This window comes from Pleurodeles waltl, chromosome 12, assembly GCF_031143425.1.
Source record: "Pleurodeles waltl isolate 20211129_DDA chromosome 12, aPleWal1.hap1.20221129, whole genome shotgun sequence".
In the NCBI taxonomy this organism is placed as follows: Eukaryota; Metazoa; Chordata; class Amphibia; order Caudata; family Salamandridae; genus Pleurodeles; species Pleurodeles waltl.
Genome location: NC_090451.1, coordinates 201,179,106 through 201,467,463, shown reverse-complemented (window position 1 = coordinate 201,467,463; position 288,358 = coordinate 201,179,106). Strand labels below are relative to the sequence as shown.

At 45.2% G+C, this 288,358-nt stretch overlaps 1 protein-coding gene across 2 annotated transcripts; it reads left to right on the top strand.

The window, feature by feature from the left end:
• The first annotated feature begins 68,967 nt into the window (after positions 1–68,967).
• Positions 68,968–209,331, top strand: LOC138268280 (thyrotropin-releasing hormone receptor-like). Of its 2 annotated transcripts, none has more exons than XM_069217774.1 (4): positions 68,968–69,316; positions 138,695–139,289; positions 149,710–150,133; positions 206,127–209,331. In XM_069217774.1, the coding sequence occupies exons 2-4, from the start codon at positions 138,913–138,915 to the stop codon at positions 206,538–206,540; spliced, it is 1,215 nt and encodes a 404-aa protein (XP_069073875.1). In that variant the 5' UTR covers positions 68,968–69,316; positions 138,695–138,912; the 3' UTR covers positions 206,541–209,331. The 2 variants fall into 2 exon arrangements, with proteins under 2 accessions (XP_069073875.1, XP_069073876.1); XM_069217775.1 differs by having other exon boundaries at positions 69,144–70,739.
• The last annotated feature ends 79,027 nt before the right edge of the window (positions 209,332–288,358 follow it).

The window sequence follows — 288,358 nt, the reverse complement described above, 5'->3', positions numbered from 1 at the left end:
CTTCCCAGGAACCATGACGTGCATGGACATTCCAAAATGTAGGCACCATAGTCAGTTGTGCAAGTGTTGAATCGAGCAATGTGGCTGTTTGAGCATTAATAATTTTGAAAATATAGACACAATTGAACAGCAGCCCACAGGGGACAGAAAACGAATATGCATTGCAATGTATACAAAAATATATCATCTAGTTGGAAATGATGCATTGATAATGCTTGATACATGCATGCAATCAAATCATGAAATTATGCTTGTATTGCAGACTAATTCAATTTTTATTTGTCAAAATATTTCTGAGATTCAAAATGAAGTATTATATATCCAGCAGAGTGCCAAAGATATGGTATTGAAGAATGTAACTGATGTCATTGTTTGGTTAATTTGTTGACATAGTCCGTAGTGTATGTCTTTTAGTGGGTGATTGACTGCAAAGCGAAACACGTTGTTGTTGACTTGTGGAATGAATATATTCATTACTGTGGAAGACTGCTTTGGATCACTATTTACCTTGACAGCATACATAATTATGGGTTCCACAGCCCGTTGATGGCACCGACGTCGATGTGGAAGTGATCGGCGTGTGTGGTAACGAGAGCGATATATAAGTATACATATGTTAACGAACAATTTGGTCTCAAAAAGCAGAGCGCCTATCTGCTGGTGCCAGCGTGAGGGGTAAAGACCAAGCACCTATTTATTTTTAAAACAAAAGAAACGCTGCCCTCTCGGTAGTTCCTTTAGGAAAACTTCATTTATTTCATCCAGCTTCACACAATGAAGCACACCACAACGCGTTTCAACCCTCGTCTTCTTCAGGTGGTGATAATCAGCATACACACGTTGTTTGCTCTTAGCCTCCTTTTATCCACATGGAGGCATTCTGGGAATTGTGTTTCACCATATAACATCTGTGGGAGGCATTATATTAAATTTATAACCAGCATGTTATGTTTCGCACTCCAGTTGGTACATTTCTTTCTATCAGCGCTCTCAATGCCCCTTTCAGTAAAGTTGCAATTCAGTATCAAAAACAGCGCGTGTCCGTGCATTTAAGTTCATGCATTTATGGTCATGCAACTCCAACATAGCCAAAAGAGTTCTCTCACCCCATTCCCAGTTATTGTTTGCTTTCTGAAAACATATTAAAAGTTCCACCGAACCTCCGGACCCTTACTGGATTACATCCCAAGACCGCATCAGTAATCAGGATACTTGTATATATATATATATATATATATATATATATATATATATGTACTGAAAAAACAAGGGTTACAGGGACCTTATGGTTAGGAAATAGAATAAAAAAAAAACCCACAGAAATTCACTTAAAAAAAACAAAGGTAACTATAAATCGTGCCCTAAGGTAACTATAAAATGTGCCACTGCCATTCACAGTAATTTCATCAAAATTTTTACTTCAAATGTTACATTGATATTATCAGTGATGTTATCAAAGATGTCAAGAATGGCGTAATTTGTGGGTAATTAGCAGTGCATGGTAGGGCACGAGTTGTAGTTACTATAGATAACTCTAACTATAAGAGGTGAATTTCCATGTTTCTGTACATTTAAAATGTGAGCCTCACTATACAGTCCCTGTAAAATTTGTTTTTTAAGTGAATATACCTATCTATCTATCTATCTATCTACACACAAAAAAAGGAACATCGCTCCTGCTGGGCTCGGGCGGCCCGTGAGGGGCGGTGCGTAAACCGGCACACAAACCGGTAGGAAATCCAAATAGCAAAATAACAATAATAAACGCACTCTCAGGGCGTCAGGGACAATAACACTGTGGCAAGTTTAATCACGCAATGCGTTTCCTTTTTTTTTTAAAAGGGACAATAACACCATGGCAAGTTTAATCACACAACACGTTTCGGATGAACTCTGCAGCATTGATTACGTGCACTTGTCAGCCAATCAGAATGGTCTAAGTAAGACATGTTAATTCGCATAGAAACAGGACAGCGAGAAAACGATTTAAACGAGTAAATAAACAAATACATAGCAATGTGTCAAATTGTTATTTCGGTAAACAATGTCTAGAGATTTAAAGTTAGAAACAAATAATTCATGTCTACTTGAAAAATATTTTCTACAGGAAATGCAGGCAGTCAGTAAAAAATCATACTGCTGCCACAAGACGTAAATGTATACATATAAAACAATTTCCATTACCAATAATATTCCCAGGGCATTCTATTACATATCAGTTCAAAAATATAACAGTATATAAATGTCATGTAATAAATTATGCTGAACTTGATCTTTATATATCAAAATTATATAAAAAATATCAACATAATGCCCAAGTGGGCAATAACGTGTGCAGAACATGTAGATAATAGATAGTAAGCATGCAGTGGAAGGCAAGTGCAAAAGAAATCCTTATCTCTGAATCTCCACATCCGTGCAGAACATATCTTAGAGTGCAGGAATGAGGGAGAAGTGACACAAAAATTCATATTTTAGCATCTATCATGCCACTTTCGTCCTGTACACAAATTCATATTCAGTATTTAATCCTTTTGGTATTTTAGTTTCTAAATCCAATATATACTTGGATTCTTTTTTTCTCAAAAATAACAATCTATCACTACCCCTGTGGTTAGATGGCACACATTTTACACAAAAATAGGAGAGCAAATGATTGTCCGAATTATGTTTCCTCCTAAAATGTCTAGCCACCAGATAGTGAGAATCATTAGATGTAATAGCTCGCATGTGTTCAAGAATTTGTGTTGTGTGATCAAACTTGCCATGGTATTATTGTCCCTGAAGTCCTGGGTGTGCGTTTATTATTGTTATTTTGCTCTCCCTCCCTCTCTCTCTCTCTCTCTCTCTCTCTCTCTCTATATATTTATATATATATATATATATATATATATATATATATATATATATATATATATATAATCACCCTTGCCTACCTTTACACACATGTAAATCACCCTCTTTTTTAAACAACATTAAAATTGAGGTATATGTTTTTTCTAAGAAATATGTATACCTTTCTGTGTAGGAAAGTACTGTGGGGTAAAGGATGCATGGTAAAGGCAAATCTCTATTATATAAATTGCCGGTATGGTATCAACTGCATGGTGAAGGTAATGTGGGGCTAAATGTTACATACTCTCATAATGACATGTTGGCACTTTGAAAAATAGTTCTGTAGGTATCCAATGAACCCTTGCGCAGGCTCTAACTTAAGATGCCTGGAAGTAAACTTTACAGATCACGAGAGAGGAGGAACATGTTTTAAAAAAAATATTTTCCTTGACTATGATGTCCCTGTAACCTTTGTTTTTTTCAGTGAATTTCTATTTTTTTTTAAATGTAAAGTAATTTTTTTACTAAATGTTAATCCAACCACAGCTGTGCATGGCCTTTTTCCCTGCATGGCGGGGGTTGGCCACAGGGTCTGGCCTGCAGTCAGACCCTGCAGCCAACTCCCCTAACCACCCAACCCTGTGCCACACATGGCCTTTGGCCGTGCATTGCGGGAGTTGGCAGCGGACTGTCTCTCTGAGTGCGAGAATAGGTGTTGGAGGGTGTATCTGAGTGTGAGAGTGGCTATGAAAGTGTCTATCTGGGTGTGAGAGTGGGTGTGTCAGTGTCTTAGTGGGCCTGTGAGTGGGTGTGTCACTGTGTGTGCCTGTCTCTGAGTGGGTGCGTAAGGGTTTCAGTGGGTCTGTGAGTGGTTGTGTGAGAGTCTGAGTAGGTCTGTGAGTGGGATCGTGAGGGGCTAAGTGAGTCTGTGAGTGGGTATGTGAGGGGCTGCGCGGGTCTGTGAATGGGTACACAAGGGTCTGAGTGGGTCTGTGAGTGGGTGTGTTAGTGTCTGAGTGGGTCTGTAAGTAAGTGCATAAAGGTCTGAGTGGGTGTGTGAGTGGGAGAAAGAGATTGAAAGAGAGAAATTGAGAGAGAGAAAGAGAGAGAGAGAATAACAGTGGGAGGGAGAAAGACAGGGAGTTTTTTTAGGCTTTGATGAATGATGTACTTAGAATGAGATATTTCTGGACAAGTTGAGAAGAAACATATATTTGTCAATTAAAAAGAGTGGGATCACTTTTCAGTTTGAACCTTAACATTTTTAAGTTTAAAAGAAATGAAAGAAGGAAAATGACCACAGACATACCTGAAGTAAAACCCTCTACATTCAGTGTGAGGGTCTGTGACCTTATCCTTTAGGCCATAGGTGACTCCTTACTGTGATACTTTCAGACATACATATGACAGTCAACCCAAGCATGTGATTGGAAAGAAATGTGAATGTTCCATCACTAGGAAGGTTTAACAGTTAAAATACTAGTAAATAAACAAACAAGTACTGATTGACATATCAAGAGCTTGACCATTAGGCCAGAAGTGACCCTGTTGTGCGTTACATCCAAAAGTAACTATAACATTTGTACCAAACATCTTGCTAGTCTGACTCATTGAATGGAGAGTTCATTGCAATAACAATCTCTCTCTTTCTTCCTTCCCTTTAGAGGGTGGAAGAGAGAGAGAGAGAGAGAGAGAGAGAGAGAGAGAGAGAGTGACAGGACTACAGGGGGAGCCTCAAGGCCTCCGTGGTCCTAGCCGGCTCCCTATGGCCTGTATGAGTCGGCATTGCTCTCACAAGCAGGGAGCGGCTTCCCTGCTTGCGGGAGCGATCTATATGTATATATATATATATATATATATCTATATATATATATATATAGATATATATATATGGTCGCCACAAGGTAGTTTTAGTTAGGACCATGTTTCCATAGAAAAAGTGTTTTTGACTTGCATATATCTTTAGCACGAATCTTCACAAAAGTTTCACAAAAAAGTGTTGAGGTAATTCTTGTTGCACACAGACAGTTTTCGGGTGATCTGTCAAGCGGGGGCCAAGAAAAAGGGGGCTCAAAAGACATTCAGTTTCCCATGGCAAATTCCCTTAGGATTCTTTAGACACCGCTATATCCCGAACCACGGGACGGAATTATACCAAATTTGGCAGAAAACTACCTGTTGTTACGCAGATGAATCTTTCGCATATTTGAAGTAAATCCATTCAGTAGTTTTTTTTTATATGTCTGTTCTATTATTTCCAACACATATATTCAGTCACGAATTCAAGTAACAAAATACAAAAGTCAAAAATCAAGAACCAAAAACTGGGTCAATGCATACCATTATCCAAAGGCCAGCAGAGCATTTGTGTTCTGTTGCGTAATACAGATCTATCTATCAAGGAGTAACAAGCGATGTATTCAAAAGGTAGCTATACAATCTGTCACAATGCCATGTGTTGCCCCTGAATACTCAGGGTATGTCTGGTTTTGCTCCCCCTTTTGTCCAGTGGGTTAATGTTCACTTCACATCACAATCACGCAGTCCCACATATTTGATCCAATTCACTGCTGGCTGCAAGCGGAGACTCAAACAGTTAGATAAAATCCATTTTGTTAACATTCTCTTGTGCTCATCGCTAACACCTTCCCATAAGTGAGATTTTCTTTCAGTCTCCCATAGTCCTCCCAACTCGCAGGAAAACTCCAAAAGTTTATTTCCTAACGGATATGACTGCCGTACCTCCTTGTTCACGGCGGGCGTTCATCATTTTTAATTTCCAACTGAGCAACAAGCGTGTCTCAAACGTCATAACCTGTGTGTGCCTGTCCTCTATCTCACAAGGCTCGTAACACTTGCAGTTCCGCCCGCGCCCACTGCAATGTCATAACACGCCACTAATGCGTTTCTGGTGCCCTGGGTGCCTTCCAATTCATAGCAATCAATGGTTTGTAGATAGTGAATGCCAGGTCGGCAAACCTATGAATATATGTGTCCTGCTTAATTCTGGTTCTGATCCCCAATAAACAAGATCTCGGTTGCAGTGAGAACACATGCTTCGTGATGTCAGTGATATCTGTCACTACCTCATGCCAAACTTTCTGAAGGGGCCCACAGTGCCACACCATGTGATAGAAGTGAGCCATTTGAGACCCACATCTGGGGCCTGTCGGGTTAGCTGTAGGGTACATGCAGTGAATACGGGATGGGGACAGATATGTCTGGTGCACAAAATTAAACTGGGTATATCGAAACCTAAGGTTTCGGGATACTCGCTGCATCTGCTGAAGGGCCACCAGCCATGTCTCGGGGGTCAAAGGCATGGGGAGAACTGCATTCCATCTCTCGTCTCGCAACCTCAAGTCTGTTACCTTCCATATCCATTAGAGCTTTATACAAATTTGTAATCACTTTTGATAAACCGCCTTCAGAGAGCAGAAAGTGTAATGTGGGAGAAGTCGCAGGTTCCTGATCTCCCGCCGCCCAGGCTTTTTTAATAAAGCAACATATAATATTGTATGACATGAATTGTCCCGTTCCCACTGAGGTAAGGACCCTAATACCTGTGAATGACATCAAAATACCATCATCCAAGCAATCCCCCACTGTCTCTATCCCTGCCTCCGCCCATGATGTTAGGGAGTGAGCCCTGAGCAATTGCATGCCTCCTGGTATCTGGCCCAGGGGAATGAGGGGTGAATATGGGGGACTAGTTCCTCCTTTCTGTACTTCTCGTTTCCAACAGACATGTGCTGCTTTCAACAAGCAATTACAGGTGCTATGTTTCACTGTGCGGTCTGTTAGCCACGTATAAACAGGAATTCCCTGGAGCTGTGCGTGTATCCATACTGCCTCTGATGATTCAGTTCCATGTATCCAGTGTAATATCCATTGTAGCTGTGCTGCAGCATAGTAATGTTCAAAGTTTGAGGCGCCTAGCACCCCTTCGCGAAACGGCCGCTGCAGAGTGGTAAGCGCCACCCGGGATCTATCGTTCCCCCATATAAGTCCTAGCAATAGTCTGTTCAGCTCCCGGAAGAAGCTCCTATGCAGAACCATGGGCAATGCTGCAAAGTATTAAAGGAGTCGCGGGAGCACCAGCATGTTTGCTATTGCCACCCTGCCCAGGGGGAGAGGGGAATCGAACACCAGAACCGGAGCGAGTCCTTCATAGAGCAAAGCGCGCGGCCCAGATTGCCATCTCTCAGATTTTCAGATCTATGGTATATGTGCACTCCCAAATATTTAAATGTGTCAAAACACCACTTCAACCTTCCCGTAGGAAGCTCCTCCCTTATCCCTGTAGGCAGGTCAACCAGAGGGAACAAACAAGACTTAGACCAATTAACCCTCAGTCCCGAATTCGCTCTATACACATCTAGCAGAGACATCATTGCGGGCAATGTGGTCCAACCCCTCTTCAGGTAAATCAATGCATCATCCGCATATAATGATATAATATGGTGCATCCCCATCCGATATATCCCCCACTGCTCGGCCAGTGCGCCCAACCGAGCCGCAAGCGGCTCCATTGCAATGGCAAACAATAAAGGTGATAGAGGGCATCCCTGTCTGGTCCCCCTACCAATATTACTCCTCCCGCTTTAACCCTAGCCGTAGGATCAGCATATAAGGTCTGCACCCATCATACAAAACCCTGGCCAAACCCCATGCAGTGTAGAGTGGCAAACAAAAAATCCCAGCCTAGTGTGTCAAACGCCTTCTCTATATCCAAAGACATTACCACGTTGCCGTATGCATCTGTGGGAGTGTCTCCAATGATGCTTAATGGTCTGCGGATATTCAAAAACGTACTACGCCGTGATATAAAACCATTTTGATATTCGTGAATCAGAGTGTGTATTACAGGGGTGAGTCTATTTGCTAACACCTTACCCAAAAATTTTCAAACTAAGTTAAGAAGAGAGAACGGCCTGTAGGATCTCACATCCGTGGGATCACGACCGGGTTTGGGGAGCAGTACTACCAGGGCTTCTCTCAGTGACTGTGGGAGTTTCCCGCGGGTCCACGCTTCTTCAAACACTGACAACAATCGCTGCAACAGGTGCTGTGCATAAGTGGCATAGTACTCTATTGGTAAACCATCCACACCCGGTGTCTTATTGTGGGCTATTTGTGCTATGGCTACTCCTGTTTCCTCTAGTTGGAGGGGTTCATCCAATGTTGCCATATTTATTGCTGATAACTGCGGAAAAGGGGCCCCAACCAGGAAGGCCTCCATTCGCCGAGCATCGCAGCTCGTTTGCCCGTGGTACAGTTTCATATAGTATTCCTTGAAGGCATTATTAATTGATTCCTGCTAGGTGACCAGAGTTCCGTCATTCAGGTGTATAGCCCCAATTGGGGTGTGTTGATGGTCCTCTCGCAGTAGCCATGCCAACAGTCTCCCTGAACGGTCACCCTCCGCTTGCAATCGCATGAGATGATAATTATAATCATGACGACGAAGACGTTGATCCGCCTCCTCGTATTGCACACGTTTATCACAAAGGGATTCAAGTGATGCCCTATTTTGTGCGACTGCTATTTCCGACACCCGCATATCTTTTTCCAGAGTGACAACCTCAACGTGCAGCGACTGGCGCACCCCCCAGGAGGCCGAAAGACAATGTCCTTTCACCACAACTTTATGTGCATCCCACTCTGTAGCCCTCGAGTCAGTGGAGCCACTATTTAAGTCCCACTATTGCTTAACACAGGTATTTAATTCCTCTCTGAAAGGATGGTCCAGCAGCGCTTCCCTTTGTAAACGCCAGGTGGGTATTGTGGAACGCTTTCTGCCCCACTTCACAGTCAGCAACAATGGGGAGTGATTGGACAGAGTCCGTGCTAGATACTTCGACTCTTTAATTAAGGAGCACACGTTTGGAGTTCCCCATAACAGGTCTATTCTAGTGTGTGTTTTGTGTATCAAGGAATAGAAGGGATACTCTCTAAGTGTCGGGTGACCCATGCGCCACACATCATATACTCCCAAGTCACCGGCCCAAGCCGCCATCAAATTAGAGTTGCGCCTGCTCGTTGCGCCCTGCAAGGGTAATATCGAATGATCCATCAGTACATCTGGAACACAATTAAAATCCCCACCCCAAATGGTAGGGACACCAGGGTCCGTTAATAAGGCAGGGGTCAGTATTTGGAGGAATTCGCTTAGCGCACTATTGGGGGCGTAAACCCATACTATAGTTAATGGTCTACCATCGAGCCGCCCTTCCAGCACTATGTATCTGCCCCCTTCGTCTACCCTATGCGTATGCAGTACGTATGGTACTCCAGGCGCTATCCACATAAGAACTCCTCTCGCATATGCCGAAAAAGATGCACCATAAATCTGTCCACGCCAGCGTTTCTGTATAGCCTGCAAATCGCCACTCAGCAAGTGTGTTTCCTGCAGTATAGCAAAGTGTACCCCCTGATGCTTGAGATAAGTGTATATACAATGCCTCTTACCTAGTGTAGCCATTCCACGCACATTCCATGTTATGATTCTATATTCCTGCATAGTATATGGCGCGTGTGAACCTACAACCTGGTAAGCAATTTATGTGTGCCCGCTTCTCCTTGTGATCGACCCCCAGCGAGAGTATGCGACTGTAATCCTGGAAAAGGTGTCTGTCTAGAAGCTGTGGAAACATGCATTGTGACCCAGTTAAACATGTTGAACAAAACCCCCCACCCAGTGCTTAATTTGTAAATAAAAACGTGCCGGTGCTCAGAGCTCTCCTCTGAAACACGCGGCTGCTACAGTTAAATGTGCGAACACTGAACACTGAGGCAGCGTAATCCTGAAGCCATCTCGGGCCTCTTTAATCCAGTTACAGCCACTCCGTGCCCCTTCAGGTCACGCTTGCAGCTTCATGGGATCTTCCAAATATGTACTCCAGCTACGGCTTGGTCAATAAAGCACCAGCAATTATCCAGTGTACGGCCGTGACCATTCTACCATGTAATGCAATTGGGCTGCATAATAATAACTCAGCAGGTGTGGGATTCCCAGTCCCCCATCAGCCTGAGTCTTCCCCATCATGGTTTTCTTGCCAGCCACATATAGTCTCAGATATGTGGTTGTATTTTATCCAGTACACTGGAGGGCGGCCACAAAGGTAAAGTCTGCATGACATAGAGCACCTTTGGCAAGAGCGTCATCTTGACCAGGGCTAGGCATCCCAGCCAGGATAGGCCATACGCCTTCCAACCTGTCAATTCTGATCGGGCATTCGGCAGGAGTGCCTTATAGTTGTAGTCTACAATAGCCCCTAGGGTAGTAAGGATCTGTAAACCCAATATTTAATCCCACTCGTGGCCCAGGAGAAGGGCAGAGACGCCTCCAAGGTGGCCCTGTCCGTCTCTGGTAGCGTAAGATTCAGAATGGATGGCTTGTGTAAATTAGGTTTGAAGTCAGAGACTTCACTGAAGGCTGCCAACTCCTTCATAACTGCTGGTAGGGAAGTCTCTTGCAGGGCCAGGTGACGAAGCATATCGTTCACATAGAGGGCCAACTTGTGTGCCCTACCACCCATGGCTATGCCTACCACCATGGGTATGCCTGTGATGTGGAGATGTGCTCTTATGCGTTCAGCAAAGGGTTCCATGTATAAGGCAAACAATAAGGGCGACATTGGGCAACCCTGCCACATGCCCCTGGATACAGGAAACTGTTGAGAAAGCCGCTTTGGGCATATCGTAGTTATAGCTTACCTAGTTACAGAACCTCAGGCCCAAGCCGCAGTTCTACAGAACTGCATGTAAATGCAACCAGTGCACCAGGTTGAAGGCTTTCTCCGCATTTATAGAGAGGAATATGGCAGGTGTTGGAAAATGGGTTATTGGTAAGGGCAGGTAGGTACCTACACTTAGCAATAGGCCACTAACCTCCACTTAGGTCCAGTTAGGTCTCAGTAAATTAAACCCAGCTCAACCCTTGATAGCTTGGCAACGAGCGTCAAGGCTTAACTTAGGAGACAGAGTGTAAAGCATTCAAATATCACAAAACAGTAATTAAATAAAACACAGGAAACAGTTAAAAAATCAAAAAACAATTTATAGCAATAGATTATATTTTTATCTTTAAAATGACACAAAAACGAATAAAATCGGATAAGGGGAACCGGAGATATGAATTTTTAAAGAATTATTGTTTTATAGCGCCTAGAAACAAAAAGCACCAATCTGGTCATCTGGTCGCACCTCGACCGGGGCAAAGCCAAAGTTTAAGGCCGGCCGCGATGGAGCCCTGCTCGGCTACAGCTCGCGGGAGGCCTCGGTCAAAAGTTTACCTTCGGACTCAGTCTCTTGTCTGAAGATTTTCTTCAGCGGGACGAACCTGCCAGACCAATCCGACCTCCTGGAACTCTTCTCCGGATACGCGTCGCGGGAGCCCTCGGTGGGGATTTTTACCTTTGGACTTAGACTTTTTTCGAGGTGAAAATCCTTCGACCGGGGCAAACCTGGATCTTGATCCGACGTCCCTGGAGCCCTCCTCGGATACGCCTGCTGGGAGGTCCCGGTCAACTTTTTACATTCAGACTTAGGGGGTCATTCCGACCCCGGCGGTCATTGACCGCCGGGGCCGGGGTCGGCGGGAGCACCGCCAACAGGCTGGCGGTGCCCCGCAGGGCATTCTGACCGCGGCGGTTTGGCCGCGGTCAGAACAGGAAAACCGGCGGTGTCCCGCCGGTTTTCCGCTGCCCTGAGGAATCCCCCATGGCGGCGCAGCTTGCTGCGCCGCCATGGGGGACTCCGACCCCCTCACCGCCATCCTGTTCCTGGCGGTTCCGACCGCCAGGAACAGGATGGCGGTGAGGGGTGTCGTGGGGCCCCTGGGGGCCCCTGCAGTGCCCATGCCAATGGCATGGGCACTGCAGGGGCCCCCGTAAGCGGGCCCCACTTTGAATTTCAGTGTCTGCATAGCAGACACTGAAATTCGCGACGGGTGCTACTGCACCCGTCGCACCCTTCCCACTCCGCCGGCTCCATTCGGAGCCGGCTTCCTCGTGGGAAGGGGTTTCCCGCTGGGCTGGCGGGCGGCCTTCTGGCGGTCGCTGCCAGCCCAGCGGGAAACACAGAATGGCCGCCGCGGTCTTTTGACCGCAGTGCTGTCATTCGGCGGTTCCCGCCAGGCGGGCGGCTCCCGCCGCCTGCCGGGGTCTGAATGACCCCCTTAGTCTCTTTTTTGGAGATTTTCTTCACCGGGACGAACCTGCAAATCAGGCCAGGTCGCGGTTGAGGCAAGCCGGCTAGAGTTGCTGCGGCGGGTCTGTCCCTCTATGGAGCTTTTTTTCAACAGTACTCCAAACTTCTCCAAACTTCTGGGGCTTCTCCCAGATGTTCTTTTAAGGTTCTTTTGGGGTCCACAGCTCACCTCAAGGGTCCAGAAGCTCTGAGATGATCCTTGGGGGTGCGGACTACAACTCCTAGAATGCACCTGGCGCAAACTCCTTTTTGGCCACTGGGCAGTGGTTAGCTGGTTGATTTCTTCAGGAATTGGTGCAGGGGACTCTGGTTAGCAATTTTTCACCTGTATAGGTAGGTTGACTTAGCCAATTATAATTAGCCTAATTTGCATATTGATTTTACACAGAGCAAAGGCCCTAGGACTGGTTAGCAGTACCCAGGTCACCATCAGAGTCAGGAAAACACCAGCAAAAGTGGAAAATAGGGGCAAAAAGCTAGGGGGCCTCTGCAATCAGCCCTGTTTTCTCACAGCTGGCATTTGTGAATGTTGGATTTTGTCCAATAAATGGCAGAGGCGCTTAGTATTATCAGCACGTGATCTCTCGGTATAAACCCAGTCTGATTCAGGTCTACTAAATACTGCATGTAGGGACACAACCTGTGGGCTAGAATGCGGGTGCAAATCTTGGCGTCCACCTTCAGCAGTGTGATGGGGCGATAGGAGGAGCACCGTCTTGGGTCTTTCCGAGCTTTGGGGATGGGATGACTGTTATCATGCCCAGTTGCATCAAAGGGGTGAGGGAGCCAGCAGTGCCCAATTCATTACATAGCCTTGCCAGAATAGGGGCCAGTTGGGCTCCAAAGGCTTTATAAAATTACCCCAGAAGCCATAAGAACCCAGAGCCTTTCCTGCCAGGAGGCGCTGGATGGCCAAGAGGACCTCATTGGGGGTAATGTCCCTATCTAGTGTATGTCTAGCCTCCTGTTGGATCCTGGGCAGGGGGACCGAGTCCAAATAGGTCCCCACTCTGCCTGCAACAAGATTTTCGGCAGCACAGAGGGCTGCATAGAACTCTTTGAATTGTTTGAGTATCTGGTCCTCCTGGCGTGTCAAGGAGTTGTTGGGCAGAGTCAGCACCACCACCCTCCTCTTCATCACCTGCGATCGAAGGCGGTGTGCTAGCAAGCGACCAGCCTTATCCCCCCCACATAGTACTTTTATTTTGTATAATAAGGCATGCTCTGCTTTGTCCATATCTAGTGCTCTTAACTGTTTTCTGTTCATGGTTAGAAGTCTCCTGGTTGCCATCGACCCTGTGTGCCTATGTGAGGCCTCCAAGTCATGTATAGAGTCTTCTTGCTGCTGTTGTTTGTTACGTCTGATTGTGTTAAATCTCACCGCTATAGTTAAAAATTGACCTCTAAGAACCACTTTAAGTGCCTCCCATAGTATAACGATTGTGGTCTTTGAGGAGTCGTTTCTGAGTAAGTAATGGTCTATTGTATCCCGAATTTCAGCTAAGGTGTCATCATATGTGAGAGCTCTAGTGTTGAGGCACCAGTGTCTCATATTCAATGAGGTTGTGGGAAAAGCGAGCTGCAAAGTAACTGGAGAGTGGTCCGAGACAGAGGCCATCCCAAATTTCTGAATGGGACACAGTGTTAGTGTTGCATGGCGTGGTGAGGAAAAGGCCTATTCTAGCATACGTTTGGTGGGCCACTGAAAAGAAGGTGTAAGCTCTGTCTAGTGGATGGTGTAGTCGCCAGGAGTCTGTCAAGCCTGCTTCACTTCGCCAATCCTGAAAGTCATTTGAAAAGGCTTCCAACTGACTGTGTCGTTGGACAGGTCCGTCTAATTGGGAGTCCGGGACTATATTAAAGTCTCCCCTATAATGACATCTATGTTCGGTGTAAGGAGAACTCTCCCTTTCGCGTATTTAAGAAAACTTTCCTGATGGTCATTGGGACCGTAGACATTTGCTACTGTTATTGTATGACCGTGAATGATAATATGTCGGAGATGAGTCTCTTATAAACTTTATTTCGGTGAGTAAAAACAAACCATTAAAGTACAGTACACAACAAAGAAAGAGAGGACTTCTAAAAGCACGGAGGTGATAAAAAAAATAAGGTAAAAGTACAATTAAAAGGAACAAGACAGGTTTTAAAAAACAAACAGGAAATAAGCAGTCAAATAAACATCACTTAATATAATGAAAGGCAATACTCAAAAATGAAAATAATTCCCTAAATCAGCACTAGTTAAAAAATATAATACACCAATATCTGAATACTGTGGAGCAATCACACATCCAATTTGAAAAATATAAATAGATAAGTCTAAAAATGAGTTCCCCACTCTTGCTCCTTGAAGTTGCTGGACTCAGATATCATAATAATACAAGAATTTTCCCCTTTTTCCCCCCATTAAGAAAACTGTCTGGGTGGATTGTTTTCACTTTAAAATTCTCACGGCATAAAATAAGGGAACAGTTCCATAGGTCTATAAATAATCCATAAGGACCCAAGCCAAAATCCATGTCCTGTACAAAAAGAAGCTACAATCATACATCCAAGTCAGATAAATATACATAAATAGAACTAAACAATAACTACACCATTTTATCCCTTAAACTTGCTAATCTCAACCTCCAGATAGACTCGAGAAAACTTGCCACTGGTAGAGCTATCTTGACGGACGGGTCGCTTTTTAAAATTCTCTCAGCATGGGGACAGGATCTAACTCCTAATTGTTTAAAAAGCGGGATAAGCCAAAGTGCTCTTTGTTTGTGATATGCTTGACAGTGGAAGAAAACGTATGAAACAGTTTCTGCACTTTTACAACCCATCGGGCAACCTTTAGATCTATTAGTAGAACTGGACCATTTGTACATAAGGCAGCACAGGGGGAGGGACCCAATCCTAAACCTGATGAAAAGGGCACGAGCAAATGGAGATAACTTTGCATCCAAAAAGGGCTCAAATTCGTAATGGCATTTAACAAGTAAAAAATTGTCGGACATGGACAATGGAATAGAACCAGCAAATTGTCCAACCTGAACATTATGCCAATAAGCGTCCTTTAACAGCTGTGCAGCATTTTTAGGAATAGAAATAGGATCATGCCAATAGGAACCTAACCCCAGATGGGAAAAAGATTGTTCAACGAATACACACCATTTAGGTTTAATACTAAAATCACGGCCCACCACTTTTAGGAGGCCACACCGAAAAGGTGTTAGGGCATCAGTTGTCCACAGCCGAATCCAAAACAGCAGGGGCCTTAGGGCTGCAATCTGTGAGATTGAGAAAAGATTTAGGTCCAGGTGAATGGGCAAAGATGGGGTACTCGATGGAACCTTTAGCATCATTTTTAAAAACTGATTTTCCGCGCTAGCCAGATTCGCCAGATTACAATGGCCCCAAAGTTCGGCTCCATATAGGGCAGCCCCCCTAGCTTGAGCTTTGTATATTTCCAATGCAGGAGATATTGCAAATTTCGGGGAACTAGAGGCAAATCTGACAATTCCACCTGCCCTCTGCTTCAGGCATAATAAAGATTTATGGCGCTGGGCATGCCAAAGATGTGAATCTTCCACTTTGATACCTAGATAATCAAAGGTACCCACCCTTTCCAAAGGGACATCATCTAAATATACAGGCCTCTTCATTTTTTTCCTACTATCTCCAAAAACCATGTATTTTGTTTTTGCTGAATTAATTGATAACCCATGGTCAGTGCAAAACTCCAGGAATCTGGAGAGCAGCCTAGAGAGGCCCATAGCAGTACGTGATAGCAATAGGGTATCATCTGCAAACAGAAAACAGGGGATCTTCTGCCCGCTCAGACTAGGGGCGTCACTTTGACAGTCTAAGAGATATGGCAAACAGGCATTAATAAACAAGAGAAATAAGGTGGGCGCCAAGACACAGCCTTGCCTCACGCCCCGTGTAGTTGGGAAAGCAGGCGTCAGATCGCCAATGGAACCCCAGCGGACTTTAGCACAATTATCAGAATAAAGATCCTTGATAATATTAATCATGGAACCCGGAACACCGGTGGTACTAAGGACCTCCCAAAGCTTGGCACGCGGGACCAGGTCAAACGCAGACTTCAAGTCTACAAAGGCCACAAATAAATGGCCTTTGTCTGCATCTACGGTCTTCCACTTGATGGTGATGAATCGGAAGATCTGATCGATAGTGCTGATCTTGTCCCTAAATCCTGCCTGGAGATGGCTTAAGACCTGATTTTTCATTATCCATTGTTTTAATCTAGTTAGCAACTGGTACGAAAAGATTTTCTGCAAGTTGTCTAGTAGACTGATAGGCCTATAATTCCCAGGGGAGCTCTTGTCTCCTTTTTTATGAACGGGGACAATAATTGCCATCTTCCACGAGAGCGGATAGGAACGAGATGCCATGGCAGTGTTTGATACCCTGTTTATATAACGGGTCCACACAGATAGGTCTGATTTGTACAGATCAGAGGGAATACCATCTTGGCCAGGGGCTCTACCAGATCTTTGCGCGCAAATTGCCATCTCTGTTTCTTTTAGGGTGAAGGGCGGCATTTCAGGCTGGCACAGTGCATTATCTATGGGAGTATCATAAAGCTCCGTCCGAGAGCCGTACAGTTCACGAAAATAAGAGAGCCAGGTTCCTGGGTCGATATGACATTCAGTAGTGGATGTCAGGCCTGGGTCGCTACGCGCAACCAAAGTCCAAAAGAGCTTGGCGTCGCGAGAGCTAGCAGCCGCCGCCAGACACTCCCATAAATGCTCCTCGTATTTTAGTTTTGATCGAGTGAGAGTGGACACATAGTTCTTTCTCGCATGTGTAATGTCGTCCCGATTCTTTGCCTTTAAGGCCTCAGATAGAAGATACTTGGCCACCCGGCACTCTTTGTCAAACCATTTGCACCTAGGAGCAGAAGATTTTGTTTGGGATTTGGAAGGTTTAGTGAAGAGCTCCTTAAGTTCCGCAAAAAACCCCACATGGGCGGACAACATTTCTGAAGGAGATATTGCAATGGAGTCCTCAAAAAGTTGGTGACGGGTCATCATAATGCCAAGCTTATGGTTCAGTAAGTCAGATTTAAAAAATGAGGGCCACTTTACCGCGAGCTTATTAGTGGAAAGTTTTGACAGAACACTTCGGCCAGCCAAACCAGCGGGTAGATCAAACAGGGCTACGTTATATGCAATTTGCAGGGGGGCATGGTCACTAGTGCGGGGAAGACCCACCTCTACATTAGTTATGAAATGCCAAACTCGTAAGTCCAAAATGACATAATCCAAGCAGCTACTATAATTACCTCTGAAAAAAGTGGGCCTAGCAGGGTTATCATTTGGAAATCGGCCATTTCCAAAACGGAGGCCGTAGGTAAGTGCAAGGTCTATTATCTGAGACACCCTAGGGGAAGGAGTGAGTGGCGTAGGATGAAGCTGGAGAGGGGGAATGTTCCACACTACGTCCTCATCCTGAGTGGACTCAGCAAAGGCTGAGCCAAACTCAATTTGGGCGTTAAGATCACCAGCAATAATGACTCGATATTTAGAATGGAATTCTGAAAGAACATTATGCAAGCGATAAATGGTATCAGACTGTTGGTTAAGGGAGCCTGGTCGGTTATAGATATTAATACACAGCACAGGGATACTAGACCTAGGCTGTAATACTATGGCTAAAATATCACAAGAATCAACAGCAATTTCCTTGATCCTAACCATCTCAGACATCTTGACCCAGATACATAGACCCCCAACCGCCCTCCCCCTGGGGGATTGAGTTGCCTTTTTTACAAAAGAACGATAACCTTGCCTATGCATACCACCCATTGCCCAAGATTCCTGGAACATGCAGATAGAGTAAGATTCCACAAAAGCCCCCCACTCCGGATCAGGCAGTTTGCTCTTAATACCCGCCACATTCCAGGACAGCAAATACCCTTCAGAAGTTGGAGTGTTACAAGTGAGCGTACCAAAATCAGAATCCGTAATTAGTTTAGAATTAACTATAGGAGTACAGAAAGAAGCACTTGGGTTAGGACCACCTAGTCTGATTAAAGGTCTTTGAGACAATACAAGTGGACCACAAGGTATGCAATGATTAGGGAAGAGTAGTCAGTCAACATCAGATGTATCCCCTATAGTAACGGGGTCTTGAGAACCACTATGTTTGGGATTGTGAACCAAAGCAGCCCCATCAACCGGGAAAGGCAACAAGCCAGACTTAGGAGCAAGAACTGGAACACTGCGGGGCTTCCCATGGGCCTAAGAGGATGTGCAGTCAAGATCTTGTGGCCAATAGCAGGCAGGCGTTCGCGGAAATGTATATCAAAATCAGTTCTTAGCGTATTGCGGGCTTCCATTTGCAAAAGTCCCCTAACTAATTCGGGGTTAGTGAAGGTTAATTTTGATGGTATCACGGCCACCGTGACAACCACGTACTCGAGAAGCAAAAACAATGTCAGAATGAATAATAGAAGCACAGCCCCTGGTGTGACGAATTCAATATGCCACCTTGTTGACAAGGGAGGAGGTATCTCCTCTGATATGAGATGTAAGAGGAGGAACATTGCACAAATAAATACAATTTGAATTATCCACGTGAGTAGAAGGGGCCATAACTTGACCAAAGTCAAAAGAGGAGGGTGCTGAACGTACTGCCGAAGTGGCCGGTTGGATCCTATGGCCTGGCTTATTAGTGGGGCCCTTGTTGTGGTCCTCAATTGTTGAAGAAATAGCAGGCAGTGCAACCAGGCCCAAAGGACAAGAAGATTGTACCGGCACAGGAGTCAAAGTACGGTGAGGAGGTGAATCAATTTTTTTAAAGAGATTGAGAACCTCAAACAATATACCCTTTAGCTCCCCGACTTCACGTTTTAAGCTAGAGACTATAGTTAGTACGTCTTCTCCTGGAGGGTCACAGGGAGTGATAACATGTGAAGATATCGGAGGTTGGTTGGCACCCACCGAGTCAGCCTGGTCTAAAGTAGAAAAGCGATTAGCGCAAGGGATGCCACTGAGAATGAGATCGTAAGAAGTGGCATCTAAGTTGTCCAATAGGCTTGGGGGAGTCAAAGATTTAGGCAAACCCAACTGACTAGGCGATACAGAGACTTGCACAGGGGATTTGAAGGGCTGGGGATCGATAGAAAGGTTAGGGCCTGCTGTTAGGAACGGGAGTAAAGTCCCAGATTTCAGTCTCTTGCAGGCCTTGCTCTCCTTTTCCTTAAGAATAGATTCCACCTCCTCAATTAAGTTATCAATTTCTCTTGAAACGTAGTTTGAGTGGACTTGCGCTACTTGATTAAGTTTTAGGTTTTTAGATTTAGCACCTGCAGCATCAGGACTGGTGCGCGCCTTACGCTTCCCCATGCTTGGCAAAGGAAGTAAGATAGGTAACACAGGGAAAAAAAGGCACTCACTACCCTCTTGTGAGGTGCGTAAACAAAGAGTTTGGAAGAGAAAACCAAGGGGGGTGGCCCAGCCCAGCCTCTTCCGGGCAATGACGGGCAAAGGAGGGGACCGCCCTTGGCCCGGGCTTTGCCCGGGCGCGTCCCGCGAAGCGGGCGCGCTCAAATTTGATTTAAAGGGCTCACAGCCCCGCCCCCAGGCTTCAGGGACCAGCAGCAGCAGCAGTCCTCCTCGGGAAATTCAACGCGCGACCCGCGAAGCGGTCGCGCTCAAATTTGATTTAAAGGGCTCACAGCCACGCCCCCAGGCTTCAGGGACCAGCAGCAGCAGCAGTCCTCCTCGGGAAATTCAACGCGCGACCCGCGAAGCGGGCGCGCTCAAATTTGATTTAAAGGGCTCACAGCCCCGCCCCCAGGCTTCAGGCACCAGCAGCAGCAGCAGTCCTCCTCGGGAAATTCAACGCGCGGGTATTTTTGCTTGTGTACCCACTATCTTTCCACTATCTTTCCCAGGAAATGTGCGGCTATCAGAACTGCTACTCCTGCCTTCCTGCCCTCCCCCGATGAGTGGTACTGACGGTCATACTATCTTGACCGTAGTTGTTTCCAGTCTACTCTTAGCAGGTGGGTTTCCTGTAACAAGCAGATATCACATTTCATATCCCGGAGCATTGAGAGAACAGCCAACTTCTTCACTGGAGTTTTAAGCCCCCTTACATTAAGACCAAGTATGCGTATCATTGAGGTGTTATGTAGCTATTGTTAGGTCATGTCCCAACTGTCCGATCAAAGGCCCCACAATGCAGAGAATGACATCCACCTGTTTCCTTAACACAGACAATAAACCTGGTATGGTCAACACCGAAAGGGTAGAGAAACAATAATAAACATTTAACAAACAATAAAAAATGTTCCATGACTAGGAACGGGGCCAAATACTTCTGTGGGGTGCAGTTTGTTGTCATATTCCGTTGCACCTCATCCTTTGCTCTAGGGTTGTGGCCTCTGCCGGTCTATTGCCATCCAGTACGGCTGGCTTTCCACGTGCGACCATCCAACAACTACAGATTCCGTGGGGACCCTTCTGCAGTCCCGCCCATCAGGCAGGCGCCACTACAAACGTTGGGGGGGATAGCCCTAGTGTTCTGAGTTGGCTTCTGATGAACTGTTCAGAGTCCGCAGGTTTCTGAGTAGTGCAGCTCTCTCTTTCTTACTTTCCAGGATTGTTGGCTTGGGTGTTTTATAACTACGTGCTCTGGCTTTGCGGCATTCCCCTCTGCACCTGGTCACTGGTCCTGCGTGGGATCTACCGGTACAGAGTCTTCCATCCTGAGGGGCAAATCCGGTATCTCCTGGGCCTCCTCCAGCATGCGGACGCTTCGTGTTTCGTTCTACCAGACAAATTGTAGGTGAAAAGGATGACCCCATTTATATCTGATTCCTTTCTCCCTGAGGGCATCGGTCAAGGGCTGAAGAGCTCTGGGGTGCTGCAGGGTCACTAAAGAGATCCTGGAAGAGGCCTACTTTAAGGCCCTCAAACTCGATTGTAGACTTGTCACGGACCGCCGCTAAGATGGCCTTGCTCTGTCGATGGAAATGTAGACAAGTGAGTATGTCCCGAGCTTGCCCCTGGGTGCGGGCAGGCCATGGGTCTGATCTAGTACGATGTCCTAGTCTTTCAAATGGGGGCCACATGCCAGAGGAGCTGAGTTACAAATTCCTCAAGACTCCCCAACACTGCCCACAGCGGAACTCATTTGATGTGGATATTTGTTCTCCAGGTCCTCCAGTTCGTACTGCAGCTCTAGGTTCCGTTCTTGCAGGGCAAGGAGTTCCCTCCTGTGACTGTCTACTTCTTCCTTGCGGGCATCCTGCATCTGCTCCAGTGTGTCTACCCGTTGACCCAGGTCTCTGACTTCCCTCCTCAGCTTCTTCATCTCTGTCGCTATTTCCTGCTTTAAGGTAGCAAAGTCCCCTCTGAGGGCACCAAATAGGTGCTCTAGGAATGCCTTTGTTATGGAGGCATCATCACTCCCCACTGGGCCCAATCCTGTGGCAGTGCCCCCCCTCCATTACCGGTTTCCCGGAGGGGTCTAGCTTTTTAGCAGGTGTCTTTGCAAAGAGGTCTCTGAGAGGACCGTCCTTCTTAGAGTGTCTCTGAGAGGCCATTGCGGGTGGGCGAGGGTGTACCCAGCAACAGGACCCACTGGTCAGGATATCGAGGGCCAATTGGCGTAGTCTGTGCTGTCCCTGGCAGACAACTACGAGGCCCTTTGCACTTCTTGTCCCAACTGCCACACTGCCAGGCACTGGTGCAGGCCCACCAGCAGGGCTCAGTTACCAGGCCATCTCAAATCAAGGGCCAGCTGCACGCTCCCGCAAGGGCCCCAGGCCAGGCCCCCCATCCAGCTGCAATGTGCACTTCAAGTTATGGTCCCCGCCGGACCGCCAGTGGCATGCGTCTATGTCTGCGGAGAGTGCCGGGCTCCTCCACCCGAGACACGCTCGCAGGAGTTGGTCTGTCTTGCTGTTGGCCATAGCGCTGCTCCACTCAAAGGCAGCACTCTTCATTGCTCCCTGTGATTCGGGCCACTGGGCTCATCATGCTGCGGCCCATCCGCTGCTGCTTTAGGCCTCCAGGTACTTGCAGGGAGGGGGGACGTGAGGAGGTCAGGGTACCCGGGGAGCACCGCTGGCAGCGCAGATAAGGGGGGGCAGGAATCGGTATCGCTGCCCTCGTCTCCTCCTCACCGCCTCTCTCGTACCCGACATGACAGATCGGCGCAGCCGCCGCCTCTCAGCTCCGGACACTCAGGTTCACCGTTACACCGCAGAACACACACTGTCTCTGCCAGTCTTCACCTGTCAGGAGAGAGCCCACCTGTCTCAGGGGTACCCACGGGCAAAAAGAACGCATTGGATGGCCATCTTGTAGGCCTGTACCACTCCCTGTCAGCCACCGATGGCGGAGCTTTGAGGAAACGCTCCTACGCGGCCCCTAGGTCAAATATAAAAAAAAAGTAAGGGGGCCCCTTTGGGTCCCCCAAATCCTGGTGACCACCACCCCCTGGGGCTATTGTCGTTGGAGGGGGGCCACGCAGCCCCCCTCATGGAGCCACTGATGGCCCTGGGGACCGCCTCCCCTAGGGCTGGCTCCTGCTATGTCCTGGGGTGCCTACGCCCAGAACATAGCTATTTGCTGTGGCTTGTCTGCAGCCAAGCTACAGCAAACACTCTGCTGTTTGACAGTGGGAATTTTAAAGCAAGTCCTGGTGTCAAACAGCAGAACTTTCATCGCTGTCCCCTGCACGCATGCAGGGGGCAGAGATTAAATGCTTCAGCAAGCACGGAGCTGCTGTCAAAGCATCTGCTTGCTTGCTGAAGCAATGGCGCCGCAGGGGAGGCCTTAAGGCTTTCCCTGCAGTGCCAGGTAGCCCGTAAGAGCTTTTTGTTATAAACATTTTTCTTTAAATAAAAAAATAAAAAAATATGGAGGGTCCCAGAAAGCCCACAAAGGGCTAAAACTCACAAAATCTCCGTAGCTCAATGTGAATGTAGCAGACTCTCACACTAAGCTTTGGGGATTCGAGTCCAGCTGGACTCATTACCATTTCTTTTTTTAATAAAAAAAATATATATTTGTAAAAAATATATATATTCATTTTTTATTTTATATTGGATAGTAATATTTCATTCTAAGTATATCAGACATCAAAGCCTAAATAACTTTATCTATCTCTCTCACTTTCTTTTTGTTTCTCTCTCTCTCTTTCACTCAATTCTCCCACTCACATACCCACTCATACACTTACGCACCCACTCACAGACCCACTCAGACACTCTTGCACCCACCAACAGACCCACTCAGACACTCATGCAACTACTCACAGACACACTCTGACCTTCATTCACTCACTAACAGCCCCAATCAGACCCTCAAGCACCCACTCAGACCCACTCACACAGTTACGCACCCACTAACACACTCACTCAGACCATCACACACCCACTCACAGACCAGTGACACCCTGATGCACCACTCACAGACCTACGTACATACTGACGGACCCACTACAACACTGATGTATGCACTCTCACACCCAAACAGACACTCTGACAGCCACTCTTACCCCTTACACAGCCTCTCACACATATTCTCACACCCAGAGAGGCTGCGGACAACTTCCGCTGTGGATGCGCAAAGGGCTGAGCACAGCATCGGTTTGGGTGGTGAGGGTGTTCGGCTGCAGGGACTGGCTACAGGCCAGCCCTTGAAGGCAACCCCTACTGCACACAGGAGAAGGCCGTGTACGGTGCAAGTTTGAGTGTTTATAGGGGGTTGGGCTCCGGACCAACTGCCGCCGCGCACGGCTGAAGGACATGCGCAGTGGTCATTGGATTCATGTATAGCAAAGAAAATAACTATACGTAAAAAAAAAAAAACGAAATTCACAGAAAAAAAACAAAAGTTACAGGGACGTTATAGTTAGGCAACACAAAAGGATCAACACAAAAGGATGATGGATAGAGTGTTGAAACTTTTCAAACACTTACCCCCAGTCACAGATCTGGGTTTAATCCATCGTTCTTTTGCTCACCATGTCACCCCAGTTTGGACCCAGCCATATGCAAATCAGTCTTGACCCTGTTCCCCATGGGAACAGTCCAGCTCGAACTGCCAAGCCATGTCCCTGGACCGGATGCAAGCATCGTGGGGCTGGTTTCAGGGTATCACCCTTCATCAGCCAGGCTAGCTCGAATCCAGTGGCACAGTGAGCAAAGGACCCACGTATGGGCGAACCCTTCCGACTTAGGGCAGCTTAGGCAACACAAAAGGATGAGGGACGAAGTGTTGAAACTTTTCAAACACTCACCCCCAGTCACAGATCTGGGTTTAATCTATCGTTCATTTGCTCACCATGCCACATGGCTGGGTCCAAACTGAGGTGGCATGGTGAGCAAAAGAACAATGGATTAAACCCAGATCTGTGACTGGGGGTGAATGTTTGCATTGTCAGCACTCCGTCCATCATCCTTTTCTGTTGTTACAGTTGCCCTAAGTGGGAAGGGTATGCCCAGACATGGGTCCCGTGTTCACTGTGCCAATGGATTCAAGCTAGCTTGGCTGATGAAGGGTGATACCCTGAAACCGGTCCCAGGATGCTTGTTTCTGGTCCAGGAACGACCTGGCTTGGCAGTTTGGGCTGGACTGTTCCTATGATGAACAGGGTCACAACTGATTTGCATATGCCTGGGTCCAAACTAGAGTGGAATGGTGAGCAAAAGAGCGATGGATTAAACCCAGATCTGTGACCGGGGTGAGTGTTTGCGTTGTCAGCACTCCGTTCATCATCCTTTTGTGTTGCTAAAGTTGCCCTAAGTGGGAAGGGTATGCCCAGACGTGGGTCCCGTGCTCACTGTGCCACTGGATTCAAGCTCGCCTGGCTGATGAAGGATGATACCATGAAACTGGTCCCAGGATGCTTGTTTCCGGTCTAGGGAGGACCTGGCTTGGCAGTTCGGCTGGACTGTTCCCATGAGGAACAGGGTCAAGACTGATTTGCATATGGCTGGGTCAAAACTGGGGTGGCATGGTGAGCAAAATATGATGGATTCAACCAAGATCTGTGACTGGGGGTGAGTGTTTGCATTGTTCAGCACTCTGTCCATCATCCTTTTGTGTTGCTAAAGTTGCCCTAAGTGGGAAGGGTATGCCCAGACGTGGGTCCAGTGCTCACTGTGCCACTGGATTCAAGCTAGCCTGGCTGATGAAGGGTGATACCCTGAAACAGGTCCCAGGATGCTTGTTTCTGGTCCAGAGAGGACCTGGCTTGGCAGTTCGGGCTGGACTGTTCCCATGAGGAACAGGGCCAAGACTGATTTGCACATGGCTGGGTCCAAACTGGGGTGGCATGATGAGCAAAAGAACAATGGATTAAACCCAGATCTGTGACTGGGTGTGAGTGTTTGCACTGTCAGCACTCCGTCCATCATCCTTTTGTGTTGCTAACGTTATAGTTAGGTTCTGAGTTTAATCCTACAAAATCATAGAAATTCAGCAGTTAGAGTTCTTTCAAGTAACCAAAACTTGCGACCTAAGGTAACTATAACTCACACCTTCGCCATCCATGCAGGTTCAGCTATGTTCCTCTAAATGTTTGTGTTGTGACTTAATACCCACATGTACTTTGTGCTTTTGATGTAAACAAATGTCACATTATTACAGTTAACATTGGTTCAACAATACCAACTGCTGACCTTCTGTCTCTTTGCAACTACTATGCTAACCAGGAGGTGTTAGAAATGGGGTATTTGGTTGGCAGTCAGGTTACCCCCTGTCAGGCACGGACCCTCACTCTAGTCAGGGCAAAAGAGAAACACACCTGTTTAACCCACTGTCACCCTCTTGGTAGCTTGGCACAAGCAGGCAGGCTTAACTCAGAAGCAATATGTAAAGTATTTGTACCAAGTAATACAGTGAAAAAAACAAAATGGACACCACACCAGTTTAGAAAAATAGGTAAGATTTCTCTAAATCAAACAAGACGAAAAATGACAAAAATCGAAAGCATACAAGTTAAAATGTGATTTTCAAAAGAATAAGAGTCATGGGGCCAGATGTAGGTAGGTAAAAATTTGAGATTCGAAAATAGCGACTCCATGCGAATCGCTATTTCCGACTCGCAAAACCAAATGCAAGAAAGACTCGCAATACCAAATTGCAAGTCGCAGATGTGTCGCACCACATTTTGCGACCTCCGTTTTTTTGCGATGTCGCAATTTGCGACCTCGCTAAAAGCGAGCTCGCAATTTGCGCGATGGGTGTTGTCCGATGTTGCAAATTGCAACTGCCTCGCAAATTGCCTGCAGGTGCAACAAAACAGTTGGGAAACCCACTTCCTGGCTCTTGGTGATGACATCAGAACCAGGAAGTCACCAAATAGAACTGGGAGGAGGGAGGAGCACACCCAGCCCAAACTGCGGAGCCACACCCAGTGGAGAGGAGCTGCAGCAACCATGGAGGAGACAGGCAGTGCTGGCAGGAGGAGAAAACAAAAATTCCCAGACAAGGAGTTGGAGGTCTTTACAGAGGAGTGCTTCCTGCACCATGATCAACTCTTCGGCAAGGCAACAATGAGTGTCCCTGGCACTCAGAAGAAAATAATTTGGCAACAAATTCAAGAAAAAATCAATGCCATTGGGGTAAGCCACCGCACCCTAGAGGAAATACGGAAAAGGTGGTATGACCTGCGCTCCAGGACCAAGGAGAGAGTTGCGGAGCGCATGAGGGAGATGAGGGGCACTGGAGGAGGCCCATCCACCGTACCACCACCCACAGCCCTGGAAACCATGGTGGAGACGACACTGGAGCCAGAGGCCGTACTGGGTATGGGAGAAGTGGACAGTTCAGCGCCGGGAACATCCAAAAGTGAGTACCATGAGATATGCTTTGACACCCACAAATGCAATATACACACTATCCCAGTACACAGCAGCAGGCACCACCAGACTAGCTCCATTCCAGTCTAGCAAGCTCTAGAATAGTGCATTATGGACAATGTAGTTCAGTTGTTCAAATATAGGCAAAAGTTTATTATGAGGCATAAAACAGATGTGCAAGACTGACAGTGTATCCCCTATGTTCCACAGGTCTCCCACAAGGCACCCCCAGCAGCGAACACATGCAGGGAGAGGAACATGGGCCAGACCCACAGCAGGAGGCTGCCAGTGACACAGCAGGGCCCAGCAGAACACCACCCATGGATATGCCACCAGAGTCCATGGAAGATCCTGCGCAGGACATGGAGGCAGCAGGGGTAGCACCACGGCCCAGCCCCACAGAGAGGCACACAGAGCCAGCAGCTGGAGCAGTGCGCAGACGCTGGCGCAGAGTGCAGTCTGTGCACTGGGATGATGTTGCAGACGTAGAGTTTGCGGGACTGGAGGCATCACTGGTTCAGGGTCAGCGCCTGCAAAACAGACAGTTGCGGTCAATAAATAGGAATCTCAATAGACTGCAGACCACAATGACCAATGGGATGGCAAATGTGGACAGTCAGTTCCAACACATGAACCAACATCTGGGGAACCTGACACAGGCCATCGAACATTTGGTCAGGGAACTTGTGGCAGACAGGGCACAGGCACGGCGCAGGGAGCGCAACACTGCCGCCCGGTTTGACAGACTAGCAGCATCCATTTTGGCACCTTGCTACTAACACCACATGCCTGTCAAGGCGCACTGTCAGCCTGCAGGTTGAACTAGGTCATTTCGCAGGGGATGTGGCACGGGGACTTGGCCGCATCAGCCATGCGGTTGACATAATGGAGACCAGGCAGGCTGCAAGGGGCACAGGGGATACCCCACAGGACAGCAAGGAGGGCTCGTCCATCAGCAGTGTGTCTGCCAGCGATTCCCGTGTGCTGCGGAGTAGCAGTGTAAGGCAGGGCTCAGGGGACCCACCAGGATTGAGCCATGGTGGCCGTAGTAGGAGGAGGCTGTGAGCCACCAAAATGTACTCTTAATAAGGCACATGCAATTAATGTGTCTGATATGACTTTTGACAATTCAAGACTGTGGCATACAGCACAATTCTAATTTTTTCATGGTTTAGAAATAAAAAGGTTTTGTTTGTTTGACTACACAACTGGGCTATGTGTGTCTGACATTAGTGAGTGTGGTCACGGTTGCCACGTACCTGCCAAAGTATTGGGTTGCAATGTGGTTCCGTCTCTGTCTGCCCTCATTTGCGATGCTTCTATCCCCAGGCTGTTGGTGTGGTAGCTCTTGCTCCCCATCCTCTGTGTCTGTGTCTTCAGGGGTGAGATGTAGCCCATGTCTGGTGGCAATGTTGTGTAGGATGGCACAGGTGGCAACTATCTTGCATGCTGTTTCTGGGGCATACTGGAGTGCACCTCCACTTTTGTGGAGGCATCTGAATCTTGCCTTTAACAAGCCAAAGGTCCTCTCCACTACAGTTCTGGTCCACCGATGTGCACTGTTATATCGCCTCTCGTTCTGATTGCCAGGTGTTAGGTACAGGGTGAGTATCCATGGTCTCAGGGCATATGCACTGTCACCTGTTTGACAAAAAGGCATATTTAGCAGGGCATCAATGGGTTACACAGTGACCTGTATGTATGGCTTCAGGGTGTAGTCAGCAATACCCAATAAATATCCGTCTCCAAACTCCCCACGTTCTAGGCGTTGGTGTATCCCACTGTGCCTGACTATTTATGATTCATGTGTACTCCCTGGATATTTAGCTACAATGTCAGTAATGACATTATGGGCGTCACATACCACCTGGACGTTTAGTGAGTGGGTACATTTCCTATTGCGGAACACATATTCTGGATTTGCAGGTGGGCAAATTTGTATATGTGTCCCGTCCACACACCCTATTACATGGGGGAAGTTGGCAATTCTGTAGAATTCCAACTTGGTGCTGTTAATTTCTGCCTCATTCCTGGGTAGGTATATATATCTGGACATGTGTGTGAGTATGGCATCTAGGAAATGTCTGAAGAAACGTGAGAGTGCACTTTGTGATACCCCACCTGCCACAGCAATCACTCCCTGATAGCTACCGAGGCCAAGAGGTTCAGTGAGCATAGCACTTGCAGATGTGTAGGGATGGCGCTGCTGCGCATTGTCTGTCGTTCAAGCTGAGGATTCAGTAGTTCAATTAATTCTAAGATTACAGCACTGCTCAGTCTATATTTGTCATATATCTCCTACTCAGTTTGTTAAAATAGTGTCTGTCTCGTTCGGTATATCCTCTCCTGTCTCTGCCTCCTCCTCCTCTGCTGGGCGGCCTGGACTCTCTTCCTCCGTGCTATCACGTAAAGTTCAGCCATTTTGAGTCACCCAGATGCCTTCTGGGTCTCCTTTTATACTTTGGTTCTGGTTATCACCTGCTCTGAATCAGTGGTAATCACGATGTGAAAAAAGGGCTTTTTGCGACTGGCTTTTGCATATGGTTTGCGACTCGCAATTTGCAGACTTCCTGTTTGCGGTCGCATTGCTATTTGCATTTCGGAAATGGGATTTTTGCATCCCATTTCGGATTTTGCGAGCTTGCAAATAGCGATTAGGGCCATTTGCGACTTGCAAAACTTTGCTACATCTGGCCCTTACTCCTTAAAAAACAATGGGAATTATGATTTTGCACAAAGTACCTGATTAGCGTAAAAAATAAAGCTGCACAGGCGAGCGTGCATTGGAAAAGGCAGCGATGCGTTGATTCCTTCCTCCCACGGGAGGCCGTGTGTCATTTCTTCTCTGGTTGGGTCAGCGATGCGTCGTTTTTTTCCCTCACAAGATAGCGATGCATCGATTTCCGGACAGGGCACCTCAGATCCGCACAGAGTTGGGTTGACTTTGACGCCCAGGGATGATGCATGGAAAATTCTGTTGCACGGTGTTAGAAAACCGCGCTGTGTGGGGTTTGCATGGTTATCAGCAGCCACAAGCGGGTGTTGCACATCATTTCTCCAGCCACGATGCATCGATCTCCCAGCCACAATGCAGGTGGAGCATCGATTTTAGCTGTGATGCCAGCAGCGTGTCGTTTATCAGCCGCGTTGCATATGGTGTGTCGTAAATTTCCCCGCACGGCGTTCTGTGCATGGATTTTCAGCTCTTGTCTGCCAACTTCACCTTTCAAGGGCCCAGGGACTTGATAGGACACCACTTGGCAGGGCAGGAGTCTCAGCAGAGAGTCCAGATGTTGGCAGAGGAAGTCCTTCATGGCCCTGAGACTTCAAAACAGGAAGCAAGCTCAGTTAAATCCTTTGGAGATTCTTCACAAGCAGGAATATACCTCAAAGTCCAGCCTTTGTCCCCTTTCGACAGGCAGAAGCAGCAACTGCAGGATAGCGCAACAAAGCACAGTCACAGGCAGGGGCAGCACTTCTCCTCAGCTCTTCTCCTTGGCAGAGGTTCCTCCTGGTTCCAGAAGTGATCTTGAAGAAATCTAAAGTCTTGGGTTTTGGATCCACTACGTATACCCCTTCCTGCCTTTGAAGTAGGCAAACTTCAAAGAAGGGCCATTTCCAACAAGAGCATGCATCCAGAGACTACCATTGTAAAACGTATTATATTTACTTATTCTAGCAGTGATTATAGTAGGCCAATTTCATGCCTACATGGGGAATATATTCGCATCTCATTATAATCTAGTGCAACATTATCACATGGAAGCACAATCGATGCATAATGTTGCATGAATCAAATGAAAATATGTACACACAGATACACTTTAATGAATTGTGCGGAATGCACACGATGGGATGATGTCAGAGTCCATATGAGCACAAATATAGTACATTTAAGAAAAGGTAGCAGTGCTTCTCTGTTGATGCCATACATCAACTGTACCTAACCTGTAATAAATGAAGTGTCAGGAGACCACTACATCTGATACTGCCCATAGCTCCTGCCACTGCTGCCAAACTCAAGTGACAGCAGTACCTACCAGCTAGTTCTCTCAGGGTTTTTTTAATGTGTAATAAATAGCTAAGTGTTCAAATGATTAATTTGGCTAAAAAATAGGCACTCATCGCCTCAATGAGGCAGGTAAATATGTGCGTCTGTTTAGAGATAACTACCAGTGCTAAGCACGAGCAACCACCGGCACAAAGTAAGCTCACTAGCTGACAGTGAAAACTGGGCACCCGCAGCACCAAAACAACAGATGTCTGCAGAATGTGGCCCGATCTCACCGCCTTAGCTGAGTCAGGTCACGGCTGTTACCATTTCAGCTCTGGGTCCTTAAGGGGGCCTTCTCTGACCTAAAACCCCAGGTCTAGATCCTGCAACGAAACAATGTAATCATCTGTCACCACCTCAGACGTTGTGGTACCAAGTCCCATGAAATGATTCATATTGCTGATTCCCACCTACCTCAGTGACAGTGCTTAATTTGTAAAGTAATAAGTTCAGTGAAATAAAGCATTCATATGTGATCACATGATTTGGACAAGCAGAAAAGCTGGGTTTCACCCCATGTTCTTCAGTTTCACACTGTGCAATTCAGCCCAAATGAACAGATGAGTATCTTTTTCTGAAAACAAATCTTAATTCTTTTTTATTAGTTCATGTGGGATGAGATTAGAGCAGGGGTGACAGGCAGAATCCTCATTTGGCATGGGCAGTGCAGGGGTCTCCCTGCCCAGCAACTTTGCAATGTTCACTGTCTGCTGTGCAGATAGTGAATATTAGGAGGATGCTGGTGCAGCCTGCAGGTAAGAACATTGCCGTGGCTCAATTTTGAGCTGTAGACAATGCTGCTGCCAGTTTCCCACTAGGCTGACGGGCGGAAACCTCGGTTTCCACCCATTAGCCCAGTAGGAAACTCATAATGGTTCCGGCGGGAAGGTAGCCAGTGTGGTGGCTACCTACCCATCGGAACTTTGGCAGACAGGTCTTCCTGTCTGCCAAACTCCTAATCAGGACCTAACTGTTTCTATGACTATATCCTGTGCAATATCTTCTTCTGCATTAAATATGGATATTGGCTACATAAATTATTACAAAAGTGATCATTTAAATGCAGATAGCCCAAAGCTAAAAATGTCACATGGTATACAAACTTGAAACGATTTTGATAGACATTTGTGAAGGGTACAACAAACAAACAATGTAAACCCCTAAACATTTTGCCATCTTCTCTCGCACCTGTACGCAAGCCAAAAAACACAAAAAAAATATTAAAAAGATCTGTATTGAAGCCAAGAATGTCTGGCTATGGATCCAGCACAGAGAGCTCACATTCAGGTTGTGGTCACACATATTGAACTTATGTATGTGTGACAAGCAGAAGTCCTGTTTTGAGTGGACAACACGACCAGGGTGACCCACATTGCATGACCAGCATGCAATCTTCTTAATAAAATGCTAAATCAGTGCATGATGGTGTGAACGCAACCCCTGAGATGTAAGAGCTCAAGATTAGTGACACAGAATATGCGAGGAAATTAGGCACTTTTTAAATGTTTATTCATATTATTTGTATTATGGAAACATGCATGGTGCAACACCTTATTCAATTCACCAGATCTTTTTTTGAAGATAGTGATATACAAAACGTGAACCCCAACATTCATATTTTCGCAAGTATGCACTACATTCACTTACAATATGCAGTCTATATATACTATTTGTTCACATATAATCATGAAAATGTTTTGGACTCTGTTGGCAAGGATTGCATCCCCATCTAATTTGCTGATGGCACAATTTGTCCCAACGGCATTGTTCATCACAAACCCCAAAACCGTTCCCCTTCAATATTTGTACCATCCCTCATTGTTTACACATTTTATTTTATGTGTCCGTCGTGTGGATGTGGTATGTACTGGGACAGTGCATGAGAGCTGATAAGGGAACAACCTGCACCATGTTATCGATTCACGTGTTAAGTCTGGACACCCCCTGAAGAGTCGCAGTGCTCTCACTCACGGGGTGATGTACAACCAACCCACGCAATGGATTGTACCGTAGCAGTTGAGTGGGTACATCTAGCCACGCCCACAATACGCTTTGAGGCAGTTGCATTACGGTCAATACTTTCTGCTGCCTAAGGTAACACCTCCCACATGTGTCCTGACTCTGCTCACCTGAAGGCTCTCTAGCTCCACAGCATGACCAGTCTGCATCATAGGCGTAGTTGTAGAATATGTTGCCACTACTCTTTGTGGACCCTCGTGTACCCATTCTGCCCTGCTGGGGTCCCATGCAGGGCTGCTGTTTCACTTTCACCACACACTGCAGGTAAAAAGGTGCTCTGGGATTCCATCACTGGACTTGTCCAGGGCTTGATTCATGTGATCCGCACATGCAGGTGTTAGTGACTCAGCACTGTGGACTGTTGGATCAAGTCACCTGGCTGGCCCTCAGCATACCTGCCAACTTACAAATACATTTCACAGTGTGTGGAGTGGGCAGGTCCTTCGGGGAGTGGCCTTGTGCCAAGAGCTACCTCAGAGGCACTCTTCCCCTCACCAAGCCCCCAACCCCTTCTCAGAAAAAAGGTCACTGAGGCTGTCGCCACTGTGTCGGTGCTTTCATACCTATTAATGGACATCAGGTGCTTACAGCTGCAAAGACGAGCTGGAAAGCTACTTTGTGCAGTGGTTTTTAGCTTGACTTCCCTGCTACCATGTGATTTTGGCTACTCACTGAGTGACCGTGTGAAGGGAGCTGAAATCGTTGACACGATGTGTGTGTTGGCAGGACTGGTCACATAACTGTAATCTGCTGATGAAACATGGGTCGAGGGGGTCATCGTGTGTACACCTCAGCTAATGACATGCATTTCATGTTTTATGCCACATCCTGTGTGTAAGCACATCTGCTTTGAGAGCAATGAAGTGGGTTGTCAGAGGGTTTGCCATTCTCTCTTCATTTCAACTGGCAGGAGGAGGGTGCTGACAGGGACTGCTCAACATGGTGCCAGGGGGTAATCTTCATCAACCGAGTCCTTCTCTTAACTGAGAGCTGCCATCAGGGCAACTGATTTTCATCAACTAGTGTTGGTCTGTCCACTCTGGTCTGTTGCTGTTTGTCTTTCTTCTGAGCACGGGCACATCTGTATGACTGTTAGACCACACCCTTGTGGAAAGTATAAAAGCACAGAAAAGTACAAAGCACACGTTTCAGAAGCCGTGCTCATCATTGATACAGCTGCCTTGTTACGTTTGACATTAGTCAAGCCCTTTTGATTTTACTGAAATTATATGTATAATATACTTACTTAGGGGGTCATTCTGACTTTGGCGGGCGGCGGATGCACCAAAGTAACCCCGTCGAAAGACCGCTTTTGATTGCGGGGGTCATTTCGACTTTCCCACTGGGCCGGCGGGCGACCGCCAAAAGGGTGCCCGCCGGCCCAGCGGGAAAGACCCTGCAACAATGAAGCCGGCTCCGAATGGAGTTGCAGGGGTGCGACGGGTGCAAAGCAGACAGTGAAAATCTTTATGGGCCCTGTTAGGGGGCCCCTGCACTGCCCATGCCAGTGGCATGGGCAGTGCAGGGGCCCCCAGGGGCCCCACGACACCGTGGCTTCCCGCCAGAAACAGGCTGGCGGGAAGCGGGTCGGAATCCCCATGGCGGCGCTGCAAGCAGCGCCGCCATGGAGGATTCTCCGGGCCAGGGGAAATCCGGCGGGAAACCGCCGGATCCCCTTTTCTGACCGCGGCTTTACCGCCGCGGTCAGAATGGCCCTGGAAGCACCGCCAGCCTGTTGGCGGTGCTTCTGTGTCCCTCCACCCTGGCGGTCCATGACCGCCAGGGTTGGAATGAGGGCCTTAGTGTGCTTTTAGCCATCCTTCTTCATCTACTGGTCTGCTATTGTTCTTCTGTTCACTACAGAATACAATATGGGGCAATGGTCAGCCCACTTCAGCCATTGGCTGACCACTTTGACTGGCCGCATTCTTCTCTTTCACAAGGAACACATCTGTACACAAATTAGTTCCCCTCAGTGTAGTTGCTACAACAGCAATGTATGCTATGCTTTTTGAGACCAAAACATATTTGTGCTTTTAGCCATTCTTTTATAGTGTTGACAAAGTGGCAACTCACCCACCAAAAAGCTGTGCAAAAACTGTGACAAAACAACCTCTGGAAAAGCTAAAAGTCTGGCAGACAATGCAAGACTTATTGACTGCATCAATGCTTTCATTTTTTAGGCAAGTGGCATATAATGTTATATGTGTGGGGATACCGGGTCAATTATGGGATCAAAAGGCATAATTGCTAGGTGTGCACATGAAAAGACCATATGTGCATGTAACACTGGGAAGACTGATATCTGCATGCTGTCACTCACAAGTACTTGTGCGGTATGCTCCTGTAATAGAAGCTTTCATGATAGGGTTTATGGCGTACCCATAACAGCCTTCCATGTGCATACACAGATTGATAGTGCACGTGCATGCACAGCTCCTCGTCAGATTAAACATGAGATATACTCTAGTCACTGTGAATGCCCGTATTTTCAATTACTTGCTTTGTTCGCTAAAAAGCTGTACCTGTTTTTTTCCGTTACTGCTTTGGGGGCATTTTTCAAAATATGGCACAATCAGTGTCACTGATGCACTCACAAGACCCAAGTCCTTCCAGGTCAAGGACTGTTGGATCCCTAGTCCCTAGACCATAACCCATCGCTTCTTTTGTTGCCAGAGTACCGTTGGCTCTGCACCATTTTGTTTCTCAAATCCTTGGACATGGACTGGGTCAGTGCCATGCTGCTAGATGGCCAGTCTGGGTTACTGATGACATATGGCCAAGTGCTCTATGGAGGTAGAGTGTGCCATGCCATGGCTGATGCTACATTTCTTTTGTAGCATCATTAAAACCAGAGGGCAGTGGTCTTTTGGTGTGTGACTGTTAGAAATGGGGTCTTTGGTTGCCAGTCAGGTTACCCTGTTCAAGCAAGGACCCTCACTCTAGTCAGGGTAAAAGAGAATCACCCTCAGCTAACCCCTGCTTACCCTCTTGGTAGCCTGGCAGAGCAGTAGGCTTAACTTCAGAGTGCTAGGTGTAAAGTATTTGTGCCAACACACACAGGAACTTAATGAAAACACTACAAAATGACAACACAGGTTTAGAAAAATAGGAAATATTTATCTAAACAAAACACGACCAAAATGACAAAAAAACACAATACACAAGTCATCAATTAAAAAGCAAAAAGAGTCTTTATATAGTTTAAAACACACATTAACACTGTTAGCGTGAAAATGTACCTTGGGTGCATAAAAAAAAAACACACGGGCGAGTGTGCATCAAAAAGGGCTTGCGATGTGCTGATTTCACTCACGAGCGAGACCTTGGGTTGTTTCTTCTTTCCTCGGGGTGCGTCGTTTCTTCTCTCCGCAGGAGAGTGATGCGTCAATACGGCCAGCACTCTTGGGTCCGGGCAGGCCTTGTATTGTTTTTACACACACAGAGGTGTTTGCGTCGGAAATCCAGCTGCACAATGATCCGAAAACCACACAGCGCGGGTTGCGATCTCCCAGCCTCTGTCAGCGATGCTGCACGTTGTTTCTCCTACTCCGTGTGTTGATTCTTCGGTCCCGTTTCCGCCGAGCGACAATTTTCAGCCACAGAGCCGGTGGCGCGTCATTTCTTCCTTCAGCTGCAAATCGGAGTCGCAGCGATCTTTTCCTCGCACAGCATTCTGTGCGTGGATTTCGTCCTCTTAGGCTGCCAGCATCTCCTTTCAGGGTCCCACGACCTGGATGGGTACCACAGGGCAGAGTAGGAGTCTCTCCAGAGACTCCAGGTGCTGGCAGAGAGAAGTCTTTGCTGTCCCTGAGACTTCAAACAACAAGCCCTTGGAGATATTCACAAGATGGAAGGCACACAAAGTCCAGTGTTTGCCCTCTTACTTTGGCAGAAGCAGCAACTGCAGGATAGCTCCACAAAGCACAGTCACAGGCAGGGCAGCTCTTCTTCCTCAGCTCTTCGGCTCTTCTCCAGGCAGAGGCTCCTGTTGGTTTCCAGAAGTTTTCTGAAGTCTGTCTTTTTGGGTGCCCTTCTTTTACCCAATTTCTCCTTTGAGGTAGGCCTACTTCAAAGCAAAGTTTCTCTTGAATGTGAAATCCTGTCTTGCCCAGGCCAGGACCCAGACACTTACCAAGGGATTGAAGACTGCATTGTGTGAGGACAGGTATTGCCCTTTCAGGTGTAAGTGACCACTACTCCCCTCCCTCCTAGCACAGATGGCTCATCAGGAAATGCAGACCACACCCCAGCTCCTTTTGTGTCACTGTCTAGTGTGAGGTGCAGCCAGCCCAACTGTCAAACTGACCCAGACAGGGAATCCACAAACAGGCAGAGTCACAGAAATGGTATAAGCAAGAAAATGCTCACTTTCTAAAAGCGGTATTTTCAAACACACAATCTTAAAATCAACTTTACTAAAAGATGTCTTTTTAAATTGTGAGCTCAGAGACCCCAAACTCCACATGTCCATCCGCTCCCAAAGGGAATCTACACTTTAATAATATTTAAAGGTAGCTCCCATGTTAACCTATGAGAGGGACAGGCCTTGCAACAGTAAAAAACGAATTTAGCAGTATTTCACTGTCAGGACATCTAAAACACATTACTATATTTCCTACCTTAACCACCCACTGCACCCTGCCCTTGGGGCTACCTACGGCCTACCTTAGGGGTGTCTGACATGTAAGAAAAGGGATGGTTTAGGCCTGGCAAGTAGGTACACTTGCCAAGTCGATTTTACAGTTAAAACTACACACACAGACACTGCAATGCTGCAGCGCTGCAGGCCCACTAGTAGCATTTGATTTATAGGCCCTGGCACCTCTAGTGCACTTTACTAGGGACTTACTAGTGAATCAAATATGTCAATCATGGATAAGCCAATTACATACACATTTTGTAAAGGAGCACTTGCACTTTAGCACTGGTTAGCAGTGGTAAAGTGCCCAGAATAACACAAACAGCAAAATCAGAGTCCAGCACACATAAACAACCTGGGGAACAGAGGCAAAAAGTTAAGGGAGACCACGCCAAGGATATAAAGTCTAACAGGGACATTTTGTGAAACTGGTGGGCGTTCGTGTTGGAGATGTTCTATGTAGGCTTATGGAAACCCCTGCCTCTGTGCACTTCTGTTTAACGTATGAGTAACTTACAATAATTTAACTAAACTTCAAGCTTGTAACAGTGGTTTTCCACATTTTATGGCGTATAAATTACACTGTGATTTTTCCACCTTGGTGCCATGCTGACCTTTGTTTCCTTTTTTACGTCTAGCTTCACAGCATAGCTGTCGCGAAACCTTATGTGATCAACTGCCGAAGAGCTTTACAAAGCTCTACTGAGAGAAGGAATTCAGTAGAAGCTGAGTGCTTCCACTGATTGTGCTCAGTGTGGAAGGCTTGAGGTGGTTATGCTAACAAACCAAAGCTCAAGGCTGAAGACCTAATTAATCCATTGGGAAATGTTGCATCAGATGCTGTAGGTCTGATATATTCATTAGGAAAAGTTATGAAACATGTAGTATGCCTGAAATATGTATTGTTAAAGACTGTAGACCTTGATGGGTAGATTGTTATTATGCTGCAGTAAGGATTGTACACAGATATTTTCTAATGTAACCCCCAGGTCAATTACAATAAGAATGGGCTTTGTCTGGTGTTACCCTATGACCAGAACAGAAACAAGGGATTTCAAATTGGGAACACTCTGACAAATATGAAAGAAATGGGAATTATTTTGAGTTTCTTGCCAAACACCATTGTTACCTCTATGACAAAAACAATAAAACAGGTTTACATTATGAGCTCCTTGCCAAATACCATAATTAGGGGCTTTATATTGTGAACCCTCTAGCAAAAGCAGTAGGGAGGAGTTTTACATTGTGAACTCCAAGGAAAACTCCATAGGAAAAGACATTACATTTTTATTCATGTGGCAAATAGAATAATGATTGATTTTACATTGCGAACTCTCTGACAAAAGAATATTCAAGGGGTTTTACACTGTACACCTCGGTCAAATACAGTAGGAAGGGGTTTCACATTGTGAATGTTATGACAAACACCATAGGAAGTGACTTCGCGTTTTGAACTAGGAGAGGAATACATAGGGAAGAGGGTTACAATATGAACTTTCTAACAAATATAATAGGAAGTAGGTTAATACAACTATTCTCTGTCCAACCACGGTAGATGCTTGATGTTTTAATAAGAAGAACTTATGTTCATGTTATTGTATACTTTGAGCCTGTCTAAAGCGTTATAAAATGGTCTTTCTAGGCAGGAAACCTTATGTTCATGTCCAAGGTAAAAGCAGCTTGTTTGCTTTATTGATCATTAAATGGGGGGACAAAGGAGATAGGCCTCTCATTTTACGCAGTGAATGACTTAGCAAAGCCTGTAGACTCAGGGGCTCATAAATGGCCATTGCTGATTTTATGGTTAGAGCCTGCTGGTAGGTAAATTGTCACACTGTGCTTCACAGATAATGGGAGTAACTACATTTACAGGTTAGTTGCCCCCTATGATACCAATATAGGGTTAATATCCAAAGCTCCTGTTGGTGGGTCCCATTTGTACTTCCACCTGTTATATTGTAAATATTTATCACTTTGATGCTAGTATTTAGATATTCTATCATTAACCTCTTAAATGCAGTGTACAACCCATTGACATCCGCCACATTAGCTCTGTAGTGCTGAGGACGTTAATGCCAAAAACATTTTCTTTATAAAACTCCAAGTTGGAGTGTGAGGAAAAAGCTTCCCTAGTGTCCAGAGTTTAATTGTTTTGGTTAGTTATGAGCACAGTATGCACAGTGTGCTGACATCACAATAAACATGGTGAAAGACTATGGCATTATGTGTGGTTTGCATTCAATTTGATCAGAAGCCAGGGTGCATAACTCTGTCGCCTGTGCATAGATCCAAATGAGAGGTGCAGCCCTAGAAAGTAGACAATGTTTACTTTCCATCACTTCCTCTTCCTAGTGAATTCCTGCTTGGAGATTGCATCAGGATCTCAATCTTCAAGCAGGAATCCACCCACTGGACAGCAGGGAATTGATCAAACATGTGAGATTTGCAGGGAATTCTGGGCTAGGAGACTTAGTTAGACGTGCACAAGTCTCACCACCCAGACTCTCCTATGTGTCTAGTTTTCAGAAATTTCAGATTTTAGTAGGTTTCCTTGGGTAGTAGCTAAAGTTTGAGGTTTGCATCATTCTGGTTCTGAAGACATAATGGAATTCATGCGTCACATCACCCTCAACTTCTCTGAATGTCCAGTTTACAGAAATGTCTGGGTTTTGTAAGTGTCCATGGATGGTGGCCAAGTCCTGCACATGTACCATATCAGCAAAATGTGTTGATTTTGATGGCAAAATTATGAGGTCTTCATGTTGTATTTCAGGGCCTTCCCTGTGGCACATATTATCAATTGAATTTCTCTTCGTTTTTGACTTCCAAATGGAAGCCATTATGCAGAAACAAAAGAATTTTTCAAAATGCCTCCTGATATATGATTGCATGGGTAACCCTAAATTCAGAGTTGCACAATTCACCACTGTTTATAAGCTATTCATAATCTCAGTATCTTGCACACATTTAAAAATGTGTAGGTTTCCTTCATACCCATTTCCAGTTCATTAGATTTTACCATATGAATTTAAGCATAGTTGGTACAGAACGAGATGTCACTATAAGCTGCAGCTCTGTTTGTTTATTTTGGTTTTACTTTGGGTGACCCTAAAGTAATTTCAGAAATACCCATTGAGAGAAAGATCATTTCAAAAACATTGTGATGTCAAAAACATTGTGGGGCAAAATATTGCAGGTAAGAATATCTTTTTTAAAACACTTTATATATATATATATTTTTAAACATAGTTGTACATAATATAGGCGGTCATTCTGACCCTGGCGGTTCAAAACCGCCAGGGCAGAGTGCTGCGGAAGCACCGCCAACAGGCTGGCGGTGCTTCATGGGCAATTTTGACCGCGGCGGTAAAGCCGCGGTCAGAAAAGGGCAACCGGCGGTTTCCCGCCGGTTTAACCCTGCCCCAAAGAATCCTCCATGGCGGCGCTGCTCGCAGCACTGCCATGGGGATTCCGACCCCCTTCGTGGGCCCCTGGGGGCCCCTGCACTGCCCATGCCACTGGCATGGGCAGTGCAGGGGCCTCCTAACAGGGCCTCATAATGATTTTCAGTGTCTGCCTAGCAGACACTGAAAATCGCGACGGGTGCCACTGCACGCGTCGCACACCAGCAACTCCGCCGGCTCCATTCGGAGCCGGCTTCATCGTTGCTGGGGCTTTCCCGCTGGGCGGGCGGGCGGCCTTTTGGCGGTCGCCCGCCCGCCCAGCGGGAAAGTCAGAATGACGGCCGCGGTCATTTGACAGCGGTGCGGTCTTCTGGCGGTCTCCGCCCGGTGGGCGCCGCCCGCCGCCCGCCGCCCGCCGGGGTCGGAATGACCCCCATAGTGTTTTATTATTTTGTAGTGTAGTATTCAATGCTTAATTGGTGCTAGTGGCTTGCGGTGCGGAGCACCGGCACTTATTTTTGAGGGCCGGCGCTTATTTTTCCTCCTCAAGCCCTTACTACGAGCAAAAGACTCATATGGAAAGACAGAGGAAGAAAAAATGAAAAAGCATCACAAAGGGAGAAAGGCGAAAGCAGCAAGAGTGAGCTGATGGGGAGGGGGTGGCCGTGAATGGATTAAAGAGGCCCGAGATGGCTTTAGGATTACGCTGCCTCAGTATTCTGTGCTCGCACATTTAATTGCAGCAGCCACTTGTTTCATAGGACAGCTTTGGGCACCGGCACGTTTTTATTTACAAATTAAGCACTGGTTGTATTAGTTTTGTGTTATGAGTTATTATTAATTTAATGTGAAGTGTTTGTAATTACTTTTCCTTATAGTTTATTTTATTTTTGATTTAAGGATGCTTTTTTTTAAAGTTCTTTGCTGAGATCTTGGTTTTGTGGGGGAATAAGGTGGGAAGTTTTTAAATATTTATTTTGTAATGAGTTATAAATAGTTTACCAAGCAAATGCTAATTAGTTGGTCTAATTATTAATTGGTTAATTAATTTGTTGATTTTGTAAATAATGCAATTTGTTTTGTAGTTTGTACATTAATTAATTTTTGAATAAAAATGTATGTTTATTGTTATTATTTTTTAAATTAATGTGTACTGTTATTTTTTTCAGAAATTATTTTAAGTTGTTTTGGGGGTTGGGTTTTGGGGTAGTAGGTTAGGATGTATTTTAAATACACATTTATAATGTATCTAATTGGTAAATATTTAGTATTTTAATTTTATTTGGAATTGTAAATGTTAATGTAGTAATTGGTGATTATTCGTACAAATTAAATAATGTATAATAAACAAATAATGAATACATCGGCTGAATATATGTTATGTTAATTTTTATGTATTTTTAATATTATATAGAAGTGGGAATAGTAAAGGTGAGCTTTTCAGAGTCCAATACATTTCCTACTGCTGCTTATGCTGGAATGGGAGTACTGAACCTTGCCATTCCAATGTCTAACACTTTCCCCATTGTTGCTCAGGTTAGAATGGGAGTAATGAATCAGGCACCTCCAAAGTGAAAGACTTTCTTTCCTGTTGCGCAGGTTGATGTTGGAATAGTAAGCCTGACGCCTTCATAGTGCAACACTTTCCCCACTGTTACTTAGTTGGAGTGGTAATAGTAAATCATACCCCTTCGTAGTTCCATGCTTTCCCTACTGTTGCTTATGTTGGAGTAGGAATAGTAAATCTGAACCATCCAAAGCCTCAAAACTTTCCCTCCTGTTGCTTACATTGCAGTGGGAATACTTTATCTGACCCTTTCAAAGTCCAGGACTTTCCTACTGTTGCTCTGAGTGGAGTGGCAATACTACATTGGACCCATCCAAAGTCAAACTCTTTTCCTACATTTGCTCAGGTTAGAAGTGGAAATGTAACTCTGACCCCTTTAATGTCCAACTTTTTCCCTACAATTGCTTAAACTGGAGTGTGAATAGTAAAGCTGACCCCTCCAAAGTCCACCACTTTCCCTACTAATGCTCAGGTTGGTGAGGGAATCATACATCTGATCCTTCCAAAATGTAAACCTTTCCTTACTGTTTCTTCAGTTGGAGTGGGAATCACAAATCTGGCCCCTACAAGGTTCAACACTTCCCTACTGTTGCTTAGTTTGGAGTGGGAATAGGGATTTTGACCCCCACAATTCCATTATGTGATGCTTTTCATTGAAGAATGTGATCCCAATGTTGACATTTTTCTCCTGCACCTTTATAGCGAGTTTGATGAATAAAGTTTTATTGACTGACTAACCCCCACAAGTCTATTTTTTAAAACTTTTTAAGATTCCTTTTGTGTGATTTCATTTTGGTTTTAATTTTTTTAATTATGTGTTTTTGGAGTGATATGAATTTATGAAGTCATTTTTTTAGTTTAATATTGTGATCCTATATGTATTTTATACATTTTTTATATTTAGTTTTGAATTATTCGTAATTATTTGTACTTTTATATTCATGTTTATTGCACAATTGTATTTATTTATATATTGTAATTATTAATTTTCTGCATTTTTTAAAACAAATGTAAGTACATATTAGTATTTCATATTTGTAAATTTAGAACTTAATTTTACATATATGTTTATTAGATGTATTTTGTAATTTAATTTTGTAAGTTAATTTATGTAAAAGTGAATCCAATAATTAATATTTAAAAATCAATACACTTCCTTTTTGTGATAATATTTTGATTGTCTCTATTTTTAAAGTTGATATCTTGTAATTTCAATAAAAAGTGGGTAAAATCGTCATTTGTGTTCTCCATATTTTTGGTGATATTTTGTATCACAATTGTTTTCTCTGCAATATTTCATCATATAACTAGTATTGTGTGTTTTGGGACAACCACTATAACCCTAATTACGACTTCAGCAGACGGAAAAGGCCATTCGCCAAAGTCCTGTGGTTGGGTTACAGCCAGTGCATTCCCCTTCCCTCTGCCCCTATTAAGAGTTTCCCTCTGGGTCAGCGGGTGGAAACAGTGTTTCTACCCGTTGACCTAGCGGGAAACAGCCCAAAACATTGACGCCGGCTCATAATAGAGCTCAATTTTGTGGTGAGTAGGGTGCACCAGCACCCGTTGTGCTTTTCACTGTCTGCAAGGCAGACAGTGAAAGGTTCTATGGGGCTGGCCATGGAGGCCCCTACACTGCCCATTCCAAGTGCACGGGCAAGGCAGGAGCCCCCATGGTGCCCCCCACACCCTGTCTTCGCCAGCCTTTACATGGCAGTAGTACTGCCATGTAATCGCCGGTGGAGCAGGTACTCATAATCCCCAGGGCAGCACTGCTTGCAGCGCTGCCCTGGTGGTTTAGGACCACCAGCACTGCCAGCACCACCAGCCCCTCCAGTGGAGGAGAAGAGGCGGTGCTGGTGTTCCGACCGTGGCTTGTAATGAGGGGCCATATGTCCCTGTGACCACAAGGGTCTGATGGGCATCACAGTGAATTCATTTTTAAAACAGCCATCATAGCAAACAAATTACAGAAGAAAATGTTGTCAACTATTTCTATTTTCTCTCATTTTTTATATCATTTTTTTCTTGTAATGATTAATTTATTTTGGTAAGTTATGAGCCAATTCCACAAATTACCACTTGCTTAATTTGGAGATTTGGCTAGTTTTCAGAATGTGTATCTTTTGCGGTTCACCAATGAGTTTCATATCTGTTTCCACCACAAATTGCAAGTTGAAACTGGAAAAATAAAAAAATGGACTACCACTAAAAATCCATAAACATTGGTAAAAAATAAGTTTTCAACTATGGCTGGAAAGATGGTCATGTTAGCACATCAAACCTTTTGTTGATTCTATTTATGCATAAAATAGGCTTTCTTTCACAACACTTTTCCCCCATGTTTTAATATCACCTCAAAGTTTGACTTTTTTGGCTATTTTCTTAGTTCCCTCTGGATGAATCCACAAACCCTGTGTACCTTTAATATGCCCAACATGTGGAAAAAAAGGTTACACATTTGGCCGACATCCTTTTGTGGAAAAAACATCAAAAAAGGCTCAGCACTAAGTGGGAAAGACCCTCGGCAGCTAAGGTCTTAAAGAAGTTTTCCATCTGAAAGAAAAAGCACTGGCTGGCCATTGATCTATTGTGTTGATGTTATGCATTGCTGGTTCTAAGTATTTGGCTTACAGCACCTTCCTGCGTCAACCTTAGACTGTTCTGCCTAATCAAGTGCTCATAAAGGCACTTAACTTTGCCCCCAGTGTGAGGATCTGCGATTTTCAAGCTCAGGACACTAGAAGTGAAATACACTGTTGAAGCAGATAAAGTTTGACTCCTGTGGGCCTTCCTGATCCAGACTACACAAATATGGTAGGAAGAGGTTTTTGCCCATTGTCAAAAACCATAAAAAGGGGCTTTAGAAAGTGAACCCTCACAAATGCAACAAGAATGTGTTTTACATTGTGAGCTTTGACAAATGGAATAGCAAAGTGTTTTACATCGTGAACCCTCTGTCAAATACAATAGGAATGGAATTTACATTGTGAAAGCCAAGACAAACATCATAGGAGGGTGCTTTATATTTTGGACTATTTGACAAATACAATAACAAGGGGTTTTTTTAATTATGAAATTTCTGGCAAATGCAATAGGAAGGGATTTAGTACAGAGGTCCCTTATTAGGTCTGGACACAATAAGACACCATTTCTCTGGAGGGAGACTTTTTTTTATCTCAGTGTGTGCCTTTTGGGCATCATGATTGTTCCTGGTGTGTCTTTCTCTAGAATTCTGTGATAACATGAACTCTCCTATAGAGAGGCTAACAAGACTACAAAGACGTAAATCTTCACCACACCAAGGTCCTTCCTCTTATGTATAAGAGGTAAGTGCTTCTTTCTTTTGATGTCCTCATATTCCAAGGCATCAAGAACGTGCCACCAAAATCATCAGAAAATGTACTGGGGGCCCTTTGGTAAGTTGTCCATAATCCTGGCAAAATGCGGAAAGACCTTTGCATACTACTAAGGTGGACTGTGCAGGGCCAGGCGGTCACAGCTTCCAGGTTATTTGCACATTTGCAATTTCAAGAGAGATCCATGGACTCTGATGTCACCAGGAGAGGATAAGAAATAACCCACCAGTCACATACAGATTGCGCTCCAATAGAGCAACAATGCATTCACTTCCAGGAAGGATTTCAGTTACTAATAGGGGAGGGTGTGTGTGACCCCCCACCGAGCTGGTTTTGGTCCCAGGGACCCCATCGCCTGGGGCCCAGCCATGTCTTCTAGTGCCACCAAGGGCACCCAGTCAGCAGCATTGGGGCCCATGAGGGGAGCCTGAATGCCTCTACAGTCCCAGCGGCTCCCTGCCTCCTTTGGGAGCCGGCATTGCTCTCACACACAAGGAGCTGCAAACATACAGCTCCCTGTATGCAAGAGCAATCCTTCGTCCGTTTTCCTGCTCGCATCTCTGCAGGCAAAGAAACAGATAAAAACTCTGCTCCTAGCAAACAACAGCTGTTTAACAGCTCTTGCTTTCTGGGAGCAGCGTTCGTGTTTCCTCTGACTTGACAGGAGCTGTCAAAGCTCCCACTAAATCAGGCAAACAGCTATGTCCCGGGGGTGGACACCCCAGGACATAGCAGGAGCCAGCTCTGAGGGGTGGTGGTTATCAGGGCCATATATGGCTCCAGGGGGCTGAGTGGCACCCTTTTATTCAATTTCAAGGACCTGCCCTGGGGAGGTGGTGGTCCCTGTGGCCGAGAATGGTCCGGGAGGGGTGCTGCCCGGCCCCCTCCTTGTAAAGAATAAAGAAAGCCCTAGGGATTTGCTGGCTCCTGGGACTCTTTTTGACCATGGAAAGGGGTCTATGCCATCCCTCCTCCTCCTTTTACCATAAAGCCCGGGGAGATAGTGGTCCCCAGCGCTTGAATCAGCCCCAAGAGTAGGGGTCCACTAAATATATAAATTAATGCCCCGGAGAGGTGGGTTAAGCCCATGGAGGGGTGACCATGTGGGCTCCCTTTGATGTTTAAATAAAGCCCTGGGGGAAGTGTTGGACCCCGGGGCTCAGAGAGCGTTAGGAGGGGGGCCCTGTGCACCTCCCTCCTTTTTTACAGCAATGCCCACAGGACCTGGCCCACCCGGGGGCTGTATTTAAAAGGGAGCCAGCGTTTTTTTTTTCTTTTTGCAGGATTTGCAGATCGGCTATGATTTTCAGTGAAATTTTTAAAAAAATGCTTTTTTGCCCTAGTGGTGTCCCTCTGTAACCTCAACACCAGAGCTAATGGGTTAGAGTGTCCCAACCCTGCGCCCTTTTCTTTTTTTAATGTTTTTTTGGAACTCGGCTGAAACTGAGCCCCAAGATGGCTGCCAACACTTCCTGATTGAAGTGTTGGCAGCCATTCAGATCTCAGCACAAGATTGGGGGGTTTATGGAGCCTTAGTGTCCTCATATATACAAATTTGGCTTTTCTTTAATATCTCCCAAACTACTCAATGGAAATACACCAAATAACAAAAAAGGTTCTTTCTGGACCAAGAGCTACCTTTACACCAAATTTGGTGTAATTCCCTCCAGCAGTTCGGGCTGTAGTCATATTCAAAATCCATATGGAAAAATGCATGGGAAAAACACGTTTTGCTCCCCCTCCCCCCTTTTTCTCGGCCCCTGCTTGACAGATCAACCCAAAACTTTACTGGTGTAAATCTGTTCAGTTTTTTCCTAATTATTAAATGAAAACCAAATTTATATATATAGGGACACGGATCCTCCATGGATGCTCCTCAGCTCCTCCTCGGATCCTCCGTGGATTTGGAGGAAAAGCAAAGTCTGATTGGCTGGCCGCAACATGACTGAAATGTTGTGCCCGCCATTTTGTTTCTTGCATTGCCTGGGGGTGGGAAAACAGTGTAAAAACATATAAGGGGTCAGTATACAGGTATCCAGACCCCATAGGGCACATGGATGGGTCCATTAGAAACTCCTGATGGGCAAAAAATTGCCCATTGTTCTTTTTCGGCTGATCTGCGGATTTGAAGATCCTCCTCGAATCCTCCTCAGATCCTCCTCGGATCCTGCGGAAAAGCAAATACCTGATTAGCTTGCCACAACCTGACACAAATGTGAAGTGTGCATTAAAAAAAAATAGGAACTCACTGAAAAAAACAAAGGTTACAGGGACATTATAGTTAGGTTGATGTTTTACCCATATAAAATCATAGAAATTCAGCTGTAATAGTTGTACTTATCTGAAGGAACTATAACTCATACCAGAAAGTAACTTTGGGCAACAAGTTATAGTTTCTTAACATAAGTATAACTATAACTGCTGAATTTCTGTCGTTTTGTATGGGTAAAACATCAACCTAACTATAACATCCCTGTAATCTTTGTTTTTTTCAGTGAAAATATACGTATATATATATATATATATATATATATATATATATATATATATAGCAGCTCCTCACCGGCCTCTCCTTGCCTCTAATGCGGTGGCAAAGCAACAGCTCCTCATTGAATTCCAGTACAGCAGCAATTAATTATACAACAATTCATTCTTCCCATGGTGCAGCAACATTAAAACAAATACACGGCTGAAGCGTTTCGGTGATATATATATATATATATCCTCACCATGCGTCTGTCAGCTGACTCCAAACCACTGGCGGTGCACGCCTAAGTTCCTGGGCACGAAAATGTCAAACAGTCCTGCTCCTCACCAAACCGAAGAAAAAATGCAGCACTCCTGGTGGTGTGCAGAAATCATTTCTTGGCCAAATAAGACAAAAAAACGCCAACGGTTTCGGCCTCAACAGGCCTTGATCTGAACTTTAACTCTTCGTATGGGCATCATATTTAAAATCCCCAGCTTTGTAAAACATAAACAAAGGACTATGTGCAAGGAGTGATGGTTGCTGCCATCCTAAACCCTTTGCTGGGAGGCCTTTACTCCCCCACCGTGCTAAGCTTTTTTTTTTTACCTTTTTGGGGTATTTCATTCTTAGACCCCCATAACATTTTGTCCACATAAGCTATTGATGCCAAATTTGTGTCCTTTTTTTCCAAAATCCTGACTATTCTGAAGATACCTAGGGTTTCTGGATTTCTCTTTAGGGGACCAAGAATATGGGCTAAATATAGTTATATTTTGAGTTTTGGGGGAAAATGGTAAAAAAAAGTGCTGCAGAAGAAAGTGTCTGACTTTTTTCCCTGCAAATGGCATCAACACAGGAATTGTGGTGCTAAAATCACCATCTTCCCAGCTTTCATGAACAGGCAGGTGTCAATCAGAAAACATATTTTTCAAACAGTTTTAGTATTTTATTAGGATGTAGGCCATTTTTCCTAATTTTGGTGCTTTCAACCTCTTTCCAGTTAGTGGCAGAAATGGGTATAAAACCAGTGGTGGATCCTGGACAGCAATACATTTCTGAAGAGTAGACATAAATTCAGTAAGGGGTCATTTGTGTAGATCCTTCAAGGTTTTTCCATAGAAAGTAACAGGTGAAATTAAAAAAATATTGAAATTACGTTTTTTAAGAAAAAGCCATTTGTGTCTATGTTTTCATCTGTAACTCTTTGTAACTATAGCAGATTTTAAAAGCAATATACTGTTATGCCCGCTGGACTCTTCTAGTTGCAGACATAAATAGGCCTTGTAGGTTCACCAAGAACCCGAGGTAACCATAGCCAATATCTGAGCTGCACCTTGCAATGGTTTTTCATTGCTTTCCAAGTATAAAACAATTCATATGGTAAAATATAAATGGTGAAAAATAAGTATCAAGGAAACCAGTGTATTTGTGAAATTGGCACAAGATATGGAGTTTAGAAGCAGGGGTTATTTGTACATCTCAGAATTTGTGGGTACCCATATTAGCATGTAAAACAGAGGATCTTTCTCAAAATTACTTCTTTCAAACACATTGTCTTACATTTGGAAGGTGCAAATGCAGAGAAGTACAATTGGTAATAACACTTGTTCTACTATTGTGTGTTCCCCTAAGTTTCCCAATAAAAATGGTACCTCACTTGTGTGGGTAGGCCTGGTGCCCACGACAGGAAACTACCCAAAACGCGACATGGATACATCAAAGTTTTTTATGTAGAACTTACCCATTTTTGGCAAAGTGGGTTTCTGTGGTTTTTGGGCCTACCTCAGCTGACTCCAAGGTAAATCTAGCAAACCTATATATTTTTGAAAACTAAACATCTAGGGGAATCCAGGGTGGGGTGACTTATGTGGCTCTCACAAGGCTTTTTTACCCAGGATCCCTTGCAAACCTCAAACTTTGACTGCAAAACACATTTTCCTCACATTTCTGTGATGGAAAGTTCTGAAATCTGCAGGACTCCACAAAATTCCTACAACCCAACATTGACCTACTTGTGCCGATAAAAATGCTGCACCACTTGTGTGGTTGAACCTAGTGCCCGTGACAGGAACTTATCAAACTAAGGGCAATAGGAACCCTTGCGTAGGGACTCATATTGGCATTGGTTGGGTCCGCTCCTGTCCATTGCACTAGATCCAACCACACACATGGCACAGCATTTTTATCGGAAGAAGTGGGACAATCCTGGGTGGTAATAATTTTGTGGATTCCTGCGACTTCCGGAAATTCCCATCACAGAAATGTGAAGAAAAATTTATGTTTTTAGTCACAATTTGAGGTTTGCATGGCATTGTGAGTAGGAAAATGGAATGGGATGGATGTGAATCACACCACCCTGGACTCCCACAGATGTCTAGTTTTCAGACATGGATATGGTAGGTTTTTCCAGGGGCCAGCCTACCCAAGCCAAGCAGAACCTATCACTCCCATCAGCGATGGGTGATTACACTCACTGAATAACATGCACTCACCCTTGGGCAGCTTGGCACAGAGCAGTCAGGTTTATCACATGGGCAATGTGTAAAGCATTGGCAGAGCACTCTTACAGAATAAATACACTGAGCGTTACAAAAGAGACTTACACGTTGTGTTGGAAAAGAAGATTTGTATTCAACACACACATTAACTAACACAACATGTAAGTCATGTACTTCTGGGCATAAAGCATATTGGGAAATATCACTAGCAATACTAGGCCCAACCATGTTAAAACAACATCACCGATATGTACGCTTGGGAAAATTCTACTTTCTCTTCCGAGGCCCTCACGCGGGGCAAAACGTTGTCAGCATGAGTATTCTACTTCAATACCACACAGTTATGGGGTGCACCCTGGTTCACAACGGTAGCAGCAATGTGTACACACCAATAATTACAGTACTTTAAAATATTTAAATAGCCTCGTAGGCATAGGCTGCACGGGTAAAAACTAATGTCAACCATGATAATCTTTTGAGAATTGAACAACATGTACGGCAACACTGCTGTGCAGTGCAGTTAATCACAGGCAGTCACTTCCACACACTCCCTCCACACTGCTATTCAGTGCCACGGATATCAGGCAGGCTCGTATAGCACGCACTCGCACACAATCGCTCCCAACACACTAATGCGGTGCACTGACATCTGACAGGTCAGTTGTTGTTGTACTCGCAGACCCTGTGGGCCGAAGCCCTTCTCCACCCTTCAACCAACCACTACTACCCTGTCCCCAGGGTGATGAAAGAAACCTTTCCACCGGTCCTAGGCTAATTGTGGCCGTAGTCAGATTTATTCAGGGTTCTGGGGAAAGGTGGGAGAAATAAAACTAGATAACAGGCTGATAAGGCAGCAGTTGACAATTGGAGGTTTGGCCCCCACTTGGAAAGTTCACTCAAAGGTCCGACAAGAGCCCTGTTCTGCCAAGCACGGGGAGAGGGTCACTGAAGGAAACATTACTTTCACAATAGCGCCCAGTCAATCCGGGCACTCTAGTACATGAATCCACTCCTGCCTGCTCCCCTAGAAATGGGGCACAATGTCTGGTGCACAAAAACTTGAGTCGCACCCGACAATCCCGAACCACATGAACAGTTACCAATTCCGTACCTCCCTGGAATGAGGTACTACTGGTGTGTGATATCTTGAGGCGCACTAGACAATCCCGGTCATACACAAGAGTTACCAATTCCATACCTTTCTGGAAAGAGGCACAACGTCTGCTGTGCAATGACCTGAGTCGCACCAGACAATTCCGGTCCCACATGAAGAGTACCAATTCCATACCTTCCTGGAATGAGGCACAATGTCTGGTGCGCAGTGACTCGAGTCGCACAAGACAATTCCGATCACACACAAAGCGTACCATTCCGTACCTCCTTGAAATGGGGCACAATGTCTGGTGTGTGATTACTTGAGTCACACCAGGAAATCCTGTGCACACATGAAGAGTTACCAGTTCTACACCTCGTTGAAATGAGACACAATATCTGGTGCATGATGACTTAAACCACACCAGACAATTCTAATCACACATGAAGAGTTACCAATTCCGTACCTCCATGGAAGAAGGCACAACATCTGGTGCGTGATGACTTGAGTTGCACCTGACTATTCCAGTCACACACAGTGGTGCAAGTTCAGCGGTGCCAAACGAGGAACAATGCAGCACTGCTACAGGTACCCCACCACCTCCGAGGTCGCAACCTGTGAATTGGACACCGTACGCAATGAGCATGCAGTTGGTGTGTTGCACGAGAGAAATGGGGCACGATCGTTAAAGCGGGCCACGAGGGGTCCCACTACCCTGTATATCTGCTCACCACCAACAAGTTGCTTATGTGTTTCGAGGTCACAAGGTGAAGGGCAACGCTCCTTGAATGTGGCAGTAGTTTGAGGGCTCTGCACCAGGCAATCTGGTTTCCAGGCACAATCTTAGTTCCACGCTCAAACTGCTGCTACCAGGTGGAAACCAGCAGACAATGTGGGCACTTAGGTGGGCGCTGATATCCTGCAGGTCAATTGTTACTGTACTTGCAGACCCTATGGGTCCAAACACTCCTTCACCCTTCTACCAATCCCTACTACCCTTCTTCCACAGGATGGAGATGGAAGAAATCTTTCCCCAGGTACTAGGCCGATCGTGGCAGGAGTCACACTTATTCAGGGTCCTGGGTAAAAGTTGGGGTAAAAAAACATAGATAACAGGCTGATCAGGCAGCAGTCGACAAATGGAGGTTTGGATCCCTCTCACAAAGTTCCCCCAAAGGTCTCTGCCCTTTGTCTTCCAGCATGGACCCTATTATGCCAAGCACAGGGAAAGGGTCACCGTAGGACACAAGCCGTTCAAAATATCGCCCAGCCAAACTGGGCACTCCAGTACAGGAATCAGCTACTTCGCACCCCCCAGGAGATGGGGCACAACATGTGGTGCACGATGACTTGAGTTGCACCAGACAAATTCGAACACACACAGATATACCAATTCCGAACCTCCCTTGAATGAGGCACTATGCCTTGTGTGCGATGACTTGAGTCAACCAGATATTTTCAGACACACACAAAGAGTTACCAATTCTGTCCATCCCTGGAAGGAGGCACAAGGTCTGGTGTGCCATGACTTGAGTCGCATCAGACAATTTCGATCACACATGAAGAGTACCAATTCCATCCCTCCCAGGAATGAGGCACAGAGTCTAGTGCACGATGACTTGAGTCACATCAGGCAATCTCGGTCACACACAAAGAGTTACCAATTCCATACCTCCCTGGAATGAAGCACAATGTCTGGTACATGGTGACTTGAGTCTCACTAGACAATTCTAATCACAAACGAAGAGATACCAATTCCGCACCTCCCTGGAATGAAGCACAACATCTGGTTTGTGATGACTTGAATTGCACCAGACAATTCTGGTCACACACATAAGTGCAAGTTTAGCAGTGCCACACAAGGTAGAATGCGGCACTGCTATGGGTACATCCCCTCATCTGAGGGTTGCAACCTGTGAATCTGACACCGTACATAATGAGCATGCAGTCGACATGTTGCACAAGAGAAATGTGGCAAAGATCAATGAACTGGGCCATTTGGGGTCCTGAAAGCAGTGAATCCGCTCACCAACGATCTGCTCAACAAAATGCTTATGCTTGTTGAGGCCCCATGGTGAAGGGCCATACTCCTCGAATGGGGCTAGTCCTTTGAGGGCGCTGCACCGGGCAATCTAGTCTCCAGGCACAATCTTAGTTCATCGCTCAAACCGCTGCCACCAGGTGGAATCCAGCAGACTATGTGGGCCCTTAGGAGGGCACTCCTCTCCAGATGTCACAGGTAGAAGGTGTAGGTCTCTCATGAGGGGTCTATGATGTCCCTGAGACCTCCACCAGGATACAGGGTGCGAGCCAACAAGCCCTTGGAGAGCACACTTGAAGGTGCCACACAGCTGCAGGCACTCAGCCAAGGCCAACCACTTGTGTGGTCCCTTCCAAGGGCAGTAATTACTCCTTGTGCATAACAGATTCCTCTGGGAGTGTGCAGCATGCAATCCAGTATCTCTGCTACTGCGTCCCCACAAGCGTATCTCTCCTTTGCTGCTATGTGGCACCAATAGTTATACTGTAGTGTGTCTTTGAATTTGGGGGAGGTTCACAGGGTTCCCCTTTGAACCACAGCTGTCTCCCCTATATTTCAGTTCTGTCTGCTATGAGGCCATGGAATGCAGATCCTAATCTTTATAGGAGCCATGATCTGGACCTGAGAGACCAAGTATCAAAACCTCTTTCTCCAGTCTATCCAGCCAGGTGATCAAATGGCAGAGGTGTGTTGTTCCACTCGTGTCCCCAAGGTTTATAGTTGCTGCTGGGGAATGAACTGATGTACTTCCATAGCCTGCTGTGTAAAAAGGCACACAAAAGCGTTTTAGGGCATAGAAATGCTTTCTTGAAGTGGCATTTCTAAGTTATTCTGGACTAAACAACCAACAAGAGGTTTGTCAAGGTGAATTCAATGATAGGAAACATTAGGATGCTTCTCCACTGCAACCCACTATTGCAGCTAGAAGTAATTGTAAACTTCCCCCATTGTTAACCTGTGGGCAGAGCAGCTCTCATATGTAGTGAAAACACACATGGGCATTCTTCACTCCCTAGGCATACGTGCACACACAAACCTGCATTGGCAGGCGGTACACATGTATAAGAACACCATAGGTGCAAGTGCGCACACCCACAGGCCTGCTATGACAAGCTGGACACATGTTTAAGAACTCCATAGATGCAAGCGCACTCACTCAGGGCTGCTCTGACAGGCTGGACACATGTTTAGGAACACCATAGGTGCAAGTGCGCACACACAGGTAAGCGCCACTTCCTAACATATGTAGGAAAGGTACGCATACTTTCACACTGTACTTATAGTGCTAAAGTGCCCAGAGCCCTAAGGCCAATAAGAGAGAATCAGCAAAACCTGTGAGAAAAAGCAAAAATGTTTGGGGAAACACCGCCTCAGCGTGTCAGGTGTAACAAAAATGATAACTTGATTTACAATTCAGGTTTGAAAATGTGTCTAAATAGCGGCTAGATCAGTCTGAATCTTTGCAGATGCTGCAGTCTGGATCACCTGTGTCGTTAGCTTCAGAAAGTCTGCTTTGTTTGGTCTCCCTTTCCAACAGAAGCTCTCTCCACAGCAGCAGACAAGAAAGCACTAGGGCAGGATGTGTGTGAGAGAAATGCAAAGTTCATAGGCTGATGTGGTCTCTGAACTGCCACCAGGCACCAGAAAATTGATAACAGCAGGAGGGGGTGTTATTGTACCTTAGCCATCGCCAACTGAGATGAAGCCTGAATGTAAAATAGAATAACAGAAAAGCAAGTACATCTGGGACATTTTTTCTTTGAGATCTATAAGTACTAGAGAAATGAGGGCAGTAAGGGTGAAAGGCGCCGCACTTCTATGCAGTAAACAAATAGTTTAAACAAGATAGATACGAGTAAAGTCCGGTGCAAAACGGCCAGGTGCCTTACTGCCCGGTAGGCACCAAAGTAGGTACTGGGAGTACCCTAGAACAAAATGGAGCAAAATGGCCACAGCACACAGAGAGTAATGTCCAACAATGAAGCAAGAAAAGGTGTTGCTGGAGTGGTTCTGTGGGTTAGGAGAAGAATGATGTTGAAACGAGTCTCAAATCCTGTTGGTAGGTGGTGTCTTTATTTGTAGGTGCTTCTAAAGCATTGAATCATCGTGGAGATACAGCCAACACGTGTTTCGTCACACAGGTGACTTCATCAAGGCTGGGGCCGCTGGTATAAGTAAGTAAGTAGTGGCGTATAATAGCGAAGTTGCTCTGTGATCAGTAGAGTGGGCTGAGTTAGATGGTAAGAACTGTAATTAGTATGGCTGCGTCAGACAGCTACAGGTACGTGGGTACAAGGCATGTGTGATAGTGAAGATTGTGGAGGCCCTGATAAGCCTGAAAAGTGACCTGGAAGACGCGTAGCTATGAGTTATCCAGTAGTCCTCAACACACGCTCGTGCGACTACCGGATAACTCATAGCTACGCGTCTTCCAGGTCACTTTTCAGGCTTACCAGGGTCTTCTCCTAACCCACAGAACCACTCCAGCAACACCTTTTCTTGCTTCATTGTTGGACATTACTCTCTGTGTGCTGTGGCCATTTTGCTCCATCTATAAGTACTACTTTGGAGAAACGATGGATTCGTGACTGATTCATGGAAGACATTTCAAACCTACTAACTCCAATTACATCCAGCTATTTCCTCTGCCATAGTTAGGGCTCCTGTTTTTGGAGTATTTTTTTTACCATTTCCATCTGCCTTTATCCATATTTCGTTTTTGGTCATTGTATCTGTATTTGTCCACATTTATTTTGTCACAAGCAAAAGAATACGCTGTAGAAAGTATTTTTTCACATTTATTTAAATAGTTAATACACCCTCACTCTTGTTTGTTATAGGTTTAGATATATCTGTATAAATGGCAAATTAAGTAAACACAATACATACTTCTCTGTTTTGTCAGGTTTTAATTATGCTAGTTATGCTAAAAAGGATTTGTTTGGGCAGAACTAAATTGTTATTTGTAAAATTAACCCTAACCAGTGTGTTACATTCTGAATCCTGAGTTTATGTTTCCCAGACCAAGTATTCTTAAAAAAAGCCTCCCAGCATAGATGACATGTGAACCCTACATGTTGTAGTCAGACCCCTTTGTCTTATGTAATATTTCTATACACTGATTTACACATATGATTCGTTGTCTCTGTAAGTGTGTGTGAGGTGAAGTGCTCGAACACCATACGGTGGTAAGAGAGGTGCTATGAAATAAATGAAATACGTCAAAGAGATGGGCTATGGAGAGATTTTAAAGACTGCACGCACTTAAAAATGTATCAAACAAAATTGAAAACAAGGAACGACTGAACTTTCTATTTTAAACAAAAAGTGTGCATTTATTGTACTGATGCCTGGGACATGTTACACAAGTAACGTTAAGCAGCGCGTTTTACGAGGGGGTGATGAGGGGTGCAGCCTCCCTTTTGACAAGGATTGAAATATGTGTTATTGAGATGGCATCAAACTCGCAATGCATTACAAAATCTCTCCTCAAAATTACCTGCAACCTGATTTAACCCTTCGTGATCCTAAGAACAAGCACAACATTATTGAGGAAGAACAGAAGTGGACTGAAGAAGGCAGGAAAGGAAATAGGAAATTATTTTTGCAAATGCAACAGCAAAAAAAGGAAAGACTGCGATGCACACGTCAGTGGAGAGAGCTAATTGCACAGAAGCAGTTGACATTCCACACGCAAACAGTTAAATAAATGAAAGAATGTAATGTTTTCTTTAAATGGGGTCACCATCATGTTTGTACACTACCGGTATGTTTGATTTTTAATTCCCCAGTGCCTGTCATCTGCCACGAGCACACCACTACCTGCTAATAGACCTCTGCCTTCCCGCCACCCATTGATATTCACAGGCTGCTTTTTTAGCGCTGACCCCAGGAGGCCCCGACAGATGGTGTCTAAAGCTTTCTATCAGTGAGCCGTGACTGCTAATGCACCTATTACCACCTCGTGCCCGGCTATTATGCATTCCAGGATGGACAAGGTGCTGCTTTAAACATCAAGTACTTACGCTTCTTAGGGCGCCCCCACCCCCTTAAACGGGCCCTAGTCGTGTAGGATGAGGGTTGTGGCGAGGCAACTCTGGCTGGAGCGGGGCCGCGCCACACAATTTGTCAATATTTTCATGTTTCTACTTTATAAATACAGACAAAGGAAAATTGTTTTCCATCTGTATTTATATATAAAAATCTGTTTAAATGGAAAACCGGGAGCCTTAACCATAATACAGACCATGAAGCATATTGATATCATCGACTTGGGAAAGGTCATGAAAGTATTTTCTGGTCAGAACATGTATTAGCTGTGTTGTGTATGCTCGTTAAAGATTTTTATTTAATGCGATCTACTTTCGTATGAGAATATTTTTGTAAGACAGCAATACAGTTGAAAATTCTAGTTAGCTTCTGAATTGGTCGTTTCAAAATGCAGGGTATAGAGGTGGTTCCCAGAAACACAGGCAACCTGAAATGGTTAAAACTGTGTTGTTCTCAAACAGAGGAATCCAGAGATCTCTCTGCACTTTGGCCCTCGTGACTTGGGAGAAAAAGGGTGAGATATTCACCATTTGTGGTAAGTACCTCTGTTTCTGAGTACTCAACAGGAGAAATAGGCATAACATGCAGAATCGTTTCATGACACTCGAATTCCACATCTTCTGTTTTTTTCCGGGTTTTTCCCCTGATAAATGTCGGCATCTTTGTCCTGCTGGAATCTATTAGGGGGAAACTGCAAGGGTGTGACAATTATTACACAACTGTAATTGAGATCTCTAGTGAAACAAGAATGCGCCCAGGCATCGGAATGTAGCTCTTAACCTGTAATGAGGCCTAAGTGTGTGATTTGCCAGCTCACTGTCCTCCACAATGTGTGATATGCTGCACATCATAGCGCCGTTGGTTATGTGTCTTCACCTTTGTGCAGCCTACTTGAGGGTGCTGCAACCTGGTATGTTGTGATACGCTGCATCCCCTCTCTGTGCTGCACCCTGCAGGAGCTCCGGTGCTGCGGCTCCCTATTTAACCTCCAGAGAGAGGCGCTGGGAGCTGTCCATTCAGAACCAACGCGCAGAGGGAGGCATCCGCCCGCAGCTGCCCAGCCAACCCCGGGCTATCCCTTCAGCACCACCCGGAAGTGCACGAGAGAGACGTCATGGAAGTCAGTCTCCTGTATCGAGCTGTCCGTTCAGCACCACGGCGTGGGACGAGAGAGACCCCGTCCCTTCTGTGCACCTCCTCATCGAGCTATCCAGTCAGCAGTACCGGGTGAGAGAAGGGGTCTCATGGCAGCCAGGTCCTTTCTTCTGGAAGCTATCCCTTCAGCACTACCCGATATGACACTAGGAGCATCGGTATACTTACCCCTCCCTCTGGCTTTTAGCTGCCCCTCATTATCAGTAGTTCGGGAGTCAGGCTGTGGGCAGTGACCCAAATTTCCCTGGGCCTCCCACATCAGTACCACCATACATGAAGGTCCGGAGGGCACCAAGCCTCCTGCTCCTGGAACGGCGCCATCAAAGCACCCACCTCAGGGTGAGGGGTACCCTTGGTTAGTCAACCTACTCTTCAGGGAGTTCTCCTCTCAGCACCACGAGACCTCGGTAAGGTGGACATTGGGTCAGTTACATCCTGCCCGTGTGGAGCTGTCCTTTCAGAACCAGCCCCATTTCAGAAAGGACAGCTGAGCATCCTTTCTCCGCCCATCAAAACGACCCCTAAGACAGCGAGGGGCAGAGTCAGCCTACACCCTCACCCCCAAGATCTGTCCTTCCACACTACCAAGAAAGGGGGGTTTCCAGAACAGTATCTCTCTTCTCCTAGACTCCCTCTTAGTGATTCCCAGGACTGGGAAAACCCTACATCTTGTCTCACACCTCCATCTGTCTTCCTCTCGCCCTCCCCGAGAAGGCATGACACAGACCTGTCAATGACGACTTACGTTATGAATTGATGTAGAAAGATTCTCCTCCAAAATACTAAGGGGCAGATTTAAGCAAAGTGGCACTGCCCCCAGTGCAGCGCCCCTTTTCTTGCACCCCTTAGCGCTCCACTACCACCACCATGTGTGCGCCGTATTTATATAAGGTGAGCCATGGCGCAGAGTAGGGGCCAATAGCGTCAGAATTTTTGACGCCATTGATGTACTGTTCAGGATTAACACCAACATTTTGGCGCTAACACATAGGGGCCCACTGTAACCAATTGTATGCTGCCTTTTAATGCCTGCTCTGAGCAGGTGTTAAAAATGGCGAAAAAAATTACGCAACGAAATCTTTTCAATTTCTTTGTGCCATTTTTCAGGCCCCCCTAACAGAGAAACACCCTCCTTGCATTCATTATGCCTGGCGCAGGCACAATGTGGCGCAATGCTTGCATTTCACCACTTTGTAAATCTTGTGCAGTGTTTTGTCATAATATCCAGGGACAGTTCCTCCATTAGGGCGGATGGCAGAGTACTCCCCCTCAGAGTGCATGTGTGTTAGACCCGCCGTCTCAGGCTGGCCAAACACACATGCGCAGTGTGCTCTCTCCAGCCTGACACTGTGTTGCCGGGCTGGAGAGAGCAGGCACAGGCTCTCAGTCTGCCTGGTAGCGCCCTGGCTGTGCGCTCCCATCCAATCATGATGCTGCTCTCAGCAGTGTCAGGATTGGCCACTGGGCAGGCTGGATGTGTCTGCTGTGCATCTATCTGGAAGGTTGAACCCATGTGGAGCCCTGGGGTCGTTCAGTACCCTGTGTACCCCAGCAGTGGATGTCTCACTCAGAAAACCAAAACAAAAAGTAATGGATGGAGTTCTTGAATTGTGGCACTTTCCTGTTCATCCTTTCTTTCCGTGTGCCACTTTAGACAATGACCAACCCCATACAAGCCAGGCTTCTTCTGCTCAGACAGGGACTGTCTAAGCAGCACCTGCAGCTCAGGCCCTGATGGATAGGAAAACAAGCAAAGACTGACCCCCTTTGGCCCTCTTCACCACAAGGTGCAGTTTGAGTCAAATGGCACCATGAGTGTGGGCCAAGATTGGGCATACCCTTCACACTTAGGATGCCTCATTTAGAAGAGCAAAACAGTGATGGTTGGGATGCTTAATCTGATCTCAGCCACCAGTAATTACTCAGCTGAATTCCAGTCCATGTGTTTTTGCTTATTATACCAAGCGTGACATAAATCGCCCATGAGCAAATTGGACATGTATGGACAGTCCAGACCGAACTGCTAAGCCAGGTTCCTTCTGTATGGGAACATAAGAAACCCTAAACTTGTGGGAGTACAGTGCTATTGCTGGGCAAGGTGCACACGCTGTGTATATGGGTTGGTGTATATTGTGCAAATCACTGTGGTAGGTACACACCATGTATACAGCAGGAGTTACCGAAGTCCATGGATCTTGTTATGGGAGGTACACTCTATGTATTCCAGTGTGGTGGGTCTATGCACTGTGTATCCTTCTGGTGGGTGTGCACTCTGTATTTCAGTATGATAGCTGTGCACTCTGTGCATTCACATGGATGCATGTGTAGCCCATGTGCTTGCCTGTGGTGGGTGCACATCATGTCTAACTCTTGAGCAGGTGTATGTATGTTCAGTGTAATCGTGGGTTGGTATACCTATCATTGACATTTGGACCTATGTATCCCATGTGTGCGTACACTCTATGTGAAAATCTCTGCTTGATGTTGGCCCTGTTTGGGTCAGATGTACATGAACTTCCCTCATCACTGCAGTAAGGTACACCCTGTTTATTCCTGTAGGTGAGTTACACCCTGTACACCCATGAAGGAAATGCACACTACATGACCCCATCAGATGGCTCTGCACCTTGAGTATAGAGGGAGTGGGTTGCACCATATGTAACTGTGGGCTGCTGTATACATTGTGCATACAAAGTGTAAGTGTGCACTGTGTGCATGCCTCAGTTGTGTATTCTCCCAGTGGGTCCACAGATGAATTGTATTTGTGTCTCCCTACGGTGCGAGTATCCTCTACACAGCCGTGGGGTGGATGTATCCCTGTGTCTCCTTAGCAGGTTTGAATTGGGGCAAAAAATAGGCCCAGGCACCAAAATAAACATGGCCCCCAATAGTGAACCAGATAGCTACAAAAAGCTGCCCTGCTTGCAAACTGGGACAGCTTTGAACTTCTAAAGACACACTGTATAAGTGTTTTGCAAGGTTTGGAAGGATGGATTTGAGCTTGCTGTAGACATGCATGTTTTAATATCAGGGGCATCAACAGTAAAAACTATCCCAATAGACTATATAACAGGGCCTTAAACATGCTGAAAAAAACGGCACACGCTGACCTATCAGACCAGCCAATGGACAATGCCTGATTGCCCTATAAGCCATTCCTACCCTGTTCCTAGGGTGTAGGTTTGTACCCTTTGTCGCACACTCTGTGTAACCATGGGGTGGGTGTACAAGTTGTAGATTCCAGGGGTAAGCGTGCATCTTCTATATTTCTGGGGTGGGTGTACTCACTGTGGATATCCAGCGTAGTCGCATGCTTGTGTATCTCTTGGGTTGTTGCATACCCTTCGCATTCATTGAGACAGTGTAATGTGGATCTCATGAGTAAGTGCACATCTTGTGTATTCTTTGCCTTGATGAACCAAGTCTGTATTCCTGGGGTAGTTGTGTCTCTCTGTATCCTCAAGGGAGATCCTTATGGGAAGGCTGTAGCCCACCTGTTTTCCTGAGGTATTGTACCCCAGGGTATCCTTGGGGCAGATGGCCACACTGTGTGACTGTTGGAGGAGGCATGTTCTGTTTGGCTGAGGCGAGGCCCTATCCAGGCAGAACCTACCTACCACTCCTGTTAGGGCTGGATGATTACACTCACTGTACAACCTGCGCTCAACCTTGGGTAGCTTGACACGGAGCAGTCAGGCTTATCACAGTGGTAATGTGTAAAGTATTGGCATAGCACTACCACACAACAATTACACTGTGTCACAAAAGAGACTTCTCACAAGGTGTATGTAAATAAAGTTTGTATTCAACACACATTAATTAATAAAACACGAACATCATGTAAATCGGGGTATCAATCACATTTAGAAATATAACTAGTAGTATTTAGCCCAACTGTGTTAATATGACATTAGCAATATGTACACGTGAGAACAAAAATTATACTTTCCCACCCAGCGCCCTTATGTGGTGCAACCAAGTTGGCAGCACGAGACCCACCCTATCAACTACCCCAATTCAAGATCAAACAGTTATAGGATGCACCCCAGTTCCTAACGATAGCAGCAATGTATACATACAAAGAATCTTAGCACTTTTCAAATAGATTCATGGACTAGGCCTCACAGGTAAACTTCAATATCAACCGTAATAATAAACAACATGCATGGCACCCCTGCATGCAGTGTAGTCAATCCCAGGCAATCACTCACACACATCCACTCCGCACCGTGCGCGGTACCAAGGATATCAGGCAGGCTAGTATACACACACTCACTCTCTTCCAGTACCCTAATACGGTGCTCTGACATCCGGCAGGTGAGTAGTCAGTGAGTTCGCAGACCCCTCTTGGACCCAAACCTTCCTCCACCCTCCAACCAATTCCTGCCCCCGAAGAGCTTGAGATGTAGCAACCTTTCCCGGGGTACTATGCCACTCGAGATCGGTGGTTACACTATTCTGGGTTCTGGGGCAAAGGAGTGGTGCAGAAAGAGAGGATGGCTGATCAGGCAACAGTTGACAAATGGATGATTGGCCACAACTGAGGAAGTTCACTCATGGGTCTCCACACCGGCCTTCTGGCATGGGCCCAGGTCTGTAAAGCACAAAAAGAGGGTTGCCTTGGGACACACACTGTTCACAGTGGCCCCCAGCCAAGCCAGACACTCAAGCCCACAAATAGCTACCAATGCTGTGCCTCCCAGGAACGGAGGCACCACATCTGGGGCGCAATGACTTGGGTTGCCCCAGGCATCCCAGTTGCACACAAAGAGTTACCAAATCCATACCTCCTTGGATAGAAGCACAACGTCGGGTGGGCTATGACTTGAGTCGCACCAGATTTTTCTGATCACCCACGAAGAGTTACCAATTTCCATGCTCTCCTGGCATCGGCACCATGCCTGCTGCACGATGACCCAAGTTGCATCAGACTATTCCGATTGCAAACGCAAAGTGACCAATGCGGTGCCTCCCTGGAATGAGGTACAATGTCTGGTGTGCGATGACCTGAGTCACACCAGACAATTCCGCTTAGCCACAACAACGTTACCAATGCAGCCCCATCCTGGAATGAAGCACAACGTCTAGTGCGGGATGAGTTGAGTCACACCAGACACTTCTGAACACGATTACTTCCAATCATGTACTTCCCTGGAATGAGGCACAATGTATGGTGTGCAATGACTTTAGCTGCACCAGACAAATCAGGTCACACACAGAGATGCAAGTTTAGTTGTGCTGCATGAGGTAGAGTGCAGCACTTCTCTGGGTAGGCTCCCACCTCTGAGAGTCACAACCAGTGACATGGACACCATACACAATGAGCATGCCGTCGAGTGTCACACAAGAGAAATGCGGCACACTCGAGACAAGCGAACTATGCAGGGTCGCGCAACTGGTGAATCCACTTACTACCAACCAGGCGCTTATGTGTGTTGTGGCTCTACGATGAAGGGCTATGCTACTTGAATGCGGGCAGTACTTTGAAGGCTCCACACTAGGCAAATCCTGTCTCTGGACACAATGACTTAGTACTACGCTCACGCTGCTAGTACCGGTGGAAGCCAGCACACGACTTAGATGTGTTGGAGGGCACCGCTCACCAGATGGCAGAGGTAGAAGGAGTAGGCCACTCACAGGAGGTTTTTGATGGCCCTGATACCTCGACAAAGAACAGGAGGCAAGCAAACAAGCCCTTGGAGAGCACGCTTCAAAGTGCCACTCTGCAGCAAGCAGTTTGCCCAGGCCAGCCATGATGGAGGAAGGGTGCGTGGTCCCTTCACAGGGCAGTAAATACTCCTGTGCACAACAGAATCCTCTAGCAGTGTGCACCATGCAGTTCAGGGTCTCCGTCCTGCATTCCTGCAAGTGTATCTCTAAGTTGCTGAAGTGTGGTACCCCCTAGTTATACTGAAGTGTGCCTTTGATATTGTGGGTGGTTCAAAGGGTTCCCCATTGAACCACAGATATCTCCCCTAAGAAGCAGACAGAATACAGATCTTAATCTTTAGTGGGGCCATGATCTGGCTTCAAGAGGCCAAGTGTCAAAATCTCTCCCTCCAATTTATCCAGCCAGTCCCTCAAATGGCAGAGATCTTCTGTTCCAGTTGCCCAAATGTTATAGCTGTCACTGGGGAATGCATAGGTTTGCTTTCCCCCAGCCTCTAGAAGAATTAAGCTGAATTAAAAAGGCACACAAAAGGAGTTTTAGAACATAGAAATGCCTGCTTTCTAAAACTGGCATTTCCAAGGCATTACTGATAAAGCCACCTTTACCATTGGAAAGGGTTTGCTATTGTGAATCCAATGATAGTAAACATTATGAGGCTGCTCCACAGCAAACCATTCTTGCAGCTAGGATTAATTGTAAACTTCCCCCATATTAATATATAGGCAAAGCAGCTCTCGATGGGAGTGAAAACACACATGGTTATTCTTCACTCCCTGAACACATGTGCCCTGGGGCACCCACAGGCTGGCCACAAGTTTTGGGAGCACCACAAAGGTGCAAGTGCACCCATACAGTCCTGTTGTGACAGGCTCAGTATCTGTCTGAAAACACCACTGTGCAAGTGTGCACACACTGGCCAGCTGTGTCAGGCTCACTATGTATATGAAAACACTATTGTGTAAGTGTGCACATACTGGTAAGCTATGCCAGGCTCAGTACATACATGAAAAAAAACAATGTGCAAGTGTGTACATCCTGTACATCCTGGCAAGCTGGGCTAGGCCCTATATACATATGAGAGCACCAATGTGCAAGTGTGCAAATACTGGTAAGCTATTCCAGGTTTAGTGTGTATATATATATATATATATATATATATATATATATATATATATATATATATATGTATATAGATCTATGAAAAAACCATTGTGCAAATATGCACATCCTGACAGGCGCCACTTCCTAACATATGTAGGAAAGTGTGCACACTTTCACACTGTACTTACAGAGGGAAAGCATCCAGGGCCCTAAGGCCACTCAAAGATGATCAGAAAAACTTCAGGGACGAGCTGACCTCCTAGGTAGGGAAACCCACTTGGGTTACCCTACCAGGGCACAGGACACCCTTGTGCATCTGTCCTGCCTTCTGTCTACCACCTGCTCTGCCCTCTGGGGGGGTGCTCTTGGGTAGCGGAAGGCTTACTCAGGGTTGGCTAAGGTGAGAAAGATGCCACCCTGCGTGCCAGTGCACCTCCAGAGGCATGCACTATCAGGCGTAATACAGGTTGGTCAGTCTACTCTGGCGGTGGCACACTCAGTGCAGCATCCCACTAGTGGCCAGGGCAATACCTGTCCCAGGTATACGGTGTACCTTTTTTAAGGGCACTCCAGGGTACGGCTCCTCAACCAATCACGTAACTGCCCCTTCCTGGCATGGGTAGGAAGGTCGCGTGCACTTTCCCACTGCAGTGGAGTTGGAAAGTGCCCAGAGCCCCAAGGCCACGCCAAAGTGTGCACCCATTGTATTCAAGGGGTTGATTTACCCTCAGTATTCCTGGTGCCCTTGTGTTAGGTGTAGAACGTGTGCATTCCCGGGTGAGTGCACTGCATGGGAATTTCACACTTCAGTGTGATTCCTGTGTATTCCTGGGGTGGGTATACTCTGTGAGTGTACTCTCTGCTTCTTCCTCGGATGGCTGTACCCTTTCTGTATCTCTAACCTAGTTGAATTCTCAGTTATCCTTGGTGAAGGAGTAAGGCCAGTGGTACCCTTCGAAAATTGCATCGCTGGGTATCCTTGGGACAGGTGTACCCCTTGTGTATCCTTGGGCTCGGCGCACACAAACTGATACTGATGTTCCCATTGGCCTGGGTAAAGCTTACGAGGGCCTGTGGGGCATACCCCCTGTGTGTACCTCGGTTGAGTTCTCCCCCCTTTCTACAAGTGTGCCCCTGGGGTAGTTTACACCCTGTGTGTCCCTGTGAAAAATGCACCTACTTTATATAGGGGATAGGTGTACGGTGTACGGCATATGTATCCCTGTGGTAGCTTACACCGTGTTTAGCCCTGGATGAGTGTGTGTACCTACTGTGTATACCGGAGTTCTCCTGTGGCAGGTTACACTCAGTACAACCTTGAGGTAGGTGCGCCCATATCCTCTGAAGATGTACCTATTATGTATAGGTTAGACGTGCCTGGACACTCAAAGTTCCTCTGTGAAAGGTTCCATTTGAGGTGCGTGGACCCGCTATGCATTCCGGGCTTATTTGAAAACCCCTACGGACGGGTTACACCAATTGTATCACTGAGGTGAGGGTGCCCTCTGTGTACCCGTGGGAGGACGTATCTGCTATGTGTGTCTGCCATACGAGGACAGTTGGCGTTCCCCTGCTGCTGCTACACGTTGTGGAACCTTGAGAGGCGTGTGCCCACTACCTATGCTTGGTGTACTTGCGAACCCCCCCCCTGGAGCGGGTTACACCTCATGCTCGCGGAGGTGAATGTGCCCTCTATGAACCCCTGGGAGAGTGCATCTAGTATGCATACCTGTCATACGAGTATAGCCGGTGTGCCCCGTGGCAGTGTATACACTGTGTAACTTTGAGAGACGTGCGTCCACTGTATATGCCAGGTGTACTCGTGTACACTCTGGGATTTGGGGGTGGGGGTGGTTATACCCTGTGATCACTGAGGTGAGTGTCTTCTCAAAGTACTACTGAGAGGCGCATCTACTATGTATACCTGTCATACCAGTAGAGCATGTGTGCCCATGGCATTGTACACACTGTGTAAACCTGAGGGGCGTGTATCCACTATGTATGCCGTAAAACCCCCATGCCTGGTCACATCCTGTGTAACCCCGAGGGGTGTGTATCTGCTATGTATGCCGGATACCCCTATGGCAGCTCACCCCCTTTGTAACCCCGAGGGGTGTGTATCCGCTATGCATGCCGGATACCCTGTGGTAGGTCACGCGATGTGCCACCATCAGGGGTGTGTGTCCGCTATGCATGCCTATTACCCCAGTGACAGGTCACAACCCATGTAACCCTGAGGGCTGTGTATCCACTATGTGTGCAGGATACCCCTGAGTCATCTGAGGGGCGTGTATCTGCTGTGTATAGCGGATACCCCTGTGGGCTGACATGCTGTGTCACCCGAGGGGTGTGTCCGCTATGTGTGCCGGATATCCATGTGTCACTGGAGAGGTGTGACTCCGCTATGTATGCCGGATACCAGTATGGCAGCTCACACCCTTTGTAACCCCGAGGGGCATGTATCCGCTATGTATGCCGGATACCCCTGTGCTAGGTCACACTCCATGTAACGCAGAGGGTGTGTGTATCCGCTATTTATGACGGATACCCCTGAGTCATCCGAGAGGTGTGTGTCCGCTGTGTATAGCGCATACCCCTGTGGCGGCTTACATCCTGTGTCACCCGAGGGGTGTGTGTCCGCGTTGTATGCCGGATACCCCTGTGTCAGGTCACACTGTGTGTAACCCTGAGGGGTGTGTGTCCGCTGTAGATGCCAGATACCTCGATGGCAGGTCACACCATGCCTCACCGGAGGGGTGTGACTCACCTATGTACCTATGTATGCCAGATGACCCTGTGGTAGATCACACCACGTCTCACCTGAGGGGTGTGTGTCTGCTGTGTTTGCAGCCGGATACCCCTGTGTTACCCGAGGGGTGTGTGTCCGCTATGTATGCCGAATATCCCTGTTGCAGGTGACACCTTGCGTCACCCACAGGTGTGACTCAGCTATGTACGCCGAATACCACTATGGCGCTCACACTCTGTGTCACCCGAGGGGTGCCCACCCCCAACCCCCCAACGCGTGGTGATTCACCAGCCTCTCGCACACGCCGATGGGGGGGGGGCAGCAGTCCCTCCCACTGGCTGCGCCGGGTTGATCACCCACAGCGGAGGACAAGCTCCCTTATAACTGCCAGCGTCCGCGCAAAAGGCTCCAAGGACGCAAAAGGCTCCAGGGATCTCCGCGAGGGCGCATCTTGGAGGGGGAGCGCAGCGAATCCAGGGGAGACCTCAGCACCCCCTCCCCGCCCTCATGGGACTCTGTCCATTTAACGGATACACGATCGCACACCCCTAAGGTAGGTGCACCCGGATAAATGGACTGAAATACATATTTTCCGTCTCCTTGTCGAAGTGTAGACTCACCCCTTGGCGGCAGTTCTATGTAAATCAATAATGGGAAATATTCAGAATTAATTCCTGCAGGCATTGCTCCACGTCTTGTGAGCTGGAGGGCATTGTAAATTACAATGTTTGTAATTAAACTGTTATTGTTAACTGCTCCCAAATCTGGCAGGTATCGAAACTTGGGGCACAAAGAAGTTAAGTGTTTAGCTTAAGATCACACAGTGCAGTCATTCAGGGGAAGCCGGGGTTGGATCTCAATCATCCTCATTCCACAGACGATAACTTACGCGCAAGGTCCAGCGTTCCCTGAAAGCAGTGGATTTTACTGGATGCATCGCAGCAGCTCGTGACAATCCCATACTGGGGCATTTGTTTAGCAGATGTGTTATCTGGAGAAACGGATGTTATGTTTGGTTGTGTAGCGATATGGCCATTTATATAGCGCCGACAACTCGTGGGTCAACTGTGCGCTTTCTGAGCAGAGGCTTCCGGGCTTTCTTAAGATGTTGGGGTAGGGCAGGGAGTGGACGCCAATTCGTCTTCCGAACACTGGCAGACTTATTTCTTTGCAACTCTTTTCGGGGTGCCGTTCGACGTGTGGACATAATTTAATCGCGAAGTCTCTAGGGGTGCAGCAGTGAACTCCCCGAAGACTATTGGCGCCTGCCTGTGGTGGCTCGAGAACCATACTGCTCGCTTTTTGCATGGATACTTTCTTTAATACTCTGACGAACTCTGAACCGAGCTAATGTTCCTCACGGCGTTTAAAGTTGGAGTAATCCATCCATCCACCCACCAACCCATCCATCCATAACCCACCCACCGAATCCATCCATCCCATGTCTCCCCCATACAACCTCCCATCGTTTCCTTATCTGCCCTTCCATCCACCTGTTCAATCGTTTATTCAACAATTCCGGAGAAGCAGAAGTGATGAATTGAACTTAAACCGCTGAATACGCAGCAGCATTGTGTGTGCACGAAGGTTGCGCTGCTTCAGGAGCTCAGTGCCCAAAAGGCGGGGGCACAGGGGGCTCGCCAAGGTCCCTGTGGCTCAGAACTTCTCCCTGTGACTAGGGAGGCTGTATTTGTGTGGTCTGGTGTTCGGGACCAAGTGTCAGGGAAAGGGGTATTTGTTTCACACAGCCCTGCACCTCGGCAGCGGCAGGCAGAGGACTGCTGTGAACACAATGCAGCACAGGGACACAGGGGTTAACTTGAGCCGGTGGTTGCCGGTGGGGGGCAGCGGCTCTTATATTCGGGAACTAGTCGCTTATTTTCCCACATCAGACATTTTCCGAGCGAAGAGAGAAAACACGCAGTTCGGAAACACGGAGGGGTAGAAGGCCGGCAAAACCATCACAATAGGAGAAGGTAAGAACTTGCAGGGCTGAGGCAATGGGTCAGGGGCGTCTGATCGTGGACTCACGGGTCAGGACTGGGTTTGAGAATAGCCGCCTTGGTACTTAGCGCGTCGACCTTAAATTGCACCTGGCGCGAGCATCTGAGCAGACATCTGGGCACCTGTACTCACTCTTTTACAAATTAGGCACTGAGGTCAGAGAGATCCGTAGAGCACAGTGATGCGCAGCGAACTCCCCTCTCGAGGCGTCGCGTGCAGGGAGGGAGCGCCGCGAACACAGTGCAGTGCGTGGAGAGAGTGCGGTGAACAACGCAGTGCTCTGCAGAGAACTCTCAGGCCAGGCTCAGAGTATACAGACAGTGCAGTAGAGAGAAGCCAGGCAGGCGTGCAGGGAGAGTGCAGCGCGGGGAGGGAGTGCTGTGAACACAGGCAGTGCTATGCAAAGAGGATACCGCGAGGAGAGACAGTGCAGTGCAGATCGGCTTACAGCAACCCAGGGCCTTGCAGAGAACTGTCAATAAAGGCAATGAGTGAAGGAAGAGTGTGCAAACACAGTGCAGTGCTGGGAGAGAGTGTAGTGAACAACACTGCACTGTAGAGAACTGTCACCCCGGGCAGCGCGTGCAGAGAGTGCTGTTGATACTGCTGCTGCAGCGCCGGAAGGCAGTATTGTGAACAACACAGTGCAGAAAACTCTCAGTGAAGGCAATGAGCGATGTTTGAACACACTGCAGTGCTGGAAGAGAGTGTAATGAACAACAGTTCAATGTAGAGGACTGTCACCCCGGGCAGCGCGTGCAGAGAGTGCTGTTTATACTGCTGCTGCAGCGCCGGAAGGCACACAGTGCAGTGTAGAAAACTCTCAATGAAGGAAATGAGTCATGTTTGGTCACAGTGCAGTGCGGGGAGAGAGTGCTGGGAACAACAGAGTGCAATGCAGAGAGCGCTCAGTCCAGGCTGTGGGTGCAGGCAGAGCACATACACAGCTTTGTTGGAGTGAGTTCCGTGACTTACGCAGTTAGGATGTCGCCATTCACCTAATCAGTGTAATGAGCTCACTCTCTTATTGTCTCAGTCTGAGCTCCACGTCGCCTCCTCGTGGATGCTGTTGAAGCTTCTCCCGGCCACGGAAAGGAGAGGTTCGTTGATGAGGACGGTGAGGTGCAACATCTTCTAGCAATGGCAGTTTCTTGTCATCTTTGAGAATGTTGCGCATGGATGTAACTGGATAATAATGGAGTTACCTTTCTCGAACACGACTGAAACTTGAATACCACTGGACCACTGTCAGCATTGCTAAGCATTGACACTGCTAATCGCGAGAAAGGAGGAATTTTGAGTGTGTTCTTGTGCGTGCCTCTGTACTACGAGGCCTCCTGCCTAGCACTCCGCTTTCCTCTCGTGCTGCTAGCGCGCGCCGCAGTGCAATACAAGTAATCACACGCGATCTCCGGGGGCGGTTTTAGTTTCGTGTCCTATCTTTCCGTTTTCCTGATTTAATGATTAGGTGTAACGTGTAGGGCGCCCTAAGCGGGTAAGTCCCGGAGCTCACGCCATTAAAACTATTTATACATCAAAGTGCTGCAATATGGCTGTGGTAGACTAAACCTGGACCTGTCTAGACGCACCTCCCTCCAGGAAATCATTCTTTTAAGCTCACTTGTGGCTGATGGTCACTTGAGTGTGCAATGAAGGCCATCTCTACCACTCTCACTCATGGTGCTGGGCACTTAGATACAGAGGGGCATATTTAAGAGCTCCTAGCGCCACCTTAGCGCCACCATAGAGTAATTTTTTTTAATGTTAAGGGGGCACTAAAGTGGCTTTTCTGCCACACCATACTGACAAAGTGGCACAATGCATGCATGGCACCACTTTGTAACCTCTTGTGCCACATTATGCCTGCACCATGCATAATATATGCAAGGGGGTGCTCCGGCACTGGGAGGCCTGTAAAAATGGCTCAGAGCAGGCGTAAAAATGAAGCTCCCATCGTAACCCAAGGGCCTCCGTGCATTTTTTTGCGTCAACATTTTTGATGCTAGTGTAGCAAAGCGCCTCAATAGTGTCAAAACATTTGAAGATATTGTGCTAACAACCGCATGGTGCACCGTATTATAAATACGGACGGTATAACCATGGTGTCGTTAGGTGCGGTAAGCGGGGTGCACGAAAAGTGGCGTATCATAGCTGATTGCCACTTTTCTTAAATATGGTCTGAGAGTCTCAGAAGACTACTTTGAATCTTGATATGTGTTTTTTGTTGCCTTAAAAAAGCCCTAAGCTGTCAGGACACAAAAGGGGCAAAACTCTTGTCCCCTCCTACAAACTCTTCAGTTTTGAACTGAGAACATCCATTGCGAACAAACCGTGCACAACTTGTCCATTGCATTAAGTCAAAACTATTAAGGAATTGAGATTAATGAACTAAGGGTGGATCACTAATATTTATTTACAAGTCTGCGGTTTGAGGTGGGGCAATCCGCCCTAATAAGGTGAAACACGAGTATTACTAGTACAGGGAGTGAGTGTTGGACCTTGGAACCTAGCTCTGAAGTGTATATAGACAGTGCAGAGGAGGAGCCCAGGCAGCACGTGCAGGGAGCGTGCAGTGCGGGGAAGGAGTGCTGTGAACTCCGACTGTGCTATGCAGGGAGCATACCGAGACTGCATTGCTGAGGGAGAGGCGTAGAGCAATCCAGTGCCATGCAGGGAACTCTCAATGAAGGCAATGAGTGAAGGAGGAGTGATGTATGAACCCAGTGCAGTGCTGGGAGAGAGTGCTGTGATCACTCTCATGCACAGAACTCTCAACCCAGGCAGTGCGTGCAGGGAGAGTGCTGTTTCTACTGTTACTGCAGTGCCGGGAGGGAGCATTGTGAACAACACAGTGCAATGCAGACAGCTATCAACACGGGCAGCGCGTGCAGAGAGAGTGCTGTTTATACTGTTGCTGCAGTGCCGGGAGGGAGCACTGTGAACAACACAGTGCAATGCAGACAGCTATCAACACGGGCAGCGCGTGCAGAGAGAGTGCTGTTTATACTGTTGCTGCAGTGCCGGGGGCAGTACTGTGAACAGCACAGTGCCCTGAAGAAACTGTAAACCATCATAATGAGTGCAGCGAGAGTGTACTGCACACAGCGAGTGCAGTGGGGAGTGCAAGTGCTCTGAACACCACCGTACCATTCAAACAATACTCAACCCTGGCAGTGTGCCTGTGAATATGGGACAGTGCACTACAGGGAGAGGGTACTGTGAACACGGAAGCGCGTGCAGTCACGGCGCCCGTGAAGACAGGACAGTGCAGTACAGGGAGTGGGCACTGTGAACAGGGGCAGCGCGTGCAGGAGAGGGTACTGTCAATAGAGGGCAGTGCAGTGGGAGGGTACTGAGAACCGGAGCAGCGCGTGCAGGCAGTCCACCTGTGGGCACAAAAGAGTGCAGTACATGGAGAGGGCACTGGCACTGTGAGGCCAGCGCGTGCAGGCAGTGCGCCCTTGAATACAGACAGTGGTGTACATGGAGAGGGTACTGTGAACAGAGGCAGCGCGTGCAGGAGAGGGTACTGTCAATAGAGGGCAGTGCAGGGGGAGGGTACTGAGAACCGGAGCAGCGCGTGCAGGCAGTGCGCCTGTGAATACCGAAGAGTGCAGTACAGAGAGAGGGTACTGAGAACCGGGGCAGCGCGTCCAGGAGATGGTACTGTGAATACAGGACAGTGCAATGCGGGGAGAGGGTCCTGCGAACCGGGGCAGTGTGTGCAGTTGGAGTTCCCTGAACACAGGCACCACAGAACAGTGAGAGTGCACTGAGACACAGAGGGTGCAGTACAGGAAGAGTGCTGTGAACAGAAAAAGACAGCGCAGGACGTACTGTGAACAGCATAGTACCAGGCAGTGAACTCTCAGCCCGGGGGTTACATGCAGGGAGAGTACCGCGAACGCAGCCAGTGCTGTACCTAAGTAGTGCATGCAGGGGAAGCGCTATGAACAGAGGCAGTGCAGTGCAGAACTAGATTGCTGTGAACACCAAGCTGTAATCAGCGAACTCCAAACCTAGGCAGTGATTGCAGGGTGAATGTAGTGAACACAGACGATTCAGTACCGGGAGGGGTACTGTGAACGGAAGCAGTACGGTGTATCGGTAGTGCTCTGAACAGAGGCAGTGTAATGCAGGGAGAAAGTACTTTGAATAATGCAGTGCCACGTGGACGGCAGACCAGGCAGTGCATGCAGGGAGAGAGAACTGTGAAGACGAGTAGTGCTGACCCAGGAGGTGGTTTCGTGCACCCAGACAGTGCTGCACTTCCAGAGAATACTGCTAGTGCTGTGCAGGGAAAGAGTTCTTGCCCACGGTCAGTGCTATGCCAGGAGACGCCTTCGAGTGAGCACTTAACGCTGTGTAGGGAGAGCACTCTTTCATTCACATAGTACAGTGAACACCAACACTTTTGTGCACAAAGAGAGCATGGTGCACACATGCAGTGCTGTGCAGGGAGAGAGTGTAGGGATTACTATACAGAGAGAAAGTACTGTATTCCCAGGAATTACTGTGGAAAGAGAGAGCACTGTGCGGCTAGGCAGTGGTGTGCAGGCTGTCAATGCAGTGTAACCCAGTCAGTGCTCTGAAGAGAGGGTGTACTGTGTACACGGGCAGTGATACACAGAGCGACAATACAGTGAAACGCAGGCAGTGCGGGGAAGAGACGGTGTACTGTGCACACAGGCTGTGATATACAGGGAGACAATGCGGTGAAACGCAGGCAGTGCAGTGAAGACAGGGTGTACTGTGCACACGGGCAGTGATATAGAGGGAGACAATGCGGTGAAACCCAGGCAGCGCTGTGCGCGAAAGTGCACTGTGCACCAAGGCAGTGATGTGCTCTGTGCTCAGAGGCAGTGGCATACAGGGAGACAGCAGAGTGAAACCCAGACAGTGCCGTAAAGAGAGGGTGTACCGTGCACCCTGGCGGTGCTGTTAAGAGAGAGTGGCGAGGGTGTACCGTGCACCCTGGCGGTGCTGTTAAGAGAGTGTGGAGAGGGTGCACTGTGCACACAGGCAGTGATATACAGGGAGTCGATACAGCGAAACGCAGGTAGTGCCGTGAAGCGAGGGTGTACTGTGCGCCCTGGCGGTGATGTGAAGTGTACTGTGAGTCAATGGAAGTGCTGTGAAGAGAGTGTACTGCGCGCCCTGGCAGTGCTGTGAAGAGAGTGTACTGTGCGCCCTGGCAGTGCCGTGAAGAGAGTGTAACTGCGCACCCTGGTAGTGCTGTAAAGAGAGTGTACTGCGCGCCCAGGCAGTGCTGTGAAGAGAGTGTACTGCGCGCCCTTGCAGTGCTGTGAAGAGAGTGTACTGCGCGCCCAGGCAATGCTGTGAAGAGAGTGTACTGCGCGCCCTGGCAGTGCCGTGAAGAGAGTGTACTGCGCGCGTGTACTGCGCGCCCAGGCAGTGCCGTGAAGAGAGTGTACTGCGCGCCCAGGTAGTGCTGTGAAGAGAGTGTACTGCGCGCCCAGGCAGTGCCGTGAAGAGAGTGTACTGCGCGCCCAGGTAGTGCTGTGAAGAGAGTGTACTGTGCGCCCAGGCAGTGCTATGAAGAGAGTGTACTGCGCGCCCTGGGGTTGACGTCCACGGAGACATTACAGTGAAACCCTGATAATGCTGTGAAGAGAGTATACAGTGTACCCAGACAGCGGTGTGCAGTGAGACAGTACACTGAATTTCGGGCAGTGATGTGAGCGGAGCACTGTGCGTCCGGACTGTGACGGGCCACGATTAGGACCTTTCACCATGAGCGTGCTTTGCCTGGAGAGAGCGCTGCAATCACAAACACCTTTGTGCGTGAGTACAGACAATGGTGCACAGGAAGAGAGAACAGCTAACCCAGGCAATACTGTGCAAGAACAGGATCTTGTAGGTCGTGCAGGGGGAGTTCTTAACACACCCTTGACCAGGTGATACTGGGCACCCAGGAGCTGCAGTGACCTCAGGAGGGCCTGAGCAGGACGAGACGGATCTGTACACCTTCGCAGAGATGTGCAGCCTACTTGAAATACTAAAGGCGAGACTGGCTGTGCAGGACTGCCAAGGAGCCATTCAGCTGTGCAGTGCAGGACTGTTGAAGGGCGTTCAGCTATGCTTTGCAGGGTCGCCCTAGTTAGCACTATGCTGTGCAGTGCAAGGGTGTTAAGTAACAATACTCACAGATGTGCTGAGGGTGCATTAGGTTGTGCTGGACAACGCAGCTATGGGATTGTTGAATTGTGCAGGGAAGAAGTGCTGGCGAAGTAGTAGGCTGTGCTCTGAAGGAGTGCTCAGTAAGTATTAAGCCAAGTTGTGAATGAGCGTCGAGGGGCGCTTAGCTATCCCGTGGAGGAGTTCTGAGGGGCATTCAGCTATCCTGTGGAGGAGTGCCGAGGGGCATTCATCTATACTGTGGAGGAGTGCTGAAGGGCATTCATTTATACTGTGGAGGAGTGCTGAGGGGCATTCATTTATACTGTGGAGGAGTGCTTAGGGGCATTCTGCTATCCTGTGGAGGAGTGCCGAGGGGCATTCATCTATACTGTGGAGGAGTGCTGAGGGGCATTCATTTATACTGTGGAGGAGTGCTTAGGGGCATTCAGCTATCCTGTGGAGGAGTGCCGAGAGGCATTCATCTATACTGTGGAGGAGTGCCGAGGGGCATTCATATATACTGTGGAGGAATTCTGAGGGGACATTCATCTATACTGTGGAGGAGTACTTAAGGGCATTGAGCTATCCTGTGGAGGAGTGCAGATTGGCATTCCGCTATACTGTGGAGGAGTGTCGAGAGGCATTGAGCTATCCTGTGGAGGAGTGCCGATTGGTATTCCGCTATACTGTAGAGGAGTGTCGAGGTGCATTTTGCTATACTGTGGAAGAGTGCTGAGGTGCATTTCGCTATACTGTGGAGGAGTGCCAAGGGGCAGTCACCTAGACTGTGGAGAAGTGCAGAGGGGCATTCAGCTATCCTGTGGAGGAGTGCCGATTGGTATTCCGCTATATTGTGGAGGAGTGTTGAGGAGCATTTTGCTATACTGTAGAGGAGTGCTGAGGTGCATTTCGCTATACTGTGGAGGTTTGCCAAGGGGCAGTCACCTAGACTGTGGAGAAGTGCAGAGGGGCATTCAGATATCCTGTGGAGGAGTGCCGATTGGTATTCCGCTATACTGTGGAGGAGTGTTGAGGTGCATTTCGCTGCACTGTGGAGGAGTGCTGAGGGGCATTCCGCTATACTGTGGAGGAGTGCCAAGGGACAGTCACTTAGACTGTGGAGAGGTGCAGAGGGGCATTCAGCTATCCTGTGGAGGAGCGCTGAGGGGCAGTCAGCATTCCTGTGGAGGAGTGCCGAATAGCATTAAGCTACACTGGGGAGGAGTACGGAGGGGCATTCAGCTATACTGTGAAGGAGTGCTGAGGGGCATTCAGCTATGCTGTGGAGCAGTGCTGCGGGGCAATCAGCTCTACTGTGAAGGACTGCCGAGTGGCATTCATCTATACTGTGGAGGAGTGCGGCGGGGCATTTAGCTAGGCTCTGGAGGAGTGCCGAGTGGCATTTATCTATACTGTGGAGGAGTGCTGAGGGGCATTCAACTATGCTGTGGAGGAGTGCCGAGTGGCATTCATCTATACTGTGGAGGACTGCTAAGGGGCAGTCAGCTATACTGTGGAGGAGTGCTGGTGGGCATTCAGCTACCCTATTGGGGAGTGCCGAGGGGCATTCAGCTATCCTATGGAGGAGTGATGAGGGGCATTCAGCTATCCTGTGGGGGAGTGACGAGTGACAGTCAGTTATCCTGTGGACGAGTGCCTATTGGCATTCCGCTATACTGTGGAGTACTGCCAAGGGTCAGTCACCCTGTACTGTGGAGGAGTACTGAGCGACATTCAGTTGTACTGTGGAGGAGTGCTGAGTGACATTCAGTTGTACTGTGGAGGAGTGCCGAGTGGTGTTCAGCTATAGTGAGGAGGTGTGCCGAGTGGCAGTCAGCTATGTTGTGGAAGAGCGTCGAGTGACAATCAGCTATACTGTGGAGAAGTGCCGAGTGGCAGTCAGCTATGCTGTGGAAGAGCGTCGAGTGGCAGTAAACTATACTGTGGAGGACTGCCGAGAGGAGTTGAGCTTTACTGTGGAAGAGTGCTGAGTGGTGTTGAGCTTTACTGTGAGGAGTGCTGCGTGGCATTGAACTATACTGTGTAGGAGTGCCGAGTTGAATTCAGCTATACTGTGAAAGAGTGCCCAGTGGCAGTCAGCTATACAGTGGATGAGTGCAGTGTGGCATTGAGATTTACTGTGGAGGAGCACCAAGATGTAGTCAGCTATGCTGTGGAATAGCAATGAATGGTATTCAGTTGTACTGTGAAGGAGTTCTGAGTGGCAGTCAGGTATACTGTGGAAGAATGCTGAGTGGTATTCAGCTATACAGTGAATGAGTGCAGCGTGGCTTTGAGCTATCCTTTGGTGGAGTGCTGAGTGATATTCAGTTATACTGTGGAGGAGTGCCGAGTTGAATTCAGCTATACTGTGGAAGAATGCCTAGTGGCAGTCAGCTATACAGTGGATGAGTGCAGCGTGGCATTGAGCTGTGCTGTGGAGGAGTGCGGAGTGATATTCAGCTATACTGCTGAGGAGTGATGAGTGGCAGTTAGCTGCACCGTGGAAGAGTGCTGAGTGGTGTTCAGCTAAATAGTGAATGAATGCAGCGTGGCTCAGAGCTATCCTGTGGAGGAGTGCTCAGTGATATTCAGCTATACTGCTGAGGAGTGACGAGTGGCAGTCAGCTATACTGTGGAGGAGTGGCGAGTGGCAGTCAGTTATACTGTGAAGGAGTGCTGAGTGGCAGTCAGGTATACTGTGGAAGAATGCTGAGTGGTATTCAACTATACAGTGAATGAGTGCAGCGTGGCATTGAGCTATCCTGTGGAGGAGTGCGGAGTGATATTCAGCTATACTGCTGAGGAGTGACGAGTGGCATTCAGTTGCATCGTGGAAGAGTGCTGAGTGGTGTTCAGCTATACAGTGAATGAATGCAGCGTGGCTCAGAGCTATCCTGTGGAGGAGTGCTCAGTGATATTCAGCTATACTGCTGATGAGTGACGAGCGGCAGTCAGTTATACTGTGAAGGAGTGCTGAGTGGCAGTCAGGTATACTGTGGAAGAATGCTGAGTGGTATTCAACTATACAGTGAATGAGTGCAGCGTGGCATTGAGCTATCCTGTGGAGGAGTGCGGAGTGATATTCAGCTATACTGCTGAGGAGTGACGAGTGGCAGTCAGTTGCATCGTGGAAGAGTGCTGAGTGGTGTTCAGCTATACAGTGAATGAATGCAGCGTGGCTTAGAGCTATCCTGTGGAGGAGTGCTCAGTGATATTCAGCTATACTGCTGAGGAGTGACGAGTGGCAGTCAGCTATACTGTGGAGGAGTGGCGAGTGGCAGTCAGTTATACTATGAAGGAGTGCTGAGTGGCAGTCAGGTATACTGTGGAAGAATGTTGAGTGGTATTCAGCTATACAGTGCATGAGTGCAGCGTGGCATTGAGCTATCCTGTGGAGGAGTGCGGAGTGATATTCAGCTATACTGCTGAGGAGTGACGAGTGGCAGTCAGTTGCACTGTGGAAGAGTGCTGAGTGGTGTTCAGCTATACAGTGGATGAGTGCAGCGTGGCTTTGAACTATCCTTTGGAGGAGTGCGGAGTGATATTCAGCTGTACTGCTGAGGAGTGACGAGTGGCAATCAGTTGCACCGTGGAAGAGTGCTGAGTGATGTTCAGCTATACAGTGGATGAGTGCAGCTTGGCATTGAGCTGTCCTGTGGAGGAGTGCACGAGAGCATCAAGCCGTGCTGTGCAGGTGTAACCAGCAAGGATTAAGCTGTGCAGGGGAGCTTAGGGACCTTACGCTTTGCTCTGCAGAGTTATGATGGGGCATTGAGCTGTGCAGAACTGATGGGGTGCTGCGTGAGCACCTAACAAATTCTGAAGGAGCGCCCCCTAGTGCTGAGGAAGATACTTCCTTTGCCGAGGGATCACCGATTTAGGAAGATAGAACCTTCAGTTGTGGCGAGGGAGCCACTTGGGAGGGAGCCCCACGTATGAAGAGGGAGTGATGAGCTGTGAGGGATAGAACCCCCAGTTATGAAGAGGGAGTGCCGAGTTGTATGGAGGGAATGCTTAGCTGTGAAGAGAGAGCTCTGAATTTTTTTAAGGAACCCATAGTGACGAAGAGAGAGAGAGAGATGATTTGTGCGGACGGAGCCTCTAGTTGTGAGTTGTGAAGGGAGAGCGCCGAGTTGTATGCACGCAGTCCCTCGTTGTGTGAAGAGAGTGCTGAACTGTGCTGAGGAAGTCAGTGCGCAGCTCCCCGCTGCTCGACAGTGGGGGGCGTTCACCCAGGCGGACTGTGCATCGGTGCTCACGGCGCACGAGACGGTTCTTTTGGAAGCAACGACGTGCCGTTTCATTGGTACAGTGCCTTGGAATGTATGTTCATGTGTGAATATTGCATTTAGTCCTGCAGAGTACGTTTGACAACGAAAGTACAACAGCAGGATTCATACTCATTCATGTTCTTTGACTTAGTAAGGAAAGCGCGTAGGGCTGAAATTGATGCATGTTTTATTAATACAAAGCTTCAGCACTCAAACATGTAACTTGTCCGTAGTGCTTCAGGATTCAAGCGCATACGTGTGTGATGAGTGTAGAACCTCAGGATTAACAGATTTACTTGTTCTATGTGTCGGTGGGCGTAGGGCCCCAGGATTCAAGTCCATACGTGGCCGATGAGAGTAGAGTCGTCGTCAAAGTGTTGATGAGTGCAGAGCCTCAGTATTCGAGATGAAAATATTAAGATTTCCGATGAGTCACTGAGTGTAAAGTCTCATAATTCAAACACATATGTGTTCCATGAATGTAAAGCCTCATGTTTCAAACATATGCTTGTTTCATGAGTGTAAAGGCTCATGTTTCAAACACATACATGTTCCTTGAGTATAAAGCCTCATGATTCAAACACATTCATGTTCCATGAATGTAAAGCCTCATGATTCAAACACATACAGTTACACGAGTGTAAAGCCTCATGCTTCAAACACATACGTTGTTCATGAGTGTAAAGTCTCATGTTGTAAACACGTACATGTTCGATGAGTTTAGAGCCTCTTGCTTCAAACACGTGCTTGTTTCATGAGTGTAACGTCTCATGTTTCAAACACATATTTGTTCCACGAGTGTACAGCCCAGGTTTCAAAAACACAGGCGTTATAGGCACCAATAAGTGTCGAATCTCAGAATTTAAACGTACACATGTTCAATGGGTTCATAAGCGTAGAGCCCCAGATGCATCCACATACATGTTCCTTTTGTAGTACTGCATACGATATACTTCACTGCTTTAGACACCCCACGCATATGCACTGTTCACGTCTGTGACATTACAAAGCACACTGGGTTAACTTTAACTTCCCATGGTGTTAGTGTCAATCATTCGGAAGAGGCGGGCTTAGATGTGTGAAACAATGCACATCGATAGATTGGTGCACAAAAGGGCCCTTCTCTTTAGCATACCTCGGGTACCCTAGAACTGCTAGTTCTGGAATGGCTGCGTGCCTTAAACTAGACGCTCCACTGCTAGTAAGACTGCATAGTTCTGGCAAGGCTGCATGCCTTAAACTAGACGCTCCACTGCTAGTAAGACTCCATAGCTCTGACAAGCCTGCATGGCTTTAACAAGACGCTCTACTGCTAGTAAGACTCCATAGCTCTGACAAGCCTGCATGGCTTTAACAAGACGCTCTACTGCTAGTAAGTCTGCATAGTTCTGGCAAGGCTGTGTGCCTTTAAAAGGATGCTTTACTGCTGGTTAGACGGCATAGCTCTGGCAAGGCTGCGTGCATTTAACAAGTAAGTCCACTGCTAGTTAGACTTCATAGCCCCTGCAACACTGCGTGCCTTTAACAAGACACTTTACTGCTAGTAAGTCTGCATAGCCCCTGCAACGCTGCTTGCTTTTAAAAAGATGCTCTACTACTAGTAAGTCTACATAGCTTTGACACGACAGCGTGCCTTTAACAAGATGCTCTACTGCCAGTAAGACTGCATAGCTCTGGCAAGGCAGTGTACCTTTCACACGATGCTCTACTGCTAGTAAGACTGCATAGCCCCTGCAACGCTAAATGCCTTTAACAAGACGCTCCACTGCTAGTAAAACTGCATAGCCCCTGCAACGCTGCATGCCTTTACCATGACGCTCTACTGCTAGTAAAACTGCATAGCTCTGACAAGGCAGCGTGCCTTTAACAAGATGCTCTCCTGCTAGTAAGACTGCAAAGCCCCTGCAATGCTGCATGCCTTTAAAAAAGATGCTCCACTGCTAGTAAGACTGCATTGCTCTGGCCACTGTGCATGCCATTCAGAAGATGCTTCACTGCTAGTAAGACTGCATACCTCTGGCAACACTACATGCCTTTAACAAGACGACTTACTGCTAGTAAGACTGCATAGCTCTGACAAGACAGCATGCCTTTAACAAGACGCCCCACTGCTGTCAAGACTGCATAGCTTTGGCAACGCCACATGCCTTACAGAGGTGCTCTACTGCTAGTAATTCTGCATAGTTCTGACAAGACAGCATGCGTTTAACAAAACACTCCACTGCTAGTAAGATTGCATAGCTCTGAGAAGGCAGCATGCCTTTAACAAGATGCTCTACTGCTAGCAAGACTGCATAGCTCTGGCAAGGCTGCATGCCTTTAACAAGACGCTCCACTACTAGTAAGACTGAATAGCCCCAGCAACGCTGCGTGCCTTTAACAAGACGCTCCACTGCTTGTAAAACTGCATAACTCTGACAAGGCAGCATGCATTTAACAAGACACTCCATGCTAGTAAGACTGCATAGCTCTGAGAAGGCAGCATGCCTTTCACAAGATGCTCTACTGCTAGTAAGACTGCATAGCTCTGGCAAGGCTTCCTGCCTTTAACAAGACTCTCCACTGCTAGTAAGACTGCATAACCCCAGCAACGCTGTGTGCCTTTAACAAGATGCTCTAGTGGTAGTAAGTCTGCATAGCTCTGACAAGGCAGCATGCCTTTTACAAGACGCTCCACTACTAGTAAGCCTGCATATCTCTGGCAATGCTGCATGCCTTAACAAGACACTTTACTGCTAGTAATTTTGCATAACTGACAAGACTGTGGGGGTCATTCTGACCCCGGCGGTCAAGGACTGCCGGGGCCGGGGTCGGCGGTAGCACCGCCAACAGGCTGGCGGTCCTCCGCCGGGCATTCTGACCGCGGCGGTACAGCCGCGGCCAGAAACGGAAAGTCGGCGGTGTACCGCCGACTTTCCGCTGCCCATGGGAATCCGCCATGGCGGCGCAGCTTGCTGCGCCGCCATGGGGATTCCGACCCCCTCACCGCCATCCTGTTCCTGGCGGTTCCGCCCGCCAGGAACAGGATGGCGGTGAGGGGTGTCGTGGGGCCCCTGGGGGCCCCTGCAGTGCCCATGCCAATGGCATGGGCACTGCAGGGGCCCCCGTAAGAGGGCCCCACTTTGAATTTCAGTGTCTGCTCAGCAGACACTGAAATTCGCGACGGGTGCTACTGCACCCGTCGCACTTCCTCCACTCCGCCGGCTCCATTCGGAGCCGGCATCCTTATGGAGGGCTGTTTCCCACTGGGCTGGCGGGCGGCCTTTTGGCGGTCGCCCGCCAGCCCAGTGGGAAACCCAGAATAACCGCGGCGGTCTTTTGACCGCGCAGCGGTATTCTGGCGGTTCCCTCCAGGCGGGCGGCTCCCGCCGCCCGCCGAGGTCAGGATGACCCCCTGTGTGCCTTTAACAAGACGTTCCACTGCTAGTAAAACTGCATAGCTCTGACAATGCTACATGCCTTAACAAGACGCTTTACTGCTAGTAAGAATGCATGGGTCTGACAAGGCAGTGTACCTTTAACAGGACATTCCACTGCTAGGAAGGCTGCATAGCCCCTGCAACGCTGCATGCCTTTAACAAAACGTTGCATTGCTAGTAAGACTGCACAGCCCCTGCAACGCTGTGTGCCTTTAACAAGACACATTACTGCTAATAAGTCTGCATAGCTCTGGCAAGGCTGCATGCCTTTACCAAAAAGCTTTACTACTGGTAAGTCTGCCTAGCTCTTGCAAGGCTGCGTTCCTTTAACAAGACGTTCCACTGCTAGTAACACTGCATAGCCCCTGCAATGCTGCGTGCCTTTAACAAGACGGCTTACTGATAGTAAGTTTGCATAGCCCCTGCAATGCTGCGTGCCTTTAACAAAATGCTCTACTGCTAGCAAGACTGCATAGCTCTGGCAAGGCTGCGTGCCTTTTACAAGACGCTCCACTGCTGGTAAGACTGCATAGCCCCTGCAATGCTGCGTGCCTTTAACAAGACGCTCCACTGCCAGTAGAAGTGCATAGCTCTGACAAGGCAGCATGCCTTTAACAAGACACTCCATCCTAGTCAGACTGCATAGCTCTGAGAAGGCAGCATGCCTTTAACAAGATGCTCTACTGCTAGCAAGACTGCATAGCTCTGGCAAGTATTTGTGCCTTTAACAAGACTCTCCACTGCCAGTAAGAATGCATAGCCCCTGCAACGCTGCATGCCTTTAACAAGACGCTCTAGTGGTAGTAAGACTGCATAGCTCTGACAAGGCAGCATTCCTTTAACAAGACACTCCACTACTAGTAAGCCTGCATAGCTCTGGCAATGCTGCATTCCTTAACAAGACATTTTACTGCTAGTAATTTTGCATAACTGACAAGACTGCATTCCTTTAACAAGACGTTCCACTGCTAGTAAAGCTGCTTAGCTCTGGCAATGCTGCATGCCTTAACAAGACGCTTTACTGCTAGTAAGAATGCATAGCTCTAACAAGGCAGTGTACCTTTAACAGGACATTCCACTGCTAGGAAGGCTGCATAGCCCCTGCAACGCTGCATGCCTTTAACAAAATGTTCCATTGCTAGTAAGACTGCATAGCCCCTACAACGCTGTGTGCCTTTAACAAGACACTTTACTGCTATTAAGTCTGCATAGCTCTGGCAAGGCTGCATGCCTTTACCAAAAAGCTTTACAGCTGGTAAGTCTGCCTAGCTCCTCCAAGGCTGCATTCCTTTAACAAGACGTTCCACTGCTAGTAAGACTGCATAGCCCCTGCATCGCTGCGTGTCTTTGACAAGATGCTCTACTGCTAGTAAGTCTGTATAGCTCTGGCAAGGCTGCATGCCCTAAACAAGACGCTTTACTGCAGGTAAGTCTGCATAGCTCTGGCAAGGCTGCATGCCTTTAACAAGATGTTCCACTGCTAGTAAGGCTGCATAGCCCCTGCAACGCTACGTGCCTTTAACAAGACGTTTTACTGCTAGAACGTCTTCATAGCCGCTGCAATGCTGCATGCTTTTAACAAGATCCTCTTCTGCTAGTAAATCTGCATAGCTCTAGCAAAACATCGTGCCTTTAACAAGATGCTTCACTGCTAATAAGACTGTATAGCTCTGGCAAGACAGCAAGCCTCCAACAAGATGCTCAACTGCTGGTTAGACTGCATAGCCCCTGCAATTCTGCATGCCTTTAATAAGACACTCTACTACTAGTAAGACTGTATAGTTCTGGCAATGCTGCATGCCTTAAACAAGATGCTCTACTTCTAGTAAGACTGCATAGCTCTGACAAGAGAGCATGCCTTTAACAAGACACTCTACTGCTAGTAAGACTGCATAGCTCTGACAAGCCTGCATGGCTTTAACAAGATGCTCTAGTGCTGGTAAGACTGCATAGCCCTTGCAACGCTGTGTGCCTTTAACAAGATGCTTTACTGCTAGTACGTCTGCATCGCCCCTGCAATGCTGCATGCTTTTAACAAGATGCTCTACTGCTAGTAAGTCTGGATAGCTCTGGCAAAACAGCATGCCTTTAACCAGATGCTCCACCGCTAGTAAGAGTGCATAACTCTGAGAAGGCAGAATGTCTTAAACAAGATGCTCTACTGCTAGTAAGACTTTATAGCCCCTGCAACGCTGTGTGTCTTTAACAGGACTCTCTACTGCTAGCAAGACTGCATAGCTCTGACAAGGCAGCGTGCCTTTAACAAAATCCTCTACTCCTAGTAAGACTGCATACCCCTTCAATACTGCATGCCTTTAACAAGACGCTCCACTGCTAGTAAGACTGCATTGCTCTGGCAACGCTGTGTGCCTTTAACAAGACGCTTCACTGCTAGTAAGACTGCATAGCTCTGGCAATGCGGAATACCTTCAACAATACGCTTTACTGCTGGTGAGACTGCATAGATCTAACAAGATAGCAAGCCTTCAACAAGACTCTCCACTGCGAGTAAGACTGCATAGCCCCTGCAACGCTGTGTGCCTTTAACAAGATGCTGTACTACTAGTACGTCTGCTTAGCTCTAATAAGGCAGCATGCCTTTAATAAAACGCTCTACTGCTAGTAAAACCGCACAGCTCTGGCAACGCCGAGTGCCTTAACAAGATGCTCTACTGCTAGCAATTCTGCATAGCTCTGCAAGGCACGTGCGTTTAACAAGACACTCCTCTGCTAGTAAGACTGCATAGCACTGACAAAGCAGCATGCCTTTAACAAGATTCTCTACTGCCAGTAAGACTGCATAGCTACTGCAACGCTGCATGCCTTTAACAGGATGCTTCACTGCTAGTAAGACTGCGTAGCTCTGACAAGGCAGCAGGCCTTTAACAAGACACTCTACTGCTAGTAAGACTGCATAGCTCTGGCAATGCTGCATGCCTTATCAAGATGCTCTTCTACTAGTAATTCTGCATAGCTCAGACAAGACAGCGTGCCTTTAACAAGACACTCCACTGCTAGTAAGACTGGATAGCTCTGACAAGGCAGCATGCCTTTAACAAGATTCTCTACTGCTAGCAAGACTGCATAGATCTGGCAAGGCTGCATGCCTTTAACAAGATGCTCCACTGCCAGTAAGACTGCATAGACTCTGCAACGCTGTGTGCATTTAACAAGATGCTCTACTGCTAGTAAGACTGCAAAGCATTGGCAAAGCTGCATGCCTTACCAAGACCCTCTACTGCTAGTAAGACCGCATAGCTCTGAGAAGGCTGCGTGCCTTTAACAAGATGATCTACTGCTAGGAAGACTGCATAGTCCTGACAAGACACCATGGTCCTCTTTACAACCCTGGCGGTTGGTGATAAAGTGGCAGTAATACAGCCAACAGGCCGGCGGTAATAAATATGAAATAATTACCACGGTGGAAACTGCTCAGACAGACAGCCACTTTAACACATTGACCGCCAGGGCAAAATCAACAGGCACCACAGAGGTAACCGCCTACAGCCAGGCAGAAGACAATGTTCCACCCACTTTATTTTGACACACCAATCCGCCACCTTTTCCGGGGTGGTACCAACGACATCAAAAGCCTGGTGGAAACACTGCACAGGAGGAAAACAACTCACCTCTGGAGACTCAAGGAAGAACTGCGCTGCCATGGAGCCCGAGTTGCATGTGTTCCCCATGCTCTTCTACGTTCTGCTACACTAAGAACACCAACGCCGGCGAAGACGACCACGGTGAGTACTGCTGTTTAGCACTCAGGGGAGGGGAGGAGGAAAAAGAGAGTGACACACAACACCCCCACCCCCACCCCCAACACCATACACACAAGCAGATACAGTAACATAACATATTCACCCCGTACCCCTCAGGAATAATGCAAGGACAAAATGAATTGATTAAAGTGAGTGTTTATTAAGATAAAATACTATAAATACGTGCATCCAAATCAACAAGTAAATACATATTAACAAATGTAGGGACACTGCCCAGTCCTCAATGTCCGTGGGCCGCAGGGCCACATCAAATAGTCCAAGGCCCCACCTCACTCCTGCAACAAAACGGAGAGAACACTGCAAGGGCATCAGGTCAAAAATAGCCAGGCACCTCAGGGGGACAGGGAGTGGGGGGGGCGCCTCAGCCGGAAGATGGTACAACGCCACTGGTCCTGGTGGGGGCAACATGCTCATTACTATGTCCTGGGGAGTGCAAGGACACAGTCTCTCAAGTGGGTGACTTGCCCACTGGCTCTGGAGGGGGCAGCATGCCCTGTGCTTGGTCCTGGGGAGTGCAAGGCCACAGTCTCTCCAGTGGGTGACTTCCACACTGGCTCTGGAGGGGGCAACATGCCCTGTGCTTGGTCCTGGGGAGTGCAAGGCCACAGTCTCCCAAGTGGCTGACTTGTCCACTGGCTCTGGAGGGGGCAACATGCCCTGTGCTTGATCCTGGGGTGTGCAAGGCCACAGTCTCTCAAGTGGGTGTCTTGCCCACTGGTTCTGGAGGGGGCATTGTGCCCAGTGAGCTTAATCCTGTGGAGGATGGGGTGAGTGGATGGCTACTTCCACTGGTTCTGGAGGGGGCATTGTGCTCAGTGAGCTTCATCCTGTGGAGGATGGTGTGAGTGGATGGCTTCTCCACTGGTTCTGGAGGGGACATTGTGCCCAGTGAGCTTCATCCTGTGGAGGATGGGGTGAGTGGATGGCTTCTTCACTGGTTCTAGAAGGGGAATTGTGCCCAGTGAGCTTCATCCTGAGGAGGATGGGGTGAGTGGATGGCTTCTCCACTGGTTCTGTAGGGGGCATTGTGCCCAGTGAGCTTCATCCTGTGGAGGATGGGGTGAGTGGGTTGCTTCTCCACTGGTTCTGGAGGGGGCATTGGGCCCAGTGAGCTTCATCCTGGGCAGGTTGGGGTGAGTGGATGGTGGCTTCTCCACTGGTTCTGAAGGGGGCATTGTGCCCAGTGAGCTTCATCCTGTGGAGGATGGGGTGAGTGGATGGCTTCTCCACTGGTTCTGCAGGGGGCATCGTGCCCTGTGATCTTCATCCTCTGGAGGATGGGGTGAGTGGATGACTTCTCCACTGGTCCTGTAGGGGGCATTGTGCCCAGTGAGCTTCATCCTGTGGAGGATGGGGTGAGTGGATGGCTTCTCCACTGGTTCTGTAGGGGGCATTGTGCCCAGTGAGCTTCATCCTGGGCAGGTTGGGGTGAGGGGATGGTGGCTTCTCCACTGGTTCTGAAGGGGTCATTGTGCCCAGTGAGCTTCATCCTGTGGAGGATGGGGTGAGTGAATGGCTTCTCCACTGGTTCTGCAGGGGGCATCGTGCCCTGTGATCTTCATCCTGTGGAGGATGGGGTGAGTGGATGACTTCTCCACTGGTCCTGTAGGGGGCATTGACCCCTGTGATGCAGATCTTGGGGAGTGAAAGGTCACAGTCTCTCAGCTGGGTGTCAGACCCACAGGAGATGCTGGGGCCAGGCCGCACAACAGCCCATGGAGGCAGGACTACACACTGTCTGCCAACAGTGACAACTACTCAGTGGTGCTGCTGCTGGTGGAGCTGACAGTGGTGGGGGGAGGCTCCAGCCCATCCCCTGCAGCCTGAGACAGTTACCCACTGGGGCTGCTGCTGCTGGCAGTGGTGCTGGTGGTGGTGCAAGTGGTGGTGCTGGCAGTGGTAGGGGGAGGCTCCAGCCCTTCCCTTGCAGCCTTGGACGGCTGCCCACTGGGGTTGCTGCTGCTGGCAGTGGTGCTGGTGGTGGTGCTGGCAGTAGTGGGGGGAGGCTCCAGCCCTTCTCCTGCAGCCTTGGCCGGCTGCCCACTGGGGCTTCTGCTGCTGGCAGTGGTGCTGGTGGCAGTGCTGGTGGCGGTGCTAGCAGTGGTGGGGGGGGGCTCCAGGGCATCACCTGCAGCCTCAGACGGCTGCACCACCATGGTTGGTGGTGGGGGCTCCGACTGAGACCCTGCACCAGGCCCCTTGTCTCTACTGCCTGCTGTTGCAGGCCCCTTGCCCCTCCTTCCTGCAGCTGGTGCTGCCTCCTTGCCCTTCCGTCCTGCAGCTGGGGCTGCCCCCTTGCCCTTCTGTCCTGCAGCTGGGGATGACTCCTTGCCCTTCCGTCCTGCAGCTGGGGATGACTCCTTGCCCTTCCTCGACACACTTGGAGCTGGCACCGTGTCCGTCCCACCTGGCGTAGTTGGGGACACTACTGTGCCCATGGACTGGGTCTCTGAGGTGCTTGCCTGGGTTTTGACCGCCCTGGCCTGACATGAGGGATGGGGGTAGGGGCAGGGAAGAGGTCAATGGTGGAGAGGAAAAGCTTCTTAGGGACTTTGAAGTGGGAAGGGGGAGATGGTTTGGGAGTGTAGGAAGAGGGAATGGTGGTAGGAGGAGTCTGTCTGCTGTGTTTGGGTGAAGGTGCATGGGTTGGATGCTGTTGTGAGGTGGATGGCTCTTGGGTGACTGAGTGCTTGCGTTTGTGTACTTTGGGAGGAGGGGCACAGACACAGTGGGAGAGGACACAGGGGACATATGCACGTATGTGGGGGTGGTGACTGCCAATGAGGGGCATGTACTGTTAGGTGTGCTGGTGATGGTGGTAGTGGATGAGGATGTAGTGCATGCAGGTGTGAGTGGAGATGCAACTAGGAGGGAGGTGGACGACGAGGAGGAGGGTGCCACAGTGGAGGCAGTGGATGTTGGTATGTCTGCTTCTAGATAGTGTTTGTGTGAGTGCCTGTGGGATGAAGTGTGGTGCTTGTGTTTGCCATGTCCACTCTTGTGTGTTGTCCTGGGTGCATGCTGGTCTGACTGTGTGCTTGGGATAAGCTGGGGTTGAGAGGAATGGGATTGGAAAGAGGAAGTTGGAGGGGGGAGGCCGGAAAAAGGGACAATGGCTGCCATCAGAGAGGAGGCCAGAGCCTGGATTGATGTATGTTGGGCCGCCAAGCCAGTGTGAATGCCCTCCAGGAACGCATTTGTCTGTGGCATTTGGGCTGCCAGCCCCTGGATGGCATTCACAATGGTTGACTGCCCAATAGAGATGGATCACAGGAGGTCAATAACCTCCTCACTCAGGGCAGCAGGGATAACTGGGGCGGGGCCTGAGGTGCCTGGGGTGAAGGAGATGCCCACCCTCCTGGGTGAGCGGGCACGGGAAACTCGCTGAGGGGCTGCTGGGAGAGCGGTGCTGGTACGGGGGTGGGAGCTGTACCTGTAGCGGGGGTGGGCACAGAAGTGCCCACCACCACCAGGGAGCTCTCATCGGAGGAGGTATCCGTGTCCGAACTGTCCCCTCCTGTCTCCACCGTGCTGCTCCCCTCACCCTCTGTCCCACTGGTGCCCTCACCGTCAGTGGATTTGGCTTCCTGGGTCCTGTGGGATACAGCTCCCTCTGTTGCCGGTGCCTCTGCTCCTCCACCAGATGATGCTAATGCACATAAGGGCAGGGTGACAAAACAAAAAGTATGGGGGAAGACACAAAGGATACACTTGTTCAATGGCGCCAACCACACCACTGTTGGTGTACACGACATACTCACAAACAGAGAACAGCCCTGCGCACTAGGCAACGCACTACCAGTCACCTAACGCCAATTGCAGCATACCTGAAACCCACAGACCCCTGCCCAGTAGTGGATGCCTACTAGCTTGGAGTATTTTCACATCAGAACCCTGCCCAACATGGGACCTACCCTGCAATGCCAGGCCTGGCCTAGGGGCACCCACAGGGCCCCCACCCTCCACCCGGATACCATCCCACCATGTGCAAGTTGTATTTTGGGGCACTGTACTCACCCCCTTGTGGCTGTTGTGATGCTCCCAAGCGCCCATCTAGCTCCAGATAGGCCACCGCCAGTATGCAGGCAATCAGGGGGCCATGGTTCGACAGCCACCCCTTCCTCACTGGGAGGCCATCTCTAGCGGGGCCTCCGTGGTCTTCCGTGCCCAGCGTCTCTGGTCCTCCCACCGTTTCCGACAGTGGGTGCTCCACATGCCGTAGACCTCCAGGGTCCACTCGTCCTTGGCGATGGCATGCCTCATACCCTTCTTTTGATGGGCGCTGACCTGCAGGGAAATAGACACAGTGAAAGGTATTAGTCCAACCGTCCTGCCTGTTACACTCATGGCCCACCATGCCCTTTCCCATCCCCATTAGCACAGACATGGCCGACCATACATGCTACACGCTGCCCAGGGCCCATCCACCACCCACATCCCACATGAGGCCTTCACCCACAGCACTCCATGCATTCACGCACCATGCATCGTGCGCACGGTGTACTCACCTGTTGGTCTGGAGGCCCATACAGCATTCGGTACTGGGGAAGGACCCCATCCACCAGTCGCTCCAACTCCGCCGAGGTGAAGGCAGGGGCCCTTTCCCCAGTCACGTGAGCCATGGTCAGTTCCAGACACAGGTCACAGCAGCACATGCAGTGTAGGTCCTCTCCTGTTGAAGGTCAGGTAGTAAGTGAGGAACTGGATAGAAAATGGAGGTGACGTCCGTGGCAGTGCATACTGTCACTGCCGGCGTACATCACCATTGGCCACTGTACCCATAGGGCCCAATGTTAACCAATGAGGAGTTGCACGGCAGTTCTCGACTGCCTCCAGCAACGGCGCACAACATCCGTGGAATTACCTCATTTCCCCCTGTCCCTCCGTACAGGACAGGCGGATGCTATTTCAGGGGGGGCAGGCCATGGATCCTAACTGCGTCACAGTACACAAATCTCCAACAAAATACTGTTACAATCACAACATGCATTGAACTGTAGTGGTTGGAATTAAGAGATAATGACCAGCAGCTCACTATTTTACCCCATAGTTTGCAACCGCTGCGGATGAATAGGAAATGGAGACATCCCCCTGTGTACAGATCCCTGGTGGACTTGGCAACAATGAAGAACAGGCACAATATCCTCACCTATAGACTTGACAGGGCCACAATCACGGAGCTGTGTGCCCAATTGGAGCCTGACCTAATCTCTCCTATCAGTCACCCCACTGGGATCCCCCCTCTTGTGCAAGTGCTATCAGTGCTCCATTTCCTGGTAACTTGCTCCTTCCAAGTGACAGTGGGCTTGGCAGCAGGAATGTCTCAGCCAATGTTCTCAATAGTGCTGACCAGAGTGTTGTCTGCCCTGATTAAACATATGTGCAGCTACATCATTTTTCCTCAGGTGGAGGGTTTGGCCACAGTGAAAGCTGATTTCTATGCAATGGGACACATCCCCAACATTATTGGGGCTATTGATGGAACACATATTGCATTTATTCCCCCCGGTGAAATGAACAGGTGTTCAGAAATCGAAAGAGCTTTCACTCCATGAATGTGCAGACGGTGTGTTTGGCAGACCAGTACCTCTCCCACGTCAATGCAAAGTATCTGTGTCCGTGCATGATGCCTTTATCCTGAGGAATAGCAGCATCTCAAATGTGATGGCTCAACTCCAGAGGCACAGGGTGTGGCTAATAGGTGAGACCTGGTTCCCACCCAGTATATGTTGGTGTACGGGTATGGTGTGGTCCCTAAGGGTTAGTGTGTGCCTAACAGTTGTCCCTCGATATTTGCAGGTGACTCTGGTTACCCCAACCTCTCATGGCTACTGACCCCTGTGAGGAATCCCTGGACAAGGGCAGAGGAACGTTACAATGAGGCACATGGGTGAACAAGAAGAATTATAGAGAGGACCTTTGGCCTCCTGAAGGCCAGGTTTCGTTGCCTCCATCTAACAGGTGGATTCCTGTGCTACTCACCCAAGAAGGTCTGCTAGATCATCGTGGCATGCTGTATGTTGCACAACCTTGCCTTGTGTCGCCATGTGCCTTTTCTGCAGGAGGAGGAGGCTGGAGATGGCCATGTGGCAGCAGTGGACCCTGTGGACAGTGAAGATGAGGAGGCAGAGGATGAGGACAACAGAAGTGCAATTATTCATCAATACGTCTAATGACACACAGGTAAGACAGTGTAACTTCACACTCAATTGACAGTTTTGTGTTTGGCATTGTCACTGGCAGGCTGTTTTTCCCACTTCTATGGTCACTCACTGTACCCGTTGGCATCTCTATTTGCAGATATTGGTGCCCCACTATCGCTCTTGGTGTGTTCCCTGCAGCCAACTACAGGTCTTTCCTATATATACATTACTGTACAGTTGAATTGCAATGTTTAAACCTTGCTAAATGAATAAATACTTAAATCATTTGACATACTTCATACTTGTATTTTTTCAAAGGGTGTTTAAGTGCTAAGAAGTAGAGGAGGAAGTGCAATGGGCTGGGGTAATGATGGAGGAAAGTCCAGGATAGAGTCCAGTCTATTTGTATCAGAAGGGGCATTGTCCAAGGGGGCATAGGAAGGGGAGCAATGGCAGTTCAGGAGAGTCTTATTTCCTGGTGGGGGTCTTGGCGATAGTCTCTGGCTTCTGCCTGGATTGCAGGGAACGTTTGTGGGGTGGTTCTCCTTCTGCAGGGGGGGTGCTGGTGGCCTGTTGGTCCTGTGGTGGGGCCTCCTGTCCACTAGCAGCAGCGGCTGTTCATCAGTTTGGCTAGTGTCAGGGGCCTGGTGGTGTGCCACTGCCTCCCCCATAGTGTTGGCCATGTCTGCCAGCACCCCTACAAGGAAGACCAGGGTGGTGTTGATGTCCTTCAAGTCCTCCCTGATCCCCAGGTACTGTCCCTCCTGCAGCCACATGTTTTCCTGCAACTTGTCCAGTATCTGGCCCAGCATATCCTGGGAATGTTGGTATGCTCCCTGGATTGCGGTGAGTGCCTCCTGGAGTGTCGGTTCCCTTGGCCCGTCCCCACGTTGCACAGCAGTCCTCCCAGCTTCCCTGTTGTCCTGTGCCTCTGTCCCATGAACGGTGTGCCCACTGCCACTGACCCCAGGTCCCTGATCGCCCTGTGTTTGTGGGGTGGTCTGGGGTCCCTGTAGTGGTGGACACACTGCTATTTGACGTGTCCTGGGGACAGAAGTATTGGCCCGCTGGGTGTGTGCTGTGGTGGTGTTTCCTGAGGGGGGAGGCTCTGTGGTGCTGTGAGACTGTGCCTCGGTAACCAGTTGTTCGGAGATCCCTGATGGGCCAGGTTGGTCATCCAGATCCAGGTGACCAGAGCTGCTGTCATCACTGTGGGCCTCTTCTGTGGGGGAACAGGATGTTGCTGGCACCTCTTCTCCGGTGACATTGGCTGGGATACCTGTGGGGATGTAATCACAGTGTTATTGTTTCTGCGTGTTTCATATTGTGCATGTGTGTGTTGCCCTCTATGGTTGTTATTGCCATGCCAGATTTGCCTTGTGGGAGTTGTTATTTGGTGGGCTAGGTGATTCTCTCCAGTGTGCATGCAGTGGTGATAGGTGTCCATGCAGGTCTGTGAGGGGTGTTCATGCATTGGTGTTGCATGCAGGGCTTGGTATTGGGATGAGTGGGTTGTGATGGTGGGGTACATGGGATGTGGTTGAGTGATGGGAGTGAAGGTAAGGGTGGGGGTTTGTGATGGCATGAGGTGGGGGGTGATAGTGATAGAGATTTGACTTACCAGAGTTCAGTCCTCCTCCTACTCCTGCCAGGCCCTTAGGATGCATGATTGGCAAGACTTGCTCCTCCCATCTTGTAAGTTGTGGGGGAGGAGGTGGGGGTCCACCGCCAGTCCTCTGTACTGTGAGCTGGTGTCTTGCTGCCACGGAACGCACCTTCCCTCGTAGGTCGTACCACCTCTTCCTGATGTCATCCCTTGTTCTGGGGTGCTGTCCCACAGTGTTGATCCATAGCTCCATCTTCCTAGCAATGGATGTCTGCTGCACCTGTGATCCGAATAGCTGTGGCTCTACCCGGATGATTTCCTCCCCCATGACCTCTAGCTCCTCCTCAGAGAACCTGGGGTGTCTTTGTGGTGCCATGGGTGTAGTGTGTGTGGTGTGTGTGAGGGTGTGTGGGGTGATGTGTTGGGGTGTGTGCTGTAAGGTGCGTGGATGGTGTATGGGTGATGGTGTTCTGTGGCTCTGGTTCTGTGGGTGCTCTTGCTGTATCTCTCTCTGGTGGCAATGCTTTGTAGTCGTAAAGGGTTGTGGGTACTGTGGGTGTGGGTTTTATAGTGGTGATTTGTGGGTCATAATGTGATGGACGTTGTTCTGTTGGGTTTTGTTACAGCCAGTTTATTACTGACCTTTGGGCTGGCGGACTTGTGTGCGTGGCTGTATAGTGACGGATTGGTATGTGTGTGTCATAATATGGTTGGCGGTTATCCGCTCTGGCAAGTTTGTGTGCTTCTAAGCAGTCTCCCTGCATTTTACAAGACTGCATACTTCAAGGAAAAATGTAAGCTTCTGACAACGCTGCATGTCTTTAACAATACGCTCCACTGCCAGTAAGTCTGCATAGCTCTGACAAGGCTGCGTGCCTTTAACAGGATGCTCTACTGCTAGCAAGTCTGTATAGCTCTGACAGACTCAGATTTATTTTTACAAGAATGCATATTTATAGCAATGTTACGTTATGTTAGACAAATTTATAAAGCACCCATGTCTTGAGCTCTTACCTAAAAGATAACAAACTAGTGGTAGATCTGATGTGGAAGGGTAATTAATTTCAGATTTTGGCAGTGCTGATGAAAAAGCTTCTTCCACCGCTATCAGCTCTATTAAACCTAGATACAACCAAAGGCTTGGTGCCTGAGTTCGAAGATTTCTGTTGGGCGTGTACCAGTTAAAATTTTGCGTTAGGTAAAGGGGGCCTTGGTCATGTAAAGCTTGAAAGGCGGTACATAGTGCTTTGTATTTAATGCGCTGTCTGACAGGTAGCCAATGTAACTTCTTAACTGCCGTGGTTACCGAGTTAAATCTCAGGATCCCAGTTAATAATCTTGCCGCAGCATTCTGTAGCATTTGCAATTTATTCAGGTGTTGTTGTTGCATACTGAGATGTAACCCATTGAAGTAGCAAGAGTCTGTGAGTAGAGAATGCCACTAACCGGACAAAGTGCTTCTTACAAGAATGCACACTTCTAGGAAGATTGTGTGCATCTAACCGGACTCAGTGCTTCTTACAAGAATGCACACTTCTAGCAAGAGACTGTGTGCCTCTAACCAGACTCAGTGCTTCTTACATGAATGCACACTTCTAGCAAGAGACTGTGTGCCTCTAACCGGACTCAGTGCTTCTTACAAGAATGCACACTTCTAGCAAGAGACTGTGTGCCTCTAACCGGAAGCAGTGTTTCTTACAAGAATGCCCACTTCTATCAAGAGACTGTGTGCCTCTAATCATCTAAGAGGACTCAGAGCTTCTTACAAGAATGCAAACTTCTAGCAAGAGACTGTGTGCCTCCAACCGGACTCAGTGCTTCTTACAAGAATGCACGCTTCTAGCAAGAGACTGTGTGCCTCTAACCAGATCCAGTGCTTCTTACAAGAATGCACACTTCTAGCAAGAGACTGTGGGGGTCATTCTGACTCCCGCCGGCGGCGGTAACCGCACGCCCGGCGGGAGCCGCCGAATGACCGCACCGCGGTCAAATGACCGTGGCGGCCATTCTGGCTTTCCCGCTGGGCTGGCAGGCGACCGCCAGAAGGCTGCCCGCCAGCCCAGCGGGAAAGCGCCTTCAACGAGGAAGCCGGCTCCCAATGGAGCCGGCGGAGTTGAAGGCGTGCAACGGGTGCAGTGGCACCCGTCGCGATTTTCAGTGTCTGCTTGGCAGACACTGAAAATCAATGTGGGGCCCCACGACACCCGTTACCGCCATCCTGTTCCTGGCGGTAAAAACCGCCAGGAACAGGATGGCGGTAAGCGGGTCGGAATCCCCATGGCGGCGCTGCAAGCAGCGCCGCCGTGGAGGATTCCCGGTGCAGCGGGAAACCGGCGGGACACCGCCGGTTTCCCGTTTCTGACCGCGGCTGTACCGCAGCGGTCAGAATGCCCATGGAAGCACCGCCAGCCTGTTGGCGGTGCTTCCGCGGTCGTTGGCCCTGGCGGTCAGAATGGCCCCCTGTGTGCCTCTATCAGGACTCAGTGCTTATTACCAGAATGCACACTTCTATCAAGATTGTGTGCCTGTAACTGGATTCAGTGTTTTTTATAAGAATGCACACTTCACACAAGACTGCGTACCTGTAACCGGATTCAGTGCTTCTTACAATATTACCTCTACACGGAACTGTGTGTATGTAACAAGCCGCCCCTTCTTATAAGAGAGCGTACCTGTAGCAATACTGTGTGCATCAAACAAGACTCGCTGCTTCATATTGGATTGCACACTTCGAGCAGGACTCAATACTTATTATAGGACAGCATACTTCTAGCAAGACTGGGTGGCTTTAAGAGGACTTTCTGCTTCTTATATGACTTCATAGCTCGAGCCAGATGTGTGCCTCTGACAAATCTCTCTGTTTCAAAGAAGCCTGAACACATCTAGCAAGACTGTGTGGTCTGAAAAGACCTTCTGCTCCTTACAATAGGGCATAATCTGGCAACACTCTGGCCCTCATAACGAGTCTGGTGGTCTTAAGACCGCCAGACTAGTGGTGGCGGTTGGACGGCCTTGGTCAACAGACTGGCGGTCTTGGTGGTTGTTATCCACCAGGGTGCCACATTGGCATGGGTAGTGCAGATGCCCCCATGGACAGTCCTGTTGTGCTTTCCACTGCCCGAATTACAGCAGTGGAAGGTGCAGGGGGAGGTGCTACACCCGCCGCACTGCCACATTGCCACTGGCTCGATTACAAGCTGGCTTCAATGTTAAGGCCCTATTTCTAGCTTGACTGGCAGGCGAAAACTCTGTTTCCACCCACCGGCCCAGCAGTAAACTAGTAATAGGGACTGTGGTGTTCTGGCCTCACTGGCGGTCAGATGACGGTACGAGTTTGGCGGGCGGCCTCAGCCCCGCCAAACTCATAATGAGGGCTTCTGTGTCTCTAACAAGACTCCCTGCTTCTTATAAGACTACACTCCTCTAGCAAGTCTTTGTGCTTCGAAGAAGACCCTATGCTTCTTGTAAAACTACATATCCCTAGCTAGACTTTAAAAATACAAACCAGACTGTGTGTCTTTAGCAATACTCTGCTTCTTTCAAGAGAGCATACGTATAGCCAGACTGTGTGCCTTTAGCAATGCTCTGCTTCTTATAATAGTGCATATCCCTAGCCAGACCGTGTGCCTTTACCAATACTTTGCTTCTTATAAGAGAGCATACTCCTAGCCAGACTGTGTGCCTTTAACAATACTCTGTTTTTTATAAGAGAGCATTCCCCTATCTAGACGGTGTGCCCTTAGCAATACTCTGTTTTTATAAGAGAACATTCTCCTAGCCAGACTGTGTGCCTTTAACAATACTCTGCTTCTCATAAAGGAGCACACTTCTAGCCAGATTTTGTGCCTTTAACAATAATTTGCTTCTTATAAGAGAGCGGACATCTGGACAGTCTGTGTGCCTCTAACAATACACTACTTTTTATAAAAGAGCATACTACTAGCAGGGGTGTGTGTCTTTAGCAACACTTTGCTTCATATAAGAGAGCAGACCCCTAGCCAGACTGTGTGCTTTCAGCAACACTCTGCTTCTTATAAGAGAGCATACTTCTAGTCAGATTGTGTGCCTTTAACAATACTCTGCTTCTTATAATAGAGAATATGTCAGCCAGACTGTGCCTTTAACAATACTCTGCCTCTTATAAGAGAGAATACATCTAGCCAGACTGTGTGCCTTTAACAATACTCTGATTCTTGTAATAGAGCATACTTATAGCCAGACTGTGTGCCATTAATAATACTCTGCTTCTTATAGGAGAGCATACCCCTAGCCAGACTTTGTGCCTATAACAATACTCTGCTTCTTTAAGAGAGCATAGGTCTAGACAGACTATCTACCTCTAACAATACTCTGCTTCTTATAAGAAAGCGTAGGTCTAGCCAGATTGTGTGCCACTAACAATACTCTGCTTTTTATAAGAGAGCATACCCCTAGCCAGACTGTGTGCCCCTAACAATACTCTACTTCTTATAAGAGAGCACAGGTCTAGCCAGACTGTGTGCCTCTAACAATACTGTGCTTCTTATAAGAAAGTATAGGTCTGGCCAGATTGTGTGCAATTAACAATACTCTGCTTCTTATAAGAGAGCATTCCCCTAGCCAGACTGTGTGCTTTCAGCAACACTTTGCTTCTTATAAGAGAGCATACTTCTAGCCAGACTGTGTGCCTTTAACAATACTATGCTTTTCATATGAGAGAAAACATCTACCCAGACTGTGTGCCTTTAACAATACTCTGCTTCTTATAATAGAGCATACCCCTAGCCAGAGTGTGTGCCCCTAACAATACTCTGCTTCTTACAAGAGAGCATAGGCCTAACCAGACTGTCTGCCTCTAACAATACTCTGCTTCTTATAAGAAAACATAGGTCTAGCCAGATTGTGTGCCATTAACAATACTCTGCTTCTTATAAGAGAGCATACCCCTAGCCAGACTGTGTGCATCTAACAATGCTCTGAATCTTATAAGAGAGCATACCCCTAGCCAGACTGTGTGCCATTAACAATATTCTGCTTCTTATAAGAGAGCATACCCCTAGCCAGAGTGTGTGCCCCTAACAATACTCTGCTTCTTATAAGAGAGCATAGGCCTAGCCAGACTGTCTGCTTCTAACAATACTCTGCTTCTTATAAGAAAGCATAGGTCTAGCCAGATTGTGCGCCATTAACAATACTCTGCTTCTTATAAGAGAGAATACCCCTAGCCAGACTGTGTGCATCTAACAATGCTCTGAATCTTATAAGAGAGCATACGTCTAGCCAGACTGTGTGCCTTTAACAATACTCTGCTTTTTATAAGAGAGCTTACATCTAGCCAGACTGTGTGCCTTTAACAATACTCTGCCTCTTATAAGAGAGAATACCTCTAGCCAGACTGTGTGCCTTTAACAATACTCTGCTTCTTATAATAGAGCATACTTATAGCCAGACTGTGTGCCATTAACAATACTCTGCTTCTTATAAGAGAGCATACCCCTAGCCAGACTGTGTTCCTCTAACAATACTCTGCTTCTTATAAGAGAGCATAGGTCTAACCAGAATGTCTGCCTCTAACATTACTCTGCTTCATATAAGAAAGCATAGGTCTAGCCAGATTGTGTGCCATTAACAACACTCTGCTTCTTATAAGAGAGCATACCTCTAGCCAGACTGTGTGCCCCTAACAATGCTCTGATTCTTATAAGAGAGCATACGTCTAGCCTGACTGTGTTCCTCTAACAATACTCTGCTTCTTATAAGAGAACATACGTCTTGCCAGACTGTGTGCCTTTAACCATACCCTGCTTCTTATAAGAGAGCATATGTCTAGCCAGACTGTGCGATTTTAATAAGATGCTCTACTACTAATATTTGTGAGACTACATACCCCTGACAAGATGTGTGACTCTAACCAGTGTCTGGGCTTCTCTTATACTATTGCAAACCTCTTGCAAGACAGTGTGCTTTTAACAAGATTCTGTATCTTATAAGACTGTACTCTTCTAGCAGTACTGTTGATGCCTAACAAGACCCTCTACTTCTCATAAGATAACATACTTCGAGCAAGACTGTGTGCTTTGAACTGGACTCATCTTCCTATAAGACTGCATGATTCTTCCAAGACTGTGTGACTGACAATACTGAGTGCTTCTTGTAAGACTGCATACCTCTAACAACAATATGTGCTTCAAAAAAGTCTCACTGCTTCTTACAAACCTGCATACCTCCAGCAAGACTACTTGACTCTAACAATACCCAGTGTGTCTCATAAAACCAAATACCTCTAGCAAGACTGCTTGTCTCTAACAATACCCAGTGTGTCTTATAAGACAGCATACCACTAGCAAGACTGTGCCTCTAACAATACCTGGTGCATCTTATAAGAGTGCATAGCTCTAGCAAGACTGCTTGACTCTAAAATACCCTGTATGTCTTATAAGACTGCATACCTCTAGCAAGATTGTGTGCCCCATCAATACTTGGTGCGTCTTACAAGAGTGCATATCTCTAGCATGACTGCTTGGCTCCAACAATACCTGGTGCGTCTTATAAGACTGCATACCTCTAGCAAGACTGCTTGACTCTAAAATACCCAGTGTGTCTTATAACATCGCATACCTCTAGCAAGACTGCATGTCTTTAACAAATCCGGTGCGCCTTATATGATCGCATACATCTAGCAAGACTGTGTGTCTCTAACAATACCCGGTGCGTCTTATAAGACCGCATACCTCTAGAGAAACTACTTGACTCTAACAATACCCGGTGAGTCTCATAAGACTGAATACCTGTAGCAAGACTGCATGCCTATAACAATACCCAGTGCTTCTTATATGACCGCATACCTCTAGCAAGACTGCTTGATTCTAGCATTACCCACTGCGTCTTATAAGACCGCATAGGTCTAGCAAGACTGCATGTCTTTAACAATACCCGGTGCATCTTATATGACAACATACCCCTAGCAAGACTGAGGGGGTCATTCCGACCCTGGCGGCCGGAGGTTTGCTGGCGGTAACACTGCCAACAGGCTGGCGGTGTCCCGCCAGCTATTATGACCGTGGCGCAAAAGCCACGGCCATACCGCCGGCCCCTCCACTTAACCGCCAGGTTTCCGCCTGGCGGTCATAATCCCCAGGGCAGCGGTGGGATTATGAGTCCCCGACCGCCAGCCTGTCCGTGGCGGTAGACACCGCCATGGAAAGGCTGGCGGTAAGGGGACGCACGGGGCCCCTGGGGGCCCCTGCACTGCCCATGTACTTGGCATGGGCAGTGCAGGGGTCCCCAGACGTAGGCCCGTCGCGCATTTCACTGCCCGAATTTCGGGCAGTGAAATGCGCGACGGGTGCTACTGCACCCGCTGCACATCAACATTGCCGCCGGCTCTATTACGAGCCGGCGGCAATGTTGATGTGCCATTTCCGCTGGCCCAGCAGAAATGTCGGAATAGGGAGGCATGAATACCGCCGGCAATGGCGGTATTCTGTCTCCCCCGGCCTCAGCGGTCTGGAAAAAAGACCGCCGAGGTCGGAATGACCACCTGAGTGTCTCTATCAATACCCGGTGTGTCTTATATGACCGCATACCTCTAGCATGACTGCATGCCTCTAACAATACCAGGTGCATCTTATAAGACCGCATACCTCTATAGAAACTACTTGACTCTAACAATACCCGGTGTGTACCTGACAAGGTTGCTATTCTTTTATTTGAAGACTGCTTCTAGTAAGACGTCTGCCTTTCATAAGGCTATGCACTTCTCTCAACAGGGTCTCTTATAAGACTCCTTCTAACAAGACTACCTGTCTCTTATTAGACTGTTGCTAACAAACCTGTCTCTTACAAGACTGCAGCATCCACTAAGACTGTCTGTCTCTCGTAGGACGGAACTTCTCTTCCAAAACTGTCTCTTATGAAGGTTGATTGCCGCTAATAACACTGTCTGTTTCTCACCGAACTGCATGTCTCTACAAAGACTGTATCTTATGAGACTCAATGCCTCTATCAAGACTGTCTGTCTCTCATAGGACTCACTCCTCCACCGAGACTGTATCTGATGAGACTGAATGTCTTTACTAAGACTGCCTGTCTTTCAGAGGATGGCACTTCTCTACCATAACTTTCTCCTATGAGACTGTGGGGGTCATTCTGACCCTGGCGGTAGACTACTGCCAGGCCAACGACCGCGGATGCACCGCCAACAGGCTGGCGGTAAGGGGGTCGGAATCCCCACCATGGAGGATTCCCCAGGGCAGCGGGAAACCGCCGGTTTTCCGTACCGCCGCGGTCAGAATGGCCATGGATGCACCGCCAGCCTGTTGGCGGTGCATCCGCGGTCGTTGGCCTGGCGGTAGTCTACCGCCAGGGTCAGAATGACCCCCTGAATGTCTCTATCAAGACTGTCTTCATCTCAGATGACTGCACTTCTCTACCAAGAGAGTCTCTGATGAGACTGAATGCGTTTACCAAGACTGTTTGTCTCTCATTGGACTGCAGTTCTCTAGCAAGTTTGTCTCTTATGAAACGGAATACCTCTACTAAGGCTGTCTGTCTCTCATTGGACGGCACTTCTCTACCAAAACTGTACAGAACTGCAGGGCTCTACCAAGACTATGGCCCTCATCATGACTGTGGCGGTCTTTTCCCAAGACCGCCTCAGCCGGGGCCACGGCTTCTGGAAGACCTCCAGTATTAGGACTGCCACCGGGTATCCGCACCACTGGCAGTCGGATATCAGGCAGCATTCACTACGGCAGTCGGCAGCGCTTAGGTGGTTCTGCTGCTGGCAACGCCATGCAAGAAAAAGACCCCCCACAGAATTACGACCAATAATTCTGTGTGGTGGTCTTTTACTGGCATGGCTGTTCCAGCTGTGGGAGTGCCAGGTACCATCCCCTCACGGAGGAGCACCTCGTCAATGAGGTAAGTGTTGTCCACAAGGGGAGGGTGGTGGGGGATGTGAATGGGTGTGTTTGCGTGTGCGTATTTATGTCATGAATGTGGGAGGGAGGGGAGTGATTGTGCATACATACGTTTGTTTCTGTGTGTAAATGTGATGATGCATGTGTGTATGCATGTGGACGGGGTGGGGTGTGTGCATGGGTGAATGATTAAGGGGTAAGGGGGTGTGAGTGAGTTTGTGCTTGCAGGTGCATGTATGTGTGTAGTTGATGGGAGGGGGTAGGGGGATGGAGAATGTATGCGTGCGTGTGATGTGTATGGGTATATATCCCTGTCTATGGGGTGAATGTTGTGAGTGCGTGTGTGAGTGGGGATGTGTCTGTGTGTGATTGTGTGTGTATGGGTGCATGCATGCGTGCAGAGGTGTTTGGGGGGTATCCTGGCGACAGAAACACAAGTTCCTGTGGTCGGGATACCTTTCTGCCAGCATTTTCGTGGCAGTGAGACCACCAGGAAAATGCTGTGGTGTCCCTAGTAGGAATAACCTCTGCAGTTATTCGACTCCCACTGGGCTGAAAGTAGAAACCTTCAGCTCTGCGGGTCACGGTAAAGTGGCGGGACGGTCGGGTACGCAGCAGTTTGGCAGTGGCCAAACTGCTGGAGTCGTAATATGGCGGTCTGCACCACTGATCCCGCGGCGGTGAGACCGCCACAGTGGCCCTGGCAGTCCATGGACCGCCAGGGTCATTATGAGGGCTTATATCCTATGAGGCTAAATGTCTCTAGCAAGATTGTCTTTCTCTCATAGGACTGCACCTCTCTACCTAGAATGTATCTTCTGAGACTGAATACCTTTACCTAGACTGCCTGTCTCTCATAAGAGTGGGTGCCTTTGTAGGAGTCACAGTAAAGCAAGAAAGGGCGGGTCACTCTCACATGCTCATGCAGGTTGCAATGTTAGTCTTTACCCTGACTGGATTAAAGTATAACTTTCAAGTGATGCACTCTGAGCAGGGCTCTCCGGCTCTCCGACCCCGTGTGCTGCTCCTCTCTCCATGACTCCTCCGCCCCCCGAGCTCCCGAAGGCTACAACACCCCACCTGCAGTCTGTGGTGTTCTCTAATTAATAGAGCTGTCAGTAACATTCAGTGAACTTTGCAGAACTCGATGCTAACCGCATTCCGCTCGCTGTGATGTACCTATTGCTGTCAGCGGGAGGTAGGCATTGTTTGCTGACAGTCGCACAGCCACGTGCCCTCCCCAGGAAAGGTCAGCTGCTGAAGGGCACACGATGTCCTGCTCCCTAATGAGAACGAGGCCCTCCTCGCGCTCTGGCATTAGAGTCCGCGTTTATCTTTACTGCACAGGCAAATATTTGTTTCTGAAGTAAAAGAAATGTCAACAGAGATGGAAAGCAATATCTGTGCTGGTTTAACGGCTGCACTAGTTAAAAGGAAGAAGAGGAAGGGGTTAATTATGGGAAGCTGCTGGAAAGGATGTGTGAACGTGATCCATAGGAAGGAATTGGAGCGAAAGGGTGTAGGTTATATATAGGTAACAGTTGGAAAAAGGTTCGTATGTGGGTAAAAGCTGGAAAGAAGGTACGCTCATGTTATGTCGGTAGCAGCTGGAAAGGTGTGTAGATGAGAACGGGGCAACAGCTAGGAAAAAAGGCATGTGTATGAGTAAAAGCTAGAAAGAGGGGGCTCCCATGTTATCTGGTTAACAGCTGGAAAGAAGGTGTGTAGATTATACTTGGATAACAGCTGAAAAAGCATGCATACAGGTAATAGCTGGAAAGAAGGGGTATAGATAAAGTGGAGGGGTGAGCACGTGGGCTGCCCCGAGTCTGAAGAGGCCCAGGGACTCCACCCCCTGGCCAAAACTTTGCAAATGGAGCCATAGAACGGCCTGGAGAACCATACGTATACATACAACGTTAATAAATAAACACAAATTATAGTCTATGAAATAAGGAAAAAACCTAAAAAAAATTAAATACCAAACGAAACAACCAATGGAATTAAAGTTGGCTTAAAATCAATGAATTCATAAAAATGCTTTATTAATTAAATGTCGACTATAAAAAGCCTGAGAAATGTGCAGGAAATTGCAGCAAAAAACTCAAAACTGCTAGAAAATGAAAATCCGTTGAATGGCCGACCTAGAAGAAATTAAAAACCCACCTCCAAATAAAATATTTTTCCTAATGTAGATAAAATAAAGTAAATTAGTAATAACTAATTAAAACCAAAAGTCCAAACTTTTGATTAAATAAAATAATTATTAGACAACTTTTTATGCATGTTTCCTAAACATAGTTAGCAATGGGCCCAAACTGAAACTTCAAAAAAAAAAAAGGAAATTACAAGGACAAACCTATGGCTTAAAAATTACCTTAAAGTAAAATAAATCCTGAAAATAATATGCATAATTTTTAAAGATGTAGCAATATCAAATGTAAATTTTGCAACAAAACAATATCAAGCACATGGAGCATAATAACTCAACATGAACTAAAACCTCAATAAATATCTGTGAAAATATACAACTATATTTAATCTGTAAGTATGAATCCAAACATAATTTACACTTTTAAAACTCAAAGCTACAATGTTGGAAAGAGCCACATATATCATATCTCAGAACAGAAAATTGTTATTAAATCATATGGGATATACTTACAACAGACAAAGGACAAGCAGTGAGAAAGCACACTGGAAATGTACAAAGTACTGTTCTAATGCATGCTAAGGAAGGGCTATGGCAAAAATAAAATTGTTAAATGTGTTAGAGAGCACAGTCATTCCCCAAACATTACAGAAATTGAAGTCAGAAATATATTACAGGACCTCAGGGAAACTAGCACAAGTTCACAGAAACATACAGGAACAATGTAAAACAAATAATACCTAATGTTTCTGATTATACTACAGGCCAACTCCCAGGTATCCCAAATTTAAAAGGCTCATAGTAATAACTTGAAAAGCCACCACAGAACCTCCTGCTCTTCCACAAAAGTTCCACAATATAAATATCCCAGATAACATAACTGTAACACACACCAATCAATTTTTCCTTTAAATTGAAAACACCAGTAATGAAAAGAGAATAATTATACATGCATCAGAAACCAACATCCTACAATTAAGTCACAGCAACACTTAGATGATGATGGATGGCACATTTAAATTGTGCCCACACAAATCTATACAATACAATAAATACCACAACCTAAATATACTGTCAGTCATGACACATTTACCAAGCAAAGTGCAATATACCACAAACTACTAACGGAATACACAACTAACATTTAGAATCCACCAAAACAATAATAGAATTTGAGCAAACACTGATTTTCACCATTTTAAATATATACTTACACACAGGTATACTGGGTTGTTAGTACCATTTTAACCAAAGTATAGGAAAACACCTGCACAAATAGACAGTAAGTGTTCAAAACTCAACAAACGTTAAATTCACCCAAGAAATAACAAAGTTATTGCCCTGGCATATGTCTGATTAAGTAGCAAAACACTACAATGTACTAATAGAGCCACCTTACTATCATAAACAAATAGACAAACTTAGGCCCTCATTACAACCTCGGCGGTCTTTTCAAAAGACCGCCGAGGCTGCGGGAGCCAGAATACCGCCAGTGCTGGCGGTATTTCTGGCTCCCTATTACGACTTTTCCGCTGGCCCAGAGGATGGTAACAGTGTAACCGTCTGCTGGCCCAGCGGAGAAGTCACATCAACATTGCTGCTGGCTAGTAATAGAGCCGGCGGCAATGCTGATGTGCAGCGGGTGCAGTAGCATCCGTTGTGCATTTCACTGCCCGATATTCAAATGCCAAGTGCATGGGCAGTTCAGGGGCCCCCAGGGGCACCACAAGTTCCCCTTACCGCCAGCCTTTCCATGGCGGTGTTTACCGCCGTGGCCAGGCTGGCGGTTGGGGACTCATAATCCCCAGGGCAGCGGTATAGTGGAGGGGCCGGCGGTATGGCGGTGGCTATTGCGCCATGGTCATAATAGCTGGTGGAACACCGCCTGCCTGTTGGCGGTGTTACTGCCAGCTTACCGCCGGCCGCCAGGGTCATAATGAGGCCCTAAGTCCCTCAATGAAATACTTTGAAATTACTTGGGTTGACAGACTGAACCATTCTGATTACAGATGCAAGCTTAAGTATCATACACCATGATGGATGTATGTGACAGCACCATGGCACAACAAGCACAAACAAACAACACAGTGGAAGGTTGGCACCATTCATTCAAGGGGACATTACCGCAAAGCCAGGCTACACTCTACCAATTTCTACAAATACTAGAAGAGGAACAAAGCCACTTGCAAATATGAATGGAATAATCTGTAACCATCTAAAACTTAAAATATCAAAAGAAAGGCACGTAATATTACAATGCAAATTACAATGACTTGGTAACAATCAAGGCCTACCACGGCTAAACTCAACAGCGAGAACATTACTCTAAAAATCCAAATCAACAAACTAAATACAAATTATGACCATGTGCAACAAAAATGTATGTGAAAGTAGTTATTTATTAATAATAAAAAACATTTTACTAACTGGTCACAAATACATATTTAAGATTAAAATAAAATTAAAATACAAACAGTAAAATAAAATGTAGAATGAGAAAAAATTAATTCATGGTAACCATCCAAAACCCAGAAAATAATATATAAAAAAACTACAGGCAACCGAAAAATGAAGAAAATTAAATATATTAATGATTGATATATAATATATAATATATAAACAAACATATTGTAAGCAATATTTGCAAAACAAATAATTAAAAAACACCAAAATATAAAAAAGTACATTTTAAAAATTTGATATATAAAAATAATATTTTTAAACAATTGAATAAATAAATTAGGTTCAGGGAAAACCGTGCACTCATTAATTTGCTGGCTCAGGCCACTTCAACTTTGTTTTCACATTGCTCCTTCAAGTACACTGAGTTTCAAAAGCACTGTATACCTGACATCCTACTTATACCAATTTTGACCAACATCAACGTAATCTCTATGTCTGCAAGATAGCCAGTTTATCAGTTATGATGAGTAAACTAGGAACGAACTCATAACTAGTAGATGAGTGTTGAGAAATATATTATTCCTGGCAGTGATGTAACAACATGCACTCATTTTTAGGCCAGCAATTGACATCAGCAGGCTACATTTGCTAAAATGAAGTGGCTGTTAGAGCAAGTGTATATAGATCAGAAGGCGCAACTCACCTTTAATTTTCGAAGTGGGCTGCCCAAAATTATGAATGCAGGAGATGCACTCATAACCTGGCCTCCCTTGCGAACTGAATACAGAAAGATCACAAACTTTGTCTACACATTGTCTACAGTTATTTAGCTGCTTGTGGTTCTATGAATAGGCCTAGTTTCCATGACTCTACTATTTATTGTAAAAGTGGATTAAAATAAATACATATTTTTCCCATATCCACATTTATTGCATTGCACCAGAGTTATTTTAATTGTGTTTTTTAAACTATTAATAACCAATGGGAGGTGGTGTCAGAGCACTATCAGGGCACCTTAGGGAGGGTGCATATAGGAATGATGGGTTGCGATAGGGTGCATTTGCAAGAACCTTGTTATGGGTAACCAGGCAATGAACTAACAGGGAAGGAGAGTTTTGGAAGATTCCCACAATCTCATATATACCCGTTCGTATGACTTGGCTGGGCTAGGAGTTAAATGGGAGATAAGTATTTTAAACATGGTTACGTAAATGCCAAGGTGAAGAATAGGTCTTTAAAGATTTTATGAAATTCAGATATTCAGTTTCCAGTATCAGTTCTAGTGTCATGGAGTTCAATAATGAGGCGCCCTGAGCATGAAAAGAAAGTTTACTGTATAAATTGTAGAGTCGTCAGTAGGCCCTAATTGGCAGACCTTAGGCTTATGGTCAGATGATAAGGGACAAACTATTTTGTAAGATAGTTGGGAGACCTACCATGAAGTGTCCTATGTATGAGGTAAAGTGTTTCGAATGTCACTCTTTCTTTTACTAGGAGTCAGTGGAGAGATTACATGTGGTGTGATGTGATTATGTCATTTAAATCCGAACCACAGGGACCTACGTAGATCTGTATTCTCTGGAGAGTTGTGAGAGATATGCTTGTGAGTGTGTATAGGCTTTTGTAATAATCTAAGCCTGTCATGGCCACAGCAAAAATTAGGAAGTCGTTTTTTGAACTGCATCCTTAGCAAACCTTTTAGCAGGGATAAGTGGTGGGATGTTGTTTTACAGAAGGTAAATTACGTGATTTTTCATTGATGGATGGTGGCTATCCCCTCTGACTAGGGTAAGGGGAAGGTGCAGGGTGACGGGCCCTGGAGCAAGATTTTAGTTTTACCATTGTTTAGACAAGACCAGTTGCCCTGTATCCAATGATGGATCAGCAAAAGGCAGTTATGCAAGTTAGACAAATTTTCTTCCAGCTCGAGGCAGTACAAAGTGTCATCAGCAGTCAGCACACATGTGATATCCCATCTAGTAAATTTCTAACATGAACTCAAAGGGGACTGTGTAGACTTAAATAGCATTTGGTAGAGGGCCAATCTCTGAGCTACAGCACTATGACATGCGGAATACATGAGAGGAATGTGCCAAGCATTACTTGATGGGTTCGATTTTAAAGGAAAAAAGTTGTTCTTCACATGCCAACCGAAGTAGACAGCTTTTTGGTTAGCACCTGATTGCAAGTGGTGTCAAAGGAATATAAAAGGGGGAAACAATCAATGCACATGGGTGTCCTAGATGCCACAAGATCAGCAGTTCTTCCCTGATTCTTAGTGTGTGAACCACGGAGTCCATTATGACCTGAAATCTCACGGAAAATGACTTGGGAGGCTGTTTAACTCCAGGTGAGAGGACAGTGCCTGGGTAATTCCTGTGTAAAGCACCTTTGCCACACAAGTAAAACCAGAGATGGGTCACCTTGCAATGTGATTAAGAAGTTCAAAGTCAGTTACTGGAGGAGAAGCTGTGTTCTGTGAGTGGAGGTGGACTGTTACTTAGTTTTATTTTCAATAAAGAGATGTCCTTTCAACCTTTTACTAAATTGGAACAGGGTTGGGGCAGTCCTGATGAATATGGGGAAGTTGTTCCAGATCCTGGTTACATAAATGGAGAGGGCCAAGCTCACAAAGGGACTTACAACTCATAAAGTTACGAGTGCGGAGTCTCCGACTCAGACAGAGTCACAACACTCAGTGGGAAATTTCCTCACTGGAGACTCCCCACTCATAACTTTACCAGTCATTAGTCCCTTTGTGAATCGGGCTATTATTTCTTTTGGATGCTCTTTTGTTTCCATTCTGATGGGGTTATGGCTGCACGTGTGCTGAGATCCAGTGAAACTGGTGATCTTTTCCAGCCAGTTAGGTGGTGGTGCTGGTTGTGAAGGCTTCATAGCTGATGCAACTCGTTTTGCAGATATTTTGAGCTAACAAACAGAGCCAGTGAAATTCCATCAGGGTGGGTGTGATGTGGTTATATTTCTTTAGGCCCTTAATTAGATGTGGTGTGGCATGTCAAAGGGAGGGACTAGTGCAGCCTTGAGGCAGGTTGTTGCCACCACCCATACACTAGAGTATGAGGCCGTGAAAGGCAATGTGCTTTGTTTAACTACTTCTGTGTAAAGTCAAACTTTAGATGGGAATAACTGAAATATAAATCAATTAGATTTTTGGAGAAGATGGGGGGTGAACCTATGGAGAATGTACTGCTGTCTATCTGAAAGACCATGAGGCTGCAGGCAGAGAATCTCCAATTCAGGCTTTTTTATAAACATAAAATATACGGCAGTCATAGCAATTCCCTTATAAATGCATTATATTAAGTACATATTGGCTGTGATATTATTATGCGACTGGAATAAAGAAATTACATCACTGTTGGTGTATGATGTGTTATTGCTCGGTACTGCCTTCACATTGTTTACTCCTAGAGCCATAAACTATGCTAAGTACAGCTCTGAAGCAAGTGCTGATAATCATTCAATTAAACACTTGTTCTTTTAGAATCCTTTCGAGTGATTTTTCATACTCTGACAGTTTATAGCAATTAACTGATAAAGAGCTCTCCATTGTCTTCCGTTCATTTAGAGCACTTCTGGAGTGAAATACGGGCAGGAAAGAAAGAATGTATCTGCATGTTAACCCAAAATGTACCACAAGCAGACAGGCAGCTTTGAAGCTGACTTACTCTAAATTTCTTAAATATACGTTTGCCAAAAACCAGAAGCGGCTTTTGGTTAATTTAATTCTGAACTTTATTTCATATTTCGGCACATAGCAAATCCCTTGCGTAGTACGAAACTGTTCTGAAGGAGAACAGGCTTGGCCTAGATATTGAGGGGGACTGGTTAAGTACCCATTTACTAGAAGTGTCGAAGTGTTTCTGCTTTATAGAACAAGCCCTGGCACAGCTAATAGATCTGCCCCTTTGTATAAGTGAATTTGAGGTTCGGTGAATGAGAGGGTGAATGTGTAAGTGTGTCAGTGGTGAGACTGATGAGTTAATTGGTGGATGGTTGAATTAATGAGTATGGGCATAGATGACTGAGTGCATGGATGTGTGGTGTGGCTTGATAAATGGATGAGTGCATGACTAGCAGGGTGGATCCAGAGAGGCTACACCAATCCTCAAGCAGTAGTTGTGATCTCTTTAAGATGACAAGAATCACTACTATCATGCCAGAGCAAGTATTACAACAGGACTGGTGTGCTCTATCAGATTGCATAGCATAATATATTTGCGTAGCATCGCTTAGCACTGAGCTGCATAGTGTGCTGCGTATGCCATTCAATCTCAACCTCCTTCCCTTTAGTAACATTTAGCTATCCTTGTTTCAAGTTTGGAACATTTTTATTGTATAGAATTTTGCATGTTTTATTTCACTGAACAGTGTTGTATAGCATTGCATAGTGTATTATTGTTGCATTGCATATCGTAGCACCGCATAGTTTTATCACAGTGAATAGTTTTACAATGCACTGAATTGTTTTCAACTAAAGGTGGCAACATGGATTGGTCATGTAGCAGTAGATAGCCGACAGGTGTAGACAGAGGCATGCAGAGACTTGCACCTTGCACGCGTTATATAGTGTATTGTGTGCATTTGTAGATATAGCTGGGAAATCTCAGTTCTTTTACACATTTGAGCCACAAACATAGCTCACTTTTTAACTGTGTGTTTTGTGTGTTCTTTCAGTGAAAAACACATTATTTACATGTGTGTCTGTTTGTATGTATGTATGTATATATATGCTATGCGGTAAGAGAGCCAAATTTAAATGCAGAACACTCATCGTTTTCACATAATTAAAGTCACGATTTAACACTTCCAATTTAGAAACAGTATCTTTTACCTTTTATTGTTTATGGGAGTCCGAACGAATGGATACCATGTAGCCAAGGATATTGTAGAAGGATCGTGGAAACAACAGGAGATTGAATCGAAAACAAGAAGTGCATTAATACAGTATTCGGAAACAATGCTGATGGGAGATAATTTGTCCTTTTAGAAAAAAGATAAATAAAAAAGTGACACTTTGAAAGTCATATAAAAACAAGAAAAATAATATTATTCACGGTGAGGAAGACATTAACATTTATGACTAGCTACGAGTAAAGCAACAAGTTAGGGTATTTCGGAACAGAAAGCCTCTGGAGTAACAGAAGGGCAAAGACAACTGTAGAATGGAGCAAATGGGATGTGGAATAGGCTTTCGTACAAAGCAATAGAAGTTATAGGTCTTATTTGCAATGATCTGTGAGAGCCAGGTTCAACTGAGAAATACACATTAAGGCACCGTGAACTCTTTTGAAGAGGTAAGAGAACGCTGGGCTTCTTATTTGGAATACTGTTTCCCTGCTGTTTTCTGACTGGAATTTAAAACGAAGAAACATTGTTACAGTGAACTTTCCACCTCCTATTTTGACTTAAAAGATCAATTTTTATTGTTTCAGTGAACATAATCCGACAAATCATCCAACACAATAGATAAACTAAAATTGGGAATTTAGAAGCAAAAAAAGTTTAACGTATGTTGTGTGATTACTGGATTTGGCCAAATGAAATTATGATACAGCAAATATAAATAAGGATAGTGCTTGGTGCCTGAATAGTTTTTGATTGTCTTTTATATTTGTCACACAACAACTGCTGATCTTGACATTATGGCTGAGAGAATGTTAAGATGAGAGGAAATGTGCAGAACTGTTTTTGCTGAAAATGATAATACAAATGGACCAGAATGTCTTACTGCCAAAAATCGTGAAGTTACTCATAACATGTTGATAAGGGAACTTGAACAAGCTAAAAAATGTAAGTTAACAAATGGTGGGAGTAAACAACTTTAAGAAAATATTTAGATTGTGGAAGAATTTCGAGAGGATTGAGGATATTTGTATTACATTCAATGGTATGGATGCCAATCTACTTAAACAGTGGCAAATTGACACAATGAAATGTTCTTTCAAATTAATGCAAACATTAATTATTCAAGCAGAATGAAAATTGGACAAAACATTACAAAGAATAAAAGAAACTGAGGTCAACTGGAATCTGTATGCGCATCGAAGGATATTAAAAATGTGTTAAGTCTAATGGAAAAACGATTGGAAAAACACAAAAAAAGAGATACAAGAGAAAAAAAACTAAAGAAATTCAACAGAGATAAGGCAGATTACTCCATGGCAAGAATACATACATTTGCAAGATGTTTTGGCTCTTTTTATGCCAAATAACATATGGATAAGACAATTGAGAAAGATAAGACAGTGTCAAGTGCAGGAAAATTCAAGATTTGAGTTCAGGGGACGAATTCCCCCTAACAAAAGATCCAGCATTAGACTTTTCAGGAGAGATGCGCCTCTACAACATGGAAACGAGACAGAGGGAAAGAGGCCCACAAAACAAAATGAGCACAAGAGAGCAAGAAGAACAAAGAGGAAGAAGAAGAGGCAAGAAAAAAGGAGGCGAACGATGATAAATATCAAGAAGTTGAAACAGCAAGAGGATTTAGTCATCAATTTGTCCTCAAGAGCATTAGAATACAAACAAATTAGATTACTAAATAAAGTATTTTGCATTAAGAAGTCAACACAAGAAATCGGAATCAAAGAGTAAATCACAAGAGTTGTCTCTTATAAATATTGGAGAGATGGAACATCTCAGAAGCCTCATTGAATTGGAAGGAGAACCCAAAGACAATGATGATATGATAAATTAACAAATTCTATCTGATCAAGAACTATGCCAGGTTATTGGCATCGCAACAGACGATACAGTTTCTAGTGGATGTAAACCCAAATCATAATTCTGTCCTCAACTCCCCATGGGAAACAAGATAGATCTGTTTCAAGAAGTGATGGTAGAAGGCCTGATGAGAGTTGCTCTGGATACAGATAAACACAAACAGACTAACATGATGCAAGAAGATTGGGAAGCCTTGAAAGTCTTGAAAAATGATGATTCCAGCATTATTAAAGCATCAGATAAGGGAGGCAATATTGTGATCTTTGACCGCATGGAATACATTAAAAAGGCAATGAGCCAACTTAATGACAAAGCAAGTTATATCAGGCTAAGCAAGAACCCCATGGCTGATAATATGGTGGAGTATCATGATAAATTGAAAAACTGGCAAGATGTGCATCTCCTAGAGGAAGAAGAAATGAAGTATCTAAAGATAGATGATTCTATTATTACAACAATATATTTCTTGCCAAAAATACATAACAACAAAACAAATCCACCAGGAAGGCCAATAGTGAGTTCTATGGGATCTTTATTAGAAAACACCTCAAGATTTCTTGATATATTTTTGTTTCCCTATTATGTTCCCAGCCTTCTTTCCTATTTTAGAGATTCTATGGACTTTCTCAATCGGATCAATAACATCCCATGAAAGAAAAAAGACATCATGGCAACAATCGATGTGGTTTCCCTTTATACCTCCATAAGACATGAAGATGGCCGTGAGACTTGCAAATATGTTTTTAGAGCAGGGTCCATTGGTTTACTGAAGCATACAGAGATGATTTTGGAGATGTCACAATATTGTTTACCCCATAATATCCTTCTCTTTGATGGCCAATACTACTTACAAAAGAGAGGAACAGCGATGGGTACTGCCTTTGCACCAACGTATGCCAATCTAGCCATGGGATGGTGGGAAGCAGAAACCATTTGGTGTGACAGTAATCAAGAATCTTTAGAACATGTGGTATCATGGGTCCGTTATATCGATTACCTGTTTTTGATTTGGGAGGGAGTGCAAGAAGGATTATAGAAATTCAACATCTCTTTCAATGATAATCCACAACAGTTGGAATTCACATATGAAACTAGTACAACAAACATCACCTATCTGGGTGTAAATGTGTATGTAAAAGAAAGTACAATATGCACACAGATTTATAGAAAGCCCACAAGTGTGAACACTGTGTTGAACGCTAATGGAGTATACCATATGGTGAATTTTTGAGGGTTAGGCATAACTGTTCAGATGATTCTGCCTTTGAAAGACAATTGGAAGACATGTACATGCACTTTACACAAAGAGGACACCTGGATACCGTTTTGAAGGATGCAATGATGAGAGCGAGAAAACGTAAACAAAGCGAACTTTTGACACCAAAGAACAAGAATATCTCAGCAACTGCTGAGAAGGATGAGATTAGATACATTATGAGATTTGACATTGCTAGTCCCAAGATAAAAAAATTGCTGAACAAGAAATGGAATTTACTGCGATTAGATGAGACATTGAAAAGGATAATACCAGTTCACCCACAAGTTACATACAAAAGAGTTAAGTGGCCCCACAAAAGAGACACATTTCAAACTGGTTAGACTGGAATAAGTTAGGATTTTGGAAATGTGGAAAATGTAAAGCATGTCCCGTTGGAAAAAACGCATCCACTTTTCAAACGTATAATGGGGGAACTATGAAAATTAGAGAAAGAATCACTTGTGAGACAACATTTGTTATTTACATAGTTCAATGTGGATGTGGTAAGAAATACATGGGAAGCACTGTGAACAAATTAAAACTCCATATACTTCAACTAAAAGAAATCAATAATAAAGACATGATGTACTACATGGTAAAGCAAATATGGGAACAACACAATGGAGAATATACAGGACTATAGTCTTATAGGATACAATGCATCAACCCCAATCCCAGAGGCGAAAATCAAAACAACATATGAGGAGGACTGAATCAAAATGGATAATTTTAATGGGAACTGAGAGTCCCTGTCGATTAAATGTAGATGCAGAGTTAAATGTTCATCTGTGATATGGGATCTCAAGAATGTTATCTAGTTCCATTAGGAGTATACAATAAATTTCAGTTAGAAAAAATCTGATAGAAATTAGATAGAAAGATCAAGATGAATAGGTATCCTACTTAGGAATTCACTTTTTGGCAATTATTAATAAAGATAAGAATTTTTTAATGCAAGGCATGTGCATGTCATATGGAATTTCAATCAAATAATAAAAACATGTTTTTTTAGGGTAAGGAACAGGCAATTTATAGGGTACTTCACCTAAAAATCTCTTTAGTCACTATTAAATCAAAATTAAAACAATCTTTGAAATAATTTCAAAATATCGAAGGGAAAAGATGATCAAATATATATATATATTTTAGAAATCAATGGGTTTAAACATATTGCACTTACTGTGAGTTATTGAAGTGCTATTTTTTATATAATTAATTTTAAACATCTTTTATATCATACCACACTTGCACTTCCGAGAGGTACTTTACCTTACAAGCTTTATTGCAAAGATAACTCGCAGTGTACATTATTTGACACATAATATGCTTTAATTGTTGATACTTGAAAGTGTCTGATTATTTTTCAATGTAAAGACTATCATCTCAATAATGCCTTTTACCCTGAATATTCCCTGAATGGTAATAAAGCAAATTGAATCAATTGATTAGCGTTATAACAATAACCTACAGGGCATGTCAACCTGAGATAACTTGGAGATAACATAGAAGTGATATAAAGATGAGAGAATGAATCATTATAAAGAAAGTAGCAAGTGGTCATGATATTCATACAAGTGCGTCCACTTCTCCTTCACCAAACCCCCCCATACACTACCATCAACACACCACACCCTACTGCATGTGGGACAAGATCCCCACAGAACGTCAAAACTCCCAACTGGCCCACAACCCCCACAAACACCAACGACCCCAACGCAGGAACACCCAACCTCTCCAAATGGATCACTACCTGCGCAGACACCCTAGCACCCCTCAGAAAACACATCACAACCCGCAACAACAAGAACGCCCCATGGTTCACCCTTGGACTCCAAGCGCAAACGCCGCCAAGCTGAGAAAATATGGAGACTAGAACTCTCTTCAACCAACTTCTCCACCCTCAAAACCACCATTCGCAGCCATCATCAACTCATACGCACCGCCAAAAGAGATCACTACAAGACACGCCTTGACAACAACTCCCAAAACAGCAAAGAACTCTTCACCATCATCAATGAACTTGCCAAACCCAAAGCCAGCAACATAGACCCTCCCCCACACACAGCCCCTATGTGACGCCCTTTCCAAACACTACCTCCACAAAATCCTGGACATCCACAACAGCTTCATATCACACACACACACCACACATACCCCGCACTCATCCAGCTCAACCCCCACCCAAGACCCCTCCACCACACTATCCACATGGACCCCTACCACACACGAAGAAACTGAAAAAAACATGAACTCCATCCAGTCCGGTTCCCCCTCTGACCCCTGTCCACACCGCATCTACAACAAAGCTAGGCTTACCATCTCCCCCATACTCTACAACATTATCAACTCCTCTTTCGACTCCGCCACCTACCCAGACCCCTGGAAGCACACGGAAATCACCGCTCTCCTAAAAAAACAACAAGCCGACCCGGAGATCCTCTCCAACTACCGCCCCATCTCCCTCCTCCCTTTCCCCGCCAAGGTTGCAGAGAAATTTGTCAACACCCGCCTATCCCACTTCCTGGAAGCAACCAACACCCGTGACCCCTCACAATCTGGGTTCCGCAAGAACCACAGCACAGAAACCGCCCTCATCGCATGCACTGACGACATCAGGACTAAAGTCGACAAAGGCGAGACCGTCGCACTCATCCTCCTAGACCTCTCCGCAGCTTTTGACACCGTCTGCCACGACACACACTCCGCACACGCCTCCACAACATAGGAATCCGCCACAAAGCCTTAGACTGGCTCACCTCATTCCACACCGACCGAACCCAGAGAGTCCGCCTTCCACCCTTCCACTCCAACACTAACAAGATCACCTGCGGAGTCCTCAAGGGTCTTCCCTCAGCCCCACACTCTTCAACATCTACATGATCCCCCTAGCCAACATTCTCCGAGCACACGGAATCACTATCCTCTCCTATGCAGATGACACCCAACTCATCCTCTCCCTCACCCACAACCCCACCACCGCCAAAACCAACCTACACGCTGCTCTCCTAGACACCGCCAACTGGATGACCACTAACCACCTCAAGCTCAACTCAAACAAAATCGAAATCATCATCTTCGGCTCCAAAAAAACACATGGGACGACTCCTGGTGGCCCATCGCCCTAGGTCCCGCACCCACCCCCGCAACCCACGCATGCAACCTTGGCATCATCCTCGACCCCTCCCTCTCCATGAAACAGCAAATCAATGCTCTAACCTCCTCCTGCTTCCACACACTCCGCACTCTAAAAAAATCCTTCAAATGGATCCCCCCAGAAACCAGAAAGACAGTCACCCATGCTCTCATCAGCAGCAGACTGGACTACGGCAACGCCCTCTACGCCGGCACCACACTCAAACTCAAAAGCAAACTCCAAAGAATCCAGAACACAGCCGCACACCTCGTCCTTGGCCTCCCCCGCCACGAACGAATCTCACCACACCTCAAATCCCTTCACTGGCTCCCCATAGACAAGAGAATCACATTCAAGATCCTCACCCACGCACACAAATCCCTCCACAACACTAGCCCAACCTACCTCAATGAAAGGGTAAACTTCCACACTCCCACACTCAACCTCTGATCAGTCGACCTCGCCATAGCCACAGTCCCCCGCATCCAGCATACCACCACAGGAGGCAAGTCTTTCTCCTACTCACCCCCAAAACCTGGAACTCCCTCCCCACCGACCTTCGCAAAACCAAAGACCTACTGGTCTTCAGAAAGAACCTCAAGACTTGGCTGTTCGATCAGTGACCCACCCTGACCCCACCTCCAGTCTCCCCCCTCCCCCAGTGCCTTGAGACCCTCACAGGTGAGTAGCGCACTCTACAAATTTGTTTGATTGATTGATACAACATTTGATAAGGGGTCAAAAGAGATATAATTATCATTAAATAGGTACTTTACCAGGTTTAATGTTATTATTAAAAATATTATATGTATATTATAGGATATTGTATTATGTTTCATATATTACCTTACACAGATTCAATTATGACTCTCATTAAGGAACTACAAAATAAAAATAAGCAACAAGAAGAACATTGGAAAACCAGGACTGGATGGATAATGCCCTATTGGTTGTTTAGGGGTATGTGTGAAGAGGGAATGTTTTTTTCTTGGGATATGAAAGGGCACTCTATCACAATGAACTCTATGGCCTGTCGAAGTCTAAGGCCGAAACGCGTCACTATTTTTACAAGCACTGAGCACTTTATGAGTTAATAAATGAAGAAATAATATTCTGAACTCTATTTCTGGTGGTGCCGCCTTATTTCTCTCTTTTTGGTTTGGAAAGAAGAGAGGCTCCTGGAGGTGAGAAAAAGATGACCCCCCCCAAATAAACACACACACACATATATATATGAAAACAGCAGCTCCAAAAATGGAAGGGCCCAAGAACCACTAGTATCCTGTATAGATGCCTGTTTTGTGGAGTAGGGGACTTAACCAGAGGACAGGGACCCACGTCCTCTAAGTCAAAACAGTATGCAAAGAAGGTGAAGTCCCACTTGGAAAATTATTGTTTTTATTGTTATGCCGACAATGCAGGCCCAGTTATACAATCAGTCACTGGTTAACAAAACACGAAGTGCGGTCCAAGGTCCAAACATTATATAGTAACCAAGGAAAAAGGAGAATCAGCCAACACGTGTTTCGCCCCCTCTGGCTATGTATTTGCCGGGGCTTTCTCAAGGCTGAAAATAAACAGAAATAACAGATTGTAGTTCAAGGTTATTCATTTTGAAAGGGTGAGATGTCATTAAGACATCATCAAGAAGGTGAGCTAATAAAAGGAAGTCCCATGCATAAGTCATAAAGATAGATTATTTGTTGCCTTACAGGAAAGGACTATTTTAGTCTATAATCCATACATGTCTGCTCTTTCGCATGTGGTATGTTAATCTAACTCTATTTGCACTCGAGCACCTATATTTTTAATTTGATAACCTATACTCTTTTTTGGGATCTTAGAAGATAATTACGGACTTTTTGTTCCACTTCCCACCGCTTTCTCTTTTTCACCATAATTTCATGTAATGTCACTGATTGCTTTCTTACTCCTTTGAACCCTCAATACATCAGGGTCTGACCACAGTCACCATTCAGCACCTATGTATTACTTCCTTTTATTTAATACTTGGCTCTAACTATTCTATATTTGGACTGAGCACACTCTTTATGACTTATGCATGGGACTTCCTTTTATTAGCTCACCTTCTTGATGATGTCTTAATGACATCTCACCCTTTCAAAATGAATAACCTTGAACTACAATCTGTTATTTCTGTTTATTTTCAGCCTTGAGAAAGCCCCGGCAAATACATAGCCAGAGGGGGCGAAACACGTGTTGGCTGATTCTCCTTTTTCCTTGGTTACTAAATAATGTTTGGACCTTGGACCGCACTTCGTGTTTTGTTAACCAGTGACTGATTGTATAACTGGGCCTGCATTGTCGGCATAACAATAAAAACAATAATTTTCCAACTGGGACTTCACCTTCTTTGCATACACATATATATATATACACATATATGTATATATATATATATATATATATATATATATATATATATATGCATGTTTTACCTACTCAAGGTCACCAAGTGGTAGTTATAGTTAAGTTAGGACCTGTTTCCATAAGAAAAGTGTTTTTAGTTTTGCCAATAACTTTGGTGTGGTGTTGTTTGCCGAATCCTCACAAAATTATCAAAATTAGTTTGCCACTCACTTCAGCTGCTGTCTTCGAGGTGATTTGTCAAGTGTGGGCTGAGAAAAATGGGGGCGGTCCCAAAAAGCATTTTCCCCATGCATTTTCAGATAGGGTCTTTAGACGTGAATACAGCCCAAACTGCTGAACGGAATTACACCAAATTTGGCAGAAAGCTAGATCTTAATGCCCAGATCGAACTTTTTGTTATTTAGTATAAATCCTTTGAATAGTTTTGAAGAAATAAAAGGAAAAAATGAATATCTAGGGACGTGGAAGCTCTGCAGTTCCCAAAGGTCTCATGGTGAGATCTGATTGGCTACCAACATTTCAACTAGGAAGCAGAGTCTCTTTAAAAAACAGAAAAAGGGACAGGTTACGGACACCCTGACCCACTAGCCCAGGTGCTGGGGTTCCAAAGGGACGCCTGCCAGAGCAAAAAAAAATATTTGATGTCTTACTTTTTTGTTGAAATTCATAGAGGATCCACAAATCCAGCACTTGTTCAATATAGCCCCCAGGTGGGCCAGATCCAGCTGTATTCGCAATTATTTAAAAAAAAGAGTGGATGCACGGGGCCCCCTCCTATGGTTCTATTGGGCCCCAGTGACCATAAACTCCTCAGTGCATTATAAACTATTTCGAAGGGGACTGCGCAGACTCCCTTCCGTGGTCTCAAGCGAGACCCGGGGACCACCACCTCCCTGGAGCTTTACTTATAAAAATGGAGGGGGCCCAGTGGACCACCCTCCTGGAGCTGCTTGGAGCCCCAGGATCCACCACCCCCCAGAGGCTAAATTAAAAACATTAAAAGGGGACCCTGAGGACCTACCTGGGCCCTAGGGACCACTAGCTCCCTGGGGCTTATAAAAAAAGTAAAAGTGGGAGGGGAGATGTGTGGCCCTGTCCCAGTCCATATACGGCCCGGGGGACCACCACCTTTCCTGAGCCGGCCCATGCAATTTAAAGGTGGGGGGGGGGCAGCTTCCCCTCCTGGAGCCTTTAATGGCCCTTGGGACCCTTCCCCAAGGCCGGCTCCTGCTATCTCCTGAAGGGTCCACCCTCCGGAGATAGCAGTTTTCTCTCGGATATATATATACTCTGGCTAAATCCCTTTCTTTTTAAATAACACACATTACCCGATTGCATTGCTTACAGCATAGTTGCAGATCCACCATAATAACATATAATTAATTGCCCTTGTAGAGTAAGGCACGGGGTATTATGCGCTAGTCGTGGCCGTCTCTGATACTCAACAATGGTAATAAATACCTTTGCACTGGGCCACTCACGATTCCCGTCTTTTAGGAATCTCAAAAGCCCTCTTAACTCATCTGCTGGTGTCCTGACCCTAGTAGATTGATTTCCTGTTAATGGAGAAGGCTTATATAAGAGCAAACAATGGGACGTTAATGTCATTATCCAGGACTGTGTCAGAGGAAACAGATGCTGTGTGCTAACTGGCAAATCCAATAAACTCAATAGCCACTTAACAGTAACAGTCTGCAATGGATCCGTGGTGAGAATCTGAAGAGATTAATGCTTCCTTCTGTGGGGAAAAATATATAAAGGCCCCTCAGAGAGTAGAAATGGCAATTGCTATGCATACTGAACTGTCATCTCTTTGGGGACGGGTAGTAAATCGTGACTAGCGTGTGGAAGGATCAGGGGAGGTCCACCCTCCCCGCACCTGCTAACACCCAACAGCTCCAAAACATCATGTCCAAGCTCAGGGACTGGTGAAGCAGACTTGATGAACGAAAAAACACACACACTCTCTCTCTCTCTCTTTCTCTCTCTCTATCAGCAGATGGTACACTTCCGCACAACCTGTGCAATTACTGTAAAGACTCTTTGGTAAGAATGTGTACTTTGCACCTTCACTTAGCCCACCATTCACACATGCAACTGACTGCCCAAAACCTACGAGTGTCCATTGACTCTTCACAGGTTCCACAGATTCAGAGAAATGTATAATAATAAAACTAGTTCAAAAGCACCGGAAAACTAATATAATATCCAGTTTGCAGGTAGGATAGGTTCACCTGTCCTGATGAAGACCCTATGACATACCCAGTCCCATCACGGGGGTGAAATGTGTTTACTTTCCAGAGAGGCATCATGCACAAAAAGACATAAAAACACAACAAAAAAGGAACATGCGAGAGCATAGACTTAACTTCCTGACTTCTAGACCTCTATTGGAACTTACTGATCTGTCTTCAGAGCACACAGCCAGAAAGAGGCTTGACTATTAGGCACATTTGAGACCACAGGAGTTATTAATATATTCACAGGGAGTGAATCATGAGTAACCTGTGCACATGAAACGTAATGTTTAAAATGGTAAGCTTGTAATAAATGTGTTTTAAGTTTCCATGCATATTTTAGCTTGATAAATATGTTCCGAAGATCTACTGCATAATCAGTATTTAGGTATACACAAAAGTCGCTCTCTGTGATAAATTACATTTTCATAAAATGGGAAAGTAACTAATGAGACTTATCACTACAGTCAAAATAAAAACTGTACGGCCGGTTTAAGGACATGTAGAGAAACAACATTACCATCTGCCAGTGCCACGAGTGTGGCCGGGCCATGGTTTTAATCTGACAAATAGATGAATACATGAAGGAGTAGAATATTGAATGGTGTACTCATTTCACGAAGTCGTCCATCTATTTTGTTTCTAGGAGACATGTATTGAATTAAAATGCACTGACGCTTTTGTTTCTTGGACGTAATGCACAGCAGGGAGATGATCAGGTAAGCAAGTGAGGTACAGAGAAAGGGTGAAGAGATCAGGGCCCCAGTAGTGGGTGACAAAGCCCCATCTGTTGCATCCTCCTGGCCCTTACTGGTGATACTATGTCAGAATTTTCAAGGCTCCCTCAGAAAGGTAAGGGGGTATCTGAGGGTCCGCAGGTAAGAATGCATTGCGGTCCTTTCAGTCTCTAGGTCCACTGAGGAACTACTTAAAATACCAACTGGGAGGTGAAGATTTTGGCCTTATTGGGTAGATCTTCTGGCACCTGGAACTCTGGGGTCTTCCTTCGAAGCTGGTCTTTTCTTTTTGAAGTTACAAGCAACGCATGTTTGCTAGGCAGACTAATGCAACTACTGGAGGGATCTATCACTGACCCATCCTCATCGTATCAATAAAAAGGGTACCATTAAGGTGGCTAACAATAAACTATTCTGCGCCAAGAAGCCCACTTTACAGGTATACGATGATGTTAAGAAGCTGTTTGCTTCACCTCCCCACTCCAGATCTTCAGCTGAAGGATCAAGAAGCAGGAAGGTGAAAAGAGATTTTGGCTATGCGTCTATTGCCAGAGCACCTCGTTCCTCATCGCTCAGAAAACCCACAGGTACAACTTGTTTGAAAGCCTTGTCATGAGTGAACCGGGTGGTTTATGGACTGCTGTGATTAACCAGCAATACAGAAGAAACATGGGAGATTTTCTAGTACCCTTTTCCCCTAAGATAGACATGAAAACCTTCGCACCCTCTTGCTTCAATGTTAGAGGTCAGTGGAACATACGAATATATGGCTTCCTTTCTAGCTCAAAATACACAAGCTGTGTTCCATGTTCCTTAGTAAAGTGACCATACACTGAGTGGTAACTTGAGAATTACTGTGCTGGGTTTGCCTTGTAGTCCCACCTCCAGCTGACAATGCCTGGAGGGATGCTGGTAAAAGGCAGTATTAACTCTGCTGGCAGAAGGGCAAGATGTTTTTCCAAGGCAGGCACCAAGGGACGAGGAGCCACTGGCAAGAGTGCCACTGACAAGGATCCCACACCCAGGGGTACCCTGTAGAAGGATGTGTCTGTCGCAGGAGCCCTCTGGCCTGGCAGCCAACAAATCTGCATGGATAGCTCCACTATCTGTGCAGTCAGTATGAGGGGCGTGGAGAGAATCTACCCAGGCCTTGGCTCAGGCTCTCACTGGATCTGTAGTGAGCCAATCGGGAGCATCGGAATTAACAAACTCCTACGGGAGATACCACTGGAATCACTGGTAAGATATCAGAATTTTATGGTGTGTTCGAGTTCACTCTTTATAATACACCTTTGGGGCAAGTGTTGGGAAGAGCAAGGGATTAGGAAATTGGGATGAAGTGAGGATGCAAAAACTGGAGCTTTTGCAGGGTCCTTCATTATTCACTTGAAAAAGTCCAGAGCTCTCTTGATTCCAGTTGCAGTTTCTTCTTCATTGTTTAACTGGCCTGGCACTCTATGAACATACAATTAGCCTCCACCATAGCTCTCAGTGTTTGCTAGTTTCATTTTTAGGTCTGGCTACAGACAGCTTTAGCTGTTTAGCAAGGCTTCACGTTAACACAAAACACAACATAGACAATACACAATTCAGAACACACATAAGGGGGCTTAGGTCAGTTCTCTTCAGCTATTAGCTTGTTTGTGTTAGCCCCTCTGAGGCATAGGGAGAATGTGGTGTGCATCACAATTTGGTGTCAGCTGACTACATTTCCCAGATGTTAATATTCTATGCATCTAGAGTTGAAAGGTGGTTTAAAAGTAGTATATCGATGGTGTTGCAGCCTGAAAGGCATTGCAGCCTCAAGTGCAGCTTAACAAAGATGTCAGTGGAGGGCTTGCATCTAACTAGGTTATCACCCGCTCCTTGGCCCACAGTAATATCACGAATGGATCTTTTGCTGGAAAGATTAAAAGCAAACAGGATAGGCACCATGCATGCTCCAGAACAGGGCACTGATTTTTTCTGTATCACTGTTGCAGCCAGGCGCCCTGTGTAAAAATCAGGGTGCCCAGTGGCTTTCCTTTTGCTCCTGCTAGATGGTCATGTGAATTAAGAGCGCTCAGTTGCTCCATTGCTTCTACTGCTGCCTATCAACTGCCACACCTTCTTTGCCAGACCTCTGGGTGCTCCTTTGAAAAGCAAAGTACTCAAGGGCTCCCCTTCTGTTGCTGCCATTGGATCTTCACTAACTCACTCTCAAGCTCAGAAATGATCAGTCTACATTCATTCTGCCATGTACCACATTAATGGCAATACAGGAAGTAGCATACGCCCCAGCAACCTGTGTCTACAGCAGATATGGTGCACGGTGCTAGAGTGGTAGCAGAGTGACACATCTGCACGGGTTCTACCCCACTGGTACATGAATCACCAAATAGTAGGGAATGTCCATTTGTACTAGATATGGATACCGGTATCACCAGGTAACAGGAATGCGAAATGGTAACTAGCAGGAGAAAAGCCTGGTAGCCAGGGCACTGTCAATACACAGGCTTGGGCATATTGAGTGGGGTGTCAGGGTACTTAAGCCTTTCTTGATGGAACCTTGGGTTTGTTTGAAGGGCTGAGCTGTCCAACTCCTGAGGATTGAAAGGCTTCTTGGCAGGTGGCTGATGTAGGCTCTGTTATCCATGGGTGAGTAGGAAGATTGCAACCTTTCTCCCTCTGATGTTCTTTTTGAATTTAGTATAGACAGGAGTCATCAGACAGGACCCTGCTTGGAGATGACCTCAATCTAACCTTCACCAGTGAGCACCACACAGTTACCTCTGGCCACTGACTCTTACTATTACAGCATACAACTCTGAATACTGCAATAATATAATCATTAGGACCTTCATTGTGACCCATTACTTCGTTATACACAAATAGTTGTGGTCAGGCTTTTCCTTCATAAAGCTTGCTGGCTTCTCCCTCCCTCCCACTGGCTTTCCTACCAATCATCTCTGAGACATCTTGTTGGAAATGGGGTCTTTGGTTGACAGTCAGGTTACCCCCTGTTCAAGCAAGGACCCTCACTCTAGTCAGGGTAAAAGAGAAACACCCTCACCTAACCCCTGCTTATCCACTTGGTAGCTTGGCAGAGCAGTAGGCTTAACTTCAGAGTGCTAGGTGTGAAGTATTTGTGCCAACACACACAGTCACTTAATGACACAACACAGGTTTAGAAAAATAGGAAATATTTACCTAAACAAAACAAGACCAAAATGACAAAAATCCACAATACACAAGTCAAGGGAATAATAAAAATGCAAAAAGTAGTCTTTAAGTAGTTTCAAACACACACTAACGCTGTTAGTGTGAAAAAGTACCTTGTGTGCGTCAAAAATGACCCCGCATGGGCGAGTGGGCATCAAAAAGGGCTTGCGATTGGTCGATTCCACTCACGAGCGGGACCTTGCGTTGTTTCTTCTTTCGTCGGGTTGGGGCGCATTGTGTCTTCTCTCCGCAGGAGAGCAATTCGTCGATCCGATCAGCACTCTCGGGTCCAGGCAGGCCTTGCATTGTTTTTACATGTCCGGCGGTACTTGAGTAGGAAATCCAGCCGCACGATGATCCAAAAACCACACAGCACGGGTTGCGATCTCCCAGCCTCCGTCAGTGATGCTGCACGTCGTTTCTCCTGCTCCGTGCATCGATTTTTCAGTCGCATTTCCGGTGAGTGTTGATTTTCAGCCGCGGAGCCGGCTGTGCGTCGTTTCTTCAGTTGTGTCGATCTTTTCCCCACACGGCGCTCTGTGCATGGATTTCCTTTTCTTTAGGCTGCCAGCTTCTCCTTTCAGGGTACCAGGAACTGGATGGGCACCACAGGCCAGAGTAGGAGTCTCTCCAGAGGCTCCAGGTGCTGGCAGAGAGAAGTCTTTGCTGTCCCTGAGACTTCAAACAACAGGAGGCAAGCTCTAAATCAAGCCCTTGGAGAGTTCTTCTCAAGATGGAAGGCACACAAGGTCCAGTCTTTGCCCTCTTACTCTGGCAGAAGCAGCAACTGCAGGATAGCTCCACAAAGCACAGTCACAGGCAGCGCAGCTTTTCTTCCTCAACTCTTCAGCCCTTCTCCAGGCAGAGGTTCCTCTTGTTTCCAGAAGGGATTCTAAAGTCTGTGGTTTTGGGTGCCCTTCTTATACCCAATTTCTCCTTTGAAGTAGCCCTACTTCAAAGTAAAGTCTCTTTTGAATGTGAAATCCTGCCTTGCCCAGTCCAGGCCCCAGACACTCACCAGGGGGTTAGAGACTGCATTGTGTGAGGGCAGTCACAGCCCTTCAGGTGTTGGTGACCACTCCTCCCCTCCCTCCTAGCACAGATGGCTCATCAGGATATGCAGGCTACACCCCAGATCCCCTAGTGTGAGGTGCAATCAGCCCAACTGTCAAACTGACCCACACCGGGAATCCACAAACAGGCAGAGTCACAGAATGGTATAAGCAAGAAAATGCTCACTTTCTAAAAGTGGCTTTTTCAAACACACAATCTTAAAATCAACTTTACTAAAAGATATATTTTTAAATTGTGAGCTCAGAGACCCCAAACTCCACATGTCCATCCACTCCTAAAGGGAATCTACACTTTAATCAGATTTAAAGGTAGCCCCCATGTTAACCTAAGAGAGGGATAGGCCTTGCAACAGTGAAAAAAGAATTTAGCAATATTTCAATATTCACTGTCAAGACATATAAAGCACATTACTATATGCCCTACCTTACCAATACACTGCATTGGGCTACCTAGGGCCTACCTCAGGGGTGTCTGACATGTAAGAAAAGGGAATGTTTAGGCCCGGCAAGTGGGTACACTTGCCAAGTCGAATTTACAGTTAAAACTGCACACACAGACACTGCAGTGGCAGGTCTGAGCCATGATTACAGAGCTACTTATGTGGGTGGCACAACCAGTGCTGCAGGCCCACTAGTAGCATTTGATTTACAGGCCCTGGCACCTTCAGTGCACTTTACTTGGGACTTACTAGTAAATCAAATATGTCATTCATGGATAAGCCAATTACATACACATTTTGTAAAGGAGCACTTGCACTTTAGCACTGGTTAGCAGTGGTAATGTGCCCAGAGTAACAAAACAGTAAAATCAGAGTCCAGCACACATCAACAACTTGGGGAACAGAGGCAAAACGTTTAGGGAGACCACGCCAAGGATGAAAAAGTCTAACACATCTCATTCCATTCAATGACATAGACTGAAAAAAATATTTGTCAGCTGTTCTCTACACTGCCTTCAATGCTACTCTCTGCACCGTCTCAAATGCACAGTGCATTCATGTAGTATTTCATATTTATTGATGCTTACAGAGTGGTCCCATGCATACTGTGCCATTGGAACCAAGCTGCACCCAACTGATGAGCCCCAATCAGAGTGAAACCGGTTTTGGGTTAGTTGTGTTCCTGTTCAGGGAGGACCTTGCCTGGCAGTTTGGACTGGAATGTTCCTATTAGAGAAGGGTCAAGGCTGATTTGCATATGGCTGGGTTGAAACTGAGGTGATCTGGTGTGCAAAATAACAACAAACTGCAATGTGGCCATGAGTAATTACCAGTGGCTGAGATATATTTAAGCATCTATCTACCGCTTTTTTTATATTTCATCTAACTTTCAGCAGTCAGCAGTCAGCCCCCCACACCTTTGACTGCTGACTCTTCCTATTATGGCAGACAACTCTGTATACTGCATTATCATCATTATTGGCAGCCTCGTGTGACTGATTTCTTCATTTTAGACAAATAGTTGTTGTCAGGCATTTTCTTTATAGAACCAGCTGGTGTCCCTCTCCCTCCCATTGGCTCTCCTGACAGTCTCCTCAGAGAAATCCCATTCAATTCCAGTGATGCAGACTGAAAAACCTAAGGGCCTGATTTAGAACTTGGCGGATGGGTTACTCTGACACAACGGAGACAGATATCCTGTCTGCCAAAATGTAAATCCCATTATATACTATGAGATTTAGATTTCGGTCGGAGGGATTTCAATCACCGTTGTGATGGAGTAATCCATTCGCTGAGTTCTAAATCAGGCCCTAAGTGTTTGCCTGCTGCTCTCTGCAAAGCATTTAATGCTGCTCTCAGTACCACCATCTCCATGCGCAGTGTACTCAGAAGTATTTCATATTTACTGATGTTTCCAACGTGTTCAATAAATAAAGATGTTTCAAAATTATGACTGAAGGAATTCACACAGAGCAGTGGTGTAATGAACATGGAAAGGGCCCCCCTTGCAGAGAACATGGAGGGCCTCCAGCCTTTGGACTCACTCAGGCCAGGTGCTGTGTTAAAGGGGTCCCCTGAAGGTCGTTCCCCCCCACCACACCACACCGCGGGAGCTGAGGGTGCCATTGTTACACCAATGATACAGAGATATACACATCTTTTTCTCATTATAGTCTCGCACTCCTGAAATAATCATTTGTTGAAGTCATTATGAATTACCCGTGAAGTCTTCCTGAATTATCGTCAAGGACGCTTTTTTTTAACACACCTGCCCAATTATTAGAGAAAGAGTATTTGTCATTTATGATTCGTAATATACGCAGAATACTCCGGGTTCTCGTTCTACTCCTCACATCCTTCTTCACTAACCACTTAATCGCTTATGTGCTCAGGTACGGCCATTCCACCCTGTACAAAATACTTAAATAAATGCATATACAGGCCTCAAATGGCAAGAGGCAAGTGGGCCTAAGGCCCGAGTAAAATTTCTGCTATACCTACGAAATCTCCCATAATTTGAGCAACGTCATTCTACACTTGTTACCCGAAATTACGCTGTAAGGCCATGTCACAAATTTACGCACCATTTGTGGCAAACATTTAGCACAAGTTCATGGGTACCATGTGAACGACTAAAACGCAGACGGTTGCTGTTGGAGGTGCCTCTGTTTTTGCACTGTTTGTTTACTAGGAAAGGCATCCTCGCGTCCAAATACTTTTCGGCCCAAAATATAGCACAAAACGCTCATTTAATATTTTGCATAATTTCGCACAGTAAGATTTTCCCAAAAAGTTATGCAAATGGAAATTACACAAACTTTGCTTATACATATTCATGAGTCCCTAGTATACCTTGCGCCAATCAAACTGAAATGTCTGCTGTCGAGGTACGGATGCCTACAGCTCCTGATTTGCAGGATCCCTAGGAGATATACTGAGATGTTGCCCTCATATTTTACCATTGCATTTAGCACAATCCCAACTCTTTTGGCTGCTTCCAGCAGAATTTTTTCTTTTTAGATTTGACTTGGCAGAGCAGCTGTCAGCATGTCCTTTTGTTGCCAATTATTTGGAATATCTATCTATCTATCTATCTATCTATCTATCTATCTATCTATCTATCTATCTATCTATCTATCTATCTATCTATCTATCTATCTTTCTATCTATCTATCTATCTATCTATCTATCTATCTATCTATCTATCTATCTATCTATCTATCTATCTATCTATTTACATATATATATACAGTTATACAGTCCTGGTCCACCTACTGATGGAATGTATGACATAGTGCTTCAGAGGCAGAGTATTTTGCATACATATCAACCCAGAGTTGAAGCATCAATAAGCAAAGCAAGCATGCATGCATATACATATTATAATGATAATAAATGATTTGCTATACTTTAGAATACACATTAACAGATAGCCACCCTGCATACTCATGCCCCCACACACATGGGTGGACATGTGTGAATCTTTTTTGCTATAGCATATCAAATATTCAAAGTCTACTGTCTTTGCCTTTGCACCCGCTTGCATGAGATGCCATCTTTGAATGGTATTAAAAGGCCTCTTAACAGTGTTTACCCATGCGTGTGCGCGCGCATCAGTGCGAATGCACAGTCTTTTTTTGAATGGGTTTAGCTCCCATTCGAAGATGAGCCTTGCCTGCAGTGCTGGTGCGGATATAGGGAGCTACACGTGGCAGTATCTACGGAGGTACTGAGCCCTCACAAAATACAAAAAATACAAAATAAAAAGGACACATTGGCCCACGAATGATTGACACTGAACTGGACTACTTTTTAGTTAGATGTACATGATGAGAAAAGACCAGTGCCGTCATGCACTGGGAAGGGAGCCAATGGCTGAAATGAACTGCCCCATACTATATGCCATTGTCTGTGGGAGTAAAATGTATACAAGGCGTACCGCTGCAAATTTACAGGCTCATGCAGCCATGTTATTGCTTAGCTTAGGGATACCTTACAGGCTCGGACAGCAGGTGGGTTCCACCAATCGTGTTCATTAAGTTCTGAGACAATTGTGATTAAAACCCAGATATCAACTTTCAGTATACAGTTGAACGTATAAAATGTTGGAGCTAAGTATTAGCATCCCGCTTTATGAAAATACACACATTTTGCTATTATATACAGGGTTTTGATTTGGAGAAATAAAGTCATTTTCTCCAAATAAAGCCCTGTCGTTTTCATTTTGAGTAAATCCATGTTTGGTGCCTAGCTATCAATGCTATCAATTTATCAGTACTACTGTCAGACAATAGGTTCTACACGCATGCCCATGTGCCACCAGAGGATATCACGGATGCCCATAATATGCAAGAAATTGCCAAAATTATGCTAGAGCTAGCATTTTATCAGGAGTAGCCACATTTATGTAATTCACCCCCATTATGCCAACATTTCCGTCAGTATGCCAGGGTCAGCATTATGCCGGTTGTGGGCATCATCATGTCATAGATGCCAACTGTACACCAGGAATAACCCCCATTTTCCCACGGCCAACATTAGACCACGGGTAAGCACTGCCATGCCATTCAACTCCACTATTCCAGGCTGCACCACCAATAAACCTGGGACAGTAATAGAAGAACTGTGGACATCATCATGCCAATGTGACCCACAATATGTTAACAATTATCACCATTATAACAGGACCAGCATTTTACCATGGGTCAGCATGCTCATGCTATTAATTCCCACAATAAGACAATATGCCAAAGCTTGTATTGTGTCAAGGGTGGGCACCCACCTTTAATGGATTTTGACAATATGCCAATAAAATTGCTACCATAATGCCAGGAACAGCATTATACCAGAGATGGACATCATATGCCAAGTTTTAGGCCAGAACTGACCATCATTATGCCAGGGCTAGATGTGTATTAGGGGTAGGCATCATCATGCCTGGAATTAGCACCACTATTGCAAGACTTGCATTGTACCCATGGAAGACACCATCATGCCATGAATCCTAACAATATGCCATGAATGATATTAATTAAACAAGGGTGCTTATTATATCCATGCCATGAATCTGACATCATTATGCCACAGGAATCCACAACATACCAGTGCCAACTACCATTATTACAGGGATGGCATTATAGCACAGTGTGTACCATTATGACGAGGATGCTCACAATATTCCAAGATCTATCACCATTGTGTCAGGGTTAACTTCATACTAAATATGGACACCATCACGGCATGGGTGCACAAGTTTACTTGCTTGCACTCACATTATACCACAGTTGGGCCCGCACTCTAACAAAGTCTTGACAAAGGCTGACATTATACCAGAGACTGACACCATCGTGCCATAGATATCCAAAAATATCCTAAGGATTATCATCACGTTAGGGCTAGCATTTTACCACTGGGGAGCTCCACCATGCTATTGGGGCAAACAATACTCTAAGAATTACTATCCTTATTTTAGGGTAACTAAAATGTAATGTGGATAGTGGTACCCATTATGTAATAGGTGCCCACATTATGCCAGTGACTACCACCATTATGACAGGTCTAGCATTATACCAAGGGTGGGCAAATCAAATAAAGTCAGTCATACTCACACCAGCGTCATTCCACACCTTTTTAATACTTACTTTTCACTATCTATCTGCAAGCTATTTATCCTCACCTCACCCTACTTGGCTCCTACCAGTACCATTTCTGTACATGCAGACACACTGTAACACAAGCAGTGTTATTGGCAAGATAATCTGACTAGCAATGCACTACCGTTTTAGGCCCAACTCTCAGAAGTGTAGTTTAGTCAGTGAGAATTAAGGGGCGTGACTCTCAAATTTTCCAACAAAAAAAGCTATGGGCCCCAGGGTGAATGCATGGGGGTCAAGGTTCGGATGAATTGTTCCCATGAGGAGCATAGTCAGTATTGGTTTGCCTTAGGTGGGCCTCTGGGGCCGATTTAGAAGTTGTCAGACAGGTACTCTGTTACAACGGTGTTGGAGTATCCTCTGTGCCAAACTCAAGGTTTGCCCACCTGATTTTGAGTTGACTGGATCACAAGTTTTACGGTGATGAGGTAAAATTTACTGTCAGAGTAAAACTTCCTTCAACCACAAGTCTGTCCATCACTACAAGGTATATCCTGGCAGACAGGGACAGTAAAATAGAAACGAGGTCCACACCATCTGAGAAAACTGGTGTAGTGGTCATTCAATTTGTTTACTTTTCAAGAAAGAAACCCTCGCTTTGGCAGTTTATTATTGAAAATTAAAAAACTTTGCAAAAGTTTGATGGTCGGCAGTAAAGTTTGTCGGAGCCGTCTGTTAAACTTTTCATGTGGCGGTCCCTGCCAATGTGTAGAGCTGTCTGCCGAGCTGGCAGCTATCTCTAAGTTTGGCAGGCAGAGTAAAGGCAGTAAAGTCCTCTGCCACCCTGTCTGCCTCTACTCTGTCTGCTATAATCCTAAATCAGGCCCTCTGTCTAGAGTGGCACATTGGGTGAAAAACAATGGTTTGGAATGCTACACCCATAGATTGCCAGTGGTTAGACATTATGCAAGCTTTTGTCTCATCACCTTTTTGGTGTTTTATTCCATCAGTATGCCTGGAACCCTGAGTCTGTCAAAGCTTTCCAAGCTTATTACTGCCAATGTCTGTACATTTTAAAAAGTAGTATATTTGCAACCATTCAATGAGTACTTGTATGGGTGCAGATTTACTATTTTTTGGGTAAACTGGTTACTATGGGCCATAATTACAAAGAGGTGGTGCAATGCAATGCAGGAAGCAAGCTTACTGTGGTACGTCATCTGAAGAAAGCACAGCTGCACCATATCTTGAAAGAAATGGCACAGTTCTAAGCCCTCTTTGAGCTGGTGCACTTTGGGCTGCCTAATAACAACACAGGCACCCTTGCGCCATAGCACAAAGGAGTCTGCATTATGGACAGGATATCTTTTGTTCAGTAAGGGTTACCTTCCTGCACAAAACTATCCTTGGAGGCTTTTTTCTCTTTGTATGAGTTGCATACAACGTAATGCAATGCACCATTTCCTTCCTTGTGCTAGGGCTCATGACACACTGGTTACCACTGCATATGATGTCACTTTCAGTGGATCCGCAATATTTGCAGGGTCATGGGATTCAAGAACTGCTCTTTGGCTCTACGGGTTCTAAAAAGCCACAATTCAGCCGACGTAATTCTTTCAGTAAGCAAGTATTTAGCAACAGCTTGGCGCATACGATGCCATCTCCAAAAAGTAATTTAAGGTCTCATCTCTTCTATAGATAAGTTTTAGAGTCATATGTGCAATTTAAGTTATTGTTCTAATGTTTCTACACCAATTCATAGATGTGTATTTATTTATTTGCTTAAGAATTTTTTATTATCTTGTTATATGTGTTTTATGGTCATTGATCGAACAAAGTTGATGATGATGATGATGATAAATTATTGACCATGTGGTTTGGATAGGGCTTGGAATAGATTTTTCTCAGACAAATATGTGGGTAATCATCCTGTGTTTCTGCTATTTTTTTTTCACTAGTGCTAGCCGCAAATAGTTATTTTTGTGCACCTGTCTGGTATTCGTGCCATCTTAACATGAATCCGATATCCATTTTAAGTTATTATATAAGCTTTTATTTCACTGTGCGGGTGTCTCTAATGACTTGGCAGTGCCTAAATTTGCCTATATGATGATTGTGCCGGGAGCAGGCTCTTCATGTCAAAGTATGCTATCTAAATTATCAAGGAACTGTATCACTATGTAGCATCAACCTAGCACTTTAAATTTTTAAATCTTGGGTCGGATTTTGAAGGTTTTAGAGAAGCTATTTTTATTCTAAAATTTATTTTAAGCCAGTGTGAAAGTATAATGGAACAAACGCACTCTTTTTGTACGATTTAATGTGTAACTTTTATGACCTATGGTCGAATAAAGTATATGATGATGATGATGATGATGTCACTTTCAGTGATGTCATCAAAGGAAGACTGATACTGAGATGTTGACTATGTGTAGATATAGGTGAACTGCTTATGTGATCACTCATGCAAGTGCAGCGTAGAATGATCAGTCACTCACCTTTAGAGTGAGATAGATTAAAAGAACGCTTCAAAAGTCGAGAGCCTCTGAAGAGGTGAAGAAGGAGTTCTGGTCCGTCCGTTCAGAGATGCGACTGGGAGTCAAAAGTTCCTCAGGTGCAGTCACCACAGATGTACTGTGTGATTTTGGATTCGTCCTTATTTTATCACGTGCTTCAATCCCATCAATTCTGTTTTCTGCAATGTCAAGAGTGCCTGTTATGAAGTAAAACATTTATAATATTGTGATAGTTTGCTTGTATTCATTTGTTGTACTATGTTGTTTTTTTCTTGTAGATCATGGCAGTGGGCTCAAGACTGCCTGTCTCACCAGCTCTTCAACCTTTTAGAAATTTAAGGAAAACTGTGTTGGTGTTGAAAGATGTAGGAATACTCCTTCAAAGACTTCCATTCCACCAATCACTATAGGCACGGTTTGGATTATGGTTGCCTAGGCTACAAGAAAAGTTATTTGTTTAATCTACATCTTCAGGTCTCAGAGGGCAGCCATCGCCATGGAGAACAGCAGTAAGTTTGACAGCCCCACCAATATTTCCCTGGCCAACAATGACTTGGTACTGGGCATGATCGAATACAAGACCATCTCGGTGTTTCTGGTTCTGGTCATCTGCGGGGTTGGTATAATTGGCAATATGATGGTGGTGCTGGTGGTGTTCACCACACGGGACATGCGGACTCCCACCAACTGCTACCTGGTCAGCTTAGCCGTGGCAGACCTCATGGTGCTGGTAGCGGCTGGATTACCCAACGTCTCAGACAGTCTGGCCGGGACCTGGATTTACGGACATGCGGGCTGTCTGCTCATCACCTACTTTCAGTATTTGGGCATCAACGTCTCCTCCTGCTCAATAACAGCTTTCACAGTGGAAAGGTATGTTTTTTCACAAAATACTTCTATCTACACCTCATGCTTTAGGGCCCCAGGTTTCACACTAGCCACTGAGGTCCAACAGAGAAGAACCTCCACTTTCCACCATTCCTCCAGGCTTGATGAACACAATCTTCAGTGTCTTCTAAACACCCATTGCTCCAGTGTCCTCCAGAGGGGTATGTGGTTTGTTAATACCAGCGTATACATAGTGTATAACATGGGTAGTTAGCAGCCTTCACTTGCCCATATGTAAGTTAGTATCTGACGAGAAAGACTACCGTGTACTGACTGGTGACAACACAATGGTTTGTGAACGCTGCTGAAGACAAACCTAAATGCAGCCAAAGAGAGATCAATTTTGAGTGTTCTTTACAAGTACGTTTTACCCCCATTTCTATGACTGCTTAATTGTAGTACTTTGGATAAGGCATTCATATTAGAAAGCTTCATTTTGCAAACGTCCTACTATTTGTTGGTTAATGGAGTAAAAACACACTGATCCTGATTGCAAACTTTTTAAAGATGCATTATAATTATGGCTCGCAGTTTTCAATGACATGCACATAAATGTAGACAAAACAATATAACTGTCTCTTTGAACAAGCAGGATAAGCAGATTCGAGTGCATGTTTCAAATGGAGGCAGAAAATATGGGGCCTGATCTAGAGCTGGTGGACGTGTTACTCCATTAAAAACGTGATGGGTGTCCTGTCCGCCTTATTACAAGTGCATTATATCCTATGGAGCTTATAAAAAGGTGGACAGGATATCCTTCACGTTTGTGATGGACTTCCTGTATACATTATTACAAGTGCATTATATCCTATGGAACTTGTTAAAAGGGGGACTAAATATCGATCACATTTGTGGTAGATATCCCATCCTCCTTATTACAAGTGCATGTCCAATGGCACTTGCACTAAGCCATATCAGATATCTGTAAGTGATGGAGTAACCCATCAACCAAACTCTAAATCAGGCCCTTCATTCGATACGTTAATTGCATTATAATGAGTGCATAATGAATGGGATCACAACATCTTTATGAATGCTTGATTACTGGCACAATCACAACTTCATAAGTGCATGGTTATTGGCACAATACCATTGTGTTGGTGTATGATCATTGACACAAACACAGCTTTTTGAGTGACTCATCACTTGCACATTAACAGTTGGATGGGTGAATAATCATTGGTGCAATAACCACTTGATTTCATAGGTACATGATTAATTTTTCATCAACAATCTGTTGGTCACATGGTAACTGGTAGAATAGCTGCTCCATGATTTTATTTCTTTAATATTTGTATTGCATATCATCTTAATTGGGCATCCAGCAGACCTTTCAACTCACACAGTGTCACTGCGTGACACACAATATCTACTCTCTTCACACGTTCACCTGGTGAAGAACTGATATCACACGGTGGTAGGGAAAAAGAGCAGAAAACTACTGTAAACAGTGTTTTTCAGCCCTTCTTTTGAGACTTTGAACGGCCGACGTCCATTAATGGGTGTGAAAACTCCCCAGGACATCAGCAACAGCCTCATCAAGCTTATGATTTTTTAAGGAGAGGGTTTGAGAGTGGGGGCACAAGTGCCTCTTAGGTGCTTCGCAGCACCAGGCCATACCCCCTCCAAGGCACCGCCCCCTTCTCACATAGGGCCTGATTACGACTTCAGCGGAGGGGATTACTCTGTCCCAAATGTGACGGATATCCCGCCCGCCGAATTACGAGTCCATTATATCCTATGGAACTCGTAATTCGGCGGGTGGGATATCCGTCACATTTGGGACGGTGTAATCCCCTCCGCCGGAGTCGTAATCAGGCCCATAGTGTGATTTTTAATTCAACTGGCAGGTCTGATACAAGTGCAATCAAACCATCCGTATCTTTACTGTCCTATAAATGCTAGTTAATTGTTTCCAAGAAGCCCATTTTGGAGTCAGAGCTAAATATACAAAACTAAGAAGCTACCACCAGCTTTGGCACATTTCACTTTTGAAACCTATAAGATAAGATGCATCTGTGGAGGATGAAAATGCTACAATGTCTTTAAAATATTACAGGGAAGTTTCACATCCTGAAGTATGTGCAGAATTCAGAGCTAGAAAAAATATTGCTCTTCGGAGATTTATGATCCCTTTGTGGGACTCTACACAATGTCCTTGTAACTGAACTCCTAATAAGCCACCATCAAAGGATAAGTGTGTTGGCTGTATTTGTCGGTCTCATCACATAGTTGCCTACACACTGGCTCTTTCAAGATGACCCATCTGGCAGTGTCAAACTCCCGAAAGGCCAGGCCAACATTGGAAGTTTTTAAAAATACAGATATATTGAGCATAGCAAACAGGGCATTTTCCTAACTCAGTTACCCAGGAATGTTTGCCATACTAGGGCTGGAGTAAAAGGGCTAATGCATTCAAGTGGTTTTAAATATTGCTGTGTGACCAGGTTGTAATATTCATTAGCTTCTCCATTGAAGAATGGTATCCAAGATCGCACCCAATGCTGTAACCTTTAAAAGAACAGTGAATAGAAATCCACCAATGGCAATAGGGAAATAAGAACCTGGTATGACTTGATATTGAGTAACAAAGAACAAAAATTCAACATCTGTTTCATCCAAACGCAACACTCCTTTGTAGGCATACATGTGGTTACTCATGGTATATGCTTAGGCCCTCATTGAAAGAGGGCGGTAAAATAAGCCAGATTCACCCCAGAGGTTCTAATACTAGAGGTATGGTATCTGCAGGGGTGGGACAAATCTGCTCCATTATCTGTTGAGTCCTGAGTATCCACCACGAAATAGGGAATTATCATGAAAATCTGTAATTATGGGTCTGAATCCCACTGTAATTCTAAATTTCCCCATAGACTTCCCTACAAATGTTTTGGCTGTTTTCTGCACCCGAACTCTCCATATGAAAGAAAACCACTTAAGTGGTCATTATGAACACGGCGGGTTGGCCCGCCATGCCGGCGTTGGTGGCTGAAACCGCCAGCCGGCATGGCAGGCCAACTCGCCACATAATGATCATGGTGAGGGCTGCCATCGACAGCCCTCACTCACTCCCAGGCTTCTGCCATCAGGCAGCCTGGCGGTGAGTGGAAACACCATCCAACAGGGTAGCTGCGCTACCCCTCGGATAATGTTTCCTGATCCACCAACCTTTCTGTGGCAGGTTATCCCGCCAGTGAAAGGCTGGCGGAGGGGGTGCCCCGGGGCACCCCTGGGGGCCCCTGCACTGCCCATGCATTTTGATGGGCAGTGCAGGGGCCCCGGTGCAGTGCCCCATCGCGCAGGTCACTGCCTGATTTTCGGGCAGTGATCTGCGCGACGGGTGCAGCTGCACCCCCCGCACAGAGGCATTCCGCCGTCAATGTCCTGGCCAGGCCTTTCTGTGGGCCGGCGGACGGAAACAATGTTTCCGCCTGCCGGCCCACAGAAAGTTTCATTATTTGGCCGGCGGGGATCCGGGGACACTGGCGGTCAGGGTTTTGACCGCCAGCATGAACACGGCGGGTGTTACCGCCGTGTTCATAATGAGCACCTTAATTCAGCTGCAGCTGAAAACTGCTGCTAGTGGCCCCAATGGCATTGAGAGGCCACTCATAATGAGGGCCTTTCTAGTATAATAAAGGGTTTATGATAACTGGTTTGATATCCATCTAAAGGGAGTATGGTAACTTGCATAATAATTATCTGATTAACCCATGCCTGTTGGCACAATAACTATCAAATGGATGCATAGGTAAGGTTCAATAAGTATTTAGTGCATGATTATTGGCACAATATCTATCTTTGTTGCTCATAGGTAATTAGTCAACAGGCTTTCTTAAGATATTAAGCAGCTGTCGGACTAACGTACATCCATGGTGGATCCCTTAGCAAAGGTTTATTCTATCAATAAGTTCCCCCCAGTTCCAAATCAGATATATGCAATTGCATCTCGATTTATCAGATGTACGAGCACCACCAAACCAGGGTGGGAGCCTTAAGTCACCAAGCAAAGAACTAGCTGGTTCCTATCAGAAATGTCGAAGGCACAGTTGCGGTCGAATAACCCAAGGTAGAGGTTGCCCTTCCTCTCTAACATACAATGGTATTATTATTGTCAAATAAAAAGCCTGATCTACTGCAACTACACCCCACCATATCTTAGCCCTTTCATAGCTTAATAAATTGACCTTCCCTGTCCAGTACAAGTTCATGGTCAAGACTAGCGTCTGGAAGATTGTGCCTCTGGGGGGCCTGTAAATATAGAGGATGATAGTAGGTGGGACTTTGGGCCCTTTTCTACAATTGGAGCAAATAGCAATCTACTTCCAGAGTCGAAAATCTGGTCAAGGACTAGAATGGCATTAGCTAACCTAAGACATAGAGGATCCAAAACCTGCCATCATCAGGTTTGAACTCAGTAGTCAGAGTGGTCCACCACTGCACATATTGAAAAGTACGTAATCTATGAAGAAGCAAAAAGGAAAGTGAAATGATATTATCAACCTTTCTTAACAGTCAAGAGATCAGAACTCTTTTGCTGGAAAAAGTAATTAGGCCTTCAATGCTTTGACTGGACTTTTCATTGACTTTCATAAGTGGTGTGCCATTCTACATTTAGGGGGTTATTCCAACTTTGGAGGAGGTGGTAATCCGTCCCAAATGTGACGGATTTACCACCAACCGTATTACGAGTTCCATAGGATATAATGGACTTGTAATACGGCTGGTGGTATATCCGTCACTTTACCGTCACTTTTGGGACGGATTACCACTTCCTCCAAAGTTGGAATAACCCCCTTAGTGTCATAACAGTAACCTGGACCCCTCAATGGTCTTGACTTAATTTTATTTTTTTGCATACGGTTTGGCAGACAACAGTGTTGCTTTTGCCTTAAATGTATATTTACTTTTGAGGTGAAGAGTGCTTTGCTGAATCATGGAAAATGTGCAGCCAACCACAGCATCAACCAGATTGTATAGCATTGCACTTCCCTTTTGATGATTCTCTCAGATCAGGTACTGCTTTTAAAGCATTTGGTAGAAATAGAAAATGTCAATTTAAGTCAAGTTACAATTGCATCATAGTCACTCTCTAATAATTCCATCACCTTAAAATCTAAAATACAAGCCCTAAAATCTAATCCTACAATTGTGTAATTAATCAAGCTACAGCATGGGATTGGTTCTAAGCGTCAAGTAAGTGGGGGGAAGCAGAACAAAAATGGCAATAAAGTTGTTCTCATAGTCCTTCGACATAAGAAAAAAGATGCCATCACTAAGCAGGTGACAGGATTTAGGGCCAGATGTACCAACATTGGAAATTGTGATTTCCAAATTGTAATTCATACTGAATTGCAATTTCTAATGTATGAAAGTTTTAAATTAAAATGAGCAATTCCTAGTGGGTCATAAGTTGACCTACTATTGAGGGAGGTCGCAGTTTGCAACCCATTAGGAATTATAGCCATCACAGAGATGGAAGCCCCCTGGGGTCCGCGGACTATCATGTCTGTGGTTACTTTTATCTAAGTCAATCTTTTTAAAAAAATTCAGCCTCTTTCTCTTAAAGGAAAATGGGATGCATTTCAAAAACAAAAATGAAATGTTTACCATTCATTTTTTAACATTCTCAGGCCTAAAGGGACCTCTTCCCATTTGTGAATGGTTACCACCTCCTTTGAAGAAGTGGTAAAATATTAATGTTTTGTAACCCTAATTCAGTCGCAAAACATTAATACACACTACTGTGATTTGGTAATTGGGAAGGGTCCCCCTAAACACGCCACTTCCAAATACCGATTTGCAAGTCCAAACTACAATTCTGTAGAATAGCAGTTTTGTGTTTGTACATGCCAAAAGAATTTGAGGTCGCAAACAGCCTGATTCTGTGAATTGCGCCTGTGTAGACACATCCTCTTTTGAAGGTTCTTTGATTTCAAACATATTTGTGTTCAGAAACGTCTGTTTATTTTCTTAAGTCTTAATTCATCCAAGGTGCTTCTTTTTCATTTACCACATTTTTATGTTTTTATAGGGGTTGTTTTGTCAAAGGTTTTGGTCATCCAGTGATACATTTTCTTTGCAGAATTTATTGTCTCCAGTTGAACTGGTGGTTAGATGAATTTCAAATGTCCATATCGAACTTATTACAGAGTTCGTAGTGTGCTGCTGAATGAGATGAGGTACTTGAGAGTCTAGCAGGGATCTTTAGTTAGAATGCGAAGCAGTAATAATTAGTCCAGCTGAGTGGAGCATTTCCCAGGTTTGTTATAATATCTGGGTTGCAGACTATTAAGTCTACTATATGGCCTGCTATTGTGTGACCATCTGGATTAGACTGTCTGTGGGCAAACCCAAAAGGATTACACTTGGTTGAGGCATTTGAGGTTTGCTGAACAAGATATGTAATTCACCAAGGATGCATAGGTTGAAGTGGGTGATGTACATTTCTAATACTGCATCTAAAAAGGCATCAGTGAAAGCTCCATTAGAGGGTGAAGGTCTGTATATCGGGAGAAGTTGTAGGTGAATGTAGGACTATGGCTGCATCTTATAAGAAGAACATTGCAGTCATATATTATAATAACACACTTTTTGTGGCTGTTATAGCGTCCTTGAAAATATTTTCAATTTCTACATCTTCCTTACCTTGTCAATTCAGAGTAAAGCGTTGATATCCTGGTGAGATTGCTTCCTGAAGTCCTTTGGACATATCCTGTACTAGTCATGCTTCTGTGAGAAATAACAGGTCTGGATTCGAGTCAGTCAGTAGGTCAGGTAGTTCAATGATCCCTCATTGATCAGTATGCAATTTAGTTGTTGTGGGTATGTCTCTAATAAGGTGGATTGGAGTCAGGTTAGTTTCTGATTTCCTTTGAAATCATGATTAGCATGTTGTGACTGGTTGATGGATGTCTTTATTCCTGTCAATTAGAGAGTAATGAAACATATTGGGCGGATGACATGTGTATGTATCAGTTGGTTCTTTCTTAATAGTTATCTGGGCAGTCACTGACCTGCTCAAAGAGGCTTACTAAGGATTTAGTGGAATAGTTCTGAGGGAGTAAGTAAGAGTCTTGGGCCCATATTTATACTTTTTCACGCAAAACTCCTCTAATGCAGTTTTGCGTAATATAATTTTACCGCCGGCTAGCGCCATTCCAAGACGCCAGCCAGGCGTCCTATTTATGGAATGGCACAATCCGGCGCAAAGGGTGGGCTAACACCAAGGAAAATTACCTTGGCTGCGTTGGGGTGGCTGTACGGAGAATGGGGTTTTGCACACAAAAAATGACGTTAGGTTGGTTAGAGTAAAAAACTATAACTCTACCCAACTCAGTGTCATTTCTTGACGCAAACCTACCAAACCACATGACTCCTTTCATACAAAAGACAGGAGTCATGCACACCACCCCAATGGCCAGCACAGGGGACAAGGGTCCCTTGGGCATGGCCATTGCACCCTGTACCATGTAGGGGAGCCTATTTCAGGGCCCCCAAAGGCATTTAAAAAAATTAGTGCAAAATACTTACCTATACTTACCTTGGGTCCCCCATCCTCCGCTGTCCCTCTGATATGCGTGAGGGTATCCCTGGGGCCTGGGAAGGGCACCTGTGGACCTATTCCACGGTGTTCCACCATGGAAATGGGCCCATAAGGCTCCTAATGCCTGCCCTGATCCAGGAGTTAAATAACGGTGCTAAGCAAGCTTAGCACCATTATTTAGGCCCACCTCCCTCCCGTGCACCATTTTGGCACAGGAGGATAAATAAGGCACCTTGGCCTTAGAGCCTTTTTTTGTCTGGGAACGCCTACTTTGCATCTCATTGACACAAGGTATTTTCCCCCTAATAAAAACCAACTTTAACTCCATAACTTTGGCACGAGGCGGGTCTAGCGCCAAAGTATAAATATTGAGTTAGGTTTGCGCTGAATTAACATAAAAATAATTATGCTAATTCAGCGCAAAACTAGTATAAATCTGGGCCTTTGTGTGTCTGTGAAGAATGTGTTAATGGCCAATTGTTGTTTGGTGATGTATTGGGGTAATATTCGGATCTGTTGTGTTGTAGGTAGGGAGATGTGTATTCTGTAGCAGCATTCATGTTTGTGTTTCTTTTACATTTATTGAAGGTTGGTGTTGTGCAGGTGTTGGGTAGAGCAGGAGAATGATTGTATAACTTTAAATTCCTAAATTTAGTGATTGAGGATAAGTAAGAGCATGTGGCTTTATGAAAAAATGTGGTCTGTTATTACTGGGCATGTTTGCTAAAGAGTGCAATTGTGACTCAATGCTAGTATGTTAATGGTTAGGGGAAGGATGCGAGGTGACTTTGGCGAGAGAATTATGAGTGTGTTGTTTGATACAAATTTCTGCTGGAAACTGTATTGGTGAGAACTGTTGTTGAAGGAGTAGTGAAAGGTTGACTTTGTGGATTTAGATACATTGACTGAAAATGGCTTTGAAATGGTTGTCTTGTAGGGAGTGTGTTTTTTCTTCTAGTGTTTGCTTAAGAAATCCTTGATGATTGAAAGGGAAGAGAGAAGAGCAGATGAGTTGAGGGATGCTGACAATTTATGAAGGTTGAGGTAGGGTTAAACGTTGTTGGGGAGATAAGTATAATGTTAAAAGGGTATTTTTGGAGAGTATACTGTGATTACATAATTGAGCGGAAGGAGAGAAGAAGTGGGAGAAGGGTGATGGTTTAAGAGTAGGATTAGAGTGCAGACGGTGTGGAGTTCATAAGAATAGATGGCAGAGTTAAAGAGTGGGAAGAAGAGTATAGTAGAGTTGAGGAAAGAGAGGAGGGGAAGAACAGCGATTAGTAGAGGTTAACTAAAGTGAAGCAGGGGAGTTTATATTATTAGGGATAGCTATAGCCTGGGTGAGCGGTTGTAGTGTTAGGGGAAATTCGAAGACTTGATAGTGACAGGCCTGGGTACATAGACTTATGGGCAAGGTAATGGGATATTGAGTGATGAAGTAAGAAGGGAGGTGTGATATTGTATGGGGGGGTGGGGTGTATTTTGAGTGTGGTTGCTGTTTGTTTTAGAAACATACCAGGGAGCAGAGGGTAATATTTAGGTTGATTGGAGACAGAGTCAATGTTTCAGGTCCAACATGCAGCATCCTTAACCTGTTGCCCTTTACCTGGATGACTGAGATGGAAGTCCTAAAGGTTGTGTTTACACAAGAGAGGAATCTCTAATGGTCAGGTGACCGTGAGCCGTCTGGGTAAACGGGAATCCAAACCCTAGTCTACTTTAGTGACAGTGGAGGAGAGAGGCCAGAGCACATGACTGGTGGCTGCAAACTCAATTGGGAGAGGGGAAAGAGGGTCAGCGCCTTTGACCATCTTTGTTGACTTTGCAACAGACTGGTCTCAATAAACTTTTTTAAACATGGGTCTTCTGACACATGTGAGCAAAACAGTCTCTTTACTTTCAAGTACAAATTCAACAACTAAATCTTACTGTAACTAATGAATTCTATATAGCCAAAGATAAATTCGTAACATTTAGTCCAATAGTTGCCTTCTCACAGATACAAACACACTTTTTCAAAGTGATGTTTAGATAACTTTTTAAAGGTATATTTGTGTGCCTTTTACGAATATAAATAGAAATATGTACAGTGTACAGTCCAATAATGATTTTGCAAGTTTGTGCATATAGAGCAATGAGGAAACTAAAGACAAGAAACATATATATTTTTAATAGATTATTTTAGGATCTGATGATTACAGTGTTAGAAAAAAGTTGTTGTCCAGAGGCATGATTCAATATAAAATACATTTTATGGGAGTCAAGTAATAATCTCTCACTGAAATAAATGATAATAAGAGAGGCCTCAATTAATTATTAAAAAATAGTTTCTATTTTTATAGGTAAATCATTGAAGTGTGTGTTCTGAATTTCTGAGGCTGTGAACATATGGTTAATAAGGGTGTTAATTATTTGCATTAAGTCACTGTGGATGTTAATATTTCTAGTGATTTCAGAGGGAGCCAGGAGCTGAGGTAGATGTGGACTCACTGGTGTGATTGGATGTATGTGACGACCCAAATGTGAGAATTACTGATGACAGTATGGGAAATGGTTTCTAAGTAGCTATGGTTAGTGGCTAGTCCATGTAGTGGAGAGTAGGTGTTATTGAGTTGACGTACAAACTAGCAAGCCCAGTTTCTGAGTTCACAATAAACCTTTTATGCAAAGTTTATTTTTATTGACATGCATTATTGGCTACACACATAATTTCCCATTAAAGTGATTAGAAATATTACTTGACGTAGTGGATGAGAGATTCAGGCCTGTGCCTTCTGCAATGAGCCAGCAAGGGTAAGTTGGTCGGGTCTTGCACTTTAAACTGCCTTCTACGTCACAGCTGTTCCTTTGTATTTGCAGGTACATTGCTATCTGTCACCCAATGAGAGCCCAGACAGTCTGCACTGTATCCCGGGCTAAGCGAATCATTGCCATCGTCTGGCTCTTCACCTCAATCTACTGCATGCTCTGGTTTTTCCTGGTGGACATCAATATCAACAAGAACCAGCATGTTGAGTGCGGCTACAAGGTTTCCCGCAACCTCTATCTCCCTATCTACCTGGTGGACTTTGCCGTCTTCTACGTCACCCCTTTGTTTGTGGCCACGATCCTCTATGGTCTCATTGGTCGGATTCTCTTCCTGAGTCCCATGTCCCACCGCGCCGAAAACAACACGGAACGCTGGAGGGAGAAGAGTGCAAAACAGAAGAATGGCTCCGAGGTAGACACGAATAAAGCCAACAGCCGCCCTAAAACCAAAGGGGCCCTCTCATCTAGGAAACAGGTAAGAGATATTTAATTTGTCCTACCTATACAATATTAACATCATTTACTTTGAGTTTCTTCTTCTTCTTCTTCTTATTATTATTATTATTATAGTTGTTATATTTGTGATATTATTATGATTTTTCAAGTATTTTTGCTGTTAAAATTATTGGTATAATTATTGTTGCTATTATATAAGTATTTCGTATGGTGCACTCTGTGCTGCATTACGACCGCTCAAGAGAGTCGAAGCAATAAGTCACAAGAAAATACAAAGTGGTCTAAGGACACTTCCAGCAAATATGACTCCATCATTGTTTATCAGGATTCTTTCATCAGTGCCTTTGCAGATCTTTGTTGCTCTCAGGTAAATGATTTTCTCTGTGCATTTTGTTCACTGGAAAGAAAATAATTTCCGTCTTTTGAGGTTGTTGCATGTTTCCCAAGAATCCCAGATTCAATCGCATCTAGTCAAAGTTTTTTTTGCATCCTCATACTTCCAATTACCTCATTTCAAAATATGGACAATAACCAAAATTGTGGGCTCAATCATAGATCTGGGAAGCTAGAAAGCTATGTCATTTTCTTCCCAATGATCAGCCCGACTGCATGTTAAATCTGTTTGCATTGCATAGGAGGCACTAAGCACAAACGCAACTCTTTACCCGATTGGCCAAAGTCCAGGCAAGAAACGCTATTGGTGTGGCCTCAAAATATCAAGAAAACAAACAGAAGGAAGTAAACACATAGGGCCTGATTACAATTTTGGAGGAGGTGTTAATCCGTCCCAAAAGTGACGGTAAAGTGACGATATACCACCAGCCGTATTACGAGTTCCATAGGATATAATGGACTCGTAATACGGCTGGTGGTATATCCGTCACTTTACCGTCACTTTTGGGACGGATTAACACCTCCTCCAAAGTTGTAATCAGGCCCATAATTTGTTTTAAACAGTACTGATAAATCCCAAACGCTTAGCTTTGGTATGGCTCATACTACTGAGAGCACACCATTCATGTACACAATGATTTAGATCACACATACAGTAATCCATGCAGACAGAGCAACACACCTACATACACCGGCTCGCTCACACATGCACCACCAGACCCTTGGACATCTCACTATACTTTGGTGCCATTTTGTGTTTGAATTTTCTGCATATGCATAGCATGCTATTCTAATCTCTGTTTTGGTACATTTTAAGTGAGCAGGCTTGTTGCTGGAGGTGCTTCAATGAATGCATGAATGACTATGTACACATGCCCACAGCAGGCATATACGTTCACCCTGTGTCTCAAGTCTCCCCTCACCCATGGTGGATGGACAGAGTCAACATAGAAAAGACACCCTCGTTGGGGGATATTTGAACAGGGCTCTATGAAGCAACAGCAGGCCAAAAACATTTTTTTTTGATCACCCAATTTTATTGTTTTTAATAGTTCAGGCATCATCCACTGCGATACAATGATCATGTACATAACATCTCTGGGTTACATTATTACATAGAGCAGCAATTTCAAACAACATTTCCGTTATGAGGGTATCCCATAGTATGCTCACCACTTCCCCCATATTTTGTCATGTTTTTTGGGACATCCTCGTGCCTCATATATCAGTTTCTCCTGGTGTGCTCACCAGTCAACTCCCCTTTGCCATAGCGGCAGCGAGGGAGGTGAAGGTTGTTTCTACAGGTCAGCAATGTCTCTTTTTGCCACCAAACAGGCTATCCATATAAAAATACTCTCAGACCGCGGTCCCTCCAGCTCCTCCAGAAGACCCAGCAGTGCCGTCCAAGGACCTAGGTTGATCGAACGGCCCAAAACCGCTGAGACCTCACGACCCACCCCATCCCAAAAGGAACAGAATGCCACATGATAAAAGTCAGCGTAGGGGAGAGAACAGCATGCGAATGCAGTCTGTGTTAATCGATTCATCTGTTGTATGCAATGTATGGACAGGTAGGTTGCATGTAGGTAGTTAACCTGGATCATAATCAAGGACAAAAACACTTATGAATTAGGGCCACTGAGTAGTACATTTCTTTAGGGGCTGAGTGAATGAGAGCATTGTATTCTTTCATTTGTGGCTGGAAGAATCACCTTCTGTGAAAGCAGACATGGCATTCTGTATCACACTGACTCATTACAGGACGTGCAACATGCCCCAGCCACTACCAGATGCGATGCACACAACCTGCTCGCTTGTTGGTGCAAGGAAATGGAGTTGGCAACCTTGTCATATTTTGATATATATGCTTGATTGGTTGCATATCTGTGCATATCTGTGCTTACTTCCCTGTGTGCGTGTGTGTGTGTGTGCACACATTTGTGCATACATATTAATCAATCAATCAATCAGTGCTTGTATAGCTCAACTACTCAACCGTTAGGGTCTCAAGATGCCGGGGGGGGGGAGGGGAAGTGTAGCATTTACCAGTGAGGTGGTTCTTTAAAAAGCCATGTCTTCAGTTCCTTCTTGAAGCTGAGGAGGGAAGTGGTTTGTCTGATGTGGTGAGGGAGGGTGTTCCAGGCAGTGGCTGTGAGGTGGGAAAAGGAGCGTCATTCGGTATAAGCACATGTAAGTTCTGTGTGTGGGTATATATGCATGTATACCTGTGTATGTGCATGTGCTGCATGTGTTGTATGTTTGTTGTTCTCTGTGTGGATTTGTGTGCAAGCTTTCCTATGTGCTGTGTGTGTGGATGCTCGTATGAATACTTATGTATACACGTGTTCAAACAAAAAGGCCAGACCAATTGGCTCTGCCAACTGTTGCTCCTATGTGTTTCACTTTAAATGACTCCTTGTTCATCTGGGATGAGTTACGCTGATGTAGACATAGACTGCATTGGGGCCGTTGCAATCTTTCAGCAAGAAATGTACCTCTGTGTAATATGACGAATCAGGTGCACAGTTTCACAGGCACCCTTCACGTAATCAAGTCCCTCGTCATCGATAATGTCATAGACATGGGAGATTAATTAAACAGCGCGTGTACTCGTGCCTTATCCTTGAGCCACCAGCAGCAGCCGGACCGAGGTGGCATTTAATTGGGCGACTGTGGTAAAAGATGAGTCACAATTAGAAAGGAGGAGCCCATTCCTCGGATACATAGGGATGATACTCCACTGCGCTGAGCTATGAAAGGGAAGCAGACCGTGCTTCAAGTGCTGAATATTTTATATGGGCCGTGCTTTTCATTTCAACCACGCATTCCATTCTAGGCACATGGATGTTCCAGTAATGCTCGCACGGCCTAGATTCAAACAAGGTCTCCTGCTCTGCACTTTCCTATTTTGCACAATAATATCCTATTTTTAAATTGATTTAGGATTTTACCCCTCTGTTAAGAAGACGTTCAATGCATTCACTACTTTTGCTGTAATTTTTAGGTCTTTGCTAGAATAGCTTTAGCTATCTGTTGGCAAGACCTATAGTTTCTAGTACATTACATATACTTGAAGTGGGGTTTGGGTCAGCCCTTTGCTCATGATTGGACAATTTTGTTGTGTATCTCACTTCTCCACTCCCGATTTAACTGCTTCCCCTTCTATTCTTGGGTCTGTCGTGCCCAAGAGCATTTCTTACTCATTTTGTTCTAATTTGATGAGTTGTATCCTTCCTCTGCATACCTGAGGAGATTAGTTTGCATTTTCTATCGAGCACTTAATGGACATGCATGTGTTTATTTTCTCTTTGTTTTGATCCCGCCCTGTCCAGCGTTTATGAGTACTCCTTTTTGCTCCTCCCTTCTTCCAATGCTCCAATCCCCATTCTAGACCCCATGTTATTTTTTTTGAAAATTTGTTTTCACCTTTATTCCTCTGGGTACTCTCTTATCTTATCGCTGCCTCATTCTATCTATCTATCTCTCTCTCTCTCTCTCTCTCTCTCTCTCTCTCTCTCTCTCTCTCTCTCTCTCTCTCTATATATATATATATATATATATATCACAAAGCCACCCAAAAAAATGCTGAACACCACTAGCGAATTGTTGCTTTCGTTCCGTGACGGTGGAATCATGGTAAATATTTTCCAGCCAAAAATTGGGAGCACTCACAGGCCATTTCCTCATCGTCTCACAGACGCGTTTTGGCACAGCAATGCCTTTCTCAAAGTGGTTGGCACGCCTAGCTGATCTGCAACAGGTCTCACCACACTTAATTGTATCAGTATTTCGTAATCAAAGAAAGCAAACAGTTTTTTCCTTCAAGATATTTAAGCAAAGTGCTGCCATTATTGTGTGTAAATCAAGATCTCATAGTAAATCATATGGGCCCTCATTACAACCCTGGCGGTCAAAGACCACCAGGGCTGTTTTGACGGAAGCACTGCCAACAGGCTGGCGGTGCTTCACATGGGAGTACGACCGAGGCGGAAGCGCCGCGGTGGCACAGCCGGGACTGGCGGTTTCCCGCCACATTGAACCCAGCGGTTGTAATCCCCCAGGGCAGCGCTGCCCAGGGGATTACGAGTCCCCCTCCCTCCAGCCTTTTCATGGCTGTATGAACCGCCATGAAAAGACTGTCGGAAAGGGGAGTTCCGTGGCCCCTGGGGGCCCCATGGAGCTTTTCACTGTCTGCCTAGCAAACAGTGAAAAGCGTGACGGGTGCAACTGCACCCGTCACACCGCCGCAACACCGCCAGCTCCATTTGGAGCCGACTCCCGTGCTGCGGCCGAGATCCCCACTGGGCCGGCGGCCACCCGCCGGCCTAGCGGGGATTTCCAAATAGACACTGCAGGAGTGTGGTCGCATTGGCGGCCGCGCAGCGGTTTCAACTTGCCACCTTCCAAAGTTGAAATGAGGGCCAAAGTTTTTTACTCTCCAATGTAGTTCCAACACGCATAGTTAACAGTGCCACACAGTTCTTTATTTCAGGAAGAGTGCATATTGACAACAATGACAGCTGGATAAAACGCCCTTCGTTCTACCGCAATTAGCCCTAATGTCTTGACTTTGTGTAAAATGGACATGGCGTCTTATGGCAGTGGCGGTTCAAGCACTTAAGTTTAAATATGTGTATCAGAAAGCCACCCAAAAAATGGTGAACACTACAAAACGGGCCCTTTCCTCATCACCTCACAGACGCGTATCAGCTGGGCGTGCCGACCACATTGAGAAAGGCATTGTTGCAACGTGCCAGTAAGACGAAGAGAAAAGGACCCGGGAGTGCTCCCAATTGTTGACTGGAAAATGTTTACCGTGATTCCACCATCACAGAAGGGAAGCAATCCCGCATGTTACCGGCTACACCTTCTGGAGTGCTGGTGCTTCAGTACTGGTTCTGTGCCCCTAATAATTGTCACAATAAACAATAAACAAATCATGACTGATGTCATATGTGAGGTCATAAGCACTGCATGGCAAGTTACAGTTCAAGCTAACTATAACTGGTGAATTTCTGTGTTTTTTCTTTAGCTCAAAATGTTAATGTTGTCCCTGACAAATTCACCTTACTATAACTTTACTTTAACCTTTGTTTTTTTCAGTGAAGGTATATATATATATACATATATATATATATATATATTTCCTTTCCTTCATGTCTCTTCAGTATATATATCACCACAATAAACAAATAGAACATGAAGCACTCCTCCGGGATCAAAACACTGGTTTATTTGATGTTTGATGTCTGTCGATATATATCTGTGTATCATTTCCATTAAAAAAAATTCACTGCATTCTCTGAGTGCTGTCCTTCTTCAAATGAGGAAATAAGTGAGTGCTTGTATTGACGACACCGTAGCATAGTGTCTGGACAGCACCACTGACAGTCAGGTGCTACCCTGCAACACAGTTTTATATATATATATATATATATATATATATATATATATATATATATATATATATATTTATTTAAAAAAAACATAGTGGCGATCGCCACTAGGTAGTTATAGTTACACCATGTTTCCATAGGAAAAGCTGTTGTTGACTTATCTACATCTTTGGCCCCATTTGGCAAATCTTCACAACATTTTCCAAAAAAAGCGGCCCAGGGATTCTTGTTGTGCATGGAAAGATTCGGAGTGATCCGTCAAGCAGGGGCTGAGAAAAAGGGGGCTAAAAAAACATTGCTTTTCCATGTTAATTCCCATAGGACCTTTAGACACAACTACAGGCCGAACCACTTGGCGGAATGACACCAAATTTGACAGAAAGCTAGCTGTCTGTACGCACCTCATGCTTTCACTTATTTGGTGTAAATCCGTTCAGTAGTTTTCGAGATATTAAAGGGAAAATAAATTTGTATACCTAGGGACACGGATCCTTCGCAATTATTTGCTAAAAAAGACAAGCTTGTGCAGAGAAATGCACACCTCTGATTGGCTGTCAACACTTCAAACCAGAAAGTGTTGGCAGCCATCTTGGGCCTCGGTTTCAGCCAAGTCCCAGGAAAAAAGTTTTTTTTAAAAAGAAAAGGGGCCAGGGTAGAGACACCCTGACACCTTAGCTCTGTTGTGGGTGGTGGGGTCCCTGATTAACTCTCTCCAGAGCAAAATATCATTTTTAAAATTATGTGTTTGCTGAAAATTTGTGATATTCACAGATTTGCAGCAAAAAAAAAAAAAACAAGCGCTTGTTTTTGATAGGCCCTCGGGTGGGCCAGGTTCTGGGGGCATTGATAATTTTGTGTGGTGGGGCTTCCCAGCCCCCCCCAGCCCCATGAACCACCACCTTCCCAGGGTGACTTTTGCCATATATGCTGGGTGGCCCCTCTCCCCATGCCTGGGGCTCACCACTTCCCTGGGCCATGGTGAAATCTGGTGCGGGGGTGCATGCCCCCCTACAGCTCCGGGGATCACCACCTCTCTGGGGAAATGTTGAAATCGGGTGCGAAACCCCACATCCCCAGGGATCACCACCTCCCCTGGGCTTTAAATATAATATATACGAGGGGCTTGCAGCCCCCCTGAGCCCCAGTGGAATGGAAGAGATAGAGAAAGCACAGTAGTAAGGAGCCACCTATGGCCTAACTGTTAAGTTCACAGACCCTTGCATTGAAAGCTGAGGGTTCTACTCCAAATGTGTCTGTGGTAATTTTCCTTCTTTAAACTTCAAAAGTTTAAGGTTCATACTGAAAGGTTATCTCACTCTTTTTAAATGACAAATACATGTTTCTTTTCAATTTGTATACGATTCACCAAAGCTTAAAAAAACTCTCTATACCTCTCACTCTTTCTCTCTCTCTCTCTTGCTCTCTCAATTTCTCCTTTTCCATCTCTTTCTCCCACTCACGCACCCACTCAGACCCTTATGCACACACTCACAGACCCACTCAGACCCTTGTGCACCCACTCACAGCCCCACTCAGACTCTCACGTACCCACTCACAGACCCACACAAACACAGACACACCCACTAAGACACTGATGCACACATTCTCACACACAGACAGACACTCTCACAGCCACTCTCACCCCCAGATACACCCGCTCACACCTATTCTCACACTCAGAGAGATAGGCTTCAGCCAACTCCTGCCACACACGGCCAAAGAGCAGCACAGGGGTGGGTATTTGTAGGGGTTTGGCCTGTGGTTTACCATCGCCATGCATGGCCGTGCACGGCAGAGGTTGAATTAACGTATAGTAATGAAAATTACTATGTATTAAAAAAAATAGAAATTCACTGAAAAAACAAAGGTTTCAGGGACATTCTAGTTAGGAAACAGAATAAGAAATTCACTTTAAAAAAAGAAACGTTATAGTTAGACTCACATTATCTCAAGTAACTTTCACTTGTCCCCTAAGTAACTATAACTCGCACCCTCGCCATGCACTGCTAATTACCCCACAAATTACGGAACTCATGACATCTTTGATAACATCATTGATAATATCAATGTAATATTTGCAGTAAAATGTTTGATGAATAAACTGTGCATGGAGGGGCCATGAGTTATAGTACCTTAGGTCATGAGTTATAGTTACTTGAGATAACTATAACAGGTGAATTTCTATTTTTTTGCACCTTTAAAATGTGAGCCTAACTATAACATCCCTGTAATCTGTGTTTTTTTAAGTTTATATCTATATATATATATATATATATGTATATATATATATATATATTTCCACTGAAAAAACAAGGTTACAGTGACAGTGTAGTTAGTATATAGAATTAAAACCTTAGAAATTCACTGAAAAAAACAAAGGTTACTGGGACTTTATAGTTCGGGTCTGAATTTACTCATACAAAACCATAGAAATTCAGCAGTTAGAGTTCTTTCAAGTAACTATAACTCGCACCCTGTGGTAACTATAACTTGCGTCTTGCCATGCATAGCTTTTTCTTAAAAAATTTGACTGCTAATTTTCATTTATAGTTTTGATGACTTTATAGAAGTTGTCATGACTGCTGTAATATCTGGGGTACTTAGTGCATGCCGAGGGTGCAAGTTATGTAACATAATGCAACGTGCATTCATTGAGCACAAACTTGTCACCCATCAGGGTATCCAGGCACTGAGTAGGTGCGGGCTATGCCAGCAGATTCAGTTGAAGAGCAAGGTTTTTATTTTCTTGCAGAACTTCTTAAGAGACGTGACTCTCCTAATGTGCTGGGGGAGGTTGTTCCAGGGTTTTGTTGCCAAGTAAGAGAATGCCGTGCCTCCTGTTGTGCTTCTATGGATACAGGGAATGCGTCTGAGGCCGAGTAAAGGTTCCTAGTTGGTTGGTGGAGGTGTAACCAGTGCTTGAGGTAGGTGGGGTCCAGTTTGTAAAGTACCTTCTAGGCATGAGTGAGTATCTTGAACTGGCAGTGTTTCTGAATGGGGAGCCTGTGAAGTTGATGGAGGTGAGGTGAGATGTGCGTGTGGTAAGGAAGGTTGAGTACTAATCAGGGGCTATGTTTTTGATGGTTTGCAGCTTGTACAGCAGCTGTTCAGAGATGCCGTAGTAGAGGGCGTGGGTGACAGTCTTTCTGGTCTCAGGAGGGAGCCATTTGATGACTCTTCTGAAAATGTGAAAGCAGGAAGTGATGACGGCATTGATCTGATGGCTCATTGTGAGGTTGGAGTCTAATATAATGCCCAGTTTTCTGGCATGGTTGAAGGGTGTCTGGTGGGGCCTAATTCTGTGGGTCACCAGGTTGAGTTCCAGGGCAAGCTCTTGTTGCCGAATATCAGAACTTCCATCTTGTTAGTGTTGAATCCGAGACAGTTATCACTCATCCTCTCAGCCACATTGGTCATGCACTTTGAAGTTACTATTGGGGACGCTTGTGTCTTCTGGTAGGGATAGGATGGGTGGGTATTGTCAGTGTAAGAGTTGATGTTGAAAAAGTGGGTCCAAATGATGCTTCCTGGAGGAGGCATGGTCACTTTGAAGAGAGTGTGAGTGAGTGAAGAGTCTAATGGTATTCCCCAGATGAAATCCTTGTGTTCTAAGGGAATTGGAGGGAACTTTACCCATAGGTTCTTCTGGTTAGGAAGAAGGCTATCCACTTGAGAACTGGTCCTTGGATTCCAGTTTCATGGAGTCTGGAGGTTAGCGTGTGGCGACAAACTATGTCAAAGGTGGCAGAAAGTTCTAGGAGGATGAGTGCAGCAGTCTGGCCTTGATCTAGTATGGTGCAAAAGTCATTTGCTGCTGTGATAAGGGCACTCTCAGTGTTGTGGTTGCTATAGAAGCCTGATTGCAAGCTGTCCAGGAGATCATAGTGGTCAAGGTAGTGGGAGAGCTAATGGTTGATTGCCCTTTCTATCACTTTGGCTGAGAAGGCGAGCAGGGAGATGTGTCAATAGTTGCTAAGAATTTCAGGATTTGAGGATGGTTTCTTGAGGAGCAAGGTGACTGCGGCATATCTCCAGGTATCCAGGAAGGTGACTTTAGCGATAGAGTTGTTGATGACGGTTATGAGTGGTGTGCTTATCATGGATCTCCCTAGGTTGAAGAAGAGGTGTGGGCATGGGGCCGTGGGGGCCCCCAAATGGATTGATGCCATTATTGCAGTTACGTTTTCGTTGGTCAGTGGGGTCTACTCTGTGAGAGGGGTGACGTTAGTGGTGGAGATCGGAGGTGAGAGTGACAGTAGGGTGTGGTTGAGGGTCAAAGTTCATGTAGATTGTAGATATCTTGCCATAGAAGAAGTCATTTAGTTGGTTGTAGAATTCTTGTGACGGAGTGATGTAGTTGGAGATTGCTGCAAGTTGATTGAATTCTTTCACAATGGTAAATATTTCTTTGTATTTGTTGTTACTGGCTTCGATTCTCCGAGTCAGAGCCTTCTTCTTGGTCTCTTTCAGTTTGTGGTGCTAAATCCTGAGTGAGGTCTTGATGGCATTCTTGAAGGTGGGCTCTTGTGAGGTTCTCCATTTTCTTTCCAACTGTTTACATCTCCTCTGGGACTCTCTAAATGTGTCTGGTGGAGATCCATTTATTAAAAAAGTCTATGCTACTGTTGAGTTGTCAGAGAAGGTCGGGGTGGAGCTGGAGGTTGTTGAGCCAAGCAACTTCAGTCACTTTCTTGCAGCTGCGGGTAAGTGTGCATAACCTCTCAGTCGGTGCCGTGGGTGCAGTTGAGATGTTAAAGTGTATAATGTGGTGGTCCATCCAAGTAGGTGGGGACATGTGGCTGACCTTGATTTTGTCACTGAAGTTAAAGATAGTGTCCAGGGTGTGTCCTGCAGAGTCCATGGGCTCCTTCACGAGTCAAGTGAGGCCAATGTTTGTACACTGTCTAATAGATCTGTGTTGTTGAAGTCTGCAGGGTCGTCAAGATGGAAGTTGAGGTTGCCTAGGAGTAAGAAGTCTTTGTTGTTAATGGTGAAGTGGGTGACAAGATTGGTGAGGAGGTTGCTGAAGTTGTTCTGGGATCCTGGTGGCTGGTATGTGAGGATACCCCTAATGGGGGATTTGTGGTCCATCTGGAACTTGAAAGGTAGATGTTCTAAGTAGTTTCTGGGTTGTTGGCCGAGGTGCATTTGATGGTGTCATTGTGCATGATGACGATGCCAGCTCCTGGTTTTGTGGTTCGGTCCTGGTGCAGGATCTTGTATCCTGGTGGGATGGCATTGGTGATGTCAGGGGCAAAAGAAGTGTTAAGCTAGGTTTTGGTGAGGAAGACGAGGTCGGGTGCATGGTTGTGGATGAGGTCCCAAACCTCAAATGGCATGCTTGTTAAGCAAACGGGTGTTAAGGAGCATACATACAAGCAATTGTTGGTGAGCTGGTGAAGCGTTGTGCATTGTCTAGGTGTGGGAGACAAGAGAGGTGCTATGTGAGTGGGTATGTCTGGAGGGTGCAAAAGTGCGGCAGCATGTAAGCATGTGAACAGACCATTAGTAGATTAGGGTGTGGCGAGGCAGCAGCGGTCTTGGTGACACCTGGGATTGAGTGGCAGGAGTTCTTTGGGGAAGTATCTGTGGGCAGTTTTGGGACCACGGTTCCTGGTGCTGGGTGAAGTCCAGGTGTGGATGGACGCAGAGGGGCTCGCCTTTCGTGGACCGGTGGCTCGCCCGCTACCTGCATCCTCTGCACAATCACGCTTTGGCCTGCATTCAGTATGTCTTGGTGTAGGTGGGACAAGGAATCAGTAAGAAAACAGGAAGGTGGGAACCAGGCAACACTGATGCAGGCACAAAGCAAGCAGGCATAAACAGGGGCAGGAATAGGTCCTGTCACGGGAGAAGGTAATTTGAGTGGCAAGCTGAGGCTCACAGGGTGCACAGGTGCCTAATCCAATGACTGTGTTACTATGTTCTATAGTTTACATATTGGAGGGTAACTACCCTATTACCTTTCTTCCTAATTTCGTACAGCCTCTCTCCAGCTAATTGGTATAAGTGTTTGCAAAATGAATGTGCTCCAAATACATCATAGGTGGGTAGAAATATTAAACATGTTAAAAATCTTTGCTTTGAAGAGAAACAGTGTGCAGGTGACAGTTGACTCGTGATCATTTTGTTCCACACAAGTTATTAACAATACAAAAAAACCCTTGTCCTATGGAAAAACAATCCTAACTATAACTACTTGGTGGCGACTACCACTTGCTAATATATATATATATATATATATATATATATATATATATATATATATATATGTATGTTTAGAACTAGACTTAGGCCCTCATTACCGCCGAGATCAGCGCTGGCAGTCAACAGAAGACCGCCAGCGCGACTACCCCCCCGCCGCCAATGTAGGTGGTGCGGCGGGTGCACCAGTACCCGTCACGCAGATTGACATGCACGATGGGGCACTGCACGGGGGCCCCTGCACTGCCCATGCCCATGCCAAGTGCCAAGCACCCCTTCCGCCAGCCTTTCTCAGGCAGGGGAACCCGCCAGGGAAAGGCTGGTAGAAAAAGGGATGTCGGCGGCAGCCTGGCGGTGGAGGAGGGTGGGCAGAGGCGGCCCTCACGGTGTTCATTATATGGCGGGTTAGACCGCTGTGCCGGTGGCGGTCTTTACCGCCACCGACGGCATGGCGGTCTGAACTGCCGGTGTTAATAATGACCCCCTTAGTGTCTTGATTAGACAAATTAAAAGCAAAAGGAGGAATTATGATCTTTGTGTCAATATTTTTCTTACCTCTAATGTGCCTGAACTGTTTTTTTTTCTGCATTGGTGGTATGATCTCAACATGGCATTTGTTATCATGAACAAGGCTATTTGGTCGTCAAAATGTGTTGAGCCCTTGTGGCCAAATGTAAATAAAAACATTTGGGCTTTTTGTATAGTGTGATGGCACCTTTTTTGCAACGAGTGGAGAGGAGTGAATGGATTTTTGCTTGCTAATACCTTTGTGACTGTTTGATGAATCTCCAGGAAGCTTTGCAGACTTAGGGCCTCATTTCGAGTTTGGCGGTCAGATTGCCAGACCGCCAAGTTGGCGGTCCCAAAAAGACCTCTATGTTGGCAGTCTTTCAAGCCACCCTATTATGAGTTACACAGGCAGGACCGCCGACTGCCAAGCAAAAATGGCAGACTGCCAGCGGTGCTGCGGCCTGGAAGTAGGCAGTCTGACCTCCAGTGCTGACAGCACCGTGACCTACCACTGACAAGCACACAGTCGCCGTGACAGACACCTATGGCGGTCTGAACCACGGCAGTCTGCGATCAGTGAACCGATACACAACAGCACATTGAATGAATTTGAAAACAATGCAGCTGACACACATTGCTACAGTGGACACACCTGCAAAGCAGACTATGAAACACACCCTTTCACACACCACAATCCTTTGCATTTACAATGCAAAACGCAGAAGCCAGAACACCTTCTTTTGTAGAGTACACAGATTAGGCAACCCTTTGTTCACCATCCAATTGAACACCCAGCACACAATTTTATCTATTAACGCCCTATTGCACTTCCTCTGTTTAGTAATTCACTGTCACCCATTTTTTGTTAGTTTCACCAAGTCATGTTCCAAATATCCCTGTTTTTCTGAAGATGAGTTAAGAGTCATGAAATCATAAGAGTAGAGCCACAATTGTTTGGAGCACAAGTCCAGCCCACTCCTCTCAGTAGGGAAATGGAAATGTGGGACAGGATAGTTGACTGAGTGAATGTTGTAGGCACCACCCTGCGCACAAAGGAGGACATCAGGAAGAGGTGAATGACCTCAGGGGCACGGTCCACACGTTTGGAGTCCTAGATCATCCTTGTGTTGTATGCACATAACTAGGTTAGGATACATTACTGCCATCCACTGTACTGTCATGCATGGAAGTGATGGGAATGAAATTATATGCATGTTCTTTCTGCTCAGCCTAGAGAGACCAGGGCCTGTCAAATGTAACTCCCAGTTTGGGACCTAGTCTAGGTTGTGGTAGAGTTACTGTGGCTATGCAACCGTGGCACTGTGTCCACTCCCTGTACCCCAGCACATCCTGTCATGTGGCTAATAGGATGCTCTGGTAGCAAAACCTGCCCTGAATGCCTCATTCCTTTGACTAGATTAGGAATGGGCAAAGAAGTAAATCATTACTCCAGTCCATGTGTGCATTTCGCATCATTGTCAATGTGTGTCTCAGACTCATGACACTTCCCTTAATCCCACAGCTCTGTTATCACCTTCACACGGGTCATATTTGTCCTGAACAGGCATATTTCATTACTGACAGTCCCACAGTGCAGACAGTGTGTTGATTCTGGGAGGCCAAAATATGTGACTCAGTAGCTTGGTCACATAGCAGAAACTGTACAATGCATGCCTTTGTTTGTTGGATGCCATCTCTGAAGGATTGACACATATGTCCAAAGGAGTGTTCAGTGGTACAGGTACATAGCAACATACCACAGAAACCAGGAGTGGTATGAATCTGCATTGTCATTCTACATGTCCACAAATGGACAAGGAAGACACTTTCTGTACCCACAATGGCAGTCCCTTGATTGTTACTCATGTGTAATGTTGAAGTTTGTACTCTGGTAGTTGCCTGTAAGGACTGTATACACTGAGTCATTCTCACAGACTGTGAATGTGTTGGTACATTAATGCCTAAGGAGTTTACTCTTCATAAGCCACACAGGTGTGTAGTGTTTCATTATGTCTCACATCACAGTACAGGTTGCTAGAGAAGGGGCTACCTGATGTCAGTAAGCCTGCTTAGTCATTGTAGACAATGAGCAGGGTAGAGGGTTAGTCTGCAGATGCAAACACATATGTCTGTAGTCAGGTCCTGGTACTTATTGGCTTGTGTGTTTCACACTTAGGGAGTCCTAGCTTGGTGTTACTGACATGTTTATGACTCAACTATTTGTGATAAAACTTATGAATGTCTTTGGCATCCATACAGATCAACGCCCATCAGTAAAAGGAACTATGGAAAGTTATCACCAAGACGGTGCGGACCCTGGGTGTCCTCAGCCAGCACAGCTCCCACTGTCAGAAGAGGTGGGAGGACCTGAGACCCTGGGCCCGTAAGATCGTAGAGATTCAGCTGGGAAATCCTTCCAGCATAGGCGGGATGCCCGTCGGACCATGGCCCCCTAATGGCCCGCATTCTGGCGGTGGCCTACTCAGACATACATGGGCATTTGAGGACAACACAGCAGTCACAAGGGGGTGAGTACAGGGCATATTCCTGCCAGTAACATTGCCAAGTAAATGTCTTAGGTTCTGACAAATCCCCCTGACGATTAGGGAATGAGCCATGTGTATCACAGCAGATGAGTGATTGTTTGTATAGACTTTTCATGTGTTGTATACTGACGTGTTTTGCCTATTTGCCCAGGGACCTAGAACTCTGTACAATCCACAAACAACGTGCTCTCCAGGGACAACATATGGCTGTGCACAGTGATCAATCAAGTACTGTTTGTTGTTGTAGTGGGCGTAAATTCTATGCAACAGACCACTATTCCTCAGTGTTACAGGCCAAAGGTAAGGAAGTGATGGATCACTGTCCTCAGTCATGTGTCTGGTGAAATGAGTATTTTGCCATCTGCCACCCAGAGGCTACTTGTCTTCAGCGTATGACGAGTGCTGTTGCCTCACTACAGTCTGTAGTGTGAAGATGGCCATAATACATATAATAGAGCATACATTGTTCTTTGGTTGCAGCTTCAGATCAAAACTTTCCCTTGGTAATTGGGGAATGCCCATTGACAGGATTCATGTGCAATCACTATTGCCACCATTCATTGTGCCTACATGTCAGCATTTGCCCCTCTCTCTTTAGCAAAACATTTGTAAGCTGTTGTTTCATGCACGGTCTACCTGTGTAGATGGGATGATGTCTTTATATCCTCACATATATGGTCTTCACAACCTGTGTGTGAAATGAGACATTTACAGTGGTGGTACATTTCATGGTGTACCACATACAGAGGTTTGTCACCATCGTTTATTGGCTTACACATACCATCAGGCATCATAGTATGTCATTAGGCATGTACAAATGTAGTAGCAATGAGGGACATGACAGGTAAGCCTAGAGTTTTTGCCACAATGTGCATTTCTATGCCATTGATGTAAAATCATGTAGAAAAATGCTTTGCACATGTGAAATGGGTGAGGTTTGTAACTTGAATGTTGACATGCATCATGGAGCGACTTGCAGTTATGCTGAAATCACATGTGTTTGGGTACAATCATTCATCCACGGACGTCTGGGTTTGCATGGTTATAATGGAGGCAACAATGTACCTTCCACCTGGGCAACATGTTGATGGCCTTCAACAAGTACTAGAAATCTCTGGGCCTCTTCAACATCCAAGGGACTAATGGCATCTACTGATGCACTCAGAGTATGTCATTATAAGGAGTGACAGACATTAGTGGTGGTTTTCCAGGGACTTGAGTATTCCTTGTGTCGTGGAGTTTAGAGATGTCTCTCCCTGACATGTTGCACATGATGTCTACAGTGCCCATTTCCATGCCCGATGTGTGGCCTATCTGAGCAACATCAGTACTCCCTCCATGACTCCATTGGGACAAATATCACTTGGTGAAATGTGCATTGTGCACCTGCTTCCAGTGTGACATCAGTATTTATATGGCACCTTCTCCAAGCTATTGTACTTTTGTCAGCAACATGGCAGGATTTAGGAGCATCATTTCTTATTGTTGGGTGATTATGTATGTGACAAAAAGATGTGTGCATGACCTTGTTTGGGATCTGTGGGAATGCAGTTCCATTGGCCTACTATTGTATGACAGCAGGTAGCTGAGGTATGCTCTATGGGGCAAAGCTTTGAGGGTGATGATGTCTCTTACTAGTTCAATGGTTACTGTGTTTGCACAACTTCACCCATGCTATTGTAGTTGTTTGAGAACCTGATTTTCGTGTGGGCAACTGTTGACAGTTCATATGGATGGCATGTACACATATGGTATGGCACATGTATGGGCAACTTAGGTGGAGTTTGTTGCTTGGGCCTACTTGACAACATGGTAATGTATGTTAATCAGAGCTGTTGTTCAAGTGTTATCATGGACATGTGATGATCCTATTTCTCATTGTCTTTGCAGCATCAGCACAGAGAAGTGAAGGAGACAAAGCACAGCCGAGTGGGGACACGTCTGGCCACAGGACCTTGGGTGAAGACACCAAGGATGACGCAGAGGCACCCAGTGGCCCGGAGAGTGAGGGGAGTGCCACGGGGGAGACATGAACATCATCTTCATCATTGAAATCTTCCTCCAGTGGCCACTCCCTAGTGGTGGCGGACCTATCGGGGCATAGCCCTGTACCTTCTTTGTCCACCACCCCTGTTCTATCACCAACCTTCCTGTTGCTCCTGAACCAGTTGGCTGTGCCTGCTCACCCAAGAGGTAGGACGCCTCCTTTACAGCAAGTAGCTCCACCCCAGCCACTTCTGCCCCCCGTGAGGAAGTTATTGACATCCTGAGGAGTATATCTGTGGGTCAGACAGCCATTGTAAATGCCATTCAGGGATTGGCAAGCCAACTGCAGCAGACAAATGCCTTCCTGGAAGGCATTCATGGTGCAATGTTTGGCCTACACAGACCTTTTCAGGCTTTGGTTTCTACACTATTGGTATCCAGTCACCATCCCACCTTCCAACGCCCCTCCACCTCCCTCTTCCAATTCCAAGTCCCCTATTGCCTTACCCACCCCAAGTAGACAGATCGATCCGCATGCACCCACCTCAACACACAAGAGCAGCACCACAAAACACACTGGAACGCAAGAATACAACAGACACCCACACACACCATCAGTCACCACTTCCCCAGACACCCCCACCACCCACACACAATATCAAGCATGCCCATAGCTACCACCACAACAATCGGTGACACACCAACCACATCCGGCATACCCGCAGACACCACACCAACAGACACACAGACTTCCACCACAGCCACCATACCCGCAGACACCACCCAGACACATAGACATCCACCACATCCAGCATACTCGCAGACACCACCCCAACATACATACATACATCCACCATTCCATCCCCCAGCACCTCCACCTCCCAGCCCCCAAGGCACACAAATGCACACACTTACCCACGCAACAGACACCACCCACACACAAGTGTACCTCCTGCACACACACCCACAACATCCACACCAACGCAGCAGACAACAGCTCTCTTGGCCTCCAAATCCCCGCCCCCTTCTGCTGACTGTCCCCGTGTACCTAAGAATGTGTTTTTGTTTCACCTTGACCTTTCCCTTGTTTCCTTCACCCTGTCCCAAACCCAAGAGCCCCTGATCCACCTCCCAATCCCTCCTTTCCACCTCCAACCTCTCCCCTGTCACACCTGCCCTTCCTGCAAGCACCCATGCCCCTCTCTGCTACCCAGATGAAGCCCACCCCTCCTATGAAGCAGTCCACCCCTCTCAACCCCATACCCACCCCTCCCAAACACAACCCTGTTTCCAAAGATGATCCCTGAGGTGCTTGCCTTCCCACTTGATGCCCCTTCCTGTGGAGGTTCTCTGGCAGTTGAGAGTCAAGTGACAGGACAGCAGAGTGATGTGGCTGCATGGAACCAACTGGACTGCCAATGGCCTTGGACTTTAAAAAATTTGAATTTAATAAACCCAAACAGCTGTTATTTTTATTAAATTCCTTTTCTAACTTTATGTAGTTCCTGATTAACTTGTGTTTTATGCCTCCAGTTGTGTGTGTTTCAGCCTGCTTGCTGATCCATTTGCTGTTGTTTGCAGTATCTGACTTTGTGGGCAGTGCTGGTATCCCCCAAGACAAGGGTATATGTTGACTGTATGGATATGTGGGTAGAAATGCAAAGGCAGTGTCATGGCATTGTGTACTATTTGGAATGGGAAGTATTTAATCTGTGTTGTTCAATGTGAGCATGTATGGTGTGAGACTTGTCCCAATGATATGGATTATGGATTCATCTAATGTGTGGCAGCTTGAGATTTTTTGCACAGACATGGAGCGTGTTGAATTGTGCTACCTTTATTTGCATTTGAATGTGCATGCATCCATTTAGCGGTGTGTACCTTGTAGCTACTCCATATAGATGTATGTCCCATGCTGTTGGAGTTGTATGTGCTTTGCTGACTTGCACTTTCATATTGTGCAGATAGACATGTCATTTGGGTCTAGTATTGTTTGTCCCTGAGATACATGTAAGACCAGTTCCTGTGCAAATGTTGTTAAAGGGGCATATGCAAAGTAAAATGTGTCCCAGTGCAGCCTCCTTCCCTAAATGCTCCTGATGGCCCCATCCATTGGGCAGGCATTCTTTACATGGTAATCTTTGTATATTTGTCTCTCTGCCGATTGTGCATCCTATTGTTCTTCCATTGTGTTGCAATGTGGGTGAGTTGTGTTCATTGCAGGGCTGTTTACTGGGAGTGGTGTTTGTGTTCCATGCAACATCCATACATATACGTGTTCATTGTGACGACAGTCCATGGCATGGGAGGAATGAGAGTGTGTGGGTTGTATTTGTAGATGTGATATTGATATGTTGTTGGTGTTGTGTGAGACAATGTTGTGTACACTTCACTGTCCCTGTGCCTGAGATGAGCAGACGTGTATTTTTGTGTAGTGTTGTGGTGAAGTGTGAGTGACCTGCCCAAATGAGGCATATTGTGACTGTGAACGTGTACTTCTTTGTGTCTGATTCCAAAGCAGGTCACAATGACAAGTGTACTTAGTGCCCTTAGCGTGAGCCCTATATGATGTGGCTGATGACGCGACTTACGGTCGGTTGTGCCCATGGCAGCATGGATTTTGTGCTCCATTGATGATCAGCAGCACCAGAACATGTGTGTCTGGGCTTCATGGCAGCACCGGACTTGTAAGGCTGCCTGCAGTTGGGTGTCTCCCTTTTTAGGCCCCATTTCTGCCTGCTGAGATGTGGTGGTTGGACTGTCACAGTCACATTGGCGGTGTGTGCAACCTCATAATGTGTCCGTCAGCAACACTGTCTCCGCCGGCCTGTTTGTGCTGCATCCTGACTGCGGCGGTCTGTGCTGCCTGGCGGTGCACGCAGGACCACGGAGGTCTTTGCTCCATAGGCCAGGATGACTCGTAATATGGCACTCCGACCACCAACGCTGCCATGGCGGCACATGGATCCTAAAACTCGTAATGAGGCCCTTATTTTTTTTTTTACATTGGCTGATGATGCACAGTTTTATGGTGATTAATTAAGACTAAATTAACTGTAAGTCGGCCCTCTACCATGCACAGCCGTCTCATAAATATTACAATTTCAGATGTCATGAGTGTTGCTATAAATGGTATGACTTAACATGCCATAAGTGATGGAATATGAAAGAGTATAAGCAGTGCATGGGGAAGGCAGAGTTATAGTTAATTTAGTCTGACTACCAAGTTCCTAACACACTGTAAGTAGGTGCGTGAGTTATAGTAAGTTTTGGGTGGGGTGCAAAATATTATTTTAAGTTATAATTATACATTTTGAATTTCTAATGCTTGTGACATGAAGAATAAATTATGTTTTCCTAAATATAACTTATATTATACCTTTGCTTTTCTCGTTGAATATACACGCACGGACATATATACATGTGCTATAGGTAACATTTGCTTAAAATGTTTAAACCTGAATTTGTATGCAAATATATATTATATCAATATATATATACACAGATATGTACAAAGTCAGATTTTAAGCAAATATAGCTTCACGGTTGAACTCAAAATATCAAAATATCAAATGTCAGATAATCGCTGCTCAGCAGTGAAAGATAGTTGGTCAAATTCAAATTGTGTGTGACAAGAAGCAATGCCTGTTTTTCCTGCGTCACCTTCCAGGAAATGCAACAGCTGGTAGGGTCGAAGTGAGGGCCTGGAGGAATGGAGCTGTGGCAAGGGCTCAAAGCGGGCCCCTCTAGAAATGCCCCAGAGTAGCATAGGTTAAGAACAGAGTGACAGAAAAGAATGTGCCATAAGCTTTAACCCTGTATATAGTCTGCAGTTCTGTTGCATGCCTTCCCCCAAGCTCTTCAGTAGCAAGTAGGAGGCTGTTGCATGAATAATGGTGGGACAAGAGGTCACTCCTCTCTTGTCATTGGTGGTGAAAGTTGAAAGAAGTCACTTCTTTACCACTAGCATATTTGATGAATCATCACTTTAAGCTTGTTGGTCATTTAAAGTTCTCTGGAAATTCTCCATTCCATATAGGGCATCTGACAATTCTTAGGTAATTCTGCATCCCAAAATTTCAGGTGTGATTCCAAAGTAGTTGGAATAAAGACCTTCAACTCTTCTTTGAAACGTAGGTTAGCCAAATGACTAGGGGCCTGATGTATTAAGATTCCTAATTAGAAATTGTACATCAAATAGCGATTTGCAATATGCAAATTTCCTAATAGGAATCTGCTAATATGCATCTGGGTGAAGCAGGTGCAATTTGCACACTGACTTCTAATGAATGTATTGGTATTTTGTGAACCAACCTATAGCTTAATAGGTTGGTTTAGAAAATGCTGATTTGTAGAAGTTTGCAATTCGACCTACCTCATTTACACATATATATATATATATATATATATATATATATATATATATATATATATATATATATATATATATCGGTCACAAATTGAGACCCTCTACAATTGGTTAAAGTCACAGACCACCATGCTGGTGACTGCTTTTAAATAAAGCATTTTTTTTTTAATGTAGCCTGTTTCCCTAAAAGTAAAACAGATGCATTTAAAAAACATTTTTTATGCTTGCAAGGACCACTGTCTGCTCTGAAAAAAATGCTTTTGCTGACATTCACAAAGAGGGAGTTGTCCCTTACGGACACCTTTACAATTATGAATAGTTACCACTACTTTTTTGATTTGGTGGTAAAATGAATGATTTGTGACTGGATTTTGGTTGCAAAACACTAATATATACACTAAAAAAATCTATATTTGAAAGGGACACCCTTTACACGCCCCTTCCAAATACCGATTATATATTTATTTTAAAACCCAAAGGGCGAATCTGTAACATGTTACCCACTCACAGTATGAGTTTGGTACATTTAGGAAGCTATTTTGCCAGAGGAAAGGCACAAATGTGACCTTTCCGGCTGTAAAATCACTTGATACATTAGACCCTGGGATAGGAACCTGTGTTTGTTGTTATAGTTTTCAGGGCTTTGCACCATATGACTATAATGCTATTCATGGGATTCGAAAGAAAAGAGGTCAGTAAATAGAAGATAACAATCAGATCTGGCTGAGTCCTACTAAACAGGCCTTTGTGGTGCACAGCTTGAGTTCTGCCAGTGTCCATTGTATGGAATTAAATTGTTTCTTGGAGCACAGTGAAAGTCCGAGATTAAAATCAGTGTAAACAACTTCTGAGGATGTTATTAAGTAGAACCCCAGGAGTGAATGGATGTGAGGAGCCACAGAAAAAGCCGCTGTGGAAAATAGTCTTCCTGCCGTACAGTGAGCTTCCTTTTTAGATCAAGTGAGCAAGCGCTTTGACCTGTTTAAGTATTGTGGGCTTTTAGCCACGCCCGCCTCAAGCCCATCACTTTCACTCATTTGTGGGCTTGCCTTTCAAAAATACTTTCTTGTCATTGGTAAATGCTTTACGTTTGTCCTTCATTGGGGCAGTTTTGTTACCGCCTTGCAGGCTGCCCCTGTTACATGGATAATTGCATGATTGCAGATAGCTGTGAGCTAACTTCTTTTTCTTGTTGTGTCTCTGCTTTGCAATCATGGCGGCCATGGCGCTTTAAATTTGCTCACTTATGTCAACTTTTTTACTTTTCATTTTCAATTTAACTGGCAAGAAAAGTTTACTTAGACATTTGCAACGCTACAAGCTCTAACTCTAGCAAATGTGAGACTGATTGCTTTAAAAATGCTTGTTTTTAAATAGTTTCTTCTGGCTTTAGCCTCTTGTCCCACTCCAGACACATACTGAAGTTGGTAACATTGACCTGTGAGTTTTAGCTGCAGAGATCCTTGTGTGACCTGCTGGTTTGATTCTTGGATGGGCCATCTCAGGCTTCATTTTCCGAAAATGATAACATGAGACGATAATTTGAATACCTGAAGTAGATCTATCACTAATTGTATTATTTTTGTAACTCTCCTCTGACACTCCTCTGCTTTATTGTGTAAGTTGTTAAATTCCTCTCTTTGAAGAATACATTGGTGAGAGTAGACAATAATTCCACACATGTCCATCCCACCTGTCCAGTCTGGTTGATCTTTTTCACACAATCACCATGTCAACCACATCAGCAGCTTCCAAACCCCAATGATGACCAGCAATCAAACATGCGGTGAGACACTTGGAGAATCTACTTTACCCACTTTTCCAAATCACCCTCTGCAATCTTAGAAAAATGTACCTCCCTAGAGGCCAATCTCACCTAAATAATGCTACCATTCAATCTTCAGACCTGGTCACTTACCTTGGTACATAACTTGTCAGCAAGTATACTGACAGCTGGTTCATATACCCTTCAAGGCCCATCATTTAGAAATGGTGAAAATTATACACAACCTCCAAAGACTGCCATAAAGCCATAGTCACTTCAAAGCAAAAGTGACTCATTAAAATAAAAAACATTTTGTAAGTCTGGCTTGGCAACTTTTGGACTTATTTCCCATGCACTAAACCCAACCTTCCTAGACTGATCAGCTAATGAACGGAAAATATTCTGCAACAAACCTTCAGTATTCTCCTTCGACATGTCTCTACAATCTGCAACAATATTTGACAGACTAACAAAGTCGAAAGTATGCCAAAAAAGAACACCTACTTTTGATCCAACACCAATCTCCATAACCACCACCAGTCCATCATCAGACGTTTACATGACAGCTCTTTAGCCAGGTGTGCCCCTCCCACTAAACTCCATGACGATATGATGCAGCCACATTCATCCCATACAAATTTAACCTTATAAAAGGTCATTGAATGTAAGAGTATTTCTAGCCGCCATAATTAATGTTGTCACGCACTGCTCAAATAAAGCCACCTTTTTTACAACAGCAACCTTACTACAGGACTCTTAATTATTACACTAAAGACATGAGAGAACAATTGTTGTGTGGTCCTAGACTTACTTTGGGAATCTTGGCTTCCAGAGCATACTACAATCCAACCTCTTTCCTGCAAGAGCATGGAACAGAGACAAACCAATGCAAATTATTAAAAAAATCACAAAACCAGTGACCTCTTCCCTGCCTTCAGTACCACAGACCAGTAGATTCTCCTCGCTTTCATTTTCTCCTCTGTGCCCTTTTCTGGGGAAGCAGTGGCATTAGGCTCCTCTCTCAGCAGGTCCATAACCATCTTCTACGGCACTGATATCTTAAACAGGGTTCCTTCCTTTGTAACTCATGTGCAGTCCAGTGTAGAGTCCTACAAAATTGATTTGTGCCACCAGCAGTCTTCCACATCTACCTCCAACCCCTCTTGAAAAAGCATCTATGACCATGACCTATTTTGTCACTCCTAAACTTATGACACAAGTCTATCTAATGAGAGGTGTGCTGGGTAGGGCTGTGCAAAGTTGCTAAGCTGGACAAGTTGCAACATCAAACCAGGCTTAATCAAACGTTTTGTCAGATTCATCAAGGGTGAATGCAAGGGTGAATATTTTATTTTCAAAGACCGGATTGACAATCAAGCATCAGCAAAGTAAATCAGTGTGCCATTGGTTGCCAGCCTTTTGGCTTTGTCAATGCTAGTTTTGTTTTGCCATGTTTTTTAATAAAACATTGTTGCAGGAGCTACAATGCCCTCCCCAATTATCACGAATGGAAAAAAGCAAAACTATTTATTGGTCTCAAAAAGCAGACATTGTCACACTAGTTCTTGGCACTAAAGGGGTCTGCTGTGTGTGTGGAGGGGCTCTTGTGAAAGGGCAGAATGCCATCACTCACAGAGAAATTAGCCATCTGGTGCATTAGAGCTGACCCATTGCCCCAGGCTACATTCTGTACTGGGTAGAAGAAAAATCTGAATGAATAAGTAAGTACATTTGACATACATAATTTTGCTCAAATCAAAAGGTCTTGGCTAAAGCCAGACCTACAAAGAGGGCTGCACTGCAGTGGGAACTTTCTTGTTGCTGCAGGGTCAGGAAGGACAACAGCTACTGTTTTCAGACTAGCAGGATGGCTGCAGGTTGATGTGCCTGTGCGGCTGGCTGGACTACCTTTCTTCATCTAATGCTCTCCTCCTACGAGACAGCACTGGTTTCTGTCATGCAGGGCACCTACATCACATCAACAGTGTTTGCCGAACAGTGCAATGTCGTTCCGGAAACATACTGTATTCATACTGATTGATATTGCCTCCTGTAGCCATGTAATGCTAGTGCTAGACCCTCTGCCAGTCCTAAGATATTGGTGGATGGTCGCAAAGACCACAGTGCAGGTGTGAAAAGCAAATAATGGCAACAAACGTTGCCAGAACAACCAAATTTCAGCTCAGAATTCTATGAGAAAAGCAAGAAAATGGCAGCTTTTGGCTCCGACTGCAAACTTTTTTTGAGGCTTAGGATCACATGTCCGAAGCCTTTTTGAGGTCGTAAATGGGCTGATTCGCAGAATTGGCCCATTTGCGAGCACAAAAAGGCATTTTTACATGTACCAAGCCCAAATAGCGATTCGGTAACCAAATTGCAATTTGAGTTTGCGAGTCAGTATTAGGAAGGGGTGTGTTGAGGGTGTCCTTCCTAATACCAAATCACAGTGGTATGTATGAATGTTTTGAGACCCAAGTGTGGTCGCAAAACATTTGCATGTCTCTGCTAACTCAAAGTTGGTGGCAACCCATTCACAAATGGAAAAGGGTCTCCAAGGGACACTTCCCCTTTGAGAATGTTTGTAAAAACATTTTTTAAGAGCAGGCAGTGGTCCCGTGGACCTCTGTCTACTCTTAGAACATGAAAAGAAAATGTCACGTTTTTTTTTTTTAAACTCATCCCATTTTCCTTCAAGGAAAATGGGCTGCATTAAAAAAAAAAAGATTGCTTTATTTAAAAGCAAGCACAGACATGATGGTTTGCTGACCAGAGCAGGCCATCATTCTTTTGATTTTAGCTATTCCCAAGGGGTCTCAAAACGAGACCAGTCTCATTAATATACATGAGGTAGGTCTATTTCCAACCCCCAGGGAATTGTCAGACACCTTTGTACCTTGTTGGTTGCGACTACCAAATAGCGAATCACTAAGATTCGCTATTTAGTAATCGCAAACGATTACCTTAGTGCATGTGACCCTAAGGGCCTTATTTAGAGCTTGGAGGATGGAACACTCCCTCAAACTGTGACGACTATGCCGTTGGCTGTAGTGCACTTGTAATAAGACAGATGAGACATGAGCCACATTGGTGATGGAATATTCTGTCAGCCAATCTCAATATAAGGCCTTTTGAAGAATAGGGTGAATTAGGCATCGGTAGGATTGCCAACAATGCCCACGTGATGTCGCATGACGCCTATATCCTTTCAATAAACTCGGAGGCAGGTGGAAGGGGCACCATCTGTGGCTGGAAATAGAAGCCTGTTATGTCTGAGTGACTGGGTTGGCGCATTTGACGCACCTGGCTGCCTCCATCATCATGGGGCCCGTTGAAATTAACCACCGCGCTAAAATTCGCCGGCTAAGAGCGCGAACAGTCCCAGGGTGAAAGGTACATGATGAAAGCAGCATCTGCACGCTGACTAGAAATGTGGAGCAGGCAAGAGTAGTCAAGCGAGGGCAGAGCCTGTACCCGAGCCAGCATGTGCCGGCGGGTGGGGTGAGCCCATGTATTGTCTCAGTGGGTTAGAACATGGAGCCGGCCCAGCCTTTGCAAGGACCGGCGCGCACAAGATTTCCAGTTTATGCATTCTGAGTCGGTGGTTATGTAACTGGAGGTGCTGAAAGGCCCACTTGGAGGCGCGCACAAACGCACGAAAACGGTCAAACGCAAATGCAGAAACCATTGTGCCCGGGGTCTTTATATTCAAATATTTAGCAGCTATCACAGAAATTCTACTGGCTTCCTCTAGTCTAGGATCTGCATAAATTGTTGTCTGGTATATCTTTGGTGCCACCCCGAGTCCTTTTAGTATATTTTTTATGTATGCTATTTCCCCTAAATAATGCCTCTTTGGATTTAAATGCTATTTTTAAATAATTTATTTGAACAGAGAACAGTGCAAAAAACAATAACAGGACACATGTTATGAAAGTTGCAGATCAAAATAAATTGTCAAGTTAATGTTATGGCAACATTGTAAGCACTAGAGTGTACATATATTACATAGTATTTCTGCACTAACATTCCTGAAATAATTAACCAGAACACATGCAGACTGAAATCATAAATTAAGTGGCATTCAATAAATAGATGACCACGGATTTGGAAGAATTTAAAAAACAACACACAATATCCAGAATCAATTTACCGGCCATAGTCATAGTATCCATATTATAATAGTCTACCCTCATAATACAGTCTAGGCTTTGTTCTTCTACATAAATAATGCATTTTCTACAGGCAACTTTCTAGCGCTGATATCCAGATTCATTCTGGAAAATGTTAACTTCGACCCTCATCTTATGCATTGACAACATACGTTAGTGAACATAATTGTCCATACAATCTTCAAGTCACATATATTCAGAGCCTTTCCACAGAATACATTTATTTCCTCACCGACATTAATAGTATATTCTCTACTGCAGTACAGGGCCCATGGTACTAAAGCCAGTGTTACAATTATAGCACTGTTACCACACTTAAAATAATATACACTGGTGTCCTTGTCACTCACACAATGCTGGCTTACCTGTAGATGCCAACTAACACACTGAGTACTTGTTCCTCACATTCCTTTCTTTTACTTAAATCCATAGCCAACCAGGCTGACTGACATAGCCAGCCAATCAAACAGCAATACTCTGCGTATGCTTCTAAAGTACATCTCTTTTCCTACAGTATTATTGGCTGTGGGTAAAACAAGCAAAAGCCAACAGGACTGACTTTTTTAGGGGGAGTGTTTGGTAATGCTTGGGCCACATTGAATGCATTGCTCTCAGCTGTCCATGTAAGAAAATCCCATAATGAAACAAAATCTTAGGCTACAACAATATGGAAGCTGAAAGTAGGACCCCTCTGCTGAACAGACTTAGCAGAATTAGGCTGTACCTGAAAATAAGAGTATTATGAAAAGTAGTCAGAAAATGAAGTTTGAGTTATGAGTTGTGAACTTAAAAAGAACACACAGCAACATATTGTGAAGTATATACTTTTGATAAAGGACAAATATATTCTTTGCAGCTTTAAGAAAAGCTATATTCATGCATGGCCTTACTTTGTGAACGGAAAATGTGTATATTCAAATTTTATAAAGACAGCAAAGTGAAACAAATGAACGTGCAGAAATGAATAGTGCATAGCACTGTGCCTTAATGAGAGACCAAGGCATCTAAACAGAAAACATTTCCAAAAGAAAAAACATCAAAACACACACTGGGGGCCACATGGACGAACTTCAGGTTGCAAAACCTGATGTACAACAGTGTCAAAGACACTGTTTGCGACTCCCAATGGGGTTGCAAATGACGTACCTCATGAATATTCATGAGATAGGTCGCAATTTGCAACCCCATTGGGAATGGCCACCCTCACAGGGGTGGTGGTCTGCTGGAGACAGCAGACCACCATGTCTGTGACTACTTTTAAATAAAGCAGTTTTTTTTTAATGCAGCCTGTTTTCCTTAAAGGAAAACGAGATGCATTTCAAAAACAAAGAATGAAAAGTTTTCTTTTCATTTTTTCACTGCCTGCTCTGAAAAAATATTTTCGCTGCCATTCACAACGGGGAAGGGGTCCCATTGGGATCCCCTTCACGTTTGCGAATGGGTTAGCACCAGTTTGAAACTGGTGTTAACTGCGATTGTTTTGTGACTGCATTCGCTGTCACAAAACAATCATACATGGGACTGCGACTCGCAATTAGGAAAGGAACACCCCTTCCTAACTGTGACTCGCAAACCCTTTTTGCGATTCGGTAAATAGATTACCAAATTGCAAAAATGGGTCTGTACATCCCAAATAGCATTTTCCACATCGCAAACGGCCCGATTCCCCGTTTGCGATGTAGAAAATGCTTCTTACATCTGGCCCTGGGTCTCAATCTATGTCTTACATCTGCAGTCCAATGACAAAATCCTAATGGGAACGCAAATGGAGCAATGTAACTATCCTCAAAATGTCATGATCTTGATAAAAGTAATGGCATACCATGAAAAATACATGAAAGCTAATAACTGAAGGGAGCTGACTCAAATCCCACTCTGCCTCTGTACTACATCTTATTGTACTTACTTGAAGTATAGAGTCTTAATATTGATGGCAGTACATACATGGTACATAATATTATATTGAAGCTCGTTTTGTAGTACCATAATAACAAACATTTAAATATTGGTGGCAACATTTTATTATGTTTGTAATTGTAATAGTTTTTGTGGGTACAAAGTTAAATTGATGCTTTAAATGTATTTTGTATTTCTTAAAGTGATTTATTGTTTTTTTAAAGTTTCAATTACATTTTAACAAATATGAATTTTTAATTCTTAATGTTTATTATTGAGATGGACGTTTTAAGGGGATTCAGGTGCAGAAAGTTTAAAATACCATCTTTAATATTTTTCAAGTAAATTACATTTTCAATATAAAGTTTTGTGTTTAATTACTATTTAAATATATGTGTTTGGATTTTGTTTTGGGTTGTTGGATTTAATAGGGGTTTGGGTGTGTAGTGTATTCAAATTTAAATATTTAATTTCTCTGTTTTAAATATTTGTGCTTTGTTTGGCAACAAATATTTTACATTTTTAAAATTGTTTTAGTACAAGAGATTAATTAGTTTTTTTTTAAAGAAATGGATCCCTGATTTTTTAAAATGTTTACATGTTTTTATTTAAGAAAAGTAATTGATTGTTACAAAATTAAGTTACACATTGTGAATTACATTATAGTTTTAATCTGAATGTGTGTGTCAGGTAATATTGCTTTCATTACATTAAGTTTATATTACATATATAGTTTTTTTTAGATACTATAATTCTCCTATTGTTTTAAAGCAATAGGTATTAAATTCCTGGTATCTAGTATTATTTATCTTAAATTTATGTACAGTTTTTTCATTTTGTTTCCTTTAATATGTCCAATGTTGCTTAGTTTGAAGAGGGAATAGTACAGTTGAATCCTTCTAAGCCCAACGCTTTCGCCAGTTTTAGAGGTTTGGAATGAAAATAGTAACTCTGACCTACCCAGCGTAACTGGCTTCTCCAGTGTTGCTAAGTTTATGGTGGGAGTAGTGAGTCTGACCCCTGAAGAGTCCAACACTTTACCAAATGTTGCTTACTTTGGGGCGGGGACAGTACATCTGACTCCTCCAGTATCCAAAGGTTTATGCAGTGTTACTTAGTTTGGGATGGTAGTAGCAAATATGACCCCCCACAGAGTCCAAAGCTTTCCCTAATGTTGCTTCTTTTGGAGTGGGAATAATAAATGGAACCTCCCAGAGTCCAATACTTTCCACAATGTTGCTTAGTTTGGAGTGGGAATAGTAAACCTCACTCTACATGGCAAGTACACGCTTTCTTCAATGTTGCTTAGTTTGGAGTGGGAATGGTAAATTTGACCCTAAAGTGTCCAACTCTTTCCGTAGTGTTGCTTTGTTTGAAGTGAGAATAGTAAATCTGCCCATTCCAGAGTCCAGGGCTTTCACCAGTGTTGCTCAGTTTGGAGTGAAAAAAGGAAATCTGAATATCTCTGCCCCGCATATTAAATCTGTTCCACTACATCCCCCAATCTTAAAGATTTCTCTTGAGTTGCTTAGTTTGGACTGAGAATAGTACATCTGGCACCTGAGTGTCCAAGGCTTTCCCCACTGTTGGTTAGTTTAGAGAGGGCATGGTAAACCTGCAACCCCCCCCCCCCACCACCCCCCCAGAGTCCAACACATTCCCCATAGTTATTTGGTTTGTAGGGGAAATAATATATCTGCATGCACCTCAAATATATTTTCATTTACTGCAAATGTAAATGCATTACAAATTGCTTAAATTTTTATAGATTTGTTTACAATTATTCTAGATTTTGTCACTTTTGTAAAGACATTGAATTCTAATTTTTTTTTTTTCAGGTTTTCTAAAATTATTTATAAATATAGATGCATATATGTCTATCTATCTATCTATCTATCTATCTATCTATCTATCTATCTATCTATCTATCTATCTATCTATCTATCTATCTATCTATTTGTCTATCTATAACCTAGTGGCAGTCACCACTGGGTAGCTATAGGTAGGTCTGTGTTTCCATAGGAAATGCCTTTTTTGGTTTGCTACTAACTTTGGTACTGTTTGACAAATTTCCACAAAACTTTCCACAAGGATCTTTTGTGTGTAGGATTTTGTGACTAGTTTCTTCATGAAAAGTTTTGGGGGGGTTTGTAAAGTAGGGTCAGAGAAGAAGGGGGGTCCCAAAACTCAAATCCCTGTTCATTTTACATAGACTTTTTAAGGAAGCAATACCATAAACACTCCTGAAAGATGATTTTATGTAAATCCATTCAGTAGTTTTTGAGAAATTAGGGCGCAAACACAATTGTATACGTGGATAGTTGGGTTTGAGGGACATTTGCAAGAGTCCGTCAAACCCCATTCCCCAGAGTCAATTTGTTTAAAAAAGCATAGGGGTGACTAGACCCCTCCCCGAGACTCTGTTGGGCCCCAGGTCCCCATCCTCAAGGCTACAAACTGCAAAAATGGGAGGGGTATGTGTGCCTCTGTCCCCATGGTGGTGTCAGCCCTGGGAACCCCAACCTCCAGGGTGTAGTACAACACAGTGTTCTGGGGAGCCTACCCTCGAGACATTGTGGTTTCCCGTCTGAGAGAATCCAGGCATGCAGTTGTCCTTGCCTTAGTTACTTCCGTACTAGACTGCGCCAACTTTATTTATAAGGACATTCCAGACTACCTGATAAAGAGGGTTCCAGACTGTGCACATTGCGGCTGTCCAGCTTATTCTTTAGCTACCTTTTAGTCATTGGTATCTCACTAATTGAGCTCACTCCACTTGCTCCCCCTGAAATAGAGGATTATTTATAAAGCTATGATGTCATCTCACAGAGTTTTTTTCTGCTATGGATCTGAATATTTGGTTGCCAGATTATATCTTTATGCTCCAGGCAGAGAGTTGCACTTGTCTCCTGACGCTTTGTCTGAGGTTCAGATGTTAAGGTGACCCAGAGAGGGAGGTAGCTTGATTTTCTTTTTTGATAGCCTTAGTCTGGAACAAGCTCCCTTAAGGGCATCACTGTGTAGCCTCAGAATCTTGAGTTAGAAGGAAAAGACTTGGCATTTTGCTCAGGTATAATCTATTACATCCCTCATCAGTCTCTAGTGCTTGGACACTCTTCAGAGCAGCTGCTGCACTTTATGAGTTACACTCACTCACTTACTCATTCATTCCAGGGCTGGCTTTAGCACTGGTGCAACAATTTATTTTGTTTTGGTGGTTATGTGAAGACTGACATTACCCTCCTTTTCTGAAAATGTCACTGGGGAGGATATCACTCCCTGGATGAATCGGTATAAGTATCATCAAATATTGGTCCACATTACTGATTAGAAGTGCTTTGGAAATAATTTGCATTTTTTCCAACATTCTTTCAGCAAATACCTAGTGGGAGCACCTGGAAGTCCCATTAAAGTGGTATTTACACTTTTTGCTATTTTCATCAATCTTACTAACCCCAAGTTCTTTAAAGAACAATTTCACACTACTTTATTAAAAGAATCTTTCTTCTGAGGGGAACCCCAAACATCCACATACAGTAGCCTTGAAATCTATGTACTTTTTACCACTGTTACTAGCTCACATGTTTTTAAAAGGCACCATTTGGCAATTGTTGTACCTAATATTTATTTGAGGGGAACCTCCATGTGTCTTTTTCAATATTTCTGTTCCAAAGCACTTTCATAAAGAGTGTACACAGATCCGCACTAAACATTTAAAACTGAAAAAATTGTTGGGAAGCCAATGGTCTTTCCCCTGAACGTGGTTTGAGGTAGAGTTGGGTTGTGGTCAGCTGCCAATGTGACATTTAGTCAAAGGACAAGCCATTTTTTTGGCCACAAGGTCTGTAAGTACCACTTCTATTAGAAGCAATGTATGCTGCCCCTTTAAGCTGCTGTCAGGACTAGATGAGCTCAGGATCCCCCAGCCTCCCAGAGGATTCCCTGCATCCTTTTTACTAGTCCAGCACTGAAGTCTTTCAATAGACCTCATAGCATCTGGAGTCCGATGGAGCGGGCTTTCTGTTCTGAATTGTTGATTTCCAGCGTCTGACGTGGGTCGCCGAAACCACTGCTAAGCGTGGAGGTGAAGCTGGTCATCCACAGATCACCAAGAGAACACATCAAAAATCCCTGCTTTGGTCCAGCATTAGTCTGCATTCAGCCACTTGAGGGTTCGGTGATAGTGCTATTTCTAGCCAATCCAATGGGACAAGCTCCATTAGCTTGCGAAGAAAGATGCCAATGTTATTCCTTTCAGCAGACAGTGAGTGACACGTTAATTCAACACTGGGGCAGCAGCCTCTTCAGAGATAGATGGAGGTGAGCTGATGACTGCATTGGGATACACTAAGTGCCATGTTAATGGTCTCAGTTCAGTTTTTTGATGGATGGAAAGGGACTGATGATGCACAGGGGTTACAGCACAAATGGATTAAAGTTTACTTGCAGCATACCAAACTCATTGTATCTCACCACAGTTAATAATATTTTTGGAGCTATGCTGTGAATACCTATTAACTTTGAATAATCATGTATGCGTTGTGAGCCACTACGGAGCAGTCAAGATATTCTTAATTCCACAGTCCTTTCCCTAGACAGACCTTATGATGTAGTGGTAAGGTCGCAATTGTGGATACAATATTTTTGTAGGTCGATAGTTCGACTGCGATTTAGGGGAGAAGTTCATAGAACCCACTTGTGTCAGAGAAATTTTGTGCTAAGAAATTGTCACTAAATGCTACAGGTCACACACAGCAGTAGCCAGCAGCCACTCGATGTCTCTTAGTTTGTTGTTCCTGTGCTCTTAAGGTAGGATTTTTGCACCAAATTACTCTTAATTATTCAAGGTGGCGTAATCACGTAATTTGGCATCACAGGAGTACTGCCTGATTGCTGAAATTACTCGTGTTACGCCGGCACAATTAAAATTTCGCCCAGGCCTACTTAACACCTGCAAATAAAGGCCCTTGGAGACATGCAAACAGTACGGCAGGAAATAGATTGTTCACAGTCCACCCATGCAGGCCATTCTTTGGGAGCGCGCAGATTGTTCATGGGGCCCCCAGGCTCGCATACAAGGGAGAGGGTTCTCTGTTGCTCCCCAAAGATAGCCTGGGGTGCACCTGCAGACATGGACAGTGCCGCAGGAGCACCACTTCCAGTGCCTCCCCATTTGCACCATATCCTGGTGTCTGAAGGGGGCCCTGAAGGCTCTCATGCGGTGCTGTTCAGTCACACTACTCTCTTCTGCAGAGAAACTATCACCAGGTGCCTTCTATGACAGCCAATGCTTTAAGAGGAAAAAAGATGCTCCACAACCTATTGTTGCCTTCCTTTTAAAACACGTCACAAAAGAATGAAAAACCAAGCTGACGTCATCCAACAAAGCAGCATTCTGAATGCCTAGTGTTGCTGATTGTGATTGAAGCAGGGCTGCACTAAGGTTTAACGTGACCTCAATGGAAAGCGTCCCGAGATGCCCCTGCCTCCCTGTGGAGAAATCCAGCGGCCCACATTAAATACTTGGACAGCTTGCGCGCAGACCGCCGTGCCCGCGTGCTCCAGTATTGATCTTCAGGCTTCGCGGCAGGAGTAAGTAGCCTGTGGTTTCACGCAGGCATTACAACAGAGGCTTGCAGAAAGCCTTCCCTCACACGAAGAGAGCCGGGGCCAGGACAAACATTCTGCAGCCACTGAGAACATGTCAAAAATCTATCTCGTTAGCTCTGATTACATTGGTCTCTGTAGTGCTCCGCGCGCACAGCGCTCCCCCCCACTCCCCAAACGTCCCTAGCCTCCTAAATTAAAACAGATTTTGGATTTAGTGAAGCTGACAACCAACAAGCAGTCAGCACTGACGGCAGCTGCATCGTGAAGGCAATTTAACAAAGCACTTCGGCTGGTTAATATGGAGGGGAAAAGCTAGAACGGGCCTCATTGGAACACGCGCGTGCCAGTTGATTGCAGGAGTGCTGCCTGCATCTGCCATGATGGGTCATCAGCTTTAATCCAAGAGGCAAAGTGAAAAGCGGGAAAAGGAGAGTGAGAGGCCGGGCAGCAACGCGTCATTCGGTTGGATCAAGAGTAGTAGTGAACGTGCGATAATATAAAGGTATTCCTTGGAGCGCAGTAATTGATCTTACAGCTGTAGAGCGCGTCTTGGAGCGAAATGATAAGCCTTGTGCCGGTGAAGCTCCTTGTGTCGTGTGCCCCCAGTGAATGCAATAATAAGCATTATGTACTTGGAGCTCCTTGTGCCTGTGTGTTGGTGAATGCAGCAATAAACTTTGGGGGTCATTCCGACCCTGGCGGTTGACGGAGAAGTGGCAGTTTTACCGCCAACAGGCTGGCGGTAAAACATTTTGAATTATGACCATGGCGGTTACCGCCATGGTCATCCGCCACTTCTCCGATCAGACCGCCATGGCGGAGACGACCGCTGGGCTGGAGACTTGGGTCTCCAGCCCGGCGGCCGTCACAAGACCGCCGGCGGTATCATGACCCGGCTTACCGCCATGGACTTCATGGGGTTTGGAACTGCCATGAAATCCATGGCGGTAAGCACTATTAGTGCCAGGGAATTCCTTCCCTGGCACTGATAGGGGTCTCCGCCACCCCCTGCCCCGAGTCTGTCCCCAACACCCCCACCCCCTGCCACCCCCCAAAAGGTGGCAGGACCCCCATCCCCACCCCTACCCCTGACATTACAACACAGACACACACCCGACACGCATGCAGGCACCACCAACACACACAAACAAACATGCCAACATACACACACACACACAGTCATACACGCACACCCTCATTCAGACATACACGCACACATCCATACAGACAAACATACAGACAGACATGCACACATTTCCATTCACACTACACCCCGCATGCATACACGCACTCACACACCCCCTCTACATACTCACACGCACACCCCCATGCACTGGCGCTCCTTGGTCCTGTGGGTCAATGAATAGAATGATAAACTCTGTGTCCATGGAGCTTCTTGTGGGCCTGTGTCCAAGAAGTATAATGATATCCCTTGTGTCCTTGGATCCCTTGTGTCTTTGGAGCTCCTTGTGGACCTGTGTTCATCATATACAATGATAAGCCTTCTGTCTTTGGAGCTCCTTGTTACATTGTGATTGTGAATGCATTGATTAACCAACCCCATGTCCATGGAGTTCCATATGGACCTGTGTCCATGAAATGCAATGATATGCCTTGGAGCTCCCTGTGGGTGTGTGCCCATGAAATGCAACAATACACCTTGTGTTCTGGAATCCTTGTGTCCCTATGCCTATAAAATGCAGTGATAAGCCTTGTGACCTTGGAGCTCAGTGTGCCTGCCCATGTATCTGTGAATGCAAAGATAAACCTTGTGTCATGGAGCTTCTTGTGGGCCTGTGTCCATGAAATGCAATTTCATTGTGCCCATAAAATGCAGTGATAAGTCTTGATTCCTTGGAACTCCTTGTTCTTGTGTGTCAATGAATGCAATGATAGACCCTGTGTCCATGGAGCACCTTGTGGGCCTGTGACCATGAAATGGAATGATAAGCCATGTGTCCTTGAAGCTCCTTGAGCTCCTGTGTCCATGAAATGCAATTATAAGCCTTGTGTCCTTGGAGCTCCTTTGTGCCTGTGTAGCTGTGAATGCAATGATAAACTCTGTGTCCTTGGAGCTGTTATGGGCATCTGTCTATGAAATGCAATGATATGCCTTTTGTACTTAGAGCTCTTTGTGTCCATAAAATGTAATAATAAACCATGTATTGGTGGAGCTTCTTGTATCAGTTTATCCACGAAGTGCCATTATAAGCCTTGTATCTATGAACCGCAACTACAAGCCTTGTATTCGTGGAGCTCCTTGTGTCCCTGTGACTGTAAAAATGCAATGATGAGCTTCGTATCAGGGGAGCTCCTTGTGGCCATGTGCCTGTGAAATGCAATATCAAGCCTTGTGTCCTTGGACTTTTTTGTGTCCTTGTGTCCGTGAAACGCAATGATAAGGCATGTGTCCTTGGAGCTCCTTGTGGCCATGTGTTTGTGAACTGCAATGATAAGCCTTATGTCTTTGGAGCTCCTTTTATCAAAATGTCCATGAAATGCAATGATAAGCCATATGGCCTTGGAGGTCCTTGTGTCCATGTGTCCATGGAATGCAATAACTAGCTTTATGGCCCTGGTGCCCAATCATAAGGCCTATGTCTGTAGAGTTCAGCGATACGCCTTGTGTTCCATGAAGATTCTTGTGGCTATCAAATGTAATGATAACCCTTGTCGCAAAGGAGCCCAACAATTAACCTATATCCCTGAACTAAAATAATTAGGGCCTCATTAGGAGTTTGGCAGTTGGACGAGCCAACCACCAAACTCACAGGGAGGACACCCCGCCAAGTCAGTGGCGTCCCACCAATCGTATTACAGTGTTTACACCAGGCTGACCGGTGGGGACATTGTATTACCCTGTCCCCGCCTGGCTGACCGGCAGGAACAGTGCTACAGTATTGGTCTTGACACTCTTAAGGGAGCTGAGGCCAATACTGTAGTACACCAGCACCATCGGAAAGCTTACTGTCTGCAAAGCAGATAGCGCACATTCCGACGGTGCTGGGTAGGGTGGCCCCTGCAATGCCCATGCCATGGGCAGTGCAGGGCCCCCATGTGGCCCCCGGCACAGGCTTTCATCCAGCCTTTTCATATCAGCATGTCCACCATGGAAAGGGAGGTGGAAAGCTGAGTTGAAATCAGCACGGCAGCACTGAGTTCAGTGCTGCTGTGGCTGAGTACAACTCAGACTGCCATCAGCTCGTCGGTAATGATGTTCCTGGTGGTGATGGTGGTCTCCTGGTGGGTCCGCCCGCCAGTGTTATAATGAGGCAGTCAGACCGCTTGGAGTGCAGCGGTCCGACTGTCACCGCGAGTGTAACGGTCCTTGGACCACCTCAATTATAATGAGGCTCTAAGTCTTGTTTCTGTGGGCTGCAATGATCAGCCTTGTGTGTCTGAGTTACAATGATAACTCTTGTGTCAACAAAATGCTTTTTGTCCTTGGAACCACTTGAATAGCAATGCGTCTGTGGTGTATAAAGATTAGCCCTGTGTCCATGGAGCTCAATGTTTTGTATTGTGTCCTGTGAGAGTGATGATTACTCATATGTCCTTGGACATACTGACAGATTGATACACATATCTCAGATGTGCAATGATTACCCTTGTGTCCATGGAGCCTGTTGGCCTTGGCCCTTTCTGCAGGATCATCCCCAAACTTTTTGCCTTCAACCTCCTGTTTTTTTAACCAGTTTGTGTTGGCTTTTAGAACTCAATGCACTTTACTACTGCTAACCAGTGCTAAAGTGTTTGTGTGCTCTACTCAAAACATGGTAGAATTGGCTTATTCCCAATTAGCATATTTAATTTACTTGTAAAGTCTCTAGGAAAGTGACACTACATGTGCCAAGGGTCTGTAAATTAAATGCTGCTAGTGGGTCTGCAACGCTGATTGTGCCATGTCTGCCATTGCAGCCTGCGTGTTCCAGTTTTAAACTGCCATTTCAACCTGGCAAAATAAGCATTTTGCCAGGCCCAGAACGTTCTTTTTTAATGCATATAGGTCACCCCTACTGTAGGCCCTGGAAAGCCCAGATGGCAGGGTACCATGTATTTAAAAAGTAGGACATGTACTTTTAAGTTTTATATTCCCTGGTAGTGAAAACGTTTTATATTCAAATGTACTTTTCACTACTGCAAGACCTACCTCTCCCATAGGATAACATTGGGGTTACCTTATTACATTTAAAAAGTGTAATTTCCAAAAGGGAACAGGTAACCAGTTCTTGTTTTGTGTCTCTAGAATCATAAAGAAAAATCCTAACTTATGGTGAGGTCAGATTTTAAATTACAATCTTAAATGGCACTTCTTAGAAAGTTGTCATTTTCATGCCTTAGCTATTTAGTGCCTGTCTCTGGGTCACATGATTGGGTGCAGTTGACAGTTGGCCTTTGTGTATTTCTCCTAGACAGCCACACACAATGGGGAGCTCAGATGTGAGTGGATGGGCCATCACTGGCAGGATGGGAGGGAGGGGCTAGGCCCTGCCCCAGTTACACTTGAGTAGGCTGTGTTCTGTCTCTACACAAGGGGCATACCCAATGTAGTTAGTTTGGAGCCAGGGCCAGGAAGTCAGGGCACCTGTGCATGTCAAAGGCTTGCCTCTAGAAACTTCTCCCTCTCACATCAAAGACAACAACTAGATATAAATACTAGACTGCAGGCACCAACTCTTCAGTACTGTTCTGGGCCTGTGGTCACTCTGCTGCTGAAAGGACTGCCACTCTGCCCAACTGCTGCTTTGAAGAACTACTGCCCTGCTGTGCAGACCTGCTGCCTGCTGCCCTCTCGGCTGTGTGAGGAGGAATTAACCTGCTTCTCTTGAACCCAGTAACCAGAGTGACTCCAAGGGCTAGTTGGCTGGTCTTGTGATCTGGAGCCTCAGTGACTCACAGGCCTCCAACAACCTTGCACCTGCGCCTGGACTTTATCATCTGTGAGTCTACCTTGTCAAGTGGGGCCACCACAGTCCAGGACCCTTGGAAGTGGACTTAAAGTGCTCTGCCAGCCTCTCTGGGTCCAGCAGAACCCACACATCTCCTCTGCTGCGTGGCACAAACCAGAGCAGAACTGATGCATCGCTGCTGTTGCATGGGTTTGACCCATAACAAAGACCCACATCACATCACAGCTCATTGGAATCATCGCTGCATGATGCATCCATGGTGTAGGCCCTCGCATCCCTTATCGGCAGCAGCCTCAATGACAACTCTGGGCTCCACATCACAGCCCTGACTGCACGCCACATCCTGAATTCTAAACTTCACATCGCAAACCCCGTCAACGGGATCCTCGAAGACGCAGGCCATTGTATCACAGTCTTGCTGCAGCTCACAACCAATGCATCTCTTTGGCTGCACCACACATCTTTGACCAGGATCCTCGCAACACCTGCAAACCAGGAATTTAAGGTACTCTGTTCAGTGGGCCTAACTGGGTTCATGTAGCCGGCCCGCAATCCATCATGGTTGGCCTGAACTTATGACTTTGTCCTGGTTCGACATGATCAGATACCCACAGTTGGCACTTTGTGCATTTTGGCAAGATTTACATTAAAATCTTTCAAATTCCACATCTCTGATTCTAATGATTGGATGTTTGCTGTTTTGATCTTGTTTTGTTTATTAAATAAATAAAATCCTATTTTTCTAACTTAGTGTGAGATCCTTTTGTGTGATCTTTTCACTTTATTACTGCTTGAAGTGTTGCACAAATACTTTACGCTTTGCCTCTAAGGTAAGCCTAACTGCTCTGTGCCAAACTAACAAAGGGTTGAGTACAGGTTAATTTAGGGTTGGCTTGTGCCTCATCTGACAATGATTGTGGCTGCTGCTTGACCAGGGCTTACACCCGTCAACCAACAACACAATTTCTTACAGGGCCCATTAATTACTTTTGTGCAAGCGAAGCCCATCTATTAGCCTTGGGTCCAAGAAATTAAATAATAAGCCTTGTGAAAGTAAAGCCCTGAGATTAGCCTTCTGTCCCAAGAGCCCACTGATTAGCGTTGTGTCCCTGAGTGTAATGATTAAGCATGCACCCTTTGACTGAAATAATTAGCATTATGCCCATTTAGTGCAATGATTAGCTTTGCATCCATAAAGTCAGTTTTGTCTGAGGAGTCAATTAATCAGCCTTGAGTGGGTGAAGCACAAAGATTAGCGTTTTACCTGTGGAGCACAGTGATTAGTCTTCTCTCCATGGAGTACCTTGTGTCAATGGAGCAGAATGATTTGCTTTCTGTCCATTGAGCATAATGATCAGCCTTGTGTTGGTGGAGCACCTTGTATCTATGGAACACAATGATTAGCTGTGTGTCCATGGAACACTTTATGTCCAAGGAGCACAATTAGCTTTGTGTCTCTGGAGCACCCTGTCTCTCATGCACAGTGGTTAGCCTTGAGTCCATGGAGCATGTTCTGTCCATGGGCCACAATGGTTATCATTGAGCCTGTGGTCCTTGATTAACCAATGTCTATTGAGCACAATAATTAGGCTCTGTTTGTGGTGTACCTTGTGTCCTTCATGCTGAATTATTAGTCTTGAGTCTGTTCGTGGACCACTATGGTTAGCCTTGAGTCCATGGAGAGGAGAGCACAATTAATAGCCTTATGTTACTGGAGCACCTTGTGTCTGCGATGCACAGTGATTAATTATGTGTCTGGAGCATAATAATTAGCCTTATTTTAGTGGAGCACTTTGAATCTGTTGTGCACAATGATTAATCAATGTCCATGACGCACAATGATTAGACTTGTCTGTAGTGCACATTGATTAGCTTTTTGCCCGTGGTGCACAACAAGATGCTCTGTGCCCCTTGAGCACAATGACTGGCCTAGCATTCATAGTGTGTGAACTCAGAAGTGGAAAGGATTGAGACACATAGGGCCTCTTAGACTTGACAGCCTTAAGGTGGTCACCCCAACCTTTTGCCTGCCTCCCTCCACTTTTGGACATTGTTTTTGCTGGTTTTAGGGCTCTGCGCACTTTAGCACTGCTAACCAATGCTAAAGTTCATCTGCCCTCTCCCTTAAAACATGGTAACATTGGTTCCTACCCAACTGGCACATTTTATGTACTTGAAAGTCCCTAGTAAAGTGCAGTACATGTGCCCAGGGCCTGTAGATTTGATGCTACTAGTGGGCCTGCAGCACTGGTTGTGCCACCCACATAAGTAGCCCCTTAACCATGTCTCAGGCCTGCCATTGCAAGGCCTGGTTGTGCAGTTTCACTGCCACTTTGACTTGGTGTTTAAAAGTACTTGCCAAGCCTTAAACTCTCCTTTTTCAACAGATAAGTCAACCCTAAGGTAGGCCCTAGGTAACCCAGAGGGCAGGGTGCTGTGTAGGTAAAAGACAGGACATATATCTGTGTGTTTTGGGAAACATCCTGAACAACTAAGTCTAAACCACTACTTTCCTGAACTACTACTGCTAAACAACTAAAAAGTCTCTAAAATTAAGTACTGAGCAACTACTGTCTAAACAACAATTGTGCCTGAATAACAATTGCCTGAACAACTAATTTTAAGGTAAGGTTTTCTTTTTGGGTTTTATGGTTTATTAGTTGTTTAGAACATATATATATATATATATATATATATATATATATATATATATGTACAAATAAATATATTAGAGGACTGCCTCACTCCTGGTGGTCCGACTGCTAGATTATGATCCTGGCAGTTGGCTCGCCAGAAGACTGCCCCCATCACCAGGATCGTAGATCCTGACGGGTTGGAGGCAGTCGGAGTCAGAGTCAGCCATGGTGGTGCCCATGGCAGCACCGCTGGGCTGATCACAACTTCACTTTCGGGCAGCCTTTCCATGGCGGTGCAAGGCTGTTGGAAAGCCAGTGCTGGGGGCCACAGGGAGCCCCTGCACTGCCCATGACCATGTTGTGGGAAGTACAGGGGCCCCCTGCCAGCCCCCAGGTAATACGCACTGTCTGCTCTGCAGACAGTGTGCATTCCGAGAGTGATGGAGTGTGATGGCATTGGCCTCAGCTCCCTAAGAGAGCCTTGATGGCAGCCTCACCCACTCCATATTGACGGTCTCGGCGGCAATGCTGTCGAGATTGTAATGAGGCCGTCAGTCTACTGCTCACTGTACCTATGTTTTGGTACTAAACCAAACCTGACACACCATATGGAATGTTCAAGACTTCCCCCTTGATGTGACAGATGCAAATACAAATTACATAAATGGTGTTTCAGGTGAGATCACTCATCAAATTAACTTTAAAACTATCAATAAGAGCACAATGGATATATTAATATTAGTCATTTCTTAATGCATTGTTATTTTAATGCTATTTTGCTTTTATGAGTTACTATTAATTGGTATAGATTTTGTGCAGACATAAGTATTTTTTTTATGTGCTGGTTATGGTTTGCATGAGTGTTGCATGAAGTATGGTTTTCAGAGCTAATCATAACCTGTGAATTTAAGTGGCCTTTCAGTTTTAATTTGTAACCATAATTCTACTTTGACTGTGTTACTTTCAGTTAATCCACTGGTCTTTTGACAACAATCATTAAGCTTTTATAACCAATATTAATTACAACTTCACTTTAACAGAGTTTTTTCATTTAAGTTCTGTTTTTAATCATTTACTCCATCCAACTTTGACACTGCCTGGACAGACAATCCACACAGCGAATGGCCTTTGGCAGTGCACAGTGATAGATGCCCGCAGGGCCTTGCCTTTGGTCAGGTACTGCACTCACCCTACTGTAGGAAGTCAATGCTCCTGCACACAGCCTTCAACTGTTCACATCAGGCAATGGCCACAGAGCTACAGGTTCAAACCTATAAGGCCTAGGAATGGCGGAGCAGACGGTCTACACAAGCCATTATTGACTCTGAGCCACTTCATTGTTGTCAGTGGAGCTTCCATCATTTCAGTATTCTGGTTAAGCATTATAGCCAATGCCTGCCTGGGTCTTTATACATAATTATAGGGCCATCATGAGGGAATGGGAATGACTGGTTATTATTGCAGGTAAGGATCCCTGGACCACATCCAAAATCAAAATAGGCTTGGAGGCAGAAGCAGCCCTGCCAGATGAATCTGAAACACTAAAAGCCTTAAGCGGCTTAGCTGTTCTGGATCACAGCACCAGCTTTTACTCTGGCTGCGTTTACATATGTAAGCATGGTGAGCCAGTGCTCCTTCAGCACTGATGGGAGGGAAAACACGTTTCACATAAAGGACATTTAAAGTAAAAGCTGGTGCTGTCATGCAGAACAATAAAGCCACCTTAAGATTTCACTGAAATAGTTTCTCCTTAACCAGGGTCTCAGAGGAGGCAAGGTACCTTGTGAAATCAAAAGGAAAAAAATATAGGGATGGACTGATCCAAATGCCACAGTCCTCACCAGTACACCGGAGTGTCAGGGCCGGGAGCAACCAAATGTGCCCTTTACGGTTCTGCAATGGTAGTTGTAGCCCACAGAAGATTGGCTGGTCAGCTCTTAAAAGTTCATCCAAAGTGCTAATACCCACTTTAGAATTGTCTTCTCTCTGTCAGTGTTAGGTCCGTGATACTCATTTTATCAACCTCAAACAGGTGAAATGCTGAGTTAACCTGACAGGATTTGAACCTACACATTCAGTGTATTCACAAATGTTAAGAACTGATGCGTTAGTCCCCTAAGCTATCCTACCTATAAGCCCTGAATCCTAGCCAATTAGGGTTGATGTATTATACAACTAAGGGCCAGAATTAAGGTCCAGATTTATTAACTGGTTTTGAATCACACCCCTGCTATTTGCAAAATATCTGGGTTTCAAGTTGCAAGATCCCTGTTCTTATGTATTAATCTCATTTTGCAATTTAGAAACGTTTTCCAAATCACAAATTGGGGTTAATGACCTATATAAAATTACAATCTGGAAGACATGTGAAAGGGACATTCCTTCTAAATTGTGAGTTTGTATAGGAAAATGGTTCTGTTTGCATGATCACCTCGAATTTGTTGGACTGATGCTGCTGTGTTTTTTTAACTCTTTGCTCTGGAACTCTGCTAATCAGGCCCCAGTGCACATTTTCTGATCACTAAAGTGGATATTTCTTTGATTTATTAAAATATTTATTACAAATCAAATTCATTGGTAAAGTGTGATTTGTAAAAATATTTTACAAAAAGTACTTTTGTAAAGTTACCTCTAGCCTTCTTAAAGCCTCTTGTAGTCCATTTTTCTGCACTTCCAACTGTCACCTAGGAGGTAAATAGCTCCTCAAATAGATGTGAATTGGCTCCCAAAGTTAAGACAAAGGCCTTGGATGTGGGGTGAGTTTGACCTTCCCCTGACAGGCTGGCATGGGGGCTGTGCCCATCCCCTCACCTCTTCAGATGAGTCCAACTTACCAGTTTCAACTGGACCTTCTCTGGACCCTGCTGGTGGCTTCTGTTGGAGTGAGTCCTGATCACAAGTGCTGTCCCCGAGGTCCTGGAACTCTTAGATGGTGTTAGAATGCACTCCTCCTGTCCAAACTGAAAGAGCTATGAGTTAGAAACTTTTTGGCAACTTTCTTCAGGGAGAACCACCAGAGACAGCATCACCATTGAAGCCGCAGCCATCAACATCGAATCACTGGTTGGCATCAACTTGCTGGTTTGCCCAGTTGAAGGTAATCTGACTTCCTGAAAGGTTTCTAAGCCTGAAGGTAGAGGACTTCACTGGGACCAATGCGGAGTAGCAATTGGCCAACGATCGAAGACTTCACAGGGTTTTGACTTCACCTGATAAGAGCTTTCCCACATTTGTCAGCAACTACACCGGGACCCTGCACTTCAGCAACCCACTGTTCTTGAGCCCCACTATGGATCCAGCTTGCACCTTGCCCTTCCAACGTCTTGTGAACAATAGTACAGAGGTAACTTTTTCATCGGGCCAACCTGGTCCTCATATCCAATTTACGTCTGTAATGTGGTGGGCCTCAAATTTTACCCTTGTCGCTGTCCAGTGCATCGAATTGCCTGAGGTTGGTGGCTTATGCTTTTTTACAATATGTTTATTTAAAGCATTACTAATTCATATCTACACTTCCTCTCATTGCAATTTGTCATTTTGTTCATTAAAATATTCTCTGTTTTTAGAAATTCAAGTGGGATCTTTATTGTGTTGTTATTTTGACTTTTTAGCTGTTTTGGTTCCTCTAAATGCTAGATACATTTTCTTAAGATAAGCCTGTCTGATCTGTTGTCATAGCTACCATGGATTGAGCTCAGGTATAAAATACTAAAACCTTTACTGGAACTAACAAAACAGTTACATTTTTACTTGTGGTAGACTACCATCTAGTTCACCTGATATTTCACTTTCTCACAGTGCGTGTCAATGGTTTGCAACTTCAAATTCAGTTTCAAACCATTGATCAGCTACTGACTCTCAAGCTGAGGCAGCAAATGGATTTGCAAAGCGGAAGGGGCCATTTTGAACCTCGTCCCCTTTGTGAATCGGGGTGGCAGCCACAAAGGGAGTAGGTAGTGGACGAACTTTGATTCCAAATGCACAAGTAAAAGCACACTATTCCCTCTGATGTGGCTTCTCCTTCAGTAGGCCCCAGCGCGCTAATCACAACAACCAATAGTGATTGCAGAGATCAGTAACATGCCCAATCTGCTGTTATCTCCACAGACCTACTCTGCACCCGGCCATTTACTATAATGGCACTCAGCAGCCGTCGCTGCATTAGGCAAGGGGAGGGATGAGGGGGGTGGACGGGGATGGAGACAAAGTAAAAATTTAAAGAACTTACCTTGCCTCTGTCCCTGTCTTCTCCTGCCGCCTCGCGCTCCTCTTCTTCTGGTGTCCCAAGATTCACTGCTGGAACACCAGCATAGGCTTCTCAGCAACCCTGGCGCTGCTTTCATGCAAAACATTGCATGAAAGCATCACCAGGATTCATCTGTGGGGCAGTGACTGCCACTCAGACACAGCCCTTGGGTTTGTGCAGAAACCTAAGTGCCCATGTGTGTTGGCCAGCCTCAGACGGCTGGCCAAACACACATGTGCACTTAGGTGCACTCTCCCCACCTCCCACCTCCCGTGACCCAGCCCCACCCCTCGCTGTACTGCTGGCTGTGTCAGAAGCAGACAAATAAAACGATCTGTCATTTTATTTGTCTGTTTCTGGCGCAGCCAGTGGGGCAACGCTTCTTCGCCATGGCGAAGGAGCCACCCCTGATGGCACTGCTCTAGACACGCCCTGGGCCATGCTAAATAACGCCCAAAAAGATTTCTGCATCTCGAAATGAACAATCACCACTCCCACCACTATTTTCGTCACATGTCAAGTTCATGCTTGCAGGATGAGTAAGACCGTGCCCGGCCAAGTGTAGGATAGTCACAGGCCATTCGTTCAGTCCCTCATCCTTCCAATCCCACAGGGAAACAAGGAATCAAACAGTTTTCAAACATAAATTTTATTTTCAGCTGCCCAGTGTTATTTTTCATCCTCTTATTTCTCCGAAAAGGTAGGAGGGCAACATTCAACTCGCCCATTAACACCAGATGCCCTTGCCTACCTCATGAATATTAATGAAGTTGGGTGTAAATTGCGTCTCCCTACGATTTGCTACCATTACAGAGATGGTGGCTTGCTGGAGTGATTACTTTTAAATAAAGCAATTAAAAAAAAAAATGCATCCCATTTCTCTGAAAAGAAAAACGTTTGTAAAACTATTTTTAAGAGTGGGCAGTGGTTCTCTGGACCACTGCCTACATCGAAAATATGTTTTTTGGACCATTCACAAACTGGAATGAAAACGCTGGGGACCGCTTCCTGTTTTCCAATGGAATTTGGTCATAAAACGTTAATGCATATGATAAGGCATCTCTATTTGGAAGGCACCCCCTAAACAGGCCCCTTCCAAAGAGTGATTTCTTATGATTTCCTAAACAGTGCTGAAGAAGGTGCATCAGCACAAAACCCGTCAAAGTTGGTGTCATATAGGAACTGTTCCATCAGTTCCATTGGTTGTGTAATGCCATTCATAGGTCATCATGGAGGTCTTTTAGTAGAGCTTCGGAAACATTAGCAGTTCAAATGGTGAACAAAAAGTTTCACAATTTGCTTTCAGCTGTGAAATTTCAGAAACATTACTGTGAGAAAGTGACTTATTATTTTAGATGTATGGTGGTCTACCCCAAGTAATAAAGTCACTAATCTGTTAGGTCCAGGCAAATGAAAACTGAGCTTAACTCCCGGAAGCTGTGACACAAAGCACTGACATACCACAAGGAAAGCATTTAGAAGTTACAAAACAGTTAAAAAGTGAAAAACACAACTCAATAAAAATACTGTTCCAATTTATATAAAAATAGAGTACAATTTATTAAACTGATTGACATCAAAGTGAGAAAAGTCCAACCTAATATATGAATTTTTGAAGACTTAAGGAAAAAAGTGGCAAGATAAAGTAAAGCAGCAATCAGTAGTGATTGTTGACCCGGACCTAGGTGTGATTTCAGGCTGACTTCGATGGAGCGTATGTCAGACACACCATGTACATTTGTTCCAATCAAAGACTTTACCTTCTGACTTAGTCTCTAAAATGGAAGTCCAAATTCTCCTGCAGGGCAAGGTTGCAGGCTGTGTGCGTCAAAGTCCTCTTGATGCCAGATAGCCGATGGACAATGTCACACTGAAGCCTTTGGGTTTGGTGGCACAGGCTCTAAGTCAGAGAAATTTGAATTTCGTGACTGATAAAGTCCTTGTATCTGCTGCATGCTTTTAATGCATTTTGCAAGTCAAGATTTGTACCTTCAGACATTTTTGTGGAGATAAAAATCTTCCTGCGGGGCAAACATGAAGCTATATCCAATGAAGTTGCATCAAAGCCATACACCTTTGCTACAAGGTCCTGCTGATGCTCCACAGTTCTTGGAAGAGCAAAAATTTTGAAGTCCCAACTTTTCAGAGTTTTTGAAGCAGCTACTCTTGTCAATTCTACAGCTCACTCCAGAACAGGCCACCAGCAGGATCTAGTCCAGTTCTATTGGTCAGCTCTGCATTTCAGAAAAAGGTCTCTTGCAGCTTGTAATGTCCCTGTAGCAGCACAGGAGGTCAGCAGACTAACCCTTGGAGTCCACTTTTTTTCTAGGTACAAATGGAAGCAGGTCCAGACATTTAGGCCTTCTTACTGGTTTCAGACAACAGGTTCAATCCTCTTCTGTTCTTTGACAGATTTGTAAAGTGTTCTGATGAGCTTGTGGTCAGGTTAAGTTTTGTACAGTTCAGTAGCCAGTGGGTGGGAGTGACTCGTGGATACTCCATAACCAATGGCTCAAAAGGTCCCAGGGTCAACAATTCCCACCTTTACAGCACATCCTGTTTGCCTTTCTGCAAACTATCCCACACTGCAAAATTCTAAGAAAAATCGAAGACGTCCCAGGCATTCTGCCGGTAGAAGGAGTTTGTGTGACAATAAGGGGTATGTTTAGGAAAATTATCAGTCCCCTCCTTGTAAGCTATGACAACTTGGTTCTGAGACCAACTACCCCTCCCACTTTGATGGAGTCAGTCTCACTACCATGCGCCCTGGTGTCAAAGAGTTTTCCCCTCCAAGGTCTCTCTTTACACTAAAATTAAAAAGAGCCTTTGCTTCTTTTAGGTTAGTGAATTTCCTGGAACCCCCCCCCCCCAGCTGCCTAACCTGAGCTGATAGGGATCACATGCCGCACACCCAGCCCTTCCTGTCACCAGCCTAAGCCATTGTCCTGCTCTGGGAGCAGTTTTCACTCATTATGGTCAAGCACTGGCAGTGGCAGCTGCTGGCAGGCTAATGCAAATTAGCCTGTCAGGCACTTCAATCAGGTAACAGGTAACTTTCTAAATTTCTAAACGTTTCTAAGTTCTAAAAGTTACTATTCCTAAATAGTCATGAAAAAGCTAACTTCATTATTGAATTGGATTTTTAATTAATAATAAAAATAGTGTTTGAACTATTTTTCTAGCTTGTTCCAACCGGATATTGCAATACTATTATATTAATCTGCACTCTGGTTATCGTCATAGGACAGCCAGGCCTTTGTACACTGAAAATAGCTTTCGGGGGCTTGTCACTGTAACTATATGCCAACATTACATTTTTACATCTCACTTTCAAATACTAGGCACCCTACCTTATGGGCTTCAAAACCTATTTAGGGGCAACTTATTAATATGTAAAATAAATATGTTTTCCTCTGTCAAAAGAGTGATTTTGACAGGTTGAGTTGTAGGTTTAAACTGCATCAGGCTGGCTACAGTGGTAGGCCTAAAGTAATGTTTTCCTTGTGACTCTACATGATGGTATTATAAGTGCTGCATTCCACATGTGATATTTAACTTTCTATGTCATGGGTGTATTTCTACACCATATACTTTTGTCTTAAAGGAATGTTAAGTGTTAGTGAATTTTACCCTATTGAAGGGGTCAGAGCACATGCACTGGGGCTTGAACACCAGTGTCCCAGTGTAGAGAGTCAAACAAGCAGTAACATTCTTACAGAGAATGGTGCCTAATTATTCAACATGGCATAATAGCATCATTTTGAGGACAAGAGTACTGTAGAATTATCAAAGGTTCGCTAATTACGCCGGTGCAGTGCACATTTTGCTTGGTCCTAAATTTTATAAGCTGGATCAGAAGGGAGAAAACTGTCTATGGTGAGAGAGAGAAGACATGTTTGCCAATGCTAATTTAACTTTGACAGGCAAATATAATACTAAATCAAATCTATCAAAAGCATAATGCTGACTCAAAAACCCTGGAAAACCTGTTTTATCAATCTCCTTCCACTCAATATTCAGGGTGTTTCTGACAGCCTTGTGAAGAGAGAAGGAACCTTGGATGATGTGCTGCAACCTGGGGTGGATGCCAATAAAGTCTTAAAATACACAATGTGTAAGTGTCTTCTTAACAGTGGCTATAAGTGGCTGCATCCACCCATTTAAAGGACCCCAATGTGCTGTTCTAACCCTGAGGATGCTTATTAGGTTGGAGCCCCTCTTTTGGGACCCAAACGTCTGCTGTGTGCTGGCCTGCTGTTCTCCCAGGTATGATACTCACAGTATTTGACTACTTCAAGGAAGAAAGATTAAGTTTTTATGATGAGAATGGTATTTACTGTAATTGTTACTGTTAACCATTATTGGTGCATGCTGAGCTCATAGGATTTCTTGCATGCGGCTCGGAAGACCGAGATGTCTTTTAGCTGTGGGCCATCTCCTGGCATCGGTGTGTTGTACTCATAGCTCAGCGCAAGTCATCTCCAGCGACGTGATCACTGCTCACATGATCATGTATTACATAGTGCACTGGAAGCTAGGGATTGGCTATAGTTGTTACTGCCATATTACTGCTAGCATCTGCACAATTGCTTAGTAGCTTCTGAGTTGTGGATGTTTCCCTTTGTGCGACGCGCAACCTTGAGCAAATTATTATTGTTCAAGACACGTTGCATTCAATAGGAGCAATAAGAGGTGCCAAGATACAAAGATTTTTTTTTTTTAAACTGTTGCATACTAAAAGGCTTTTTACACATCCAATGGCAGAGCCATTCGGAATGGGGGACACCCCAATGAATTTCATTGAGAGTACAAAAAGTATGATTACAGCACAATCTAAGAGACCTGTGCATAGAGGAACAGTGAAATTTTTGTGCAATTCTTGTGGTGAATCTCCACAAGAATACCATAAAAGGATTGTTATTGTTTTAGCTCTTTATGTTAACCTATTATTTTCATTTATTATTTTTACTTTTTTTCTGGATTGTTATTTTTGTTTAAGTTGCAGGTGTTAAGGAAATGGCAGCTGCCAGCATGTCCCGAGTAATTGCACCCAGGTCTACCAGATATTGATGCAACTTTTCATTGAAGCAGTTACTTAAAATGTGTTCTTTCATAAACAAATTATAAAGCACATTATAGTCATGCACTTCATTTCCTGTTACCCAACCATCCAGTGCTTTCACTGAGTAGTCTACAAAAGCAAACCAGGACTGGCTCGAGGTTTTGTGAGCCCCTCTGAACGTAATTCTATACTCCTCTGTGGTGAATCCAAAGCCCTCAATCAGGGTAGCCTTCATGAGGTCATAGGATTCAGCATCTGCACCAGTGAATGTGAGGAGCCTATCCCTACACTTACCAGTAAACAGTTCCCAAAGGAGAGCTCCCCATGAGACTTTTTTAATCTTTTGGTTCCACTGGCCCTCTCAAAGGCTATGAACCCTTGGTAATGCCATCACTATCCTCATATTTGGGGACATTCCCTTTAGGGATTTTAGGGGTGTCAGAATACTCTCTCTCCCTAGTTATTTTGGTGCTGCCACCATTTATGGGTTCTAAATCAATTTCCTTTCTCTCCCTTTCTATAGCCAGGAGCTGTTTCTCCAAAGCAAATGTTTTGGCCATCCTTGCTAAAAGGATATCCTCTTCATTGAGGCTGCCCTCAATGTTCTCATAGGAGCTGGACTCCCCTGTGAAAGATCCAGATCCTGTGAGTACTATATTTGGAGACAGGGATCTTGGAATTGGTTATGAGGGGGGAGTTCTACCTCCTGATCCCTAACTTCTTTCCCATCTGAGGGGAGGTCTTCCTCCTCAGTAGGGTGGTTCCTTGCATACTCTGCCAAGAGCTCCTGGAGCTTGACCTTGTTAGAGTTGGGACCTGTCTTGATTTTTCTGAGGATGCAGAGACTCCTTAACTCTCTCATCCTAAAATGGAGGTAAAGGGTGAGGTTGAGTTCCATTACTATGTCCTTTGAGCTACTCATTTTGTTTCTAAAGTTGGAGATTACTTTTAGGAACTAAAACTACTTCTAGTTACTAAATCCTAACTTTTACAAACACTTTTTAACTTAAAAAGAGATGCTATCAGGGACTTACACAAGGCCATAGTAGGACTTTTAAAAATTTAGAAAAATAGTAAAAATTCAAAAATCAGTTTTCTAAAGATAATTTTGGAATTTAGTCGTGTGATCAAGTATTGGCTAAGTAGTCAAGCAAATGCAAAGTCATAGACCTCACTACTGATCCACCTATGTAGGAAGCTGGCTCTGTATATACTATATCATAATGAGATATTGTGTGTCCAGGGGTTCCCCAAGAGGCTTGACAGAGGCAATAATAGATCATACTAGTGCTCTATTTGTGGCAGTGTGGTCGAGCAATTAGGCTTATCAGAGGGTAGTGTTAAGCATTTGTTGTACACACACAAGCAATAGAAGAAACACACACTCAATGACTTACCTCCAGACCAATAGGATTTTATATAGAAAATATATTTTTGTTACTTTTTCACTAGAACCACAGTACTCAGTTCAGAAGTAAATACTGTTGCAGGTGAGAGAGTTGGTGTATTTTAAGAGACCTGACTGGACTCCAAAGGGAGAATCACAGTGCATGGGGCACAATGAAATCAAGGAAGGCAGAAGGAATGTAGTAATTTTGGATGATGGTGAGGTGTGGAGCATGCCAAGGATATAAAAGTATGATTCTAACACCTTGGGCATTGGTAACACCTGTGGAGAGGAGAAATTGGAACCTGAGGGTTGTTGGGCCTCCTGGAGAAGTTTTTGACCCAGATGGATACCAACTCACCTAAAGGATTATTCTTTAAGGTAGGGTGATACTAGCTCACCTTGGGGATTACTCTTTAAAGTTTTGATTTACTTTTGTTGGTTGTCAGATTATGAGGTTGGGAAAAGGCTATTGTGAGTTCCTGTACTAAAGAGAGATATCTTACTGGATCACTTATTGCTCATTGTTCCTTGAGCAATAATGGTCATCCTCTACCTTCTTATATAATGTGTAATCCCAGTATTATTATGAGTTATTTCTTCCCATGATTTTACACTATGCTTTCCCCATGTTTCGGGTTATGCTATTTTCTTTAAGTCTGGTCCTCTCCTTTCATTTATTATTATTGAGAGAAAGGTGTGTTGGAACTTGTGTATAATGTTCCTTTAAAGCTTCATGAAATGGTGCTGGAATGCTGGGGGTATCCTGGGGTAACAGGGACAGCTCAACCTGGGAGGATGTGCTGTTGTGCTATTGTGCTAGAACCTGGGGTGGATGCCAATATAGATTTAAAAGACACAACGTGTAAGTATCTTCTTAAAATAATTAACTGCTGAAGGACTATAGGAACAGAAGGAATCCTCAGGATTACCCTCAGAGACAGGAGCCTAAAAACAAAATTGATTCATCATGGTTTTAACCACTTTGGCTCAGTGAGAGACCTAAGCCATCTCCCCTGTGTGAGGCTTGGGATTTGGGTTCACCATATCAGAGTCAGGAGCCAGTCTAGAACACAGATTATGCTAGAAAACCAGTATTAGCTGTCTTATTCATAATATCCTAGAACTCATCAAGGGAACAGATACATTCTAGAGAAATTATCTGTGAATTCCTCTTACACAATATGCTATTGTTTTCTGGTATATTTCAGCCCTTACATATTTGTCGACCAAACAACATCCTGCTTGGAGAGGTCTTAAACACTTCTCAAAGGTAGTGAATATTTTTATCCAGTGCCGTCTCAAGAACATACTAAGTAACAGGTTCCCAGGATTCATGGGGCAATCACCCCTGGATTACTGGGCAGTCTGCCCATGTATCAGTAATCAGTGTTTCTGCAGGAGCCAGAGAACTGACTACGCAAGGACTTTGAATGGCTGCCAGCTCCCTTTATAAATTTGGCCCTGCCTGATAATTAGCAGCCCAGGTGGGACCAAACAAGTAGCAGTGAGCAGAGTCTCGCCTTGATAGTACTACTAAACATCCTACAAAATGCAGTTTGTGAATACGCTACAAAGTTTTCTACTGTGATCACAGGCCGACTATTTCCATCATTAAAGACTCGATTCAGGCCCACTGCTTGTTTGGTATTCAATTTAGTTCTTTAGTTGTAGACACTGAGGCCCTCATTTGACACACGGTGATGGTTGGACTACTGCCAATGCGGTCCAACAGCCACATTATGACCGTGGTGAAAGTGACACGGTCCGACTGCCACTTTTTTGCCACTGATGGCCTGGGGGTACCTGTGGTCTTAATCCGCCATGGCAGGGCTGAAATTTCCACTGCCATGCAAAGGCTGGTGGAGACGGGGTGCCAGAGGACCCATGGGGGCTCCTGAACTGCCCATGCACTTGGCATGGGCAGTGCAGGTGCCCCCATGGGCAGCCCCGTCACGCTTTTCACTATCTGAGTTACAGGCAGTGAAAAGCGCAACGGGTGCTGTCACATCCGACGCACAGCAACATTGCTGTTGGCTCGATTACGAGCCGGCGTCAATGTTGTGGGTAGTTTCCCGTTAGCCCCGTGGGAAACTCATAATAGGGCCAGCGGGCAGAAAACCAAACTGGCGGTTTTCCGACCTAACTCGTAATGAGGTCCTGAATGTTTTAAGTTTTCACTGCCATTTATGTTTTGCTAGTGATAGTCTGTTGCAGCCAATATAAGCGAAAATATTTAGTATTTTTTCTGATGAAAACAAATGTTAAAATAACGAATTCGATTTTGTGTGGTTGTTGGGGGGGGGGGGCAGAGATTTCTTGATCTGCCCCGGTTTCTTTATTTCTGTCCTTACCACCCTCTCCCTAGATGCCCTTCCTCTTTTCACCCATATTTTTCCCTTATTGCTCCTGTTCCAGGTGACCTTGTTTAATTACAGTGCTTGGACCCATATTATAGTGCTATATTACCCTTGACCCATTTGATCCATTAGCACTTTTCTATCTGAAAAACACTGCTTCATGGAAAATGTATGGTTTCTCTCACGTCACTTTTCGACTAAAGGAATTCTTCCTTTTGAACAGATGTCGTTATTTTGGTGTAGAGTTTCTAATGCTTTCATCCTGGATCCTGTAATAACCTTTAAGTCTGAAACAGTAAGAAAAAGTAGCTTTTGATTTTCTGTAGAAGTCTCAGGATGGAAAATCCACATCAGATAATTGTTTTTATTTGATATTCCTATGCAAGGCAGCTGCTAAGTATGATACCTAGCTGTTTTATTTTGAGGTGAACATTGATGATCTTGCATACCATGTTGAAGTGTTTGTTGGTTTGTTTAATTTCACTATGTGATTGTTCGTAGAATAATCAGGTGATAAATTATTTCTTTTACTTAATTCAGTATGCATTCTGTACCCTCTGTTTGCAGGTCACCAAGATGTTGGCTGTGGTTGTGATCCTTTTTGCTCTGCTGTGGATGCCCTACCGAACACTGGTGCTGGTCAACTCCTTCATGGACAACCCTTACCTCAACCCTTGGTTCATCTTGTTCTGCCGGATCTGTGTCTATGCCAACAGCGCCATCAACCCTGTCATCTACAACCTCATGTCTCAGAAGTTCCGGGGAGCCTTCCGGAAACTCTGCAAGTGCGGCCAGGGTGAGAGCCAGAGGCGGAACACATACCTGACAATGACCAACTGCAGCATGGTTAGGGATGCAGGGCACCTTGGAGTGCAGGAGCCAGAGAAGAAGGACAAACCATGCCTTGAAAACCCTGCACCTACCCTACAGGAGCCAAGGGCACCATCCAATGAAGAGGAACTATACTCCAGTGTGGTGTAACCTCTCCCAGGATTCAGTCTCATGTACTGGCTCAAATGGAGGGACACTAAGATGTTGGACATGACTCGCCATCAGCCAGATGTAAATTTCTGTATAGTTTGTTACTATGGGGCAGCTACAAGTGACAAGTTCTCGAATCTGTTCTAAACACTTGGTGCATATTTGGAATCTGACAAAGTGATTTGTACAGAAAGGTGCCCTGAAATAGGTATGGAAGTTGCTTCGCTTACCTTCAGTTAAAAAAAATCACAATGCCGTGTCTGTACCCCGTTCTAAGAGGGAGTGTGGTGTGGTGCAGACTGAACTCTGTATGAAATCTGGCTTTACTGGGCTCAAATTTCTGCTCCCTGTTAACATTCTGATCTGGGGCACATAGCTATATTTCCTAGTCTCTCGTTAAAATCAACTGAGGATGGTGAAAGATTGATTGTGTCGTTGTGGAACATGGTGCAAACAATTTGCTTTATGGCGATGATCTGCCACACGTGCATTGTAGAGCAAACCCAACTTTGTCATAGGGCTCTCTCAGTGTAAATAAGACTTTTCACAATCCCATGCCTCTTATTATATAGACTGAAAGCTATCTTCTCACTGGGACCGAGAACAGATCTCCATGCTCCTAACCTGCTCAGCCCCTACCAATAAACCACACAGCTTCACTTCCAACAGGGCCTTCAGACGTTTGCCATAAATTAATTTTGGTGTAAGTTGTGTGTTGTAGCTCTCTGCTTGTGCCTTTTGGAGTGGGGTATATCAGTGAGTGAGGGACCATATGAGAAAGGGAAATTACCAGAACACTAAAGGCCTGATTTAGAAGTTGGTGGACAGGAACACTGTCACAAATGTGACGGATATCCCGTCTGCTGTTTTACGATCCCATTACGCGTCCTATGGGGATCGTAATTCATCGAACTGAATATCTGTCATGTTTGTGACAGAATGTTCCATCTGCCAACTTCTAAATGAGGCCCTATATCAGGAACCTCGTTCTTTCTGAAGGAGCTGTTTTGGTACCCAGAACATTGCTCTTTTCCCACTGGTCCTCTGAGAGATCGACCCGCTGTAGTTGTTCATATCTACGTGGGCCACAGACCTGTATAGTAATGCTGCTTATCCATTCAGTATGTTCTAAAAAAAGGGAAGAGGAGTCCAACATAGATCCAGGAAGGCCGGATTCATGCCTGTTTTTATATATGCATACAATGAAACTCAATGGAAATATCTGACATAGTCAGAAATTAATCGGAAAATCTGGCATGGATTCTGCGCTCCTTGATTCACCTAATTCACCACTAATTTAAAGAAAGGCTACACTCTGTGCCTCCTACCTGTAATCTCATGATCACAAGTACGCAGCTCATTTGCAGTAGCGTGTGAAACCAGACTGCAAGAACACCTTTTCCAAAAGCATGGGATCCAAAACACAGACTGGTAAAATCCTGAATTACATAAATATACACCTGCAAATATGTTCGCTTGCACCGAATTCCAATAGCAAGATCGTGCACCAAGGCTGGGGTTAGAAGAGTACATCAAACCATTCCTACAACTTATCAAACCTAAATTTGGTTGTTCCTGGTAATGAATTACAGATCGATATGGGCTCTAGATCTCAGAGGCCTATTTATGTATTAGAATATTATTTTTATTAACGAGTTTTTCTATTTTATAGTTTGCATGGTTTATTGTTAACCACATCAAACTTAGTAAAAATGGATATTTGTATTTTGAAGATCACTTTTTGCAAAATATGTTTTTGCAGTCCAAGTTCATGCTGGTGCTAAAACATGATCTTTCAGCAGGCCTTCTAATCCTGACGTATTGCTACAAGATAATGCAGAAGCACCCCACGGCCATCCCCCAGGCTCTTGTGATCATTGGATAGGGAGGGACATCCTGCCTGCCACCCTGCTTCCTGCCCAAGGGCTGTCGGCCACGTTCTTAGAAACTAATTCGAAATATCACTTAGCCTTCCTGTTGGGGTAGGGAAAATACTAGTCTTAAACAGAGGAAGACCCATGTTGTGAGACAAGAGCATCTGATGGGAAAAGAGTCCTGTTGTGGAACGAATGACGTTTGATTTATTATTGTTAAAGTTTAGAGCATTTCTTGAGGTTGTAGAAGCAAGGCTGGCTTCCAAACTGGGTTTTTCCTTGGCCAGAGGCTCCATGTTGTGCTGTGTTCATACTTACAGTGATTGTAATCGACCTCATTTCTGAACCAGGGGTGCTAGAGTACAGTTGTTGACTGTCGGTAGGTCAACATCGTAGTCTCATTCTGATCCCTGAGTCCCTCTGATAATCACACAGTTTTCAAACCCAACTCTTGTGTTAATCCTCCAGCCACTGCTGAGGCGTTTTAAAAAGAGTAAATGAGGGGCGAGGGTCACCAGAACATTCCATGTCTCACAGCACACCACATTTCCAGGCCTGCGCTTTTCATTTACAAATCTTTATTACCAGACGTGTTAGTTTGATTCTTTTAGTTGAAGCAAGGAAAGACTACCTTTCCCAGAATGCACCTGTGACGTGCTAGGAGCTGGACTTTGTCCTGCGAATGTCTGACGCTGTTACACTCACCCACATACCAAACCATTCCCATCATTTGGCTGAGCAAGAGTCAAGACCCTGCACTTTTATAACATATGGATCTCTATCAAACGGAACTTGTCTTCAGTATGTTTAATGTATAACTTGTAATATAACACTGGCAGTTTAATACCCAGTGGTCTCTGGATGCTCTTCTGTAATGCACTTTGTGATTGTGTTGATAAATATTGTATGGTTGAATTAATCAGCGTCTTTTTCTGGCATATATTTTTCAACTCATGTTGCACAGTGAAGCGGAAGTTTTACACTATTGTTGAATCATGTACAGGTATTTTTATGAGGTATTTGTGTAATAGGAATTCATAGGAAAAGGCAGCAGGTCAAGGGCAACAATATAGAATCGTGATTGGCGGGGTTAACAAATCTCCTTAGAAGCCACTTGGAGTCTGAAAAAGTTTATTAACAAAAGAAAAAGTTATAATCTGTGCAGACCTGCCATCTAAAAACAACATTATACTGTGTGAGATGGGGTAGTGGCTTTGAAGGGGGCAGGGCTTTGTACCTGCACCGAGGAGTACCCAAGAGGCACATTTCCGCCCTCTCCCCCATGAATTCCCCCTCAAATTAAAAAATAAAATATCCTTGCGGAGGCTGGTACCGATGTCATGGGCTGAATTTATACCCCTTAATGGGTATCAGGTGTCCAAAGCCTCAAACGAGGAGCATGAAATCCACTCTTTGCACTGGCTTCTAGCTTGTCTTCCCTGCCACCGTGTGATATTGGCTCCTCACTGGGTGACCATATGAAGGGAACCTCTATCATGTGACACACTGTGGCACCTTGTGAGTTGGCAGGTCTGATCTATTCATCACAAAGTCAATGGTTCAGTGGGCTTTTGCTGAAATGAGTGGTGGTGGCAAGCTTGATAAGTGCAGGCAAGACTCACATTCACAGCCTAACATACACCGGTTTCAAGTACTAGTCATATGCTCCAATTTGCACAAAGAATGCAAGCACCTTCCTAGATTGGATCATGAGAACGAGAGAAAACCCTTCACTCGTAACAGAAATGTAAACAGTTTTCAGCTGATCAAGCTACTGTCTTATTTCAGGCCTTGAGAGCCTAAGTGCAAGGGGCTTCAGTGAGATTTCTCCCTTCCTGTGCGCACTGCTAGCCTGAGTAACAAAACATGGCTGAAGTAGAGGTCACGGTTACAGTAGCACAGGCAAACGTCTTTAAAGATTTTACAGGTGCTAGCTGGGTTTGGAGACCTGAAGCGGACTGTTACTGTGTCGTAATGTTGTGTTCTTTAGAAAGACGTGTCTATTCTTTGGCCTTTTCTACATGTGGTTGAGCAGCCAAAAGGCTGGTGGGGACATATGGGGGTGAAACTGTTCCCGGCATAGCCACAGGCTAACAACAATGGACTAAGATAGCAGGCACAATTTATTTATAAAGTGAATAAATAATTTATGAAAGTCAATTCATATCCATGAGCAAGCTGGGGGAATCCAAGCAGTGCTTAATTTGTGCTAGTTGTTTCCGGTTCGGAGCACCTGTAATTAATTTTGAGGGCCAGCACTTATTTTATTGCCTCAAGCATTTAGTGTGAGCAAAAGACACATTTAGGAAAGCCAGAGGAAGAGAAAAACGAAAAAGCGTCACAAAGGGGGAAAGCAGGATGCTGCAAGAGTGAGCTGAAGGGACAGGGAGTGGCTGCAAATGGATTAAAGAGGCCCGAGATGGCTTCAAGATTACGCTGCCTCATTATTCCCTGCTCGCGCATTTAATTGCAGCAGCCGCGTGTTTAAGAGGATGGCTTTGGCTACTGGCACGTTTTATTTAAAAATTAAGCACTGAATCTAACTAAGGTTATTTAAGTGAAAACCTCCTCAAATTTAGACAAACGGTTACAAATGCATACGTCTTCAGCAAAGTTTACATATATTTGAGAAACATTGGGTTAAAATACAACCCTGTACTTTAAAGGAAAAGAGGATACTTTTAAAAGATATTAAAATGTTTCATTCACTGAGGAAAATTTGACTGAGTGAAGAAATCTAGGCAACATCATATTACTAGAGTTTTCTGATGAAGAGAAAGCCCATGCTTACCGACATAGAAAGAAAACATGTTACAATAGAAAACTGAAATACATTGTTAGACGTACTGTTCCAGAAAGGAGAACACTGCATTGAACTTCAACACATGTTGCATTTACTCGCAACAAAGAGATACATTTGACAGCTTTTACCACGGGTAAATCTATGCGCCAGTTCCCACCACTGAAACTGTGTTAAAACAACGCAAAACTAGCACGTCTAGAAAAACTTTGAAGGATTTTTTGAGCTCCACACAAAATTACATTTTGTTATGCCCTAACTCATCGCTACAACAGCAAGGCCTTTTTTCAAGCCATTTGTTGAAATCTCTTTTACTCTTGTGGTGTTTTTAGGTGACAGCTGTCGTGACTTTAATGTAGCATTAGGCTTGTTAACAGTTTGCAATGGGGAGAATACAGGTCTCAGGGAACGTTTTGGTCAGGTTTCCCCGCAGGTTTAAATAGCTAAAGGATGCATAAGGGTCTCAACACCTAGAACAAGTTAGAAGACTCCAGGCCCTGCATGTGGGGATGGTTCCTGGTCACTCAGGATTTGTCAGAGACCTGCAGGTGAACTCAAACAACCTGATAATGAAGATAGCTCACACCAGCCCTTGGATGATGCACATTACACACCAAGGATCCCTTTCTTTGGGGAAGTGCTTTCCTCTGTGACATACTGAAAATACTTCATTGCCCTCCAATTGCACACAAGAAGATTTTTTTACCCCCACAGGCACTTCAGTAAGACAATCCAACCTCAACTGTACAGTTGCTTGAAGCAGGTTTGACCTTAAAGAGCTTTATGTTTACACTCTTAGGGAAGTGAGTCATACTTGAGTCCCACTCCTCATGAGAACTTACACTCTGAATGGTTGCTGAGATATCTACCTCTGGGTGTCCTACAGGCCACTCATCTCCTCCATGGGTCCAGCAGTACACACATGATACTGACACAGACGGTCAATATCCACTCTTGGATGCCTGACAATAAGCAGAGTCTGAAATTCAAGTCTGAATAGCTGCTGCTCTTCTGGATGAAATATTACTCAACTGACTTCTGTCAAAAATTGAACTTTGAGGAGTTGATCCTAGGAGAGATAGAAGTTAGACTTCACCAGATTATCACAACTATGAAGGACTGAACAATTCTGTAGACTTTATGAGTGGTTTCTTTTGCCTTGAGGAAAAACTAGTGTACCTCTTGAACGAACCCCCATCACTATGCAGTAACAGTACACTTTTGCTCCCAAAACCAACTACCTCTTCTGCCACTCAGTGTCTGTATGCTTGCCTGTGGCATTGACAGCGATCTGCTGTTTTTTGGCTAAGTTTGCACTATGCACATTTCACATAATATATATATATATATATATTTATATATATATATATATATATATATATATATGTATGTATGTATATAATATAGCACAAACTAACCAATCGTACACCTTCTAAAACATTTGCACACCTTTTTGTGAGATAGCTCCAATAGTAGCACACACCTTGGTGACACCGCCCTGTGTGCAGCATCCCCTTCGCAAGACCCATATGTGAGCTGACATTGTGGTAAAAAAGTTGCAATGCTTGAAGGCTAGGTGCAGAATGTTCGAAAAAACTTCACATTTTGTTTGAGCACATCATCTTACTGGGGCCCAGCAACTATGTAATAAGGAGTGATAGATGAACGATAATAACTTTTTAAGGGGGCTACCATTTTCCACAGCTGCAACCAGACATTGCTTCTAGGGGGGTCCACATTCCCCAAAAGAGGCAGCGACTGTGCAGAACCTGCCAGATAGTTACCAAAGTAGTTAGAAAAATAGAAAAAACTGAGAAATGCATACGCTCTCTTCAGAATCCCTTCTATTGTGCAGGAGTCTGGTCAAAAAGGTGGGAATAAATCTGAAGCAGTGACAGAACAACCTGACGAGCTCGTGAAAGGAGAGTCAACCTGTTTGTGAAGAGTCAAGTTTCAAAACCTTTCAGAAATCTTTTACATGAGAGGAACCTTGGAAACCTCATTTATCTACCTGTCTCCATTCTGTGGTTATGACAACTATATTGAGTGGCAGGTTTCAACTTCTCTAGTAGTATTTTGGTAGAAGCAATAGACAGAGTATGGCCTCTTCTGCCATTGAAAACAATATCATATATGGTTGGGGTGTGCACCAGTCAGGGAGCTTCCCCCCGTATTCATGGTCCAAAGGAGCTTCCTTTCCCTTTTCATTAATGACAGGTCTATCTCTGATGTTTATTGTGACCATGAAGTCAACTTACGATGCCTCACTCTTAGGCATGAGAGCTGCAACTCTTACAGGGAAATACTAGGGTCTGAAAATGGAGATGCCCCAAAACCCCGGCATTTTGCACTTCTTCAACAACATTTGCCCCTGCACTGCTCTGTGCTTTTTAGTTCACTTGCCATAGCACAGTGCTGCTGTCAGATTTATATTATCAAACAATCTATTACCTTGGCCCCATCACCAAAATGTACCACTACTTTGTATTAGTGTACTTGAACTCACTGCTCTATCCCTCCTCCATGAAATCCATCTCCCTCATTCCACCCCTCACATATCAGTGTAGATCATGTCTGGCCTCTTACGCTTCTGCCAAAGCTGTGGCTCTAGTTATTTTCTTGGAAATTTTGCAAGCTTCTGGGTTTCTTAGCGGGGTAGTGATTTTCATACAATGTCCTGTGGCAGTTAATCACTGGTCCTGCTGGAGAAGGGTGCACTCTTTGCCCCCCTTTGCTAGCTGGGAACAAGCATGATGCTCATGGTCATGCGGTTCACGAGATTGATACCATGTACTGAGGAACTCACATTACCATCTAGGAGAGAGGGTGTCATGACTGTAGCATAGCATTCCATCATCAGAACTCTGGGCTGTTGATGCTTTGTTACTGCTCATCATATAAGGAATGCAGCCAGTGAACTCTGACATAGGTAGGTGTGTATCCATAGTAGGGTCGCATAGCAGAACATTATAATTACCTGCTCAGCAAAGAGTTATTTTTAAAGTATTGTCACCCCCCCCCCCACACACACACACCTCCTATTAGATACAGAAAGAGGGAGTTTTAAGCCTGCTTTCGGCTAGGTCAGGGTGTTTTACTCATTTTCACCACAGGTGTTCTCAACTTAGTACGTGAAGTTAAACATCTCCCCCCTCCTACATATCTGCTGCAAGGTTTGTAATGAAGAAGGCAGTCAAGGTGGTAATGTGATGTGTGATATGAGCCAGTGGCTGCCAAGCAATGATATCTTGCTTGCTTAATGGATTTAAGACATACTCATTACCATATAGTGAGCAAAATACTCAATGTCCTGAACGGGTAAAACTTAGGATGCTACCATCTGCTTTGCCAATGACTACAAGCTGAGTGGTGAGCACACAGTTAAACAATTCGGGCAGGATGCCAGTTTGCCAGAAAGGCAACTTCATAGTCGCTGTTTTGGGCCTGCTCACAAACTGCATTTTGTAGTATGCTTAGAAGTACTATTATAGTTAAATGGTATTCACTTACCAACTGGTGGGCACCTCTACCTCATCTGTCTTTTCTGTGAGGAGATCTCTGCCACTGTAGTGGAGATGCCTGCACTCATATGCTTACGTTTTAGTAGTAAATTTGGGAGGGTCAAGGGGGAACAGCTGGAAAATGTGAAATACTTAGTTCTTACTGTGAAGGTTTTAGTGAAAAATGAAGAGGGATTTAGATAGGACCAAGCTACGACAAACACCCACCCACAAAAGAGTAAGTCTATTGCTAGTTACAAACTACACTTTTAAAGTTACAACAGCCCTGACTGTACTAAATTTAGTGAATGTATTCCAGCCTACCCTTGGAGTAAGTCAAACACCATCTACAAAACTCTCAGGAACTGCAACACATTCCCATATACACTAATGGAACCAGGGAATTAAAATCACATCCATAGGAAAGAAGCAAAACTACAACCAATAAATACAATTATTTTGCTTAAAATATATGTTATATATATATATATATATATGTCTAGCCTTGATCCTGACCAATATTAGCCTTGATCACAACCTATATATATAGGTCATGATATATATATATATATATATATAAATATATTGCAATGCAAATTCCCTAACAGCTGGTCACCTCCACCTCGTGGGGCCGATATGATACGCTTGAATTGGGAGCCCGCTAACATGCAAAATTAGGTGCCACGCTGGAATAAATAAACGCCAAGGAATCACACTCCTCCACTGGGGTTCAGAAAAAACGCTTTATTGGCAACAAGATCTGGTTGATCGAAACGCGTTGCCAAGAAAGTGTTTTTTCTGAACCCCAGTGGAGGACTGCGATTCCTTGGCATTTATTTATACCAGTGTGGTGCCTAATTTTGCATATTATATATATATATATATATATATATATATATACACACACACACACACACACACACACACATATATATATATATGTGCACATAAATATAATGTATATCTATATATATATACACATATAGATATATATAGATATATATGTATATTTATCTATCTCTCTATATATAGGTCGTGATCAAGGCTAGCTTTAGTTGAAATGCATTGATGTATATATTTCTCAGCTCTGCAATATTACATAATTTATATTTTTCCCCCAAGCTTTTCAAGGTGGGAGGAACAAATATATATGTTTTACATATATATATATATATATATATATATATATATATATATATATATATATATGTATATATATATATACACACACACATATATACATATATCTATACACATATGTATACATTTTGTTTAATGTTTAGATTTACCTATTGTAAAATTTCATAACACACAATTTACATATAACATTAAATTAAGCTTTTACATTTTTACTGAAAATAAAATGTATAGGAATGCTACACTACTTCAAATAATCTATTGCATATTAAATACAAATGTAACTGTGGGTGGCAACTAAATAGTTTGGATTAAGTGACATTTCATTTAACAAGTTAATGCACTACAAAATGTCATTTAATTCCTTTTTAGGCTTATAATAACTATTTCACATTACTTTAAATTTATATTGTATATTAAAATGTATTTTTAAAGAATATTAAACTGTAATATTGATAGCTGTATTTTTTCATAGGGAGATCAATGCCACTGTGGTGAAGATCTTCACCTATATTTGAAAATGTACTACCTTGTTGTAGGAGATTCCATGGAAGGGAGGGTTGGAGTGGGTATGAGACAAGTAAGATTACTGTTAGTTGTTAATCTATACTTGGAAAAGGTGAATAGTAAAAAAGTGTAGATTTACACCTAGGTGCAGTAGTATACTTACAATAAGTAAATATATAAGTATAAATTCACTTTTGTGAGTAGGCCTCATGATCTTCATGTGGTAAATAGTGTCCTGGTTACCCTGTCGTTTTCAAATGTATTCACATTCTCCTTTCTCCACCCAATCACTTTGTTCACCGTATCCACCTACTCATCTGACTCAGCAAAAACCAAAATACCAAGTATAGTGCCTCCTGCCCTCTCTACATAGATTCACACCCTCACATTCTTTGGAATCAAAGGCAATACCTGGTTTCATGCCCCTGTCTGCACCATCGATACAAGGCTACCTGGCTAACCCATGTTGACTCTTCTCATTTCTATACTTTTTTCTCAGATGAGAAGTCACTTGTGCTAAGGCCTCCCCTTTGTCACCCTGGGTGACTGGAGGAAGTGTGGTGTCATGATGGCCTACCAGTTTCAATTGGCCCTATCTACTTTGCCAAAACCCCGCCAATGAAGTGCGTTGGATTGCTCTTTATTTGTGACAGACATGGCTCTAGCAGTAATTTTTGGGTTGGAGTGTTTATTTAAGGTGTTTATTTAAGGAGCCACTGATAAATTTGGTTTGGCTATTGACAATGGCGAAGAGTGTATCAACATGTGTAATTCACTGTGGTGTATTTCGGGAGATAGATACAACACACAGTATTCAGTGCTTTATGTGGCTGTAGATATATGCATACCTCAACAATGTTTGAGCACACCAGATCGAGGATTAGAGGTGCATTCCCCAATTCCTATACTTGCTCTGCTGAAGTAACCTCAAGGTTAAAGAACTTTGCGGACTGGTTGAAAGCCTATGCAGTTTGGCATTAATTCTGTTTACTAACAGACAGCTGAGAGACTGGAAGAATGCAAATTTGGCAAGAGACCCTAGACCCCACCTCTTCCCCCCTTCCTTGATGAGGCAAAATAAGGTTAGATGCATGATGTCTTCACAACCCACAGCTAGTGATACTGAATTCCAGGTTTGCCTGATTTTGATCTCACCTCATGCCTCTTTCTTCCACCCACTACTCTCCTTATCTCTTCAGATCACTTTTGAGAACTCTTGTTTATCCCTGCTGTTAGAAATGGGGTTTTTGGTTGGCAGTCAGGTTACCCTCTGTCCAAGCAAGAACCCTCACTCTAGTCAGGGTAAGTCACACACAATCCCAAATTATCCTGTGCCCACCCTCTGGTAACTTGGCACGAGCAGTCAGGCTTAACTTAGAAGGCAATGTGTAAAGTATTTGTGCAATAAACCATAAAATAACACACAATATAGCACCACAAAAATACACCACACAGTGTTTAGAAAAATATATAATATTTATCTGGATAATTGCAGGTCAAAACGAATAAAGACGCAATGTGAAATTATAGAGATATCACTGAAAAGTGATATAAAGGCGGTCATTCTGACCCTGGCGGTCAAAGACCGCCAGGGCGGAGGACCGCGGGAGCACCGCCGACAGGCCGGCGGTGCTCCAATGGGGATTCCGACCGCGGCGGTAAAGCCGCGGTCGGACCGGCACCACTGGCGGGCTCCCGCCAGTGTACCGCCGCCCCATTGAATCCTCCAAGGCGGCGCAGCTTGCTGCGCCGCCGAGGGGATTCCGACCCCCCCTACCGCCATCCAGATCCCGGCGGTCCGACCGCCGGGATCCGGATGGCGGTAGGGGGGGTCGCGGGGCCCCTGGGGGCCCCTGCTGTGCCCATGCCACTGGCATGGGCATTGCAGGGGCCCCCGTAAGAGGGCCCCTACATGTATTTCACTGTCTGCTGCGCAGACAGTGAAATACGCGACGGGTGCAACTGCACCCGTCGCACAGCTTCCACTCCGCCGGCTCGATTCCGAGCCGGCTTCATCGTGGAAGCCTCTTTCCCGCTGGGCTGGCGGGCGGTCTGAAGGCGACCGCCCGCCAGCCCAGCGGGAAAGTCAGAATTACCGGCGCGGTCTTTCGACCGCGGAACGGTAACCTGACGGCGGGACTTTGGCGGGCGGCCTCCGCCGCCCGCCAAGGTCAGAATGAGGGCCAAAGTGTCTTAAGTCTTTGAAAAGCAAACAAAGGGCCTGATTCTAACTTTGGAGGACGGTGTTAAACCGTCCCAAAAGTGGCGGATATACCACCTACTGTATTACGAGTTCCATAGGATATAATGGACTCGTAATACGGTACGTGGTATATCCGCCACTTTTGGGACGGTTTAACACTGTCCTCCAAAGTTAGAATCAGGCCCAAAGTCTCTTTCAAGAACAAAGTACCTGGTTTAAAGTGGAAAATCTCCGCAAAGGGCCGCAGAAGAAGAGATACGTGGAAAAATGGTTTGTGCGTCGATTTCTCCCCTGCACACACGGACTTGCGTCGTTATTTTGCACGCGGGGAAGTCGTGCGTTGTTTTCCGGCGCGCGGACAGTCTCTTTCTGTGGTTTGCGGGATTACCAGATGTCCCGGGGTCTGTGCGTGGATTCTTCGGCTTGTTTTCCGGCTGCGCGTCGTTCTGGGAGGCTGTGCGTCGAAGTTTCGTTCTCACGGCAGGCGTCGCGTCGATTTCCCCTCTGGAAGTCGGGCGGCGTTGTCCTTGCGAGGCCGTGCGTCGAAGTTCCGGTCGCCCCGAAGGCGTCGCGTCGGTCAGCATCGGTGTGCAGCGATTTTCTCGCCGTGGGGCAAGCTGTGCGTCGAAATTTTCGCCGCACGAAGAGTCCAAATGAAAAAGAGAAGTCTTTTTGGTCCTGAGACTTCAGGGAACAGGAGGCAAGCTCTATCCAAGCCCTTGGAGAGCACTTTTACAGCCAGACAAGAGTTCAGCAAGGCAGCAGGCCAACAGCAAGGTAGCAGTCCTTTGTAGAAAGCAGACAGGTGAGTCCTTTGAGCAGCCAGGCAGTTCTTCTTGGCAGGATGTAGTTTCTGGTTCAGGTTTCTTCTCCAGCAAGTGTCTGAGGTGGTAGGGCAGAGGCCCTGTTTTATACCCAAATGTGCCTTTGAAGTGGGGGAGACTTCAAAGAGTGGTTTAGAAGTGCACCAGGTCCCCTTTCAGTTCAATCCTGTCTGCCAGGGTCCCAGTAGGGTGTGTGGCAGTCCTTTGTGTCAGAGCAGGCCCTCCACCCTTCCAGCCCAGTAAGACCCATTCAAAATGCAGATATATGCAAGTGAGGCTGAGTACCCTGTGTTTGGGGTGTGTCTGAGTGAATGCACAAGGAGCTGTCAACTAAACCTAGCCAGACGTGGATTGTAAGGCACAGAAAGATTTAAGTGCAGAGAAATGCTCACTTTCTAAAAGTGGCATTTCTAAAATAGTAATATTAAATCCAACTTCACCAGTCAGCAGGATTTTGTATGACCTTTCTGGCCATACTAAATATGACCTTCCTACTCCCTTCAGATCAGCAGCTGCCACTTCAACAATGTATGAGGGTAGCCCCAATGTTAGCCTATGAAGGGAGCAGGCCTCACAGTAGTGTAAAAACGAATTTAGGAGTTTTACACTACCAGGACATGTAAACTACACAGGTACATGTCCTGCCCTTTACCCACACAGCACCCTGCTCTAGGGGTTACCTAGGGCACATACTAGAGGTGACTTATGTGTAGAAAAAGGGGAGCTTTAGGCTTGGCAGGTACTTTTAAATGCCAAGTCGAAGTGGCAGTGAAACTGCACACACAGGCCTTGCCCTGGCAGGCCTGGGACAAGGTAAGGGGCTACTTGAGTGGGTGGCACAACCAGTGCTGCAAGCCCACTAGTAGCATTTAATCTACAGACACTAGGCACATACAGTGCACATTACTATGGACTTATAAGTATATTAAATAGTCCAATTGGGTATGATCAAAAGTTACCATGTTTAAAAGGGAGAGAGCATATGCACTTTAGCACTGGGTAGCAGTGGTAAAGTGCGCAGAGTCTAAAAGCCAGCAAAACAGAGTCCAAAAAGTGGAGTGAGGCAGGCAAAAAGTTAGGGGTGACCACCCTAAGGCATGTCAGGTCTAACACCTGCTTTCCCTTTTGTCACTGTATTCCTATTTTTCTCTTTCTTCCTCAGTCTTCTTTTCATGCCTTTCTCTCTATTACTCTGGGTCAAAGTCTGATAATGAAAAAGAAGTCCTGGTTTCCATAAATTCGTGCTAGTGCCCACCAACCACATGAACCAGCACAAATTAGGCAGAGGGGATACCATTCCTTGGACACAAGTCGCTACAAGCCACGAGGAGCACCGGGCCCAAAATCAAGCACTACCCTCAATTATCTCTCTAAGGGTCGTACGAGCACCTCAGGTGAGCCGCTAATGCAGTGAAAAGTGACTTATAAAATTGTATGATATGAAGTATGGAAAAAGTGCCCTCTTTCCCAGGCATGATGATAAGGACCTATTTTTATCTCTGTAAATAACATTCATCCTTCGTCGCTGGGTGTATTCCTTCCGTAAAGTATTCCCTTCTCACACCACGCAGAGCTATCTGAAGATTGTTTACCCAGTAAGTAGGAACAGAGATGATGTTGGTGAGGTAAACAAAACTAATGGGCTAGGATCCGTTCATCGCTAGGACCTTTAGCCCTCTAGAACGGTGAGATGGCGTATTGTCATTCCCATGCCAGTTTAGCTTGGTCCGCGACTGATTCTTCCCCGGCCCTACAGTCCCTCAGAAGAAACTTTCCTTCTGTAGATAACCCATCCTCCGCCTTGGCTTCGGGACCCATTATAGGACATAGATAGTCCATCATATTTAAGCGCCGTCCCTCTTTAGGAGAGCACTCCCCTCTGAAAATAAAATGCCAGTTTTTATATTTCTAGGTCTGCCTTTGCCTCTGTGTGAACCCATCATCCTCCCACGATGATCAAGAGGGAGAAGCCATTCAGTTACCTGATTTGGTGGTGGACATAATTTCACTTTATTTGGCAGTTTAAACACCTTCATGCTAAAACTCTTGGGAGGAACTGAACGAAAAACACTAAACAAGCGAGTTGCCTTCTTAATGACTCTCCCCTAGTCGGTTTCTCAAATCTGAGTGCGAAACTGGAGGTAAACCTGTCAGCTTGGGCCCAATCTGCACATGGGCAGTTTTGCGACTCAGTGGCTTCCAAGGGGGAATGACATCAGAAGTAGGCATGCAAACCCAAAAGGCATGGTCCCAATCTGCCACCTCCTGTAAACAGTGGCATTCACAAAAGCTGTTTCATGAGTTAAGTGCACAAATGTAGTTTATCACATCAAAGTCTACCATATTGGTTTTCGCAATGCTGGTGAAAAAGTAACAGAAAAGGATTGCTTTCTACATAGAACATAATGAATTTAAGGTGCTGAAGTGTGACGATCGAGTATAGTTTTCAGATGTAAAACAGTCCCTCATGCAGTACATGGAAGCGTTTCTTAAAAGACGGCATATTACACCAACTAGCCAATAACATGAAGTGAGAGGGTAATATGCCTTTTGGACGGAGCTAAAGCACAGTCTACACAGATTTTACATAATTTGTAACTATATAGCTTGTAGATAACTGGACTGTCAACCCAGGCCTCAAAACAAATAGATTCTGAAACAAGTCCATTTAATTTTGAGACAGACTGACAATCACGGTATAAAAAATCATAATTGCCTCCTTAACAAATAATGCAAGTAGTTTTTTTCCGCGAAGGCATACGTTGCACAAAAAGGCTGTAGAGAAAATGTCTCTCTGTAGTATATTTTCTAGCTGAAGTGCTTTCTAGTGGGCAAAAATGTACAGGTATGTGAAAGACAAAAAATAGCGCCTACATTTTCCATTGCATGAAATTTGAGAATTAAGCATTATTATGCTGGCGTATGAAAGATTTTGCACAGGCAACGTCTGAGGTTTGTTGTTTGTAACACGTTGCAGTGTTTGTGAGCCTTTGATTCCCTCATTTTGTTCTGTAGAAATTCTCAATTACATTTTTTTGGTATTAAAAACTTACACAAATTGCTTACCTGAAGCAAAGAGAACCATATCCTTCTGCAAACAAAACAATTACAATTTTTAAACATCACCTCTGAGGATAAAGAAAATAGCAGCGATGGCAAGGTCTACAAGTCTGTCTTATAAATGAAAGAGCCTCTTGATTGAGAAGTGAGTTTGAAAACAATATCAGGGTAACGCAGAACTCAACAAGGCAAAGAGGGAAGGGGACATATCGAGACTTAGGACTCCATAGCTTCAATGCAACAACTACCTCACAGACTTCTTTCTGGGTTTTCTTTTTCTTGTCGTAATGAAAGAGTCCATCTTGCAAAATTTAAATACAATTCAGGCTTTCTTACTGCTCAACAGAACTAAAGATTTCAAAAAGGCCCTTTGATGATGTGAGATTGCATTTTACGGCCTTCTTTGATGCCATTCACTGGCTGGCTCATTTAAACTTGGAATCTATCCTTGAAAATTTACTTTTTATGGGCGAGCGCAAAGCGCTCCGTCCCGTGTTGTAATCTCTCTTTGGGCTTCAAAGCACTCCCATGTCACGTCAGTGTCTTTCATTGGTTCGTGAGCTTGCCTTTTAAAATCTGCTTGCTTTCATTAGTGAAAGGCATACATAAGTCATGCCTTTTCCGGTGTTTAGCCCTCCTGGAGCACAGCAACCAAGTACAGAAAACAAACTTGAAAAAGATGGCCACAGCACACAGAGTATATAGTCCAATGGTGTGACAGGGATAAATATCCCTGATAGTATATTGATGAAGTGAAAGGTAGACTGGAGTCCAAGGTCTTGTTTTGCAGATGTTGTCTTTAATTGTAGATGCTAGAGATCATAGTGTCATCAACGAGATACAGCCAACACGTGTTTCATCACACAAGTGACTTCATCAAGGCTGGGCCATCTGGCCAGAATGGTACGTGACAAAGGTAGGTAGCGAAGGAGCCCCGTGATCAGTTAGCTGGGCTCCAGAAAGTCAATTGTTGCTTTTAGGAATGGACCTATCGGTAATGTGCCTGGGTAGGGTAATGAACCCGTAAGAAAATGAATAAATACAACGTTCCGATTACTTGGTGCCATACTCCACAACTTCTCAGGCTCCCGACCACAGGCTTATCAGGGCCTACCATTACTGCCCTTTTCTTACGGGTTGTAGAGAAAGACAAGGGGCAATAACACTTGTTTTGCTATTCTGTGTTTCCCCAAGTCTCCCGATAAAAATTGTACCTCACTTGCATGGTTAGGCCAAATGCTCGCGACAGGAAACGCAACATGGACACATCACATTTTTACATTGAAATCTGACGTGTTTTTTGCAAAGTGCCTAGCTGTAGATTTTGGCATCTAGCTCAGCCTGCACCTACGGAAACCTACCAAACCTGCACATTTTTGAAAACTAGACACATAGGGGAATCCAAGATGGGATGACTTGTGGGGCTGTCACCAGGTTCTGTTACCCAGAATCCTTAGCAAACCTCAAAATTTGGGCAAAAAACTACCTTTTCCTCACATTTCGTTACAGAAAATTCTTGAATCAGAGGAGCCACAAATGTCCTTCCACCTAGCGTTCCCCCAAGTCTCCCGATAAAAATTGTACCTCACTTGTGTAGGTAGGCCTAGCGCCCGTGACAGGAAATGTTCCAAAACACAAAGTGAACACATCACATTTTCTCAAAAAAAACAGAGCTGTTTTTTGCAAAGTGCCTAGCTGTGGATTTTGGCCTCTAGCTCAGCTGGCACCTAGGGAAACCTACCAAATCCATGCATTTTTGAAAACTAGACACATAAGAGAATCCAAGATGGGGTGTCTTGTGGGGCTCTCACCAGGTTCTGTCACCCAGAATCCTTTGCAAACCTCAATATTTGGCAAAAAAACCACTGTGTCCTCACATTTCGGTGATAGAAAGTTCTGGAATCAGAGAGGAGCCACAAATGTCCTTCCCCCCAGCATTCTCCCAAGTCTCCTGATAAAAATGGTACCTCACTTGTGTGAGTAGGCCTAGTGCCTGCGACAGGAATAGATCACACAACGGTCAATGTTGGTCCTTACATGAGGCAACTGTTGACCCTGGGGTGATCCATTCCTGACGCAAGCACTAGGTACAGGCACTCAAGTGGGGTAGTGTTTTTATCAGGACAGGTGAGGACTCACTGGGTGGTAGGAGTTTTGTGGTTCCCAGCATATTCCTGTAGTTTGTGTAACAGAAATGCAAGAAGAAATAGAGTTTTTGTTCAACATTTCAGCTTTGCAAGGTATTCTGGGTAAGAAAACGTTGGGGAAGCCACACAAGTCACACCTCTGTGGACTTCCCCGGATGTCTAGTTTCCAGAAATGTCTGGGTTTAGTATGTTTCCCTAAATGGCCGCCGAGCCCAGGAACAAAAACACAGGTGCCTGCCTTATAAAACCAGTTTGTTTTGTGATATATAACTTTGATGTCTCCACAATACGATTTGGGAGGTGGAATTTGGGGCTGAACTAAATTGGGGAGCTCCCAAGAGAGCACTCTCTCTCTGTGCTTGCTGCTGCATTCACCTGCTCTCTGGGTTGGGCTAACCCGATATTGTCCTGTTGCACAGACTGTGCTTGTGTAGGGATAGCAGGACTGTCCTCATCACCTCCCTCATAATTACTGGAAGAGGAGTTATCGAATGGGGCTCCTCCGACTGAAAAAACACTCCCAGAGTCTGTGCCATTGTCCTATCCCTCAGATGCTGTCTCAGTATCTGCTGTCTCAGTCTCTGATCCTATGTCGGAGCTGTACTCTATAACCCGAGTGAGGGTGTGAGCAGAAGTCATCCAACAAAATGCCATCTCTGCTACTGGCTAAACTATTGCTCTAAAACACTAGCCTACGTAGACAGTCACAAAATTGCTGGTGTGTGTGTGATATGTGCAACAGTAGAGGTCATCTTACCTTTCGCTTCTTCCCTCAATCAGCACGTGCTTTCAAGACACTCAAAAAAACACCTTGTCACCTACCAATCATCACAGTCTTTAGCGCCTCTAGCGCCCAGTCCAACAATCATTATTGGTGCTCCCACTCCCATGTCCTCCTCCTCGGATTCCCTCACTACCGCCCAGCAAAAGTGCCCTTCATCTCTCCATAGCCACCCTCCCACACATACATTTCATTTGTATTATAGCACAGGTAATGGCTGACTTTACTAATGCACTCAGCTATTTACATAAAATACACATTTGCTCTTTGCAGTAGGCATATCAACCTTCTGCACTTCTTTATGGCACCAAAACTGCTACTAGACAAAAGTCTGATTCCCTTGTAGCAGAAACATAATCACAAGACTTACTTGACTTTTTTTATTGCTGCCTAAAAGCTACAGTTGAAACGCATCAGTTGAAGTATGTGCATTGCTTTGAAGATGCAAGCTGCAACTGCAAGACAACTGGTGGCAAATATATGCACACACACGAGCACAGCCTCCAGGGAAACCACACATGCATTGACAAAAGTGATCTATAAATATGTATATATCTACATAGAGAGATATATCTATATATAGATCTATATATATATATATATATATATAGATCTATATATTTTTTTTGTAGTTGTATTGTTTCCTTGGGGGCCATAATGCCCCCCCCAGGGAAACCATACAACTACTAACAAATATTATTGCCCCCACAGGGGGTCGCCCTACCCATAGACGACACCCTGTCAATTTCTTTATTTTATCAAAAAATATTTAGCCCCGGGGGGGGCAGGTGAGGCACGATCGGGCACAATCGCACCCCCCAGGGGACACTCACCTTTATTTAAAAAATATGCCCCTGGGGAGGGCCGGCCCGTTTGCCAAGGGGGCCGACCCCCCAAGTGAAATCCCTGGTGTCTAGTGGGGTTTCCTGTTCCTGGCTAGGAAACCTGTTCAGAGTCTCCCCTTTCAAATGAGGCCTTCCCGAACGTCAGGAAACCCGTTTGGGGCCATTTTCCCCATCGGCCCAATGGGGAAAACAAAACAGTGACGTCAGGACTTCACAAAGGGGCGGGGAGACACTGAAGATCTTCCGTGTCTCCCGGGGTTATTTTGGAAAAAAAAAAACCTACTCTGGTGCGAAGATTTTTTAACCACCTACCTGGTGTCGGCCACTGGTTGTGACCTGCACCAGGGAGGGAGTGTGGCACCAAAGAGGTGAAAAAGCCTGATCTTGGTTTGCAGTGGTAGGTGCTTGGAGCTCCAGATAGATCATCTTTAGCTGAATGAAGGCAGCCCTTGCTTTGCTGATTCTTGGACTTCCCGCATAATTCCAGTGGCCCTGGGTATAGCTGTGACCTGTGGCAGAAAGAATATTACTCTACCCAGCCAACACAGAGGGCCTGATTCACAAAGGTAAACTTCCACTTTTGTGTATGTTTATGATGTTTTGCAATTCACAAAGGAATTTCACGCATAGTGTCTTTAAGACTGCAGCATCTCCGCACTCCTGGCAGTGTTAAAGTTACTACTTAAAGCTTTAAGACTGCCTATGTGAATTACAATAAATCATAAAATTCCTCTGTGAATTACAAAAAATTGTAAAATTAACCAAAAGTATGTTTACCTTTGTCAATCATGCCCTAATTGTCTAAAAATATCCACAACCTAAATGATAGTCCACACACTTCCACACAGTTTTCATTTGCCTCACATGTTTTACAATATTACAAACACCATCATATCTACATACTAGGGGTCAGATTTATCAAGGTTTTGAGTTGTCCTTGCACCTTGCAAGGGGGTAAAAGGGCGACGCAAATCTTAAGTGAGATTTCTCATGCCAGCAAAGGCCACCTTGCGTGGCCCTGCATGGCTTGATAAATCTAGTGTAGCGCAAGTGGGAGCAGATCACTGGCTTCTGTTACTCTGCAGCAGAGAGGCGTTCCATGTGTGGAGCATGACTGTTCTCACACACCCACCCATGGATTTTGGCGTATTCCCAGATTTTCCATTAGTACTAGAAAAGGGAAATGCGTAAAAATGTTATACCTCCCCAGATGAAGCGTATTGAGGAAACGTATCTTTATTTCTCCTTGTTGTTTCCTCTTTCTATGTGTGCTACACTCTGGATTGGTCTCTTCCTGCACAACAAACAATTCTGCATACAATGTAGGCACCCTTGCTCGAATATGCAAGGGTGCCTGAGTTAGGGCTAGGCAGCCTAAAGTGTGCCCTTACTAGGATAGGACAGGAATGTACCATAAAATGTTAAATACAGCGCATTCCTGCCCTTTTCTTTTCACACAGCGCTGCACGGTGACTTGCTGTATTACGCTGCATGAAAGAATGATAAATCTGCCCCTAAATTCTTTTTTTTTAACAATTTCTCTGCTTATTTCTCTGGATTACCCTTAAGTTTTACGAAGTATGATTTTCACTTGTATTTCTGCATTAAAAGCCCTTAATTATGGCTGGTCTATCTATTCCAATACATTTAGGAACCCATTTTTCTTCACATATAAGAATTGCAAATTTGGTGGCAAGCAGTACAAATCTGCAATTTTTCCCAGATACATTTTTGCCAGGTCAAACCCAGGAGAGAAATGCCCAGTAACTACCAGTTCACCCAGAGCACATGCAAATACACCAATATCTGGAAGTTACTCCCCTTTATTCTGGCAAAACCCACAATTCTCTCCATTTATCGCACCTGATCACTTCTGATCCCTGAGGATTTGGATTTTATTGGATGCAATAAATATCGTACCCACCTCTGGGACGTTCATAATTGGGGCCTTAATATTTCCCCACATTTCTGCACAGCATGACATTTCCTCCCATATAGGAACAATATCATTCACCACAAATCTATGCATGGCACGCTGTTTCCTTGCATATCCACAATGTTGATTAAATCCATATCTAACCAAAATGTTTTTCCGCACATCCTTGTAAAATATGATAGCCCTATTGTTACGTGACCGAAAATAATAAAATCCCCTCACATAAGTATATATTGTTTACAAAAACATTTACCCAACGGTTATTGGTTCATTGGTGTGGTATTTTTGTAAACCACCTTCAAGACACAATATTCATGTTAAATTTTACTTTGACCATGATGTTCTGGTATCGTCCCTCACATTTCACTCAACATATACTCCTCAAATCTCTACGTAGCTACGTAGTAATTCCAAATTTCTTGGCAGCATAAATGTTAGTCATAGCTCTGCTCAGTGTTTCTTCTCACATTTATCTACAATGTGAATTGTTTTCTCTTTCATGGATAACATCGCCCAACATCTCATTATAATACAGATTTTCCTAGCCAACACTAGGCAGACACATCATTTTATTCAAGACAACAAGGATGACATTTTAGGTCAATTGTTGTTCCAGCAGCATAGGACATCACAAAGATGGCAGTGATTGGATTCACTTAACTCGCTGGCTTTTGATTTAGGCGCAAATGGAAAGATGAATATAATGAAGTACAAGTAGTTGTCAAAAGAACAAATCCAAACTATGCTCATCCAACTGGTTCATCTGAAAAGTTAAACAGATGCAGGAAACGAAGGGCGATCCTTGGAACCCACGGTTGCAGCAGCCCAAGCCTGGTCAATGAGGGCCAGGAGCTAACACCCTGGAGAGAAAAGAATCAAAGAAGGCTGATAGGGTAATTTCAGAAAATCCTGGTGGATGCAAAAGACATGTCAGCACGTGAAAAACAGCCAGCATGGCATACCATGTCATGTTATTCAGAGACAAAGATAGAGGAACACTTGGCAAGCCACAGTATGACAGCAGCTACTTTTGCTAAACACTAAGGCCCTGATTTAAGAAAAGTGGCTCTGCACCCAGTGCAGCACCACTTTTCTTGCGCCCCTTAGCGCCCCCTAATACCACCATGTGTGTGCCGTATTCAAGATAAGTTGCACCATGGCAGTAGTTAGGGGAACTAGCGTCAAAATATTTGATGCTAGTTTGGAGCTTTGCAGGATTAGCATCAAATTTGTTGACTCTAATCCTGCAAAACCCATTGAGACCCATTGAAAACAGTGGTGTGCCTCCTTTTAATGCCTGCTCTGAGTAAGTGTTAAATAAGGTAGTGCAAAGGATTACAAAGTGGCGCAATGCATGCATTTGTAAATTTGGCGCAATTTTGGCCCCATTGGGCAAAGTCAGCATCAAAATAAATTATGCTAATGTGGCGCAAGGAGGCGCTAGGGGCTCTTAAATCAGCCCCTAAGAAGCATGACTGCCAAGGAACTAAGGGTGTAGGGTTAGGATATAATCTCTGCCTCCTTGTGTTTAATATTGTCCTGATCTGCTCAGCACATGCTATGAAAATCTCCTGTTTATGGGAAAGTCAGAAAGCATCATTATATGCTATATTTAAAAAGTATCTATCACTAGGAATTAAACATATTCATTTGACTTGGAGAAGAACACTCTAAATGTAGAGGTGTAGGACCAGTGAGCCATTTTCAAGATATTTGCTAGACCACCACCAACAAAAAAGGCCATAGGAGCTGTTACACCCGGAGTTGAGTGATCATCAAACTTCAACATGGCATCACTGGCTTTCACCATAATTGAGGTGAGTCAAAACAATATTGTAGGAGAAAAAATTATATGATTGGGCTTCCCGAAAGAGATCAGAAGCTGAGAGATCAAGTGAGAATAAAGCAGAGACATTTGCTTCTCACATTACTTGAGGCAACCTGCCACACACAACTCCGGGAAATATGGATGCAAGATGACTAGCAATCAGCCTTTCTTCTCAGTATGTATAAAACTGACTCAATAGGGAAAAAGGGTCAGTTAAAGATGTAAAGGGCTCGGACGTCAGAAACCCTCTTAATGGAGACAAGCCTAAAAAGAGTGCCCAATTTATCAAAAAGTTCCATATGTGAGAGACTGAAGCCAGCCATCTAGTTCAAAAAAGGAAAGAACGAGGTTGACATCTCATGTTTAAGAATATCTCGGGTGCGAATGGCACGAGAGGTGACTAACTCTCATGATAAAATGAGTAACCATAAGAAACAGCTGTAAACTACATATTAATTTGCATTAGGAACAGCCACTGGCATGAAGGCAAGCTAAAAAGTCAGCTACCTGTGATATAGTGCACCCAAAGCGACCCACACCCCATTCCACACACCAGCCAACTGTGAAAGAAAACGCTCGCACTCTCTATTTGCGTTGTGTCTGCAAAGTGTATTTATTGTGTTTTGCTCACAATACTGGACTACGATCTATCCAGCAGTCGCCAAGAAGTCAGCAAGAAGAGGAGCTCTCTAGTGTGAGGTAAGAAACACTGTTATAGCCATAATCGGAAGCTTCTGCAACCTGGTCACACCAATTACTTAAAGAGCATGTGCAGGAATGAGATTATGAAAAGCAGCAAAAATGAGAGAAAATGTCCTGCACTAGTATGTGACCACTAAGCTTGGTCATTGTCATTTCTACATATGCACTAGTTTTTAATAAAATCACACTTCAGTCACCAAAAATAGGTCCATCTTACTGCAAGATGGGTACTTCCGATTAATACATTAATTGGCCCAAAAAAGGGTACTGCAGGTTACACAGTTAGACATTAGCACAGCTACAATTTAACACCACTCAGGTTGACCAGGATGAATTATAGACTCTCTTTGTAGCAAGTGCACATGACTCATTAGTGAGTGTTATTCATGGGGAATCAGCCATTTAATCTTTAGACAAGCCAGACAAGAAGGGAAATGTGATATTTCCATCTAGCGTATTCTGCAAAATGGTGGTGTGAGCGAGCAATAAGCTAGGAGCATGCATTGCTCACTACAACAGGACAGAACACTAGACCTACGAATGCCCATAGGGGATAACTAAGACCAGACAAAATAGACAACAGAGAAGTTAGCTCATAACCAGGAAATCATGGAGAAAGAATATATGACATAAACTCCAAACTGTCTCCAAACTCGAATAATGACTCCTGGACCCAGGTGCACATTCATTCATAATCTTAGCAGTTTAGGTCTTTGATCTGGTCCTCTACAATCTGTTGCTTTAATGGATGACTGAGATGTTGTCCATCTGGAGGGGAATGGCTAAGCTCTTCATGGGAAATGCCCCTGTCAATGGTTCTGAACAGTTGATTTGGAGGGCAGATTCCTTGGGGGACCAAACCCCTCATGCTGCAAAAATTTGAAGGCTGGTGCTCCAGCTCAAACATCTTTCATCAAATTCCAGAATCACATCCAAATGAGAGACAAAATATTGCCTTGCCGTTCAATACTTCTGTGTTGATTTACCACCAACGTATTTCCTGTGAGGAATCTTCATCTAGATAAATCACATTTGAATAGCTAAAACTCTACCTCAGCTGAAGAATCTTCCAATTTTGAGGTGCTGTGTAGTACAAGTGGCAGGTAGCAATGGTTTGGGTGGCTGATGAGATTAGGTTTATCATTTGGATACACCTTCACCAGGAACCCACCCTAGGCAACGAAAGACAATCATAGTCTCCTAAAAGTGAATGGGCCCCTGGGCCATCAGGAGGTTGTCATGCAAATAGACTTGGTAGAAAATGGCCTACTAGAGTGTGAAGAAGATTGGTGTAACACAAGGTGATTAAGGTTAGACCCGGAGGGGGTGTAGTGGAACTCCCATAAATAGCTCTGCCTTTGGAACTTGCAAAACTGTTGATAAACTTTGCAGATGGGAATTGAGAAGTAAGATTGTTTCAAGTCCAAATTCCCCATCCAGTCCTTGACAAGAAATGTACCTCTCAAAAGGTGAATCCCCTCCAAATTGAGAATTACTTCTCTGCTACCTCTGGTGGCATCTCTTTGAATGATTAATCTTTGGTTTGAATGAGGTTTCAAGCTTCTTTACTGTGCAGCTTCAACTGAAACAGGGAATATTGTAGGAAAAGCCCCTTTTGCTGGCAGAGAGCCATCGTCATTCTGAATGTGTCAAAAACAATTCTCTTGCAAAAGAAGAACAGCACAGACACCTGAGCTTTGTTTACATTTGTAAATGCACAGACAACTTTAAACTGCCATCGTGGGACTAGTCCCCCAAAAATACTACCATAGAAATCTATGTTGGCAGAAGGGAACAGCTTGTTAGTCCTCCTACCCATGCACAAGTACAGACTTAAGACTCTTGGAAGTAATAGTGGTGTAAGCCTTTCCCAGGAAGACACTGACATTCTTAGAACAGGGAGCATAAGAAGGTTTGGGGGACAGGGAGCCTATTCCAGGTCTTCGGTAATTGACCTGCAGTCACACATTTTTAATTGGGTGGGTCACTTCTTGGACTTACGATGCTGCTGTTTGGCTGAGCCAAGCAGAAATTCTCCATCAAGGTCTAAAAGCGTGGAAGCAGATGGTGAGGGGAGCTTTGTTGGACCTGGAACTTGGCAATGACAATAGCAGTTCCTTTTCAGAGAGCTCATCTTTGGCCTCCTTGCTGGCTACCTAAGGAGAGGAGGTTAGGGCCTCTAATAGCTAGCCAGCACTCATCCACAGAGTAGCATTGGGTCTGCAAGTAGTATTATCAGAGAAGAATGAGTCCTGGAGCCCTTCAGCACATAATGAAAGAAACCCTTGACATTGAGAGGGTTCTTAAGTTTTGAGGTGCTCCTAGTGCTTGCATTGGCTTGCCACATTATGAACCAGAGACCAATCCAACATCTTTTGAGGACTCTTGGAACAAACTGATAGTTCCTTGAGGGGCCTGTAACATGGCAAGCAGGACGATAAAACAGGTGGCTATCTTCCTTAAGAAAGAGAACTTCAGAAAGGGAGGTTTGTCAGAAAGTACCAAGTGCTCAAGTACTCCAACCTATGTTTAGAGTTGGTGACTGTTAGAAGTACCTAGTTCCTGGAAAAGGGAAGAGGACAATGTAGGGACTTGGAGATGTGTTGCATACCTGATCATAATTTGCCTTATCAGGCATAGCAGAGAAAGCAAGGACAACTTAACTAGAGGACAAGTCAGAAAGTTCACGCTTCAGATGTGGGGCAACACATAGTTTGGCCTTTTTCAGCATAGTATGTTTGCCACAACTTGGTTCATTGTGAATTATTACCACATGAGCAGTACAGTATCATATTCAAAAATCTGTTTTGTCTGAAGTGCTGAAACGATTCTCCCTGTTCCTGCCTTACTTTAAAACCTACGGGTTACAGATACAAAAAGCAGTGGTCATCTCAGACTCCTCACTTACAGGTGGGTGGTGTGATATTAGTGGAGCTCGAGTACCTGCTGCAATGCACAGTGGAGTTCAGGGGTTTATAAACCAGCCCCACAAAAACACAGCAAGGCTAGTAGCAATGACACTCTTTGTGGATAGGTTTGGAGTGACATATGCTTTGACTGTTTACTGATGGACAAAAATAACCGGCTTTCCCCCTAATTTCATGTTATGCAACTGTATATCAGCAGCACACCGATATTAGTTGAATCTAGGTGTTCACACTTATAGCGCAGTTGAACTGGTTTGGTGGAATAGTCACTTAGCATTGGTATTGCCATTTATTATATTAAGGTCATGAAAAAATAATGCATACATTGAAAGATATTTTGCGCTTGATTTTGACCACATATCCCCCTGGGTTATCAGTCTAGCCTTGTTGGAATCTTTGTTTTGCTGCTGACCCAAAACACTTACCATAGTTGCATTTTCCGGCGCATCTTTACAATGCTGACGAAGCAACTCTAAGTCCAGCATGATAAGTGTTCTTAACTGAAAAGCTGCGACAGGTGGAAGAAGTCACATATGAGACACGGTTCTCGGGAGGTATGAAGAAACCAGCCTCTAGTCTTACTTTTACTCTTAAACATGTCAAAGTAATGAGTATTTGTCGTGATTGTTCTAAAATACCCTTTTCGGCCATTTAGCTATTTTCAATAAGCTTGGACATGAACCCCTTTTCTTCTAATTTTTTCTTTTTTCTATAAATGAGCGTGTAAGGAATTTAAAGTGATGACGTGAGACAGTTCTCACACATTCAAGTGATAATGATATGGTACTGTATAACTCAGCAGAAAACTTTTATAAACCAGGGTTTGCCAGAAGGGGTTGCAAATGCCAAAATATTTGCCTACCGAGGTAACCAGTGACATTACATGGACAAAATTCATGTCTGTCACTGAAATACAATGTGGGAAAAATCAACTATTAAAGGCTTACTGGCTTTGACACATGCTTTTTACAATTCATAAGCTAGACCAGACTTCACCAATGAGTAGCTTGTGAGCTACTGAAAGCTCTCCAGCTACCTGTAAGTAGCTCTCCTGTGGGTAGCCCAGAGAAACAAATTAGAAGCTTGGTTGAATTAATATATGTACACCAAAATTTAAAAACATGTTGATGAAAATGTGTGTATTTTCAGAACTCATAAGTTGATGTTTGGAAAAAATTGATTAATTTCTAAAATATATTTATAGCAGTTTTTTAAATGATAAAAATCAAACGGTTTTGGGGAGACTTATAACCAATATTATTAACCAGGTGTTAAAGGCAGTGGAACCGTGGATCTAATGGGTTTCACATGTAAAGAAATTCCACATTGGCAAAGCCTTATTACTTCATTGCTGGCACCCATGCCTGATGTGCTGCGGTGATCACAGCTGCTAATCATAATTATGGAGGCCACTAATGTAATCTTGCCTTATGTTGTTCCTATTACATATCTAATAATATTAATAGCCTGTGAGGAATTTCATTGAACACCAGTAGCTCTTATTTCAGAAAAGGATGGAGACCCCTGAGCTACACCAACTGCCTTTGTCATAATGTCTCCTAATATGCCGACCAGATCTATGGCATGGGATGTAATGTTTTCCAGTGCACCTATCAGGATATAGCTTGTTACCATAACAAACCCAGGCCCACAGTTTGCAGCGTAAGCTTTTCCACAAAGCAACCATCAGACACAGAATCATAAAATTAGAAAAGTATACAAAATTACAGTTTGTTAAACAAAATATAATTTCACATAAGAAGACCCGACAAGGATTCTCGCAAGGCAAACCTTGAATACCCACGGTTTGTCACACAGCGTAATCAACACAAAGACCATTGCCTACTACAGAAATCGGTGAGATTCCAACTAACAAAATATCCATATGTAGGCTTTAATATAGAGTAATAGCAATTCACGCATAAATGTCTATTGACTTTAACATATGCTTTTCACAATAAATATACTAATTCTGCTGCCTTCATCATAAATTTTAATAATAAACAGATCATGACCATAGCCATGATCATTGGTCAGTGGCTTGCCACCATAACCATCTCAGTTCCTGTACTGAGTTTAAGCTTTGCCACAAGTCAAAAAGAGCACTAAAAGCAGAGTTTTGCTGTGGGAGCCTAAGATCCACTCTCTCCAGTACTCTCCTTTTATGTTGATCACATAAGGCCAGCTGACAGTTGCATTGCAAAGCCAAAAGTAAAAGTCTGTGTAGATGAGTGTAGCTCTGGGCATCCCATACTGCTGTCAAACACAAAAAGTGCCCTCTGATACCTAAAGTTAAAGATGGAAGGTGTGGGTGATGGGACTGCAATAGATGATTGCCTTCCTCCTATACATACTGCTGCCACTGAAAAAGAAACACCATCAATTATCTAGTTATCTAAGACACCTTAACAGCATTACAATATTATGTATGTGCCACTGAAAATTCAAGCTTAAGCAAGCCATACTGTGCTGGGTTAGGCAGCTGGCTAGATATACAAAATAATCACATTGGCGTGTCAGGGGGGTACTGTTTTCTTAGGAAGCACACAAGTTCCTCCCAGTCAAAACATGTACTCCTGGTTATCAACATGTGGGAAAGCCAAAGCCCTCCTGAAATTCTTATTTAGGTTGTTCAGATTACATCTGGTGACAGCTGCTCTGCCAAGCCAGAACTAAAATAGCTCTTAATTACTGAATGCTCAGCATTCAGCACAATAAACCACACTGCCCAGGATTTAATCAAGAAATCAAAGCAGTCAGAGCGACCTTCACAAGCCGGACAGAGTAAATGTCATCTTGTGAATGCTAAAAGAGTGATAAATAAATAACTCTGACCCTCTCAGTCCTGCAGAACTGTTAACCCTGTAAAGAGAGAATGGACATAGCGACACAGTAAGAAAACGGCAGGGCAGGAGAAAAACGTGATATTTACGTTTTACTTGGAAGAGTAAAGTGTGACTTCTGTATCTTTGAAAAGTAGGCGTAGGCTTCTATTTGCCGAAATGCCAGGGGTAGCCTAGGGGACATTGTACGCAATTCGACCGATGATCAATGGGTTGACACTTTGTCCAAATCCATGCCCTTCAACAGCCTCTCATCTCCTGCTGAGTGGCTAGTGGAAGTGTACTACAGACAGTAAAACTGGCTTTTAGAGACTTCTTTGTATTCTGTTCCCACTGCTACCTTCAAAATAAGAGAAGAAAGGGCAGTGCTTAGGGTAGCAAAGAGCAAGCTTGGGGGAACAGCTGCTATCCCTTGTTACCCAAAATTGTCATCAGTGAAAGAGGCTGTGCTTTACCTGCTGTAGGACATCAATCAAAGTCTCATTGCTTTCTACGAGGAAAGGGTTCTGCTACCTTGCTGTAAGCCTGGAACATTTTTTTTCTATGTTGTGGTAAGTGGACACAGATTACAGTGCAAATGCAAGAGATTTTCTATATCCGCTTCCACCTGGCACAAATGGAAAAAGGTGGAAAGCAACTGGCAAACCTGCAGCAAAACATGAGCCATCCTTTGTAGCATGAGGAGGACCCTGACTTCTTTCTCCATGGCTTTGTGCAGGTGGAATGTCACTCACCTGCACCCTTGTGCTGCTAGGAGGATTGCTTCATGTATGTGCAGAGGTCCTTCATTTTTCTTAGTCCACTAAACAGTGTTGGGAATCGTTGTTTCCCCAAGGTACTTGCTTGCATTTTATAGTAGATCAATATAAGTCCCATGTCTGTTGCTGTGGTGTTGCTGAGAAGACAATCAAACTGGTATTCTTCTATGCAGCACATGGATAGCCACTTGTGTGGTCATTGTCTTGTGTCCCAAGGTTGCTTTGAATGACTCCAGGCTTCTCAGCGGTTTGGTGGCTGCCCACGTATAGACATGCACGTCCACTGTCTTTAAGCTTTGGGCTGACTTTAGTTCTCAGAACTTTTCTGCACACATCATATTGGTTGATGCTCCACTGTCGAGGACAAATCATCCTGGATGATCCTTGATGTTCATGCGCACTACTGATTATATGCTCTCTTACCCTCCCATTTTGACCTGGCATATTGTTTTTGGCATAGTGTGCGGCTAGTATTGCCAAGCTTGACCCTTTGACGAGGCAGAGGACACCAGGTGGGGGTGTTTGTTTCTCTACTACATAGACTTTGGTGGCTGTTTCCTTTCCTTGATATTTGAAAGTCTTCAAGTATATGCCTTTGCATATCAGTGATTTCTCCCCTGCCCATGTTTATATCACCAAATGGGTCTCAGCTAGGTGTGGTTTGTGCTTCAAATGTGCTAGTTCCTGTGTCTCACCATGTTCACTGATGCACAGTGGCCACTATGAACTCTGCTTGCAGGTCTCCCATCATGGAGCTGACTGTGGCTGAACTCCTAGCTTATTTGTGGTCATCAGTAGAAGGCTTTCCTCATCATCACTGTCGCCAGATGCTACTGATATGATTGACCTGCTTGATGACGATGTGGAGGGTTGCATCCTGGTCTTGGTCTTAATGGTCCAGATGTGAAGAGGAGACTTTCTTTGTCTGTTGAGCTGCATCATTGCCAGGGTGCTTCTGCTGTTATACCCATGCGTGCTTGCCTCTCTGTCTTCCCATGCCCATTTTGCTCTCGACAGACAGATTTGATGTGGTTTTCCTTTCTGCATCCTTTGCATATCTGACCCATAGAGGAGCATTTCACTTCATGTGGGTACAATGACCCACAGCAGTAGCACATTTGCGATGGCCAACTGGACGCTAAGCCTTGTTTAGCTTCATTTGCATGTTTGGCGCCACGTATGGCCATGCATGGCCAGTATGCTTTGCTCGGGGGCTTTGCCAAATTCCAAGGCGTCAGCTTGCTTTTCAGCTCCTTTTTCTGCTCTTGCTGTGACCAGAATCTTGTCCAGTGTGTGTTTCCTTCAGAATTCACCTTCTAAATAATTCAAATCGGCATCCATCTATGATTCTTAACCATATAGCTTTTTCATCACGGAATCTGCAGGGTTTGAGGAGCTTTCCCGGTCATTCTGCAAATTCATCCACTGTTTCCTCTTGATATTGTTTTTGAACATGTACCTTTCATAGTTTACTTTCGTCATCTAGTCAAACTGTTTTGCGAAGGCGCCTTTTACTTACTGGCACTTAACCATTTCTTCTTTTGCGAGTTTCTTGGAGACTGCCTTGACTCCATCTCTTGCCAGGTTCTCTAGGCATTTGATTATTTTGATGTTTTCTCTTTTTTCTAATGCTTTAATGAAGTTGCCCGTTTTTTAAAATCTATTTTGCCCATCTGGTGTCAATGTTTTGCTTCTTTGCTGTGTCAAATGGCTGTGGTAGCGGTAGGAAGGCTGTAATGTTTCTACTGCTAAGTAGTCTCCCTATCCCAGGACTGTTTGTGTGGGGCATATGGGTTTCCTTTCCACCAACATTACCCCCTTCTGCTACAGATGTTGCAGCTCTTTGTCCAAGGTGGCACCCACAGGGTTGCGCATGTGGTGCTTGTTGGGCAGCTCTTTGTTTTGTGTATTGTGTCCTTTCATCACGGTCTTATTTTGTTCCCTGCTCTCCCTCTTCCTTGGCTTTCCCTGTCTTTGTTTCTGCCCTAAGCTTCTGCTTTATTTGTCTTTGCTTTACATAGTGCTGTTCAGCAGTGGTGGCTGTCAACAACTGAAAGTGTTGGGGCGGGAAAGTGGGTGAAAGAGCAGCTCTTTGTTTTGTGTATTGTGCTCGGCTTTGCTGTGTCCTTTCATCACGGTCTTATTTTGTTCCCTGCTCTCCCTCTTCCTTGACTTTCCCTGTATTTGTTTCTGCCTCAAGCTCCTGCTTTATTTGTCTTTGCTTTACATAGTGTTGTTCAGCAGCGGTGGTTGTCAACAACTGAAAGTGTTGGGGCGGGCAAGTGGGTGAAAGAGGTGCTGTGCCAACCTGGGTAAATTAAAACTTTGCATGCAATAAACACTAACTAAATTGCCTATATACATTACATTATCGTTTTAAAGTTAAAATGTTTTACTTTAAAACGTTAATGTAATGCATGCAGCAAATTAATTTACATTGAAAAAATTAAGATGAAAAAGTAACTTACCTTGCTGTACTTTGGTTTGGGTGTTCTTCTCCAGTTGTCCATCGCAGGCCCCAGCCAGCCCCGGTACCACTCGAGATTTGCTCTCATGCGTCAACCAGAATGAGAAAAGTACCAGGAATGGTTGGAGCGGACTGTCTTAGTGCTGCCAAAGGCAATGGAGGTCTATGCTTGCTCGCCACCCAGCTGTCTAAAACAGCTCGGGTTGGAGAGATTTAAAGTGCGCATGTCAGACTGGCTATCGCAAGACAGCCGGGGCAAAAGTGACATGCACACTTTGAACTTATGTACCAATCCTCCTTCCCTGATGCCAGTCATAGCAATGGCCCCGCCCTCATAATCAGCTCATTTCACTTTTTCGGTGCCCTCAGCGGGATGGGGTGCGGGGTTAGGGGAGAGAGCTGGTTAATGGTTCTTAGCTCAAATGGATAAGCTGCAGCTGCTGTTCAGGCTGCATGCAGATTGCTGTCCTCAGTCTAGCAGCTGCGTACTGGTAATGAGCAGGGTCGGATTGGTAAGGCGGGCAGTTCGGCATTGTCAATGGGCCAGTGTCTAAAGGTAACCTTTTTTAGGGACTCTGTCAACTGGCCCATGGCATACCCTCTCCTTCTTCCCTCCCCTGCCAGGCCATCGCCCTGAGGCTATAATGGGCAGGGGAGGCATTGAGTCTGCAGGTCCTTGCATAGTCTGCCCCTTTCTCACCTCTGCCCCTTGTGGGCCGGCCCTGCCCAGTAGCAGTGTCTTTTCCCCAGCCCCCTCCCCGCTGGGCCATTACATTCAGGGCATGGTGGGTCAGGAGTGTCTAAGGGGCATATTCACAAGTCCCTAGCACCTTGCTGCGTCATATTAGAGTCATTTTATTATGCTAATGTGGTGTTAGGAAGGCTCTTGCCATGCTGTATTTGCAAATTGGCGCAATGCTCGCATTACGCCACTCTGCCCCCCTTTGCACCACAATATGCCTGCACCATGCATAATGTATGCATGGGGGCATTCCGGCGCTAGGAGGCCCACAAAAATGGCACAGTGAAATTTACAAGATTTCACTGCACCATTTTTGGCGTAATATTTAGTGCCTTCTCAAAGCAGGACTTAAAATTAAGCACCCATAGAAACCTATGGGCCTCCTTGAACTTTCAAAATGTTTGACGCAAGTGCAGTAGAGTGCCACAATAGCGTAACAAATTCTGACACTATTGTCCTAATGATCGCCATGGTGCGTCGTATTGTAAATACAGCGCACCCATGGTGTCGTTAAGTGGGCTGGGGTGACGCAAGAAAACTGGTGCATCAGTACTGATGCGCCAATTTCTTGTAAACATGCCCCTAAGTATGTAGGATCTTATGGGGGAGGGGGTCAATGGAGTGAAGGTCAGAGCTGCTGACTTTCAAATTGGGAGCTAAGTTCGATGAGTCGCGGCTTAGGCTCAACTTCCTGTGATTCTGGGCAAATTACTCTAAGCTTAAAATAAATAAAAAATAATTTGAACTTGGGTAATGTAACTAATCCTAGTCCTACTTCCCCTGGCTCCACATCCCTGAACCACATTTTGCTGGCCAGGGAGACCCACACAAAATGTATTCACATGGTTGAAAACGCCCGCTTGTCTGTTTCACTAGAAGATCGAATTTGGAAGTTTTTATATTTAGGACAAAATGTGTTGCACAAGTGACTTGAAAAAAAAGGCCAATTTCAAGTTTCACAATTTTGCTAATATCTATGTCAAGGTATATTATGGGGTTCTTGTGATTCACTTCTTCTTGCCCAGTGTGTTGGCAGGTCTGTTCAGCAATTCCACTTTATTATATGATGTGGCAAAGCACCAGACTCTCTGGGCTGAGGAGGAAGAAAGCAGCAGCCTGCATTTCCCTGATTCTTGAGCCGATGGATCAGTGCAGTGCCAGAAGGACAGTTTGAAGAATCATGGCTGTGGGATAGTCACATGGAGTTGGAACACACTGGGCTCAGAAGACAGAGAGTTGCAACTTGTAACACTTGGTCGCCTGGGTTCAGGAGCTGGTGCAGTGCTGGGACCTGGGCCCGTACAGACAAGTTATAAGACTCCAAAGTGCATAGAAGTGTAAGAACCAATGCATAGGTAACAATGACGGCCTCTATAAGTGTCCTCTAATTGGTACAGGAAATGGGGGCCTGGGATAGTGCCTGAGCTTTCACTAACTGAGATACTGACAAATGTATACGTTTTGGAAACATTCCCAACATCACCCTCACATTCAGCAATCCATTCTATGCATGATAGCTTGGAGCAATAGTGAAAATGCCTCTCCGTTATAGACAGTATGAGTTTTTGTGTATGTGCCCAGATTCAACAAGGACATCATCAATGACCTTTTGTTATTCATTACATCCCAGGTCACACCCAAGAGTACTACCCCTCACTCCTTGATTGTAGTGAAAAAGTTCCTATGTATGCTGCACTGTTATCTTACTGAACCCCTACTGAGACTGTTACTGAACTAACAAAATATCTGGAGCAGAACCTTCTCCTAGACACCTCCTAATCTGGATTCCACGCCAACCAAAGCACCATGCCTGCCTTGATTGCAGCTAGTGATGACATCAGAGCCCTCCTTAACTGGAAAGAAACAGCAGCTCTGATCCTCTTTGAACTCTGAGCAGTATCTCATAAAACCCTGATCAGAAGACTGCATCACGTTGGTATCCAAGGAAACACCTTCAAGTGCATCCCTTCTTCCATCACCAGAAGAGTGCAGAACGGCCCCCTACCTCCATTCACCTCAGAACCCAACAATCTCATCTGCAGTGTCCCTCAAGGATCACCCCTCAGCCCCAACCTCTTCAACACCTACATGACCCTCTCAGCCAACTTCGTCAGATCCCACAAACTAAACATCATATACTAAGCAGCCAACATCAACTTATCTTCTAGCTCTCAGAAGATCCTGCGAACATAAGAACAAAGTTTCACAGGTGCATGGTGAGCATAGCAAACTGGGTGAAGGACAGCTGCCTGAAGCTCAACATGGACAAAATGGAAGTGCTAATCTTCGGCAACAACACCACCCCTTGGAATGACTCCTGGTGGCCCTCGGAACTAGGACCATCACCAAAACCTACCGACCACATCAGAAACCTCAGAGTCATCCTGCACAGCAAACTGACTATAAAGTCCCAGATCAAAGCAGTCACCTCTGCCTGCTTTTGCACGCACCCCTTGCATGTTACTAAAAGCCTTCAAATAGTTCCCCCTGAACACCAGAGGTGCCATCACTCAGGCCCTAATCACTAGCCGATTAGACTATGGCAACACACATACACCTTTTGCAGAGACTCTACACCACACAGAACTCTGCTGCCAGGCTCATCCTCGACCTCCCCCGATGGACCCACATCACCGCCCCCACCCCCAGAAAAGTCCACTGGCTCCCATTCAGAAGAGATGCCAATTCAAGCTGAAGATCCATGCCCACAAAGCACTACACAACCAAGGACCAGCCTAAATCAACCGTCAACTGAACATCCACCACCCTACCAGACAACTGTGCTCTGCCTCCCTCTTATTTGCCTCAACCAAACCCTTCTGCCACCTCCAACACCACACCCCCTGGCACCCACTGCACTCTGGAGCTACAGACCTCAACTTCTATACTGGAATTCCAGAGAGCACTCAAGAACTGACTTTTTGACTGAGTCACCTGAACCATCATGACCCTCAAGCTCCTGGATACCCTCTCTGGTGATTTGCTGTGCTATATAAATCCACTTGATTGATTGATTGCTTACTGGTAATACAACTTGCATTTCACTAACATTTCCAAAAGAACCCAACATTGTCATCATCGGCCAGTCCATGTAGGTTAGTACCAACAATACAACCACCATATTGGTGCTTCCTCCCAGGCAAAAGCCCACCTGGAAAAAGTCAAGAAGGCAGGTTTGTTCTATAAAGCTCTGGAGTTGGCAAAACACACATTTCCAAAACCTTGGCTCAATATGGAAGGAGTGAGATGAGCCTAAATTATTTCAATCTGATAGACATAGAGATAGCTTTTCAGAGGTAGTTTAATAATGGCTTCTTTCCAACTCTCATAGCCCCTGCCCCCAGTAGAGTGAGAGAGATCAAAGATAGGTAGGAGCTCTTTAGTTAGCAGATAACTTATATAACCATTTATCTGGGAACAAGTCGAGAGGGAAACCAGATAGACATATTTTAGTCATGATCTCTTTGAGAGATTTTTCTGAGATAGGAGTAAATTAATCTAAAGTAGCTGTGGCTGTTTCCAGAAGACAATCCACATCATGCCAAAGTGTTGGTTTAGATATGTTCTCAGCTATAACAGCGTTCCTTATATTTGAACTTTCCTATCTTTGTAGAAGACAGGATGTTCCTCATATAATTTAGTTGAAGGGCCAATATTATTCTGTACCTCAACCACAACTCAATATAGGGAAAGAATAGGATCTAGAAGATGACCCCTAATATGTCCTCTAATCTATGATTCACCACATTGTCAAAGTGCTTTCCAGATTCATAGCAAGATGCAGCCATTCTTGTTGCCTATCAAATCTAACCAGAGATAAAAGCTTAATCAACTGGAACTGTGTCCTACCAGCTGAGTCACACACAGTTGTAGATAACACTGAAGACTCTGCTTGAAGGGGCCAGTGAGTGTAGAGAAAAAAACAATTCTCTTGCCCTAGTTCTGCATCTTTAATAGCCGCCAACAGCAGGAATTCTAGACTATTACTTGGTTTGAGGATATCAGCTGGAGTTATAAGATTTATTGTGACATCATTTACCAGATGGTCCCTTAAAACTCTTACTATCGATAACAAATACCCTCTCTACAGATAATTCGTAGTACCCACCACAATCCTTCTAAAGTAAACATTGGGAATAGAAAAGGGCAGATTCCATGGCACAATGTCCAAGTAGCTAGGAACGTGGAATGCCTGGTGGGGATTCATTAACAGAGGTTAATGAAGCTCCACCAGGGCAAGTGTAGGAGCCAAGGTGGTCCATTAAAAGCAAGTGACTCCTTGCAGGTGAGTCCTGGCAACACAGCCATGAACACATGACCATATGTTCATTAAATGATCATTACATGACCCTATATATGACCATTACTCTTTCCAACATAACAAATACTAAGGGAAAGAGTGGCTAGACAACCACTAAAATAACAATGGCTATGAATATTGGCAAACGTGCACACATACACACTGTGCATGCACCTAAGTGAGTGGACATTCACATAAAGCTGCACCCACTTTGATGGACACCCTCACTATCTTACCATACCGGACAACTGCTAACAGACTAGGTGTATGTGAAAGCAAAGGCTGATGTGGTGACCAAAGAACTGCTCTGTCCAACAGGTGCAGACTGTATAGAAGATGGGGAAGAGAGAGAGTGGTGCTTCCAGCCAAGGCCTGCACAGTTGAGGCTGAAAGATCCACAGTTGACTGTTTGCTTGAGCGAATCTTGCAACAAAATCATCTCTTTTCTCATTCTCTTGGATAATGAAAATTTACAGCAAATTATAAATTACTTAGGAAGGGGAACCATCTATCTTACATGCTTCCTTAACTATGGGCATTATCCCTCCTGAGTGGAGAATTGACCAGGTTATGCCACTAATTAAGAAACTTCAATTTGACCCAGAGTTGCTAAATAATTACTGACTCATATCAAGGCTTCCAAATTTGTCCCAACTCCTGGAATGCACAGTCTGCAATCAACTCTCAGAGAACGTGGAGCATTATAATTTCCTCCACGATTTGCCAACCACATTTTGATCCAATTCCAGTACTCATGGACTTTGTACTTCTCTGGATTGTGGTGCTTCAATGGCTTTGGTCCTTTTTGACCTCTCCATAGCATCCAATAGGTTGAAATTCTAGCTCCTATTAAATCATTTATAATCTTTTGTGGTCATGAATACTGCTTTTAACTGTCTCTGCAATATCTTAATGAACAGACAAGTCAGGTCTTTGTGACAGCTTTTGGATCTGATCTAAAGACTCTAAAGTGTGGTGTCCTGCAACGATCACTACGTTCCCAATTAATGCTCAATCAATGTAGGATCCCTCTTGCAAGCATTAGTATTTTGGGATTCTATTTTTTATGTTCGCAGATGACATGCAAATTTTGTTTGAAATTGAAGGCGACCTCAATGTATGCACCAGCGCACTGTATACTTGTTTACAGTGAGTTAATATATGACCATGTGTGCACTAGTTAAAACAAAATTGCGCTAAAACAGAGATATTACTCCCATTTAGTACATCAGGTGTGGAAACTTCCTTTCTGGGTGATAAACCTGCACCGGCCCTGAGTAAACAATCTGGAGTAAAAGTTGATTTGAGACTTTATCAGCTCAGATAAATGCATTTTTCTCAGCTCCTGTAACGTACAGCTTTAGGACCTGTGGCGTGCCATTCGTGTTTTTTCTTTTTCTTATAAAACCAATCTCTAATGATTTCATATCGGCTAAACTGGACCATGGCAATGTAATCTATTCTGATCTACTAGATAAAGCAGTAAAGAGACTACAACTAGCTCAGAACTCGTCTGCAAGACTTGTTTTGAAACTAAACACGTTCGTTTCTATATCTCTAGCACTGGCGTCTCTCCATTGGTTGTGGTTAAGCAAAAGATTATTTTTAAATCTCTTTGTCTAGCCCATAAGGACTTGTTCGGTGCCTGGTCTGCCCTCATTTCCAGTTTCATAAACCCATTTACATTTCTCGAATTCCTTTCAAATTGTCGTCCTCAATTTTTTTTGTAAACTTTTCTGCAAACATTTACTGTATCCCCCACAAAGCACTGGAATGCTCCTCTGTTTCACATACGGATCATCTCTTTTGAAGTGTAGGAAACCTGGCCTTTTCTGCAGTGTAAGAGTGGTGGTTTCTAAGCTCCTCTCCGTCTTTATTTCAGCCTACATAATTTCTCAGCGACATGATAACTTTCATTCTATGCCACGTGCATTACAATACCATACATAAAAACACTACCAGGGGTTTTCACAAGTACAGATATAGATGGACTGAGCACACACTCTCCAACAGTCTGACTTCCATGTGTGCCCTTACTGTAAATATCCTGGCTATGCGCATGCTGATGATGAATGCCCATGTATGGATGCCCCTGAGGTGGCCCGCCAGAGCTGAACGGCAGCTATATATTTCACACATATTCTCCAACACCACAAGACTTTCCCTTCACCATCTTGCTCACCAACCATGTGTGCGCAACCACTGCCTCGCAAGTTTCAGTGAATTTCCTCTCTACGGCATTCTGTGCCTCATGAAAAAGTGCGCACTCCCACTTTGTCCTTTCCTCTTCCATCATCTGTTGGTTGTGAAACTCACATTACCAGTTTGTTTGCTTAGTAGAGACATAAAGAATGGTGTGTATATCAGGCACCAAACTAGACCTCTGCCTAGCTCTACCTATTGTTGGTCTCTGCAGAACCCAATCACCTTTTGTGACTTAATCCTCATCACGCCTTCTCACATACACAGCCTCTCTATCCCAATTGTTACACCCAATACTAAAACTCTAGTTGGGTCTCTACACCGCAATACCAGTCCTCCAAATCTGACACCCTATTAAAGTGCTACATCCCCAACCATCGCATTGATGTTGTTGACTTCATATTTTAACTTCACCCAGCTTTCTGATGATTATTCAATAGTAGATAATCAATTTTGCACCTTAAATTGGCAAGAATTGTTGGCCCACAAATCTGCCAGTGCTTGCCGTTCCCACAAACGTCTTTACTGCTGGAACTCTGAATGATCTGGTGCTGTCTTGCTGCTTGGCTTTAAGGTTTGCTCCTAGTTTCTGTGCGTTCTGGCCATTCCTTATTACCTGTTTTCCCAGTACCCGTTTTGCTACTACAGCCTGGCTGATTTTTCTTGCTATTACAGATTCTCTGTTCATGTGATCTGTATACTTCCAGTGCTGTCCTTGTTTGAGTGCGGATTTCTATGTTGGTATTCCAGTGTTCCCGGTTCTGTCTGTATGCTTCTCTTCTGTCCTTATTTGCATGCAAATTCCTCGTCATGTATTTCACTGTTTCATGATTGTTGCACTTCCAGTCCTGCTCTTGTTTCTAGAGTCTGGTTCTGCTTTTCCCTGCGTCATGGTTCTGCATGCTGTCCCTCTTGCTCCAGTCACTTTGGCCTCTCCTATGTTAGTGTTGAAACTCTAGTTATTGTTACCGGAGTGTACCAGTGAGTTTCTGGGGCATGGTTCCTCTCGCACAGATGCTCACTTCCATATGAGCTGCTGGGTGTCTTCCAGCACTGTGAGATTAATTGCTCTTTGCTTTAATGTTAGAACTTTTCTACTCCAGACAGATTATTTCCCGCAAAGCATACACACTATCTTTTAAGGTAGGTTGTTTATTGTACTTCTGCTTGCACATTCTTACTGTCTTTCCATTGTTAGTTATACTGTGTTTGCATTTTCTTACCAGTTTTGTCTTTTTCAGACATTATCCAGTTCGTGTGCAGTGTTCCACCCGGACCATTCAACCAACCTGCTCCAGTCATCAATTTCTGTTCTGTCCTTCTTCTTCCATGTTTTCAGGTACTCCGTTGTGTGTGATAAACCCCTCCTCTGAAATGATCTGTCCTCGAAGAGAGCAACCCCTTCCTGTTGGTAGAGTTCCACTATCAGCAGGGGCTCTGACAGGAACTGAAAGGGCCCTATGTTCTCCTCTCCATAACAGCTCTTTCAAAAACAGAAATCGGAGTTGCCAGACCCACCCATTCATGAATTGTCAGCGGTAGACAACTTAGTATCTTTCAATGAACAGTTTGACCACAGGGAGCCCATAACAATTACCTTAAGTGGATCCAACTACTGCCTCCTTCTCAGCAGACAGAGCATGACTACCTATGACCTCACCTTCAGTGAGTCTTCTAGGCAACTGTTGACGACCTCAAATACCTGATGTTAAAAGTCTGATAACTTTCTAGATAAAAAAATGAGTATGCCTTTGTTTCCAGAATAGCAGTCAGGGCTTACTTAATTTCTTCATTTTTATTCCCATTTTACTGTATCTTATTTCTTTTTAGCACTGAAAATAGGTTTGAGCAATTTGTGCCTTAACCTTTCTCTCTGCTGAGAACCTTAAGCATTTTGGGGAGCTCTTATCATGGCTGCCAGTTTGATTCTGTTTCTTCAGTCAGGTGATGTTTAAAACATGGTCTAGTCTTTTACTACTTCATCATGATCACCTGTTATGGAGTTGTCAATCTTTGCTGTTCAGTATTTTTGGCAGTCTAGCTGTTACTGATAGGTTGCTTTTATGCTTTTATACTAAATATAGTAAAGTGTGGTCTGCAGCTGCTAGTTTGATCGTCTGAGGGCCCATTTTTGGTCCTCCCTAAGAAATGCAACTGCCCTTTTCAGGGTCCCAACTTTGTGCATGTGTCACAGGCTCCTCTCTTTGTCTGACGATTTGTCCCAAGGTAGACACTGTCCATGCACTCAGGTTCTTCATGCCGTCTGCCTATGTCCCAATCTTCTCCCAAATATTTCAGCTTTTCTTATGGAGACTTCCAAGCTTTCTATCTATGCATGTGTTTCAAATTGCTTGCTCTGTCTTTCCATGTTTCCCAAGCTCCCCACCTTGTCTCTCTCTGTATCTCAAGTTAGCTTCGTTGGGTGAAAGAGAGTGTCTGACTCATTGCAGGATGAGGCTCTGTCTCGCCCACCTCACACTCGAAGAAGGCTAAAGGTAACTCCCAAAACCACAGAGGGAAAGGGAAATGGGAAACCACACACCACTTGTATAGATTCATCTCATGTGTTCAAGACCAGAAGAGATTCAGCAAACTAATTATTCCTCTGTACTGAACTAACTAACATACTGCATCTGATATACCTTTTAAAGTTGGGTAAACTCTGTAGCTCTGTGTGCCTATGAATACAAATGATTAACCTGAAACAGGTAATGGTAAATGTTAGTCCAAGGTCTAACTACTCTGAGAATAATGATATAGGCATCCAATGCTAATCCTTCTACTACCTTGAATAATATCAAATGCATTTCTCAATAGGGTCAGAAACCCAAATCATATGCATAGCTCAAAGTCTTTATAACAAATGAGAGATGATCACTCCAAGTAAAGGATGTAACTTAGTTCAATAAAGTCTATCACCAACAACACCACCTTTAAAGAAGGTTTCCAAGTCCTTGCAAAATGTTATAGTGATACTCCGACAAGAAGACTCAAACGGAGCAGACGTGAACAGATAACAATATTGCCATTGTGAAGTGAGGTTCTTCCATGTACATGCCTTGATATACTCAAGTTCAAAGGGGGCTGCCACGCTCTAATTTTCGTTTAAGATGATATTTTCTTTACATGAACATCATCATGGTTTGGGAAAGATATACCAGACACTCACTATGTCAGCTTCCATTGTAAGAGGATAACACGTTATTTACATCTGCATTTGATGTTAATTACATTAAATCAAAATTAAAGATATAATATTCTAAAAAGAGAAATAGTAAAAATACATCAATGCACTGATCATCTACGCCCATCTACATTGATTAGCTCCTATAATGAATCCTTGTTTACTCAGGCCACCAATGAGGCTTAACTGGTTGATATTCCTAAAAGAGAGCTGTGGTTGCCTTCTGGCAAGAAGAGAGTACTGGAAATCACTTCACTCACCTTGTCCTACAAATAGAAGTGGAATCTCTTTGATGAACATCTAGACCTTCAGATATCACAGAACTGTGGCCTGTGGCCACACTCAGACATTGGCATTTTACTTTAAATTCTTTTTAATTGTCTGAGCTATTGTCTTATGCTGAGATAATGAATACATATGTATTTTTGATACAAATATAAAATTAAGTTGGAGAGGAATTTTCCCACAGACTGTCCTTGATCTGCGTTTTGCAGTTGTTTTGCAAGGAAATGACCTGTAAGGTGACTGCAGCACTTTGCAAAAACACCACTCATTATCTCTCAGTAGTTCTATATCTCATGGTGCGTTCATTTAAGTTCAGGAAAGATAGAGTTTCTTGAAATCCACTGAAGACTCAAGTAGGTAATTTTGGGTCGAAATTAGAGGTATTCTTTCAGTGCATCTGCCACGGTCGTAAATTCTCCAAACTCAAGGAGTAGCAAAAATGGCATTATGCACCCTATAACCCTCTGATGACGTAATCAGTCGAATCATTCCCCTAATATTGCCCCTCGATTAGTATTTTTTTTTAGTGGTTAAGAAGTTTAAGAAATAGAAAGTAAACATCCTTTTTGTACTTTCTGTTCCTGCTTTTACCTTCCTGGTCCGCAGCAAGGGAAGTGACAGTGCTAAAGCAAACCATCCTCATGGACGTCAATGATATGTGTGCTGGTGCTTATGTCCGCCTTGTAGACTAAGTTAATTATAGACTAGTTGTTGACTGATTGGGTAAAAGATCAAAGTTAAAAAAAAAAAATTAAAAAAAACTCTCGCCTGTATTAAAATGAACAAGTACGTTTGATTCTTGTTTAAAATGATGAACCTAAGAAAAACAAGCAAATGCAGTAAACAGAGGCCGGAAACTATTTTTCTGATTTTGGTTTGTAGTTGCAGGGCTAGTCTACCAAATTAAGCCAGGTGGGGGCGAGAGAGTGGTGTGGGGTGGAGGTGGCGGAGGGTGGCCGCTGGACAATCAGATCGGAGTGCTCTTGCCTATTTAAACAAGGTAGAATTTGTTTAAAAAAATTGAGGTCTCATTATGTAGCAAAACTTTGGTGTTTCAAGCAATGTATTTGTGTGTGGACCTATTTTTTTAAAAATTATTTATTCTTGCAATTATTAAGAACAGCAACAAACAGACACAACAGTGAGGTCTTAAGTTCACAACGTAGGTACAATAAAAATAAGGAGCGGTAGGGTCTTGTATCCATCAGATGTCCAACTCAATAAGGAGGCCGGCTGGCACCATTAACCACAGTGTTATCCAAATTGCATTAATGTGACTTCTCGAAGTGTAGAACAAACAAAATGGAAGAGACCTCCAGCAAGAAGCAGGAAAAGCAAGCAGACAGAGGGAAAGAAAGGGGAGTAATACATAGTAGAAAAAGGTCGGGAGGAATAAGGACAGTGCAGCTGTCAGATCGCCAATACAGATGTAGACAGTGGTACAATAACATAGCAGGGAAGCAAGACTGTGGCGCAGTCGCTTAGGGCGCTACCCTACTGTACACTGGGCGGCAAGCGGTTCTCCAAAAAGGCACACAGGGGGGCCCATATATCTCTCAGTCGGGAACTCTCTGGCATTAGTTCCCAATATATCATTAGTTGTTCCTGACAATACGAAGCATCATGCAACCATTCAGACCAACGGGGAATACGTCGCCGCCCCCAGCACATTGCCACCCTACGCTTAACCAGCAGCAGTAATCCTATCAGTAGCCCCTTGACGCATCCCAAAAGGGCAAGCTTAGGGGTGTAAGGCAACTGGATCTCAGTTATCTCCTCAATCGCCCGCAACACCTCCGTTCAATATACACGCAGCACAGGGCAACTCCATGCCAGATGTAAAAAGTCTGCATCTGGGGTTATACATCTCAGACAGTGAGCCTCGACCCGAAAGCCCATGTCCTTCAGCCGCAGGGGCGTGTAATATAAACAATGTCAAAAATTTAAGTGGATAAGGCGCAACCTGTAATTGGGGGATAGCTTCCGCATATGTGTGCAGCAGCGTGGCCACTCTTCATCGGAAAGGGGTTCACCCATGTCCTCCTCCCAGTGGGCTTTGGCTTTAATCTCCATCTCAGCCACCTCGTTCTGCATACAAACATATAACCTAGTGATAAGCCTGCACAGGGATTGTGCTTGATGCAGAAGCTCCAGCACTTTACATGCTGTAGGCATTTCAGGAAAGCAAGGATAACGAGCCCGGAGCATAGCATGAATTCTAAGAAAGAATAGTCGGTTGAGCGCAGTATTGTGTGCCCCAATGAGTGCGGCATATGAGGAGATGAACCTCTCAGTAGGAAACCAGGACCCCACGGCAGTCAAGCCAGCCTCTTGGATAAATTCACCTACCTGGGCATCCTCCAACAGCTGCATATCACCCATGTCCAGAACTGGCAAAAAACTCCCCCATTGCCACACACCGCAACAGCGCCCTACAGGCTCTCACCGTGCACACCACCGTGTCCAACCAGCACTCTCGGCAGTCTATCTGGCCAAACAGCATCGCTTTCAGGTGTCAGGTGAGGTAAGTATCGAATAGGGTGCAGCCAAAAATGCGCAAAATGTGCTTGAGCACAATGATAGTATAGTGCTAGATCTGGGGCGCCAGTCCACCTCGTTCACATGGAAGTATCAATTTTTCCCATGATACTCTGGGCCATCGACGAGCCCAGGCCAAAGTCACGAGAGCGGATCTAAGCTGTTTCAGAAAACTGACAGTAAGGACAAGAGGTAAATTAATGAAGAGATATAAAAACTTAGGAAGAACTACCATCTTCGCTATTGCAATGCGACCCGTCAGCGAAAGCGGCAGCGAGCGCCACACCTCCACCCTGTCTTCCAACCACGCGCATATTGCAAAAATGTTGCAGCGTGCCATTCACCAATCCAACCAGCTTTCAGCCGATGCTTGGTGGTTTCTACCAGGTGAGTTTCCTGCAACATACAAATGTCCACCACATGTTGCTGCATATAAGCTGATATCAATTGCATCTTGCGCCCATCGTTCAGCCCGCGAACATTCCAGGTGAGGCAGCGCACAGATGTCTCATTTTCTTGCGCCATACCCTCGCCATGTCCAAACATACATCTCCCCACATCATCGCAAGAGAGGCATCCGTGGCATGCAGGAAAAAGAAACAAGTACAGATGGAAGAAGACATAGGAAGGAAACCAAGCACAAAACATTACCCACCCTCACCCACTCTGACCCCCCACGTGGGTCAGTGCTACAATCCCACCCATCCCCAAATACACTATCCACAACATAATAGCAAACATTTTAAAAGGACTCATCCAATGGGGCAGCAGCAAGGCCATCCGGGTCCCGTCCCTGGCGGGATGGAAGGGCAGGTGGACCAACAATGCAGGAAATTTTTCAGAACAGCCCGCTCAAATTAGTAAAGCAGCTACAAATTTGCATGCTGCATTGCCTCGGGCCAGTTCACAGGGGGCCTGAATAAAAGAACATTTTTAATCGTTGTCACTCATAGAGCCTCCCTCTCCATCCGCAAACCACAAGCTTTCCAATAGCGCCTTCCTGGGGACAGATTTAGCAAATTTCGTAGCTAGTTTCGAGTCAGTAAAGAAGTGCAACTTGCCCCTATGTTGTACTGGCAGCTTAGCCGGGTAAATGAGTGAGTATTTCGCATTGGTCTGGCTCAGAGTGCGCTTGACCGGCAAGAAGGCCCTACGAGCAGCCTGCACCCCAGGAGTGTGATCAGGAAAAATGCTCAGCTCAGTGTTGTGTACACCATAGGCCTGCGCTCCCTGGACAGTTGAAGTATAGTGTCCCTGTCTCTGTAATTCAGTAATCGCACAATAATAGGGCGCACAGGGGCCCCTGGTGGATGCTAAGGCCCCAGAGATCTGTGGGCCCTCTAAACCACCAGTACCTGGGAGAGCTCGCCAGGAAAGGGCGCAGAGAGCATGGTCTCGATATACTCCTCCATGCAACCCATGGCTGTCGACTCCGGGAGGCCCAAAATGCGAATGTTAATACGGCGAGACCAGGCCTCAAGATCCTCATTTTATTTCCGATCATCTCCAGCACATGCTCCATTTGCAGCAACTGCTCTCCATCCCCACGGTGACCATACTCCAAGTCCGATGTGCTTGACTCCAGCTGCTCAAACCGTGAGTCATGACCATCCACCCGTTCCTTTAAATGGTCCATCTGCTCTGTTAGATGGTCACGCTTGGCGTCAATGCTAGCCAGGCTGTGTTTAAGGTTTAAAAACATAGCCTTCACGGAGGTCGAAGTTGATTCCTCCTCCAGTGGTGAGTCATCCACCAGCCGGCCAGCCAAGCCACCCTTCTTTTTCTCACTCTCAAAAGTGAGCGTGGTCTGCTTTTGGTCAGCCTTCCCCATCTTCCTTACAACCAGCCAGGCAGGTGGCCAACAAGGCACCACCATACCCTACCAGCAGATGTCCGCCCAGCAGCGCAGGCACCCGAGGGCAGAAATCCTGAGTAGGAGCCCACCACACAGCAAGACAGGAGGAAGGAGCAAGGGCGTCGGGCACCAAAGCCAGGCCCGCAGTTGTCACCACACAGCCGGCCGCAGGCCCAAAAGCCAGCCAAAGCGGTCCAAAAGTAGTCGTCCCCTCAACCATGGGGCCCCATGGCCTGAGCAACACTGCTGGTCAGGCCCCACAGGCAGCAATAGTGGGGTCTCAGGAGGAATACCGAAGAATTAGCAAGGAGGAGGTGGGGTGGGGATGGGAGGATTCACACCTCCATATATCACAGAGGGGCCTCCACCATTCTCAGGTTGCCAGCAGCCTCCCCAGGACGGCAGCATACAAACTGAGATCGATAGGAGGCCCCCAACCCCCAGACCTGAGGCGGTCCTGCGCCTCAGAGGGAGCCCGCGGCCCGATGCAGCCGCCGACAGGACCCCGCAGGAGCAGAGTAATTTAGCGTCGGCCCCGCAGGCAGAGGGGGGCGTCCCCAACCCCAGGCCTCCGATCGCGGGGGAAGGCAAGCGAAACGCAGGGAAACTGCCTCCTGCGACGCCCACCCCGCAACACCGCTCCCAAAGGCTGACCAGAGCGTCCGAGGCCCGCGTGCTCCACAGGCCCGTGCCTTCCTAGGCCGCACTGCGAGCCGGGGCAAGCGAGCGCAGCTCCCAGCATCTGGCCGGCAACCAAATTCAGCCGGCAGCCTCTCCGGGCCACCCGGAGCCACTCCAGACAATGCACGTAGGGCGGGAGGCTGCAATCAGGAGAAATGGAACTGTTTGGTCCCCGCCGGGCAGAGCCTCATGTTGTGTTGGCCATCTTGCTGGACGACCAAGCCACGCCTCCCGTGTGTGGACCTGTTTGCAAGCAAGGCACTTTTTAAATAAATGGATCTAGAATACATGTAGTTATATCGAGTGATCTTATTATCAGGTTTTACCAACAATTCCCTCAGCCAGTGCTTTAGATGTTCTCTCCCACCTTCCTTACCATAAGTTTGGAGGGCTTTGAAAATATGACTTTGGAAGTTAGGGACTGGCACAGATAGAAGAATGTGTTTGCTTTTGTCCAAGCCATTTTGGGGACCAGCCCTTCAGTGCTTTTCAGTTAGTTTTTGGTACTTGGTTGAATCGGCCAACATCCCGACCATAGTCTGTGTTTAGGGCTGACAGCATTGCTGATAATACACTAATGATAGTTTAAAAATTCGTCATCCTTGTATCTATGTGGCCACACATGACTAGCTTTAGAGTTTTCACTAGGGACAAGTTTGTGCATCTTTGAGGTGTACAGAGTTCTAGCCCGTGGCAAGGTGACACTCGTGCCAGAAAATGACAGGAAGGTGCAGGGATTCTGCAGTTTGTGGGTTCAGGAGGGGGCTTGTAATTTGTTGCACTCTCTGTTGTGCCCCAGACTGTTCACCTTGGGTAGCCATGTGTATTCAGCATCTTAATCTGTCTACGTTTCCCAAGTTTTATAATTAGCTTATTCACGTGCCTTAGATCCCTATCCAGGTACTTCATGCTCCTTACACACAATTCCTCCCAATTCTTCACACTACATCTATATGAACCCTGTGGTCATCACATTGTCTGTCCATGTGCTTATGATCCTCACACTGTGCCCTGCAGGTTCCTCGCACTATCTGTTTGCCACAGTTTACTCATGGTGTCTATGCATACCTTCACAACTCCTCTCAGCGAACAATGTCCCAAGCTCTCAATTGTGCCACTTCATGTGTATCAAGCTGCTGACTCTGTTCCCTGTCCTCTCACACAGTCTAGCTCTATGTACGAAGCTCTCCACCCTGTCACTCCACATGTCCCAAACTCCTCACTCCATCTGTCCATGCACTGAGGCTCCTCAAGATCTCTGCCCATAAGTCCCAGGCTTTGTACTCTGCCTGCCTACATATCCCAAACTCCTCACGCAGTGCATGTGCTCAGGATCCTCATTACCCTGTCTGTATGCTACACACACAACCCTACATTCCTCCCACACACTGCTTCCATGCTACACACAGTGCCTGAATGCCCCCGGGTCTTCCCGTCATCTTTTCCCCCACGTTCCTCACACTGGCTAGCTATACTCTTGAAAGTTATACTGTCCTCGTGACTGAGGCTCCTTACACTGTCTTTCCACATGTCCCAAGCTGTGGGCCATATCTTGCTAGCATCTCATGCTGTCTGTCCATGTGTTCCACATCTCTCACCTTATCTATCCATATCTGTCCACACTGTCTGTCTGTGTGCTTGGGTTCTTCAAGCTGTCTGTCCATACATACCAAGCTTCTCACGCTTTCTGTCCATGTACCCTAAGCTTCTCATACTGTCTGTCTATGTGTACACAGCTTCTGATCCTGCCTGTTCATGTGTCTGTAGCTCCTCTCTCTGTTTCTTCAAGCCCTCAAGTTCCACACACTGTCTGTCTGTCCAAATGTCCAAGCTTCCCAAACTGTCCATGCATCACAGCTCCCCAATCTGTGCAAGAGTCCCAGGGTCCTCGGTCTGGCTGTAGATCTGTCTTAAGCTCCTCACTCTCTCTTCACGTGATTAGGTTCCACACGCTGTCTGTCAACACACATGGAGAGAGTATAAGGGAGAAGATGGGTCGTTTAGGAGGAACGCAACCGTACTTAGCTCCCTATATTTTAACCAAAAAACACACAAAGAAGTACGGGGTTCTATAATGAAAGATGTCAAGGGCACGATTTGTGTCCTTGGTTATTCGTGTTCCTATTTGGATAGGTGAGGTCAGTGAGAGGTCAGTGAGTAGCTGTGAGGTGTGGAGGGGAAGCGGGGGAATTTCCTTTACGGACTAGGTGGTCTCACACTATATAGTGTCATGCTTCATCATTCTCTCACTGACCTCACCTATCCAAATAGGAACACGAATAACCAAGGACACAAATCGTGCCCTTGACATCTTTCATTACAGAACCCCGTACTTCTTTGTGTGTTTACCACACGCTGTGTGTCCATATAGCCCAAGCTTCTCATCTATGTGTCCATGTGTCCCAAGCTCTTTACTTTGTCTATCTGTGTATCCTGAGCTCCCCACACTGTCCACGTGTCCCAAGCACCTCACTTTGTGGGTCATTCTGACCCTGGCGGTCATTGACCGCCAGGGTCAACGACCGCGGGAGCACCGCCAACACGCTGGCGGTGCTCCCAAGGGCATTCTGACCGTGGCGGTATGGCCGCGGTCAGAAACGGAAAACCGGCAGTCTCCCGCCGGTTTTCCGCTGCCCTGAGGAATCCTCCATGGCGGCGCAGCTTGCTGCGCCGCCATGGGGATTCCGACCCCCTCACCGCCATCCTGTTCCTGGTGGTTTTGACCGCCAGGAACAGGATGGCGGTGAGGGGTGTCGTAGGGCCCCTGGGGGCCCCTGCAGTGCCCATGCCAGTGGCATGGGCACTGCAGGGGCCCCCGTAAGAGGGCCCCTAAAAGATTTTCAGTGTCTGCCATGCACCCGTCGCACCCTTCCCACTCCGCCGGCTCCATTCGGAGCCGGCTTCCTCGTGGGAAGGGGTTTCCCGCTGGGCTGGCGGGCGGCCTTCTGGCGGTCGCCCGCCAGCCCAGCGGGAAACACTGAATAATCGCGGCGGTCTTCTGACCGCGTAGCGGTATTCTGACCGCGTAGCGGTATTCTGTTGGGGGAACTTTGGCGGGCGGCCTCCGCCGCCCGCCAAAGTTAGAATCACCCCCTTTGTCTCTTTATGTGATTAGGTACCTCTTGTTGTCTATCCATACAGGTCAGGGTTCCCACACTGTCTGTTCATGTTGCTCCGTGTGTCCTAAACTCCTCATTATGTGCATGTTGCACGCTCCTTGCTCTGTCTGTTCGTTTTCCCATGTGCTTTAACTTGACTCTCAGCCTGTCCCAAGCTCCCCATTCTGTGCATACCCCATGCTCCTTACCCTGTCTGTCCAAGAGTCCCATGTGCTGCATCTTGTCTCTCCAGTTGTCCGAAGTTCCCCACTCTCTGCATGTGCCCCAGGATCCTTGCCCTGTCTGTCTGTGTGTCCCAAGCTCTTCAGCTTGTCTCTCCATATATCCTACATTACCAACTTTGGGCAAGTGTCCCAGGGTCCTCGCCCTGTCTGTCTGTGTGCCCCAAGATCTTCAGCTTGTCTGTCTGCACGTCCTACATTCCCAACTCTGTGCATGTTTCCCAGGGTCTTTGCCCTGTCTGTCCGTGTGTCCCAAGCTCTTCAGCTTGTCTGTCTGTGTGTCCTACATTCCCCACTCTGTGCATTTGCCCCAGGGTACTAACCCTGTCAGTCCATATGTCCCAGGCTCTTCAGCTTGTCTGTCTGTGAGTTCTACGTTCCTTACTCTGTGCATGTGTCACAGGGCCTTCACCTTGTCTGTCCTGGGGATTCCAAGCTCTTCAGCTTGTCTGTTCGTGTGTCCTACATTACCCATTCTGTGCATGTTTCCCTGGGTCCTCACCCTCTCAGTCACCCTTGCCTCACAACGAGTAGTGGAATCTCTACGATGACCCCGTGAATTTCAGGTGACAGTGAACACCAAGGACCATTTTCTTCTTCAGACTGCACACGTGGCATTTTAGTAACAGAGGAGATTTGCCTTCCCTGCTATTCTTTGAAACTTCTCAGAACACTCAGCCGTGCCGCTCTTCTTGGCAACTCATCCTCAGTCACAGGTGCCCCTCTGCCCATGCCACCTCACCCCCTTTACTCATTAAGGCTTGTAGATGCCATAATAATTGGCTAATGGTTTCTGTGTTAATGATGGGCTCAGGGAGGGAGGCATGCTGTCATTTCTAGTTGAAGAATATGACTTACTTGTTACCTGAACGTTTCAAAGCCTGAGAACTCATTAGTGGCTTGTGGGCAGGAAGATATGCTGTGGTCCAATGCTTGTGAGTTTCTTACTGTAACATTTAACCAATGCCACTGATGAGTGTGTGCTGCAGCGAAGCAAAGAGAGCCCAGACTTTCCTCAGGGGTATAATTAGTTTATGTGCTACAAGCGACCCCCTCCCTACCCCCCATGCACAGTTACAATTGCAGCATTGCTAGGAAGTAGCTTCTTATTTCTAATGTCCTCAGGCATGCTCTGGTGTGTGGTGTTAATTAGTTTGAACCTCAAAAGAGGCGGAAATGCTGGTAACGCCTCATGATAAAGCCCCAGGTAGTATGTGCAGATTTTTGAGTTCAGGTGAGTCCCAGGGACCCACAGACACACCGTGATGCCTTCGAAAAGTTGTACTTCAATTATGGTTTGAGAGGTGCTAGTGATCATTAACTCCAGAAATCAAGGCAGAGAGGTAGAGGCACAAGTGCTGGTTTACTGCTTTAGGTGGAGGGACCCCAACCAATGCTTATTTCTACATTGGACAAAATGACACATTTTAGAACACATTTCCAACTATTTTGGCCTATCTTGTACACAGGACGGTTTTCCCACTCACACATCCAATGCACCTTACCATACTAGAACTGTGCCTATCACTGATGGTGCTGGTAACCTGTGAGAGTGATATACCTGTGAGCCACTTCATAGGCATCGTATGGGCGAAATGTAAAGGAGATTTAGAAAAGTACACTGGACCAGGAGCATTGTTCAAAATGTATCAGAATTAAATGATCACATTGTGGGGGCTAGGACTCCACCTAAGATGGCTGCCTGATCGCAGAGCTCCGTGCCGTGCCAGAACGTCTGAGGTTTTTCCCAAATTTCGTTACATTTATAGGTCACCTTACTACATGAATATTAGGTGTGATGATGCCTGGAATGGATTTCACTGCTTTTAAAGCTTGGTACTTTTAAGCTTTAAATGTGCATTTTTGTTGACTGGATTACTGCGGCCCCCATTTTGTTCTCCTCACTGCACTGCTTTTTATTTTCCTGCCACCTCATGCAATGACACTTTCCTCACTTAACCTACTGGCTTTCATGTTCCTCCAACTCTTTTTATGTTTGCGTTTTAAATGACTATTTAAAGGCTGAATGCTTATTTCTCAGATTCTTCTTGGAATTCTACTGTGAATTTTTTGATAAATCATGTTTTTAGGTGAACTCTGGTCATTTTCTCTCAGAACTGAGTCTGCGGTCTTGTTGGTTTATTTTTCATGGCATATGCTTCAGATTTGTCTTCAAAATCTGACATTTATGCGAAGGAGCAAGAAACTGTTGCAGCATACTAAAGCTCCTCGAATTTTATCTTGGATTTAGATCATTATTTTGTGATTCCTTTGATGGAGGCTTCAATTTCTCCTGTTGACATGGCTGAAGCTAATTCTCCTCATCCAACAACTTACATGTTCCTCCCTCGAAGTCGTCATTATCATCTTTGGCAAATAAAAGACATAAACATGACCCTCCTTCCCCGCCGAAGTCTACACCTCCTGATTCTCTAGATAATATATTGGAGAAAATTAGGACCTTACGACCATTAATTGAGAAAACTAACACTCGCATTCAAAATTTAGATGATAAATGGTTCTCTATAGGATCTAGGATGAATTTGGTTGAACAAATTGTGAATACTATACAGGAATCCTCTTCTCGAATTGCATCTCTGGAGAAGGACGTCTTAGTGCTGAAGAAACATGCTGAGGATCTTGAAAACAGAAATAGACACAATAATCTGCATTTATATGGTCTTCCGGAGGGCATTGAAGGTGGATATCCAGTTGCTTTCTTCACTTCCTTTCTACCAAAACTGTCATATTTACATTCAACTTCTACCTTGAATATTCAACAACCTCAAAGATTGGGCCCCCAACTTACTTCTTCCTCTGCTCCAACAGGACCCTGGGTGTAATCATCTTAGTTTTGAAGTTCACGGATCTTTTGCAAGTTTTGAATGCAGCCAAAATGAAAAAACAACTCATACGATCTGGTACTAAACTATTTTTGACCCAAGATGTGTCTTCTGCCACTACTAAACACAGAAAATATTTGTCAGATAACATTTGTGGGGGGGAGGTGCAGTGCCATCACAATTGGCAAGTAGGTGCTGGGTTGACTAGTAGAATCTATCTACGGGAGCTGACCATAGTTGAAATATTCTCACAATTAGCTGGCTGATCCTGAATTAACAGATAAGATTGATGGGGGGAAGAGAGTGTGATATTATCACAATTGACCAATTGGTCCTGAGTAAACTGATGGAGTCTAACAAAAAGAGGAGCATGAATGCTTGTGGCATCAACAATAGAAGAAACAACCAAACCAGAGACGATTGTTTCATGTAAGGCAGATGGTAAATTGACAAGGGTTTCAGATGGTACTCCAAGTCAATCGTTCTTATTAAGAACAGATAGGTTACCTGCTAAATGGTGAATAAGCCGGGCCCCATGATACAAGGGGAACCTAGGGTATTTGAAGTGAATACAAGATTGCCCAGGGGCACTTGTCCTCGCTTCTAGGGCCACCAAATTATCCACTATGCTCCTGTCCCTAAGTGTCAACTTAATCATGTCATAGCGTGTATCTGAATCAGGCCTTCTAACTGCTTCAATTATATCCTCACATATTTCAAAATAGCAACCTCTCACATGGCGAATCCAATGGCTCGCCTTGTTTCTGACAGAATGGCCAATGGATGTAATTTAGGGACGTTGACTATTAGAACAGTGTAATTAAATTGGGGCCGGTCAGTAACAGGCTGTACAGCGCAATTTAGAACATTGTCATTCATAGGTTTAGAAATTTGACAGCAGAACCTTGGTTCCTTGCCCACGCCTAAGCTGTTATGTGTGGAAGCCTAATAAAAATTCCCAGTCCTGTCACCTACTGGAAGTTGGCCAGCACAAGTTGCTAAACCAACGGCAGCAGGACAGGAAACACAAGTATGACTCTTATTACAACTAGTCAAGGGCAATTTGGGCAACTTCACCGGGGGGCCCGAGGAATTAAACCTGGTAATACAAATACGATCCATGATGGTCGTGGCATCTAAAGGAATGAACTGTTTGACTATTAAAATTAAAGAATTTACCATAGATTTAAGCTCTGACACCTCACTCTTTAGATCTTGTATACATGAGATGTACTGAACATTGGACCGATCTGAGTTCACGTTTGTATCTACTGTCCCACTCACCATAGTACTTAGGTCAGGATCGTCATTTGGGTCTGAAATATTGTTTAGTGGGCTAAAGCGGTTGCTACATCGAAGAGAGTCACTATGAGCTAATGATGGCTCATTTACTGATTAAGGGAACATGGGTGATAACATTTCAGCCCTCCCCCTGCTCTGTAGTAGCTAAAACCTGTGGCCCCATTTTATAAACATATCTGGAATTTTCTTATCACACACCCCCTTCCTAACTGAGGGGCGCTCGCACATGGTGTCATTTGAGACGCTCTACCGGGAGGAGGTTAAAATGTTCTCACATTCACCCAGGAGATTATCAATTCCATCCATAACACAATTGTTAGCTGCATGCTTTTGCCTTTTTCGTTTTTTTAGCACCACCCCTGCCCCGCCCTCAATCGCTTTCCTTTTGCCCATCAAAAGTACTTTGATCAATGGATGAGCGCTTACTAGTCAATTAGATCAATAGAACAACCCACAAGAGGCTAAAACAGTACAAAAACACCAGAAAGGCCTACTTGATAGTAAATGTTAGGGGGGTGGCCCAGCCCAGCCTCCTTCAGGCTCCGATCAGTGTGGATGGGCCTGCCCTTAGCCCGGGCTTTGCTCGGGTGCATCCCGGGCATGTTCCGTGCTGCGGTAGACTCCCTAGTGCTTCATAGCGCTCGTTGGTGTGGCGAGTGGGAGAAGCTGTGCCAGAAAATGGCTGCCTCCTGGTGCCAAAGAGCAGTCTGGGATATTTAGTCCCCCTCCTGAGGTTAGTGCATCCCATGCTGCAGTGAACTCACTAGTGCTTTATAGCGCTCGTTGGTGTGGAGAGTAGGAGCAGCTGTGCCAGAAAATGGCCACCTCCTGGGGCTAAAGAGCAGTCTAGGATCTGTAGTCCCCCTCCTGAGGATAGCGCGTCCTGCGCTGCGGCAGACTCCCTAGTGCTTTATAGCGCTCGTTGGGGTGGCGAGTGGGAGCAGCTGTGCCAGAAAATGGCCATTTCCTCTGGCCAAAGAGCAGCCTGGGATATGTAGTCCCCCTCCTGAGGTTAGCACGTCCCGTGCTGCGTTGGACTCCCAAGCGCTTTATAGCACTCGTTGTGGTGTGGCGAGTGGGAGCAGCTGTGCCAGAAAATGGCCATCTCCTGGGGCCAAAGAGCAGTCTGGGATATGTAGTACCCCTCCCGAGACTAGCGCATATTTGTTTTAGCCCTTGAACCTTTTCTTTCTCATATCCGTGACAATACTCTTATATCAGGCTGTCAATATGGAGATAAACATTTAAAATGATCTGCCTATGCAGATGATATTCTTTTCTTCCATTCTAACCCTGATATATATATTCCTGTTTAGCTTGAGGAGCTTTCAAACTTTTCCTCTATCTCTGGTTATAAAATTAATTCAGAAAAGACTGAAATTCTGCCCCTTACTAAATTTTGCACGAAGCATTCCTTTGAGTCCACTGGGTTTCATTGAAATAATTCTAAAATCAAATATTTGGGCGTTTGGCTTACTAATTCCATTTTAGAGTCCTTTAAAATAAATATGAAGGAATGTTTCAATAGAATTGATAAATTACTGTCATCCTGGAATCCTTTTTATTTATCTTGTTGGGGTCGTATGGATTCCATAAAAATAATGATTATACCCATTGTTTTACATATCTTTTCTATGGCTCCAGTTCATATACCAGATAATTACTTAAAAAAAATTGACTCACTTCTCTCCAAATTTCTTTGGATTAAGAAATAATCACAAATTTCTCTCTCACTTAAAAAAGCTAGAGGTAATGGAGGGGTGAATTTTCCAGATTTTCACACTTTTCATAAAGCTTTTTGTTTGAAACAAGCTGCCAAATGGATTTCTTCTGCTTCCTCTCTTTTTACTCCCTTTTGACTTGACATTGAACTAACATTACTTGCACCTTTCTCTAGTAAGGAAATTTAAGCATTTTCTTTTAAAAAAAACATAACTTGCTCACCGCTTTTTAAACTTACTTGCTGTTTATTGCGTCCCTATTATCAAATTAAAATCTCATCTAGAGCCACTTTTTTACAATCCCCACTTTGGCATAACAAGCTTATAAATATTAATAATAGGCCCTTATATTGGGGAATTATCTGGGTTCAAGATCTTTTTTTTGGCCTTAATCCTCGTTCCTTCCCTCAATTTCAAGTGATTTTTGACTGTCCTTGATCATTTTGGCACCTTATGGAGATTGTTTTGGATATTTTTTGTTCGTTCCCATCAGACTCCATACCTCACTCCCTTTCTCCCCTAGATTCACTTTTACATTCGTTATCTCTCAATCCTAAAGCCTCTCTTATATACACATTTTTTCGGTCATCTGATCCATCTCATCCTAAAGCCAAAGTAGGACATCCTTGGGAAGCTGAATTGGGCTGTGATTGGACTGTTTTTTTCTGGAACAAAATATGGACGAGAGTCTTTAAAATTTAAAGATTGGCCTCTACCACTCAATCTATGTTTTTTCTTTATCACAGATTATATTATACACCAACATCCCTAGCCAAATTCTGTGTCATGCCTAGCCCTACTTGTTGATCATATTATTGCTCGAAAGAGGATTTGCTCTACATTATTTTTTTATGCCCCCCTACTGCTGTTGTTTGGCAAAAAGTATGGGCCCAACTTGCAATAATTTTTAAAATAAAACATCCTATGTCGATTAACTCTATTTTTTTAGGTAGCTTATCAGATAAGATTGAATTACATGCCCATGAAAAAGGATTATTTGATTTTATGTTGGCCTTAGCTTTTTACCAAGTTACAATTAACTGTAAATCCTCCTCTAGTATATCTTTAGCAGCTTGGTGGAATAATGTGTGCCATTATCATCGCTTCAATATCATTTTTGCTTCTGTTTGTAGACCTCTGGTGAGTAGAGATTTATATTGGTCTGCATTAATTATTTTTTTTAACAATAAGGTTAAACAATGTGTTCAATCCATTAGGTCTGAGAATTTTAAACCACAATAATTAGTTTTTTCTCTGTTCTTTTCTCAGAAACATGATTCTAGTTTTTCTTATTATACTTATAGATTAATGTATATGCCTACCTGATCTTCCAATATAGACTTGTATTCCCCGTTCCCCTTTTATGCCCATCCCCATCCTTTATAAGATAAAATTATAAACAGCTTTTATCTTAGCTTTCTACTTTTACTCCTTATTGTGTTGATTGACTATTGTTGGATTTTCAGATATTGCATAATAAAGCTGATTAAACTCAAAAAAAGATCACATTGCAATTACTCATTGGAAGGACTTTGGGCCTGAAGGACAAAGATTACATTAGCAAAAACTGTTTGTAAATTGTGCACCCAATTTTCACAAATGCAATCCAACTTTGCAAACTGACCTATGTACAAGTAGTGAAAAAATATTGAGTTGCAAGGGGTCACAGAATGATCTGCCTAATTAAATGCCTAGTTCACATTAATTAATCAAAAGAAAAGAGAGGGTATACTGTGGGAACAAATTGTAAATTGAAGCAATTTTACAGTGAGAATTTTAATTAAACACCGGTATATTGATATATTTATTACCAAAGATAAGTCATAGGCCTCCGAAATTATCCTGCCTTAACACCAGCTACGGCGCAGAACATGTCGGGGGCAGCGTGGAGAAGGGTGGGACCCAGCTGTGACAATACAGCCGATTTCGGAGCCGCTTATGTGACCAGGAGCGGCGCGATCGCAGAGGTGAGTGGGGCCTTCCCCCGAACGGCGAGTTAGCGGTGTGCGGCCGAAGGCGCGGCCTACTGAAGTGATGCGCCGCAATCAGTATTGCAGTCGCTGTACGCGCGGCACATATCTGGGACTTAAGCCACGGTGTTGCTTTCCCCCCTGGTCTCTTGCTCCGGGGCGGAGACGCTTGGACGCACCCATGCTCATGGCAGCTGCCCAAGGGGAGAGCGGATGAGGAGCGACGCTGCAGGGGACGGAGAGAGTGACCCGCGAGCCCTGGGTTTTTCTTTTTTCTGTGTCAGAGCACTGGCACACAAAATATACGGAGGGTGCTGGGGCCTCCCATACTTCTTTTAATTTTTGTTGTGGTGGTGGGCGTCACTGCCGCAGTGGAAGGACAGTCCGGCTCACCAGTGCAGCGCTCTGCACAGCCAAAATGATGGGGGAAATCAAGACTGCCAAACCCCAAGAACGCTTTGGGCCTACGGATCTTCCTGTGGTGCCATTGGACGCGCTGAGTCTGTGCTGCTTGGAAATCACCCTGCAAACACACTTGGGGAAATTTGAAAAGATACTGAAGGCCATTATGGATACCAAGGTGCCCCTTGAAAACAGGATAGATACAGTTTCTCAAGATCTCAACCTCCTCAGGGTTGAACGTCATAAGCTGGCGGAGAGGGTGGAGGCGTCGGAAATCACTCTGGACTCTATGAAACCCACCGTGTCGGAAACCCCAAAACATGTAGAGAGGTTAGACTTAGAAGTGAAAGCTCTACGACAGCGTGCGGAGGATGCGGAAGGAAGATCTCGCGGCAACAATGTGTGATTCCTTGGGCTCCCAGAGAGAGTGGAAGGAGCTAGTATGAACTATTTTTGGAGCAATGGCTTGTCGGTGAGGTGCTGAAAGGGGCAACATCGAGATTCTTTTCTGTGCAACGAGCACACAGAATACCGGGTAGACAGCCAGCCCCGGGATTGCCTCTCCCTCCGATTATAGCACGCTTTCTTAATTATAGGGACCGTGACATGATACTGCAGCACTTTCAGAATAATGGTCCAGTGAGACATGATTGGGCTTCCATAACGGCCTACCCAGACTTTACTGCAGAAGTGCAGCGTCAACGCTATTCCTATTTGTAAGTTAAGCAGAGGCTTCGCGAGCATACTTTCAAATACGCCTTGATGTTTCCTGCCAAGCTTTGGGTGATTGGGGAGGACCGCACCCACATCTTTGCCACTCCGGCAGATGCCTGGACGTAAATGCCCGCCAGGGGAATTGATCAGCCCTCGGAGGAGGACAGGAACGGTGGAGAGTGGCTGACCTCACCTGCTCGCAGGAGATCCAGGAGGAACTCGAGAGCTCAGCCCACCAAGACACAGGCGGCTGCAGAAAGAGCGAGAGCACTCAAGAATGCAACAATACATAATCAGAATTCATTTGCGCCACTCCGGGTTGCCTCACAGGCACCAACAGACTCTGATTCAGGAGGGTCTGACTCAACTATTCTGACTGTGTCAAAAGGTCCGGTAGTCACGCCGAGTACTGCAGATGAGCTGTACAGACTGAACAAACATTTTTGTGTCCTGTGATGCTCCCGTACAAGACTTTGGCTGCTTCTGCAATGTCAGACTGAATGCCCTTGCCTGAGGGATAATGAAGTGTGCACAAGGCAGAGGTGATGCTCCGAGCTCTGGATGTCGGGAGCTGGGAGGATTGTGGTGATGCCTGGCGTCTCTGCGGGGGCGGGTCTCCTGCACCACACACATGGGGGAACCATGTAATTGTGTGTCTGTGGCTGTTGTGGGCATTGTTTAGACTTCACCGGGGGTCCCGAAGCGGGCTCCACATGATTATCACCATGTCCCCACAGATGGTATCCACAAGAAAAATGTTCTGTTGCAATCATTACAGGTTTTTTCTTTTGTTATTGACAGAGGTAATCATAGGCGTGTCTGTATGCCACCATATTTTGGGTTTGAGATTGCTGTTGGGGGTTGGGAGGGCTATATTTCATATGTTTTGTTGGGTCACAACACATGTTAGAAAACTTGTCAAATGAGTATATTTTTCAGGACAGTGGATGGACACTCCCCTTTGGGAGCCGAGCATATGCTTCAACACATATGTCTGTACTGTTTATTGCGTTATGGGTACACACAGTCCACACACGATGCAGGAGTATAATATTATAACATGGAATGTGCGCAGCATGGCGATGCCGGGTAGGGGACACCGCATATATGCTTGTCTCAGACCCTGGAGGGTGCACTTTGCTATATTGCAGGAAACACACTTGCTGAGTGGTGATTTACAGGCACTGAGGAAGCGCTGGCGTGGGCAGGTATATGGTACGTCCTCTTCGGCCTATGCGAGAGGAGTGTTGGTGTGGTTAGCGCCTGGGTTCCCCAATGTGCAACATAAAGTAAAGATAGATGTGGGTGGCAGATATATTGTGCTGGAGGGGCTATTGGATGGTAAGCCGCTAACCATAGTGGGGATTTATGCCCCCAACAGCATGTTAGGTGAATTCTTTCAGACGCTGACTCCTGCCTTATTGACTGACCCGGCTGTGTCTGCCGTATGGGGTTTGGACTTTAATTGTGTCCCGGATGTGTTAGTAGATCGTTCATCTCCACCATTGAAGGGAGCAACGAGCACTTAGGGGGTGATTCTGACCCCGGCGGTACAAGACCGCCGGGGCCAGGGTCGGCGGGAGCACCGCCGACAGGCCGGCGGTGCCCCGCAGGGCATTCTGACCGCGGCGGTTCGGCCGCGGTCAGAAGAGGCAAACCGGCGGTCTCCCGCCGGTTTACCGCTGCCCTTAGAATCCCCCATGGCGGCGCAGCTTGCTGCGCCGCCATGGGGGATTCTGACACCCCCTACCGCCATCCTGTTCCTGGCGGTTCGCCCGCCAGGAACAGGATGGCGGTAGGGGGTGCCGCGGGGCCCCTGGGGGCCCCTGCCGTGCCCATGCCAATGGCATGGGCACGGCAGGGGCCCCCGTAAGAGGGCCCCGCAAAGTATTTCAGTGTCTGCTAAGCAGACACTGAAATACGCGACGGGTGCAACTGCACCCGTCGCACCCCTGCAACTCCGCCGGCTCAATTCTGAGCCGGCGTCCTCGTTGCAGGCGCATTTCCTCAGGCCGGCGGTGCCCCGCAGGGCATTCTGACCGCGGCGGTTCGGCCGCGGTCAGAAGAGGCAAACCGGCGGTCTCCCGCCGGTTTACCGCTGCCCTTAGAATCCCCCATGGCGGCGCAGCTTGCTGCGCCGCCATGGGTGATTCTGACACCCCCTACCGCCATCCTGTTCCTGGCGGTTCGCCCGCCAGGAACAGGATGGCGGTAGGGGGTGCCGCGGGGCCCCTGGGGGCCCCTGCCGTGCCCATGCCAATGGCATGGGCACGGCAGGGGCCCCCGTAAGAGGGCCCCGCAAAGTATTTCAGTGTCTGCTAAGCAGACACTGAAATACGCGACGGGTGCAACTGCACCCGTCGCACCCCTGCAACTCCGCCGCCTCAATTCTGAGCCGGCGTCCTCGTTGCAGGGGCATTTCCTCTGGGCCGGCAGGCGCTCTTTTGGAGAGCGCCCGCCGGCCCAGAGGAAATGTCTAAATGGCCGCCGCGGTCTTTTGACCGCGGTGCGGTCATTCAGCGGCGGTACCTTGGCGGACGGCCTCCGCCGTCCGCCAGGGTCATAATCAGGCCCTTAATGTCCTGCTTTGCTGACGGTTTGGGCTAGAGACGCCGGGGTCTATGACATGTGGCGCATGGGGCACCCAACACACAGGGAGTATTCCTTTTATTCCTCATTGCATGACATACACACCAGAATAGACTTACTGTGGGGGACTCCTTCTGTATGCTCTTTGATCAAGTCCTCTTGTTATTTGGCTAGGACGGTGTCCGACCATTCCCCCTTGCTGTTTACTGTTTAATGGGGGAGAATGCGTTCCGCGATACCCACATGGCGTCTGAGAAACGAGGCACTGCTAGATGCTCCTTTCAGAGAGGACTTAAATACTTGCATTAAAAATTACTGGGCAGTAAACACTGGGTCCACTGGTTTGAGAGCCACAGAATGGGATGCACACAAGGTCGTGGTGATGGGACACTGCCTTTCCGCTTAATGGGGGGTGCGCTGCTCGCTACATAACGAAGTTGTCACCTTAGAGAAGGAATTACGTACACTGGAAATAGCAGTCGCACAGCGTAGGGTGCCATTTAAACCCCTAGGAGTGAAACGTAGAGTGTACGAGGAGGCAGATCAGCGACTCCGTAGACATGATTATAACTACCATCTTACACATCTACATATGGAGGATGATCGCTCGGGGAGGTTTTTGGCATGGCTGTTACGAGAGGAGCGGCAGCACACTCCAATTGTGGCTATATGCTTGACTGATGGGACAGTGGTGCCCTTGCAAGAAGCAATTAATTATGCCTTTAACGATTACTACACGGGGCTATACCGACAACGTCCAGCATGAGATGCTCAGCAGCTGGAGTCCTTCCTCAGTGAAGTGCCGCTCATGAAGTTGTCGGCGCTGCACATGGCGGCGCATGACGAACCCCTCAGACCGGAAAACATTGCTGTGGCCATAACACAAATAGCTCGAAATAAAACCCCAGGGGTAGACGGTCCACCGATAGAGTACTATGCCACCTATGCTCAACTTTTGTTGCGTCCTTTGCTGGCCATGTTTGAGGAGCCATGGACCCGAGGGTTACTCCCGGCATCTCAGAGAGAGGCGCTAATCGTAGTACTCCCTAAACCTGGTCGGGGTCCCATGGATGTGAAATTGTACAGACCGCTGTTTCTCCTTAATTTAGACTGCAAAATCTTAGGTAAAGTGTTGGCAAATAGATTCACTCTAGTCATACACACACTGATTCATGAAGATCAGAGTGGATTCATACCCAGGCAAAACCCGTTCTTAAACATCTGCAGATTATTAAGCATTATTGGCGATACTCCCAAAGAAGCATATGAAAATGTGGCCGTGTCCCTGGGCGTAGAAAAAGCATTCAATACCCTGGGCTGGGATTTCCTGTTCGCCACGCTGCATTACATGGGGTTTGGACTGGGCTTTGTGCATTGGGTGCAGACTCTATATGCTGACCCCACCACTAGGGTAAAGACAGGAGGAATATTATCAGAGAGCTTCACCAGAGGCAGAGGAACAAGACAGGGATGTCCATTGTCGCCGTTGTTGTTTGCTCTCGCGATGGAACCACTGGCTGCTCAGTTTAGGGCCAAGGCCGCGCAGTGGGGGATATATCCTATGGGAACATATCACATTATATCGCAATATGCTTATGACGCAGTGATTTACTTAGAGAAGGGTTGGTCCACCCTCCCTGATGTGATGTCCTTGTTGGATCTGTATGGCACAATCTTGGGCCTGCAGGTTAACTGGTCCCAATCCTGTTTGTTTCCTATGGGGGAGTTGCCTGTGGAGTTGAGGGAGGCGCTTCCCCCAAGCAGGCTGAAGTGGTGCTTGGACACTTTTAAATATCTGGGAGTGCAAATCTATCATAAGACTGATGATATGAGGGACGGTAACCTGGGACGTATACTTTGCTCCATGAAAGGATCACTTCAGTTCTGGTGCTCGCTTCCTCTTTCTCCCTTTGGAAGGGTTGCAGTGGCAAACATGTTGATATTGCCAAGGCTTTTTTACTATTTTGCTGCGCTACCTCTAGTTGTCCCCAGGAGTTTCTTTTGTGACCTTAGTAGACTGCTGCTGGAGCTCATTTGGGGCCGCGACACACCCCGGGCTGCCCTCAGCACCCTGCAGCACCCATTATGTGAGGGTGGGCTGGGAGCACTGAACTTTGAACAGTATTATGCGGCAGCGGAGCTGCAGTGGCCTTTATATTGGCTGAGCAGACCCGAATCGTCCGAGACGGCATGGGTGCGTGCGCAACTGAAAGGTGTTCCTATCTTCACATGGCTTACTGATCATACAGTGCAACATGTATACGACAATTATTTACTGTTGTCAGCACGTGTTTTCTTGCGGAGATATATACAGAGGGCAAATCCTGCTCTCCGTACTCCCCTCTCATCCCATTGGGCCAAATACCAGGAAGCACACAGCTACTCAAACACCATTACATAACACTGTGGGTGGAGGCAGGCATGGTGACCGTGGGTGATTGCTTTGACGATGGTACAATGATGTAATTTGAAGCCATTAAGGATCTGACCTCAGTGAGTTCAGGACAATTTATGACATATTATGTTATATGCCACCTGATTAAAAAAACATGGATGCGGGGGACCAGGAACCCAAGACTTCCCCTGCTCTACACTTATTACTATCAGAGGGTGTCCAGAAGAAAGTAATCACTAATTCACACAAAGCTCTGACCACTGTGACTGTGGATGGGGTGGGTGTGGCGGGACGCAGATGGAACTCGGTCCTCCCTACTCCCTTTTCCTCTGAGGAGTGGTCTGTGGCCCTTCAGCAGGTACAGAGGGTGTCAAGGAACCCCAGGTTCTGCTATACTCAATTTACTTTTATACACCAGACGTATTTGTCCCCATCTCGTATTCAGTGCATATACCCCGCGTCTGCACCGACGTGCCCCCGCTGTGGTCTTCATGCAGCGCACTTCTATCATATGGTCTGGGACTATGGCCCTTTACAGAGGGCCTGGCTTGATGTAGTAACAGAGGTGTCTGACATTACAGACCACGTGTTTTTGTCAGCACCAGAGTCTTGTCTGTTAGGGGTATGAACTAGAGATGGGAAACACAAATACATCCATAACTTTGCTGACCTGGTGTTCATCATGTACAAGCGGGTGATTGCCATGAACTGGAAAGTGCCTAGAGTACCGGAGATACCTAACTGGCGTGCCCTGACATTGCGATGGGCACAAGTGGAAGCGCATGTGTTGCAAACTTTGCGGGACAGGGCGCAGGCACACATGGGTTATGACGTATGAGAGGCACTGGTGACTGAACTGGAAGCGAAAAGCGATGAACGCCCACCATGATTCGTCACAATATGAAAGTAACACTCAAGGGGCTTGCATTGGTTAAGCTTACCAGAGATAAGAGAGGAACGTCACACTAAGAGGGGAAGAGACTATACTATCATCGCGCACACCTTCAGGAGATCATAGCAGGCCAGCTGACATATCACCAGCTGAATGCGAGCATAAAAGAGGAATACATGCTTGTGATATGCTGCGGTGGCTTGTGTGTTTTGGGGCAAGTGGAATAGAATCGGTGCCCCTAATGTACTTAACTGTGCCGCGTGTTATGGCAATACTCCATGTCGTTGAATACTGACTGTATTGGCCGATGTTTAGGACATACCTTGATTAGTAAATATGTGAACTGCTGTCCTGCTGATTTCTAATTTCTGAAACGTGTCATGTACCGACCCAATTTCTGTGTTTGTAAATGTATGTTTTGCGATTAAAATAATAAAACAGATTTTTAAAAAAACTAAACTAATGAATGGACAGACACTGCCATTGTTACATTTGAAGTGGCTGCTTACTGGTGACAGACCTAACATTTCTCTTAACTCTGTTTTCTTTTTTGTAGGATGTGCTACTCTGACCGGGTGATTCATAAAAGAGGACAGAGGTTTGGGAATATTCAAGGGGCTCAGTATTTTCTAATATGTCTGAGTTACATTTTTTATCTTATTAGCTTTGGGGTTGTGCATAATAACATATGTGAGGGTGTTAGTCTCTTGGCGTATTTTTGGATTCAGCAATGTCTCTTGTAGCATAAACCAAGTCCTTTTTAATGAAACTTTGGACACTTTTTTTGGGTACCCCTATCCACCAATTTGGCAACCAGCTTATTAGCATTTTCAAAGTCGTTTTCTTTGTGTGAACAATTCCTCTGGATATGAAGATATTGTCCAAATGGTAAGTTCTCTTTCAATGTACATGGATGAGAAGTGAAGGAGAGTATTACGATCAATCGGCTTGGTGAACAGACTAACTTCAATCTTGCCCTCTCTGTTCACTATCCATAGAACAAGGAAATTAATTATTTTATTATAGTATGTCATGCTAAACTTCAGATCTGGTGAACGTGTGTTGAGTCAATTCAGGAAGCCTTCCAAAATGATGCCGGTCCCTTGCCAAACCAACAGGATATTATCAATGTAGCGAAACCAATGTGTGATGTGTGCTTCATATGGATTCTGCTTAGTGTATATCCATCGTTTTTCAAAATATGACATCACCAGATTTGCTACCTCTGGTGAAACGCTGCATCCAATAGCCACCCCTTTTAACTACAAATACGGGTTATCTTTAAATGAAAAAAGTTGTTCTTAAGGCATAGAGTAGCTTGTGGTTTCAGCCTAGAATAGAGAATATTCTTTATAACTAGGAGCGCCTCATCTTGAGGACGTTTGTGTAGGGAGACTCAATGTCTAGATTCACTAGAATTTGTTTGGCCTCATCAAAGGGAAGACCTTCCACCTTAGTGATCACATCCATTGAATCTCTAAGATGTGCCAGTGTACCTGCCACAAAGGGCTTTAGAAAGGTGTCTATATACTGGACCAAGTATTCAAGTTCTGACCCACATGCTGAAATGATAGGTCTCCCTAGGGGATTGGAGTGCTGTTTGTATGTTTTTGGCAGTACCTGTATAGTAGGGTTTCTGCAGTACTGTTTATTAAGGAATTCAAATTCCTTTCTGCATATCCACCCTTCATCCAATGCTTTGGAGGTCAACTTCTGAATTGTGGCTGATAACATTCTGGTGGGGTCCTCTTGTACAGGACGATACTGAGCACAGTGGTTAAGTGGGCTCAGTTGGCGAAGTCCTCCTGATTGCTAAATCGTGTTTAGTTTTGAACCTGTTTCATTGCACACTCTCTCTTCATTATTTCAACCTATTGTTTTAATTACAAGTGTTCAGTTATTTTATGTTTATGAGTTCTCTCACCTTTGTTTTAGCTTGAAGTCCTTTTCCAGCCTCTTTTTTGTGGTAGAAGTGGCAGGGCTCCAGTTCGAATTTTCAGTTCGACAATTTGTCTTTGGATTCTTCACTACGACTACATTGTATGGTTGCTTAGCAACCACCTTCCCTGCTTATGATGGTGGCCTTCATAACGATGCTGGCTGTGCCTGGGCACAGTGGGCATGCCAATGTCAAGTCCATCTGTGGCCATCTTACACTCTCTGAGCACAGGACACAGGATGCTGCTGGCTCATCACTGGACTCCACAAATAAAACCACTTATTATAGGAATGTCCTGCTTGCTCTTTGTCCTGACTCTCTGCCTCAGTCTTTCCTTCTTTAATTATTTCTGAGTCTCAGTCTGCTGTGTCGCTGGTGCTGGTAAAGTACTTCATCAATGTTAATTCTAAACCTGCACTAAGTTTAATGAATGCATGAACTATACAACTAAAAGTTTAGATACTGAATATGTCATGGAATCCTGGCTGAAAGTTAGCCTTGTTCAAGCATTGGCCTCCCTATCCATATTGGATTTAAAATAACCCTTATAGAATATAGGCGAAGTGCTGGGCCCAAGTTTTGCTTAGAGGCCAGCGGCCAATGCTGTTGAATTTCAGGGTGCTGTATACTAAGCATGCGTAGTCTTGATTCAACCTCATGCCTCTTTTACTTAACACCCGCAATCCCTAACCCATTGCCTCGCTCTTTCAGGTTCTTTTTCAAACCTGATTTCTTTCTTTGTCCCTTTTTTCTGTCTTCCTATTCCTCTCAATTCCCACCTTTGTGTTTTTCTCTCTTTTTCTTCAGGTCAAAGTCACATGAGGAAAAATGAGTGCCGGTGGGCCCCACCTGCAACTTATAACTAGGCATTTTGGCCATAAAAAATTTACTTGCTAGGTAGGATGAACTCATAATTGGCAAATGATGATTAAGTATACAAAGTATAAAATTAACTTTAGAGTGGAAGGACATTGGTATGTAGTGAAAACATATGCCACAGTTATTACAGCCCACTTGGGCGAAATATCAATAGGATTTACTTTGTAATCAAGCTGCAATGAGTATCAGCAACCTGATTTGTTGATTTGATTAAGGAGCCTCAGTGAATAAACTGTGCAATTTATGGCACTTTTTTCCAATAACATGAAGATAGACCCACATTAGATGATAGATGCGTACACAATATTCTGTTTATGTCTCTAATAGTCCATTATTTTTTTAATGACACTTCCACTTGAGCATTGTTGGCTTGACAAAGGCTGAGAAGTTTAAATGTTTTGTAAAATTCTTCACTGCTGCTTTGGAGTGTGGGCCACTCTTCTTGTTGGAGATTTGCCTCCTCCTCCTTGTGCCTCTGTGATGGTCCCAGGGACACCATCCACTGGGGTCTGTGCATTTAAAATAAGAGAAGAGGGGCATGCGGCCCACATTCCTGTGCCTCATTAAGGCCTCTGGGACCCCATCCTTTAGGGCTGTGTCTTTAAAGTAAAGGGAGAGGGATGCATGGCCCCGTCTCCATGCTGCAGATGAGCCCCTGAGGACCTCATCCCCTGTGACAGATCTAAGCAGTGTCCAGTGGACCCCATCTCCCGTTACACAGCTGTTTTCTGCCTGGAAGAGCATGAGTCCACCCTGCCCACCCTCTCCAGGACAGAAAACACATCTTTGCTCCTGCCAGGGGGGTAACAGTGAAGCAGCTGCTTCTGCCCAGAAGCAGCAAAGGAGAATGGTCCCAGCTCCTGCCAGCACCACAATGGGTGGTGGATGGGAACCGGCAGGGGATGAGGGGGTCCACCCGCATCCCCCAAAAATTGAACGGATGGTGGTGCCCCAAGTGGGTGCTGGGGCACCCACCTAAAAATAAGTTACTAAAAAGGCTGACCTCCACCACAGATTGCTGGGAGTGAGCAGGGTAGGCGGGGGCCCTGATGGCTCGCTCAGCAGTCCCCAACTATTTTAAAACAATTAAGGGCCAAAAAAACAAAACCAAAATGATGATCAAGCAGGTACTGGTATGGGAGCTGGGAGCGGAGTGGGGGCTTGGGGCTTTCCCCGAAGCAGGCAACATTAGAATACGTTGTGAGTTTCCTGTATAAAAATAAAAAAATAATATATGTAAATATTTTTTATCCTTTTTTTATTCACTGCTTCAGTGAAGAGGAGCACCATAATGCCCCATGAGATTCTTTTTACTTATATGTTTTTGGAGCCTGGCGACACCCCTAGAAGGGGCTGGGACACCACATTTTCCTAATGTTGTGGTGGGCTGTATGAAGTGGAGCAGCCCCTCAGCAACATTAAGAAAAAACAGTACCTCTCTAGGTTATTAAGAACGACCCAAGGAGAGCTTTCCACTTTTTTGTAAAACACCCCAACGTCAGCAGCTGTTTCTTTACAGGAGTGTGGGGGCGTCGCCCGCCCTGCCTGTCTGCCATATTAAAAATGTTTAATAATAAAGATTCGATTTTTTTTTGGGCCGCAGTGCGAGGCATGATGTGGGCAAAGAAGTTTCAGGGAGTCAGGGGGGGAGCCTCGGCTCAGAGCCTGCTTGTTGATTGGCAGGTGCCGGGCCTCCCAAGGGTGAAGTGTGCATATCGGTTTCAATGGGTTTATTGCTCCGACCAGCCCGACATGCACACTTGAACCCTCAACAGGCTCTGCAATGTAGGAGCCCAGGGGATTGTTGCCACAGGCCCCAAAGTTCCAAAGGAGTGCTGGCAGCGCCTAACCCAGCCAATCCTTTTGTTGCAGGAGTCGCGGGGGTGAAACCGGGCCTGAGGTGAGGTCTGACTTGCTCGTGGCACACATGACTGGAGTGGAGCCTAAGATAAACTCATTGTGTTCGGTGCTGAGAGTGGGACCGGACGGTGAATGTGTTTAAACTTTTAGGCCCATATTTATACTTTTCTAGCGCTGCATTTGCGCTGCTTTTTGATGCAAAAACAGCACAAACTTACAAAATACAATTGTATTTTGCAAGTTTGCGCCGCTTTTGCGTCAAAAAGCGGCACAAACGCGGCGGCGTTAAAAAAGTATAAATATGGGCTTTAGTTTAGTTAAAATTAGTCCCTTTTGAGCTTTAAGAAGAGGAATTTCTTGAGTAAAAGTAGGGATAATGTGCAGTGAAATGTTGAGTCTTGGGAACTCAATTAAACCGCACATTATCGATTTCCCCTTCCTATGGACCTATTTATGGAAGCTTGAATATAGTGTGTGTTCACCAGACACCGTGTTTACTCTTTACTGGCGGATTCTAAAAAAATCTTACATTAATATGTCCTTGTATGTGGGAGCTGCTTTGATGGCATTAAAAGTGCATGTCTGTGGGGAAAGTTAGCTCAAACATTGATGATCCCGTAAAAAAAAGCGTGATGATCAGCGAGTCAAGAGTTTGAGTCCTGGCATGACCCTAAAAAGCACAAATTACCTGTATTTAAATGAACTATTAATTACAGGGATCAAAGAAAATGAAAGGCATTCCCGCAGGTCAGCTTGACTGTAAAGCAATGCGAGAAACAGGAAGTAAGGATGCATAGTCAGACTTCCTCCTTCCATGAGCTCTTTTAAAGATTCCGACCTGAGACGCGTGTAAGACCGCAGAGTGTAGCACCGAGATCCCTGAAAGATGCAGTTTTCAATAGATAATGGGCATGCATTATCTGCTCATGCGGAGTCCGAAACACCACATGAGTGAATAATGTGAAAAAGGCAGTGTACATGGTTAGCTGAGTATAAATGAGGGAGGTTCACAGTGCCCATAGCATGTCCTATTTCCATCCAGGTCCTCCGAATTGCCCCATGATGTCTAGACTTCAAAGATGACCTTCCAGTGAATGTAAACATTCATCCATTCAAAGGCAGCCGTGGTTATGCCAGTAGCTTTCTGGAGAAATGCTCCATTAATGACATTCTATTCAATATCATGCGTGTGCAGCACGTTTACACGTAAGCTCGTTTGTTTTCTCTGTGCACCCCATGGATGTCACTGCGCTGAGCACAAAGGTGCTGATTTTATTAGTTTCAAATACAGAACCACACATCTCTGAAGCGTGCACCCAGTCATGAGCTCAATACGCTCTCAGACATAGATGCTTCAGATTTTGGAGACTGCTTTTTTGTCCAGCAGGAAATTGCACTATCCTGCACTACTGTTCACCCCCCTGGTTGGGTTGGGTGCTGTGACCATCTTTCAAGTAGTCCAAGAATTGACCCTGGATGGGACACACAACAAGCAGGTTGATTTTTTTAATAAGTACTCGTCTTGGTTTTGCAGGGTTCCCCCTCCCAAACCATTTCCATAGTGTTCTTTTGCAATATTCCAGTGTGAGTTGTGAGCTGTACTCAAAGTTGGCCTTCTGCTGTGTATATAATATAACACAACAGGTGGGCTGAGATAGTCCATCTGCCACAGTGCATTGAGGGGCATCTGACATGCATATAACGCTTTCACTATTCAATGTGCCTTGTTTCATTTGTGTTACGCAAAATGGCAATGTCAGTGTTGTGCAGAAAAGGGATCTGTCGACTGAATTAAATGCTGTTTTTAGATTGATGACGTGAGTCCAGTGTTGCTGCTGACGATGAGAGGAGGGAGGCAACACTTACCCTACTACCTTTTAATGCTTATTCCTTGCTATCTCACTGTTTCCAGTTAGACAAATCACAATAGCTTGTATTTCCTCAGTAGATTTAATTTCTAAAGGTATATCAATAACCAAATCTGTGAGGTACTCAGCATTGTTATCTCGAAGTCTGTTATGAAGTTCTATGGTTCTACTGAATAAGCAGCTACCTACGTTATTATCCTATGATTTTTTTTTATTGATGTCATAACTATACTTTCACAATTGCTTTATTAACCTTCTTGCTTTCTCAAATTTGCTTGAAAATGCACCATTTGTCCACTCTTTTTCAAAGGTTTCTTGGGGGAGAACAACCCTGAACCCTGCTTATGCTGGTCAGGCTTGCTCACTGTGCTCACTTGTCACAGTGCACTCTGCCACAACTTTTACACCCCACCACTTTCAATGTCACCAGCTGCCACTGCTCAAGCTGAAGCTTTATGACCATCAGCTGGAGTGTAGGGTTCTTTTATGGTTGGGGCTATAACTGCTATTTTTCTGACCTGAAAAATGTAGGGCTGGGCAAAAATGAGCAGAATTTGCAGAGTTTTGCTCAGTGGAAATCCACAGAATTGTTAAAATCTCTGCAATCCTCTGTGGAACTCCACGAATGGGTGGAAGAATACTCGTCCGTCCCTTCATGCTGCCTTTTTCATGCCAGCAGCATATTTCATGTTGAAAATCAGTGCAAATAATATCACACGGTGTGCATGAGTATGATCATTTTGTTTTCCCTCTGCATGCTGCTGGGACTTTTTCAGAATCTCCCATTTGATCTTTATCACACTCATTCCCCCTCAATTGCTTACTTATTATCACGTTGTGTCTTTCTGTGCGTGTATTTTACACTTTTATCTTTGTTTTTTACTTTCTCATGACATTTTGTACTTTTGTGGTTTTCCCTTTCCTTGTGTGACTGTCATGCTCCTCCTATTCCACTTCCTTCTTCCTTTCTTCTTTACTGGTCCTACTTCTTCTTCCCCCAGGCCCCATGGCAGAAGCAAGCAGAAACGGCAGTGCCACACACATACCCTGTGGGCACCAAGGCCATTCAGGGGTACAGCCCCACTCTACATTTACTGCTGTTTTCTGGGGTTCAGTGCTACCTTCCCTCCATGCTGGCAGCAGGCCTGGCAAAGGGTACACACTGCGGGGCATTGGGTACTTTGGGGGAGAATGCATCATTGCATGCACCACAGCACAAGGGAAGCAGTGCACTACATAGCAGCTGAAGCACCGCAGGGCAGATCTGATTGACTGCGAACAGGACCTGTTCATCCTGCTAGGTGTCGAAATTGAGGGCTCAGTGGGTAATTCTAAGTTTTTCTCAAATGACATGCTGCTCACACTCAGAGATAAGTTAAGTTTATGTTACAATTAATATCCTATCCAGCTTGAGCTAGCCAGGTGCCTGACACCACTACCTACTAGCTTGGGCTGATTATTTAAGAAGTGATGCAGACTCCTCTGTCCTATCACTATTAAGATATCAGGGAGTTAGTGTTCTTTGTGCCTTTCTTTTTGTAGAGCATACAGTCCCAATCTTCCTGATGTGTAGTATGCATTGCAACGGAAGAGTAAGTTGGCCCGTCAAAGGGGGTGGAGCAGCAAAGATTCTTCCTTGCAATACATTAGTACTTAGTAGTTCAAAACGTAGTTTAGGTTTAGGAAAATAGGAATAGGGCAATAGGCTATCTGTTTTAGAAAGTGCAATATTACTGCATCTTCCTTTCAAAATACTTTTTAGACAGTAACTGTACCACTAACCATTTTGTAATCTTTTTTATTCCTACATCAGCACTCAAGGGCAAGAGGGCATCACAGCAGCATGAAGAGGCTGCCACCACCAGCACAGCAATTGGTGGGACCACCACCACCCCAACCAGTGCTATGGGAGATGATGTCGTGTTGGCTCTCATTATACCAATGAGACTCCTGGATTCAGGTGGCAGCACCACCAGGTTGTGGGGAACTGAGTCCAATTCCACACAGTGTGACAACTGTCAGCCTGATCCTTCCGCCTAGCTAGCAGTACCTCACCAGCACCTGGAAGTTTGCAGCTGTGCGCATGACATTCTGATTTCTCAGAGAAATCGTGGTGTAACAGATCTCATCCTTTTCTCTCAGTTACATTTGTCTCAAACATGCAAAGACAAACAGAAGGAGGAATTGTTTCAATGTACTTTATTGAATCAACTGCTTTCTAGGTAAAATGGTATGTACTGCAATGATTAGGATGATAAAGCATAATAATAACAATTCTGTGATAAAGAAAGTGAAACATAAGAAAAGTCCCACCAAAGTGTCAGAATGCTAAGTGTTGGAATTCCTACCTACGCCACAAAGGCACTACTAGAGCACAGCAGTGTGAGCCCTAATCTGTCCTTTAGGGTCCCTAGGAAGACACCATCCCCCATACCTGAATATGGCAGTAGTGAAGAGGGCTGTTGGTCTATTGAGAGCCCTCTCCCATCTAGGCGGAAAAGACATCAAGTCTCAGCAGACAGCTGCAATGAAGCAACAGCACGCAGTGGCAATTTTCTGGCTGGACCTCTCCTTCTAATGTATCGGCAGCAGAGGGATATTTTATAATAAAACAGCAGGTGTTCTGAGAAATCTACCAGAATGTAAGAACACAAATGTTTCTCGTGAAGTGGTAAACATTGTGGTGTTCCACTTTGTACTGACAACAATATTGAGTACAGCCTTGAGCAGAGTACAGAATGAGAATGTCAGACTAAAAAGAATGAAAACAGTTCCAAGGCTAAAAGTGTGTGCGATAAAAAAAATAAAACATCACGGTAGAATGAAGCTTCTGCTCAGAAAAAAAATGAATAAAATAAATTGTTGCTAGGCTAAAGGTCACAAGCTGCAGGCCTATGGCTAAAATAATGTGACCATAAAAGCTTACTAAAATAACCCCACGACAATGGTTCTGGTGACATCAGTAAGTCCTAGTTATAAATATTTCCCTAACTTTTACATCTCCCCACTAGTAAAACACTTGGCCGTCTGTTTATTTGTATACTTTCTACTTTCTTCACTTCTTCCATCTATTGTTGGTTAAATTGTTATCCAAGCATTAGCCTTTTTTAAATATTTCCTGTTTCTGTAACTGACATTCTCCTGTCTGTAGCTTTGTTGTGCTATTTGAGGAATCTTTCCCTCTCCCCTCTGTTATATGTGTTGTGATACTGTAAGACTAAAAAATCAGATTTTTTCGTACTGTGAAGAAGATTGCAGGCCCAAGTAAGTTATTATTCACCACACATATTTTTTGAGATGGCTTTCTTGCTCAAACAGTCAAAACGAGGGAGAGCCATGGTATTGTCCCCCGATTTTGTCTTATCATTTATACTTTATACCAGCAGTTTTCACTGCAGTACAGCATGGCAGGAAAGGAATGAGATCCCATTACATTTGTCAACTAAGACCATATGTCCTTCATTGACCATTTCACCCCTTTATTGTGCTTCTTTCTCATCATAGCTCTGTCCCTCCATTAGGAGAAAAAAGTTTTTGGTTGACTTGACTACCTGACTTTTCTAATATGTTCAATCAACAAGCCTTCAAAAGTGACAGTTTCAATAGAAGATACTGCAGTGCTAACAGAACTTCACCACTTGTTACCTAACTGCAGCATGGTTCAATTTGGCTCTGCAGTGTTGGCTGTGCAATTTGAGTCTGCTTCAGTGAATGCAGCATTACCAATGTTTGCAATTCATTACAAACCAAGCACAAGGTGTGCTTCCCAGTGCCCACTCAGTCACCTCCTACTAGTACTTCACTCCATCATACTTTCCTTCTGTCCCAGCCTATCAAAAATGGAGAATTCCATTCTTGACATGTGGCACATTTTTCTGGCCAATGGATGTATATATCATGGCTTCCATGGTGGATTTATATCTGTTCACATTTCTCCCTTTCATCATTCATCAACCACAGTGACTGAATAAGCAAAGGCATAGCACATGATGATCAGTGACACCCCACAATTCTATAGCTAAACATCTACCTATCTTAACCCCTCTAACTTACCTTGCAGTAGAGTAACTTTTCCTACTCCCAAGTAAAGGCATTTGTTGAAAATATTTTGGATGTAAAATGGGACTAAGTCCCTCATTTAGGGTTTGGCAGATGAGATACTCTGTGACAAATATGCTATATACAACATATCCCATTCCCCTCCTTAAGCCGAAGTGCATCATTTTTTCCACTTTCTATTTACAGCTGACACTACTGTGGCCGTGGACTGGGTGGCTGAGGTGCTCGCCTGGGTTCTGTCCACCCTGGCCCGAGGTGAAGGATGGGGGAGGGGTAGGGAAAAGGTCAACGGTGGAGAGGAGAAGCTTCTTAGGGACACTGGGGCGGGAAGAGGGAGAAGGTTTGGGAGTGGAGGAAGAGGAAGTGGTTGTAGGAGGTGTCTCTCTGCTGTGTTTGGGTGCAAGTGCATGGGCTGGATGCTGTTGTGAGGTGGATGGCTGTTGGGTGACTGAGTGCTTGCGTTTGTGTACTTTGGGAGGAGGGGGCACAGACACAGTGGGAGAGGACACAGAGACGTTTGCATGGATGTGGGGGTGGTGGCTGCCAGTGAGGGGTGTGTAGTAATAGGCGTGATGGTGATGGAGGTAGTGGATGAGGATGTAGTGCATGCAGGTGTGAGTGGAGACGCTACTGGGAGGGTGGTGGACGAGGAGGGGGACACAGTGGAGGCAGTAGATGTTGGTTTGTCTGCACCTGGATGGTGTTTGTGTGAGTGCCTGTGGGAGGATGTGTGGTGCTTGTGTTTGTCTGAGCCACTCCTGTGTGTTGTCTTGGGTGCATGCTGGTCTGAATGTGTGCTTGGGATAGGTTGGGGTTGAGGGGAATGGGACAGGGTAGAGGAAGTTGGAGGGGGAGGCTAGAAACAGGGACAACGGCTGCCATCAGGGAGGAGGCCAGAGCCTGGATTGATCTCTGTTGGGCCGCCATGCAGAGTGAATGCCCCCCAGGAATGCATTTCTTTGTTGGAAATGGGCTGCCAGCCCCTGAATGGGAGCCCAACAGATGGTTGACTGCCCAACAGAGATGGATCGCAGGAGGCCGTTAGCCTCCTCACTCAGGGCAGCAGGGCTAACTGGGCAGGGCCTGAGGTGCCTGGGGCGAAGGAGATGCCCACCCTCCTGGGTGAGTGGGCAAGGGAAACATGCTGAGGGGCTGCTGGGAGGGCGGTGCTGGTACAGGGGTGGTGGCTGTACCTGTAGTTGGGGTGGGCACAGAGGTGTCCGCCACCACCAGGGAGCTTCCCTCGCCCTCCGTCCCACTGGTGCCCTCACCGTTGGTGGATTCAGGCTCCTGGGCCCTGTGGGATGCAGCTCCCTCCGTCACCAGTGCCCCTGCTCCTCCGTCAGATGATGGTAATGCACATAAGGACAGGGTGACAAAACAAAAAGGGAGGGATAGACAAAGGATCCAATTGGTCAATGGCAGCAACAACACCACCGTTGGCGTACACGACACACACACACACACACACACGGAACATCCCTACGCACTAGGCAAAACACTACCAGTCACAATGCTAGTCACCAGGCCATGGATAGGAATACCTAATGCCAATAGCAGCATACCTGACACCCACAGACCCCTGCCCAGAGTGGATGCCTACTAGCTTGGTAGGAGGTGATGTTCATCAGCCCCTGCCCAACATGGGACCTACCCTGCAATATCCGGCCTGGCCTATGGGCACCCACAGGCCCACATCCCCCACCTGGAGACCACCACACCAAGTAGTATATTGGGAAACTGTCCTCACCCCCTTGTGGCTGCTGTGATGCCCTCAAGTGCCCATGTAGCTCCGGATAGGCCACCGCCGGTATGCGCCCATCAGGGGGGTCAGGGTTCAACGGGCACCTCTTCCTCTTTGGGAGGCCATCCCCAGCTGGGCCTCCACTGTCTTCCTTGCCCAGCGTCTCATGTCCTCCCACCGTTTGCGACAGTAGGTGCTCTGCCTGCCATAGACCCCCAGGGTCCGTACGTTCTTTTCGATGGCACGCCATATACCCTTTTTCTGATGGGTGCTGACCTGCAGGAAAAGAAACATAGAAAAAGGTATCAGTCATACCGTCCGGCCTGTTACACTCATGGCCCACCATAACCCTCACATCCCCTTATGCACAGACATGGCCAAACATACATGTAGCACGCTGTCCAGAACCCTTCCACCAACCCCCACCCTACATGAGGCCCTCACACACAGCGCTCCATGCATTCATGCCCCTTGGATCATGCTCACAGTGTACTCACCTGTTGGTCTGGGGGCCCATACAGCATTCGGTACTGGGGTAGGACCCCATCCACCAGTCTCTCCATCTCTGCAGCGGTGAAGGCAGGGGCTCTTTCCCCAGTGACACGAGCCATGGTCGGTTCCATACACAGGTCACAGCAGCACTTGCATTGTTGGTCCTCTCTTGTGGAAGGTCAGGTAGCAAGTGAGTGAACAGATAGAAAATGGTGGTGACATCCGCGACGGTGTGTACCGTGACCGCCGGCGTACATCACCATTGGCTACTGTAACCCACAGGGCCCAATGACAACCAATGAGAAGTTGCACGGTGGCATTACCTCATTTCCACATGTCCATCCGCACAGGACAGGCAGACACCATTTCGAGGGGGGCAGGCCATGGCACCTAACTGCGTCACAGTACACCTAGGCACCATTTGGGCCTATCCAACAATATACTGTTACAGTCAAAACATGCAATGTAGTGTAGTGTTTGGAAATGTGGAATACTGACCAGCTGCTCACTGCTTTGTCACCTAGATTACAACCGCTGCGGATGAATAGGAGATGGAGACATCCCCCGTGTACAGACCCCTTGTGGACTTGGCAACAATGGAGGACAGGCACATTATCCTCACCTATAGACTGGACAGTGCCACAATCACAGAGCTGTGTGCCAAATTGGAGCCAGACCTGACATCTGCTATCCGTCAGCCCACTGGGATCCCCCCTCTGTGCAAGTCCTATCTGTGCTCCATTTCTCGGCAACCGGCTCCTTCCAAGTGACAATGGGATTGGCAGCAGGAATGTCTCAGCCAATGTTCTCAATACTGCTGACCAGAGTGTTGGCTGCCTGATTAAACACATGCGCAGCTACATTGTTTTCCACCAGGTGGAGGATTTGGCCACAGTGAAAGCTGACTTCTATGCAATGGGACATATCCCCAACATATTTGGGGCTATTGATGGTACACATATTGCATTTGTCCCCCCCCCGGAGAAATGAACAGGTGTTCAGAAATCGAAAGAGCTTTCACTCGATGAATGCGCAGATAGTGTGCCTGGCGGACCAGTATATCTCCCATGTCAATGCTAAGTATCCTGGGTCTGTGCATGATGCCTATATCCTGAGGAATAGCAGCATCCCATATGTGATGGCTCCACTCTAGAGGCACTGGGTGTGGCTAATATATGAGCCCATGGTTCCCACCCAGTATATGTTGGAGTATGGTATGGTGTTGGCCATAAGTGTTACTGTTTAGCTAATTGGTATCCCTCTGTATTTGCAGGTGACTCTGGTTACCCCAACCTCTCATGGCTACTGACCCCTGTGAGGAATCCCAGGACAAGGACAGAGGAACGTTACAATGAGGCACATGGGTAAACTAGGAGGATAATTGAGAGGACCTTCGGCCTCCTGAAGGCCGGGTTTGGTTGCCTCCATCTAACTGGTGGATCCCTGTACTACTCACCCAAGAAGGTCTGCCAGATAATTGTGGCATGCTGCATGTTGCATAACCTTGCCTTACATCGCCAGGTACCTTTTCTGCAGGAGGATGAGGCTGGAGATGGGCGGGTGGCAGCAGTGGACCCTGTGGACAGTGAAGCTGAGGAGGCAGAGGATGAGGATGAGGACAACAGAACAGCTATTATACAACAGTACTTCCAGTGACACACAGGTAAGACTCTGTAACTTCACTTTGCATTGACAGTTTTGTATTTGACATTGTACATGGCAGGCAGATTCTCCCACTTCTATGGTCACTTACTGTACCCTTTGGCATCTCTATTTTCAGATATCTGTGCCCCACTCTGGCACCTGGTGTGTTGACCTCAGCCAACTACAGGTCATTCCTATGTATACATTACTGTACAGTTGTATTGCAGTGTTTAAACCTT

Bases quoted from the DNA above. Each gene is read 5' to 3' on its own strand.
- LOC138268280 (XM_069217774.1), top strand. From the start codon at position 138,913: ATGGAGAACAGCAGTAAGTTTGACAGCCCCACCAATATTTCCCTGGCC. The intron at 139,290-149,709 runs GTATGTTTTTTC...TTGTATTTGCAG, and splicing joins ACAGCTTTCACAGTGGAAAG to GTACATTGCTATCTGTCACC. The intron at 150,134-206,126 runs GTAAGAGATATT...CTCTGTTTGCAG, and splicing joins CCCTCTCATCTAGGAAACAG to GTCACCAAGATGTTGGCTGT.